The sequence below is a fragment of the Danio aesculapii genome, chromosome 19 (genome assembly GCF_903798145.1).
Source record: "Danio aesculapii chromosome 19, fDanAes4.1, whole genome shotgun sequence".
NCBI classification, from domain to species: domain Eukaryota; kingdom Metazoa; phylum Chordata; class Actinopteri; order Cypriniformes; family Danionidae; genus Danio; species Danio aesculapii.
The window spans coordinates 51,055,167-51,297,666 of NC_079453.1; the positions used below are offsets into that span (position 1 = coordinate 51,055,167).

The 242,500-nt window shown below is 36.1% G+C and overlaps 10 protein-coding genes, 4 long non-coding RNA genes and 1 other non-coding gene across 17 annotated transcripts in view; 9 read left to right on the forward strand and 6 right to left on the reverse strand.

Annotated features, from left to right (window-relative positions):
* The window catches only part of prdm1b (PR domain containing 1b, with ZNF domain), a 12,043-nt gene extending 9,810 nt beyond the window's left edge, over positions 1-2,233 (forward strand). Inside the window, exons 4-5 of the mRNA XM_056479441.1 lie at positions 1-89; positions 1,551-2,233. The exon at positions 1-89 is cut by the window's left edge and continues 40 nt beyond it. Of these exons, the coding sequence (XP_056335416.1) occupies positions 1-89; positions 1,551-2,054 (593 nt within the window). The 3' untranslated portion in view covers positions 2,055-2,233. The remainder of the gene's footprint in view (positions 90-1,550) is intronic.
* A 38,485-nt stretch (positions 2,234-40,718) lies between these two features.
* Positions 40,719-112,781, forward strand: crybg2 (crystallin beta-gamma domain containing 2). The gene is made up of 12 exons (XM_056479407.1): positions 40,719-40,931; positions 63,999-64,077; positions 69,958-74,186; positions 90,514-91,912; positions 103,468-103,515; positions 105,425-105,543; positions 109,093-109,224; positions 109,341-109,437; positions 109,821-109,959; positions 112,380-112,506; positions 112,599-112,634; positions 112,721-112,781. Exons 1-9 carry the CDS (start codon positions 40,756-40,758, stop codon positions 109,878-109,880), a joined length of 6,339 nt encoding a protein of 2,112 aa, XP_056335382.1. The 5' UTR covers positions 40,719-40,755; the 3' UTR covers positions 109,881-109,959; positions 112,380-112,506; positions 112,599-112,634; positions 112,721-112,781.
* Positions 46,014-47,617, forward strand: LOC130246523 (uncharacterized). Its single transcript, XR_008839447.1, has 4 exons — positions 46,014-46,195; positions 46,649-46,741; positions 46,830-46,924; positions 47,305-47,617. It is a non-coding gene; the product is annotated as an uncharacterized LOC130246523 (long non-coding RNA).
* Positions 112,782-116,858: 4,077 nt separating the features above from the next.
* LOC130246330 (beta/gamma crystallin domain-containing protein 2-like) lies at positions 116,859-125,167 on the forward strand. Its single transcript, XM_056479208.1, has 6 exons — positions 116,859-116,890; positions 117,237-117,346; positions 119,247-119,371; positions 120,394-120,552; positions 121,095-121,255; positions 125,116-125,167. Exons 1-6 carry the CDS (start codon positions 116,859-116,861, stop codon positions 125,165-125,167), a joined length of 639 nt encoding a protein of 212 aa, XP_056335183.1.
* Positions 125,168-125,630: 463 nt separating this feature from the next.
* On the forward strand, positions 125,631-158,754 carry LOC130246331 (beta/gamma crystallin domain-containing protein 2-like). Its single transcript, XM_056479209.1, has 22 exons — positions 125,631-125,920; positions 125,996-126,292; positions 126,417-126,513; positions 138,065-138,112; positions 140,022-140,140; positions 143,696-143,827; positions 143,944-144,040; positions 144,425-144,564; positions 147,005-147,131; positions 147,224-147,259; positions 147,346-147,485; positions 148,497-148,623; positions 149,090-149,244; positions 149,995-150,121; positions 150,476-150,508; positions 151,432-151,544; positions 151,892-152,021; positions 153,130-153,269; positions 153,920-154,043; positions 155,089-155,247; positions 155,795-155,954; positions 158,054-158,754. Exons 1-22 carry the CDS (start codon positions 125,631-125,633, stop codon positions 158,140-158,142), a joined length of 2,880 nt encoding a protein of 959 aa, XP_056335184.1. The 3' UTR covers positions 158,143-158,754.
* A 2,697-nt stretch (positions 158,755-161,451) lies between these two features.
* anxa14 (annexin A14) lies at positions 161,452-173,772 on the forward strand. 2 transcript variants are annotated; one of them, XM_056479959.1, is made up of 13 exons: positions 161,452-161,598; positions 163,391-163,457; positions 163,550-163,652; positions 164,367-164,455; positions 166,076-166,189; positions 166,338-166,428; positions 166,547-166,626; positions 166,749-166,787; positions 169,486-169,576; positions 170,306-170,413; positions 171,809-171,864; positions 172,281-172,388; positions 173,118-173,772. In XM_056479959.1, the coding sequence occupies exons 2-13, from the start codon at positions 163,416-163,418 to the stop codon at positions 173,175-173,177; spliced, it is 981 nt and encodes a 326-aa protein (XP_056335934.1). In that variant the 5' UTR covers positions 161,452-161,598; positions 163,391-163,415; the 3' UTR covers positions 173,178-173,772. The 2 variants fall into 2 exon arrangements, with proteins under 2 accessions (XP_056335934.1, XP_056335935.1); XM_056479960.1 differs by lacking the exon at positions 173,118-173,772 and having other exon boundaries at positions 172,316-172,388.
* Positions 173,773-174,116: 344 nt separating this feature from the next.
* On the reverse strand, positions 174,117-177,371 carry si:ch73-359m17.9 (uncharacterized protein LOC100000433 homolog). Its single transcript, XM_056479948.1, has 2 exons — positions 177,265-177,371; positions 174,117-175,257 (listed from the first exon to the last, which is right to left on the reverse strand). The coding sequence occupies exons 1-2, from the start codon at positions 177,307-177,309 to the stop codon at positions 174,745-174,747; spliced, it is 558 nt and encodes a 185-aa protein (XP_056335923.1). The 5' UTR covers positions 177,310-177,371; the 3' UTR covers positions 174,117-174,744.
* A 9,035-nt stretch (positions 177,372-186,406) lies between these two features.
* Positions 186,407-187,640, reverse strand: LOC130247112 (uncharacterized). The gene is made up of 2 exons (XR_008839491.1): positions 187,521-187,640; positions 186,407-186,951 (listed from the first exon to the last, which is right to left on the reverse strand). It is a non-coding gene; the product is annotated as an uncharacterized LOC130247112 (long non-coding RNA).
* Positions 187,641-191,549: 3,909 nt separating this feature from the next.
* LOC130247050 (uncharacterized) lies at positions 191,550-192,459 on the reverse strand. The gene is made up of 2 exons (XR_008839484.1): positions 192,343-192,459; positions 191,550-191,813 (listed from the first exon to the last, which is right to left on the reverse strand). It is a non-coding gene; the product is annotated as an uncharacterized LOC130247050 (long non-coding RNA).
* Positions 192,460-202,618: 10,159 nt separating this feature from the next.
* On the reverse strand, positions 202,619-206,938 carry LOC130246257 (uncharacterized). Its single transcript, XM_056479132.1, has 2 exons — positions 206,869-206,938; positions 202,619-203,170 (listed from the first exon to the last, which is right to left on the reverse strand). The coding sequence occupies exons 1-2, from the start codon at positions 206,908-206,910 to the stop codon at positions 202,751-202,753; spliced, it is 462 nt and encodes a 153-aa protein (XP_056335107.1). The 5' UTR covers positions 206,911-206,938; the 3' UTR covers positions 202,619-202,750.
* A 3,083-nt stretch (positions 206,939-210,021) lies between these two features.
* Positions 210,022-226,511, forward strand: sgo1 (shugoshin 1). 2 transcript variants are annotated; one of them, XM_056479569.1, is made up of 11 exons: positions 210,022-210,255; positions 212,780-213,038; positions 213,684-213,745; positions 214,739-214,902; positions 215,515-215,864; positions 217,322-217,479; positions 220,002-220,163; positions 220,656-220,787; positions 223,347-223,475; positions 223,576-223,744; positions 226,017-226,511. In XM_056479569.1, exons 1-11 carry the CDS (start codon positions 210,132-210,134, stop codon positions 226,153-226,155), a joined length of 1,848 nt encoding a protein of 615 aa, XP_056335544.1. In that variant the 5' UTR covers positions 210,022-210,131; the 3' UTR covers positions 226,156-226,511. The 2 variants fall into 2 exon arrangements, with proteins under 2 accessions (XP_056335544.1, XP_056335545.1); XM_056479570.1 differs by lacking the exon at positions 220,002-220,163.
* Positions 226,512-227,395: 884 nt separating this feature from the next.
* On the reverse strand, positions 227,396-236,469 carry rpl14 (ribosomal protein L14). The gene is made up of 6 exons (XM_056479571.1): positions 236,352-236,469; positions 234,934-235,035; positions 232,855-232,949; positions 232,306-232,405; positions 228,873-228,926; positions 227,396-227,488 (listed from the first exon to the last, which is right to left on the reverse strand). The coding sequence occupies exons 1-6, from the start codon at positions 236,430-236,432 to the stop codon at positions 227,423-227,425; spliced, it is 498 nt and encodes a 165-aa protein (XP_056335546.1). The 5' UTR covers positions 236,433-236,469; the 3' UTR covers positions 227,396-227,422.
* Positions 236,470-237,227: 758 nt separating this feature from the next.
* On the forward strand, positions 237,228-237,299 carry trnap-agg (transfer RNA proline (anticodon AGG)). Its single transcript has one exon. It is a non-coding gene; the product is annotated as a tRNA-Pro (tRNA).
* Positions 237,300-238,962: 1,663 nt separating this feature from the next.
* Positions 238,963-242,500, forward strand: part of LOC130247180 (1-acylglycerol-3-phosphate O-acyltransferase ABHD5) — a 7,199-nt gene continuing 3,661 nt past the window's right edge. Inside the window, exons 1-5 of the mRNA XM_056480387.1 lie at positions 238,963-239,069; positions 239,164-239,249; positions 239,614-240,025; positions 241,527-241,675; positions 241,827-241,938. Of these exons, the coding sequence (XP_056336362.1) occupies positions 238,990-239,069; positions 239,164-239,249; positions 239,614-240,025; positions 241,527-241,675; positions 241,827-241,938 (839 nt within the window). The 5' untranslated portion in view covers positions 238,963-238,989. The remainder of the gene's footprint in view (positions 239,070-239,163; positions 239,250-239,613; positions 240,026-241,526; positions 241,676-241,826; positions 241,939-242,500) is intronic.
* On the reverse strand, positions 239,054-242,247 carry LOC130247181 (uncharacterized). The gene is made up of 3 exons (XR_008839502.1): positions 241,789-242,247; positions 241,537-241,671; positions 239,054-239,218 (listed from the first exon to the last, which is right to left on the reverse strand). It is a non-coding gene; the product is annotated as an uncharacterized LOC130247181 (long non-coding RNA).

Consider the following 242,500-nt stretch of genomic DNA (forward strand, 5'->3'; position numbering starts at 1 on the left):
GCAACCTGTGCAAAAAGAGTTTCACGCAGCTCGCCCACCTACAGAAACATCACCTGGTGCACACCGGGGAGAAACCACACGAGTGTCAGGTGAGTGTAGATAAAGGCCATCAGATGACACTTTTACCCTATGAGCATGCCATGACACATACACACAACATTGCTTATCAGTGAGAGAACCTTTACCTCGTCACTCCTGTTTCCTTTAAAAGAAATGTTTTGTTGTACAGTAACTAGAGAGGGTGTGACGGTGGCGTCATTCATCTTGACCACTGAAAATAAATACAGTTCTTTTGAGAGAAAACACGTCTGGCTTACTGTCTGAATTCCAAAGAAACAGCAAGACTATTATATAATCCTGTCTCATCTCCTACCTCTTGTTTGCTTTTGAATTACAGGATTTATCACTACAAAAAAAGCAGGTTTTCATTCTTAGAGCTTTTGTCTTGTTTTTAGTGCGAATGTCTAAAAGTTTTTAATTTAAGAAGCATTTTATGAACAAGTGAAAATGTTGTTTTGTTTTCAGAAATAATCTGAAGTCAAAATTAAATCAGTTTTTACTTAAAACAAGCAAAATAATCTGCAAATTCAGTATGCAAAACACTCATATCGAATCAAAAACAGGACTAACAGGAAATAATCAATGGAAAGCAGGAAAATTCAACTTATTTCACGTCTAATTATTATCATACTTTATTTATATAGGACATTAAAATAACATTAATGCTGACCAAAGTGCAAAGTACACAATAAATAATCTATACAATTAATTAAATTATTGATAAACAAGACAATAGTACATTGTAAGGGTCTGTATATAAGTAAAAGCTAGTGATAAAAATGGAAGGTTGTAACCAATGCTTTAAAGATTTTGGGACATTCAGACTATGTTCTCTGTTCTGTAATGCATGTAAATGAACACATATTTAATAATATAATATAATATAATATAATATAATATAATATAATATAATATAATATAATATAATATAATATAATATAATATAATATAATATAATAGGCTGTGAGATTGAAATCATTCAGTGTAGTGATATGGAGCTATAATGTGCTCAAAACCTGCCGGAACTACTTTAGCTGTGTGTTTATACATTCATAATTAATTGCAAATCATTAATTATCATAAAAAGTGCCACATAAATGAGCTTAAATGATACTGCTCTTAACTGAAAACCTGCCGGAACTACTTTACCTGTATGTTTATCTGAAAATAACAGCACACCTTAGAATGCTCATCAGCCAATCAGGATTAAGCATTAACAGTACATCTGGTATGCTGAATGTTGTAGCTGTGAAATAACTGAAATCATTCAGTGTAGTGATATATAGCTGCTCAAAACCTGCCGGAACTACTTTAGCTGAAAATAATACCATCAGCCAATTAGAATCAAGCATTCAACAGCCCTGTGGTATAAGAATGCATATGTTAGATAGCTGTAGAGTCCACTCTATAACATGCAGCAGCTGCTTTGAAGACAATAACTGCACCATAAATGAGCTTGATCTGATCTGATCTTCTGTTCCCGTCCGCAGGTATGCCACAAGCGCTTCAGCAGCACTAGTAACCTGAAGACTCACCTGCGTCTGCACTCAGGTGAGAAGCCATATCAGTGTAAGCTCTGTGGAGTGAAGTTCACGCAGTACATCCACCTGAAGCTCCACCGCCGGCTGCACAGCTCCCGCGAGCGGCTTCACTCCTGCGCCGCCTGCAGCCGCAGCTTCATCCACAGATTCTCCCTGCGCCTGCACCAGCGCTGCGGCTGCTGTCCTGCTGGCCGGCCCCAGGCCCCGGAGACTCTGAGGCGTGCTGCGGAGCTTCTGGAGCGTTTTGATGCCAGTGCCGAAGCAGAGGCACTGCCGGAGAGCGCGGCGGAGCCTCAGGTGGATACAGCACTGGAGGAATGGCTGGCCCGCAGTCTGCAGAGCGGAGAGGAGGACGGGCTCCTGAGGGCCTGCACTGGAGCCCCACAGCAGCAGGACAGGGCCACGGTGGTGCACTTCAGCCACAGATCCTCCATTAAGACTGAGGAGGAGTAGATGCTCATGTACAGTGTGTTTCATTCAGGTCTACACCCGGCCTCGTCTTGCAAAAAAACAAAGTGGTAATGCTTTATTTTACAGGAGTGTTGATAAGGCTGTTATGATGCCCTTTATAATCATGACATGACACAGAAGCTGTATAAGATGCATGCTTATGACAAGTGTCTTTGGCTCAGTTTTTTTAGATATACATTGTCTTTGTTGTTGTTATGACAACTTAACAATAACAAAGACAGATTTTTTGGTTATGTCATGTCAACTCGACATAACCAAACTCATCATAAAATGAATCATAACCAAATACATCATAACCTATCTTTGTTATGACAACTTGACATAACCAAGTACAAAACCTGCCTTTGCTGTTATGACAACTTGACATAACCAAATACATAACCTGTCATTGCTGTTATGACAACTTGACATAACCAAATACTTTATAACCTGCCTTTGCTGTTATGACAACTTGACATAACCAATTACAAAATCTGTCATTGTTGTTATGACAACTTGACATAACCAAATACATCATAACCTGTCTTTGTTGTTGTTGTTGTTATAACATCTTGACATTACCAAATACATAACCTGTCATAGCTGTCATGACAACTTGACATAACCAAATACATCACAACCTGTCTTTGTTGTTGTTGTTATAACATCTTGACATTACCAAATACATAACCTGGCATTGCTGTTATGACAACTTGACATAACCAAATACTTTATAACCTGTCTTTGCTGTTATGACAACGTGACATAACCAAGAACAAAACCTGTCATTGTTGTTATAACAACTTGACATAACCAAATATATCATAACCTGTCTTAGTTGTTATAACATCTTTACATGATCAAATACATATCCTGTCATTGTTGTTATGACAACTCGACATAACCAAATACATCATAACATGTCATTGTTATATCAACTTGACATAACCAAATACATCATAACATGTCATTGTTATATCAACTTGACATAACCAAATACTTTATAACCTGTCTTTGCTGTTGTTATGACAACTTGACCCAACCAAATACTTTATAACCTGTCTTTGTCTTTATGACAACTTGACATAACCAAATACATCATAACATGTCTTTGTCGTTATTACAGCTTGACCTAACCAAATTCTTCATAACCTGTCTTTGTCACTATGACAGCTTGACATAACCAAATACATTATAACCTGTCTCTGTTGTTGTTACATTACCAAAATGCCATAACTTGTCTTTGTCATTGACAACTTGACATATATAAATAGATCATAACACCAAATACATCATAACATCTCAATGTCAGTTTTGCAATGACATAACTGAGCGAATGGCACTTAATGACAGCTGTCATAAGAATGCATCAAAGTTATTTCATATTCATAGTCATGATTATAAAGGTTTAATGACAGTCTTATGAGCACCCTGTTAAGCAAAGCATTGCTAAAATGCTATCTATGCACACCATAGTTGACACCAAAAATCTCTCTTCAGAAGTGGAGGGATGAGCGCATAAACCAAGCCAATGAGAGCCGCACCAAAACAAACAAATAGTGTTTCCAAAGACTTGAAGAAGACTGTGTCAAACAATTGCACTTCTGCCCTCAGACCTGTCCTAGAATGAAGATGTGATTATACTGTCCTCATCTCATCTGTTTCTTACACACTTTTATTAAGCTCCGATTCTCGCTATTAACAAACCACTATGACTTTTAGCTCAACGATCTGTTCATTTTTTACTTATTAATAATTATAGATGTGTTTAGGTGTTAGGGATCATAAAAGAAATAAACATGATGCAGAATATGTGCTTTATAAGTACTAACAAACAAACAATACGATATAATAACAGACAGGTAATAAACCACTGGTTAATAGTGAGAATCGGTGCTTAAGCTGAAGTGTTACTGTGTTTTATTTCCATGTGAGTTTGTCTTAACTTATTATTGTTGAGTTCTTCTTATTTTGAGCGCTGTATCAAATGTTTTAATGCTTGTTTATGTGTGTTTAATGTATAATTTACTTTTTTATCTTCTAAATATTTTGGGATTCTCAGGAATATCGTGTCAATCCCACTGCGGACACTATTATGCGACAGTCCAAAGTGGACTGGATTTTTCCCGTCCATCACAAGCGTGCGAATGTGTTCGAATGGAGTATGCGTGTATCATTGTACAATCCTAGATGTGATGCTTTATGACAATATACAAAAACTTGTATAACAAAAGGGATCATTCATTGTAGCTCATACACTGTAAAAAGCGATAGTAAAGATCTTCAAGACTTCAATTATCTAATCATCTCAACTTACATCAATCAAACTGACTAAAACATATGAAGTTAAACCTTGTATAACTTTAAAAAAAATTGAGTTAAACCTGATTAACTTATTTAAATTAATTATATCAACAACAAAAGGTTGTCTACAGTGAGTAGTTAGACTGTAAAAAATGTTAGGGTCCACACGATTGATTTATGTTGGGACAACACGAAGAAATTGAGTTTAGAAATTGAGTTTACAAATTTAAGTTGATTGAACGTAAAACAATTAAGTTGACCCCCCCCAAAAAACTCAAGAATTGAGTTGTTTCAGCTCATTTTAAACAAGTATGTTAAACAAACAGCAAATGTCAATTTTTTAAGTGGCTCAGTGGTTAGCACTGTGGCCTCACATCAAGGTCACTGGTTCGAGTTTGCATGTTCTCCCTGTGTTGGCGTGGGTTTCCTCCGCGTGCTCCAGTTTCCCCCACAGTCCAAACACATGCGAATTAATGAACTAAGTTGGACATAGTGTATAAGTGTGTGTGGGTGTTTCCCAGTACTGGGTTGCAGCTGGAAGGGCATCCGCTGTGTAAAACACACACTGTAAAAAATGCAGGGTTCCACACAATTCATTCATGTTGTCCCAACACAAATTACGTTAACGTAACACTTTTAACATTTATCTGGATTGAACATAAAAAAGTAAGTTGTCCCAATGAAAACTCAAGAATTGTGTTGTTTCAACTCATTTTAAATAAGTAGTTTGAACGAGCAAAATAAAATATTATTTATGAATGTATGCTGAAAAAGTTGGCGGTTCATTCCACTGTGGTGACCCCTGATGAATAAAGAACTAAGCCGGAGGAAAATTAATTTTTATAATTATGCGCATAATTAATTCACTTCATAATGTCAGTTTAATCTTTTAAGTCAAGTCAACTAATCGCTTTTTACACTGTAGCAGATTTCCACCAAACCCCTTGGACATTAGACAGAAAACATGACTCACTTTTTATTTAATATTTAAACCGAGAGACTTATTGTTCATTTTTTTTGGTAGATTTACGTTACTCGGTTGTGTCTGCCGATGTTTACTGTCGTCTCATTAATCCAAGCGAGTATTGTTAGCACTATGAACACGACCAAATCAATGTAGCTGGAGCTGAATTTGCCAATCATGAAGATTGCGATACTTGTGTGTTTATTATTTTGTGTAGACTATACAGAACTACGGACACAACTGTACCTCATACTGAACTAAAGTCAAATCGCTAGCTTTCCTATGTTCTTTAATTTATTTGACGTCAGCACTGGAAAAAGCAGGACCTAGATCCACGTGCGGGAGTTTTGCTTGTGTTTAGCTGCAGGGTTTAGAAAGCAGGCCGTCCCTTCATTTAGTGGCTTCTGTACAGTTCTTTTGTTATTATCTTAGATTATTTTTGACTCAGGTCGAGATGATGTTCATACTTTATAATGTGAGAAACTATTTTTGACAAACTTTTCTAATGTAGCACATTAAACCTTACTTGTCTAAGAACGTTCCTCTTTCTGCCTGATTATTGGGGATTCAAACACACACACACACACACTCAGAAAGACACATTCACATACAAACACACACACATACACACACAATCTCAGAAAGACACATTCACATACAAACTCAGACACACACACGTATATGCAGGAAGACATATTCACAAACACACAGGCAATCAAACACACACACACACTCACACACATACATGCAGAAAGATAGATTCACACACACAAACTCACAGGCAATCAAACACACACACACTATCACACTCAGAAAGACACGTTCACACACACAAACACACACACACACACACACACACACACACAAACACACTCAGAAAGACACATTCACACACACAAACACACAAGCAATCAAACACACACACACACACACACACACATACAGAAAGACAGATTCACACACACAAACTCACAGGAAATCAAACACACACACACAAACACGTACACACACACACAAACACACTCAGAAATATACATTCACACACAAACTCACTGGCAATCAAACACACACACAAACACACACACACACACACACAAAAACACACTCAGAAAGACACGTTCACACACACAAACACACAGGCAATCAAACACACACACACACACACACAAACACACTCAGAAAGACACATTCACACACACACACGCACACACACACACACACACACACACACTACACACACATACACAAAGACACAGTTGCACACAAACCCCCACACACACACACACACACACACACAGAGAAACATACGCTAACACAGACACACATAAATACACACGCACACACACAGAGAAACACACAGTCACACACATTCAAAAACATAAACAAAGACTGTCGCACACACAAACACACTCACACACACACGCACACAAACACACACACATACATACACAGGCACAGTTACACACAAACACTCACACAGAAACACAGACACAGTTACTGTATACACAAACACACACACACATACACACGTTCATACACGCATACAAACACACTCCCACAAAGACACATTCACTCCCACAGCTGAATTCTGTGTGATTTATGAGCCCTTTTCCTCATGGGGATTGCTATACTTGTGGGGACGTTTGGTCCTCACAACATGATAAATGCAACATATACACACATTCTCTTTATTTAAAAATCATTTTCCAAGAGTGATCTGACCATGTCAGCAGCAGCAAATATAATATAGTACAGTTCACGATATTAACAAACCATTAACTAAGACTTTTACCTCAGTGAACCATTAATTAGCTGCTTATTAACAGTTATTAAGGTCATTGGGTTTAGTTCTTGAGCAGGATTCGGGATGTTACAAAAGATCATACTTTATAAGTGCTAATATACCGGTAATATCTCCAAGAGTTCACACTCAGCTGATGATTGATTATAAAGTGTGTTTGGCATGCTGTCCCGGGAGAGAGCCCTGAGCTCATAAGCAAGGCGAGAGGGGAGTTTGAGCTCAGGTAGATCTGGAGAACTCCTCTACTGTAGTAGCTAATGAACAGATAGTGATCGCTCTTAAGAGATAACTGTTTACTAGGAGCATGTCTATGGTGCTGATTTGGATTAGTCAATTCACTTCAGTTGCATGTTTTTGGATGGTGGGAGAAAATCAGGGAACCTGGAGGAAACCCACGTGAGCACGGGGAGAACGTGTAAACTCCACATAGAAACATCAGCTGGCTTGGTAAGGACTCGAACCAGTGACGTTCTTGCTGTGAGGAAACAGTTCTAACCACTTAGCCACCGTGCCACTCATCCATAGGAAATGAGGAGGAGTAGGGGTGGAAAGGGGGATTCTTCAAAATGAAGATGGCTGTGATATGGAACTGAGGGTATTTATAGTGGCTTAGGAATCGTCTGATTGGTGAATCATGAATTGAATAATGTGGGGCCGGCTGCAAACAATCATAAGCATGTGATCCTCTCGACATTAGTTTATAAATAAACCTCACTTAGTAAATAGACGGGTAATTGTGAGGTAATTAACAGGTAAAAATAATGGAACTTTTACTGTAAAGTTGCAAAGTACAACAATGAATGATAAACCAGTGATTAAACAAAAGACACTATGAAAAAGGCAAGGTGGTCCAGACGATCTGCTGCAGGTCAAAGCGAGCATCAGAATGGGGAAGAAAGGGGACGCTTTAAGTGACGCTGAACGTGGCATGGTTGTTGGTGCCAGACGGGCTGCTCTGAGTATTTCAGAAACTGCTGATCTACTGGGATTTTCACGCACAACCATCTCTAGGGTTTATAGAGAATGGTCCGACAAAGAGGAAATATCCAGTGAGCGGCAGTTCTGTGGGTGCAAATGCCTTGTTGGTGCCAGAGGTCAGAGGAGAATGGCCAGACTGGTTCCAGCTGATAGAAAGGCAACAGTAACTCAAATAAGCACTCGTTACAACCGAGGTCTGCAGAAGAGCATCTCTGAACACACAACACGTCCAACCTTGAGGCGGATGGGCTACAGCAGCAGAAGACCACACCGGGTGCCGCTCCTGTCAGCTAAGAACAGGAAACTGAGGCTACAATTCACACAGGCTCACCAAAACTGGACAATAGAAGATTGGAGAAACGTTGCCTGGTCTGATGAGTCTCCATTTCTGCTGACACATTCAGATGCTCGGCTCACAATTTGGCCTCAACAACATGAAAGCATGGATCCATCCTGCCTTGTATCAGCGGTTCAGGCTGCTGGTGGTGGTGTAATGGTGTGGGGGAGATTTTCTTGGCACACTTTGGGTCCATTAGTACCAATTGAGCATGGTGTCAACGCCACAGCCTACCTGAGTATTGTTCTGACCATGTCCATCCCTTTATGAGCACAGTGTCTCCATCTTCTGATGGCTACTTCCAGCAGGATAACGCACCATGTCATAAAGCACCAATCATCTCAGACTGGTTTCTTGAACATGACAATGAGTTCACTGTACTCAAATGGCCTCCACAGTCACCAGAGATCAATCCAATAGAGCAGCTTTGGGATGTGGTGGAACAGGAGATTGGCATCATGGATGTGCAGCCGACAAATCTGCAGCAACTGTGTGATGCTATCATGTCAATATGGAGCAAAATCTCTGAGGAATATTTCCAGTAGCTTGTTAAATCTCTGCCATGAAGGATTAAGGCAGTTCTGAAGGCAAAGGGGAGTCTGACCTGGTAGTAGTAAGGTATACCTAATAAAGTGGCTGGTGAGTGTACACACACACACACACACACACACACATGCGCCCATCAGGCTTCTTCATTTGAAAGTCCCACGCATTCGTCACTTTCTGTGGTCGTATTTCTAGAAAGTAGAGGAACTGAAATTGTTGCTCATCAGCCAGAACTGATCAAAGTGCCCATCATCACATGCAGAGCAGTTTTTCATTCTGACACACACAGCATTAAAACACCCCCAACCTTTACCCACTGTTACCTTATAGTGGCTTTTACAGTAAAATACATTGTTTTGCTTTCAGATGATCTCCTCAGTGAGAGATTTTAACACAGTAAGAGTCACACCTTAAGGTTTTATGAGTATACTTACTGACATGAATAAACAACGCATATTTATTTCAGTCATTCATTTTCTTTTCAGCTTCGTCCCTTTATTAATCTGGGCTCGCCACAGCGGAATGAACCACCAACTTATCCAGAATATGTTTTACACAGCAGATGCCCTTCCAGCTGCAACCCATCACTGGGAAACACTCATACACACACACACACATATGCACTATGGTCAATTTACCTTACCCAATTCCCCTATAGTGCATGTGTTTGGACTGTGGGGTAAACCGGAGCACCCGGAGGAAACCCACACCAACAAGGGGAGAACATGCAAACTCCACACAGAAACGCCAACTGACCCAGCCAAGGTTCGAACCTTCTTGCTGTGAGGTGATCGTGCTACCCACTGCGCCACCGTGCTGCCACATATTTATTCACCTTAGCTAATTAAAATATATTTGAAAACCCACTCAAAGTGAATTAACCTAATGTTATAAAGCACACATTTGAGTTTTTATAATGCTTTAGAAGATTCTTAATAATATATTTATTATGGTAACATTTTAATACACAATTCATGCTATTTATAAATCATTAACTAAGACTTTTAGCTTAATAAACTACACTGTCTAACAAAAGTCTTGTGGTGGATCCCAGGTGTTTCACAGAAACAGATTCTCAGAGAAATCAGTCAAGTTTGGTGAAGGAGAAATCATGGTTTGGGGTCTACATTCAGTATGGGGGCGTGCAAGAGATCTGCAGCGTGGATGATCAACATCAACAGCCTGAGGTACCACTGCGCCACTGTGCTGCCCTCACATAATTTAATTACTTAAATTTTTTAAGGCAATTGGTTTACTGGCTTTTTAAGTCAACTAACTGTTTCAAAAACAACTGGTTTACTCAATTATTTTAAGTAAACTCATCATTTTACAGTGTATTACAGTTTTTTACAGACGCTAGGACACATTTCTCAATACTTAGGTCCCTTATGCAAAACTCTTGACACAATTCTCCTAAGCAACTTTCAGCTTGGCAAAGCAGTTCATTTCACATCCAGAATGCACTACGACTACCAAAACACTTTATCAGCTCTCAAATAAACTCATTCTTCCAGAACACTAGCAAAGGTTGACACACCACAATCACACTTCATCACACACAAAACAATGAGCTGAACACACTAACAACATGCAGCATCACACAGTGTTTTCATGTGTAAAACAAGGACACTTCTCTGTTTATAACTGCAATATATGTTATAAGAATGAATCAGACATGATGAAGAACTCCTCAATATTTTATATCCTTTATTTATTTGTGTTATTTTGCTCTGAGTAATTTCAAAATACAAGAATTTGTGTCCACACCATCCACTGATACAGAGACAATAGTAAAGCTGATCTGCCTGCTTAAACTGCAGTTTTAGATGTGAAATATGCTTCAGTAAAATATTACTGTTGAATTGTGCTCTCATTCAGTTCTGCATGATGTTGAACAGAAGTTTACCAGTATTGAAAACAGACGTTCAGATCGTCCTGTATGTAGAGTTTTGCCAGATGTTGTGTCTGAGTGAGAAAAGAATTGATCAAGTCACTGAAGGCATTTTGTGCCAAAACACTGAGAATTGATCCTCAGTTTAGCCCACACAGACTTCTGTTGTGCTCACTGTGTCAAGAGTTCTGCAAAATTGACTTAAGTATTAGGAAATGTGTCCTAGCGTCTGTAAAAAACTGTAATTCATGTTAAATTGACGTTAACTAACAGGGACATATTGTTTTGGCACAAAATGCCTTCAGTGACTTGATCAATTCTTTTAAAGGGAGATCACAACAAGCATATCCTCTTCAGTTGCTGGTCTACATGTCTAAGTTTCTCTTTTAAGTCACATTTGTTACTCAAACATCTAGAAGCTGTAAACACTACGCTTTATTTTAGCACTTGTCTTCATATGACAGACATCCGGTCTGCAGTTGTTGACCAGCGGTTATAAAAGTGTAATTAGAGCGTCTGATTAATATCTGACTCTTTCATTTCATGCTCACGACAGACAGAAGAACTGTGCAAGTATCTGATACTCTACTAATACTATACAGAGTGTTGAAGTCAACAGACTGCTTTAAAGTGAAGTGAGATGTAGAGAAGAGTGTGATTAAATGTGTTCATCAGTGTGTCGTGGAGTGTGTGTCGTTTGTGAAACTGCCATAGCTGTGAATCAGAGCACTGGTGTGAGTCATTAGTGTAAATCACTCATTATTCCCATCCAGCTGACCCGTGTGTGTGTGTGTGTGTGTGTGTGTGTGTGTGTGTGTGTGTGTGTGCGTGTGCGTGTGTGTGTGTGTGTGTGTCTATGTCTATGTGTGTGTTTGAGATAGTAAGAGTATGTGTGTGTCTGCGAGAGAGAGTGTGTGTGTGTGTGTGCGCGTGTATGGGTGTTCATCTGTGTGGGTGTGTGTCATGTTCAGTGCAATGTTTTCCTGTACTCTTCTATGTCGTTGTGTTCAGTAATTGTCAGTAAGTGACTCTGAAACCCAGAAGCTTCAGTTCCTGTCAACATGCCGCCGCACTAATGCATCAATACACAGTATTGCAGACCATTTTCATAAAGTATAGTTCATTTATTCCAGGAACTGACTGGTTAACACACAAAACACACTGATTAAAATAAACGAAATTCCAGTTTTACCAACTTTAAATCTCTTGTTATATTTGAATGCATTGTTTCTCATTTCTTTATTATTGTTTGTTAAATTGTTGATACACTATTTTGAAGTTTTGAACAACCTGAAACTTAACAATCATACATTTATGTGACTAATTGATTAATTCACATGAAATTGAAAGATGCCATTCATACTAAATAAAAGATAAATATACATACTAAGCATGAAGAGCGTCCTCAAACAGAACATCACTCAGAAACTGATCATACAAAAACACTTACAAAAAATAATTCGGTTTTAGCCTGGTTTTAGCCACTAAAATGCTCATTTAAATCATAAATAAATTGAGATTGTGTTGATAAATGCATTGAATAAACACTGATAGCATAAAAAAAATTAAAAAGAAACTATTCCAGTTTTCATGTTGCATTTCAAAGATTTGTCATGATTTCTTTAGAATTGTTTGTTAAGTTAAACATTATATATATATATGTATTACAGTTTATATAATCATATAATCAACTACATACCAATTAATTTGAGTATTAGTAGACTGTCTGCTGAATATCAGCTGATTCTGCTCCTTCAACAGACATTTAACTGACTATAAGAAACTTTGCAAGTACATGTCAACTTACACTAACACTCTCCCCAACCTTAACTAAACAGTCTACTTATAATCTGTTAAGAAATAGTTGACATGTAGATGCAATGCAACTTAAATTTAACAAAATACATTAAAGGGACCATCAGAATAAAGGGATACCTTTATTACCTCATTTTTTAGAAAACACTAAGCATGACTTCCTGGTGAACAAACAGATTGTAAAACTGATCATCTTATAAATATATAGTCATGCAATTTTAACCTCTAATTTGGCATTAATAAACTTGAGTTGATAAATGCATTAAGTAAACATTGTAAATAAATAAAGCATAAAATAAATAAATATATATTCTTTTTCTTGTTATAAATGTTGCAGTTTACTGCTTTGTCATTTGTTTATAATTGTTAATTAAATTAAACATAATAATTACTTTAAAATGTGTATTTAAAGTTCCTGAGTGAAGATTCACAAAGTTCCTTCATTTTCATGTAAAGTTAAATTATTAATTCAAACTTTTTTTAGAAAACACCAAGCATGAAGACCTGGTGATAATGAGCAGATTGTGAACAGATCATCTTATATATATTTATACAATTTTAGCCACTAATTTGGCATTAAAATAAACTTGTGTTGATAAATGCATTAAGTAAACATTGTAAAACATTAAAGCATAAAATATATATATATATATATATATATATATATATATATATATATATATATATATATATATATATATATATATATATATATTGTTTTACTATAAATTTCATGTTGCAGTTTACTGCTTTGTCATTTCTTTATAATTGTTTGTTAAATTAAACATAATAATTCTTTAAAAATGTATATTTAAAGTTTCTGAGTGAAGCTTGATAAAGTTTCCTCTTTTTCATGTAAAGTTGAATTAATAATTCAAAAAAGTAACTTGTTTTTTTAGAAAACACTAAGAATGAAGGCCTGGTGATAATAAGCAGATAGTAAAAACAGATCATCTTATCTATATTTATGCAATTTTTGCCACTAATTTGGCATTTAGAAAAATAATAAAACTGATAACCTGAAATTGTGTTGAGTTTGCCAGGAAATTTTGTTTCAGTCTTTTATTTCTGTATTTATTTTCTTACAAAGTGTGATTGAGAATGTTTTCAACTGAATTCAACGCCCATTTCTTTAAAGTTCCAGGTAAACTGCATTAACAGTGTGTCATTAATCATCATTAGACAGAATTATGTGACGTTTTATCTCACTGCACCTTTTACAAATGAACCGAAACACGGCTTTAAAAATACATGAGAAAACACATTACACTGTAGAAAATATCCGTAAATCAGCAGTTTTGTATTTTTGGATTCATGTTTTTATTTGTTCCTCATTTATCTCAGCTTCTGAATTGCATTATGATCATCATTGATCTTTCTTCCAACAACATTTAACCTTCAAAGATGGAAATAAGTGTATTTTCTGCACAAGTGTATTAGTGTGCAGTGCTATAGTGTGTGTTGGTGTTGTATATTACACTTCAGAAACTTTGTGATAAACTGCAGCACATTTACTGTTATTCTACACACTTATTTCTCTAAATATTATTTCTTATACATTGTTATTACTTAAAGCTACTAAAATGTCAATAAGAGTCACTTTATTAAACTGTAGAGTTGAATTTTCTACATCAGAAGTAAACAGAGCAGAGATCAACTTCCCATAATGCAGTTCACCACCACAAATGAACACAAAGCACTTCAGAATCACTGACAGATATTGTAAAAACTGCAGGCTTGCACACAATGCATTCAACTCAATAATTTTGACCAAATTAAGTGGACTAAAATAATTTGTTGCAGTTGCAGTCCCACTTTTTATTGTATATCAATCAGTCAGTGAAGATCATTGATTTATAAAGTAAACAGACCTTAAATGCACTAATTTTGTAATGGCATACAGTTGACTGGAAGTGCTTCACCCAGGTTACCCACAAATAAAAAGTCCCTCCAGATACTTCTGCACTGTAAAAAATGTCAGTGATTTTAAAATTAAAAGTCTGAACAATCTACAATGAATACCTGTTAAATGATTAACAGCTCATTTCAGTACAAAATACGGAAAATAACTGTAACAGATCTAACCTTTGTTTTCGAGAAACTAATCAAAGTGTCTGAAATCTCACCACACAGCCTTATTCACTAGTCCCTAAATTAAGCTGCAGTCACACTGGGCTTTTCCTCCCATAGACTTCCATTCATACGCACGCGAATGCGTCAGACCGGAAACTCAGGGTCATGCGTCAAGTTTCGCAAGTTGCTGCGGTGCAAAGTTCAAGCTTGGTGAACTCTGACCTGCAAAATCGCATCACTTGACTGCGTGAGACCAATCGAGGATCAAAACACGACCTCTCTGGACAGAAATCCCGCCCCTTTTCGCAGCGCCGTACAACAGAATTTCGCACACACAAAGCCCAGTGTGACCGTAGCTTTAGTCAATTAGTTTAGTCCACTAGACAGAGTGAATGACCACAAATGACTGAATGATGAACACCTGCTGTTAACAAGCACAATCACTGAAGGACAGAACAAGAAATAAAACTACAGACACAGCCTCACACCAAACCAACTGAATTAAAACAGAGGATTAAACAACTCCATTAAATAACAGCATTAGGAGCTTCACTGATTGCAGTTTGACTTCAATTCTCTCATATCTGCAAGAATATTTGATAATTAACAGAGGATTATATTTCATTAAAAATGTTTGATTTGACCTCACCATCATGGAGATCAGAGGCTGCTGTAGTTGAGCTCTTGAACCTTTACTCTTCTATCTTGATGTTTCTCTGGCTGTTATATCTGTGTTTCTGAAACTCATCAGTTCAAGCAAGAAAGCCAATGAGAAACCTTTATGTACTTATTACAGAATTAACTTTATAAGTCACAAAAAAATTGCTATTTTTTTATTTAATTTATGTGATGTTATTTGAGAGAGTAGAACAGCTTTAAGAAGGGTCAACAAACAATTATGAAGGAATTAATAATTAGAGTTTCATCAACTTATTAAAGACACACAGACATCAAGAATCAGGATATGAATTAAACTAGTAAATTATCTGGGTATAAATTAAATATTTCTAAAAGTGAATATCTCCCTATCAATGAATTGGCTGTAAATATACCATCGTCTCTTATACCTTTTAAAATGTCTAATACAGAGATTAAATATCTTGGTATTGCAATCACTAAGTCAACACGAACAATGCGAGAACAAAATCTTGATTCATTAACAGCAAAAGTTAAATTAGATTTACAAAGATGGAGTCACCTACCGCTGTCTTTAGCAGGCAGAATACAAATTATCAAAATGAATGTTACCAAGGTATTTATATGTATTTCAGTGCCTGCCCATATTCCTTCCTAAATCCTTTTTTAGATCTATAAATGAAATTATTTCATCATTTATCTGGGCTGGTAAAAGACCACGAACAAACAGAATGTCGCTATGCAGAAGCACACTGGCAGGTGGACTTGGTCTACCCAACTTTATAAGTTACTATCGGGCAGCTAATGTTGATAAAATAATATCTTGGTTCACCTCTCCTTAAACTGGTTGGTGTCAAATGGATTCAGCCTCTTGTTCCTCTTCATTGAGAGTTTTGGCCTGTAATACCTTACCCTTTACCCCAGGAAGCTTTACCACCAACACTGTGGTCGTCGGAACTCTAAAAATCTGGGCACAAATAAGACGCAACTTTGGCTGGCTCACCCTTCCATTATCAACCCCCATTTGCAATAATCATTTGTTTATACCAGCTAAAAGTGACTCAAATTTTATCAGCTTAAACAAAAAGGGAATACGAGAGTTGGGAGACTTGTATATTGAAGATTTATTTGCAAGCTTCAACCAGCTGATTTTTAGATTCAGTCTAAACCGATCAGACTTTTTTCGATACTTCCAACTACGTGACTTTGCAAGAACACACACAACTTCATTCCCACATATCCCAACACCTAGCGGGATAGACTTGATCATTAAAGCCAAAACCTTGACAAGAGTCCGTATTTCATATTTATATAATTTACTCTCTCCAACTAACGAATCTGTCCTGAACAAGATTAAAATGGATTGGGAATCAGAACTTCAATTAAATCTCTCTGAAGATTTCTGGGAGGAGGCCCTAAATGCTGTAAATTCATCGTCTAGTTGTGCCAGATTATCACTAATACAATTTAAGGTCCTCCACAGACTACACTATAGCAAAGAGAAACTCTCAAAGCTCTATTCAGACAAATTAGATAATAAATGTAATAGGTGTTCACAGACCCCATACAACCTCACTCACATGTTCTGGTCGTGCCCCAAATTGTCTGAATTCTGGCGGTTATTTTTCAAGGCAATCTCAGATATCTTGGACATTAATCTAAACCCAAACCCTCACATCGCTATTTTTGGAAAACCCCCAGATGATTTTCATGTCACAAACATTTAAAATAATGTCATCGCCTTTTCCTCCCTTGTTGCTCGCAAAAGAATTCTTTTGATGTGGAAATCGCACCAACCACCCTCAATCAAAGTTTGGCTACATGACATCCTAAGTCTTTTGAATTATTTTGATGATTTAACACCTCTGGAAGTGGTTATTTAAGAAATAATTTTATGGTCTGAATTATTATTTATTTTTTTTTAGTCTAGCATTTTTTTCTCCGGAACTGTCAGGTCCTAAACTAGACGCATCGGTTCAACCCCAGCACAACTAAAGCTATAATAACCAAGAAGTAGGTAGCACATTATTATTGATGTAACAAGCTAATGTATTTATTTTATTTATTTATTTGAAATGATTTATATATTTATCTCAAATTGTACTATTATCATTATTTTTGTTTTGTTGTTAATATTTTATTTTAATTTAATTTATTTTCTTTCTTCTATTACTCCGTCTTCTGTTATACGTTTTACAAGAAAAGTGGTTATGTTTATGTATGGGAGGGATGGGCAGGGGGTCTCGGAGTTAAATGTTTACAAAAGTGTTCAAAAAGAAAAAAGCAGAAATTGGACATTTGTATACAACAAATGCTATCCACTTGTGTTCAATAAATTAAGTTTATTTAAAAAAAAAGGATCAGGATATGAACCTCAACCATGGTTGCTAAAAAAAAAAAGCTGCATAATTCATTCATTCCACAATGCATGCTGGGTACCAGCATAGTACAAAACTCCCAGCATGCATTTTAGCATGAATACATTATGCAGCTTTATGCTCTTAACATTTCTATCTTTGCCTTTATTTTATTTAGTTTTTGGGGTGTAATATTTCAGTAGAGTGTTTTGTATTGTTCTGGGTTGTTTTTTATTTGATTTTTTGTTTGTCCCCGTTATTGAGATTCAGAGACTAATTGTTGATGTCTGTGTGTTTTTGAGTTCTGCCATAGTTCAAACATTTTCATTATGACTGGTGTAATTACCCTGTTACACTGTGATTGATTCCTGAAGCCCCAGAGCTTTCATTTTTGTATTTTAATCAATTCTCACACTTGATATTCAATAAGAACACAAGAAAGCAAGGGTGGCTTTGATGTGATAGTTAATCTCTCATTTTGGCTTTTCATGCTATGCAAATAGTGTGGTTAACACAATTAATTATAGCAGCTAATTAAAAACAACTTTAAAACAAGAAGTTGAAGATCCCGACTAAGGCAGACTCTGTCCTCCATCATGGAGACTTCAAATAAACAGCAGAAATTTCATTAAGAGCTTTTGTTCATGTGACAGAAATAAAGTCAAAGCTCAGTAAGAAGTGAAGCTCCTGATGTTTGTGGAGTTGTTTAATGATCTCTGCTGAGATCTTGAGAAATAAGTTTTATTGTGTAAATATTTGTATTTTTATGTAGAGTTTTATTCTCAGTTGATTTCATCTTTGATTTTGGCTGTAATTTGTGTTATTTGGTCTTGTTGTTCTTTCCTTCAGTGATTCTGCTTGTTAATGCTTGTTCATCAATAATTATTAATCCTCTTTTAATTAGACACGTAATTATCTCATGTGTTCAACCCTCTGTAGTGAGGACACTAGTGAGGATTTTGCTCTGGGATTTATGGAGTTAAATGTGTTGGATGAAATATACAGACTGTGGATTGTATTTTTAACAGAAATATTCTGTAGATTGAGTTTACGAGTGTAAAATGTTAAAAACTGTAGATTACTGGCAACCACAGCTGCCAGTGTTTTTTAATCAAGAAAAACAACAGCAAAATACTGTAAAACATTTTTGTGTCACCATTGTGGAGGACAGTAGCATCTGTGTGCAAGGTCAATATGAACTAAGAGAATCTGATGTAGTGCTGCATCTTCTTTAGTTTAAATGTGACTGTGTGGTTACTAATGCACTGAAAGTCTGTTTGTTAATTACAGTCACACATGAACACAATAATGCATTTAATGACTTTATATTGTTTAAAAAGTTTTTGTAGTGAACTGATGTACGATGGTTCTCAATATCAATATGCTCAGATATAGTACTTAGACATTTAATATATTGATTTTAATGCCAGTAAATGCCAATTAAAATGTAGTTGCTTTCTGCAAATATAAATAATTAACTCAAATGTTTGTAAATTATCATTGCATCAGTTAATTTTTTCTCTTGTTAAAAATACAAAATGTTTCGGTAAAAACAATTTTACAGAAAATTGTTGTATTTTTTACAAAAAAAAGTTCTGGCAACCATAGCTGCCAGTGTTTTTCCGTAAATTTTACAGGATTTTTTTTACAGTGTGCATAAACCCAATTACAATAAACACCAGCAAACTGAGAAAAGATCTTCATCGGTTTGACATCAGTGCAGAACAGACTTCAGCAAACCTTAAATCTCATACACAAGGGCTAAAAAAATCTTTTATATTGTCATGTAGCACAAGTATTTAAGCATGTTAACGAAAGAGAGAGAGAGAGTGAGAGTATATCCGCCATGTAAACAATATAAACTAATATAAAACTATTGCATACGTCACATGCATAAATCACACCATGGACATTACATTAAGATGCCAACTGGTTTAAATAGGTCTATTAAAAGAAGATGGCCAAATGAGAACTTTTCTATCATAAACTATAGTAAGGTAACTTGTCAAAAAGAATTTTAAAAAATGAAACCCTGCAAACAGATTGAATACAGGAACGGAGAAAACGGCGCTCTTTTATTATCAGCTGTCAGTCAGCGCTCGCTCTTTTATTCCTGGTCATTTCACCTTTGCCGTGTGATGTGTAAATGCAGACGATCGCATACGAGTCACTTATGAAACGAGCTGCATTTTCTCACAGTGCAAAAAGAACAGAACACAGCGGGAATGTTTTAAGGGGATCCCGAAATGTGATGGACACTGCTGTGCTGTGCCACTATTGCTCAGTGCAGATGTAGGTGATGTTTGCAAGGTGAGTTCTTTGTTGGTTTATTTTATTATCCTGATTCCCTTGTCTCTAGTATTTATAAGGATAAATAACCATAACATATATAGCCGCGTCTGTCATGTTTTTGGATCTCCTTGAAACATTTCCGTTGTGTTCTGAGCTAAATGAAAGTGTTGTGAGAAAGTGCAGCGTGTTGTCATAAATGATTTGCACTGTGGGAAAACGTAGCACGTTTTTTAGAAATGTGTTTGCATTGTGAGGATTTGCAGCACAATCAGAAGATCTTTTCTCAGTTTACTGGTGTTTTTGTAATGGCATGTGTTTTCTTACAGTTTTTTACAACATATTTAACAAGTTTCCTAAACTCTTAACACGGTTTGCACAACATCCGTCTTTGTAGGCTGTACAATTTACACATTTCTTGTTGCTTTAACACAAAATGCATCCAGTTAACCCCAATTTAAAATGCTTGAACTTCTTTTACACACAGAACTCAACCAAGACCAAAACAATGTCATTTTACAGTCAAATTTACAAATGCTTTAACAAGGTACATGTGCTGGATAAGTTGGCGGTTCATTCCGCTGTGGCGACCCCTGATTTATAAAGGGACTAAGCTGAAAAGAAAATGAATGAATGAACAGTAAAGAACACAATGGTGTGTGAAGGGAGTCTCGGGGGGGCACTAGGCTCAGAAGAATTGCTCTATTCTTTTAGAATTTAGGATTTAGAAAAGGAGAAAATGCGGCAGGTACAAAACTACAAACTATGGACAGGTGGAAAACCAGTTTTGTTTTGGACCAGAACAGCCCAGTGTCCCATCACCTTTGGCCATCAGTAGGCCCACACGGAATCTGTGCGCGCAGAGTTCTGCAGATATTTAGCCCATCATTAATTCTGTTTATTTACTTGAGTAAATGTGTGTAAATCTATGTTTATTCAGTTTTTAAATTAATTACAGTAATATTATTCACGGTGATGCTGTGGCGCAGTAGGTAGTGCTGTCGCCTCACAGCAAGAAGGTCGTTGGTTCGAGCCTTGGCTGGGTCAGTTAGTGTTTCTGTGTGGAGTTTGCATGTTCTCCCTGCGTTCGCATGGGTTTCCTCCGGGTGTTCCAGGTTGCGGTACCTGGTACCTTGTAACAGTGTTTGACAGGTACACTGGGTACCTGGTACCGCAAACACATGCGGTACAGGTGAATTGGGTAGTCTAAATTTTCCGTAGTGTATGAGTGTGAATGAGTGTGTGTGGATGTTTCCCAGAGATGGGTTGCAGCTGGATAGGCGTCCCCTACGTAAAAACGTGCTGGAAAAGTTGGCGGTTCATTCCACTGTGGCAACCCCAGATTAATAAAGCGACTAAGCCAAAAAGAAAATGAATGAATGAATATTATTGACTGATATGAAAATATTCATCTGATTTGTGTACAGTGCAGTGTGTTCAGTAATATTTTCTGTCTTTTAGTAGAGATATTATATGAGAGACTTGCTTTGTTTACCAAATAAAGTGGATCTAATTGGATTTGCATTTTAAACATTAAATAACAATTAAAAAGAGATTATTTTTTATTTCACATATTAAGGTTTTAGTTATGAGACTCCCAAAATAATTCAGCAGAAATCTGCAAATTTTTACCAAAATTCTCCGCAGAAATAGCAGAAAACGTCCACAGATTCCGTCTGGCCCACTGATCAGTTAAGAAATGAGTGTTTCCACGTTTCATGAGTGTGTGTGTGTGTGTGTGACCTTGTGAAGTGTAGCATTTTGATCGGTTGTGTTTGAAAAGGAGAGCCAGTGGCTTCCTGTTAGAGTTTCGTGTGTTAGATAGAGAGTTGTGTGTAGAAAAAGCGAGGAAAGTGTTTTACTCAATTGAATTTGAGTTCAAGGTTGAGAAACAGCTTCTGGTTTTGGAAATTTGAGGTGTAGCTTTGCATTTTGAGTGAGATGATTCAGAAATCGCGTGACAAGAAAAGATTTAGTGTGTAAGCAGATGGAAAAAACCGTAATGAAAACCCCATTTCATTTGGACTCTATTTCTGAAAACATCCAGATATTCTCTGCTTGTCTAGAAAATCCTTGATTTCAGATTGTTTAGATATTTGTTGACAAAAGCTCTACATGACGTAGCCTCATAGAAGCTCATAAATGACTATAATGATTCCTCCTCACTCATTAAACACATTGCTCTGATGTTTGAGGCTGATTATGAAGATAATGAGGTGTGTGTGTGTGTGTGTGTGTGTGTGTGTGTGTGTGTGCGCGCGCGCGTGTGCGTGCGTGCGTGTGCGCGTGCGTGCGTGCGTGCTTGTGTGTGTGATTCAGCATTCCTGCGCTCCATCAGCTCCTGCTCGTATCTATTAATCTCTCCACAGTTATCATTATACAGTAGATCTCTGATTACAGCAGAACCGAAAACACAACCGCTGTTCCACAGAAACACTGAGGTCTGGAAAATCAACATTCAGTCATTATATATATCAGTATCAGTGTGTGTGTTTCAGTGTGTGTGTGAGGTCAGTACAGTGGAAATGCTAAAGCACAGTTTTGTTTGTAATTTAGACATTGTTTACTAATCTAGATGAACACTTCTGACATCATGTTGAATAATTAACTTCATTAAAAAAAATGTTCATTGGATTAAAAAAATGTAAGGGAAGGCGGCACAGTGGCTCAGTGGTCCAAACACATGCGCTAAAGGGGAACTGATGAACTAAATTGGCCGTAGTGTATGAGTGTGTGTGTGTGTGAATGAGTGTGTATGGGTGTTTCCAGTACTGGGTTGCTGCTGGAAGGGCATCCGTTGTGTAAAACATATGCTTCATAAGTTGGCGGTTCATTCCACTGTGGCGACCTCTGAAATGGAGACTAGGCTGAATGAATGAGATCATCAAACTAGTTGAAATATTGGTCAAATATAACACAAGCTAACACATGATGCAGATTTGAAATGAAGGCTTTTAGTTAATTAGTTAATTAGTTTTTCTTGATTGCTTTGATGCAGCTGTCACAAAACAGCTCACACACAGGCCTAAACAGCGGCACTCATGGTCAAAATGACATATTTTGTTTGCAAAATGCTCTAAACTGTGCCAAAACATTGAAGTGAAGTTTATTTATATACAAATTTGGAAAGGATCACGTGCTTATGATTGTTCACAGCTGCTCCAGCATTAGCTCATGGCTAATAATTCTATCAGACGATTCATAACTCAGTATAAATAACCAGAGTTTTCTCATCTCAATATCTTCGTCTTGATGAAACCCCCACAACCCACCCAACCCTGCTTTCCCTCCTTTCAAATGGGCGACACGGTGGCCAGTGATTAGCTCTGTTGCCTCACAGCAAGAATACCCCTGGGTTAAATTCCCTTCCAAACCAGGCGACATTTCTGTGAGTTTTGCTCGTTCTCCCCGTGCTCATGTGGGTTTCCCCGGGTCCTCCGGTTTCCTCCCACAGTTCAAAACAAGCACCCTGAACTATTAATCCAAAATATTTTAAGCCGAGCTCTGAGTACACCTCTTCTCAGCATCCATATCTGACACTTAGCTACAATAAGCAAGTCATCGAGATCTACCTGAGCTCAAACTCCCCTCTTGCCCTGCAACAGGAGGGAGCCCAGGGCTCGAGCATCTTATAAGCTCAGGGCTCTCTCCCGGGACAGCACGCCAAACACACTTTATTATCAGTCATCAGCTGAGTGTGAACTCTTGAAAACATGCAACAAAAGCTCATTTTGCCCTTAAACAACACAACAAGTATATAAGCTCTTTCAATCAGGGGTTACACAACGGACAACAGAAAACAAAATACACAACTCAGTGTGAATCAGTGCACCATCGCTTGACATTGTAGCCTATTGCCAGTGCCGTTTGTTGACTTTCAATATAGGCTGTGCCAAATTCTCCTTTTTGCAAAGAATTGGATCCAGAATAAGAAATGCTTTAATTAAAATTTAATTGAATCCATCACATTTTTACAAACTGCGGCTGAAAACTGAATACTGTAAATTTCAGTATTTCAGAAAAAAGTACTGGAATACTGTAAAAAAAAAACTATTAAATACTGTAAATATTGCAGCAAACACATGTAAACCAAAATAAAGGAAAATCTATATGTTATTCATTCATTCATTTTTTTTTTCGGCTTAGTCCCTTTATTAATCTGTGGTTGCCACAGCGGAATGAACCACCAACTTATCCAGCACGTTTTTAACGCAGCGAATGCCCTTCCAATCGCAACCCATCTCTGGGAAACATCCACACACACTCATTCACACACATACACTACGGACTACACTACCCAATTCACCTGTACCACATGTCTTTGGACTATGGGGGAAACCGGAGCACCCGGAGGAAACCCACGCCAACATGGGGGGAACATGCAAACTCCACACAGAAACGCCAACTGACCCAGCTGAGGCTCGAATCAGCGAACTTTTAGCTGTAAGGGGGCAGCACTACCTACTGCGCCACTGCGTCGCCCTCTATAAGGAGTATAAGCCACTATTGACCTCCTCCATCCATGCTGGCAAAGATCAATATAGACCTGCCACCGTTTTTAATAAGGTTTGCAGACTGATTGCTAATTGAAGATTTGTGTGAAGGAGTGTCAAAGCTGTGCTTCAGAGATTTCATACTAATCTTGATCGTTTCGTATGGTTAGGAATACAATGAAAAAAATGATTCAGAGATGATTTCTTGGATTTTTTTACGTTGAGTGGTTGTAAACAATTTATTTGGGCTGAATTTAAACACAAATTAAGTTGAACACTATTAAATTTCATTTGTTTGTTTAAATTCAACACAAATGAATTGTTTGCATCAGTTTTGCATGCAACACTTTTTTCAGTGTAGATGGTTTCTGTTTGGTTACCATAGCTAAACCAATGGGGTTTGGACTGCTTGAACGACAGCCGTGTTAACTGTTTTGAAAAATGTTGGGGAAAATGTGTCAATGCAATGAGAAAGGGTTTACACGTTTGCAAGACATGCTCTGCTGGGATAGTGATGAGTAGGGCCAGACGGAATCTGCGGACGTTTTCTGCTATTTCTGCGGAGAATTTTGGTAAAAATCTGCGGATTTCTGCTAAATTATTTTGGGAGTCTCATAACTAAAACCTTAATATATGAAATAAAAAATAATCTCTTTAACTTTTATTTAATTCTTAAAATGCAAATCCAATTAGATTCACTTTATTTGGTGAACAAAGCAAGTCTCTCATATAATATCTCTACTAAAAGACAGAGAATATTACTGTACAAACTGCACTGTACATAAATCAGATCAACATTTTCATATCAGTCAATAATATTACTGTAAATAATTTAAGAACTGAATAAATATAGATTTACACACATTTACTCAAGTAAATAAACAGAATTAATGATGGGCTAAATATCTGCTGAATTCTGTGGAAAATCTTCCGTGTGGGCCTAGTGATGAGGAAAATGGAGTGGATCCTACTTTCTTTAACCAGGTCAAAGCAAACAAGAAAAACTGTAATAAGGTAATTACTTTGCTGTAATACAGTTTATAGATAATGCAAAAAAATGTCCATACATGCATTTCCTTTTGAATAATTAATTAGATATTAATTAGATATTTCTTACTTTACTACAGTTGCTAAGTCTGCAGTTCACAGCTCAGTGCCTTTTTTCTGTTAGTTTGTGTTGCAGTTGTGAGTTAACATAGAAATCTCTTTATTTATTTTCCTCTGAATTATCTTTGCTTTGAAACCTGAGATCTGATTTTACAGCTCACAGTTCAATAGAAATAAATAAGAACTGGTAGATCAAGCTGGATACTTCCTGCATTTAAAATGATAGATTTTTATATGTAACATTTGATCAGTTGGCATCTCTGTGTGGAGTTTGCATGTTCTCCCCGTGTTGGCGTGGGTTTCCTCCGGGTGCTCCGGTTTCCCTAACGTCCAAACACATGCGCTATAGGGGAATTGATCAACTTAACTGGCCGTAGTGTATGTGTGTGTGAATGAGTGTGTATGGGTGTTTCCCAGTACTGGGTTGTGGCTGGAAGGGCATCCGCTGTGTAAAACATATGCTGGAATAGTTGACGGTTCATTCCACTGTGGCGACCCCAGGTTAATAAACGGACTAAGCTGAAAAAGAAAATGAATAAATGAATAATTAACTATGCAAAGTAAAGGAATTTAATGTTTAATGTTTAAATGTTGGATATTTCAATACCAATTTTAATAGATGGTATCATACTAATCCCGGCTTAGTTTATTGGTTTATTTTTAATATTTTCACAATTATCTACTGTTCCCAGTGCAGACTGTTATTGCTAGTTTGTGTTGCAAATAAATTAACATTAATGTACTATTTTATTCTCAGAGTTATCAGTTCCTGTCTCATAAATTTGAGCTTTTCAAACTTAAAATGTGATTTTTTATCTGATAATTCTAAAGAAATGCACAAAACAGCAAATCTGCATGAGCTGCTAAATAAATGATCGAGCAATGAAGCAATAAAGATCATTGTAGGTTCATTTCTGCATTAAAATTAAGATAATTTAATATTGAATATGTTGCAAAATTAGCAAGACAATGTTATTAAATTACATTTTAATGTGAGAAGCTCCTAAATCTGAGCTTAAGAACATGACATGGGATTTTTTTAATCTCACTATTATAAAGAAATGAATAAGAAAATCTAAATTGCATTCATTCATTCATTTTCTTTTTTGATTATTCTCTTTATTAATCAGGGGTCGCCACAGCGGAATGAACCACCAACCATTCCAGCATATGTTTTACGCAGCAGATGCCTATCCAACTGCAACCCAGTACTGGAAAACATCCATACACATTTATTCACACACATACACTACGGACAATTTAGCCTACCCAATTCACCTGTACAGCATGTCTTTGGACTTGTGGGTGGCAAACCGGAGCACCCGGAGGAAACCCACACCAACACGGGGAGAACATGCAAACTCCACACAGAAACACACACTGACCCAGCCGAGGACTCGAACTCAAACTTGCTGTGAGGCGATTGTGCTACTCACCATGCTGCCCCTCAAAATTGCATGAGCTGGTAAATTAATAATAAAACAATAAAGCTGTAGTTTTCACTGTGAGGTCACTATAGGACAATGATGCATTCTGCATTGTATATATATTTCATATTCAACATTTTATGCTCCATATTAACTATGCAATGTAAATTAAGCGAAATTATTGAATATTTATCTCAGATTTTACCAGACTTTTTATTTACAGTAGCCTGATAATCAGACTTTATTTGCTATTTTGTGTTGCAGCTGAATTAATATTAAAATCTACACTTTAATCTCAGAATTACCAGTTTATTTGAGCTTTTAAAACTTAAAATGTGATTTGTTTTTATCTCACAATTCGATGTAAAGAAGTAAAAACAGAGAATAAATAAATCATAAATTAATAAAGAAAGAAAAGTGTAATTAGCAAGAAATTTCATGTAAGATGCTACCAAACCTGAGATGTGATCATTGTTTTATCTCACAACTCTAATAAATAAATAAAAACAGAAAAACTTTACATCAATTGGTAAATAAATAGATAAATATATAAATAAAAATAAATAAATAAATAAAAAAATAAATAAAAATAAATAATAATAATAATAATAATAATAATAATAATAATAATAATAATAATAATAATAATGATAATAATAATAATAATGATAATGATAATAATAATAATAATAATAATAATGATAATAATAATAATAATAATAATGATGATAATAATAATAATAATAATGATAATAATAATAATAATAATAATAATGATAATAATAATGATAATAATAATAATGATAATAATAATGATAATAATAATAATAATAATAATGATAATAATAATAATAATAATAATAATGATAATAATAATAATAATGATAATAATAATAATAATAATAATGATAATAATAATAATAATAATAATAATGATAATAATAATAATAATGATAATAATAATAATAATAATGATAATAATAATAATGATAATAATAATAATAATAATGATAATAATAATAATAATAATAATAATAATAATAATGATAATAATAATAATGATAATAATAATAATAATAATAATAATAATGATAATAATAATAATAATAATAATAATAATAATAATAATAATAATAATAATAATAATGATAATAATAATAATAATAATGATAATAATAATAATGATAATAATAATAATAATAATAATAATGATAATAATAATAATAATAATAATAATAATAATAATAATAATAATAATAATGATAATAATAATAATAATGATAATAATAATAATAATAATGATAATAATAATAATGATAATAATAATAATAATAATAATAATGATAATAATAATAATAATGATAATAATAATAATAATAATGATAATAATAATAATGATAATAATAATAATAATAATAATAATGTTAATAATAATAATAATGTTAATAATAATAATAATAATAATAATAATGATAATAATAATAATAATAATAATAATAATAATAATAATAATAATAATAATAACAACAAAGCAGACTGTTAAAGCTATGTATATCTTCTGTTAAAGCCACAAAAGGGAAAGTAGTGTTGGGGATATTTGTTTGTATATTTTGTTTTGTTGTTGTTGACTGTTTGTTTATTTTTTTTGTTTTTTTGTTTTGTGCAAATGTATAAAAAATCCTTAGAAATAAAGTATTAAAAATAATAATAATAATAATAATAATAATAATAATAATAATAATAATAATAATAATAATAAAGCTGCAGTTCTGAGGAAAAGTACACCACAGATTAATAAGGCATTAAAAATGTATTAAATAAACAAATTGTAAAAAAAAGGGGGTAATATAAAGTAAATGTGCAATAAAAAATATTGAAATTTTATATTTAATATAAAATAATTTAATAATTGATTTAATAATCAAAAAAGAAAATAACATCTGCAATAAAAAAAGCATATTTCATATTTTATGTGGCATGATTAGCAAGACAATGTATGTATTATTATTTTTACAGTAGCCTGATGATTGTGTCAGATGTGAATGTCATAACTCTGCATTTCTGACTGTGAAACGATCCTAAAAACAGTGAGGTGTGCTTGCGGTGAGCGTTTATAGGGTTTGAGCTCAATAAAACACATCAAACACACACTGCCTGCATGCAAACAAACAGAAAGAGTTACGCTTCGGTGCATTTTTACTTTTCCTTCTGACAAATAAAACTGAAGCACAGTTAAATGTCACAACAGCATTCCAAACATGGTAAAACCAGATGACACAACAGATAAGGTGCTCAATAAAAGCACGGCGCAGATAAAAGCAGAACTTCACTGTAAATATGTCATATTGCCACAAGCTCCTCATCAAGAAAACCTTCAGCAGAAATGCTCCACGCCTGAGTTTCTTGTGTTTTTCTTCCAGATAACTGTGAAGATGCACCGCAGAACTGGTTTGCTGGACGGCGACATTAAAGCTGGAATGAGTGACAGATCATCAGCAAATCAGCATTTCTGCTTTCTTTTCACTTTAGTCAGAAACAGAGCTGCTTTTATGTGTGTAATCTGATCAGTCTGGTAAAACTCTGTGTTTCTCTCTTTTTCCTGTGATTGAAGAAACAATAGTGAAGCTTTCATAATAAACACAAACAAATAAATACAAATACAAATCTAATGTCATTAAATAGACCGTACAAAAGGCAGTGAAATGTTTATATAACTGCCTGTGACCTTAAAAAAGAAAGAAATGAATAATATTATCAAAAAGAGTCTAAATTATGGAGCATAACAAGTAAACAAACGCAAACGTTTTATTATAGAAATATAAAGCAAACACAACACTGAAATAACATGGTGTTTTCTGTTTTAATATCGCTGTTTGGGGTTGGGTCATGTTTTTAATGGTGTTTTTTTAGTTTTTTTAGATTTAACTTAAAAATAAAGTATATAATTTTATTGCAATGCACATTTTAGAATGCACTTCATCCTTTAAAATGCACTTTTTAAAATGCGCTGTTTTTAGGATGTACTTTAATTTTAATATGCACTTTACTTTTTGTAGAATGAACTTTATTTTTAAAAATGCACTATTATATAGAAAACTTTGTTTTAGAATGCACTTCATTTTTCTAAATGCACTTCATTTTTTAAAATGCACTTAATTTTTTTATTCACTTTTTAGAATGCTACTTATTTTAGCTATTTCAGATTGTACTTTATTTTTTATTTTTATAATGCATTTTTTAGACTGCATTTTATAGAATGCACTGTTATTTAGAATGCATTTTGTTTTAGAATGCACTTGATTTTTTAAAATGCACTTTATTTTTTAATTCACTTTTTAGAATGCTCCTTATTTTTATGCAAATAATGTATTTTAAAATGTTTAAATGCCTTAAAATGTTTTAAAATGTGATATTTTTAGAATGTACTTTATTTTTTAAAATGCACTTTATTTTTTTATTGCAATTTTTTAATGCACCTTATTTTTTTGTTGCACTTTATTTTTTTAAATGCACTTTATTTTTTTTATTGCAATTTTTTATGCACTTTATTTTTTTAATGCACTTTATTTTTTTAATGCACTTTATTTTTTAAAATGCACTTTATTTTTTAATTGCACTTTTTGTTTAAAATGCACTTTATTTTTTTTAATGCACTTTATTTTTTAATTGTGCTTTACTTTTTTAAATGCACTTTATTTTTTTAAATGTACTTTATTTTTATATTGCACTTTATTTTTTTAAATGCACTTTTTTAATTGCACTTTGTTTTTTTAAGTGCATTTTATTTTTTAAATGCACTTTATTTTTTTAATGCACTTTATTTTTTAATTGCGCTTTACTTTTTTAAATGCACTTTAGTTTTTAAAATGCACTTTATTTTTTAAAATGCTCTTTATTTTTTACATGCACTTAAGCTTTTTAGAATGCACTTTTTTGAATGCACTTTTTAGAATGCTCTTTATTTTTGAAATTAAGTTTATTTTATATTGCACTTTATTTTTAGAATGCATTTTATTTTTTAGACTGCACATTTTAGATAGTTTTTTGTTTTAGAATGTACTTTATTTTTTTAAAAACTCTTTATTTTTTAATTCACTTTTTAGAATGCTCCTTGTTTTTATGCATGGTTTAAATGCAATATTTTTGGAATTGATTTTATTTAGGATTTGACTTTATTTTTGTAGAATGAGCTTTATTTTTATAATGAATTTTTTTTTTAGACTGCACTATCATGAATGCACTATTATTTAGAATGCACTTTGTTATAGAATGCACTTCATTTTTTTAAAAACTCTTTATTCTTTAATTCACTTTTTAGAATGCTCCTTATTTTCATGCATGTTTTAAAATGAGCTTCTTTTAGAACGTACTTTATTTTAAAATGCACTTTTCACAATGCATTTTTTAATTAATTTTACCATTTGAATTAATTTTATCTAAATCTTAGTGTCTCATCAGCACTAATATTCATCTCTCTCTCTCTCTCTCTCTCTCTCTCTCTGTCTCTCTCTCTAATGATGATGATGTTGATGAAGATGAGGGGGTGTGTTTCTGATGCGGTCAGTCCACACAAACACACAGCTGACATTCACTCCACCTCGGTTTCCACAGAAAGTCTTTTATCAGGTAAGCTGTTTTCCACTGAAGCCTCTTTTGAGTATCTCTGGAACTGTTGCCCTGATGACTCTGTAGAGTCACGGCTGATCTGTGACCTGCAGGAGGAACAGTCTCACCCGCGTGACGTTGTGTGCTGGGTTGTTTTCCTCTAAACACATCAGATGAGCTCATATTGTCAAAAATATAATGCGTTAACAACCCAACGCTGCACGGGTCAAATATGGACAAACCCAACCCATACGTTCATCTTTCAAATTACATTTAAATGACACTTTTATCCATATTTGACCCAATATTGGGTTACAACAACTTTTTTTAGCGTAAACAAACAAAAACTTTTACATCAATAAATACAAATTAATGCCATCAACATATTCAATTAAACCCACGCCAACACGGGGAGAACATGCAAACATGCCTAACATGTTGCTGGAGTAGCATCTATGTTGATCCTGGAACAACATTCCAATCAGCCAATCAGAATTAAGGGATGTGTTTACAGTTTATGTTAAGTTTAGTCTTACGGTTAGGGTTGAGCGCTTCTTCACGAGTGTTCTCCAACTATTATTCCCCTAATTTTGAGAATAATGTACACTTATGGTTGGGTTTAGATGTACAGAATAGGTCTGGATTACATTTTCCAACAAAAATGATGTGCTGGGTCAACACGGATGTTAATTCAGGATCTCATCGTACTTGACAAAATCCTGATGTGTAGAAGAAACACACAAAACAAATGATGCAAAACTGTGATGGACATAAATACACACTCAACAAATGCTGGGTTGATTTCCTCTAAACACATCAGATGAGCTCACACTGTGTGAAAAATCATGCATTCATAACCCAACGCTGGGTCAAATATGGACAAACCAACCCATGCTTTCATCTTTAAAATAACATTTAAATGGCTCTTATTTGGGTGTCATGGTGGTGCAGTGGGCAGCATGATCGCCTCACAGTAAGAAGGTCACTGGTTCGAGCCTCGGCTGGGTCAGCTGGTGTTTCTGTGTAGAGTTTGCATGTTCTCCCCGTGTTGGTGTGGGTTTCCTGCTCTGGTTTCCCCACAGTCCAAACACATGCGCTGTAGGGGAATTTATCAACTAACTTGGCCGTAGTGTATGAGTGTGAATGCAAGAGTGTTTGGGTGTTTCCCAGTTTTGGGTTGCAACTGGAAGAGCATCTGCTGTGTAAAACATATGCTGCACTGAAAAAAAGTGTTGCATGCAAAACTGTTGCAAACAATTTATTTGTGTTGAATTGAAACAAACAAATTAAATTGAGCAATGTTCAACTTCATTTGTTTGTTTAAATTCAGCCCAAATAAATTGTTTACAACCACTTAACGTAAAAAAATTGAGTAAATCCAAGGAATCATCTTTGAATCATTTTTTTCAGTGTGGATAAGTTGACGGTTCATTACGCTGTGGCAGCCCCTAATTAATAAAGGGACTGAGCCAAAAAGAAAATGAATGAATGAATGACACTTGTTTGTGTTTGTCCATGTTTGACCCAACACTGGGTTACAACAACCCAGCATTTTTTTACGTGACAAACAAATGATTGTACTGATGAATTGACTGACTTTTACATCTTTAAATACTTAATAATGCCATCATATTCAATTAATAAACAGTAGATTTAAACATTTAAATGAAATAAATGTACATACTTCATTTATAAATTAACATAACAGGAGAAAACGCAAAAACACAAAACAAATAATCTTTCTTTTGTTAATGTGATGTACAAAAAAAACACACTCTAAAAATGCTGGGTTGTTTTCCTCTAAACACATTAGATGAGCTCACACTGTGTGAAAAATCATGCATTCATAACCCAACGCTGGGTCAAATATGGACAAACCAACCCATGCTTTCATATTTAAAATTACATTTAAATGACACTTGTTTATGTTAGACCATGTTTGACCCAACACTGGGTTACAACAACCCAGCATTTTGTTTAGCATAAAAAACAAATGACTATATTGATGGATTGACTGACTTTTACATCTTTAAATACTAAATAATGTCATCGTATTCAATTAATAAACAGTAGATTTAAACAATAAATTTACATACTTCATTTATAAATTAACATAACAGGAGAAAACGCAAAAACACAAAACTTTTTTTTAATGTGATGGACATAAATACACATTCAAAAATGCTGGGTTGTTTACTTCTAAACACATCAGATGAGCTCACACTCTTTGAACAATCATGCATTCATAACTCAAGTCTGGGTCAGATATGGACAAACCAACCCATGCATTCATCTATAAAATTACATTTAAATGACACCTGTTTATGTTTAACCATGTTTGACCCAACATTGGGTTACAACAACCCATCATTTTTTAGCTTAAACAAACAAATGACTGTACTAATGAACTCACTGACTTTTACATCTTTAAATACTAAATAATGCCATCGCTGTATTCAATTTATAAATATTTAAACATTTAAATTAAATAAATTTACATACTTGATTTATAAATTAACATATCAAAAACCAAAACCCAAAACAAATCTTTTTTTTTTTTAATGTGATGGACATAAAAACACACTCAAAAAAGCTGGGTTGTTTTCCTCTAAACACATCAGATGAGCTCACACTGTGTGAAAAATCATGCATTCATAACCCAACGCTGGGTCAAATAAGGACAAACCAACCCATGCCTTCTTCTTTAAAATTACATTTAAATGACACTTGCTTATGTTTGACCATGTTTGACCCAACACTGGGTTACAACAACCCAGCATTTTGTTTAGCATAAACAAACAAATGACTGTATTGATGAACTCACTGACTTTTACATCTTTAAATACTAAATAATGCCATCGCTATATTCAATTCATAAATATTTAAACATTTAAATTAAATAAATTTACTTCATTTATAAATTAACATAACAAAAAGCAAAACACAAAACAAATCTTTTTTTTTATGTGATGGACATAAAAACACACTCAAAAAAAGCTGGGTTGTTTTCCTCTAAACACATCAGATGAACTCACACTCGCTGAACAGTCCAATAGTATCTGGATGCAGCCTTTCTGATGCAGGCTGAGCGTGCATCGCTCAGAGATGCAACGTCAGACACGATGCACTCAATGGAGCTAGTGACGTCACTGTGAGGGGTGGAGTTAGGTGAGCACATTAAAACGCATTGGATGCAGCTCAGATTGCATCTGCACCGAGTCTGCAGCCAGACCTGCATTCATAACCCAACACTGGGTCAATTATGGAAAAACCAAACTCATGGATTCATCTATAAACAAATGACTGTATTGAACAAATGAACAAACAAATGATTGTATTCAATTAATTAACTGACTTGTACATCTTTAAATGAAGAGTGCCATCGCCATGTTCGATTCTGAAATAAAATCACAATCTAATAATGCTTGGTTGTTTACAGTATAGACAAACAAAAGCGTTGGGTTAAAAGGTGTTAGTTGAAATTTGATTGAAAAACTGAACTCAACGTTGTCAATATTTGATCCAACATTGGGTTAAAACAACCTTTGATTTTTCATGAGCATTGCTGGGTAAAGTACTTTAAAAAAAGTCATTTATTAGTAAATGACTATTACATTTACTCATGTAGTGGATGCTATTGTCCAAGACCACTTACAAGTGAAGATAAAACAAGTAGGCCTGCTTTAAGACATCAGAGAGTAGCAATGTGCAGTATATTAATGCTGTCACAACAGGGAGGGTTTTTAGTTATAGTATAGTATAGTATAGTATAGTATAGATAGATAGATAGATAGATAGATAGATAGATAGATAGATAGATAGATAGATAGATAGATAGATAGATAGATAGATAGATAGATAGATAGATAGATAGATAGATAGATAGATAGATAGATAGATAGATAGATAGATAGATAGATAGATAGATAGATAGATAGATAGATAGATAGATAGATAGATAGATAGTGAGTGAGTGAGTGAGTGAGTGAGTGAGTGAGTGAGTGAGTGAGTGAGTGAGTTAGTTAGTTAGTTAGTTAGTTAGTTAGTTAGTTAGTTAGTTAGTTAGTTAGTTAGTTAGTTAGTTAGTTAGTTAGTTTGTTTGTTTGTTTGTTTGTTTACTTCGCTTTTATTAATGTTAGTATTATTAGGGATTTCTCCTTTATGTTTGCGGTGGTTTCACGGCGCCCTCTGCTGCTCACACTCTCTCATCACACTTTACTTTTGCTTTCATAATAACGGGCTTTTATTATGTTGTAATATATGCAGTGTTTATGTAAATAAAATTACTAGTAACTGTAATAAAATCTCTGATCTGCTCAAATAAGTAAATAATAATAATAAGTAAAGTAAGGGATTTCTGTTTATTTTGTTCGGTCAGCAGTTACTTATAATGTGTGTGCCTTTAAATACTGTAAATAAGTTGAACAGTTCTGTATAAATCAATTCAGAAAAGCTTAGCAAGAGGGCAGCACGATCCCCTCACAGCAAGAGGGTCGCTGGTTTGACTCCCGGCTGGGTCAGTTGGTGTTTCTGTGTGGAGTTTGCATGTTCTCCCCGTGTTGGTGTGGGTTTCCTCCGGGTGCTCCGGTTTCCCCCACAGTCCAAACACATGTGCTATAGGGGAATTGGGTAGGCTAAATTGTCTATAGTGTTTGAGATTTTTAGTGCATGTGATTTTTGGTTGAGGCTGGAAGGGCATCCGCTGCGGAAAACATATGCTGGATAAGTTGGCGGTTCATTCTGCTGTGGAGACCCCAGATTATTAAAGGGACTGAGCTGAAAAGAAAATGAATGAATGAATTTACTCATAAAGTGAATGCTTTTATCCAAGACCACTTACATGTGAGTGAAGATAAAACAAACGCTTTAAAACATCAGAGAGTAGCAATGCAGTATATTAATGCTGTCACATGAGGGTTTTGTGTATGTTAGTTAGTTAGTTAGTTAGTTAGTTAGTTAGTTAGTTAGTTAGTTAGTTAGTTAGTTAATTAGTTAGTTAGTTAGTTAGTTAGTTAGTTAGTTAGTTAGTTAGTTAGTTAGTTAGTTAGTTAGTTAGTTAGTTAGTTAGTTAGTTAGTTAGTTTGTTTGTTTATTAGTTTGTTTACATCACTCAGTTTCAGCAGGATTAGTGTGTGTTGTCTCCTTCAGGTTTGCAGTGGTTTCTCGCCCTCTGCTGCTCACAGACTCTCATCACACTTTATTGGACTTTAACTTCTGCAGTAATTTATGCAGTGTTTATGTAAATAAAGTTACTAATTACTGTAATAAAATCTCTGATCAGCTCAAATAAGTAAAGTAAGGGATTTCTGTTCATTTTTAGGTCATTTAATTACAGTTACTTATGATGTACGTGCCTTAAAAGATTTAAACAGTATGGTATAAATCGGTTTAGAGAAGCGGAACAATCACGTTTTTTTGTTATACAAATGTATTTTATTGAATAATTATATTTTTAAGTAAAGAAATTGACATTTATTGCACATAATCACTCGTTTAAGAAACAATTCATTAGAAATTAGTAATGAGTACATTTTGTGCAGTTAGTAACGTGTGTGTGCTTGTATTTAGTGATTGAGTGTGTGTGTGTGTGTGTGTGTGTGTGTGTGTGTGTGTGTGTGTGTGTGTGTTTGTGTGTGTGTGTGTGTGTGTGTGTGTGTGTAATGTTTGTGTGTGATTGTGTGTTTAGTTGAAAAATCTAAATGTTAATATTTGTGTTATTAACATCACTAATAATATTAATGTTATCTCAAACGGGGTGACGTGGTGGTGCAGTGGGTAGCCCTTTCACCTTACAGCAAGAAGGTCTCTGGTTCAAGCCTCTGCTGGGTCAGTTGGTGTTTCTGTGTGGAGTTTGCATGTTCTCCCGGTGTTGGTGTGGGTTTCCTCCGGGTGCTCCGGTTTCCCCCACAAGTCCAAAGACATGTGCTATTGGGGAATTGGGTATGCTAAAATTTGGCCGTTGTGTATGTGTGTGAGTGAATGTGTATGGATGTTTCCCAGTGATGGGTTGCAGCTGGAAGGGCATCCGCTGTGTAAAACATGAGCTGGATAAGTTGGTGGTTCATTCCGCTGTGGCGACCCCAGATTAATAAAGGGACTAAGCTGAAAAGAAAATGAATGAATGAATGAATTATCTCAATCAACTGCAGATGCTTTAGATAAAACCAATCGTTAAGAAATTAATTACAATAAGAAGTTAAATCAAATATAAACAATAAAGAGTTCAGTTCCTATTTAAGTAGTATTGAGTTGTGTATTTAAATAAACTTTCAGACAAAGTATTTAGAAAAGTACATTTAAATACAACTGTTTTAACACAGGCCTAATTATTAATTAATTATTTACTTTTATTGTATTGTTTACGTTATTACGTTATTTTATTGTATTATTTACGTAAACAATACTGTGTGTGCGTGTGTGTGTGTGCATGTGTGTGTGTGTGTGTGTGTGTGTGTGTGTGCATGTGTGTGTGTCTGTGTCTGTGTGTGACCCATCAGCCCTCATGTATGGCATATTTTATATTTAAATAATTTTATTTAGTAACTTTCGTAAACTTTTAGGTGTATCATTATGGATTAGCTCACGTACAACATTAAATTGTCTTGATAATTTATGAATGTAAGTGATTGTTCTGTATACTCTAGCTCCATCTACTGAGCTAAGAGTGTCATTATATCTTTAAAACATAAATAAATAAATAAATAAATAAATAAATAAATAAATAAATAAATAAATAAATGCATACTAATAATACCCAGGTAATAAATTAAACATTAAAATAAATGCAACTTTGTCCTGTAAACTGCAAATCTAGCAATAAATAACTCCCAAATTCTGTAAAATTATTGTAAAAACAATCAAATATCTGGTTTATATTATTACTAAGATGGAATATAAATAATTATTAATAAGCGACAGCGTGGCGACATAATAACTGAAGAGTGAAGCTTGTGTTTTGCTAGGCTAATGTAAGAGATCACTTATCACTAAAATAAATAAAAAATTTTCCTATAATCCACATTATCATCTGTTCTGTGTGTTTAAAGGCGTCTGTGTTCAGGCTGTGTTAATATGCCTACATTGGTTATTTTAGACATTTTTGCCAAACAAATTATTTAACTTAATAATAATAATAATTATTATTATTATTATTATTATTATTATTAATATTATTAATAATAATATTATTATTATTATTATTATTATTATAGCTTTTTGTGAGATTTAAAAAACAATACTGGCCATAAATAGAAAACTTCTATTTAAATAAAATAAATATCAATGAATCTGTATATTCAAATTTGGACAAGCCCAACACTTTTATTTAAATAAATATTTATTCATGTATTTATTTATTTATTAAATATTTAATATAATTAAATTTATTTTGATAAAAAATAATTTAATTTAATTTTTACATTTAATTTAATTTAATTTAATTTACTTTTATTTTATTTTATCTGTGTGTGTGTGTGTGTGTGTGTGTGTGTGTGTGTGTGTGTGTGTGCGTGTGCGTGTGCGTGTGTGTGTGTGTGTGTAGCCATATGTTTTTCAGGTGGTCTGTAAATAAACTAATTAAAATCCTTCAGGCCATTTATATCAATTTCCCCTATGGTGTGTTCTTTCTGTGTATTTGAACAGGTGTAATAACACACACTGACATATGATTCATATTCTCTCCAGGCTGTGCAGTAAATTAAATGTTTTTCCCTCTGTAAATTATTTATTTACTCTGTTAACAAAAAAGCTTCTCTGTCCTTAATAACATAATCAGTCCACCTGCAAGAAATGTAAAAGAATTTCACATGAAAATATACTACAGTAAATACTAGTGTTTTGGAACCACACTATAGTAAAGTAATTTTAATCAATTAATCTGTATTAATTAAAAATACTATAGTGTTTAATATAAATTCCTTCATTATTATTCATCTATGTATATTTTTAACAAACTGCATACTAATAAGCTTGATCTCACTTTGAATTTATTTACCGTGGTGATTCTATAGTTGCTATGGTAACACAAGAACTATAGTAATTGATCTGTTGTGATTCTACAGTTACTATGGTAACACAAGAACTATAGTAATTGATCTGTTGTGGTGATTCTACAGTTGCTATGGTAACACAACAACAACAGTAATTGATCTGTTGTGGTGATTCTACAGTTGGTATGGGAACACAACAACTGCAGTAATTGATCTGTTGTGGGGGTTCTACAGTTGCTATGGTAACACAACAACTACAGTAATTGATCTGTTGTGGTGATTCTACAGTTGCTATGGTAACACAACAACTACAGCAATTGATCTGTTGTGGTGATTCTACAGTTGCTGTGGTAACACAACAACTACAGCAATTGATCTGTTGTGGTGATTCAACAGTTGCTATGGTAACACAAGTCCTATAGTAATTGATCTGTTGTGGTGATTCTACAGTTGCTATGGTAACACAACAACTACAGTAATTGATCTGTTGTGGTGATTCTACAGTTGCTATGGTAACACAAGACCTACAGTAATTGATTTGTTGTGGTGATTCTACAGTTGCTATGGTAACACAAGACCTACACTAAAATAAGCAAATGACTACAAGCATAGGATATATTACACTACAATACACCACAGTTTACTGTAGTAAACACTACACTATACTACAGTATTTATCACAATTGATCAGTTCACTGTAGCCTATGCTGTAGCACTCATTAGCAAAGAGTTGTAAACAGTTTACTGTACAGTATATGGTTAAAAAACACAATAAATTACAAAGAGGTGTAAATACTATAATATACCCAGTAAAGTAGACTTTACTATAGTGTATGGTTAATAAACAATATCCATTTACACATGGGTAAATCTGCTTATCTGTTTATTGAATATATGTTGATTAAACATGTCTTTATAAATGTTTTCCTTGCCACTACTACAGAGGTGGAGTTACAGAGAGAGCTGCCTACCTAGTGTACACTTGTGCAAACCCTGCAGTAGGTGTCTCCCTAGTTAAAGAGGGCTGGTTTGAGCATCTGTTCATTTGCAGCGCAGCTCTCGATCTCTCTGCATTCATTCCTTCAGTCTGGAGATGGAGAAGAAAAGCAGTTCCAGCAGGAAAACTCTGAAGAACTTGTTTTCTCGGAGTGAAGTGAACCTGTCGGAGCCCGAGCCCAAGACTGACAGCAGTAGAGGATCTCTCAGACTCTTCAAGTGGAAGAAGAAGAAGAAAAATGAGAGCTCAGAGGACAATCCAAACACTGACAGGTAAAACATACACATTCATTCATTCATATGGAGAGAGGCTGACTGCATGTGTTTAACCTTACACCGTGCACAAACATGCCTCCCATGTAAATAAATACTATACACTGCATAAATACTATACACTGCATCCATGAATTAGCAGTTTTCTTTCTCATTTATTTATGCTTTTGAATTGCATTATGAGATCCTATAGTCGGTCCTCTGACGTTTATTGACATTTTTAATAGCTAGAAGTGATATATTGTCTGTGTTTGTGTTGTATATTACACTACAAAAAACTTAAATTAGCAGTTTTTTTGTATTTTGAGATCCATGTTTTTATTTTTCTTCATTTATTTCTGCTTTCGACTTCTTGATCTTTTTTTTTTAAACAACTTTTAACCTTAAAGTTTAAAAAAGTGACTTTTATTAACATTTATTATAGTTAAAAGTGATATATAGTCTGTGTTGGAACAATTTAAATGGCATTTTTAGACCCAGTGGTTGGTTTTGTCCATATTTGACCCAGCGTTTGGGTTGCATCAATATTTTATAGATGTATTTTGTATTATGTTTTTCTGTCCTATAAAATTGATTTATAAATCATGCTGATGACGAACTTGAGAAGAAATGCCTATGCTAGACACACTATTAGCATGTTGGGTTTTTATAACTCAGTGTTGGTTCACATATGGATATATCCAATCATTGGGGTTAAAAAGAGTCATTTAAATGTAACTGAAAACATTGACCTAATGTTGGGTTGAATGAACTCACAGGGACAAAACCATCGTGTGTTTTTACATACTACAATTTACAGGAAGTATGAAATAAATATAGCCTAATTCAGTAATTAATATTTAATTTTAAAAAGTCAAGAATTTTTTTGACATCAGAATAAATAATAAAAAACCAGTCAGAATAATAATAATACAATTTATTTGTAATGTGCACTTCTTAAACCCAAAGCGCTACAATAGAAGGTATTAAAGACATAAAATCCTAATAAAAAAGATCACAAAAAATACTGTAATTTATTCTCATATATAATCTTGTTTTTGTATTGCATTTATAAAGTAGGCTATAGTTTGTGTCTGTCATCTAATATGACAGAAAATTTACATAATGCGTAAAGTGTGACAGAATTTTAAATGTAATGTCCTATTCTCTCATATGAATTTGTTTAATTTAATATGAATGATAAATAATATCTTAATTTATTATATTTAGTTTTTGAAAAATGTATTAATAATTTTAAAAGTCGGATTGTCAGTGTTTTTTGAATGCACGGAAGAATCGAAAGCAAACAAAAAACGCGGAACGGAACTGAACAAAAACCGGAGCGAATTAATTACTAAGCGCTGTGAGCGAGCTAAAAGGGCAAATCCGGAGATTCGGGCCGGCTTTTAGGTCTGTGCTCGTTTCTTCATTAGCGAGTTGAGTTTGTACTTGTTTACCATGACGGAGTAGAAATATACAAATTTATCGCCAAGATTTTGAAGGAAATGTAAGTCTATTACTTTCTCTTTTAAACATCTGCTGATTATAACCAACATTGGGTTTGATTTTGTGTTTTTGTACTCGATAATCGCGGTGTGGTTGGTACTGTAGTCCCGCCTGAGGCCTGCTTGTATGATTTAACTTAACGTAAATACAATATTTAACGTTATTTTCTCTTTTGTTATTTGTAAATGCGAATAATTGATTTAGTGAGTTTTTGTTGGTACGTAATTCTTTATTAGTTATAATAACAAATATAAATTTACAGGAAAAATTGAAATGTAACAACACTTTTTAAAGCAGTTTTACTATGGTTTATTAGCAATATTCTGTCCAATTATAATCCAAGAAAACAACTTTTGGGAAGTTAAATTTTAATATGGCAAATTTAATAACTTTATACAAATCTTTAAGTATTATTTTGAAGATTACACATGAACTATTGTGAAGGAAAGGTTAGGGATTGAATGAGTTGATAAAATCTAAACAAATAATTTTATATTATTAAGTCAACGTATAATGTAATGAAATGAAGAAAAAAACATCAAATCTGCAGAATGACCTTTGAGATGAATGGAACTGCATTTGAGCTTATTCTTGCTCCAAAAGCAGTTCGTATTAGAGAAACCCAAATATTTATTTCTGACAAAACAACATTAATGTTCTGAATTATTGAATTGAGTTATTTTCTGACACAAACAACTAATTTTTCTTACATAAATATTAAAAAAGTGATCAGCATTTGATGCTTTTGTGGTTTATCCATTGGTGTTGATGTTTATGAACATACTATAATTCAGTGCCAAAATGCCACAGTTATATCTATAAAAAATGAAATAAAATAGTGCAAATTATAAAAAACAAATGATGCATCTTTTAAGGACATTAAAGCGTTTGCTAGTTTCTATTAAAATAAAATAAATGTAAGTAGTCAAAACATAATGATGTGCCACTTTACTATGCATTACTTGTTTAATGCATCATTTATAAGTAACTTTGATTAAAAGCGTGAATCAGTGGTAATGTAAATGTTAGGTCAAAAATCATCTCTGACTTCTAATGCATGAGACTTTTGGCTGTATTTGAGTTTATTCATCATCTTAACTCGTCATCTGGTGTATGTGTTCAGAAAATAAGGTCAACATTGCTGTTTTATGATCCCTTTTAGTCATATAAGAGTAACTCATGGTCATAAAATGACTACAGGTGTTCTGTAATTAACACAGGGTGGGAGAAAGTTGGTGATTTTACAGTTTACAAATTATCCAGACACTTATAGCAGATATTTGTTAATCTGTGGATCTGAGTAGTCAGACTGAATGTGGGTTAAATAATCAATCACTTTAAAAGGCCTGACATTGTGTGAGGAAATTAAATGTTCACATTATACCTCAATTATAACCCTGAACAAGCATTGCAGGTCATCTGTTCAGGGTCAGCTATTTTTTTAATACACGTGTTATGCATACTTTAGTGAATCAAAGTCATGTATTTAATTGAATCACATCTAATTTAAAAATTAAGTTTATTTAAGTTTTTAATGGATAATGAGTGGATGTCTGATGGGTATTTGAATAGACATGTTTCTCAATGATAACCTATTTTATATTATATAAAAGAGAATTTCTAACCGTGACAATTTTGCATTATATAAAACTGATAAATGGGGCGGCTCGGTGGCTCAGTGGTTAGTACTGTTGCCTCACAGCAAGAAGGTCCCAGCTGGGTCAGTTGGTGATTCTGTGTGGAGTTTGTATGTTATCATCGAGTTGGTTTCCTCTGGATGCTCCGGTTTCCCTCACAGTCTAAATACATGCGCTATAGGTGAATAGGATTAACTAAATTGGCTGTGGTGTGTGTGGGACCAAAGGAAAATGAATGAATGAATGAATGAAAACTTATAAATGGTCATGAAAGATGACTGTTTAAATCCATGTGCGTGCATAGGCGTCTGTTAAAAAACACACCATGAGTATAATTTTGGATGTACTTTTAAGATAGAAGTAAATACAAACGCGTATTTTAGTGTATTTTAAACACTTTTACATTCATATGTTAAAAGTTAGGACACCTTAAAAACTGCAGCAATGGTTTAACTCAACACCGGCTCAAATATGGACAATTTATTTCAATTCTATTTTTTAGCCATTTTAATAATACCTTTTTGGGGTTTGTACATATTTGACCCAACATTGGGTTACAACAACCCAGCGATTTCTAGAGTGTGGGGTCAATTTGACCTCATCACAAACACAACTTTTTGAAAGTTTGTTTGTTTTCAATTAAAGTAAAATGACACTTTGTGTGTCGATATTTTCCCCAACATTGCATTACAATAACCCAGCATTTTGGAGTATTAACATTTAAGAATTTAGATTTTGACTTCCTTAGACTCTTCATTTTGACTCATTATTTCTGAAAACAAGACAATATTTTTGGCTTGTCTAGAAAATGCTTCTTGATTAGGAATCTTTACATATTTGGACTAGAAACTAGACAACATCTCTAAGTAAGAAAATCATTTATTGCAGTGCAATGACCATAGAGTTTTATTTATTATGTCCTTATATAAAAACTATGAAGATCAATAGGGTGTCACACTTTTTCTACATGCATGTTGTGTGTTGCTGTAATTCGCCGTCTGTGTTTGTCCACAAAAGCTTCTGAAAGCAGCCTGATGTGTGAGTGTTTCTCCAGAAGCTGACGGTTATAATAACAGACAGGATCTGTCCCGCTGTTTGCTGTTCGCCATGTGTCTCCAATGCCAAACAAACCAGGGCACAAAGACAAACAGAGTGTGTGTTCGCAGCAGGTCATGTGAGAGCAGGGCTTTGAAAATCCCCAAACCTGTTGCTCGTGTAGACTCAGAGTTTATTAAGTTATCATCAGTGTAGTGTCTGCTGGGTCACAGGAAGAGTTTATAAAGATCTCTGAAACACTTCTGTAGATTTACAGCATCGCTGCCTGATTAAATATATAATAATGTACATCATTACAGTCCAAATTAGAAGCGTTAACCCTTGTGTACTGTTCAAATGTAATATTTAATACTACTTTGGTGATGTCGGTGCTGTTTTTGCCTCATTGACTTCCATTATAATCACATTTTTAGATTGCAAAGCCATGACAGCATATAATCATGCATTCTTGATTGTTGCTGGTTTAGATAACTAGCTTTAGATAACTCTTTACAAAGTTTCTATATGGAGTTCTGTGGATTATGGTGTGTGCAGGAATACACTTACTGTGTTTACTATGTTCTTAGAGCTGAGGGGCTTGTACCTCAATACTGTTAGACTCCACTGAAAACCATAAGACGGGGTTTATTTTATTTCTAATGTTGAGTATTTATTTTTTAATACAGTTATAAGTCAGCTAGTGAAGTTATATTTTTACTGCATCATTTATTGCAGCCAACACTGTAAAAAATGAATCTTGAGGCTTGTAATTTTCATTAAAAAAATTAATGAGGTCATTAAAAATAATGAGCATATTTTCTTTAAAAAATTGATATTCTGGATTTATTATAAAATATTAAGAAGATTTCGCTAATATAACTAAGATTTTAATTTTACTTATTTTTTTAAGCAAACTAGTGCAATTATTAAGCTTAATTTGAGAAACCAGTTAAGCTAATAAAATTGAGGAAAGATGGCTTCACGTTTATTTTAAGAAAATTCACTCAATTATGTGGATTTGATTGAGATGTTTGCATTTGAATCTCAACAACGGCAGTGATCAGACGACATTTTGAAGGAGCAGATCAACAGCGAGCATGTTAAGAGGTAAGCATTAACAGTTTATCATTTTATTGTCTTAAATAACCTAAGCTCTTTCAGGAAAGACACATGCTGTTCAAGCTTGTTCAGGAGCTTAGTTTTTGCCATATGATGTATAAAGGGATACACGGGTAGTTTTAACCACCCATTCCTATTTGAAATTGATTTGCTTCAATGTTCATTCTGAATTATATAATGAAGTTGAACAAATTATTTGCATTGTAATATTTAACAGCAATGATCAGGCAACAGTTAAGCAGATGAACAACAGTGAGCTTGTTAAGTGGTAAATCTAAGCTAAGCTAAGCTAAGTTAGCTAGCTATTCAATGGGGTTTATGTACAGCTAGTGCTTTTCCATTTCATAAGGTTCCTTTTACAGCATTGCTGATGTAATGTAATGAACTGTTTATATATAATACTGTACATAAATACTAATATTTGTTTGCTTCATTTTTCAGTTTAATGAAGAAAACTTTCGCAGTGTTTTCCCACTAAAGAGGAGCAGTTTATTGAGGCAGATTTTGATAAAGAGAATGGGTGCCATACATCAGGTATTTTTAATAATGTTATTTGTGTATTATTATTATTATTATTATTATTATTATTATTATTACTAATTTCTACACTTTTTTGCATCAGACCTCACATTAAATCAGGGATGAAACGAGAGATGTCGTCCTCTGTTGCTGGTCTATCTGTATGAATAAGAGGAAGAGCTCATCCAGGAGTGCAATGTAAGTGTCTCAAACTGTTTCAGATATTTATGATCTTCAGAAAACTGCATTTTATATTTTTGCATGCTTACAAAAAAATATATAGCTCAAGCATTACACTGTTGAATGCACTATTCCTTGTATAAACATGGTTTGTTTTTATAAATGTCTGTACACTAGTATACATTTAAACACCCTGTCCATTATAAGTCAAACTACTTGTGTATTTGTGTCAGTCAGCAACATCTACTCAAACATTATGAAGAATTACTGTTCACAGATATAAAAAGAAATGGTTTATTTCATTAATATATTTCCTTAATGTGTTTTAGTAAACCTTAAACATTTGAAATGTACAACTGCATGATTTCAATATATTAAACGTAATGTTTATTTTACAGTGTGGGAATGCACAGAGAATTGCTGTCTGTCAGAGGGATGACCAACCATGAGGACTTCTGCATTGTCTTGGAGGATAAGTGAGTCATGGCTAGCCTGGAAAATCTAGAATCGCTGAACTGGATTTATACAAATATTCCACAAATTAAAATCACTTACAAAGAAATGAATATTAAGTTTGCAATACACAAATTCTGTCAAATATTGTCTAAAATGTGACTATTCCTACAAAGGAAAGTTGACAGGTCAGTTTTTTCCATGACATGGATAAAGGAATTTTTATCAGAGATTAGCATTGCTGTAAATTTTATATAGATTTGTTTAACACATTGTACTATTTTGTTATCAGTGTAACATGTAATAAAATGATATTTGGCCTAAATGTATTGTGTATGTTTTTCATTATACATTATATATTTTACATTTTATGAATGAGTAATTTTCAGTAATAAATTTGAGTAAATGGTGATTTATTTGCATATATTATAAAAGCACATTCCACTAATAATATTAAAATCATCATCTATCACTTAAAAAAACTAGTAATTTTCACAAGATTCTTTCAAGTGGTTTTTGTTAAAAAAAATAAATATGAGTAAATGGTGGTGGATTTGCTTAAATTATAAAAGCACATTCCGCTAATAATATTAAAATCTTCATCTATCACTCAAAAAATTTAGTAATTTTCACATGATTCATTCAAGTGGTTTTTGCTAAAAAAATCAAGTCTTGAAATTTACTTAAAAATAATACGTGCAATAGTGTTACCACAATTTTTTTTTGTAAATAGCACATAAGATTTTTTACAGTGAAACAAATATCACAATGTCAGTTTTTGCCAATATCACGCAGCCAGATATGGAACTTAAGAGGCAGCCAGTGTTAAGAGGATAAAATCAGGGTGATATGCTCGTATTTTCTTGTCCTGGTAAGAACTCTGGCAGCTGCATCTGCACTAACTGAAGTTTATTAATAGAGTGTGCATTATAACCAGTGAACAGAGCATTAGACTAATCCAGACTAGTTTTTTTTTCATGATAAGTGAATCTTGTGAACTAGTTTTGCATGCAGCATTCCAGCAGATGATATGTTAGCTAAAGGAACAGGCCGCACCGCATGCTTGCAGTCTTCATCACACTGAAACTCCAGCGTTGGCTTGTAGCCTCCGGCCTGAAGCCTGTGCATGAACCTACAGTAGAAACAAGAGTGAAAGTTTTCATTGCAATGCGTGACATAAAAACAGTAAAGATGAGACCTTTAAACAGTAGAAATATAATCTTCCAGCTTAAAGGGCATTAATTCAGTAGTTATACTCATGGGCTCAATTTGAAATGTGCATGTTTGTGCATCTTCAGACCAGCATATCTTCAGTCAGTGTGGTGTGCCCGGGGCTTTAAGGTTGGCTTTGGAATGCAGAGCCAAATATTTAGCAAAAAGACCCTGCAATCTTTAGTCCTCCAACAACAGACAACTCCCTTCTGATTGTAGCAGAAGCTCCGGGATTATCACTGCGTGTACATGCATGCACAATTAAACACTTTGATGCTGTTGAATCAGTGTCTGGATGCATGCACTGTTACTGATTTTAGTAAACAACGTAGTATTGACGGATATCAAATCAATATTTGCTTACTAAGTGAAAAATAATTAATGATGGAGTGTTTAATTATTATAAATTTAAATTAATGCACCTTGAGTGTGCATTAGGACTTGTCAAGATGATAATATACACTCACCGGCCACTTTATTAGGTACACCGTCCAACTGCACATTAACGCAAATTTCTAATCAACCAATCACATGGCAGCAGCTCAATGCATTTAGGCATGTAGACATGGTCAAGACGATCTGCTGCATGCGTCAATGCCTTGTTGATGCCAGAGGTCAGAGGAGAATGGCCAGACTGGTTCCAGCTGATAGAAAGCCAACAGTAACTCAAATAAGCACTCGTTACAACCGAGGTCTGCAGAAGAGCATCTCTGAACACACAACACGTCCAACCTTGAGGCGGATGGGCTACAGCAGCAGAAGACCACACCGGGTGCCGCTCCTGTCAGCTAAGAACAGGAAACTGAGGCTACAATTCACACAGGCTCACCAAAACTGGACAATAGAAGATTGGAGAAATGTTGCCTGGTCTGATGAGTCTCCATTTCTGCTGACACATTCAGATGCTCGACTCAGAACAACATGAAAGCATGGATCCATCCTGCCTTGTGTCAGCGGTTCAGGCTGGTGCTGGTGGTGGTGTAATGGTGTGGGGGAGATTTTCTTTGGGTTCATTAGTACCAATTGAGCATAGTGTCAACACCACAGCCTACCTGAGTATTGTTGCTGACCATGTCCATCCCTTTATGAGCACAGTGTCTCCATCCTCTGATGGCTACTTCCAGCAGGATAATGCACCATGTCATAAAGCGTGAATCATCTCAGACTGGTTTCTTGAACATGACAATGAGTTCACTGTACTCAAATGGCCTCCACAGTCACCAGAGCTCAATCCAATAGAGCACCTTTGGGATGTGGTGGAACGGGAGATTGACATCATGGATGTGCAGCCGGCAAATCTGCAACAACTGTGTGATGCTATCATGTTAATATGGAGCAAAATCTCTGAGGAATATTTCCAGTAGCTTGTTGAATGTCTGCCATGAAGGATTAAGGCAGTTCTGAAGGCAACAGGGGGTCCAACCCGGTACCAGTAAGGTGTACCTAATAAAGTGGCCGCTGAGTGTATCATATTATAGTTCATATTATGTTCTGTCACTTATATTGTGGTTAGGTCTGCATAATATATAATTTTAGCATGGATATCGCAATGTGAAGTCGCAATTGTGGAGTTTCATTTTAATCATAATTAAGTGAAGTTTACCACACATATTTAGTTGTGTGTGTGCGTGTGTGCGTGCGTGCGTGCGTGCGTGCGTGTGTGCGTGCGTGTGTGCGTGTGTGTGTGTGTGTGTGTTTAAAGTCGGTGTTTAACATTTTCAGCAAGGTTAAAGTAGTTGGATGCAATGAATTTTTACATTTGTAGCTTTAACAAAGATTATATTTGATTATTTATACAATGAACACTAGGGTGACACGGTGGCGCAGTGGGTTGCACAATCGCCTCACAGAAAGAAGGTCGCTAGTTCAAGCCTCGGCTGAGTCAGTCGGCATTTCTTTGTTAGGTTTGCATGTTCTCCATTTGTTGGTGTTGGTTTCCTCCACATGCTTTCCCCCCATAAGTCCAAAGACATGCGCTATAGGTGAATTAGGTAAGCTAAGTTGTCCATATGTATGAGTGTGTATGGGTGTTTCTCAGTGATGGGTTGCAGCTGGAAGGGCATCCACTGCGTAAAACATAAGCTGGATAAGTTGTCGGTTCATTCCGCTGCAGCGACCCCAGATTTATAAAGGGACTAAGCTGAAAAAAAATGAATGAATGAATGACAATGAAGACTAATACAGTTTTGTTGAACATTATTCCTAAACCTGAATATCATTAGACTCCTTCATTTTTATCATATGCTGGTAATTTGTCTATTATATTTTGTGCCAATGCACTCCTCAACAGAATCATTAAAATCAATTTAAAGTGATTAATTATTTCCAAATGAAGCTATTAAAATTATCACAAGGTCCTAATCGTGGTGTAAAATACAGTTTTAACGGTAATACATTTTCATCATTTGAAAAAGCATTTAGAGCATATTAGATGCATTATGAGGATGCAGAGAGAAAAAAGAATAACCGCATCATGAGAAAGTTGCAGTCTTGAAAGTACAATTTTTACATTTTAAAGTTTGCATTTAAATAATTTTGTTTACTGTGTATAGACCTTTTTCTTCGTTGCTGCATGAAGGCCGCCATATAGTGACCAGCGTCTTCCGCTAGAATGCTAAGGACTTCCGTTTTCAGCGTTTAAAAACTGGTAAATCTTGATTCGAAAATGGTTGTCAATACCGTTTTGAGTGGCTTGCGGAGTGTTTTTGTGTTCCACAACTTTGATTTTGAAAGGTGTGTGTCAAAGCCGTTATGCTTCTGTCAGAAGCGGTTCAGGCGCGAGAGAAAAACTTTCTAATTCAGTGTCTGCCGTCAGATCAGATGCTGAAATACAGCGTCAGTGTTCCTGACCTGTCAGCTGTTATACTGTTCTCCACAGCTTTTCAATGCGCACACACACACACACACAAACAATGCCTCACTGCATTATAGAGAGCAAGCCATATTAAGGCATGAAACTAGCAGGTATTTAAGCCATGCAATTTCCAAAAATTACCAATAAAAGTCTGATACTATTCTGGCTGATTTGCTCGTTGATTCTAATCGGGAGCAGTTTCTTTTATTTATATATATATATATATATATATATATATATATATATATATATATATATATATATATATATATATATATATAAATACACACACACAAGTAAATCATTACATGTGTATTGAAAACATTTAGATTCACGTCAGGGCTTTGACTAGGCCACTCCGAAGTTTTCATTTTGTTTTTCTTTGATATCTGAACTTGATTTGATAAACTGAAACATTAAAGTGTGACAAACATGCAAAATAAGAAATCCGTAACCGAGCAAACACTTTTCCACACAACTCTATATTATAAATTCATCAATATACATATCATTAACCCCAGACAGTGCTGCATCTTTGGTTTCAGCTGTCCACTCAACATTTATTTAATTTTATTCTTATGTTTTTAAAGACTCTCTTGCGTGGCTTGCAGATTAAGTTCAGTTTATTAGGCATTGGTATAATTCAAGAAACACTTGCTCTTTTATATGAATGACGGAAATGCGTGATTCACTTTCAAACTATTCATCTGTTTCCTTCAAGAGAGACATTTTTGCATATATCCGCTCCACCCAAACATTTCTGGTGCATTGCAGAATCAAAGCTGAGTTATGAATGGCGTCTTTATTCATAAGCAGGTGTAAAGCTGCACAATTAAAGTCCATTGTGTTGATTAAGTAGGTGAGCCTGATGAGGCATTGATGCTTTAATGACTGAAGGATCGTCTTTATGTGGAGTTTATTTAAGAAAATTGTGGTATCTGATTGCTCTATTAGCTAGTAACACGTTTGAGTTGATAATGTTGAGACCATCCCACATATAGTTTGGGTCACAAAGTAAATTATTTGTATATGTTTCACTTTAATTTGTTTATTTCTATGTGTATTTACACTGTATTTGAATTACTCAAATACAATTATACTGGCTGTTTCTCAATATGCATGCTTGTCTGTATTGTGTTCATGTGTCCTCGTGAAACGTTATCAACCGTCGCCGAAGTACTGTTTCAATTCAAAGTTCACTTATCTTGCCAAGTACAGATAAAATTCCCGCATGTGTACTTGCTCTGCCCCTTTTGCCAAGGATGCATAGAGAGGTGACTTGTGCGAACTTGTGAAGCACAGGTATCCCAGAATGCATTGCAGCGTAACCAGTGAAAGCTGATTGCGGAGGAGAAAACCCACACGGTTTTAAAAATACTCCTCTGTTGTGTCACAAAATAAAGCTTTAAGAGTTTTTCAGGTGAGAATGTGGTTGTTTTACACTCAAATCGGCAGTTTGTTTATAAAGACAGCGCATCTTTGACTATGTTCAATTCACCTTTATTTGTATAGCGCTTATACAATGTAGATTGTGTCAAAGCAGCTTCACATAAAAGGTCACAGTAAATAGGAACAGTGTAGTTCAGTTTGTAGTGTTTAAGTTCAGTTCAGTTGAGCTCAGTTCAGTGTGGTTTAATAATCACTACTGAGAGTCCAAATATTGAAGAGCAAATCCAACGATGCGCAGCTCTACAGATCCTGAACCATGCAAGCCAGTGGCGACAGCGGAGAGGGAAAAACTTCACATATTGGCGAAAGTGAAGAAAAAAAACCTTGAGAGAAACCAGGCTCAGTTGGGCACGACCATTTTAATTTCTCCGCTGGCCAAACGTCTTGTGCAGAGCTGCAGTCTCAGCGGCGGAGGCTGGAAGCTGGCCTCAGCGAAGACTCGTCTGTCCCTCAGATTATTAATCATGTGCCTCAGATTATGCGGACTCTGACCCCCAGCCTCCCCCGCCGATAGCAGCTTTACGTCGGCCAGTCCATCACGGATGTACCGCTGGATCTCATCTCTCTATTGTAGTTAAAACATGATATCTAATACATCGTGTGCATATCTAACAGACAGTTTTTGGATTTTAAATCTATGATTTATTCTCAGGTGTATTATTTTGGCAGTGTTATTTTGTTATGTTTTATAATTGTCTTTTAAATATGTTACCGTGTTGTTCGCTGTTTGTCTTTGTTTACCAAATTGCTTAACGTTATCGTTATTTCCTATTATTCATGTCTTGTACTTTATACTTGTATAATGTTCATTGTAGTTTATTATATCTGATAATCAAATACACGAGTCTGTGTATATTTGACTTCACATTTATGGTTATTTACGTTTATATTTTCTTAAATCAAAAATATAGATTTGTAAGATTTGTAAATGTACAGTGAAACCGATGAATCTATGGTGAGGTAAGAGACATTATAAAGTTCACTGCCGTTCCATTTGAAGAAGTACCCGACTTGTGTCCTCGCGTCCTCTGTAGTTTGTTCTTCCAAGGATGCAAGTCCAAACTTTGCGTACTTGGTGTTGAGAAACAGCCTCTGAGTTTGCACTGAACAGTTGAGCTGCATTTTCTGAATTCTGAGTGGCAGTTGAGAGAGTTGAGTTACCATGACGACTGCAGGTATCCTCAGACAACAAAGAGAACCTTGAAGCAGCAACTAACTCTTGTCTCTCTCACTTATTACTGAAGTTAGTTAAATTAACTAAATGTCATATAAATCTAGAATACACATGCTTTCATGTATAAATAACTAGTTTTAACTGATTATTTGATTAATAATTAAGATGCCAATGTCATATAGAAGTTTATTCATGTTTTCAAGTGTGATTTGATTTCATGTATTCAGAGTGTTCTGCGTATATCACTTACTGTAAATACTTATCTTCCTAACACGGTAATATTAATTCAGCCAGTTTGTGACAGATTCTAGCATTTCTGTGCAAATGGTTGAAGGTTTCATGTTGCTGTTTGTTTGTTTATTTATTTATTTATTTATATATCGTGATATGAGTTTGTTTTAAGTATCTATGCAGTGTGCTATTTTATCCAACTTGTTTATGAATCATTTTGTAATTCAAAGTGTCTTACTGACTCTAACATATAAATGTGTATGTGTAATAAAAGACAACAAAGAGGACCTTGAAGCAGCAACTAACTCTCGTTTCTCTCACTCAAAATTGATACTGGCCTATAATTATTACCATCAAATCTACAACCTCTCTTAAAAAGAGGAATCACTCTTGCTTGTTTGAGCTCCTCCGGAACTTTACCTTGACAAATAGAAAGATTGATAATATGTGTAACCATTGGTGAGATAAATTTCGCAGAGTCTTTAAGGAACTGCACTGAAATATTATCTAACCCTGTTGCTCTACTATTTTTTTAGTGTTTTTAATTTCTTAAATATATTCCCCTCATCTACTTTAATAAACACAAAACTTCCTAAATTAAAACCACACTTGGCATAATACTCTGTAACTAATTTATCATTAAAATACCATTTTGTACTGGGAGCTTTTTCACCAATTTCTCTGCCACAGTTATAAAAAATCTATTAAAATAATTACCATAAGGTTAATTTTTGAACAAATAGTTTCAGACTTATTATGAGGCTTTAAATCATTAAAATAATCTACATAATTTTTGCAAATCTTGCTTAGTTTCTTTTATCTTATCCTAAAAAAAAATATTTTTAGCTTTCTTTTACCTCTTAACCAGCCTAGGCTGGTTGGCTGGTTTTAGCTGGTTGACCAGCCTGGTTTTAGAGGGGTTTTGGCCATTTCCAGGCTGGTTTCCTAGCCATTTCCAGCCTGGTCTTAGCTAGTTAGGCTGGAAAATGACCAGCTAAATCCAGCTAAAACCAGCTTGACCAGCCTGGTTTAAGCTGGACATAGCTGGTTTTGGCTGGGCTCCCAGCCTGTCTAGGCTGATCAAGCTGGTTTTAGCTGGTCATTTTCTAGCCTGACCAGCTAAGACCAGGCTGGAAATGGCTGGCCACCAGCCTGGAAAAGGCCAAAACCCCTCTAAAACCAGGCTGGTCGACCAGCTAAAACCAGCCAACCAGCCTAGGCTGGTTTAAGCAGTTTTTTTCAGTAAGGGATCATAATAAAATAAATTGCTACTATCTTTTTTAAAACATTTTAAAACTATCATAACGCTCCTTAATTGCTTTTAAAATACTACCCTTCATCCAAGGTTCAGTCCTTTGCTTAATTCTTAATTTTTTAAAAGGTGCAACTTTATCCAAAACTTTTTAAAAAATTAGTCTTGAACCTAGCCCAGGCCCAATCTACATCATCACACTGCAAGACCTTAGACCAGTCAACCTTGCTAAGTTCAGTCATTAAAACCTGTGGACTATATTTCTTGAGAGATCTCAGTTTCACTGTATTATGATGTTTTATAGCCTCTTTCCTATTTACATATACAATACAATTAACGCTGATACCAGCATCTATAACACCACTACTCCAAATTTTAGAATGATCAGAAACCAATACAACATCAATGATAGTTTTCATTATAGGGGTAATTCTTGTCAGGTCCATGATAATCTGTTTAGGCACATATGAATCACAAAATAATTTAAAATGTTGATACACTGATGAATCTTCTTACTTCATTTATACATCAAATATTTTTGTTATTTAAACCCAAATTTGGATCAAATATGGATAAACACAGATGTTGGGTTAATTGTTTTGTGTTAAAGTAACCCAGCATAACGTAACTTGCATACTGATACTATATTGATATTATATTGTTACTTTTGATATTGATAACGTAGTTCAATCAACTTAAATATTTTAATATGCAATACCTGGAAATCTTTCTAAAAGCAGACAGAAATGTCACTGCTGCATTCTGCTTTATATTAAAGATGATCATTCATTTATTTAATTAGTTAATTGTTAATTTATTAATTTGTGAATAAATGTTTATTAACCATGAATCAAAATAGTAAAATAGTGCTGTCAAGTGAGTAATCATGAATAATAACTTGCAATTCATAAGTTTGCGTTTAACTAATTTGTGTGTACACTAAAAAAAATTATTCAAAGATGATTCCTTGGATGTACTCAATTTTTTATGTTGAGTGGTTGTAAACAATTTATTTGGGCTGAATTTAAACAAACAAATTAAGTTGAACATTATTAAATTTAATTTGTTTGTTTAAATTCAACACAAATGAATTGTTTGCAACAGTTTTGCATGCAACACTTTTTTCAGTGTATTGTGTATGTTTATTATGTTAAATACACACTGGTGGCGCAGCTGTCGCCTCACAGCAAGAAGGTTGCTGGTTTGAGTCTCAGCTGAGTCAGTTGGCGGTTCTGTGTGGAGTTTGCATGTTCTCCCAGTGTTGGTGTGGGTTTCCTCCGGGTGCTCCAACAACGAATCGATTAAATTGCTTACTAAAAGTGTTGGCAACGATATTCATTATGGATTCGTTGTGTCGCGTGATGTGGAGCCGTTTGATTATTAAAAAAACTTTAGTTGTGCGCGCAGCGGAGTGAACATGCTCTGCCTCTCTCGCGCACTGATGCCAGCAGAGATCTCGTAGACAGGATGAGGCAAAAAAACCGAGCGGAGGTAACATTAGAGGAGGGATACAAGACGAGGGAGGAAGTGAAGAAGAGAGCAACAGCAGGGTACATCACTCCAGAGTCCTGCTGTTGTTCTGTTCTGAAGTGAGGAGCCTAATGTCCCTGGTGCTGGAGTCTACTTGTTATCCAGCTTGACAAGCATGATGTGAAAGCATGAGCTGATGCGGTGCTGATGCAGTGGCTGACACTGAGCCAGAGAAAGACGTGTCGTATTATCACAATTCTGCAGTGTTTTAACCACCCAATGCTTATTTTATGTGTTAGACATGTAAACACACACACAAGCACTAGTAAAACAAGACATTAGAGTTTGTAAAGCACACAAGACAGTCTATGGAAGTCTAACAGTCCATATCATTTGCTGATGTGTTTCATATCAGATACACGTAGTGAAAGTAACGATACACTTCAGTCTGTTCTTCTCCCAGCTGGCCAGACACTTGGAGTAACTGATGAGTTTACGTGCTGAATCCTGCAGTTCTGCTTTATGAATGAGGCATGCGCGGCTGCAGGTAAACATGGAGACGTCCATCTCACGTTCTAGATCAGGATCGAGATCATTTATACGTCTTTTACACAACACAAACCCTCACTTACAGGTTATTGTGAATTGGAGGATCAGATATGAGCAAGCGTGTGGATATTTTATATTAAAATAGAAAAGCATAATAAAAGGGCTTCATCTGTCTTACAGCGCTATTGTGGCTGCGGTGTGTCACGTGACAAACATGACGCGTCGTCACGGAAACATTCTAAAATAATGAGCGCCTGACCAAACTGACTCCCGGGGCCAGAGAGAGTCTGTTAAACTCAGCAGTGAAAGGGTTAATAACAGCAGTAAAGCAGCGCTGGGAGAGTCACTCTGCACTTTATATTGAAGACTAAAGACAGGTTTTTATTCACTCGCCTCTTCTGGATCCTTCATTTCTCCATCTGTGGTCATGTAGAGCTGCACTGCAGAAAAGCTTCTCTTACTCATTTCATCTCATCTCCAGCCCGAATATCTAAACCATCTTAAATCAAGAGTAGATGAGAAAAATGGCAGGAGATAATGAAGTCACGCTGAAAACTTCTGTTTGAGATTAGATTATTATTATATTAATATAACCCATTGGCAAATAATTTAGCTTGTTTTAAACAAACGATCACTTCATTTTGAGGTGTTTTCAGAAAACAAGACATCATTAATGATGCTATTTCATCTGGCTAGTCTGAGTCTGAAGAAAACAGGACAAAACTACTAAGTTAGTTTATTATTATTATTATTATTATTATTATTATTATTATTATTATAACAGCTCAGGCATGTTCAAGGACAACATGTGTGTGCACTTTCTAAAGATCTTATTTCTGTTTTTGAATAAAGGGTTGTTTTATCGATTTATCAATTAATCCAAAAAAAATCAACCGATTAATCGATTATTAAAATAATCAATAGTTGCAACCCTCAGTTTCCCCCACAGTCCAAACACATGCACTACACTGAAAAACATTATTTAAAGATGATTCCTTGGATTTACTCAATTTTTTACGTTAAGTGGTTGTAAACAATTTATTTGGGCTGAATTTAAACAAACAAATTAAGTTTATTAATTATTAAAGTTTACAAATGATTAATTATTAAAGTTTATTAACATTATTCAATTTAATTTGTTTGTTTACATTCAACACAAATAAATTGTTTGCAACAGATTTTTCAGTGGCAAATTGATTAACTAAATTGGCTGTAGTGTGTGTGTGTGTGTGTGTGGGGGTGTTTCCCAGTACTGGGTTGTAGCTGGAAGGGCATCTGCTGCTTAAAACATATTCTGGAATAGTTGGCGGTTCATTCCACTATGGCGACCCTTGATAAATAAAGCACTAAGCCAAAGGAAAATGAATGAATGAATATTGTTTTGCTGATTGTATATATAATTATTATTATCATTATTATTATTATTATTATCATTATTATTATTATTATTATTATTATTATTATTATTATTATCATTATTATTATTATTATTAATATTATTATCATTATTTTTATTATCATTATTATTATTATTATTAATATTATTATTATTATTATTATCATTATTATTACTATTATTATTATTAATATTATTATTATTATTATTATCATTATTATTATTATTATTAATATTATTATCATTATTATTATTATTAATATTATTATTATTATTATTATCATTATTATTATTATTATTATTATTATTATTATTATCATTATTATTATTATTATTATTATTATTATCATTATTATTATTATTATTATTATTATTATTATTAATATTATTATTATTATTATCATTATTATTATTATTATTATTATTATTAATATTATTATTATTATTATCATTATTATTATTATTATCATTATTATTATCATTATTATTATTATTATTATTATTATTATTAATCTCATTATTATTATTATCATTATCATTATTATTATTATTATTATTATTATTATTATTATTATTATTATCATTATCATTATTATTATTATTATTATTATTATTATTATTATTATTATTATTATTATTATTATTATTATTAATCTCATTATTATTATTATTATTATTATTATTATTATTATTATTATTATTATTATTATTAATCTCATTATTATTATTATTATTATTATCATTATTATTATTATTATTATTATTATTATTATTAATATTATTATTATTATTATCATTATTATTATTATTATTATTATTAATATTATTATTATTATTATCATTATTATTATTATTATCATTATTATTATTATTATTATTATTATTATTATTATTATTATTATTATCATTATTATTATTATTATTATTATTTTATTTTTCCCTAAAATGACCACAGTGGCTTCTCCTGCTGCACTAAACTACCTTTTTCTTCCTCATATTTGTTCCAGTTTAGCAGTAATAGATGATTTTGTTCTCTGTTGTTTCTCATTCGACTGATATGCTGCTTTATTCTCAAATGTTTTATGCAACATTACAGTTTTGCGCATAAATTTAATTAGCATCTTTGTATGGAAACATGGGTATTGACTTCCGTTAAGTTCCTACTATGGTTGTCAGTGGCTGCTGTTTTCCAGCACTCTTCAGAAGATCTGGTTTTGGGAACTTAAAGATTAGATGCACTTGCAGGAGAGTAAAACATGAAGTTTTGGGTGCACTGTCCCTTTAAGGCATTCAGTTTCCACAAGATTCCTAAACAACTCGACTAATTATGTTTACAACCCCAGGAGTGTTTGAGTTAATGAGTGTGTGTGTGTTTCAGTCTGAAAGTATGCGACAAGTTTCCTCTGTCAGTATATCTTTTATGAATATGAATAACCTGTTGTGGTGTGTTGTGTTGTTGTATAAATGCCGTTGAATAACATTACTTTAGTCAAAATCCTCTTGAAGCAGCACTAGACTCAACCTGTAGTTCAAATTTAAGTCAGTTCAGTTCATGATATGTGACATGTTTGAACAGGTTTGCAGTTTATTATGTTCAAATAAAATAAAACGTGATCCGTTTCCAAAATATTTCCAGAGATTTTACTTATTTTGTCTAAATATGTAAGCAAGCTTATGAAATTAGGATTTTGTTTGAGTGGAACAGTTTATGCTACTAATGTCATTAGTTTTACCAGCTCAAAAATGATAAGCTGATATATTTGATAAATTTAAAGAGACAGTTCACCCAAAAATGTCAATTCAGTCGTCAAGAATGCTGGAAGAAAACTTCCATATAGTATTTTTAGATTTTACTATTGATGTCAACAGTTACAGGTTGCTAACATTCTTCAAAACATCTTCTTTTGTATCCAACAGAATAAAAAAACTCAGTTAAAACCACTTGAGTGTGAGGAACTGGACAGTATATTTACATTGTTTGGGTGAACTGCCCCTTTAAGGCACTGTATTTAGTTTGAGTTAAACAGTTGACACATTGAGTTTGAGTTAAAAACAATAACTAGATATACTTATTAAATGTAAAGGGGCAGCTCACCCAAAAACACAAATACTGTCACGTTTATTCTTGTTGAACACAAAACAAGATATTTTGAAGAATGCTGGAAGAAAACAGCCGTTGACTTCCACAGTATTATAGTTTCTGCTATTGATGTCCATATTAACAGGTTTCTAACATTCTTCAAAATATCTTCTTTTGTGTTCAACAGAAGAAAGAAACACATAAAGATTTAGAAGCACTTGAGTGTGAGTAAACGAACAGTAGATTTTCATTTTTGGGTGAGCTGCCCCTTTAAAGCACCGTATTTTGTTTGACTGTTGAACAGAGTTAAAATGATAACCAGATATATTTGTTACATTTAAAGCAGCAGTTCACCCAAAATGTAAACACTGTCAACCTTTTCTCTTGTTGAACACAAAACAAGAAATTCTGAAGAATGCTAGAAAAAAACAGCCATTGACTTCCATAGTATTTTTTGTTTCTACTATGGATGTCTATTGCTGCTTTCCCCCAACATTCTTCAAAATATCTTCTTTTGTGTTCAACATAAAAAAGAAACCCATAAAAGTTTACAAACACTTGAGTGTGAGTAAATGAGCAGTAAATTTCATTTTTGGGTGAACTGTCCCTTTAAGACCCCGGATTTTGTTTGAGTCAAACAGCTGACAGTTTCAGTTAAAATTGATAACCTGATATACTTAATACATTTAAAGGGGCAGTTCACCCAAAATGTAAACACTGTCACCTTTTTCTCTTGTTGAACACAAAACAAGATATTCTGAAGAATGCTGGAAAAAACAGCAATTGCCTTATTTTTAGTTTCTACTATTGATGTCAATAGTTACAGGGTCATAACATTCTTTAAAATATCTTCTTTTGTCTTCAACAGAATAAAGAAAACCATAAATGTTTATAAGCAATTGAGCGCAAGTAAATAGAGAGTAAATTTTCATTTTGGGTGAAACGTTCCTTTAAGGCACCAGATTTTGTATTTGTTGCTACTAATTTGATCAATTTTATCAACTCAAAAGTGATAGCATACTGTGTGATATACTTGTTAAATTTAAAGAGGCAGTTCATCCAAAAAATTTAATTCTGTCTTTTTTTTCCTTCTGTTGATATACATTACTGAAGAATTCTGGAAAAAACAGCCACAGACTTCTATAGTATTTTTAGTTTCTACTACTGATGTCAATAGTTACAGGTTCCCAACATTCTTCAAAATATCTTCTTTTGTGTACAACAGAGCAGAGAAACTCCTGAAAGTTTACTGCAACTTGAGTGTTTAAATGAACAGGACATTTTAATTTTTGGGTGAGCTGCCTCTTTAAAAGCTTCTGCTACTCATTTTAATAGTTTTATCAACTTATAATGTTAACTTGATATACTTATTTAATTTAAAGGGGCAGTTCACACAAAAATTATCTTCTGTCTTCTGTTAATACTAAAGAATTCTGCAAACACTGCTGTTGACTTACATAATATTATTAGTTACTATGAATGTCAATGGAGCTTTTTTTCCCCCAACATTCTTCAAAATATCCTCATTTGTGTTCAACAGAAGAAAGAAGCTGATATATGATATTTGAGATATACATTTGTTAAATTTTAAAGGGGCAGTTCACGCAAAAATGTTAATACGGTCACATTTTTTCTTGTTCAACACAAAACAAGATATTCTGAAGAATGCTGGAAGAAAACAGCCATTCTCCATAGTATTTTTAGTTTCTACTGTTGAAGTCAATAGTTACAGGTTTCTAAACATTCTTCAAAATATCTTCCTTTGTGTTGAACAGAATAAAGAAACTCATGAAAGTTTACAACCACTTGAGTGAGTAAATGAACAGGAAATTGTAATTTTTGAGTGAGCTGCCTCTTTAAAGCACCAGAATTTAAACAGCTTCTGCTACTCATTTATTAGTTTTGTCAACTTAAAAAATGAGAACCTGATATACCTATTACATTTAAAGAGACAGTTCACCCATAAATTATCATTGTCTTCTGTTAATATTGAAGATATTATAATGCCAATCTGCCATTCACTTCCATAATATTTTTAGTTACTATGAATATCATTAAATGCTTTTTTTCAACATTCTTCAAAATATCTTCCTTTGTGTTGAACAGAATAAAGAAACTCATGAAAGTTTACAACCACTTGAGTGAGTAAATGAACAGGACATTTTTGGGTGAACTGCCCCTTTAAGGCACCAGAATTTGTTTAAGTTAAACTGCTTCTGCTACTCGTTTTTTAGTTTTATCAACTTAAAAAATGATAACCTGATATGCTTATTAAATTTAAAGAGACAGTTCACCCATAAATTATCATTGTCTTCTGGTAATATTATAGGTTATTACAATGCCAATCTGCCATTAACTTCCATAATATTTTTAGTTACTATAGATATCATTGGATGCTTTTTTTCAACATTCTTCAAAATATCTTCTTTTTTGTTAAACAAATTTTTCATTTTTGGGTGAACTGTCCCTTTAAGGCACTGGATTTTCTTTAAACGAGTTAAACAGGTGACAGAAAATGATCACTCCATCTTCTGTTAATATTGAAGAATTCTGGGAAAAAAACTGCCATTCACTTTCATAGTATTTTTAGTTAATGCTTATTTTCTCCAGCATTCTTCAAAATATCTGCTTGAAGAAAGAAAATCCTAAAGGTTTAGAAGCACATTAGTGTGAGTAAGTGAACAGGAAATAATCTTTTTGGGGTGAGCTGTCCCTTTAAGGCACAGAGAGTGTTAGTGAGTGTGTGTTTCAGTCGGAAAGTATGCTGTCAGTGTATCTTTTATGAATATGAATAACCAGTTGTAGGAGTATCATATAATTCTGCACATTCCTGTCATCTTTCTCTGACTGACAGCAGCGTTGGCGTCGCACAGTAAACTCAAGGCCACTGTTTTGTTTGCGTTTACCTGCACTTTAAACCGAACGCAGATCTAACTGAGTGTGTGTGTGTGTGTGTGTGTGTTTTTCCACAGAGCTGAATCTGCTGATGGAGAGATTCAGGATGGAGAAGAGCAGAATAAACACAAGACGGCTCTGTTCGGCAGGTCAAAGGTCAGAGAGATGCACACCTGTACCTGTGTGGGAGTGTGCAGGACTTATTTATTTATTCTCTTTATATTTATTGGTATTTAGCAAGTCCATATACATAAACATTCAATATTCACCTTTATTTGTATAGCGCTTCTACAATGTAGATTGTGTCAAAGCAGCTTCACATAAAAGGTCACAGTAAATAGGAACAGTGTAGTTCAGTTTGTAGTGTTTAAGTTCAGTTCAGTTTAGCTCAGTTCAGTGTGGTTTAATAATCACTACTGAGAGTCCAAATACTGAAGAGCAAATCCAACGAAACATCTTAACTTCTCCAGTTTTATGCAGCTACAATATGCAGTATATATTTAAGACTAAATATGCATTAATTTCTGAGTTATTGCACAGCTGATATGGAGTGATGTGTGTGAAGATGATCAAAAATGTAAACATCTTTCTAATTAACTATGCATCTTGTTAGCGTGACTCGGTTTCCCCCTGCTGGTAGACAATAGTTACTACACCTTTCTTACTTAAAGGGATAGTTCATTCATTCATTCATTCATTTTTTTTCGGCTTAGTCCCTTTATTAATCCGGGGTCGCCACAGCGGAATGAACCGCCTAAAGGGATAGTTCTTTTAGAAATTAAAATGTACTCCCTTAATTAAATGAAACACATTTTATTTACTCTCCCTCAAGTGGTTTTAAATCAGGGCTGTGAAACTCAGTTCCTGGAGGGCCACAGCCCTGCACAGTTTAGTCCCAACCCTGCTTCAACACGCTTGTTTCAAACGAGCCTGAAGGACTCAATTAGTCTGATCAGGTGTGTTTAATCAGGGTTAAAGCTAAACTGTGCAGAGCTGCGGCTCTCCAGGAATTGAGTTTGACACCTGTGTTTTAAACCTTTAGGAGTTAAACACAACAGAAGGTATTCTGAAGATAGCTGAAAACTGGTAACCATTTACATACATAGTAGGCGAAACAAATGAAAGTCAAAGGTTATTGGTTTCCAACATTCTTCAAAGTATCTTCTTTAGTGTTTAACATAATAAAGAAACTCATATAGGTTTGAAACAAGAGAAGTGTGAGTAAATTATGAACATTTATCTATCCCTTTAATTTCTACTTGAACATAGATGTAAAATAAATTGTGTGTGTATATGTGTATGTATATATGGATATAAGCAAATTAGCACATAGTTTTTTGTTAAGATATTTGAGCAAAACGTAGTGATATTGTTTGCTATAATATATCGTTTTTATGTTCATAAATCAATAATCATTTGCTGACTTGTTTTATTATGTATTTAAAGGTCATAATTTGTTCCCAAAATGCATTAGAAATGTTTATTTTGTCCATATTTGTCAAAACTCTATATTTTCCACATTTGACAACAAGATTTTCGTCATTTCAAACATGACTACATTTGCCATCACAACTTATTATTTAATATATTTCAATAGTTACAGCTTCACCATATCATACATTTTATTTTCAGTAAAGTTATTATACAGTTACAAACTAAATAAATGTCTATTAATGCAGATGCCCAAAATGTAATGTCCATCTATAATGGATGAATGCATAATCAATATGTTCATCACCAGTTATTAATTGATGAAGATATTAAGCAGGGATGATGAGGTCATGCTTATGTTCAAGAGTCCAGAAATTAACATTCTTTTTTTGCACAAAAGACGTGCTCCGACATGACGAAGGACACGGTTGATTAAAGATAATTATGCTGCTTGTCATTTTAGGAGCAACTTGGTCTGTCAGTCGCATGTAGAAACAGGATATTTACAGCATTATTAAGAAGTGTCTTCTGCTCACCATGCATTTATTTGATCCAAACTACTGCAAATACTGAGTTTTAAAAATGTAGGTTTTTACTATTTAAAAATCTGTTTTCTATTTGAGTGTATTTTAAAATGACATTTTTAGTGTTATTATTCAGTCACAACATGCTTCAGAAATGATTCTAATGTACTGATTTGCTGTTAAGGGCAACATGGTGGCTCAGTGGTTAGCACTGTGGCCTCACAGCAAGAAGGTCTCTGGTTCGAGTCCCGGCTGGGTCAGTTGGTGTTTCTGTGTGGAGTTTGCATGTTCTCCCCGTGTTGGTGTGGGTTTCCTCCGGGTGCTCCGGTTTCCCCCACAGTCCAAACACATGCGCTATAGGGGAACTGATCAACTAAACTGGCCGAAGTGTGTGTGTGTGTGAATGAGTGTGTATGGTTGTTTCCAAGTACTGGGTTGCAGATGAAAGGGCATACGCTGCATAAAACATATGCTGGAATAGTTGGCGGTTCATTCCACTGTGGCGACCTCTGATAAATAAAGGGACTAAGCTGACAAGAAAATGAATGAATAAATTGCTGTTTTAGAAACATTTATTATGATTAGTGTTATGAAAAGAGTTCATAAAAGCAGCATTTATCTGAAATGTATCTCTTTAGTGACAATTAAAAGGTTATTATCATCATTTTTGATCAATTTAAGCATGTTTGGTAAATAAAGGTATTAATTTTAATAATTTCTTTACCAAAAAATTATGCTCAATACACGCTTTTGAATAGTGTAAAATGTTTATATATATATATATATATATATATATATATATATATATATATATATAAAACAATATATAACAATAATAAATACATACAAAAATACATATATAATAATAATTCTAGAATAACAAATCAGTACATAAGAATGAAAAAACATCTCTCGTTTGTCGCTATGTTTTGATGATGTGGGTCACGTGATTTATATTTCACGCTTCTGAACAACTATTAAGGGTGCGTATAGTAGTGAATTTCATGATGCATTGTGGGACCTATTAGGGCACTTTTTAGTGCACCTGAAAAAAAACATTTTGAGAGTAAGACAGCAAAAATTGAGCTAGTCAGTGTGCTGATTGAGACACCCAAGTGTGAAGATTTTATTCACACAGGCTTTTGTTTGTAATTAGTTTTTGCATCTGTCCAGTAGGTGGCGCAAGTGTTCAGTGTTTCTGGATTTTTTAAGTCATAATCATAAACACTGTTCGTGTGTGTTTGGTTTCACCCAGTGCCTTTTGATTTTCGACACGAGTTGAACATGTACAACTTAAAGAGCAGATATCATTCATTAGTGTTGTGGAAAGCTCATTAGAGTAATTCCAGCAGGTTAAACATTATTAATAAACATTGACAGACACGCTTCGTGGATAATTAATAAGGCTTTTCAAGACTGCTTTAAGATGACTGTCATCTACGATACTGGCATGCTCTGTATACATGTATATAATTATTCATGAAATGATGCAGAGTTGTGCATTTCAAAATATTACTGTAGTTTTATGACCCGATGGCCAGCAGATATGGAGATTTCTGCTTGTAAAAGTCCTCCACCCTGAATGACAGATGACGACACACCTTTCTCTATAATGCATGACATTTATTATCAGATCAAACACTGAACGCACTTTAGAAACAGATTTACTGTCTTTCACCAAGAACAATATTTTCTCTTGTTGCTGCGTCTGTAAAATACAGTTTTACAATTTAAAGTTAGATTATATTTCATTTAATACTTGTGATGCCAAAATAAAAGGTGTTTATTGTGTTTCCAAGTGGCTGAAACACTTTCAGTCTTGATAAAACTATAAGAAAGCTTGAATATTGACCTTATTCTTCAACACGTGCTTGTTTCTGCGGTTTTCTTCTAGGACTTCTGATTTATTTGCTTATGTTGGAAATTACTATTACACACCATATTGGTGTTTCGTAAGATCTAATTGTTCAGAGGTGGTTTGTTAGCCCAACGCTTCAATCAAGTCAGCCCAAGTTCATCAATTCACCTAATTGGACACCGGAGCACCCGGAGGAAACCCACGCCAAACTCCTCACAGAAACACCAACAGACCCAGTCGAACCAGCAACCATCTAGCTGTGAGGTGACAGTGCTACCCACTGTGCCACTGTGCTGCCCACAAATAAATATAATATATTAAAAAATACAACTATGCAACATCAAGCTGTTTTTCATGGCAATCAATGGACATGAGAATGGAATGAGCTCGTATGTCTCCACCAATAAGGTTTCAATGGCTTTGCTTGTTAATATATGAAAGAATAAGATCATTCATTCATTTTTAATTCTAGCTTAGTCCCTTTATTAATCCATGGTTACCACAGTGGAATGAACCCCCAACTTATCCAGCATATGTTCTACGCAGCAGATGCCCTTCCAGCTGCAACCAATCATTGGGAAACATCCATACACACTCATTCACATACATACACTACGGACAATTTAGCTTCCCCAATTCACCTGCTGTATAACAAGCCTGATCTCACAAGGAAATGTAAGTATTTTACGTTTTGTCAGTTTAGTGGCTAATTCATTCGAGTTCAGCCGTAGGAAAACGTACGATTTTAAAAAGGAGGCGTGGCACCTAACCCCACCCCTAACCCCAACCGTCATCGGGGGATGAGCAAATCGTGCTAAATTGTACGAATTAGATCGTATAAATTCATACGAATTAGCCACTAAATCAAAAAGTTACGAGTTGCTGTGAGATTGCATTGGTAGAACACATGCTTTTGGACTGTGGGGGAAACCGGAGCACCCAAAGGAAACCCACACCAACACGGGGAGAACATGCAAACTCCACACAGAAACACCAACTGACCCAGCCGAGGCTCGAACCAGAGACCTTCTTGCTGTGAGAATAAGATCAATAGAATTAAAATGTATTTTCATTCACAACTTTTGACGTCTCAAGAAGTAAAAAATAAGGTGTTTATTGTGTTTCCAAGTGGCTGAATTACTTTTGGTCTTGACAGAGCAAAACTAAGAAGAAAAGGCTGTTTCATGAACACTTTATAAACACACACACACACACACACACACACACACACACACACACACACACACACACACACACACACACAATCTTTTCCTGTGAATCATAATTTCATTCCTCTCATACTTGAAGGAGTCACTGGAGAATGTAAATCAGCCAGGTGAGGTTGGAAGAAATGTGTCTTCTGCTAACCTCCAAATATTGAAAAGGTTTCGCTATATGAACTGTTGTTAAGCTAAATGATAATTAGCTTGTGTCTTTTGCAAATCGTGTTTCAGTGTCTTTGACCGATATAACAACAATGTTCTGATGCTTGCTTAAAGGGACAGTTCACCCAAAAATGTATATTTACTCACTTTTTACACCCTCGAGTGGTTTCAGATATTTATGAGTTTCTTTATTTGGTTGAACATGAAGAAAGATATTCTGAAGAAAGCTGAAAACCTGTAACTATTGACCTCCAGAGTATTTGTTTTTTTTCTACTATGGAGATCAATGCTCACAGGTTTTCAGCTTTATTTAGAATATCTCCATTTGTGATCAACAGAAGACACAAACTCAATAAATGATAACAGAATATTAATTTTTATGTGAAGTATTCCTCTAATCTGTTACTTATATCGGGCGACACGGTGGTGCAGTGGGTAGCGCTGTCGCCTCACAGCAAGAAGGTCACTGGTTCGAGCCCCGGCTGAGTCAGTTGGTGTTTCTGTGTGGAGTTTGCATGTTCTCCTCATGTTGGTGTGGGTTTCCTCCGGGTGCTCCGGTTTCCCCCACAGTCCAAACACATGCGCTATAGGGGAACTGATCAACTAAACTGGCCGAAGTGTATGACTGTGAATGCAAGTGTATGGGTGTTTCCCAGTGTTTGGGTTGCAGCTGGAAGGGCATCCACTGCGTAAAACATATGATGGATTAGTTGGCCGTTCATTCCACTGTGGCAACCCCTGATTAATAAAGGGACTAAACAGAAAAGAAAATAAATATGAATAATGAATATTACTTACATTATATATTATATTTTTATTTCTTCTGTTTCAATTTTAGAAAGGGATGCGGAGCTACTCTGAGACGGACCTTCGTAAACCCAAGGGCTTCATTGCATCCCTGACCTGGAAGAAGAAGAAGAAGAAGAACAGAGATCAGTTACAGGATCTTACAAGCAATAGTGACATTTCAGGAGTGAAAAATCACATCAGTGAACAGGAAGAATTTGACAACCGGGAAGAAACTGAACAAACCCAGGTTTGTTTTGAGGCGGTCAGGTCTACGCCAGAATCTCCCAGTGCTTCTGACCAATCCCAGTCCCATCATGTGCTGAGCAACCAGTCTACACTCAGTGAAGTGGATGCAGGTTTCATGCCTACAGATCAGGAGAGTAAAGCAATACCATATATCGACTCTTCTGATAGTGATGCTTACCACACCCCCCCTGATAGTCCAAACATCTCATCTGATGCCAAATCTCAACCCGATACCCAGTATGGAAAACTATCTGCTCAGAATTCCATCACTTCAGAGACTTCAGAGTATTACATCTGTCCTGTTACTGATATGAAAACCGCAGCACGTACTGAAACATCGACAGTTCGTAGTTCACAGGACAATGTTGTTTCTCAGAAAAAGTCACACTTGGAACACGGAGAATACAGTAATGCAACATCTGTTACACAGGAGAGTTGCATCCCCAGACCTGAGCGCTCAAACTCTTTGTCCATTCCCAAAAGTTCTGTCTTTTCCATCCCTGAGAATTCCTTCTCTTCTGATCCCCAAATTTCCACCTCTTCCATCCCTCAGAGTTCCTCCACTTCTGATCCCCAAATTTCCTCCTCATCCATCCCTGAGAGTTCCTCCACTTCTGATCCCCAAATTTCCTCCTCATCCATCCCTGAGAGCTCCTCCACTTCTGATCCCCAAATTTCCTCCTCTTCCATCCCTCAGAGTTCTACTTCTGTTCCCCAAATTTCCACCTCTTTAATTCCTGAGAGTTCCTTCTCTTCTGATCCCCAAATTTCCACCTCTTTAATTCCTGAGAGTTCCTTCTCTTCTGATCCCCAAATTTCCACCTCTTTAATTCCTGAGAGTTCCTCCACTTCTGATCCCCAAAATTCCTCCTCTTCCATCCCTCAGAGTTCTACTTCTGTTCCCCAAATTTCCACCTCTTTAATTCCTGAGAGTTCCTTCTCTTCTGATCCCCAAATTTCCACCTCTTTAATTCCTGAGAGTTCCTTCTCTTCTGATCCCCAAATTTCCACCTCATCCATCCCTCAGAGTTTCTCCACTTCTGTTCCCCAAATTTCCTCCTCTTCCATCCCTCAGAGTTCTACTTCTGTTCCCCAAATTTCCACCTCTTTAATTCCTGAGAGTTCCTTCTCTTCTGATCCCCAAATTTCCACCTCTTTAATTCCTGAGAGTTCCTCCACTTCTGATCCCCAAAATTCCTCCTCTTCCATCCCTCAGAGTTCTACCTCTGTTCCCCAAATTTCCACCTCTTTAATTCCTGAGAGTTCCTTCTCTTCTGATGCCCAAATTTCCACCTCTTTAATTCCTGAGAGTTCCTCCACTTCTGATCCCCAAATTTCCACCTCATCCATCCCTCAGAGTTTCTCCACTTCTGTTCCCCAAATTTCCACCTCTTCAATCCCTCAGAGTTTCTCCACTTCTGTTCCCCAAATTTCCACCTCTTCAATCCCTCAGGGTTCCTCCTCTTCTGATCCCAAAATTTCCACATCTTCAGCCCCTGAAAATTTCTCCTCTTTTGTTCCTCAAATTCCCACGTCTTCAGTCCCTCAGTGTTCCTCAACTTCTGTTCCCCAAATTTCCCTCTCATCCATCCCTCAAGTTTCCTCCACTTCTGTTTACCAAATGTCCACCTCTTCCATCCCTCAGAGTTACACCTCTTCTGTTCCCCAAAGATCCACTCCCTCAGTCCATGAAAGTGTCTCTTCTTACATACCTCAAAGTTCCACCTCTACCATACAGGATGGTTTCAACTCAGATAGTACCATGACCAAGAGTTCCAGCACAAACACAAATTCTGCCTTTAACCTTCCTAAAGGCTCCATCAGTCATCCAGCTCACATCATATCTACTGAGGCAGAAGATTCTCAAACCACCTCTGCAAGTATCAGAAACGAGTCTTTCAGCGACAGTGATGTAGTCAACACTGACCCATGCAGTGCCACTGCAGACATCTGTAAATCAGAGATTGTTTCCTCAATGCCATATGTGATTGTGTCCAGCACTCTGTCCTCCTCCAGAATAACAGAAAAGAAAATGGAAACTGATAGAAAACCATCTTATTCCAATACCAATGTTTCCGAAAGTGACTTTACTGTACAGTCTACATCTGATTCAGGCTCACTAGATGAAACTTACCCTGAGAGTAATTGTGGGACCATTTCAAAGGAATCTCATGCAACAGCTAATTATTCTTCTTTAGCATGTGCCACTGACTCAGAGAAACGCAACCCTGCTCAACCTGTCCTTCCTGAGAATGAGTTGAATATACCTTTATCATCAGCAAGAACATACACTATCATTAAGTCAACCAAAATAGTCACCTTTGACCTTCCAGGTCCCTCAGACCACATCAGCTTTGACCATTCCCCCAGATCTCTCTATAACAATGAGCCTGATTCAGATGTGGAAACTCTGATTGAAATATTAGACCATGAGGGTCAGGACAATAACCAAACTGATACTGACAGCTCTGCAAAAGCATCCTCAGGTTTCCCAAACCATACCAACTCCAGCATGTCTTTGACCTCTTATCCTCCCCTTCATTTAGATGTTTCAGACCAGATGTTCAGCTCTCTGTCCCCAAAGGCAAAGACCATGAAACAACAGAAAACATCCAGAGCATGTGAAGATCAAGAGGAATATCTTCAAGATGCATCAACTCAAAGATTGGAATCTATTGATCGAATATATCAGAATCCATCCAATACAGAAATCATGGAAGCCACGAAACTTCACAAGGCTTTGGAAAAAGTTGCAATGGTTGAAAAGAAAAATGATGAATTGCATGTGGAGACTGGGCAACTGAAAACATCCAGACCATATGAAGATTGTGAGGGATATGCCCAAGAGGCATCAACTCAAAGTTTGGATTCTATTGATCAAATAAATCTGAATAAATCCAATGCAGAAATTAAAGAAGCCACTAAACTTCACAAAGCTTTGGAAAAGGTTGCAGTGATCGAAAAGAAGAGAGATGAATTATACACGGAGACTGAGAAACAACAGAAAACATTCGAGGCATATGACGATCGAGAGGTATATGCTCAAGATGCATCAACTCAAAGATTTATTGAGAGGTCTGTTGACCAGAATACATCCAATGCAGAAATCACAGAATCCACGAAACTTCTCAAGGCTTTGGAAAAGGTTGCAATGGTCGAAAAGAAGAGAGATGAATTATACACAGAGACTGAGAAACAACAGAAAACATTTGAGGCATATGACGATCGAGAGGTATATGCTCAAGATGCATCAACTCAAGGATTGGGTTCTATTGATCAAATAAATCAGAATAAATCCAATGCAGAGAGGACGACCACTAGAAATGATGCAACATCCATTCAAGACACTGAATCAAAGCAAATCCTTGAAGCCATAAAACTTCACAAGGTTTCAGAAGATTCTCCAATGGTCGAAAAGAAGAGAGATGAATCGCACATGGACCAAATCTCATCCGCAGTGAAAGCAGAGGCATGCGGAGGAGCTGGAGTGTTGACAGGTCAAGCAGAGCCTCAGATTCCCAGTCTTTCCACACCAAAACCAGCAATACCAGTCCATCAGGAACATGTGCCTGAAGAATGCACTCCGGCCCCTCCCTTCTCAGAGCTGCTCAAGGTGTCACTTACAGATTCAAGCATGCAACCAGAAAGTCACCTGGAGAATCTGCCACTCCCATTGGCTTTGCACCAGTCTAGAACAGAGATAACAATCCTGGAGGACACGGCAGGGTGCAAACACCACTCGAGCACTGATAAGAATACACACAGCGGCTATATAGACACACTATCGAGAACACTGGGTAGTGAAAGTCAAGATTGTAGCATTGAGGAGCTCTCCAGTGCTTACAGTACAAAGCAGACATTCACACACTCCAATGACAGTAAACAGGAGGAGGTGAAGGCGGACGGAGATAAAATCACTCATTTGAGCTGGAATCAGATCAGTGAAAGCACATCAGACGATACAAAGATAAAGAAAGATACTGATGTCTTGGCTGATCAAACAGCTTCAGACTGTTTAACACCTGCTGAAAGGTAAGACTAAATATCTTTTTTTAATCTATGTAGTAGAGTATGAGAAAACAGAATATTTCCAATAAAACATTTTTTATTTGGGGCATTTCTTTTGACCAGATAGTTATAAATTGTCAGAATTATTTTTATTTTCATATGGATTTCCCTTTCAATAGTCTAGTGTTGGAAATGAATATAAACATGCCATTGATTTTGCTCTTCTGACCAATCTCTGAATAATTTATTGTATGTGTGCTGTGTTGAATTGCAGTGTTTTGATCTGAGAAAGTGATGCACACTCTATTTATTTGATTTTTAATTTATTTAGTTTAATTCTATTGAGGTCTGAGTGTTTTGATCTGAAAAAGTGATGTGTTTAATACTAAATTAAATACTTTTTAAAATACTAAATTTTTTATATGGATTTATGTTAAACATAAAAACAAACACACTCTTTTTCTGCCTATTTTTAATTAATCTTGTTTTATTATATTGAGGTCTGGGGGGAAATCTTCCAAATTTTATTCTCATTCAGGGCATTTTTTACCAGAAAATTATAAATTGTCAGAATAATTGTATTTTTTTCTGAGTTATTCATATGGATTTCCCTTTTAATAATCTAGTGTTTGAAATGAATATAATTCCTACGTTCCACAAAATAATACATGCCATTGTTTTTGCTATTCTCTCAATAATTTCGTGTGTGTGTTTGATCTAAAAAAAAGTGATGTAAAAACTTTATGGAGTTATGTTAAACATAAAAACAAACACACTCTTTTTCTAGCTATTTATTTGATTTTTATTTAATTTTGTTTTATTCTATTAAAGTCTGGGGGGGGGGGGGGGGATCACCATTTCAAATAAAACATTAGCATTGAGGGCATTTTTACCAGAAAATTATAAATTGTCAGTTAAATTTTTTGTATGAATTTCCCTTTTAAAAATCCAGCGTTTAAAATTAATATAAACATGCCACTGTGTTCTGACCAATATTTATTTCATGCCTTAACATTTTTATTTTAGAAACAAACTTTTTGTGTTGTTTTATTTCTTCTGTATGTGTGTGTGAAATGCAGTGAAAAAGTCTTGTAAATACTTTATATGCATTTCTCTTAAATGATATAAAACACACACTTTTTCTATCAAATTATTTGATTTATTTTGATTATCTGCCATTTTTTTTCCCCAGAAAATTTTAAATTTGTAAAAATCATTTTTCAAGGGTTATTTGTTTGGCTTTCTCGTCTAAAAATCGAGTGTTTTTTTATTAATATTAACGCAAACATATACATTTATATTATGTTTTTTTTAAATACACTGTAAAATAAATCTTTTTAAATAGTAAATAAAGTTTCTTTCCGGCAACTGGGGTGCTGAAAAAAAAAAGTAAAATAACGGGCGTTTATTACAGACATTTACCATAAAATAACAACGGCAAATTACAGAAATTTACCAGAAATTTAAATTGAAGGAAATTTCTGTAATTTAACGTCCTTTTTTTTTTTTTTTTTTTTTTACAGTAAATGTCTGTAATTTAACAGCCGTTATTTTATTTTTATTCCAACAAAAAAAAAACATAAAATAACAGATTTTTCACAGTGAATATAATTAATGTCAAAAATAAACATAGAAAATTAATTTAAACTATTCTGACCAATGTTTTATGCTTTATATTTTATGCTTTAAATAACATTTTTATTTGAGGAACAAACAATAATTTTGTGTGTGTGTGTGTGTGTGTGTGTGCTGTGTGAAATGCAGTATTATTTTGATCTGAAAAAGTGATGTAAATAACATAAAGAGCAAACACACTCTTCTTCTAGCTATTCATTTGATTTAAATTAATTTAGCTTGATTACGGTTTGGGGGGGATTTCTCTTCGAAAAATCAAAAATTTCTCTTTGAGTGTTTTTTTAATAAATATTTATATAAATATATAAATTAATATTATACAATATCAATATTTTTTTGACATACACTTAATATTAAAGTAAACATATACAATTTATATGAACATACCATTGTGGTTGCTATTCTGACAAATAATAATGTTATGCCTTAACTTTTTTTTTTTTACTTTTCGTGTTGTTTTCTGAATAATTCCTTGTGTGTGTGTGTGTGTGTGCGTGTGTGCGTGTGTGCGTGTGTGTGTGTGTGTGTGTGTGTGTGTGTGTGTGTGTGTGTGAAATGCAGTGTTTTGTTCTGGAATAAAAGTGATGTAAATACTTTATATGCATTTCTCTTAGATATAAAACACACTCTTATCTATTCATTAATGTTGTTATTAATTTAGTTTTATTTTATTAAGCTCTGAAAATTCAAAAACATCTTTCAATTTATGTTGTTTTTTACCCCCAAGAGAATTTTCATTTGTCAAAATTTGAAGTTGTGACACCACTGCTATCTTGTTGTCTAAAAAAATGTGCATTTTTCAATGTGCATTGAGTGTGTGTGTGCGTGTGTGTGCGTGTGTGTGCGTGTGCGTGCGTGTGCGTGTGCATCTCTGTGAAAAAAAAGTGTAAAAATCAGGGGGGTTTTTTTATTAAAAAATCTTCAGTACTGTTTAATCAAGTATTTAAGCTAGAAAGTATAAAAATAAGTCAAGTGTAAAAAAAATATATATATATATGTATTAATGCATGTTAAGGGGGTCTTTACAGTTTTAATGATTCTAATGGGATATTCAGTATGTGATGAAGGCAATGATATTGGCATTCACAGCACCAGCACATCTCTTTTTGTCAGTGTTTAAATACTCTTTTCCAGAGTGCAGTGTGTGTGTGTGTGTGTGTGTGTCTGCATGGGGTTACTGTAGTGTAGATGCACTTCAGACTGTTGTGTAAATGAGGTCAGAGTTGTGATGATGAGCTTTATCTGTGCCTCACCCTCTGCTGTGGGCTGGGCTGGGCTGGAGCAGGAATGTAAAGCTGGCTGAGAGTGGCTCTTGACTCATACCTGCTGATACACATTCTTCACATTATCTTTATGAATGAAGCCGAAACAGCAGCGTTAGTGCATCGCTGAGCAAACAAGCGTCACCAGCAGGAATGCAGATTGAGGGATTTACATATTGTACTTCAGCATGTTTGTGCTCTGCTGGTGTCTATTAATTAGGCTGGAAATCATTGTTTTTAGTGTGTGTGTGTGTGCATGTGTGTATACAGCTGAAGCCAGAATTATTCACCCCCTTTTCATTTTTTTTCTTTATTAAATATTTCCCCAAATGATGTTGAACAGATTCAGGAAATTTTCACAGTATGTCTGATAATGTTTGTTCTTCTGGAGAAAGTCTTATTTGTTTTATTTCAGCTAGAATAAAAGCAGTTTTTAATAATTTAAACCCCATTTTAAGGTCAATATTAGTAGCCCCTTTAAGCTATATATCTTTCAATAGTCTCCAGAACAAACCATCGTTATACAGTATCTTGCCTAATTACCCTAACCTGCCTAGTTAACCTGATTATCCTAGTTAAGCCTTTAAATGTCACTTTAAGCCAGAGGTGGTCAAACTATGGCCCGCTGAACACTTTCATCCGGCCTGCGAAGGAGTTTTTAAAATGCTGCTTCTGAGTAACGGCAACAAGCATAGAATCACCAAGAGGCGACACTCTAGTGCAATTTGGGAAACAGCCACTAGATGGCGGGGCGGCCATTTTGGAATGAAAACTCCAACAGAACAACAGCATATTATAAGTCTGTAAAATAAACTATTAAAAGTGCTGATGATTGTGATAGTAAGTGTTGTGTTGTCATCCTTTTTAAGGTTGTGTCTCAGCTTTAATACACTTTTTAAATAAATAAATAAAAAATAAAGCAGCTGCTGGCCATCGCGACAGCAATAAGATCGAATGGACAGCCGATCTCTTTAACTCCAAAATGGCGGAATCTGGGGCTGTTGCTGAGTGCTGCTGTTGCAATGGAACGTTCTATTGAGTGTCGCCTCCTGGTCATTCTAAGCTCTTTGGTAACGGTTTGGTTCAGAAACTAAATTATTAATGCAATTATAAGTGAACACCATGTGATAGTATTGCACGCGGTACAGTTAGTGCAACCAGTAGAATTAGAACACACTCTCAGATATTAAAATATCTGAAATGTTAATGACTGAAAATGAGTCAGGCAAAAAAAAGAAAAATTGACTCTGAATGTCGAGTGTTTAAGGAAGAATGCACAACAAAATACTTCTTCACCAATATCCGACAGAAAGCGGTAGGTCTAATATGCCAAGAAAGTGTTGCTGTTTTAAAGACGACAACCTAATGGGCCGATCACACCGAACGCGCTTTATGCGTTAAGAGGCGTCACTTTTGAATGGTTTACTAACGGCCATGAGGGTTTTGCGCACTGCTTATGCGCCCTGCGCGCCTCGTGTTTTTGCCGTAGCAGACTCCAGACTTGACACCCTTGCGAAGAGAGGGGACCAGGCTCATTGTTCACATTAACACACTCATAATAACATGACTTGGAATAACGAAGACAAAGATTACTCCTCCGTTTTATCTCCTAGTTTTATGATTGAAATGAGCATGTTTATAAAAGCTCAAATTACATAATAATTGCGGGTTAAATGTGTTAATTTTTGTCATAGAATATATTTTCCATGCATACATCCACTTTATAAAGAGTTCCTTTATCAAAGATTTGAGGTTTCATCAAGTTTTATGAGGATTGATCTGTATATTGTAGTTTTAAGTTAATGAATACAGTACAATAATATTCAGCTACTCCATTTAGTTAAGTTCATATAACTTAAGTTTTATTGAATATCCTCTTGAGCAGCGGTAGGGAGCCACATGTGGCTCTTTGACCAAAAATATGTGGCTCTCCAGCTGTCTTCTTCCAATATTATTTTACCATTTAAAAAACTAGAACCATCATTAAAAATTAGTTTCCTATTGAAAATACAATCATAATCCCTTTTAAATTGTAATTTTATACAGCACAATGAATAAGAACTCAGTTACCAATAAAAGGACGTTCAACCAATGTGCGTTTGTGGCAACCATAGGCAGAGCGTGTGTAAGGCTGGGGAAGGCTTAGCGTCCCCTGGCCAGAGACCATGGAGATAGCAGCAAAGAAAAAAAAACTACGGGTGTAAGGCGGAGTATGAATGTAATTTAATGTTGATGATTAACACTTTAGTTATTGTAAGTTTGTCAGTCAAATTGAAAGTTCCCCTCCGCACAAAAATGAAACTGTCCAACTCCGCACTTTGCGCTGTTTATTACTGGAGTTCACAGCAGCTCTGAAATCAAAACCAGCGAACTATTGACCAGCTGGCCAGCGAACTATTCTGGTTTGCTGGTCAAGGACATAAGTAATAAACTGACAAATGAGTATTACGAGAGATATTTAACAATATATTATGCTGGTTTAACTTGTTTTCTTGTTAACTTGTTATTATATACACTACCAGTCCAAAGTTTGGGGTCAGTAGGATTTTTTAATGCTTTAAATTAAGCTTCTCCTGCTCATCAAGGCTGCATTTATTTCATCAACAAAACAGTACACATTGTAAAATTGTGAAATGTTATTACACTATAAAAGAACTGTTCAAAAGTAGTTTAAAATCACTGGAATAAATAACTCAATTCAATTTTCAGCTTCATTACTGTAATCTTCAGGGTCACATGATCCTTCAGAAATCACTCTAATATTAATTATTATTATTATTATCATTATTGATAATAATAACAAGGAGTAATAATATCATTTAAAACCTCATACAGAAAGTAATAAATAAATATTTAACAATTTAACATGTTTTTTTTATTTTTAATAAATGCCGCCTTGATGAACAGAATAATTGTAATTAATTTTTTAAATAAAATGAATAATTAAGTAAACTGAAATAATCTGATCCCAAACTTTTGACCAGTAGTGTAGATCAGTGAGTTAGATAATAAAATCATTTAATATGCATGTTGAATATAGATGTTTGTTGATGGGCAGTGCTTTTGTTAAAACATCTTTGTCTGTCGCAAATCTTTTTAAACGCATTAAAGGGCAGCGCATATACAGTACTAGCCTTACCCTGGAGTTTGTTCACCCTCCGCCTATGGTGGCAACATGGATAAACTTGAATTGTGACACCAATAAAGGGCAAACAACTTACATTTCTATGGTAAATTAAATTCAAACAACATTCATGAATGGTGATGGTGAAAATAAAAATACTATAAATTAATCTTTCTTCATTGATGGACGTGCTCAACATGTGATGCTTCATATTTTTTATTTTTATATTGTGCATGGACATAAATTAAGGTTTTGTTAAAACCTGTATTATTTAAAGTAATGTATTATTATACAAATAATATAGTAATAGAAGTAATAAAGTAATATAATTAGTAGATATATATACACATCCAAATGGCTCTTTACAAAAATACATTTGCCATTTGAAATGGCTCTTTGCTGAGCATTTGTATTTCAGCTGAAGGTTTCATGCATGACACTTTCTGTCAGATGTAATACAGCCTGTCACATCCGTGAATGTCAGACGTTTTAAATGCTTGTGTGTATTTCGTGTTTTAGGGAGTGTGAAAGGGTTTAAAATGAGTGTGTTTATTACAGGTTCTGCTGTAGCTTGAGTGTCTGGAAGTCTCCAATGCTTGCAGCGACGCGTCTGACAGACAGATGTCACGATAAACATCTAAAGACTCTCGTTATCTTATTATTATCATGTTTTAAACTCCAGCTCTCCATATCAGTGCCGTCAGCTGTAAGAAAGCGTAGTGTCAAATACTTTTGAGTCTGTTTACAGCTGCTCACATGCGTTTTGTCAGCTGTCTGAATTTGCGATACATTTCCATTGACACTTGACCAAATAAATGCGTTTCTACTAAATAAATATGGTTCTAATGTGCAAATTTAACTACGTTATGTTGACTAAAGCATCAGATGTTGTTTATTTAATTATTATTATTATTTACAGAAATGAAAGCTATACATCTTAAGCCTAATTCACACTGCAAGCAACTCACAGCGGCATGGCAACAACCGACCATTCATTTTAACAGAGAGTGAGCGATTTCCGGCGACCTCCGTTTACGCAAGCGACGGCGACCATGTGGGCGTGTCGAGCGATGTGACAAAGTTGGAAATCCTTCAACTTTATGCAAATGAAGTTTATGCGATTTTTCTTGAGCAACAGCCAATGAGAGCACTAGTAGAGCTCACGTGATCCACTCTCAGCTCGCTCAGTGGCTGGTTGTATTCGTGCTGTGTAGACCTACACAGACCTGTGTTTGAGGCGGGTCGCAACCCAGAGCGACAGGCAGCTACAAAGTCGCTGCTAGTCTGAATGCGGCATCACTTAGCATTCAAATTATTTTATGCAGGCTGTAACAGGAGTGTGTGCTCATAGCGTCACTTATTCATTCATTTTCCTTCAGCTTAGTCCCTTATTCATCAGGGGTCACCACAGCGGAATGAACCGCCAACTATTCCAGCATATGTTTTACACAGCGGATGCCCGTCCAGCTGCAAGCCACTACTGGGAAACAATCATACACACACATACACTACGGTCAATTTAGTTGATCAGTTCCTCTATAGCGCCAACACAGAGAGAACATGCAAACGGTGTTGTGTGGTTGCTAAAACATTATGCGGTTGTTAAGGTGTTATGTGGTTGCTAAGGCAATTCTAGGAGGTTGCTAGGGTGTTCTAAGTGGTAAGAATGCTCATGGTTTATTTTTATCAGATTTTAAGATACAAAAATCATTTAAGGGAGTCATGGTGGCGCAGTGGGTAGCACAATCGCCTCGCTGCAAGAAGGTCTCTGGTTCGAGGGTTAGGGTTATGTTCTTTCTGTGTTGGCATGGGTTTTTTCTGAGTGCTCCGGTTTCCCACACAGTCCAAACACATGCGCTATAGGAGAATTGATCAAGTAAACTGGCCGTAGTGTATGAGTGTGTGTGTGTGTGTTGGATTGCAGCTGGAAGGGCATCTGCTGCATAAAACATATGCTGGAATAGTCAGTGGTTCATTCCGCTGTGAAGACCCTTGATGAATAAAGGGAATAAGCCAAAGGAAAATGAACGAAAACCATTTGAAACCAAAATGTGCAAGTGTGCATGGAGCAGAGTGTCAAGAGAAGTCACATACAAGTGCGATTGTTAGGGTGTACTCACACTATGCTATCTGAACCGTGCCCAGGCCTGTTTTCCAGATCGTTTGAGAAGTGTGAGTGCTCTGAATCGGCCTTAGGCGCGGTTCAGTTGGCCGGCCCTGGCCCAGTTGGAAGAGGTGTGCCAGAGTGGGGTTCACTTGGGCTTTGGTGCGGTATGCTTGTAGTGTGAGTGCAAAGCACACCAGAGCCCGAAACTGAAGACGAGACGTGACTTTTAGGGACTGTTTTATAAGGATTTATTAATCATTATTCATTTTCATTGAACACAAACTGTCGTAGATTATTAAAGACTCAAACCCCTCACTGCACCACAGCTGCACCTTCAGCAAACCTCCTAATACCTGCAGCACCAGAACTTTATGATTGTTTATGAGCGTCAACAGTGGCTGATCTGTTCAGTGAATTATTTAACTGTGTGTCACTGCATATCAAACCACTAAAATGATCAAACTACAGCAATCTCCACTGTGCTGAGCGAGAGCGCTTCTCTCCTGTTAAACTGAACAGCGCATCATCGATGACGGAAGTGTGCTCAGGCTCGAATGCAATGTCAGTGCAGGCTGTTGGGGGAGATGGGAGGGGGACAGGCGTGCTTCGGCACGGTTCAGGCAATTGTACATGGTGTGAGTACGCTCTTACTGTGTATTCACACCGAAAGCGGTGAGAGCGTTCAAGGTCGCTCTGGCCGCCCTGGCGACAACGCTGTCTGCCTTCAGCTCCAGCGGCGAGAGCGGCAAACTTCGCTACATTGATCTCGTATTTAAAGGGGCCGTTGCAGCATAAAACATGCTTTCTAGTGTGAAAATGTTGCACATTTCTTATCAAATTCATTTAACAACAGAAGATCAAATTGCGTTTGGTGTGGCTTTGCTCCACTTAATTATCTAATGTCTGAAATATCCTGAAGCAGCTAAATATATACAACAGGGGTGGCGAACCCGCGGCTCGCGAGCCGCTTGCGGCTCTTTTACTGCTCTTGTGCGGCTCAACCTCTCGCGCGATTTAACATACATTAACCAATTGACTAATGCCCTATTCACACGGGGCTTCAGCGTTGCTCGCTGCAGAAGCTGGGAGTACCTCAACTTTTCAAGCGCCAACGGACGCGTCAGCCAATCAGATCGCTGTATGCAAATACACCTGCTAGACAGTGGCCTATTGCTGACTGAATTTCATTTTCTGACGCTTCTATGACGATCGTTTCAGCTCTAACTTCAGACACGCCTTCAGTCAAGAGTTGACACTGAAGCCCTGTGTGATTGGGGCGCAACACGAGTGACGTGCAGTTCGTTAATATCAATCGTCATGGCAGAGTCAGGAAAGCGTACAGCTAAGCGTAAATACGAAGATGAGCGCAGACCATTTTTATCTAAATGGGAGGATTTATATTTTTTTGTTGAAAGAAATGGAAAGCCATTCTGCTTGATATGCCAGACTTCGTTGTCACATTTTAAGGCTTCAAATCTCGAGCGCCATTTCACCTCTCTCTATTCTGCCGTAGCCCGGGAATTTCCCAAAGGCAGTGAACTTCGCATCTGTTGTGTGGCTCTTTGCAGTGATAAAGTTTTTTTTTTTGGCTCATCATGCCAAACAGGTTCGCCACCCCTGATATACAACATTAATGCACATCAGTAACTCACTAGTAACTTATTTAATGCATGTTCCTGTAAGAAAACATTGTAAATAAAAAAACGTTCACAGGTGTGTGTTCTCTGAACTCCTCTTAAGCGCTGGACTTCTTCATTCTGATTTCTTGCTGCCGAACCGTGTCATAACTCGTTACCATAAAGTTGACTTGATTTAAACTCTTCTCGACGCCCACACCGTCGAAGACATACCGCGCTGCTCCTCACCGCTTATCGCCGCCGACTCTCATTAAAAATGAATGACTTCCGGCTACTTTGACGCTCTCGCCGCTTTCGGTGTGAACATACGGTTATTCAGTTATTCAATTCCCCTTTATTTGTACAGCGCTTATACAATGTAGATTGTGTCAAAGCAGCTTCACATAAAAGGTCACAGTAAATAGGAACAGTGTAGTTCAGTTTGTAGTGTTTAAGTTCAGTTCAGTTGAGCTCAGTTCAGTGTGGTTTAATAATCACTACTGAGAGTCCAAATACTGAAGAGCAAATCCAACGATGCGCAGCTCTACAGATCCTGAACCATGCAAGCCAGTGGCGACAGCGGAGAGGGAAAAAAAACTTCAATAATGGCGGAAGTGAAGAAAAAAAACCTTGAGAGAAACCAGACTCAGTTGGGCACGACCATTTTAATTTCTCCGCTGGCCAAACGTCTTGTGCAGAGCTGCAGTCTCAGTGGCGGAGGCTGGAAGCTGGCCTCAGCGAAGACTCGTCTGTCTCTGGAGCGTCACAGGAATCAGTCTCATGTTCTCCACTCTTCCATGACCATCACAGCAGCTGCTCAGGTTTCGGCCTGGTCCAGGATATAAAAACCTTGGGATCATCTCGTCGTTGGTCTTGGATCGAATCAGTGACTCTGCATAGTCTGAGGGCCTCGGGAAGAGTATCCCCAGGTGGAAATGGAGAATAAAGAAAATAATTAGCGTAGCTGATGTTCACGGTGTATATCAACAAGATGCATAACCTGTGTGGAAGCCCCCTAAGTGATGCACTGAGTGTATGCTTTACTGAACAGATAGGTCTTTAATCTAGTTTTGAATTGGGAGAGTGTGTCTGAGCCTCGGACGTTATCAGGAAGGCTATTCCAGAGTTTAGGAGCTATAAATGAGAAGGCTCGACCTCCTTTACTCGACTTTGCTATTCTAGGTACTACCAGAAGCCCTGAGTTTTGAGACCTTAAAGAGCGAGTTGGATTGTAGCGAGACAGAAGATTGGTTAGATAAACAGGAGCTCGATTATTTAAAGCTTTATATGTAAGAAGCAATATTTTAAATTCAATACGAAACTTAACAGGCAGCCAGTGTAAGGAGGATAAAATTGGGGTGATGTGATCAAATTTTCTAGACCTGGTAAGAACTCTGGCAGCTGCATTTTGTACTAATTGAAGTTTGTTAATAGAGGATGCTGGGCAGCCAGCAAACAGAGCATTACAGTAGTCCAGCCTAGAAGTCATAAAAGCATGGACTAGCTTTCTGCATCTGAGATGGATAGCATACTTCGTAACTTAGCGATATTTCTCAGATGAAAGAAAGCAGTTTTTGTGACATGGGAAATATGATTTTTAAAAGTTAAATTGCTGTCTAATATGACACCCAGATCTTTTATAGTAGAGCTAACGCTAACTTTGTATCCCTCTAATTGTAGGTCCAGTTGTGAGATCTGCTGTGTACAGTTAAATGTTGATTTTAAACTCTCTATAAATAATGGGTCTTGTTTATTATTTATTTAAAGTGCATTGGTATTTACCTTTCTTTTACTATCTTGCCTTCTGTTCTGTTGTACAGCACAGTGTCCAGCTACTGTTGTGTTTATTTGAGCTTTTTAAGTACAGAAATAACAATAAAAGTAGATGGAGGACTTCTGTTTGAGGTGTGTGTGGAATAAATGAGTGCGAGTAATTAATGACAGAATTAATGACAATCTTGAGCCTTTCTTGGAAAGTTGAAATAATCCCTGCAATTGCTGTTATCCTGAGCTGAATACCGAACAAGCCTTCGCTTGACTTAATTACTGATTTAAGGCCATTACAAAGCATTGTCATTTATGCCTGGGGGAGCACGGTGGCGCAGTGGGTAGCACAATCGCCTCACAGCAAGAAGGTCACTGGTTTGAGTCTCGGCTGGGTCAGTTGGTGTTTCTGTGTGGAGTTTGCATGTTCTCCCTGTGTTGGTGTGGGTTTCCTCCGGGTGCTCCGGTTTCCCCCACAGTCCAAACACATGCGCTATAGGGGAATTGGGTAAGCTAAATTGTCCGCGGTGTGTGTGTGTGTAGATGTTTCCCATGGGTTGCAGCTGGAAGGGCATTGGATAAGTTGGTGGTTCATTCCGCTGTGGCGACTCCAGATTAATAAAGGGACTAAGCCGAAAGAAAATGAATGAATGAATGAGTTTCAATAAAATGTGATGTGTAAAAATATTAGTTTTAAAGCTTTTGTGTTCATGATGTTGTAAATATTGATTACACAAATGTATTTATTAATTTTCCTTAGACCAAGTGATTTCTTATTCAAATGTGTTTATATACCATTGAGTGCAGTTAATTAATTATATATTAATATATTCATCATTTATTATTTACATTTAAATTAATCTTGTCTTAAATTAATCACTGACAGAGCTAAAATTTTATTCTGCCATAAGGGGGAGCTGTTGTATAAAATCTGGATTACTAATCATGTTTTTTTAGCAAACACACATGCTAATTTACTGGTTATGCTTGTTATGATCTGTGTTTGAGAGCTCTAGGCGCTTCTGCTTGTGTAAATGTGTGTGTGTAAAGGCTCAGAAATGCTTGTTCAGCAATTATGGTTTACAGCAGAATTACAGGTGTGTGTGTGTGTGCGTGTGTGTGTGTGTGTGTGTGGTGCTGTAAAAACTCTACTAATTCAGAGTTTCCTGAAGGAGCGCTTGTGTTTAGGCAATAATGCTGCTATTTGATCTGTTCAGTCAGTCTTGTGTGCTGAAAACATCCTCTTAAAAACACCATTCAGCCAAATAATGAAAACTCTGCAATCATTTACTGCTAAATAAAGAAATACAAATGCAGCCAGACATGTGCCCACAAAATAGCTTGAGGACTTTAAGGCTTAATCAATAGATTTACATGTAAAAATAGCAGAAATACCATCACTAGTTCCACTGAAAGAGTAAAATCACAGCACAGTTCTACAAAATCAGTTCAGGGAAATTTCCAGGGTATTTTAATGGCATTTTGAGGATTGTTGTGGTCTGATTTTGGCTGGAGGACAAACCCTGCTCTTCTTAAAGAGACAGTGCACCCCAAAATAAACATTTACTCACGATTGAAGTGTTTCCAAGTCTTTATGAGTGTTAAACACAAGAAGTAAGACCTGATTTTGACATCTAGGGAAAATGCTTTAAAAACAATACAATCATGGGCAAATTGACCCCTCTTTGTTGATGTTGGTGCTGTTTTCCCCCATTGAATTCCATTATAATCACATTTATTGATTGCATAGTCATCATATAGGCATCATATCATGCGTTCTTGATTGTTGCTGGTTTGATCTGATGGTCAACAGTAAAAATGACACATTGTCCCTCTTCCTAACAGGGAAAACCAGCAGCAATCAATAATGCATAATGCTGTTATGACTTTTCAATCAATAAATCTGATTATAATGGAAGACAATGGGGGAAAAACAGCACCAACATCACCAAAGTCAATTTGAACAGCACACAAGGGTTAATTTTTGGGTCAACTGTTCCTTAATATCTTTAATTTCAGCAGTGTTTTACCAGCAGGTGGTGTTATTTACTGTAAATGCAGTAGTTCAGAAAGCTCATATAACCTGAAACCTCTCCCTTTAAATGCCTCTAGGCTAAAGGTAGAGAAAATCATCTACAAGACATGACTTTTTCCAGATCTCAATAGTAAGATGATATGAAGTGACACTTTATCTTGGCTTTTCTGTAACCTGCTACCAAAACACTTCTGTATTTTTACTTGCAGTTTCTTTAGAATCACTTAAAGGGACAGTTCACCTAAAAATGCATCATCGTTTACATACGATTAAACTTTTTAGAGTTTCTTCTGATGAACACAAAACAAAATATTCAGAAAAATGCTGGGAAATCTGTCCTTGACTGTTGTAGGAATAAAATACAACAGAAGTAAATGTCTTTTTTCTTCAGCGCTCTTCAGAATAGCTTGTTTTGTGTTCAACAGAAAGAAGAAACTCAAACAGCTTTGGAGGATGAGGAAATGACAGAATTTACATTGTGTGTGTGTGAACTGCCCCTTTAAACTGTATAAAATGTGTAGATTAAGAGTTTTGTGTATTTTTGATTCATGTTTTCTCTGTTTATTTATGTTTTGACTTGCGTTACAGAACTTTAATCTTTTCTCTAACAACTTTTGATGTTTGAAAAAGTGACTTTTATTGATTTGATTTGATCTATTGTCTGGGTTAGGTCTTTTAAATTATGGTACAAAAAACCCGGTCATAAACTGCCAGCCTTTGACTTAATTCACATATACAAAATATTGTTTCAGACTACTAAAATCTTAATAATAAAAAAGCACGCTGTTAAACGGACTGCACAGTTGAATTTTCAGCATTTACAGTTAACAGAGCAGTGATCAAAGTCCCAGAATGCAATTTATTATGGAAAACACCTGTAAATCACAAAATACTGAAAAATACTTATACTTTTTACAGTGAATCTCTACTTGTTTGAAAGTAAGAGCTAATAAAAGGCTACTGATGGCATTGTGTTAGGATGAGTGTATCTGTGTGGTTTAGTTTAGTGTCGTTTGTGTGTGGAATGTGTGTTTATGTCAAACTAGGGGTTTCCTGCTTGGATAATAATTAACTACCCAAACCAACACTTGCTATAACTAACACTGAGAGCGTTGTTGGCATAAGTCTAAATTAAGTTTTTGTATACTTTGAAAAAATGCATTATCTTCTTTATTTTAAAATAAAAATTGTACTTTTACAATGAAAAAAAAGATGTTTTTATGTTACTTTAACTTATTTTAATAAGTTAGTCAGGTTTCAACGTTTATTAGTGACACTTAATATAAATGCATGAAATGCTTTTCTTTTTCTAGCCCAAATATTTTACTTAATTTTGACTCGTTATTTCTGAAAACAAGACTATATTTCTTGCCTGTCTTGAAAATGATTCTTGATTTAAGAATCTTCAGATATTTGGACTAAAAACAAGACAGAAACTCTAAGTAAGAAAAGCATTTTTGCAGTGTACAGTCAATTTAGTTGATGTAAGAGGAGATCTCATTTTTAGGCAGCCTTATTAATATTATTTTACAGTGTAGCCTTTTATTGAGTGTTATTTGTGCATGTATAATGTCGTTAGGGCTGTACACACCTTCAGTCTGTCCTATCACTACTCTTTCATCAAGTTACACTCTTCTTTTTATTATTGTAGGGAGGAATTAAAGCTTTTAAGGCTGTGATTCAGTTTAAGTGCCCTTTAAAGACTGCAGAAACTCACCTACGCATGTTTCAGTACACTCCCATTTATACCTTTCATATTCACAAACCAAACAGGCCTCAAATTCCATATTAGATGACTGTAATTTATTCTGTTAAAGTTCTTAAAGAGACAGTACACCCAAAACCGAAAATTCATCATTCACTTGTCACAAACCTGTTTGAGTGCCTTCATCCTGTTGAACATAAAAGAAGATATTTTGAGAAATGTTGGTAACTGGTAATCATTTGCTTCCATAGTATTAGTTATAATAACAGTTAATGGTTACAGGTGTTCAACATTCTTCAAAATACCCTCTTTAATGTTCAACAAAATAAGGAAACTCAAACTGCCCTGTTGGCAGATTATTTAGCTTGTTTGAAGTTAAAACTTGCTTAATTTAGATTCATTATTTCTGAAAACAAGACAATGTTTTGTCTAGAAAATACATCTTGATTTCAGAATTTGTAGATTTGGACTACAAAACAAGACAAAGTCTAAATAAAAAGCATTTTTAAGTGCACTAGCATGACCAATACTGTACATTTAGCACAGTATTTATGAATGTTAACATAAATAATTCATTGTCAGTTGATGTTAACTCAGTGCATTTTTAATAATGCATTAGTAAATGTTAAACTGTGATTAATTAATAAATGCTGTACAAGCATTGTTCATGTTAGTAAACAGTGTGACTTAATTGTCCTCAAGTGTTACTTTTATCACTGCTATTAATAAATATAAAAATATAGTCTTGTTTTAGGAAGTAATGAGTCAAAATGAAGTGAGTTTTACCTTTAAACAAGCTAAATAATCTGCCAATAGTGAAGGCAGAATAATCCTGTATGTTCTCTTGTCTAGAAAAATGCTTCTTGATTTAAGAACTATTAGATATTTAGATTAGAAACAAGACAACAAATCCAGGAAAAGCCTTTATTGCAGTGTGTACAAGTATTGCTGATGTTTTTAAACACATTAATTAACCTTAAATGTGTAAAATGTGACTTAATTTGACTTGAAGCATGACTGAGACTATTTGCATTTTAGTGCCTGTTTCACTGCATGCATGACTGCTGTAATTAAACATAATTACTATTCTTTTTCTCTTTTAGGATCGTTCATGCAACTGTTCTCAGTACAGTGATTGAGCATAATCAAGTATTGAATACAGACATGAACTCTGGAGTCTCAGTGTTAAACACGAAACTCAATCCACCGTCGTCACCTCGAGATGGCAGAGACGATGGTGTGGTTTTCCGGAAAGTTTCTCTGGTTAAAAATGAGCTTCCAGAGCCGAGCAGAGCCAGTCCCGAGCTTCAGAGACGCTTTCAAGCCCTCCAGGACAAAACCGAGCGTTCAGATTACACCCACAGCTATGAAAACGCAGTCTACACCTCTCATTTCCACTCTCCGGAGACTGAAGTTACACATTACAGTGGCGGGAGGGGCCGGGAGGAGCTTAGTTTACCTGGAGAACAACTGCAGATCATACAAACACACGCTCAGTGTGATCCAGAGCCTGCTCTGTTCATCGTGGAGGCTGATGATTCTGATGTTTTCCAGGCGATGCGGGTAGAGCTGCACCATTCACCAACCTCTACTGAACCTCCATTACTCAGCTCAGAAATGGATAATCTAGTGGATACTCTTAAGAGTATGGATCGACCGCTACGCCAAAGAGTTCAGCGCACGCCATCTAACGCTCCATTCTCTTCACTGCCACCTATAGAAGAAGATGCTCCAGTTTCACCCTCTATCACACATCTATCTCCTCCATTCTCACCTGTTAATGAGCCCAAAACCATGCTAAACGGAAGCTCGGGGCTTGATTTTGGTTTTAATTGGAGCTCTGCTAAGGATATGCGTTCTCCACTGACTATGATGAAGGAGCAGCAGTTTGGAGATGCACAGAATCGTGGGCTTTCTCTTCCACTTCGTGCTTCGGCTCTGAGTAGTATTGTAATGCGCAGGAGTTCTCTGAATGATCTCAGTCCTGAAGACGGCTCTGCTAAAACGCTAATAAACGGCGCTAGCTCCTCCTCACGGCTAGAAAACAGCTTCTTTTTTCAGCCATCAGAGAACGGTGCTTCGAATCGCTCCATTTTTCGTGCAGCATCTCTTCCTGATATCGGTTCTGGAGCAGATCGGATCAGCTCCGCAGCTAAGAGTTCCGAGTCTTTGGTTGGATCTCGATTTGAACGCTTCTCGTATCTCACGTCTCCATCGAACTCTCTGAGCGGGATTGCTGAAGCTTCCAGAATCAGTGTTGCTCCGTTTGCACAGACTCAGTCGGCGGAGAGCCAAAGCTTCAGTCATAAGTCCACATCTGAGCTGTACCGCTCTCTGCCGTCTGAAACGCTCCTCAAGAGTCCTCCGTCTCTGAGTCTCCAGCGCAGCAGCAGTCTTGACGGAGGGTTTTTAATTAATGACAACTTACAAGTCAACCAGAAGCTGGAGCCGGAGCCAGAGAGGAACTTACTGCTCAAATACAGAGCCTTCCCTGATGCATATGTAAGTGCTGCTTTTTACGTTACATACATTTATGTAAAGTCTGTGTGAAATTAAGTTTATTTTACGAGCTCGCATTGTTATTCTGTAGGTGAGCGTTTAATATGTGCAAGTTAATACTCTGAAAATAAGTGTGTTATGGTAATCTTCAATCTGAGGATCTGCTTCTATGAGGGATGATGTGCAAAACAAAGCCCCGCCCCCTACTCAATATTCCATTCCAGTATGTTGATGTACTTCCAGCAGAAGTGGAATATTGAGTGGGGGGCGGGGCTTTCTTTTTGTGCATCACTTCATCATAGTAAATGGTAAGAAGGAATGATGTGCAAAAAGAAAGCCCCGCCCCCTACTCAATATTCGCTTTTTGTTGTAAATACATGAACTTACTGAAAAAATAGTGTCAGCCTTCCCTGATGCATATGTAAGTTTTTAACTTTACATGCGTTTGCATTGTTGATGTTAATGCAAAACAGATTAAAATGTTTATTTTTGATAGTGCACGATGTTATACTGGAATGATGAATCTGCTCAAGATAATGCACTAAAAAAACAAATGTTTAGCTAATCTTCAATCAAAGTCTGAGCATGGAAACTGAAATGGAATATTGACTAGGGGCGGGGCTTTTTTGTGCATCTCTCATAGTAAATTAACAATGCGAGGGAATGATGTGCAAAAATAAAGCCCCACCCCTTACTCAATATTCCATTCGAGTATGTTGATATACTTCCAACTGAAATGAAATATTGAGTAGGGGGCGGGGCTTTTTGTGCATCATTCCCTCATAGTAAACTAACAGTATGAGGGAATGTGCAAAAATAAAGCCCCGCCCCCTACTCAATATTCCATTCCAGTATGTTGATGTACTTCCAATTGAAATGGAATATTGAATAGGGGGCGTGGCTTTATTTTTATGCATCATACGCTCATAGTAAACCAACAGTAAGAGGGATTGATCCACCAAAAAAGGACCGCCTCCTACTCAATATTCCAACTGAAATAGAATTATAAGTAGGGGGCGGGGATTTTTGTGCATCATTTCCTCATAGTAAACTTACAGTTTGAGGGAATAATGTGCAAAAGTAAAGCCCCGCCCCCTACTCAATATTCCATTCCAGTATGTTGATGTACTTACAACTAAAATGGAATATTGAGTAGGGGGCGGGGCTTTCCATTTATGTATCATTCCCTCATACTAAACCAACAGTGAGAGGGATTGATCCACAAAACTTCCCCCTACTTCTCCCTACTTAAAACATCCCCTACTTAATATTCCAACTGAAATGGAATTATAAGTAGGGGGCAGGGATTTTTGTGCATCATTCCCTCATAGTAAACTAACGATAAAAGGGAATAATGTGCAAAAGTAAAGCCCCGCCCCCTACTCAATATTCCATTTTAGTTGGAACTACATCAACATGCTAAAATCTCACAGCTTTCCCTGATGTATATGTAAGTGCTACATTTTTACATATGTTAGCATTGTTAATATTTTATGCAACCCAAACTAATCTTCAATCAAAGTCTGAGCATGGAAGCTGAAATGGAATATGAAGTAGTTTGAGTTGGAACTACAATAACATAATGAAATGAGTCTCGGACCTTTCTCTGATGCATATATAAGTGCTGCTTTTTTAACATACATTAGCATTGTTAATATGTTAATTCAAATCAACGATTAAGATATTTATTTTTGCAAGCACACATTGTAGTTCTTTTAGTGAATGATTGATCTGCATAAGTTAATACACATAGAATACTTTTTTCTTATAGCGAACTAATGAAAAGCGGGAGTGATGCACAATAAGAAAGCCCCGCCCCCTACTCAATATTCCATTTCACTATGTTGATTCAGTTCCAACTGAAATGGAATATTGAGTAGGGGGTTGGAGTTTTCTTTTTGTGCATCATCAAATTACATTCCCTTATAGCAAACTAACGAGAAGAGCGAGTGATGCACAAAAATAAAGCCCCGCCCCCTACTCAATATTCAGTTTCAGATGGAAGCACATTAGCAAATGTAAATAAAAGTCTCAGTAACTGCCGGTTCATGTGGACTTTATAGACAGTGGTCAGTGCACTGGCTTTTTATTAACATTAAGTATTTTTGATCTGGCATGCACGATCTGACATGTGTATGTGCATATTTAAAGTTGTGTAATATTATTGACCTCGCCTGTTTTTCATTTACACATATGAATAATAACTATAAACATCAACCTGTCCTGGAACTACAGGTGGAAATGAGCATTTTTGCTGTAACTTGACACCATGCATCGTCTATTATTGAAATAGGTTTAAATATAATGTTGAGTATTGTCTATTTACAAAAAAATAAACTTATCTAAAATAATAAATGTTTGCATAATCTTACGGTTTATTTTGTTAGATCAGTTTCGTCTTCGGTACTGACTAATCTAATGTATAAGCACAAATATATTACTGTAAAGCACCTAAATACCTTTCCCTCTTTAACTTCTCCTCCTGTCACTTTCTAAATTCCAGAAATAGGTGGACTTTCTGAGCGTGTCCAAGTGTATGGTTGTGAGAATGAGGGCATGGACTCAATGCGAGTGTTGTTTTGCTGTTATGTCACTGCTCTTTTTCTCCAGCCAGTTTCTGCAACCCGAGACGAAGCCGCTCACTGAGCGCATTGTGTAACCCCGTGCAGATTGTTTTACGCTTAAACCTGCAGCGTGTTTTGTTTTAAGAGCTGTTATGATAGAGTTTACCCTAAAGCCAAGGTGTTCTTACAAATCTTGTGCATTCAGTCATATGGCAGCAGACGCTTTTGTGCACTGTGACTCACAATTGAGGAGGCATTCAGTGATTCAACAAGAAGAGGTGACAAGTGCTAATTATACACACAAACTGTTGGTGCTCAGAGTATTAAGAGCGAGAGTAAAGACAGGGAGGGATGTTTTGTTTTGTTTTTGAGACGTTCATCCCAACTCTGCAGTGTCTGGCTGTTATTATGGGTTGAAACTATATGGGGTTGTTTACACCTGCTCACTTCATTCATTTCTCATTGGATTTCTATCTGATGGTGAAAAGCACAAGTGTAAATGCCCTCTGAAATGCATTGGAAATGGATATGAATCCCATTGCTCAGATATGTCAGGAGGTGTTCCTTCAGGAGGACACATTATAGATAAAACTGCACGCTGCTAAATGCATCTGCTTGTTGAAACCACATATGTAAATTGTACTCCTCTCAAAGTTAAAGAAACTAACAGCATTAAGTTGGCTATAGTATATATGGCTTAGTCCCTTTAATAATCTGGGGTCGCCACGGCGGAATGAACCACCAACTTATCCAGCATTTGTTTTATGCAGTGGATGCCCTTCCAACTGCAACCCATCTCTGGGAAACACATACACACTTATTCACACACACACACACTACAGACAATTTAGCCTACCCAATTCACCTGTACCGCATGTGTTTGGACTGTGGGGGAAACCGGAGCACCTGGAGGAAACCTCGATGCAGGGAGAACATGCAAACTCCACATAGAAACGTCAACTGACCCAGCTGAGGCTCGAACCAGTGACCTTCTTGCTGTGAGGCGACAGCACTGCCTACTGCGCCGCTGCATCGCCCCATGACCGTCAGATATACAAGTGAATCCAAATGTTTGAGCAGCTGAAGCCCACATGCAGAGGACAGTTGGAGATATTAGTTTTACTTGCGTTATATTTTTGGTGTCATTTTATTTTTGACTGTGAAATGATGAAAGTAAAATGTTAAATCAATAGAAGATGGCTGAAATAACAACAGAGATGCAGCAACTGTCTGTGAAAAGAGGAATAATAATAGAAAAATGCAGCGTTTCATTAGTTTGCAAAGGCATGTGGTTTTGTTTTTGAGTGAGTGTGATGTTATACAGGAATTAATGGAAACTCTACAGTTTTGCATGATGTCCTGCATGTATCTATACAACAAAATTAGATGTTTGAGTCAGCCTATAAAGTAATCGCACAGCCTATATGTGCGCTTGTAATAATTGATGTTACCTAGTTAAATATAATTTCACGAGTTCACACTCACAGATATTTGACTGAATAGAATATGCGTATTTGGCGTGCTGTCCGGGTAGAGGGCTCTGAGCTCATTCTCCTTATCAGGATAGAGAGAGATAGGGTCCGAGCACAGTGTCTAGCCTGGCCCCAGAACGCTCCCCCCTTAGATTTAAGTAGGTATCAGGTTTAATAGTGTGGAGTTGGGGTGGTGGAGGGATGCTGAAGTCAAGAGAAAACAGAGGTGTGACATGTTTGACTATTTATAGGGGTTTGGTCTTGAGCTGATTGGATATTAGAATGATTGTCTGTGATGAATTAGCCTCATCAAAGACTGATCGTGTTCCTTTGTTTATATAACATCACATAGCGTGGCATTTGAAGATCAGAATCATATCTGAGCAGAGACACAGTCATGTGCTCAAATGTAAATGGATTTTTCTGGAATCAGATATTCAGTTAGAAAAACATATGAAGTAATGAGTGTAAACAGGCCCTACAGTATGACTCTGTAGGATTGAGCACCGCTGTGAATGTTTGGAGGTGTTTTGGCAACCCTGAGTACATCCTTCCAAGTCCCGTCCCCTTTTTTACCGCTCTTCATTTCCTGTTAGATTAGCATAAAAGGCTTAATAATGCCAAACATGTGAAAAATACTTTGTTTTAAAACAACCTCAGCGAATTTAAAATTAGAACGGGTGTAATGTGACCTAACAATAGAGATTGTCTGGGTGTACATTACCTCAGTTCTCATGCAATATTCAGGTTTCCTCTTGTGCACCAAAACACACACAGTTACTGAGCTCAGAGTCTCTTTAAAGGAACAGTTCACCCCAAAAATGAACATATACTGTCTATTTACTCTCTTTCAAAAACATTTATGAGTTTCTTTATTCTGTTGAACTGAAAGTCTCAGAATAAAGCTGAAAGCCGGTAACAATTGACTTACATAGTAGAAAAAACAAATGATAGTCAATGGTTACCGGTTTCCAGCATTCTTCAAAATGTCTTCTTTGTGTTCAGCAGAATAAAGAAACTCCTGAAGGTTTGAAACTAGTGACTAAATGATTAAAGAATTGTCATTTTAGGGTGAACTATCCCTTTAATGCTTCTTCTATCCACTATCCTAAAGACTTTGCCAGTCAAATTTTGCAAACTCAACAGTGACTTTAGATACTGAGTAGATATCAAATCTTCAGCTACTGCAGGGTTAATACTTATATTTAGCCTTCAGGCATTTCTCAGATAATCATTATCCAGAAAGAAGAAAACCTTTCGAGCTCCTCAGCTGTACTCGCTTTGCATATTGGCTCTTAAATGTGCACAAGCTTGATCATGCATTAGAGAAGTATGTTCCTCTGGGACACGACTACTGCAGAGTTTCATAATTCACAAATATTCACTGATCTGTCAGATGTTCATCAGTTGAGAGTTTTCAGTCACGTGAGCTGTGCGGAGGCCTGGCGGGCAAATAAACAATGAGCCGTAATGGTGGATACACTAAGATTTACATAGCAATGCATCACAATACACTCATATTTACATCTGTTTCAAGCTATGAATATTTGATCATCAATAGAACGTATCAGAGATCAGAGATCTGTACATTGCAATTCATATTCATCTGTTTTCAGTCATTTAAATCCCCTCATGTCCCTGTCAGAGCTACAATTCAGAGATGTTACATTGATCTTGTGGATATTCCTCTGCTTCTGTATTCGCTGGCAGTTTCTGTTTTCTTTAGATTCATATTTGCTGGTAGGGAAAATCTATTTGTTCACTTCTGCTGTTTATACTTTGTCTTAATTTATACTTTAATTGCACTTATTCTGTAGATTAGAATAGAAGCTGTGTAAAAGCACTGACAGTTAAAGGTGCCGTAGATTGTTATGGGTCAATGATGCTAACATTAGGCACAAAATCCATCAATTTCATCTTTCTTTCTGATATTTCTGAGAGGGAATTCTGCAGAGGCACTGCCCAGGCATGTCTCGTATCAGTTAGTGATGCTATATTTTATTACTACGCAACAATTACTCAATTTTTTTGCTAAAATACTGAATTACTAAACCCTTGACTTGTTTTGTCCACCAGGGGGGGTTCACTAATGCTGTACCGTCTTGTGAAAGCTATCAATACAGACTTTCTTACAAACCTTCATATTTCTATAAACACACTGTGCATTTCTGAGTGTGCCTCACACTTGTGAGTGGGCTTGTCAAACCATCTGTAGAAAGCACACTCATTCATCTCTGACACTAACCATAACTCACACTTGCACCAGTTCTCTGAGTGTGCCTCAAACAGGTGAGTGGGCTTGACAAACCAACTGTAGGAACACACTTCTCTCCATATGCACCAGACACTTTACTTAAACTCCAACTTACAAGGACTCAATAAGGAAAACAGTGTTTACCTGTGAATATGCCACACAAATCATGCTGCACTAGATGTTCTCTTAACTTTAAATACCTCTTTTGCACAATATATATTGCACAATATTGTTCTGTCTTAGAGTTTTTGTCTTGGTTATAGTCCAAATATTTAGAAATTCTTAAATCAAGAAGCATTACAAGCAAATAATGGTCTTTTTTTACTGAAATATTAAGTCAAAATGAAGTGTTTTTTCACTTGAACCAAGCAAAATAATCAGCCAATGGGGTAAGTGAAATAATCTTATGTCAAAACGACAAGCAAGATTATTTTTCTTAGCCCATTGGCAGATAATTATTCCACCACAGCGCAGTGACAGTGTTCTCATATATCCTCTATAAAATGAACACAGCAGCTCTGTCGTTCTCCTGCTCCATGTTGACAGACTTTAATGATGTCCGCTTATCACTGTTTAATCCTCATTCAGCTTTCGATTAAAATTCAATATACAAATATATGCAAAGAATAATATCTTTGGCATTTAGATTTCTCCCTTAATGACACGTGTGCATCTGTCTTCCAGTTCTGCAATGGTGTCTTTAAATAAAAGCATCGAATATAATAACAGGTTTCAGTGATATTCATGAAGCAAATTTACTATCGTTTAATAACACCAAAATGAGCATTGACTGAAACTATAATTACTCTTAATTGCATGTAGTTTCACCAATGCTCATTTTGGTGTTATTAAAAAATGCAGTTTTAAATTACATCCACTCTGAGCCAGAGCTCTCCCTATGCAATGTTTTTGTGTGTGCGTCTAAAAAAACATGCGCATACACATGAATCTACTGAAACTGAAGTAAATGTAGTTTATTTATCATTCATTCATGTTCTTTTCGGCTTAGTCCCTTTATTAATCAGGGATCGCCACAGTGGAATGAACCGCCAACTAATCCAGCACGTTTTACGCAGCGGATGCCCTTCCAGCCACAACCCAACACTGTGAATCATCCATACACACTTGCATTCACACACATACACTATGGCCAATTTAGCTTGTTCAGTTCTCCGCCAACATGGGGAGAACATGCAAACTCCACACAAATGCCTGACCAGCTGAGACTCGAGCCAGTGACCTTCTTGCTTTAAGATAATCATTCTACTCATTATGTGGTGCTGTAAATCTCCCTCAGACAGGAGTAAAATGAAGATGATGACTTGGAGCATGCAAATAAACCTGTAGAAACCGTACATGACGGATGTTTTTTAGTAAAGGTGTCCAGAAATATAAATGTACTCACTATTTAATCTCCTTCAAGTGGTTCAAAACATTTATGAGTATCTTTATATATTCTTTCATTCCTCCATTAACCCGGGGTCGCCACAGGGGAACGAACCGCCAACTTATCCAGCAAATGTTTTATGCAGCGAAAGTCCTTCCAGCTGCAACTCATCACTGGGAAACACCCATACACTACGGACAATTTAGTTTACCCAATTCACCCGTACTGCATGTATTTGGATTGTGGGGAAAACCGGAGCACCCGGAGGAAACCGTTCTCCCACATGCAAACTCCACAGTAACACCAACTGACCCAGCCAAGGCTCGAACTAGTGATCTTCTTGCTGTAAGGTGACAGCGCTACCCACTGCAACCACCACATCACAGCCTATCTTTAATTAAGATACCTTGAATAAAGCTGAAAGCCGGTAACCATTGACTTACATAGTAGGAAAAACATTGGAAATCAGAGGTTACCGGTTATATCATTCTTCAAATTATCTTCCTTTGTGTTCAGCAGAATAAACTAACTCAAAAAGGTTTGAAACTAGTGAGTAAATGATTGAAGAATCATCATTTTAGGGTGAACTATCTCTTTAATGCTGCTTCTCTCCACTATCCTAAAGAGTTTGCTAGTCAAATTCTTCAAGTTCAGTTTTGGGTGAACTGTCCCTAAATTAAAATTTCAGTTTAATTTTTATTTATTCCCTTTTAATGCATTTCTAAGAGTTTATTATTTAAGACAGTGTTGCATTCAAAAACAGCTTGCTTTTTTATCAAATGAACAGAAGTGTTTTATAATGGAGCAGGTCTGTGATGAGTGAAACAGGTCGTGAGGGAGAGGCTGATGGAATGTGACGCTGTTTATTATCTTCGTCGTCTCTGATTAACGTTGATAATTTGCTTAGACTGTCTATGTGTCGAGTCCTGCACAGACACACCCTGCTCTTTAAGGTAGCAGTGGATTCTGTTTATGTGCCAGCTGGAACTGACATTGGGAAAACAATTATCCCACTGTCATTCTTCATGCATGTCAACTCACCACAGGCTGTAAAAATATCTCTAAATGAGCAGTTTTCCATATTTAATAAATATTGGCAGATTAATTTTGCTTGTTTTAATTGAAAAGTCTCTTCATTTTGACTCATTATTTCTGAAAATATTATTTTTGCTTGTCTAGTTTTAGATGTTTGGACTAGAAACAAGACGGTAAGGAAAGCCTTTTTTGCAGCACACAGATGCAACTGTTTATTTTCACTGTGCACATCAGTAATGCTCTGCCTTTATGCAGGATGTATGTTAACTGTGTGTTTATATAGTTTGCTTTATAGCTCTATCTGCATTATGTAACGCCAGTATTTGCCTTCTGATCAAGAGCATCCCCTTATGCAAACAGAGGAATTTGACTTGACTCTTGTGTAAAGTCGTCACTCTTCAACTCGCTGTGCCTCAATGCAAAGCCAAGCCGTGTCAGTCTGTGCAGAAAAGATCATTTCATCACCTCCTACATGCTGAGATATGCAGGATTTTCAACATACTATTGTTTCTATGAAATGTGGAAACTTCACATTCTTACATGCCAGAAAGCTCATGACCTCTTGATTTATTTTTCAAAAGCTTAGCTTAAAATCTGCTTCAATATAGATGTATAATTATCAGAAATATGATGGAAGTTGCAACAAAGGTTATTTTAACAGGTATAATAACCCCAAAAATATGTGTATTGCTTTATAAAGACAAAATGTAAAATAATGAATTATAATAAAAATCTATATTAAATTCAATAGATAACACTTATTAGTAATATTAGTACTGTAGCTCATATTGATAATTGAGTATGTTAGATAATGCATCATATCAGCAGTGAGAAATCATTGCACTTTATTTTCAGTTTTGATGTTAATGTTTGATAAAATACAGCTGAATTATATTAGTTATTAACTCAATTTATAAAACTATTAAAACTATATATAATAGTTGTATTTTCATCATAAGTTTACTGTAGTTTAATTAGCTAATGTAAACAAATAAAACCTGTGTTGTTGAACAATATTTCTCTGAATAGTCAGAGTAGGACAGATTAGTGACAGATACAGACTGTATGGAAAAATACTACAGTAATGTACAGGAAATAAACACTGTAGTGCTTTTGAAACAGACCATAGTAAAGAATTGAATTAATCTTTTGTGGTGATTCTACAGTTGCTTTGGTAACACAATATCTGTAATAAGTAATCTATTGTGGTGATTCTACAGTTGCTATAGTAACACAGTAGCGAATGTAATTAATCTGTTGTGGAGATTCTACAGTTGCTATGGTAACACAGCATCTATAGTAATTAATCTGTCATGGTGATTCTACAGTTGCTATGGTAACAGCATCGATAGTAATTAATCTGTCGTGGTGATTCTACAGTTGCTATGGGAACACAGCATCTATAGTAATTAATCTGTCATGGTGATTCTACAGTTGCTATGGTAACACAGCATCTATAGTAATTAATTTGTTGTGGTGATTCTACAGTTGCTATGGTAATACAACATTTATAGTAATTAATCTGTCATGGTGATTTACAGTTGCTATGGTAACACAACAACTATAGTAAGTAATTTATCTCTTGTGGTGATTCTACAGTTGCTATGGTAACACAACAACTATAGTAGTTGATCTGTTTTGGTGATCTACAGTTGCTATGGTAAACACAATATCTATAGTAATTAATCTGTCGTGGTGATCCTACAGTTGCTATGGTAACACTGTCTATAGTAATTTATCTCTTGTGGTGATTCTACAGTTGCTATGGTAACACAGCATTCATAGTAATTAATCTGTCATGGTGATTGGGGAACACAACAACTACAGTAATATAACAAATGACCCAATACTGTAGTTTCTACCAACTATAAAGTATATACACTACATCACAGTTTACTGTAGTAAAAATAATGTGTACTACAGTGTTTTTGTTTCAAGATTAAAGAATTTTGAATGCAACACCAATCATCAATATCAGTTCAAAACAGTGGACCATGAGAATAACTGGGAAGCGGGACATGGCTTGCATCTGTTTACAGTTGCAGGAGGAATTTATTTGTTTATTTTTGAAAGTATTTATTTATTTAGCTCAAGCGCATCAAATGAAATGTGTCTTGAAGGGGGCGGGGCATGTCAGACACTAGAGAGCATGTGATTGGTCAGAAGATTTAATGAGAAACTGAATTATGAGGTGACTTAAATAAATTATTGATCTATTTAGGCAGAAGAGACTAACTACAAGCTTACATGTTTATATCAGGTTTATATTGTCTAAATGTGAATTTTGTCACTGTTTCGCTGCACACTAACATGTAAATATCCTAAAAACTAACAATACTGATGCTAACATCTAAACACTTGATTTTAATTTCATGGGACCTTTAAAGGCACTCTTGAAGTTGGGATTAATAAATAGTTCTTCTCTGTATTTGAAGAGCTCATCATAATATCATGCATGATCATTATTCTCTAGATATATTGATTATCAGCAGCACGTGTTTACAGGCAGACCCCAACATTAGAAAAAATTATTATTATTATTATTATTATTATTATTATTATTATTATTATTATTATTATTATATCATATTTTCATGAAGGCTTTCGTGTACATACGTGTACATATAAGGCTTTTGTGTACATATGTCTGTAGGCTACTTTCTCCTCTTGTCATATCGTGTTTTATTTCACTGATCCAGTAGTGCAAACATGCTCTGAATCATGTAAACAATTATAATGTTGTCTTAAGATATACTGTGAGTCGCTCTTGTGTTGACTTCTATATATATATATATATATATATATATATATATATATTTATCTAAGTGTTTCTTTTCTTTCTTTAGCTGACGAAAGAGAAGGAGCACGGCAAGCTGAATCCTCGACCGGGAAAGGTGAGAAAATCCACTCGAGCTTTATTATCCCTAATAAATGAATATCCTAAAAATGCCTTCCAGGGGCACATGTTTGAACAGACACAGATTATGAAGAGATGAGATTCTCCTCAGATGATCTGATTGGCTTTAAAAACTACATGCTTTTGAGGGGTGTGACAGAAGAGTGCGCAAGCTTTGGGATAAGCTACTTCTCATTTACATACCATTCTGCTGCTTAGTTACGGCACCTGTCAATCATCTTGACACATCATCCACATTTCCATCCTATTTAATTATCTATAATATTAGATTCAGCAGCAGCAGCAGGATAATCTAACATTCACCAGTCTGTCATGCAGAGAAATCTCCTCAGGTGTTTAGATAACTCTACATTCAGATGTTAATGATCTCCACACGCGTTTATAGAAGTTCAGCTTGTTGTTGCAGATCAAATATAACACAGGAGACATGAGGTAAAAATTTCCAGTTGGCTAATTATTCATTAATAATCCTTCAAACATTTTACTGGAGCCTTTTACTTGACGGCTGGTTTCACATGTCAGCCATGTTTGTAGTTTGTTTACACTTTTACCTGAATTTGTAGTCCTAATTGAATTCATTGTATTGTGAGTAATATTAGCAGTTAGAGTACTGATTCTCCTACACATTTCTACCAGAAAGACTAGATCATCCAGGTACTTTGTGGCTTACTCTTTTCCACATAATACAGTTTTTGGACACACTTATTTCATTTTTGAATATTATTTAGGACGGATAGTATGTGAAGTGGGACACAGCACTAGATAACCTCCAGATAAACAGTCTTGATTGGGAACACAAAATTATATCTCAAGTTATCTCCATAAATGAATTGTATTTAGGAACATTTTGTCTTAAAAATTCTTAAATCAAGAAGTAATAGTAAAATAAAATGTGTTGTTTTCAGACAGTAGCCGCGTTTCCACTATCGCGCCTAAAGCGAGCGAGCCAGGGCGAGCCAAGGCCAGTCGCGTTTCCACTATCACTTCCGGGGCGTAATCGGGCCAAAGCGGGGCTTCCTTGGGGCCAGCGTCTGGCCTTTTTCGGCCCGCCGAATACCTTGGGCCAAGGAGGGCCAACTGGGGCTTCGGAGCGGGTATACGTACAAAGGCAGAGTTTTCCTGTCAGGTAAAGAGGAGACAAGATGCTTTCTTCCCTTACATTTGTTTTGCTATCGCGCTTGATCAACTCACTAAGAAGAAGAAAAAATGGATAGCAGACAGTACTGGTCAGTTGAGGACACCAGGGCTCTTCTGAACATTTGGGCATCAAAATGCCGCCGAACTCGAATGTCCTTATCCAGGGATCGCTGTCTGGCCTCACACCAACAGACCACAAACAGTAAAAAGCAATCGCTTCGGTGTTCTCCATCTTCCAGCTCTCGTAGTGATGCCAGGTTGTGTTTGTGGTTATAATTTGAGTTTTTGTTCCCGCTGAAGTGGCGGGTTGTGTGACGGGTTGTGTGACGTTTGATTCGGGGGACGTTCTGGGGGCGGTGTTTGCATGACGCGCTGCGAGCAACTAGCCCGACAGTGGAAATGCGGCTAATAATGAATAATCTGGTGTCAAACTGAAAAACTAGATCATTCCACTTCCCCCATTGTCAGATTATTTTGCTTGTTTTATTTAGAAACTCATTTAATTTTGACTCATTATTTCTGAAAAAACATAATATTAGTGCTCGTCTAGAAAATGCTGCTCGATTTCAGAATTTTGAGATGTTTGGACGTGAAACAGGACACAGACTCTGAGTAATAGAAGCGGTTTGTTGCAGTGTGTAAGAGTGTTTGAGAAGCACTGGATGAACACCGGAGGACTGACCCCAGATCAGCTCAGATACTGAGCAGTGGGGCTTTGTGGTAAATATTTGCTGTGTTTTTCTGGTCAGATAATCATCTACAATAAGCCTGGATTCAGCGGCGAGCGGATCGAGGTGCGTGGAGACGTTGTGGACGCCACGCCATGGGAGTTTACTGACACTATATCAATACGAGTTATTAGAGGAGGGTGAGTGGACTTATACACACTGATGCGCACGCACTATAACATAAAGAACACACAAACACTAACACTCACTGATGCACACACACAATAATATAAACACACACACACACTGATGCACACGCTAACACAAAATCACACCCATTGATGCACATATCAAATATTAAAGGCTTGGACATTGAAATTGTGGACACACATAAATATTTTAGGGGGTTGTTATTGACAATATGTTGACACTTCAACCCAACACTCAGGCTGTCCATAAAAAAAGTATAACAAAGATAGTTTTTTTCGGGGGAAAACTGAGATGGTTTCAGGTTTGCATCTCTATGATCACATTGTTTTATAAACAATTTATTGAATCTGTTTTATCTTTCTGCATTGTAGCTTAACCAAACTGGTCCAACAGTAATTTACCATACAGTGTTTTAAAGAGAGCTCAGGGTACCCTATGCACCCCGGATCACCCGGTGTACTCTGTGTTTCAACTGCTGCCATCAGGACGTCATTTTAGAGTTTTCTGTTTGCAGGATGAATAGAGTCAGAAATTCTTTATAATGGTGGTCATTAAATGAGTCCAGGTGGGAGGGAGATGCACCTTCAATATGATGTATTGGATGTTGTGGGGTATATTTTATTAATGTGTACATGGAACTTCGCCTGTGTTACGGCACCTTGCTGCAATTTTAGTTTCCCTAAAGAGCACAATAAAGTTGAGTCTGAGTCTGATACACACACGAACACACAATGATCCACACACTGATGCGCACGCACACACTGATGACCCGCACACACACACTCTCATGCGAACATACAGACACACACACACTCTTACTTTAACACAACCGATGCACACACACAAACACACACACTGATGTGCACACACAAACACACATGTTAGTATCAAAAAGCATCTTCAGTTTATTGAAATTATATAGTATTAACATAATTAAGCTTTTAGACTCGGACTCAACTTTATTGTGCCCTTTAGGGAAACTAAAATTGCAGCAAGGTGCCAAAACACAGGTGAAGTTTCGTGCACATGTTACCAAAGTTCACCATTATAAAAGAATTTCTTAATCTCTTTGTCCTGCATATAGGAAATGTAAAGAAGTGTCCTGATGGCAGCAGCTGAGGGGTGCATAAGATACCCTGAGCTCTCTTTAAGACATAATTATGGTAAATTACCATTGGAACCATCTTGGTTAAAACCGATGATCTTGCCTGCCACTTTCACAAGCCTACTCGACCTGTTCTTATTTGACAGACTCAGATTGGACCGTACAAAGCTACAGTGCAGAAGATAAAACAGATTCAATAAATTGTTTATAAACCGTGTCATCACAGAGAAACGAAAAGTTTCCTCAGAAAAAACTTTTATTATTTATTATTATTATTTATTATCTTTTATTATACATATGACAAATTTTATCCCTGTTAAAATTAAAAACATGGAATAATTATTACGTTATTATTATTATTTTTATTATGGTTATTGTTGTTGTTGTTATTTTTGTTATTGTTATTATTATTATTATTATTGTTGATATTATTGCCATTATTATTATTATTATTTATTATCTTTTATACATTTGTCAAGTTTTATTCCTGTTATTTTAATATAATTATGTAATCATTCCTTAACAATAACATTATTAATATTATTATTATTGTTGTTGTTGTTGTTATTATGTTATTAATATTATTATTTTTTGTTTGGTTGTTTTTATTATTACTGTACACATGTCATGTTTGACTTTATAATTCAGACTTTAATGTTATTTTTTACCTTCAATTTCCTTCTGTTTTTGAAACTATCATCAGTAAGGGCCAGACGGAATCTGTGGACGTTTTTAGCTATTTCTGCGGAGAATTTTGGTAAAATCTGTGATTTCTGCAGAATTATTTTGGGAGTATCATAACTAAAACCTTTATATCTGAAATAAACAATAATCTCTTTTTAACTTTTATTTAATATTTACAATGCAAATCCAATAGATTCAATTTATTTGATAAACAAAGCAATTCTCTCATATAATATCTCTACTAAAATCAGAAAATATTACTGTACAAACTATATAGTGAGTAAATCATATAAATATTAGTCAAATAATACTGTAATTAATTTAAAAACTGAATAAATATAGATTTACACATTTACTCAAGTAAATAAACAGAATTAATGATGGGCCTAATATCTGTGGAATTCTGTGTGCGCAGATTCCCTGTGGGCCTAATCATCAGTGATTCTGTCCATGTTTTAATATGATGGATCTCAGTGAAGCGTAAAACATGAAGTGACTCAAAGCTGTAAATTCACAAGAACTTCAGTATTAATGTGGCGTTAATAATGTGAAGAAAATCACATTCCTCATCCGTCTTAACCTGCAGACTCTCCCTGCCTCGGCAGCAACATCATTTAATATCATTAACAGCAGAAACACACCAGTAAAATACACACACACACTCACAACAGCGCTTTTCTGACTGAAACACACACTATATATATTTTTGCTCATTATACCAGTTAAAACTGTGATAAAATGCAGAGTTTTCAGCATCATTGCTCCAGTCTTCAGTCACCCTAATAGGATTTCTGTTATTGATGTCTTTTGGATTCTTATATTGTTATTAGAAATACAATTGTGATCACTTTTGGGTGTTTGATCCATCTTTGCTGTATTAACATAATTTTTTCATTTAAAAAAAAGTCCAGTTAATGAGTTAGGCTGGATCAAATATTCTGATTGCGATTAAATTTCTGATGCTTTTATTATGATATACAGTATTATCACCATATTGACTGGGATTATCACCATGTTGACTGATATGACATATTGATTGATACTGAGAAGTTTTAATGTGCATAATAAGCAAAAAAAAGGTTATATATATATATATATATATATATTAATATATATATATATATATATATATGTAATATATATATATATAGATATATATATATATATATATATATGTATGTATATGTATATGTTTATATATGTATATGTTAATATATGTATATGTTTATATATGTATATGTGTGTGTTTGTGTGTGTGTGTTTATATATGTGTGTGTATATATATATGTGTGTGTGTGTGTATATATGTGTGTGTGTGTGTATATATGTATATATATATTTACATACAAGTTGAAGTCAGAATTATTAGCCCCTTTGATATTTTTTTATTCTTTATTAAATATTTCCAAATGATGTTGAACAGATTCAGGAAATGTTCACAGTATGTCTGATAATATTTTTCTTCTGGAGAAAGTCTTATTTGCTTTATTTCGGCTAGAATAAAAGCATTTTTAATTTTTTAAACACCATTTTAAGGTCAATATTATTAGCCCCTTTATATAAATATAAATAATTAAAAAATACTAATATTTAATAATATCTTTATCATTTAATCTTAATAAAATAATGAAATCATGCGATGTATTGCAGATTGATGATATCGATGCTCGAACGATATATTGTTCAGCCCTCTGTAATGATGTTGTGTTCAGCTTTATTCTGCTCCTCATGATGTTTTCTCCTCCACAGTTTGGGTGTTTTATGAGAAGCCAGATTTTAAAGGGGAGAAGATCGCTCTGGATGAGGGGGAGATGGAGCTGACGGACCCTTTCAGACCAGCGGAAGAAGAAGAAGAGGCTGACCTGCAGAATGGAGGAGAGAGGTGAAGTCTAGAGGGGATACAGCTGTGGATACCCGCATCAGTGTAGCAGCATTATGTTAATAAAATGCAATTAATGGGTACTTTAATAAATAATATGAATGTCTTTCAATCAACAGCTATGGAGAGATGGTGAATGATGGAGAAGAGCAGCAGAAAAACAAACCACACAGGAAGAGGAAGTTCAGCATCGGCTCCATCCGGCGAGCAGTGCGGGTACCACAAACTCATGCTTTAGAGATAAACAAACAGAAAATATTCAATATAAACAACTGGTTTCATGAGAAATACATAACAATAATAATATAATAAGATAAAAGTTACAAATAGACCTGTGTGTTTATGACAACATGTAAACAAATAGAAATAATAACTTTCAAATAAGCTTTCAAAGCTCATACCTAAAAGAATAAGGTCAATAAATAAGATTAAAGTTCATTCCATTAAATCTTTTAGCTCTTACAGATGGATGTGAATGATGTTTGGCTGCATTGAAATGGAACGGTTGTGTTGCGCCACCTTGTGTCTAAAAGCAGAACTGCAGCAATATTTGAGGAGCTCATTTGCATATTAACATAATGCTTTCGCTCCTGCTCCAGGATTACAGCGTTCCTGAAATCAGCCTCTTCCCTGAGGAAATGCAGAAGGAAAGAAGGTGACATTCAGAGACACATCAGACGACGCCAGAATATTTGGCTTCCCCATCAAAGCAAACTCCATCATCATCAATGCTGGACTGTAAGAGTTTATTTCTGCACATGCTCATATTTACAGACGAATATTAGCATGCACATGCAGATCAGAGTAAAATGATGTATGATAGTGCTGTCAAAAATAGTGCGTTAACACATGCCATTCATTTGAAATATTTAACGCCTTAAAATTAACGCAGTTGCAGTTTTTTTCTGTTGTGGCCGACGTGTGTTTAACATGCAAAGAAATATGGAAAAAGACCAAGGGAGCACTTTTCAGGCAAGTTTCAGTATAAAGAGAGTTCCATCTAATTTCGGGTGTTTCGTTTTTAACGTTCGCCTTGTGTTTTAATGGAGTTTGATACCGCATGGCGAACGGAAAGAAAAACCTCAGACTCGGTGGTTTTTAAGGTAATCAAAAATCGCTGCTTACATGGTAAACTCTTTATAAGAGTATTATCTTAAGCATATTAAATCAGAGTATTGGTGCCATGTAAATGTACTCAGGAAAGTGCCAGATGAAGTCACGAGCTGTCAAAGACAGCGCATTCCTCTGCCTTTCAGGATGAGCCCTCCAATGTTTCAGCAAGTTTGATGTGTTTAAACGCAACTTTTGTAAAGCGTCTGCTTCGCGTTGTTGTGTCCAAATCCTTGTGAAATACAGCCATACTTTAGAATGCTTAGTTTAAGCAACGCGATCATGCGTGTTGAATCTGAAGGGAGTCGCTCTGGCTGCCCTGCGAGCGTGTGTGTGTGTGTCTGTGTCTGTGTCGGTGTTTGTGTTGTGTCTGTGTGTGCGTGCACGTTTCTTTGCAAACAAACCTGCCTAAACCTGCCTAAACGTCCGTTGTCCGCAGACATTAAATCAAAAGTTAGGAATTGCCATGAGATTGCGTTGCACTCTCAGCTCACATCATTCAAAAGAAAGGTCCACATAGTCCCGCCGATAATGTCAACAGACTGGACTGTTTTAGCAACTGGCTGAATGTAAAGGAGGACTAAGCTAAATTAAAGCTAAGTTTCTACTTTATAATTATGTTCTCAACTCACAGCAAAACAACTTTACATGAGTACAATCATTTGTATTCAATACTTTATTCTTATTATAATTTCTATTTTCCATATCTGTAATGCCTGTAAATCATTTTTTCTTTATTGGCATTGAGTGTTTTGAAACTCAAATGGCATTATCATGCCTGTGTTTTTCATTTCTGTCATAAATATGACAGCCAGGATCTTGATGTTTATTGTGGGTGTGTTGTTTACATGATGAAATCTGTGTTATAAGTTAAACTAAAATTCTTATAACCAATTATATTTGGAATTTAAATAGTTTTTGTCTTGCGTTTACATTAATTTTACATTTGAATAGGCAAAATTACAAGTTTCAGGCTTTTAAATGTGATTAATCACGATTTAATAAAGAAGTGTGATTAATTAGTTACTTTTTTTAATCGATTGACAGCAGTAGTCTATGAAAGTATCAAAGCAAAAAATTATTAATTAAAATTATTATTTTATTATTATATTTCTTCTTAAAATGCCTGTGAGCATGATGTAGTGTCATTTTATTATTGTAGTTTTATTTTGTTATTTTAAATTTCAAAGACAGTTATAATAATATAAATGCATAATGTATATCATTTATAATCAAATAAATACTAATGTAATAATTACTGATAATTTGGTCAAAATAATAATAATAACTGATCGTTTTACAGAAGCAATAATGTTTAGTGTTAATTTAATAATAATTACTAATATAGTTTAATCATAATTATTAATAATTCTATAATTACTCATAATTTAAATAATAATATTTGTGTTATTTTGATGATAATATAATTACTCATACTTTAATAATACTTTTTGATGATAATAATTACTGATCATTTAAACAATAATAATTACCCATAACTTCATAATAATTATTACTCATAATTTAAGTAATAATAATCACCCATAAATTCATAATAATAATAACAATAACTGATCATTTTATAATGCTAATATTAATAACTGATCATTTCACAGAAATATTAACATTTAGTGATAATTTTAATAATAATAATAATAATAATAATAAGTATTATAATACTCGCTGATAATTTAAATACATTTAAATAATAATAATTGCTGATAACTTAATATAATAATAATAGTAATAATTATCAATAATCTAATAATAATAATCACTATATTGTTGCATTAAAATTTATTTGCATATTTAAAAAATCTGAATAATTATAATGACTTTAGCAATAATAATAAATATTAATAACAATATAAATATAAATAAATATTAATAGTAATAAATAATATTAATAGCTGAATTTCTTGTGCTGCTTTTATTTGTTTTGACTATTTAATTAGAAAATACTCATGCATTCTCATGGATTGTGGCTTTAAAGTTTCACCATGTGTGTGTGTGTGTGTGGTGTGTGTGTGGGTTGTGTCGTGCTGCAGGTGGCTGGTGTTTGCTGAACCCTTTTTCCAGGGTGTCCCGCGGGTCCTGGAAGTGGGTGGATTCCCCAGCCCGTCCGCCTGGGGTGTCACACACCCGTATGTGGGCTCGCTGCACCCGCTGAAAATAGTACGCATCTCTTTATCAATTATTACTGCATATCAGTGAACTAATGAGGATTATTAATCTGCATACTGGACATTATTCATGTGTTTCCATAGGGGGAGCCCAGAGTAGAAAACCTGTATGAGCCCAAAGTGAGTGTTCATCACTGTGTTACACTGAGCTGGTGTTTATTTAGAAAAACAAACTGGATTTACATGTGTGTGTGTGTGTGTGTCAGCTGGTGCTGTACGAGAAGCCTTATTTCACAGGTAAAAGCCGAGAGATTTACAGCAGCATGAGGGACTTTCTGTCACGAGCGGACAAACAGCAGACGCTCTTCATGTTCAGCGCAGGATCCCTTAAAGTCACTGGAGGATGGTGAGAGAGAGAGTGTGTGTGTGTGTGCGTGCGTGCGTGCGTGCTTGCGTGTGTGTTTGCATGCAGGTGCCTTTTCTGGAGTTTGTGTGCATGTGCGTGCATGCATGCGTCCGTGCGTGCGTGTGTGTATTTTTGTATCTATTGTGTGCGTCTGTTTTAGGAGTGTGTGTGCGCGCATGTGTGTGTGCGCATGTGTGTTTGCATGCAGGTGCCTTTTTTTGGAGTTTGTGTGTGTGTGTGTGTGTATTTATGCATCTGGTGTGTGCATCTGTGTGCGTGTGTGTGTGTGTGTGTGTGTTTGCATGCTTAAACCACCTGCATGCACACGCACACACACACACACACACACACACACTCCTAAAACAGATGCACACACCAGATTCTGGAGTTTGTGTATGTGTGCGTGTGTGCCTGTTTTAGGAGTGTGTGTGTGTGCATATGTGTTGTGTGTGTTTGCATGCATGTGCCTTTTCTAAAGTGTGTTTGTGTGTGTGTGTGTGTGTGTGTGTGTGTGTGTGTGTGTGTGTGTGTTTCTGGAGCTTCTGGGTGCCCACACTTTTTCTGGATCTGGTTTGTGTGTCTGTTTTGGAGCATGTGTGTGTCTGTGTGTGTGTGTGTGTAAGTGTGTGTATATATGTGTGCCCACACCCTTTATAGATCTGGTTTGTGTGTGCACACCTTTTCTGAATCTAGTGTGTGTGTGTGTCTATTTTAGGAATGTGTGTGTTTGCATGCATGTGCTTTTTCTGGAGTTGGTGTGTTTGTGTGTGTATCTGAAGCGTGTGTGTCGGTTTTTGTAGTGTGTGTGTGTGTTTGCGGGTGTTTCTGAAGCTTATGTGTGTGTCTGTTTTGGAGCGTGTGTGTGTGCGCGTGTGTGCGTGCGTGTGTGCGTGCGTGCGTGCGTGCGTGCGTGTAAATGTGTGTCCACACCCTTTATAAATCTGGATTTGGTGTCTGTGTGTTTCTGATATGTGTGTCCGCTGTTCCTCCAGTTGGGTGGGCTATGAGAAGGAGGGTTTCCGTGGTAACCAGTATCTGCTAGAGGAGGGGGAGTATCATGATTGGCGGGTGTGGGGCGGAGTCAACTCTGAGCTGCGCTCCGTCAGAGTCATCCAGTCGGTAAGAAACATCTACAGTCAGCACAACACACTCAGTTCAGCAGTCATAGGGGGCTACATTTCAAATCATCTGCCAGTTGAATAAATACACAGTCTGTTGATGTATGTTTGTTAAGACTGGACAGTGTTCAGCAACTATTCAAATATCTGCAATCTGAGAGAAAACTGCCAAAATTTCCAAATTGCATTTTTAGCAATACACATATTAAATCTTATTTAGTCATTTGTAATGTTTACAGTAGTAAATTTACTAAATATCTTCATGGACATGGTGTTTATTTTCATAAAATTATAATAATTTTGACTCAAATTTATTTTGGGCTATTTCTACAAATATACCCTTGCAACATACAACTGGCACTGTGCACCAGGGTCAAATGTATGTATATATAAATAAAGTATATATCTATTGCACATTTACATGTGTGTGTGCGTGTGCGTGTGTGTGTGTGTGTGTGTGTAGGATCTCTCAGAGCCGCAGCTGGTGCTGTATGCGATGCCGGAGCAGGAGTCTGAGCAGGACGAGGAGCGCACGTTTGATGTGTCGGAGGCGGTGGCGGATGTGGAGCTGTTCGGTTTCGGCATCAACACTCGCTCCATCCAAGTGCTGAGCGGAGCGTATGTTTCACACACCATTGCTGCTGTAGTGTGGAGTATGGCCCAGGACACACCAAACCCTCAACAAGCTAGTTCTGCAGACTCGCCAACATAAACAAAGCTAATGTACAGCCGCCGACTGATTCGAGAGTGTGTGTCGTGTTCTGCGTGTGTATTTACTCTCCAGCAGGGGGCAGTATCTGTTTTCACAATCAACAAAGGGAAACCAGAAGACCAAATTGCTCATTGTACATGACAAAATGTAAACAAATGCCATACTATTATGAGCTATTCTACCCCCTTTTGACAAGATGTAAAATGCGTCTCTGCTGTGTCTAGAGTGTGTGTTTGAGTTTGAGCTGAGAATAGCACACAGGTAATGTCCTCTAACTCTCTGAAACTGACCCTTTCAGGCTTTGATCCTAATTGTGGCGGTGTTTTGGTGACTGTCACTTTAAATGCTAATGAGATTTTGCTCTTTGAGTAGAGGGCGGAGCTATAGACGGCTGTGCGTCAGCTTGGTGACAGATGTAAAACAGCAGTGTGTGTGTTGTCAGTGCTGGTCAGGTGTGCGTGTGTGCTTCAGTGTGAGTGTGTGCTTCATGCTTCTGTCAGTCTATTGAGACTCCTGTCGCTGTTCATTTGTGCTTCATCTAAAACATTTATTTATCACATGTAGCTAGCTGACAGTGTGATGGTTTGGTGTTTCCCGGCCCTAAATGTACAGTAGTGGTATATCAGTGTGCAGTGCTGATGAATGCGCTCTTCTACAGGTGGGTGGCGTACTCTCATGTAGACTTCTCAGGGAACCAGTATGTGCTGGAGAAAGGCTTCTATAATAACTGTGGAGACTGGGGCTCTGGAGACAACCGCATCTGCTCCCTGCAGCCCATCCTCACGGTACACACACACCTCAACACTAGCTGCATTTTCATGCAAAGATGTGTATTCAATTTATGAACACAAAAAACTTTGCAAAATGCAAAAAATGCTTGTTTTAATCTCATTTCTAATCCAAATATCTAAAATGTCTTAAATCAAGAAGCGTTTTCTATGCAAGAAATAAATCTAGTCTTGTTTACAGAAATAATGAGTCAACATTAAGTGAGTTTTACATTAAACAGGCAAAATAATCTGATGTCAAAAGGAAAAATAACATTAATTACAGCATTGGCAGATTATTTAGCTTGTTTTAAGAAAGAAACTCTCTCATTTTAATTGAATTTATAATACAGCAGTGGTTGTGTGTTTCAGGCCCCCAGTGATGGACCCATCCTCAGAAATGAGGTGAGCATTTGACTACACTTGTGTGTTGGTAAAACTTAAGCTGAACTCTTCTGTTCACCAAGACTGCGTTTGCTTGAGTAAAATACAGTAAAGATTAAATTAAAAAGTATTGCTTGGCAAATATTAATCACATCTAAAATAAAAGCTTGTTTTACATATATGTGTTTTATTGTATGTGTATACACTCAGTGGCCACTTTATTAGGTACTAATATCGGGTTGGACTCCCTTTACCTTCAGAACTGCCTTAATCCTTCGTGGCATACACTCAGGAATAAAGGTACGCGAGCTGTCACTGGGGTGGTACCTTTTCAAAACTTACCAACCCAGGCTCATTCTGAAAACGTACCTCCACGGACGTTTCTGGAGACCGTGAAATACGTCCCGGCGACACGTTTTTCTGCAGTTTTTGTTTTCGTGAATCCGCCAGAGGTCACCGTGTACGCTTTTTGAGGTCTCAAATTTCCCTCACAAGTGCCATTCGCGCCTAATATTCTCCCGTAAACCCAGCAGAGGCCGCTGTCGACTCACTTTTTGACAGACTTTCTGACTGACTGAGCAACTGATTGGCTGACCCGACCCTTCCCCTTCCCTAAACCCAACCAATTTTATCGATTGACCCTCCACCCACTTCCCTAAACCCAACAAACACGTTTCAAAAGCAATCCAAAAAAAGTGTGTGTGTAAATGAGTGTGTATGGGTGTTTCCCAGTACTGGGTTGTGGCTGGAAACGTTTCGTAAAACACATGCGGGAATAGTTGACGGTTCATTCCGCTGTGGCGACCCCTGATTAATAAAGGGACTAAGCCGAAAAGAAAATGAATGAAAGAAGGGTGAATGATGATGTATTCAGTTGTATATTAATATGTCAGATATTTATGTCTGCTAACTCTCCTTTATAATGTGTGTCCTGCAGGTGCTGCTGTACTCAGAGCCTGATTTCCTCGGCTCGTGTGGGTTTGTCATCATAACCAGGACGCTTTACCTGAGAGTCTGATGGTGAAGTCCTGCAGGGTGGTCGGAGGAAGGTTAGTGAGCGCACTGTTTACAATTGAGCATGCATTCAGACTGTGTGTGCTTATGATTACTGCTGCACAGCAGATCATTTCTATTGAGTCAAATCAAGACATTATATTCTTGCAGTATAAAACATTATCTTTGCTTGTAATTTGTTTAATGTTTTCTGGAGGATTCCCTCCTTTGCTGAAGTGTCCCATGCTATCTACATTTAATGAATTCTTTCCAAATAGAGCTGTCCAACCATCTAATGAAATTAAATTCAAATCATACAATATATTGCAGAAACTTTGTCAATGTCATTATTTTTCAATGATGTTGACCCCTAATTGTGATTGTAAACCTGTGTTATTTCAGCTGGGTGCTGTACGGAGGAGAGAAGTTCAGCGGGAGCATGTATGTTTTATCAGAAGGAGATTATCCTAACCTGAGCAGCATGGGTTTACCAGCAGACAGCAGAGTCCGCTGTTAGAGCTGTTCCTGTGGTGGGTTCATATTCACTGTCTGTTTCTGGAAATAATATAAATGTGCTGGAGAAATGATGTGCTTTAACACTAGAACACTACAGCTAGCAGACTTAAAGACCATAGCTGTCATTCACTACACTCTACCCAGTGTCAGATTGAGTCATATTTACTGCATCTGATAATGAAGGAGAGGAGCTGGTTTGTGGAGAGGAGGAGCTGGTTAATGGAGAGGAGGAGCTTATATAAAGGAGGACCAGTTTAATGAAGAGGATGGGGTTGTTATGAAGGGGTGGAGCAGATTAATGAAGAGAAGGGACTGATTAGTGAACAGGAGTAAATTGTCAGTGAAGTGAGGGAAAATGAACTGATTAATGAAGGGGAGTGGCTTATGAAGGGGAGGAGCTGATTAATGAAGAGGAGGGGCTGATTAATGAATGGGAGGCTCTGATTAATGAATGGGAGGAGCTGATTAATGAAGTGGAGGGGATGAATAATAAAGGGGAGGGTCTGATTATGAAGAGTAGGGACTGATTAATGAAGGGGAGGGGCTGATTATAAAGGGTATGGACTGATCAATGAAGGGTAGGGACTCATTAATGGAGGGGAGGGGCTGAATATGAACTGTAGGGACTGATTAATTTTGGAAAGGGTCTGATTATGAAGGATAAGACTGATTAATGAAGGGGAGGGGCTGATTATAAAGGGTAGGGACTGATGAATGAAGGGGAGGGGCTGATTATAAAGGGTAGGGACTGATTAATGAAGGGGAGGGGCTGATTATAAACTGGAGGACTGATTAATTTGGGAGGGGCTGATTATGAAGGGTAGGGACTGATTAATGAAGGGGAGGGGGGTTATGATTGTATGTTTTATGTTATGTTAATGATTAAGTTTTAAAGCTTCACCTTGATTGGACAAATAAATTGTCAGCGTCCATTTCAGGATGAAGCTAGACTCATACATTACACAGTCGAGTGTAGAAGTGTACATTATGTGATCTGAGATGGCACTCTAGTGTTCACCTGTTATGCTTCTTCATCCTCCTGTAGGTGTGTGTGTGTGCGTGTGTGTGCGTGTGCCGTCATTAACTGTGTGTGTGTGTGTGTGTGTTTCTGTCAGTCGTTCTGTGTGCCCTCTGTCTCTCTCTTCGGTCTGGAGTGTTTCGAGGGCCGTGAAGTCTCTATCGACCACAGATCTCCAGCATGCAGGAGGAGGGCTTCAACACTCAGTTCCTCTCCGTCAGGGTCAACACCGGATGGTCAGTCACACAGCTCGTACTTACACACTTATTTTTAGTATTTAAGAAAAGTATTAAGGCATTGTAAGTGAACAGTAATACATTACTTCGTTTTTTTTCAGCGGATAATTCCTTTAATCATAGTAACTCGTTTCTTTTATATCTAGTTACCCCAACACTGATTGCATTGCAGTAAATAGGAGTTCTATATTGATTTTGACTCAGTAGTAACCTAAATGGTTTAATAACAGAATATTGTTATGGTTGCACTTGAACCTGTAATTATACTCAGCTTGAATGTAGAAATTACCTTAGAGAAGGTGGTATAGACTATAAATGTACACTATTTTTACACTATTACTGTCTTTAGTCAAATAACAATGCTAAACTACTGCAGAAAAACAGCTTACAGCTTCATATTAGTGTATCGGCCTATGTTTGTATGATAACCACGTGACTTCTTTATTTATTTTGGTATTGGCAAAGCATTTTAACCAGGGATAAAAATGAAATTTGAGATATAAATAATAAAAGTAATAAAAATAAGTAATAAAACACACATAAAGGATTTAACATTTAAATCAATTACTAAAAGCAGACAAATTTCTAATACTTATTACAATTATTATAATTCATTATTATAATCTTCTTGGTTGTCCTCAGCTGGGGTGTTGTGTGAGCACAGTAACTACAGGGGCGCCAGTTCCTTCTGGAGCCCATCGAGATCACAAACTGGCTCAAATTCAGCTCCGTTGTCCTGCATCGGCTCCCTGTATCCCGTCAGACAGGTAAATATCGCATGTTTAATTCTGTCTTTATATCCAGAGCCTACATATAACATTCTGCAACAGCTCCTGTTTAGACTAGGCATGCAACTGTGCACACTAATGCATTTAATAATAATAATGAAATAAATAATAGCAGAGCAAGTTAATGAAATGTATTTAATTGCATTTAAATTAAATCAATATGCATTGTTATTACTATTATTATTTTTATTTATTATTATTATTTATTTATTTATTATATTTTTTATTATTATTATTGTTGTTATTTATTTATTTATTTTTATTATTATTATTATTATTATTATTATTATTAAATGAAATCACATAATATTTTAAGATATTTAGTAATTATTATTACCATAAATGTATTACTACACAACAATGAAACTACTGTATATGTGTTGTTGTTGTTGTTATTGTTTTATTTCCTTTAAATTGCTACACAATAGGAATTTATTTCAGCGTTAGCCATAAATAAACGTTAATTTATCAATGAATCAATCATTTATTTATTTTGTTTTATTTATGTGGTGAGCGGTGCTTCTCAATTTAATCTTAATAAAATAAATTAAGTAAAATTTAAAGTAAAACTGAAAAATGCAAATAACTGTCATTAATGTACGTTTAATTGTATGTTTATTAATAGTTTTATTCATTTATTATAAAATGAAATTAACAAAATAAATAAATGAAACATTATTATTCAATTGTTCAATATTTAGAATATATTAATCTAAATGTAATAATAATAATTTTAATAATAATAATAATATTATTATTATTATAATTAATGAACAAAATGGATTTGGATACAAATGTATGGATTTTGTGCATTTTTACTGATTTAGATAAGTGTTTATTTAGACCCAGATTTCACATGACTAATTATACATGTTGCATTAATCAGAGGTTCTCTCCTGATATCTTGGTTTGTTCACGTCTTTAATAATGCATTTATTACCTCTTCTTATCTGCTGTTTTTCTTCAAATGTATTTAATGATGCATGGTTTGCCCCCTGCAGAAGCAGAGGCCGTTTCGCATCAGGAATAAGCATACGGGGCACTGTGTCTCCGTGCAGGGCGGTGTGGAAGACATGAAAACAGGTCGAGTGCTGGTGTCTGAGCAGGTGGAGGGCATGAGTGATATCTGGTTCTATCAGGACGGACTCATCAAGAACAAGGTGTTATGACAGAACACAGCTTATAACACATGGGCTGCGTCCCAAATCAACTACTACTGGAGTATGCACTACATTTGAATTTGACTCCTACATGACCATTAGAATGGTGTGCTCTATATAGTATGAATGGAATTTGATGTTCTGCATCCACCTATTATCATGATCATGTGACCCACCAATTATCTGTTGTGTCGCTTCACTCCCATTCATGAATTCTCTCACGGTGCATTATGTGATAGTGTAGCGTCCATCAGATGCACACTTCAGAATCCCACTGGAAGTAGTAGATCATCCTGGTACTTCTCACATGATGTTTTTACAATGCTATGAATTCAGACACACTGCTCTGCTCACATATGTTCTGGATTTCAGACGCAGCCGTGGATTAAAGCTCTGTTAATTGCTGAATTTCCGCATGCCCTTGTAATCAATGTCTTAATTTTAGCTTAATTATGATCTTCCGGAACTTTTCATCCTAAATTTTTTGGATCTGGACCCCTGCTGTAGCGTGTTATCATGAGGTGTGTGTGTGTGTCGTTCAGCTGGCGAGGAGCATGAGTCTGCAGGTTATGGGTAATGTGGAGTCTGCAGCGAAGGTAGTGTTGTGGACGGAGACGGCGTGTGCCAGTGCAGACATGGAGCGCTCAGATGAGTGGAGCCATCGCCAGCCTCACCTTCCCTGGGATGGTGCTCGACATCAAAGGTCAGATGAAGTTTGCTCATTTATATAGGATAAAAAACAGACATGAAAACTAAACTATACCAAACTCTTTTTTGCATCGATATTTACATTTAGATATAACTTGTTTCATGTGCATATTATTATATCTAAAGATAATAATACATTTTATTCATAACGTGCTTTTCTAAGGCCCAAAGTGCTTACAAAACAGTAAAAAAAACAACAAAGCACAATAAAACAATAAAGAATACAGTAAAAACACAGTGAGAGTAAAAAAGATAACACAAAGTAGCTTCTTAAAACAGTCCAAGGAACCAGCATTTCTAATGTTTGTGGGAAGAGCATACCCAAAGTGTGGGTGCACAGTAAGAGAATGCCCTACCTCCCATGATGCTGAGTTTACAACAAGGCTGAAGGCAGAATTAAATATACATATTCTTAAATGCATACATGCATGTGGTATTTAAATATACATTAATATACCGAGTACACACATACTGTATATATTATGTCAAAGCTTTATTTTGTATTTGATTAATCTTTGCCCAGAACTAATATATATGTAAAGTTGAAGTCAGAATATTAGCCCCCTGTTATTTTCCCCCAATTTCTGTTTAACAGAGAGAGATTTGTTCAACACATTTCTAATCATAATAGTATTAATAACTCATCTCTAATAACTGATCTGATATCTTTGTCATGATGACAGTAAATAATTGTTGACTAGGTATTATTCAAGACACTTCTATACAGCTTAAAGTCACATTTAAAGGCTTAACTAGGGTAATCAAGTTAACTAGGCAGGTTAGGGTAATTAGGCAAGTTATTGTATAATGATGGTTTGTTCTGTTGACTATTGAAAACAAATGTAGCTTAAAGGGGCTAATATTGACCTTAAAATTATGTTTAAAAAATTTAAAACTGCTTTTATTCTAGCCAATATAAAACAAATAAGATTTCTCCAGAAGAAAAAAAATTATCAGACTTACTGTGAACATTTCCTGAATCTGTTCAACATCATTGGGAAATATTTAAAAAAGAAAAAAAAAATTAAAAGGGGGCGAAAAATTCTCACTTCAAGTTGTATTATATATATATTATATATATATATTATATATATATATATATATATATATATATATATATATATATATATAAATATATATAACTTGTTTTGCTCAGCAGCCACTGTGGCTTGTAGTTTCCTATAATTCTATATGCTTAAATGTTTCTTTACCATGCTAAAACGACTTGATTTAAAGTACTTATTTGATTTAGGTCATTTAAAGCACTTCTGATCACCAAATGATGATATGTTTACAGTTGTCGACATGTGAAAGGCATCAAAACCTTTCATCAGAGTTGACCTTAAACCAAAACAATATCTGTAATGATCTTTCCTGAGCTACTATAGGCCTTTATCACTACAGGTCAAACAAATAAATAGAATAACTTTTCAGAGTTTACATATGATAAAGTTGACAATCATACATGAAAAAGCTTGTTTTGTTTTCAACAGAAAGAAGAAACTCAAACAGCTTTGGAGGATGAGGAAATGACAGAATTTACTTGTGTGTGTGTGAACTGCCCCTTTAAACTGTATAAAATGTGTAGATTAAGAGTTTTGTGTATTTTTGATTCATGTTTTCTCTGTTTATTTATGTTTTGACTTGCGTTACAGAACTTTAATCTTTTCTCTAACAACTTTTGATGTTTGAAAAAGTGACTTTTATTGATTTGATTTGATCTATTGTCTGGGTTAGGTCTTTTAAATTATGGTACAAAAAACCCGGTCATAAACTGCCAGCCTTTGACTTAATTCACATATACAAAATATTGTTTCAGACTACTAAAATCTTAATAATAAAAAGCACGCTGTTAAACGGACTGCACAGTTGAATTTTCAGCATTTACAGTTAACAGAGCAGTGATCAAAGTCCCAGAATGCAATTTATTATGGAAAACACCTGTAAATCACAAAATACTGAAAAATACTTATACTTTTTACAGTGAATCTCTACTTGTTTGAAGTAAGAGCTAATAAAAGGCTACTGATGGCATTGTGTTAGGATGAGTGTATCTGTGTGGTTTAGTTTAGTGTCGTTTGTGTGTGGAATGTGTGTTTATGTCAAACTAGGGGTTTCCTGCTTGGATAATATTAACTACCCAAACCAACACTTGCTATAACTAACACTGAGAGCGTTGTTGGCATAAGTCTAAATTAAGTTTTTGTATACTTTGAAAAAATGCATTATCTTCTTTATTTTAAAATAAAAATTGTACTTTTACAATGAAAAAAAAGATGTTTTATGTTACTTAACTTATTTTAATAAGTTAGTCAGGTTTCAACGTTTATTAGTGACACTTAATATAAATGCATGAATGCTTTTCTTTTTCTAGCCCAAATATTTTACTTAATTTTGACTCGTTATTTCTGAAAACAAGACTATATTTCTTGCCTGTCTTGAAAATGATTCTTGATTTAAGAATCTTCAGATATTTGGACTAAAAACAAGACAGAAACTCTAAGTAAGAAAAGCATTTTTGCAGTGTACAGTCAATTTAGTTGATGTAAGAGGAGATCTCATTTTTAGGCAGCCTTATTAATATTATTTTACAGTGTAGCTTTTATTGAGTGTTATTTGTGCATGTATAATGTCGTTAGGGCTGTACACACCTTCAGTCTGTCCTATCACTACTCTTTCATCAAGTTACACTCTTCTTTTTATTATTGTAGGGAGGAATTAAAGCTTTTAAGGCTGTGATTCAGTTTAAGTGCCCTTTAAAGACTGCAGAAACTCACCTACGCATGTTTCAGTACACTCCCATTTATACCTTTCATATTCACAAACCAAACAGGCCTCAATTCCATATTAGATGACTGTAATTTATTCTGTTAAAGTTCTTAAAGAGACAGTACACCCAAAACCGAAAATTCATTCACTTGTCACAAACCTGTTTGAGTGCCTTCATCCTGTTGAACATAAAAGAAGATATTTTGAGAAATGTTGGTAACTGGTAATCATTTGCTTCCATAGTATTAGTTAATAACAGTTAATGGTTACAGGTGTTCAACATTCTTCAAAATATCTTCTTTTATGTTCAACAAAATAAGGAAACTCAAACTGCCCTGTTGGCAGATTATTTAGCTTGTTTGAAGTTAAAACTTGCTTAATTTAGATTCATTATTTCTGAAAACAAGACAATTTTGTCTAGAAAATACTCTTGATTTCAGAATTTGTAGATTTGGACTACAAAACAAGACAAAGTCTAAATAAAAGCATTTTTAAGTGCACTAGCATGACCAATACTGTACATTTAGCACAGTATTTATGAATGTTAACATAAATAATTCATTGTCAGTTGATGTTAACTCAGTGCATTTTTAATAATGCATTAGTAAATGTTAAACTGTGATTAATTAATAAATGCTGTACAAGCATTGTTCATGTTAGTAAACAGTGTGACTTAATTGTCCTCAAGTGTTCTTTTATCACTGCTATTAATAAATATAAAAATATAGTCTTGTTTTAGGAAGTAATGAGTCAAAATGAAGTGAGTTTTACCTTTAAACAAGCTAAATAATCTGCCAATAGTGAAGGCAGAATATCCTGTATGTTCTCTTGTCTAGAAAAATGCTTCTTGATTTAAGAACTATTAGATATTTAGATTAGAAACAAGACAACAAATCCAGGAAAAGCCTTTATTGCAGTGTGTACAAGTATTGCTGATGTTTTTTAAACACATTAATTAACCTTAAATGTGTAAAATGTGACTTAATTGACTTGAAGCATGACTGAGACTATTTGCATTTTAGTGCCTGTTTCACTGCATGCATGACTGCTGTAATTAACATAATTACTATTCTTTTTCTCTTTTAGGATCGTTCATGCAACTGTTCTCAGTACAGTGATTGAGCATAATCAAGTATGAATACAGACATGAACTCTGGAGTCTCAGTGTTAAACACGAAACTCAATCCACCGTCGTCACCTCGAGATGGCAGAGACGATGGTGTGGTTTCCGGAAAGTTTTCTCTGGTTAAAAATGAGCTTCCAGAGCCGAGCAGAGCCAGTCCCCGAGCTTCAGAGACGCTTTCAAGCCTCCCAGGACAAACCGAGCGTTCAGATTACACCCACCAGCTATGAAAACGCCAGTCTACACCTCTCATTTCCACTCTCCGGAAGACTGAAGTTACACATTACAAGTGGCGGGAGGGGCCGGGAGGAGCTTAGTTTACCTGGAGAACAACTGCAGATCATACAAACACACGCTCAGTGTGATCCAGAGCCTGCTCTGTCATCGTGGAGGCTGATGATTCTGATGTTTCCAGGCGATGCGGGTAGAGCTGCACCATTCACCAACCTCTACTGAACCTCCATTACTCAGCTCAGAAATGGATAATCTAGTGGATACTCTTAAGAGTATGGATCGACCGCTACGCCAAAGAGTTCAGCGCACGCCATCTAACGCTCCATTCTCTTCACTGCCACCTATAGAAGAAGATGCTCCAGTTTCACCCTCTATCACACATCTATCTCCTCCATTCTCACCTGTTAATGAGCCCAAAACCATGCTAAACGGAAGCTCGGGGCTTGATTTTGGTTTTAATTGGAGCTCTGCTAAGGATATGCGTTCTCCACTGACTATGATGAAGGAGGCAGCAGTTTGGAGATGCACAGAATCGTGGGCTTTCTCTTCCACTTCGTGCTTCGGCTCTGAGTAGTATTGTAATGCGCAGGAGTTCTTGAATGATCTCAGTCCTGAAGACGGCTCTGCTAAAACGCTAATAAACGGCGCTAGCTCCTCCTCACGGCTAGAAAACAGCTTCTTTTTTCAGCCATCAGAGAACGGTGCTTCGAATCGCTCCATTTTTCGTGCAGCATCTCTTCCTGATATCGTTCTGGAGCAGATCGGATCAGCTCCGCAGCTAAGAGTTCCGAGTCTTTGGTTGGATCTCGATTTGAACGCTTCTCGTATCTCACGCTCTCCATCGAACTCTCTGAGCGGGATTGCTGAAGCTTCCAGAATCAGTGTTGCTCCGTTTGCACAGACTCAGTCGGCGGAGAGCCAAGCTTCAGTCATAAGTCCACATCTGAGCTGTACCGCTCTCTGCCGTCTGAAACGCTCCTCAAGAGTCCTCCGTCTCTGAGTCTCCAGCGCAGCAGCAGTCTTGACGGAGGGTTTTTATTAATGACAACTTACAAGTCAACCAGAAGCTGGAGCCGGAGCCAGAGAGGAACTTACTGCTCAAATACAGAGCCTTCCCTGATGCATATGTAAGTGCTGCTTTTACGTTACATACATTTATGTAAAGTCTGTGTGAAATTAAGTTTATTTACGAGCTCGCATTGGTATTCTGTAGGTGAGCGTTAATATGTGCAAGTTAATACTCTGAAAAAATAATTGTGTTATGGTAATCTTCAATCTGAGGATCTGCTTCTATGAGGGATGATGTGCAAAAACAAAGCCCCGCCCCCTACTCAATATTCCATTCCAGTATGTTGATGTACTTCCAGCAGAGTGGAATATTGAGTGGGGGGCGGGGCTTTCTTTTGTGCATCACTTCATCATAGTAAAGGGTAAGAAGGAATGAGTGCAAAAAGAAAGGCCCCGCCCCCTACTCAATATTCGCTTTTTGTTGTAAATACATGACTTACTGAAAAAATAGTGTCAGCCTTCCCTGATGCATATGTAAGTTTGATAACTTACATGCGTTTGCATTGTTGATGTTAATGCAAAACAGATTAAAAATGTTTATTTTTGATAGTGCACGATGTTATACTGGAATGATGAATCTGCTCAGATAATGCACTAAAAAAAACAAATGTTTAGCTATCTTCAATCAAAGTCTGAGCATGGAAACTGAAATGGAATATTGACTAGGGGCGGGGCTTTTTTGTGCATCTCTCATAGTAAATTAACAATGCGAGGGAATGATGTGCAAAAATAAAGCCCCACCCCTTACTCAATATTCCATTCGAGTATGTTGATATACTTCCAACTGAAATGAAATATTGAGTAGGGGGCGGGGCTTTTTGTGCATCATTCCCTCATAGTAAACTAACAGTATGAGGGAAATGTGCAAAAATAAAGCCCCGCCCCCTACTCAATATTCCATTCCAGTATGTTGATGTACTTTCCAATGAAAATGGAATATTGAATAGGGGGCGTGGCTTTATTTTATGCATCATACGCTCATAGTAAACCAACAGTAAGAGGGATTGATCCACCAAAAAAGGACCGCCTCCTACTCAATATTCCAACTGAAATAGAATTATAAGTAGGGGGCGGGGATTTTTGTGGCATCATTTCCTCATAGTAAACTTACAGTTTGAGGGAATAATGTGCAAAAGTAAAGCCCCGCCCCCTACTCAATATTCCATTCCAGTATGTTGATGTACTTACAACTAAAATGGAATATTGAGTAGGGGGCGGGGCTTTCCATTTATGTATCATTCCCTCATACTAAACCAACAGTGAGAGGGATTGATCCACAAAACTTCCCCCTACTTCTCCCTACTTAAAACATCCCCTACTTATATTCCAACTGAAATGGAATTATAAGTAGGGGGCAGGGATTTTTGTGCATCATTCCCTCATAGTAAACTAACGATAAAAGGGAATAATGTGCAAAGTAAAGCCCCGCCCCCTACTCAATATTCCATTTAGTTGGAACTACATCACATGCTAAAATCTCACAGCTTTCCCTGATGTATATGTAGTGCTACATTTTTACATATGTTAGCATTGTTAATATTTTATGCAAACCAAACTAATCTTCAATCAAAGTCTGAGCATGGAAGCTGAAATGAATATGAAGTAGTTTGAGTGGAACTACAATAACATAATGAATGAGTCTCGGACCTTTCTCTGATGCATATATAAGTGCTGCTTTTTTAACATACATTAGCATTGTTTAATATGTTAATTCAAATCAACGATTAAGATATTTATTTTTGCAAGCACACATTGTAGTTCTTTTAGTGAATGATTGATCTGCATAAGTTAATACACATAGAATACTTTTTCTTATAGCGAACTAATGAAAAGCGGGAGTGATGCACAATAAGAAAGCCCCGCCCCTACTCAATATTCCATTTCACTATGTTGATTCAGTTCCAACTGAAATGGAATATTGAGTAGGGGGTTGGAGTTTTCTTTTTGTGCATCATCAAATTACATTCCTTATAGCAAACTAACGAGAAGAGCGAGTGATGCACAAAAATAAAGCCCCGCCCCCTACTCAATATTCAGTTTCAGATGGAAGCACATTAGCAAATGTAAATAAAAGTCTCAGTAAACTGCCGGTTCATGTGGACTTTATAGACAGTGGTCAGTGCACTGGCTTTTTATTAACATTAAGTATTTTTGATCTGGCATGCACGATCTGACATGTGTATGTGCATATTTAAAGTTGTGTAATATTATTGACCTCGCCTGTTTTTCATTTACACATATGAATAATAACTATAAACATCAACCTGTCCTGGAACTACAGGGGGAAATGAGCATTTTTGCTGTAACTTGACACATGCATCGTCTATTATTGAAATAGGTTTAAATATAATGTTGAGTATTGTCTATTTACAAAAAAATAAACTTATCTAAAATAATAAATGTTTGCATAATCTTACGGTTTATTTTGTTAGATCAGTTTCGTCTTCGGTACTGACTAATCTAATGTATAAGCACAAATATATTACTGTAAAGCACCTAAATACCTTTCCCTCTTTAACTTCTCCTCCTGTCACTTTCTAAATTCCAGAAATAGGTGGACTTTCTGAGCGTGTCCAAGTGTATGGTTGTGAGAATGAGGGCATGGACTCAATGCGAGTGTTGTTTTGCTGTTATGTCACTGCTCTTTTTCTCCAGCCAGTTTCTGCAACCCGAGACGAAGCCGCTCACTGAGCGCATTGTGTAACCCCGTGCAGATTGTTTTACGCTTAAACCTGCAGCGTGTTTTGTTTTAAGAGCTGTTATGATAGAGTTTACCCTAAAGCCAAGGTGTTCTTACAAATCTTGTGCATTCAGTCATATGGCAGCAGACGCTTTTGTGCACTGTGACTCACAATTGAGGAGGCATTCAGTGATTCAACAAGAAGAGGTGACAAGTGCTAATTATACACACAAACTGTTGGTGCTCAGAGTATTAAGAGCGAGAGTAAAGACAGGGAGGGATGTTTTGTTTGGTTTTTGAGACGTTCATCCCAACTCTGCAGTGTCTGGCTGTTATTATGGGTTGAAACTATATGGGGTTGTTTACACCTGCTCACTTCATTCATTTCTCATTGGATTTCTATCTGATGGTGAAAAGCACAAGTGTAAATGCCCTCTGAAATGCATTGGAAATGGATATGAATCCCATTGCTCAGATATGTCAGGAGGTGTTCCTTCAGGAGGACACATTATAGATAAAACTGCACGCTGCTAAATGCATCTGCTTGTTGAAACCACATATGTAAATTGTACTCCTCTCAAAGTTAAAGAAACTAACAGCATTAAGTTGGCTATAGTATATATGGCTTAGTCCCTTTAATAATCTGGGGTCGCCACGGCGGAATGAACCACCAACTTATCCAGCATTTGTTTTATGCAGTGGATGCCCTTCCAACTGCAACCCATCTCTGGGAAACACATACACACTTATTCACACACACACCACTACAGACAATTTAGCCTACCCAATTCACCTGTACCGCATGTGTTTGACTGTGGGGGAAACCGGAGCACCTGGAGGAAACCTCGATGCAGGGAGAACATGCAAACTCCACATAGAAACGTCAACTGACCCAGCTGAGGCTCGAACCAGTGACCTTCTTGCTGTGAGGCGACAGCACTGCCTACTGCGCCGCTGCATCGCCCCATGACCGTCAGATATACAAGTGAATCCAAATGTTTTGAGCAGCTGAAGCCCACATGCAGAGGACAGTTGGAGATATTAGTTTTACTTGCGTTATATTTTTGGTGTCATTTTATTTTTGACTGTGAAATGATGAAAGTAAAATGTTAAATCAATAGAAGATGGCTGAAATAACAACAGAGATGCAGCAACTGTCTGTGAAAAGAGGAATAATAATAGAAAAATGCAGCGTTTCATTAGTTTGCAAAGGCATGTGGTTTTGTTTTTGAGTGAGTGTGATGTTATACAGGAATTAATGGAAACTCTACAGTTTTGCATGATGTCCTGCATGTATCTATACAACAAAATTAGATGTTTGAGTCAGCCTATAAAGTAATCGCACAGCCTATATGTGCGCTTGTAATAATTGATGTTACCTAGTTAAATATAATTTCACGAGTTCACACTCACAGATATTTGACTGAATAGAATATGCGTATTTGGCGTGCTGTCCGGGTAGAGGGCTCTGAGCTCATTCTCCTTATCAGGATAGAGAGAGATAGGGTCCGAGCACAGTGTCTAGCCTGGCCCCAGAACGCTCCCCCCTTAGATTTAAGTAGGTATCAGGTTTAATAGTGTGGAGTTGGGGTGGTGGAGGGATGCTGAAGTCAAGAGAAAACAGAGGTGTGACATGTTTGACTATTTATAGGGGTTTGGTCTTGAGCTGATTGGATATTAGAATGATTGTCTGTGATGAATTAGCCTCATCAAAGACTGATCGTGTTCCTTTGTTTATATAACATCACATAGCGTGGCATTTGAAGATCAGAATCATATCTGAGCAGAGACACAGTCATGTGCTCAAATGTAAATGGATTTTTCTGGAATCAGATATTCAGTTAGAAAAACATATGAAGTAATGAGTGTAAACAGGCCCTACAGTATGACTCTGTAGGATTGAGCACCGCTGTGAATGTTTGGAGGTGTTTTGGCAACCCTGAGTACATCCTTCCAAGTCCCGTCCCCTTTTTTACCGCTCTTCATTTCCTGTTAGATTAGCATAAAAGGCTTAATAATGCCAAACATGTGAAAAATACTTTGTTTTAAAACAACCTCAGCGAATTTAAAATTAGAACGGGTGTAATGTGACCTAACAATAGAGATTGTCTGGGTGTACATTACCTCAGTTCTCATGCAATATTCAGGTTTCCTCTTGTGCACCAAAACACACACAGTTACTGAGCTCAGAGTCTCTTTAAAGGAACAGTTCACCCCAAAAATGAACATATACTGTCTATTTACTCTCTTTCAAAAACATTTATGAGTTTCTTTATTCTGTTGAACTGAAAGTCTTCAGAATAAAGCTGAAAGCCGGTAACAATTGACTTACATAGTAGAAAAAACAAATGATAGTCAATGGTTACCGGTTTCCAGCATTCTTCAAAATGTCTTCTTTTGTGTTCAGCAGAATAAAGAAACTCCTGAAGGTTTGAAACTAGTGACTAAATGATTAAAGAATTGTCATTTTAGGGTGAACTATCCCTTTAATGCTTCTTCTATCCACTATCCTAAAGACTTTGCCAGTCAAATTTTGCAAACTCAACAGTGACTTTAGATACTGAGTAGATATCAAATCTTCAGCTACTGCAGGGTTAATACTTATATTTAGCCTTCAGGCATTTCTCAGATAATCATTATCCAGAAAGAAGAAAACCTTTCGAGCTCCTCAGCTGTACTCGCTTTGCATATTGGCTCTTAAATGTGCACAAGCTTGATCATGCATTAGAGAAGTATGTTCCTCTGGGACACGACTACTGCAGAGTTTCATAATTCACAAATATTCACTGATCTGTCAGATGTTCATCAGTTGAGAGTTTTCAGTCACGTGAGCTGTGCGGAGGCCTGGCGGGCAAATAAACAATGAGCCGTAATGGTGGATACACTAAGATTTACATAGCAATGCATCACAATACACTCATATTTACATCTGTTTCAAGCTATGAATATTTGATCATCAATAGAACGTATCAGAGATCAGAGATCTGTACATTGCAATTCATATTCATCTGTTTTCAGTCATTTAAATCCCCTCATGTCCCTGTCAGAGCTACAATTCAGAGATGTTTACATTGATCTTGTGGATATTCCTCTGCTTCTGTATTCGCTGGCAGTTTCTGTTTTCTTTAGATTCATATTTGCTGGTAGGGAAAATCTATTTGTTCACTTCTGCTGTTTATACTTTGTCTTAATTTATACTTTAATTGCACTTATTCTGTAGATTAGAATAGAAGCTGTGTAAAAGCACTGACAGTTAAAGGTGCCGTAGATTGTTATGGGTCAATGATGCTAACATTAGGCACAAAATCCATCAATTTCATCTTTCTTTCTGATATTTCTGAGAGGGAATTCTGCAGAGGCACTGCCCAGGCATGTCTCGTATCAGTTAGTGATGCTATATTTTATTACTACGCAACAATTACTCAATTTTTTGCTAAAATACTGAATTACTAAACCCTTGACTTGTTTTGTCCACCAGGGGGGGTTCACTAATGCTGTACCGTCTTGTGAAAGCTATCAATACAGACTTTCTTACAAACCTTCATATTTCTATAAACACACTGTGCATTTCTGAGTGTGCCTCACACTTGTGAGTGGGCTTGTCAAACCATCTGTAGAAAGCACACTCATTCATCTCTGACACTAACCATAACTCACACTTGCACCAGTTCTCTGAGTGTGCCTCAAACAGGTGAGTGGGCTTGACAAACCAACTGTAGGAACACACTTCTCTCCATATGCACCAGACACTTTACTTAAACTCCAACTTACAAGGACTCAATAAGGAAAACAGTGTTTACCTGTGAATATGCCACACAAATCATGCTGCACTAGATGTTCTCTTAACTTTAAATACCTCTTTTGCACAATATATATTGCACAATATTGTTCTGTCTTAGAGTTTTTGTCTTGGTTATAGTCCAAATATTTAGAAATTCTTAAATCAAGAAGCATTACAAGCAAATAATGGTCTTTTTTACTGAAATATTAAGTCAAAATGAAGTGTTTTTTCACTTGAACCAAGCAAAATAATCAGCCAATGGGGTAAGTGAAATAATCTTATGTCAAAACGACAAGCAAGATTATTTTTCTTAGCCCATTGGCAGATAATTATTCCACCACAGCGCAGTGACAGTGTTCTCATATATCCTCTATAAAATGAACACAGCAGCTCTGTCGTTCTCCTGCTCCATGTTGACAGACTTTAATGATGTCCGCTTATCACTGTTTAATCCTCATTCAGCTTTCGATTAAAATTCAATATACAAATATATGCAAAGAATAATATCTTTGGCATTTAGATTTCTCCCTTAATGACACGTGTGCATCTGTCTTCCAGTTCTGCAATGGTGTCTTTAAATAAAAAGCATCGAATATAATAACAGGTTTCAGTGATATTCATGAAGCAAATTTACTATCGTTTAATAACACCAAAATGAGCATTGACTGAAACTATAATTACTCTTAATTGCATGTAGTTTCACCAATGCTCATTTTGGTGTTATTAAAAAATGCAGTTTTAAATTACATCCACTCTGAGCCAGAGCTCTCCCTATGCAATGTTTTTGTGTGTGCGTCTAAAAAAAACATGCGCATACACATGAATCTACTGAAACTGAAGTAAATGTAGTTTATTTATCATTCATTCATGTTCTTTTCGGCTTAGTCCCTTTATTAATCAGGGATCGCCACAGTGGAATGAACCGCCAACTAATCCAGCACGTTTTACGCAGCGGATGCCCTTCCAGCCACAACCCAACACTGTGAATCATCCATACACACTTGCATTCACACACATACACTATGGCCAATTTAGCTTGTTCAGTTCTCCGCCAACATGGGGAGAACATGCAAACTCCACACAAATGCCTGACCCAGCTGAGACTCGAGCCAGTGACCTTCTTGCTTTAAGATAATCATTCTACTCATTATGTGGTGCTGTAAATCTCCCTCAGACAGGAGTAAAATGAAGATGATGACTTGGAGCATGCAAATAAACCTGTAGAAACCGTACATGACGGATGTTTTTTAGTAAAGTGTCCAGAAATATAAATGTACTCACTATTTAATCTCCTTCAAGTGGTTCAAAACATTTATGAGTATCTTTATATATTCTTTCATTCCTCCATTAACCCGGGGTCGCCACAGGGGAACGAACCGCCAACTTATCCAGCAAATGTTTTATGCAGCGAAAGTCCTTCCAGCTGCAACTCATCACTGGGAAACACCCATACACTACGGACAATTTAGTTTACCCAATTCACCCGTACTGCATGTATTTGGATTGTGGGGAAAACCGGAGCACCCGGAGGAAACCGTTCTCCCACATGCAAACTCCACAGTAACACCAACTGACCCAGCCAAGGCTCGAACTAGTGATCTTCTTGCTGTAAGGTGACAGCGCTACCCACTGCACCACCACATCACAGCCTATCTTTAATTAAGATACCTTGAATAAAGCTGAAAGCCGGTAACCATTGACTTACATAGTAGGAAAAACATTGGAAATCAGAGGTTACCGGTTATATCATTCTTCAAATTATCTTCCTTTGTGTTCAGCAGAATAAACTAACTCAAAAAGGTTTGAAACTAGTGAGTAAATGATTGAAGAATCATCATTTTAGGGTGAACTATCTCTTTAATGCTGCTTCTCTCCACTATCCTAAAGAGTTTGCTAGTCAAATTCTTCAAGTTCAGTTTTGGGTGAACTGTCCCTAAATTAAAATTTCAGTTTAATTTTTATTTATTCCCTTTTAATGCATTCTAAGAGTTTATTATTTAAGACAGTGTTGCATTCAAAAACAGCTTGCTTTTTTATCAAATGAACAGAAGTGTTTTATAATGGAGCAGGTCTGTGATGAGTGAAACAGGTCGTGAGGGAGAGGCTGATGGAATGTGACGCTGTTTATTATCTTCGTCGTCTCTGATTAACGTTGATAATTTGCTTAGACTGTCTATGTGTCGAGTCCTGCACAGACACACCCTGCTCTTTAAGGTAGCAGTGGATTCTGTTTATGTGCCAGCTGGAACTGACATTGGGAAAACAATTATCCCACTGTCATTCTTCATGCATGTCAACTCACCACAGGCTGTAAAAATATCTCTAAATGAGCAGTTTTCCATATTTAATAAATATTGGCAGATTAATTTTGCTTGTTTTAATTGAAAAGTCTCTTCATTTTGACTCATTATTTCTGAAAATATTATTTTGCTTGTCTAGTTTTAGATGTTTGGACTAGAAACAAGACGGTAAGGAAAGCCTTTTTTGCAGCACACAGATGCAACTGTTTATTTTCACTGTGCACATCAGTAATGCTCTGCCTTTATGCAGGATGTATGTTAACTGTGTGTTTATATAGTTTGCTTTATAGCTCTATCTGCATTATGTAACGCCAGTATTTGCCTTCTGATCAAGAGCATCCCCTTATGCAAACAGAGGAATTTGACTTGACTCTTGTGTAAAGTCGTCACTCTTCAACTCGCTGTGCCTCAATGCAAAGCCAAGCCGTGTCAGTCTGTGCAGAAAAGATCATTTCATCACCTCCTACATGCTGAGATATGCAGGATTTTCAACATACTATTGTTTCTATGAAATGTGGAAACTTCACATTCTTACATGCCAGAAAGCTCATGACCTCTTGATTTATTTTTCAAAAGCTTAGCTTAAAATCTGCTTCAATATAGATGTATAATTATCAGAAATATGATGGAAGTTGCAACAAAGGTTATTTTAACAGGTATAATAACCCCAAAAATATGTGTATTGCTTTATAAAGACAAAATGTAAAATAATGAATTATAATAAAAATCTATATTAAATTCAATAGATAACACTTATTAGTAATATTAGTACTGTAGCTCATATTGATAATTGAGTATGTTAGATAATGCATCATATCAGCAGTGAGAAATCATTGCACTTTATTTTCAGTTTTGATGTTAATGTTTGATAAAATACAGCTGAATTATATTAGTTATTAACTCAATTTATAAAACTATTAAAACTATATATAATAGTTGTATTTTCATCATAAGTTTACTGTAGTTTAATTAGCTAATGTAAACAAATAAAACCTGTGTTGTTGAACAATATTTCTCTGAATAGTCAGAGTAGGACAGATTAGTGACAGATACAGACTGTATGGAAAAATACTACAGTAATGTACAGGAAATAAACACTGTAGTGCTTTTGAAACAGACCATAGTAAAGAATTGAATTAATCTTTTGTGGTGATTCTACAGTTGCTTTGGTAACACAATATCTGTAATAAGTAATCTATTGTGGTGATTCTACAGTTGCTATAGTAACACAGTAGCGAATGTAATTAATCTGTTGTGGAGATTCTACAGTTGCTATGGTAACACAGCATCTATAGTAATTAATCTGTCATGGTGATTCTACAGTTGCTATGGTAACAGCATCGATAGTAATTAATCTGTCGTGGTGATTCTACAGTTGCTATGGGAACACAGCATCTATAGTAATTAATCTGTCATGGTGATTCTACAGTTGCTATGGTAACACAGCATCTATAGTAATTAATTTGTTGTGGTGATTCTACAGTTGCTATGGTAATACAACATTTATAGTAATTAATCTGTCATGGTGATTTTACAGTTGCTATGGTAACACAACAACTATAGTAAGTAATTTATCTCTTGTGGTGATTCTACAGTTGCTATGGTAACACAACAACTATAGTAGTTGATCTGTTTTGGTGATTCTACAGTTGCTATGGTAACACAATATCTATAGTAATTAATCTGTCGTGGTGATCCTACAGTTGCTATGGTAACACTGTCTATAGTAATTTATCTCTTGTGGTGATTCTACAGTTGCTATGGTAACACAGCATTCATAGTAATTAATCTGTCATGGTGATTTGGGAACACAACAACTACAGTAATATAAACAAATGACCCAATACTGTAGTTTCTACCAACTATAAAGTATATTACACTACATCACAGTTTACTGTAGTAAAAATAATGTGTACTACAGTGTTTTTGTTTCAAGATTAAAGAATTTTTGAATGCAACACCAATCATCAATATCAGTTCCAAAACAGTGGACCAATGAGAATAACTGGGAAGCGGGACATGGCTTGCATCTGTTTACAGTTGCAGGAGGAATTTATTTGTTTATTTTTGAAAGTATTTATTTATTTAGCTCAAGCGCATCAAATGAAATGTGTCTTGAAGGGGGCGGGGCATGTCAGACACTAGAGAGCATGTGATTGGTCAGAAGATTTAATGAGAAACTGAATTATGAGGTGACTTAAATAAATTATTGATCTATTTAGGCAGAAGAGACTAACTACAAGCTTTACATGTTTATATCAGGTTTATATTGTCTAAATGTGAATTTTGTCACTGTTTCGCTGCACACTAACATGTAAATATCCTAAAAACTAACAATACTGATGCTAACATCTAAACAACTTGATTTTAATTTCATGGGACCTTTAAAGGCACTCTTGAAGTTGGATTAATAAATAGTTCTTCTCTGTATTTTGAAGAGCTCATCATAATATCATGCATGATCATTATTCTCTAGATATATTGATTATCAGCAGCACGTGTTTACAGCAGACCCCAACATTAGAAAAAATTATTATTATTATTATTATTATTATTATTATTATTATTATTATTATTATTATTATATCATATTTTCATGAAGGCTTTCGTGTACATACGTGTACATATAAGGCTTTTGTGTACATATGTCTGTAGGCTACTTTCTCCTCTTGTCATAATCGTGTTTTATTTCACTGATCCAGTAGTGCAAACATGCTCTGAATCATGTAAACAATTATAATGTTGTCTTAAGATATACTGTGAGTCGCTCTTGTGTTGACTTCTATATATATATATATATATATATATATATATATATATTTATCTAAGTGTTTCTTTTCTTTCTTTAGCTGACGAAAGAGAAGGAGCACGGCAAGCTGAATCCTCGACCGGGAAAGGTGAGAAAATCCACTCGAGCTTTATTATCCCTAATAAATGAATATCCTAAAAATGCCTTCCAGGGGCACATGTTTGAACAGACACAGATTATGAAGAGATGAGATTCTCCTCAGATGATCTGATGGCTTTAAAAACTACATGCTTTTGAGGGTGTGACAGAAGAGTGCGCAAGCTTTGGGATAAGCTACTTCTCATTTACATACCATTCTGCTGCTTAGTTACGGCACCTGTCAATCATCTTGACACATCATCCACATTTCCATCCTATTTAATTATCTATAATATTAGATTCAGCAGCAGCAGCAGGATAATCTAACATTCACCAGTCTGTCATGCAGAGAAATCTCCTCAGGTGTTTAGATAACTCTACATTCAGATGTTAATGATCTCACACGCGTTTATAGAAGTTCAGCTTGTTGTTGCAGATCAAATATAACACAGGAGACATGAGGTAAATAATTTCCAGTTGGCTAATTATTCATTAATAATCCTTCAAACATTTTACTGGAGCCTTTTTACTTGACGGCTGGTTTCACATGTCAGCCATGTTTGTAGTTTGTTTACACTTTTACCTGAATTTGTAGTCCTAATTGAATTCATTGTATTGTGAGTAATATTAGCAGTTAGAGTACTGATTCTCCTACACATTTCTACCAGAAAGACTAGATCATCCAGGTACTTTTGGCTTACTCTTTTCCACATAATACAGTTTTGGACACACTTATTTCATTTTTGAATATTATTTAGGACGGATAGTATGTGAATTGGGACACAGCACTAGATAAACCTCCAGATAAACAGTCTTGATTGGGAACACAAAATATATCTCAAGTTATCTCCATAAATGAATGTGTATTTAGGAACATTTTGTCTTAAAAATTCTTAAATCAAGAAGTAATAGTAAATAAAATGTGTTGTTTTCAGACAGTAGCCGCGTTTCCACTATCGCGCCTAAAGCGAGCGAGCCAGGGCGAGCCAAGGCCAGTCGCGTTTCCACTATCACTTCCGGGGCGTAATCGGGCCAAAGCGGGGCTTCCTTGGGGCCAGCGTCTGGCCTTTTTCGGCCCGCCGAATACCTTGGGCCAAGGAGGGCCAACTGGGGCTTCGGAGCGGGTATACGTACAAAGGCAGAGTTTTCCTGTCAGGTAAAGAGGAGACAAGATGCTTTCTTCCCTTACATTTGTTTTGCTATCGCGCTTGATCAACTCACTAAGAAGAAGAAAAAATGGATAGCAGACAGTACTGGTCAGTTGAGGACACCAGGGCTCTTCTGAACATTTGGGCATCAAAATGCCGCCGAACTCGAATGTCCTTATCCAGGGATCGCTGTCTGGCCTCACACCAACAGACCACAAACAGTAAAAAAGCAATCGCTTCGGTGTTCTCCATCTTCCAGCTCTCGTAGTGATGCCAGGTTGTGTTTGTGGTTATAATTTGAGTTTTTTGTTCCCGCTGAAGTGGGCGGGTTGTGTGACGGGTTGTGTGACGTTTGATTCGGGGGACGTTCTGGGGGCGGTGTTTGCATGACGCGCTGCGAGCAACTAGCCCGACAGTGGAAATGCGGCTAATAATGAATAATCTGGTGTCAAACTGAAAACTAGATCATTCCACTTCCCCCATTGTCAGATTATTTTGCTTGTTTTATTTAGAAACTCATTTAATTTTGACTCATTATTTCTGAAAAAACATAATATTTAGTGCTCGTCTAGAAAATGCTGCTCGATTTCAGAATTTTGAGATGTTTGGACGTGAAACAGGACACAGACTCTGAGTAATAGAAGCGGTTTGTTGCAGTGTGTAAGAGTGTTTGAGAAGCAGCTGGATGAACACCGGAGGACTGACCCCAGATCAGCTCAGATACTGAGCAGTGGGGCTTTGTGGTAAATATTTGCTGTGTTTTTCTGTCAGATAATCATCTACAATAAGCCTGGATTCAGCGGCGAGCGGATCGAGGTGCGTGGAGACGTTGTGGACGCCACGCCATGGGAGTTTACTGACACTATATCAATACGAGTTATTAGAGGAGGGTGAGTGGACTTATACACACTGATGCGCACGCACTATAACATAAAGACACACAAACACTAACACTCACTGATGCACACACACAATAATATAAACACACACACACACTGATGCACACGCTAACACAAAATCACACCCATTGATGCACATATCAAATATTAAAGGCTTGGACATTGAAATTGTGGACACACATAAATATTTAGGGGTTGTTATTGACAATATGTTGACACTTCAACCCAACACTCAGGCTGTCCATAAAAAAAGTATAACAAAGATAGTTTTTTCGGGGGAAACTGAGATGGTTTCAGGTTTGCATCTCTATGATCACATTGTTTTATAAACAATTTATTGAATCTGTTTTATCTTTCTGCATTGTAGCTTAACCAAACTGGTCCAACAGTAATTTACCATACAAGTGTTTTAAAGAGAGCTCAGGGTACCCTATGCACCCCGGATCACCCGGTGTACTCTGTGTTTCAACTGCTGCCATCAGGACGTCATTTTAGAGTTTCTGTTTGCAGGATGAATAGAGTCAGAAATTCTTTTATAATGGTGGTCATTAAATGAGTCCAGGTGGGAGGGAGATGCACCTTCAATATGATGTATTGGATGTTGTGGGGTAATATTTTATTAATGTGTACATGGAACTTCGCCTGTGTTACGGCACCTTGCTGCAATTTTAGTTTCCCTAAAGAGCACAATAAAGTTGAGTCTGAGTCTGATACACACACGAACACACAATGATCCACACACTGATGCGCACGCACACACTGATGACCCGCACACACACACTCTCATGCGAACATACAGACACACACACACTCTTACTTTAACACAACCGATGCACACACACAAACACACACACTGATGTGCACACACAAACACACATGTTAGTATCAAAAAGCATCTTCAGTTTATTGAAATTATATAGTATTAACATAATTAAGCTTTTAGACTCGGACTCAACTTTATTGTGCCCTTTAGGGAAACTAAAATTGCAGCAAGGTGCCAAAACACAGGTGAAGTTTCGTGCACATGTTACCAAAGTTCACCATTATAAAAGAATTTCTTAATCTCTTTGTCCTGCATATAGGAAATGTAAAGAAGTGTCCTGATGGCAGCAGCTGAGGGGTGCATAAGATACCCTGAGCTCTCTTTAAGACATAATTATGGTAAATTACCATTGGACCATCTTGGTTAAAACCGATGATCTTGCCTGCCACTTTCACAAGCCTACTCGACCTGTTCTTATTTGACAGACTCAGATTGGACCGTACAAAGCTACAGTGCAGAAAGATAAAACAGATTCAATAAATTGTTTATAAACCGTGTCATCACAGAGAAACGAAAAGTTTCCTCAGAAAAAACTTTTATTATTTATTATTATTATTTATTATCTTTTATTATACATATGACAAATTTTATCCCTGTTAAAATTAAAACATGGAATAATTATTACGTTATTATTATTATTTTTATTATGGTTATTGTTGTTGTTGTTATTTTTGTTATTGTTATTATTATTATTATTATTGTTGATATTATTGCCATTATTATTATTATTATTTATTATCTTTTATTATACATTTGTCAAGTTTTATTCCTGTTAATTTTAATATAATTATGTAATCATTCCTTAACAATAACATTATTAATATTATTATTATTGTTGTTGTTGTTGTTATTATGTTATTAATATTATTATTTTTTTGTTTTGGTTTGTTTTTTTATTACTGTACACATGTCATGTTTGACTTTATAATTCAGACTTTAATGTTATTTTTTACTTCAATTTCCTTCTGTTTTTGAAACTATCATCAGTAAGGCCAGACGGAATCTGTGGACGTTTTTAGCTATTTCTGCGGAGAATTTTGGTAAAAATCTGTGAATTTCTGCAGAATTATTTTGGGAGTATCATAACTAAAACCTTTATATCTGAAATAAACAATAATCTCTTTTTAACTTTTATTTAATATTTACAATGCAAATCCAAATAGATTCAATTTATTTGATAAACAAAGCAATTCTCTCATATAATATCTCTACTAAAATCAGAAAATATTACTGTACAAACTATATAGTGAGTAAATCATATAAATATTAGTCAATAATAATACTGTAATTAATTTAAAAACTGAATAAATATAGATTTACACATTTACTCAAGTAAATAAACAGAATTAATGATGGGCTAAATATCTGTGGAATTCTGTGTGCGCAGATTCCCTGTGGGCCTAATCATCAGTGATTCTGTCCATGTTTTTAATATGATGGATCTCAGTGAAGCGTAAAACATGAAGTGACTCAAAGCTGTAAATTCACAAGAACTTCAGTATTAATGTGGCGTTAATAATGTGAAGAAAATCACATTCCTCATCCGTCTTAACCTGCAGACTCTCCCTGCCTCGCAGCAACATCATTTAATATCATTAACAGCAGAAACACACAGTAAAATACACACACACACTCACACACACGCTTTTTCTGACTGAACACACACTATATATATTTTTTGCTCATTATACCAGTTAAAACTGTGATAAAATGCAGAGTTTTCAGCATCATTGCTCCAGTCTTCAGTCACCCTAATAGGATTTCTGTTATTGATGTCTTTTGGATTCTTATATTGTTATTAGAAATACAATTGTGATCACTTTTGGTTGTTTGATCCATCTTTGCTGTATTAACATAATTTTTTCATTTAAAAAAAAGTCCAGTTAATGAGTTAGGCTGGATCAAATATTCTGATTGCGATTAAATTTCTGATGCTTTTATTATGATATACAGTATTATCACCATATTGACTGGGATTATCACCATGTTGACTGATATGACATATTGATTGATACTGAGAAAGTTTTAATGTGCATAATAAGCAAAAAAAAGGTTATATATATATATATATATATATATATATATATATATATATATATATATATATGTATATATATATATATATATATATATATATATATATATATGTATGTATATGTATATGTTTATATATGTATATGTTTATATATGTATATGTTTATATATGTATATGTGTGTGTTTGTGTGTGTGTGTTTATATATGTGTGTGTATATATATATGTGTGTGTGTGTGTATATATGTGTGTGTGTGTGTATATATGTATATATATATTTACATACAAGTTGAAGTCAGAATTATTAGCCCCTTTGATATTTTTTTATTCTTTATTAAATATTTCCCAAATGATGTTGAACAGATTCAGGAAATGTTCACAGTATGTCTGATAATATTTTTTCTTCTGGAGAAAGTCTTATTTGCTTTATTTCGGCTAGAATAAAAGCAGTTTTTAATTTTTTAAACACCATTTTAAGGTCAATATTATTAGCCCCTTTATATAAATATAAATAATTAAAAAATACTAATATTTAATAATATCTTTATCATTTAATCTTAATAAATAATGAAATCATGCGATGTATTGCAGATTGATGATATCGATGCTCGAACGATATATTGTTCAGCCCTCTGTAATGATGTTGTGTTCAGCTTTATTCTGCTCCTCATGATGTTTTCTCCTCCACAGTTGGGTGTTTTATGAGAAGCCAGATTTTAAAGGGGAGAAGATCGCTCTGGATGAGGGGGAGATGGAGCTGACGGACCCTTTCAGACCAGCGGAAGAAGAAGAAGAGGCTGACCTGCAGAATGGAGGAGAGAGGTGAAGTCTAGAGGGGATACAGCTGTGGATACCCGCATCAGTGTAGCAGCATTATGTTAATAAAATGCAATTAATGGGTACTTTAATAAATAATATGAATGTCTTTCAATCAACAGCTATGGAGAGATGGTGAATGATGGAGAAGAGCAGCAGAAAAACAAACCACACAGGAAGAGGAAGTTCAGCATCGGCTCCATCCGGCGAGCAGTGCGGGTACCACAAACTCATGCTTTTAGAGATAAACAAACAGAAAATATTCAATATAAACAACTGTGTTCATGAGAAATACATAACAATAATAATATAATAAGATAAAAGTTACAAATAGACCTGTGTGTTTATGACAACATGTAAACAAATAGAAATAATAACTTTCAAATAAGCTTTCAAAGCTCATACCTAAAAGAATAAGGTCAATAAATAAGATTTAAAGTTCATTCCATTAAATCTTTTAGCTCTTACAGATGGATGTGAATGATGTTTGGCTGCATTGAAATGAACGGTTGTGTTGCGCCACCTTGTGTCTAAAAGCAGAACTGCAGCAATATTTGAGGAGCTCATTTGCATATTAACATAATGCTTTCGCTCCTGCTCCAGGATTACAGCGTTCCTGAAATCAGCCTCTTCCCTGAGGAAAATGCAGAAGGAAAGAAGGTGACATTCAGAGACACATCAGACGACGCCAGAATATTTGGCTTCCCCATCAAAGCAAACTCCATCATCATCAATGCTGGACTGTAAGAGTTTATTTCTGCACATGCTCATATTTACAGACGAATATTAGCATGCACATGCAGATCAGAGTAAAATGATGTATGATAGTGCTGTCAAAAATAGTGCGTTAACACATGCCATTCATTTGAAATATTTAACGCCTTAAAATTAACGCAGTTGCAGTTTTTTTCTGTTGTGGCCGACGTGTGTTTAACATGCAAAGAAATATGGAAAAGACCAAGGGAGCACTTTTCAGGCAAGTTTCAGTATAAAGAGAGTTCCATCTAATTTCGGGTGTTTCGTTTTTAACGTTCGCCTTGTGTTTTAATGGAGTTTGATACCGCATGGCGAACGGAAAGAAAAACCTCAGACTCGGTGGTTTTTTAAGGTAATCAAAAATCGCTGCTTACATGGTAAACTCTTTATAAGAGTATTATCTTAAGCATATTAAAATCAGAGTATTGGTGCCCATGTAAATGTACTCAGAAAGTGCCAGATGAAGTCACGAGCTGTCAAAGACAGCGCATTCCTCTGCCTTTCAGGATGAGCCCTCCAATGTTTCAGCAAGTTTGATGTGTTTAAACGCAACTTTTGTAAAGCGTCTGCTTCGCGTTGTTGTGTCAGAATCCTTGTGAAATACAGCCATACTTTAGAATGCTTAGTTTAAGCAACGCGATCATGCGTGTTGAATCTGAAGGGAGTCGCTCTGGCTGCCCTGCGAGCGTTGTGTGTGTGTGTCTGTGTCTGTGTCTGTGTTTGTGTTGTGTCTGTGTGTGCGTGCACGTTTCTTTGCAACAAACCTGCCTAAACCTGCCTAAACGTCGTTGTCCGCAGACATTAAATCAAAAAGTTAGGAATTGCCATGAGATTGCGTTGCACTCTCAGCTCACATCATTCAAAAGAAAAGGTCCACATAGTCCCCCGATAATGTCAACAGACTGGACTGTTTTAGCAACTGGCTGAATGTAAAGGAGGACTAAGCTAAATTAAAGCTAAGTTTCTACTTTATAATTAATGTTCTCAACTCACAGCAAAACAACTTTACAATGAGTACAATCATTTGTATTCAATACTTTATTCTTATTATAATTTTCTATTTTCCATATCTGTAATGCCTGTAAATCATTTTTTCTTTATTGGCATTGAGTGTTTTGAAACTCAAATGGCATTATCATGCCTGTGTTTTCATTTCTGTCATAAATATGACAGCCAGGATCTTGATGTTTTATTGTGGGTGTGTTGTTTACATGATGAAATCTGTGTTATAAGTTAAACTAAAATTCTTATAAACAATTATATTTGGAATTTAAATAGTTTTTGTCTTGCGTTTACATTAATTTTACATTTGAATAGGCAAAATTACAAGTTTCAGGCTTTTAAATGTGATTAATCACGATTTAATAAAAGAAGTGTGATTAATTAGTTACTTTTTTTAATCGATTGACAGCAGTAGTCTATGAAAGTATCAAAGCAAAAAATTATTAATTAAAATTATTATTTTATTATTATATTTCTTCTTAAAATGCCTGTGAGCATGATGTAGTGTCATTTTATTATTGTAGTTTTATTTTGTTATTTTAAATTTCAAAGACAGTTATAATAATATAAATGCATAATGTATATCATTTATAATCAAATAAATACTAATGTAATAATTACTGATAATTTGGTCAAAATAATAATAATAATAACTGATCGTTTTACAGAAGCAATAATGTTTAGTGTTAATTTAATAATAATAATTACTAATATAGTTTAATCATAATTATTAATAATTCTATAATTACTCATAATTTAAATAATAATATTTGTGTTATTTTGATGATAATAATAATTACTCATACTTTAATAATACTTTTTGATGATAATAATTACTGATCATTTAAACAATAATAATTACCCATAACTTCATAATAATTATTACTCATAATTTAAGTAATAATAATCACCCATAAATTCATAATAATAATAACAATAACTGATCATTTTATAATGCTAATATTAATAACTGATCATTTCACAGAAATATTAACATTTAGTGATAATTTAATAATAATAATAATAATAATAATAATAAGTATTATAATACTCGCTGATAATTTAAATACATTTAAATAATAATAATTGCTGATAACTTAATATAATAATAATAATAGTAATAATTATCAATAATCTAATAATAATAATCACTATTATTGTTGCATTAAAATTTATTTGCATATTTAAAAAATCTGAATAATTATAATGACTTTAGCAATAATAATAAATATTAATAACAATATAAATATAAATAAATATTAATAGTAATAAATAATATTAATAGCTGAATTTCTTGTGCTGCTTTTATTTGTTTTGACTATTTAATTAGAAAATACTCATGCATTCTCATGGATTGTGGCTTTAAAGTTTCACCATGTGTGTGTGTGTGTGTGTGTGTGTGTGTGTGTGTGTGTCGTGCTGCAGGTGGCTGGTGTTTGCTGAACCCTTTTTCCAGGGTGTCCCGCGGGTCCTGGAAGTGGGTGGATTCCCCAGCCCGTCCGCCTGGGGTGTCACACACCCGTATGTGGGCTCGCTGCACCCGCTGAAAATAGTACGCATCTCTTTATCAATTATTACTGCATATCAGTGAACTAATGAGGATTATTAATCTGCATACTGGACATTATTCATGTGTTTCCATAGGGGGAGCCCAGAGTAGAAAACCTGTATGAGCCCAAAGTGAGTGTTCATCACTGTGTTACACTGAGCTGGTGTTTATTTAGAAAAACAAACTGGATTTACATGTGTGTGTGTGTGTGTGTCAGCTGGTGCTGTACGAGAAGCCTTATTTCACAGGTAAAAGCCGAGAGATTTACAGCAGCATGAGGGACTTTCTGTCACGAGCGGACAAACAGCAGACGCTCTTCATGTTCAGCGCAGGATCCCTTAAAGTCACTGGAGGATGGTGAGAGAGAGAGTGTGTGTGTGTGTGCGTGCGTGCGTGCGTGCTTGCGTGTGTGTTTGCATGCAGGTGCCTTTTCTGGAGTTTGTGTGCATGTGCGTGCATGCATGCGTCCGTGCGTGCGTGTGTGTATTTTTGTATCTATTGTGTGCGTCTGTTTTAGGAGTGTGTGTGCGCGCATGTGTGTGTGCGCATGTGTGTGTTTGCATGCAGGTGCCTTTTTTTGGAGTTTGTGTGTGTGTGTGTGTGTGTATTTATGCATCTGGTGTGTGCATCTGTGTGCGTGTGTGTGTGTGTGTGTGTGTTTGCATGCTTAAACCACCTGCATGCACACGCACACACACACACACACACACACACACACTCCTAAAACAGATGCACACACCAGATTCTGGAGTTTGTGTATGTGTGCGTGTGTGCCTGTTTTAGGAGTGCGTGTGTGTGTGCATATGTGTTCATGTGTGTGTTTGCATGCATGTGCCTTTTCTAAAGTGTGTTTGTGTGTGTGTGTGTGTGTGTGTGTGTGTGTGTGTGTGTGTGTGTGTGTTTCTGGAGCTTCTGGGTGCCCACACTTTTTCTGGATCTGGTTTGTGTGTCTGTTTTGGAGCATGTGTGTGTCTGTGTGTGTGTGTGTGTGTAAGTGTGTGTATATATGTGTGCCCACACCCTTTATAGATCTGGTTTGTGTGTGTGCACACCTTTTCTGAATCTAGTGTGTGTGTGTGTCTATTTTAGGAATGTGTGTGTTTGCATGCATGTGCTTTTTCTGGAGTTGGTGTGTTTGTGTGTGTATCTGAAGCGTGTGTGTCGGTTTTTGTAGTGTGTGTGTGTGTTTGCGGGTGTTTCTGAAGCTTATGTGTGTGTCTGTTTTGGAGCGTGTGTGTGTGTGCGCGTGTGTGCGTGCGTGTGTGCGTGCGTGCGTGCGTGCGTGCGTGTAAATGTGTGTCCACACCCTTTATAAATCTGGATTTGGTGTCTGTGTGTTTCTGATATGTGTGTCCGCTGTTCCTCCAGTTGGGTGGGCTATGAGAAGGAGGGTTTCCGTGGTAACCAGTATCTGCTAGAGGAGGGGGAGTATCATGATTGGCGGGTGTGGGGCGGAGTCAACTCTGAGCTGCGCTCCGTCAGAGTCATCCAGTCGGTAAGAAACATCTACAGTCAGCACAACACACTCAGTTCAGCAGTCATAGGGGGCTACATTTCAAATCATCTGCCAGTTGAATAAATACACAGTCTGTTGATGTATGTTTGTTAAGACTGGACAGTGTTCAGCAACTATTCAAATATCTGCAATCTGAGAGAAAACTGCCAAAATTTCCAAATTGCATTTTTAGCAATACACATATTAAATCTTATTTAGTCATTTGTAATGTTTACAGTAGTAAATTTACTAAATATCTTCATGGACATGGTGTTTATTTTTTCATAAAATTATAATAATTTTGACTCAAATTTATTTTGGGCTATTTCTACAAATATACCCTTGCAACATACAACTGGCACTGTGCACCAGGGTCAAATGTATGTATATATAAATAAAGTATATATCTATTGCACATTTACATGTGTGTGTGCGTGTGCGTGTGTGTGTGTGTGTGTGTGTGTAGGATCTCTCAGAGCCGCAGCTGGTGCTGTATGCGATGCCGGAGCAGGAGTCTGAGCAGGACGAGGAGCGCACGTTTGATGTGTCGGAGGCGGTGGCGGATGTGGAGCTGTTCGGTTTCGGCATCAACACTCGCTCCATCCAAGTGCTGAGCGGAGCGTATGTTTCACACACCATTGCTGCTGTAGTGTGGAGTATGGCCCAGGACACACCAAACCCTCAACAAGCTAGTTCTGCAGACTCGCCAACATAAACAAAGCTAATGTACAGCCGCCGACTGATTCGAGAGTGTGTGTTCTGCGTGTGTATTTACTCTCCAGCAGGGGGCAGTATCTGTTTTCACAATCAACAAAGGGAAACCAGAAGACCAAATTGCTCATTGTACATGACAAAATGTAAACAAATGCCATACTATTATGAGCTATTCTACCCCCTTTTGACAAGATGTAAAATGCGTCTCTGCTGTGTCTAGAGTGTGTGTGTTTGAGTTTGAGCTGAGAATAGCACACAGGTAATGTCCTCTAACTCTCTGAAACTGACCCTTTCAGGCTTTGATCCTAATTGTGGCGGTGTTTTGGTGACTGTCACTTTAAATGCTAATGAGATTTTGCTCTTTGAGTAGAGGGCGGAGCTATAGACGGCTGTGCGTCAGCTTGGTGACAGATGTAAAACAGCAGTGTGTGTGTTGTCAGTGCTGGTCAGGTGTGCGTGTGTGCTTCAGTGTGAGTGTGTGCTTCATGCTTCTGTCAGTCTATTGAGACTCCTGTCGCTGTTCATTTGTGCTTCATCTAAAACATTTATTTATCACATGTAGCTAGCTGACAGTGTGATGGTTTGGTGTTTCCCGGCCCTAAATGTACAGTAGTGTGTATATCAGTGTGCAGTGCTGATGAATGCGCTCTTCTACAGGTGGGTGGCGTACTCTCATGTAGACTTCTCAGGGAACCAGTATGTGCTGGAGAAAGGCTTCTATAATAACTGTGGAGACTGGGGCTCTGGAGACAACCGCATCTGCTCCCTGCAGCCCATCCTCACGGTACACACACACCTCAACACTAGCTGCATTTTCATGCAAAGATGTGTATTCAATTTATGAACACAAAAAACTTTGCAAAATGCAAAAAATGCTTGTTTTAATCTCATTTCTAATCCAAATATCTAAAATGTCTTAAATCAAGAAGCGTTTTCTATGCAAGAAATAAATCTAGTCTTGTTTACAGAAATAATGAGTCAACATTAAGTGAGTTTTACATTAAACAGGCAAAATAATCTGATGTCAAAAGGAAAAATAACATTAATTACAGCATTGGCAGATTATTTAGCTTGTTTTAAGAAAGAAACTCTCTCATTTTAATTGAATTTATAATACAGCAGTGGTTGTGTGTTTCAGGCCCCCAGTGATGGACCCATCCTCAGAAATGAGGTGAGCATTTGACTACACTTGTGTGTTGGTAAAACTTAAGCTGAAGTCTCTTCTGTTCACCAAGACTGCGTTTGCTTGAGTAAAAATACAGTAAAGATTAAATTAAAAAGTATTGCTTGGCAAATATTAATCACATCTAAAATAAAAGCTTGTTTTATCATATATGTGTGTTTATTGTATGTGTATACACTCAGTGGCCACTTTATTAGGTACTAATATCGGGTTGGACTCCCTTTTACCTTCAGAACTGCCTTAATCCTTCGTGGCATACACTCAGGAATAAAGGTACGCGAGCTGTCACTGGGGTGGTACCTTTTCAAAACTTACCAACCCAGGCTCATTCTGAAAACGTACCTCCACGGACGTTTCTGGAGACCGTGAAATACGTCCCGGCGACACGTTTTTCTGCAGTTTTTGTTTTCGTGAATCCGCCAGAGGTCACCGTGTACGCTTTTTGAGGTCTCAAATTTCCCTCACAAGTGCCATTCGCGCCTAATATTCTCCCGTAAACCCAGCAGAGGCCGCTGTCGACTCACTTTTTGACAGACTTTCTGACTGACTGAGCAACTGATTGGCTGACCCGACCCTTCCCCTTCCCTAAACCCAACCAATTTTATCGATTGACCCTCCCACCCACTTCCCTAAACCCAACAAACACGTTTCAAAAGCAATCCAAAAAAAGTGTGTGTGTAAATGAGTGTGTATGGGTGTTTCCCAGTACTGGGTTGTGGCTGGAAACGTTTCGTAAAACACATGCGGGAATAGTTGACGGTTCATTCCGCTGTGGCGACCCCTGATTAATAAAGGGACTAAGCCGAAAAGAAAATGAATGAAAGAAGGGTGAATGATGATGTATTCAGTTGTATATTAATATGTCAGATATTTATGTCTGCTAACTCTCCTTTATAATGTGTGTCCTGCAGGTGCTGCTGTACTCAGAGCCTGATTTCCTCGGCTCGTGTCGGGTTTGTCATCATAACCAGGACGCTTTACCTGAGAGTCTGATGGTGAAGTCCTGCAGGGTGGTCGGAGGAAGGTTAGTGAGCGCACTGTTTACAATTGAGCATGCATTCAGACTGTGTGTGCTTATGATTACTGCTGCACAGCAGATCATTTCTATTGAGTCAAATCAAGACATTATATTCTTGCAGTATAAAACATTATCTTTGCTTGTAATTTGTTTAATGTTTTCTGGAGGATTCCCTCCTTTGCTGAAGTGTCCCATGCTATCTACATTTAATGAATTCTTTCCAAATAGAGCTGTCCAACCATCTAATGAAATTAAATTCAAATCATACAATATATTGCAGAAACTTTGTCAATGTCATTATTTTTCAATGATGTTGACCCCTAATTGTGATTGTAAACCTGTGTTTATTTCAGCTGGGTGCTGTACGGAGGAGAGAAGTTCAGCGGGAGCATGTATGTTTTATCAGAAGGAGATTATCCTAACCTGAGCAGCATGGGTTTACCAGCAGACAGCAGAGTCCGCTCTGTTAGAGCTGTTCCTGTGGTGGGTTCATATTCACTGTCTGTTTCTGGAAATAATATAAATGTGCTGGAGAAATGATGTGCTTTAACACTAGAACACTACAGCTAGCAGACTTAAAGACCATAGCTGTCATTCACTACACTCTACCCAGTGTCAGATTGAGTCATATTTACTGCATCTGATAATGAAGGAGAGGAGCTGGTTTGTGGAGAGGAGGAGCTGGTTAATGGAGAGGAGGAGCTTATTATAAAAGGAGGACCAGTTTAATGAAGAGGATGGGGTTGTTATGAAGGGGTGGAGCAGATTAATGAAGAGAAGGGACTGATTAGTGAACAGGAGTAAATTGTCAGTGAGGGAAAATGACTGATTAATGAAGGGGAGTGGCTTATGAAGGGGAGGAGCTGATTAATGAAGAGGAGGGGCTGATTAATGAATGGGAGGCTCTGATTAATGAATGGGAGGAGCTGATTAATGAAGTGGAGGGGATGAATAATAAAGGGGAGGGTCTGATTATGAAGAGTAGGGACTGATTAATGAAGGGGAGGGGCTGATTATAAAGGGTATGGACTGATCAATGAAGGGTAGGGACTCATTAATGGAGGGGAGGGGCTGAATATGAACTGTAGGGACTGATTAATTTTGGAAAGGGTCTGATTATGAAGGATAAGACTGATTAATGAAGGGGAGGGGCTGATTATAAAGGGTAGGGACTGATGAATGAAGGGGAGGGGCTGATTATAAAGGGTAGGGACTGATTAATGAAGGGGAGGGGCTGATTATAAACTGGAGGGACTGATTAATTTAGGGGAGGGGCTGATTATGAAGGGTAGGGACTGATTAATGAAGGGGAGGGGCTGGTTATGATTGTATGTTTTATGTTATGTTAATGATTAAGTTTTAAAGCTTCACCTTGATTGGACAAATAAATTGTCAGCGTTCCATTTCAGGATGAAGCTAGACTCATACATTACACAGTCGAGTGTAGAAGTGTACATTATGTGATCTGAGATGGCACTCTAGTGTTCACCTGTTATGCTTCTTCATCCTCCTGTAGTGTGTGTGTGTGTGCGTGTGTGTGCGTGTGCCGTCATTAACTGTGTGTGTGTGTGTGTGTGTGTTTTTCTGTCAGTCGTTCTGTGTGCCCTCTGTCTCTCTCTTCGGTCTGGAGTGTTTCGAGGGCCGTGAAGTCTCTATCGACACACAGATCTCCAGCATGCAGGAGGAGGGCTTCAACACTCAGTTCCTCTCCGTCAGGGTCAACACCGGATGGTCAGTCACACAGCTCGTACTTACACACTTATTTTTAGTATTTAAGAAAAGTATTAAGGCATTGTAAGTGAACAGTAATACATTACTTCGTTTTTTTTCAGCGGATAATTCCTTTAATCATAGTAACTCGTTTCTTTTATATCTAGTTACCCCAACACTGATTGCATTGCAGTAAATAGGAGTTCTATATTGATTTTGACTCAGTAGTAACCTAAATGGTTTAATAACAGAATATTTGTTATGGTTGCACTTGAACCTGTAATTATACTCAGCTTGAATGTAGAAATTTACCTTAGAGAAGGTGGTATAGACTATAAATGTACACTATTTTTACACTATTACTGTCTTTAGTCAAATAACAATGCTAAACTACTGCAGAAAAACAGCTTACAGCTTCATATTAGTGTATCGGCCTATGTTTGTATGATAACCACGTGACTTCTTTATTTATTTTTGGTATTGGCAAAGCATTTTAACCAGGGATAAAAATGAAATTTGAGATATAAATAATAAAAGTAATAAAAATACAAGTAATAAAACACACAATAAAGGATTTAACATTTAAATCAATTACTAAAAGCAGACAATATTTCTAATACTTATTACAATTATTATAATTCATTATTATAATCTTCTTTGGTTGTCCTCAGCTGGGTGTTGTGTGAGCACAGTAACTACAGGGGGCGCCAGTTCCTTCTGGAGCCCATCGAGATCACAAACTGGCTCAAATTCAGCTCCGTGTCCTGCATCGGCTCCCTGTATCCCGTCAGACAGGTAAATATCGCATGTTTAATTCTGTCTTTATATCCAGAGCCTACATATAACATTCTGCAACAGCTCCTGTTTAGACTAGGCATGCAACTGTGCACACTAATGCATTTAATAATAATAATGAAATAAATAATAGCAGAGCAAGTTAATGAAATGTATTTAATTGCATTTTAAATTAAATCAATATGCATTGTTATTACTATTATTATTTTTATTTATTATTATTATTTATTTATTTATTTATTATTTTTTTATTATTATTATTGTTGTTATTTATTTATTTATTTTTATTATTATTATTATTATTATTATTATTATTATTAAATGAAATCACATAATATTTTAAGATATTTAGTAATTATTATTACCATAAATGTTATTACTACACAACAATGAAACTACTGTATATTGTTGTTGTTGTTGTTGTTATTGTTTTATTTCCTTTAAATTGCTACACAATAGGAATTTTATTTCAGCGTTAGCCATAAATAAACGTTAATTTATCAATGAATCAATCATTTATTTATTTTGTTTTATTTATGTGGTGAGCGGTGCTTCTCAATTTAATCTTAATAAAAAATAAATTAAGTAAAATTTAAAGTAAAACTGAAAAAATGCAAATAACTGTCATTTTAATGTACGTTTAATTGTATGTTTATTAATGTTTTATTCATTTTATTATAAAAATGAAATTAACAAAATAAATAAATGAAACATTATTATTCAATTGTTCAATATTTAGAATATATTAATCTAAATGTAATAATAATAATTTTAATAATAATAATAATTATTATTATTATTATAATTAATGAACAAAATGGATTTGGATACAAATGTATGGATTTTTGTGCATTTTTACTGATTTAGATAAGTGTTTATTTAAGACCCAGATTTCACATGACTAATTATACATGTTGCATTAATCAGAGGTTCTCTCCTGATATCTTGGTTTGTTCACGTCTTTAATAATGCATTTATTACCTCTTCTTATCTGCTGTTTTTCTTCATTAATGTATTTAATGATGCATGTGTTTGCCCCCTGCAGAAGCAGAGGCCGTTTCGCATCAGGAATAAGCATACGGGGCACTGTGTCTCCGTGCAGGGCGGTGTGGAAGACATGAAAACAGGTCGAGTGCTGGTGTCTGAGCAGGTGGAGGGCATGAGTGATATCTGGTTCTATCAGGACGGACTCATCAAGAACAAGGTGTTTATGACAGAACACAGCTTATAACACATGGGCTGCGTCCCAAATCAACTACTACTGGAGTATGCACTACATTTGAATTTGACTCCTACATGACCATTAGAATGGTGTGCTCTATATAGTATGAATGGAATTCTGATGTTCTGCATCCACCTATTATCATGATCATGTGACCCACCAATTATCTGTTGTGTCGCTTCACTCCCATTCATGAATTCTCTCACGGTGCATTATGTGATAGTGTAGCGTCCATCAGATGCACACTTCAGAATCCCACTGGAAGTAGTAGATCATCCTGGTACTTCTCACATGATGTTTTTACAATGCTATGAATTCAGACACACTGCTCTGCTCACATATGTTCTGGATTTCAGACGCAGCCGTGGATTAAAGCTCTGTTAATTGCTGAATTTCCGCATGCCCTTGTAATCAATGTCTTAATTTTAGCTTAATTTATGATCTTCCGGAACTTTTCATCCTAAATTTTTTGGATCTGGACCCCTGCTGTAGCGTGTTATCATGAGTGTGTGTGTGTGTGTCTGTTCAGCTGGCGAGGAGCATGAGTCTGCAGGTTATGGGTAATGTGGAGTCTGCAGCGAAGGTAGTGTTGTGGACGGAGACGCGTGTGCCAGTGCAGACATGGAGCGCTCAGATGAGTGGAGCCATCGCCAGCCTCACCTTCCCTGGGATGGTGCTCGACATCAAAGGTCAGATGAAGTTTGCTCATTTATATAGGATAAAAAACAGACATGAAAACTAAACTATACCAACTCTTTTTTGCATCGATATTTACATTTAGATATAACTTGTTTCATGTGCATATTTATTATATCTAAAGATAATAATACATTTTATTCATAACGTGCTTTTCTAAGGCCCAAAGTGCTTACAAAACAGTAAAAAAAACAACAAAGCACAATAAAACAATAAAGAATACAGTAAAAACACAGTGAGAGTAAAAAAGATAACACAAATAGTAGCTTCTTAAAACAGTCCAAGGAACCAGCATTTCTAATGTTTGTGGGAAGAGCATACCCAAAGTGTGGGTGCACAGTAAGAGAATGCCCTACCTCCCATGATGCTGAGTTTACAACAAGGCTGAAGGCAGAATATAAATATACATATTCTTAAATGCATACATGCATGTGTGTATTTAAATATACATAATTAATATACCGAGTACACACATACTGTATATATTATGTCAAAGCTTTATTTTGTATTTGATTAATCTTTGCCCAGAACTAATATATATGTAAAGTTGAAGTCAGAATTATTAGCCCCCTGTTTATTTTCCCCCAATTTCTGTTTAACAGAGAGCAGATTTCTTCAGCACATTTCTAATCATAATAGTGTTAATAACTCATCTCTAATAACTGATTTATTTTCTCTTTGTCATGATGACAGTAAATAATATTAGACTAGATATTCTTCAAGACACTTCTATACAGCTTAAAGTCACATTTAAAGGCTTAACTAGGGTAATCAAGTTAACTAGGCAGGTTAGGGTAATTAGGCAAGTTATTGTATAATGATGGTTTGTTCTGTTGACTATTGAAAACAAATGTAGCTTAAAGGGGCTAATAATATTGACCTTAAAATTATGTTTAAAAAATTTAAAACTGCTTTTATTCTAGCCAATATAAAACAAATAAGACTTTCTCCAGAAGAAAAAATATTATCAGACTTACTGTGAACATTTCCTGAATCTGTTCAACATCATTTGGGAAATATTTAAAAAAGAAAAAAAAATTAAAAGGGGGCGAAAAATTCTCACTTCAACTGTATGTATATATATATATATATATATATATATATATATATATATATATATATATATATATATATATATATATATATATATATAAATATATATATACTTGTTTTGCTCAGCAGCCACTGTGGCTTGTAGTTTCCTATAATTACTATATGCTTAAATGTTTCTTTACCATGCTAAAACGACTTGATTTAAAGTACTTATTCTTGATTTAGGTCATTTAAAGCACTTCTGATCACCCAAATGATGATATGTTTACAGTTGTCGACATGTGAAAGGCATCAAAACCTTTCATCAGAGTTGACCTTAAACCAAAACAATATCTGTAATGATCTTTCCTGAGCTACTATAGGCCTGTTTTATCACTACAGGTCAAACAACATAAATAGAATAACTTTTCAGCCCGTTTACATATGATAAAGTTGACAATCATACATGAAAATACATTTAAATCTAGATTTTCTGCTTGAATAACAACAACAAAAGGCCAGCACATGTAGACTGGGTGTTATTTGAACACCTTAACTTCTGTAAAGTTTTACTGATCTATGTTTTTCAAAGTATTACCTATACATACATACATACATGCATACATACATACATACATACATACTAATGTATATTCATTCATTTATTTATTTATTTTTGCACTAAAAATTGTTCAAATGTGGGAGGTTGGTAAGATGGGTTCCCTTTCAAAACTACTCTAAAGGCATTACTGTAGTAAAAGACATGTAAATAAAGCGTGAATCTGAAAATAGAAACACTATAGAACAGGGGTGTCCAAACTCGGTCCTGGAGGGCCGGTGTCCTGCAGATTTTAGCTCCAACTGGCCTCAACACACCTGCACGGATGTTTCTAGAAAGCCTAGTAAGTGCTTGATTAGCTAGCCCAGGTGTGTCTGATTGGGGTTGGAACTAAACTTTGCAGGACACCAGCCCTCCAGGACCTAGCTTGGACATGCCTGCTATAGAACTAACAGCTGCATGCTCTTACATTATATAATCAAGAGTTGCTGTTGTTTCCAGGTGGTAAAACATACGACAAAGAGCATTTAGTCATCCGCGAGGAGAACGAGGAGCAGCCCAGCCAACAGTGGGAGCTGGAATTTGTTTAACCCCGCCCCCTCTCCACATTAACCCCGCCTTCATCCAACTTGACCCCGCCCACTGCCTGTGACCCAAGGCTCAGTCAGTCGGAGGAAAGCTGTGTACAGTAGATAGAAGTGTTTCTCGCCACCAGTGTGTCTTATTTCCACATCATCTGAATCATGATCATCACCTGCGGAGGGTTTTATGACTTACACACACCTGGAGGAAACACACCTGATGCACAGGAGATTTCTGTTTTTATCATCCATGATGCTGCATTTGAACAGTGCTCTCTCAGATATAATATATCAGTCCAAGCCTTATCTTATTTCTGCTCATTTTGTTTGTTTACACACTAATGTTGTGTTTGTTTTAACACATATCTGGGGTGTATTATGGGATGTGTGCTGGAATCTCAGTGTGTGCGTGTATGAGTGAGTGTATTAGCTTGTGTGTGTTTATGCAATCATGCGTGAATGTGTGTGTGTATGGGTGTGTGTGTGTGTGTTTGAGAGCCTCTATAATATTGCCATGTTTTTGACATCTTTATTATGTATAAATGATTATTTTCAGAGTGTGAAAGATTCTATATCTGGGAGTGGCTTTAATTTTATAATAAAAGCAAACAAATGAAATCATGTCAGAGTTCATCAGTGTGTGGACGTGTGTGTTCCAGTCTCTGTGTTTGACAACAAACTGATTTCCAAGCAGAAATCTCTGTAAATGAGCAGTTTTCCATATTTAGTGCTTCATGTTTTTATTTTCCTCTGTTTATTTCTGCTTCTGAATTGCATTATGGGATCTTGATCTTTCTTCCAACATCTTTTAACCTTGAAACGAGTATTTTCTGCATGTGCAATAGTTTGCAGTGCTATATTGTTTGGACTGGTGTTGTATATCACTGTTATGATCGTCAGCGATCTAACAGCTGCAGATCGTTAGTAAACACACAGTTCCCTAAAGAACTACAAATCCACCGATATATGGACTACAAGTTCCGTCATGCACCTCGCACACAGCTGTTCCTGTTTCAGTTTGATTACATGCACACAGCCGGAGGATCGTTACGGACTGATTACAGGGACTACAGGAATACAGCGCACACACACACACACACACACACACACATCTTGACTGAGTCTTATTTGACTGTTTTGGCGAACATTACGATGCGTTTTCCTTGCCGTGCACAGATCTTTGCTTTATTTGTTTATTGTTTACGTTGTTTGCTGCCGGGACTGACCATTCGCCTGTTATTTGACCATGACTCTGGATTCCCTGTTTACATCTGTTTGCCCCTGTGTTGCTTGCCTGACCATCTCTGTGTAATAAACCTGCGTTTGGATCTGTCCTCTTCACGTTACAATTACGCTACAGAAAGATTTTCAGCACATTTTCTTTTCTACTGTCTTATTTCTCTAGATATAATTTATTATAGATTATATTATTATTTCAAGCCACTAAAATGTCAATAAAAGTCTCTTTGTTAAACTGTAGAGTTGAATTTTCCGCATCAGAAGTGGACAGAGCAGAGATCAACATCCCATAACGCAGTTCACCACCGATATTTTTATTTATTTATTTATTTTATTCCCAGGTTCTGCTGGTTTCATTTCCCGAAGTTTCATTCCCAATCTTATTTGTTTGTTTTGGGTCAATATGGAATTGTACAGCCCGGGGGATCAGAGGGAGCGCTCCAGCTTGGCCTCACCCTGATCCACCACCGCAAATAAATACAAAACACAGATATTCTCTACAGTGTATTTAGCATGTTTGCAAACTGTAGAATGAGATAAATTCATAAAATTAAGTTTATCACTGGCGAGACCTGAAAACCAGCCTGGAAAGAAGCCAAAAGTGTGCTTAACTATGAAAACAAGCTTAAAGCATGTTAGAAACCATTGAGCAACATGCTAATATGGAAAAGGCATTGGAAATGTTCGTACATTTTTGCATGTTAGTGATTGTGTAATTTTATAATATTAACATTTATTAATGCATCATGTTTCTAGCATGCTTTAGCATCTTTAAGTATGTAACATGAGAGTGCAATGTTGGAAGGATGCTAGTTCCCGTTAAGCATGTTCACTGCAAGAATGCGTTTACATTCCTGTAGTTTGTGTCTTGTTTCTACTACAAAAATATCTAAGAATATCTGAAGTCAAGAAGCATTTTCTAGACAAGCACTAAATATAGTCTTGATTTCAGAAATAATTTGAGTGAGTCTTTCCTTAAAACAAGCTAAATAATCTGGCAATGGGGGAAATCAAATATAAATAGTTCTGAACAGTTAAATATAAATAGTTTATTAGTTAAATAGACAGTTTAACTTAAATAGTTTAAGTTAGACATTTATTTTTACAAGTTTTAACCACATTTTTATTCTAAAGTTTTGAAAAACACAGCTGACTGTTTTACTGTACACTTTACACTTTTTTTACTGTATGTGTGTTTGCAGGTGTGTGTGCGTGTGTGTGTGTCTTTTGTTGTTCTTACAGGTGGAGGTTCAACTGGTGTTTACTGTTCACTTTCCTCGTTTACACAGGCAAACCATGAGAATCCCCCCCCCCCCAAGTTGCTTTATTGACATGCTATTTTGTACAGTATTGCCAAACTATCTTTTATATGTGTATATATTATATTAACATTGTCAAGTGACGTTTCACAAACTAATTTCGAGAGGAGCGCATGATATGATTGATCGTGGCTGGTCTTTCATCTGTAATCATTAGTAAACCAATCAGATCATTCCAAACTCACTATAAATAGCCTGACTAACATTACTCACTCATCTTCATTCTTTGAAGAATCCACCCCATCTCCACCTTTCCTCCTTGACCAGGGGAGCTCTTGGCTCTGGGCTCAGTTGCCTCCGAGCTCATGGTTCTCTCCCAGAACAGCATGCCAACCCTATGATTATCAAGCAATATCTAAGAGTGAACTCTGAGTATAATATACAGTAAATAAGAAATAAATGACAGAAAAGAGCAAGACAAGATCTCTAATATTTATAATAACTAAAAGTGTAGATTATTAAAATAAGGCAATTGAATTTAGTGGTTAAGCATTGGTTATGGTCTATATGGTGTACACATGATCTTGTGTCGTTTGAGGAGATTTGGTGTCATAAGGAGCTGTTATGTTCTGTTTTGAAGGAGATTTGGTTTTTACAGCTCTGTGACGTCGTTTATCTCCTTTAAAAGTGAGTATTGTAATGTATTTGTTATATTTGTAATAAAGGATTGTATATCGTCTCTCTCCTCTTGAAGACTCCTCGTGTTTCAGAAGCTTGTGTTTTTTCCTCTTCCAGTCCTGCAGGTTTTAGCGTCCGCCTACACCCACAGATCGGGTGTCTGATCTCCTCTCCTCTCATCTGATCTGATCTCGGTTTTTATTCCTCATTCCTCAATGAAAGCTGTGAGTTTTCCTCCTCACTGTGAGTTTGACTGAGTCTCCAGCAGATCTACACACTCAGGGATAAGGTAAACTCTCCTTTACATTACTGTTTGTATACCTACATGCAAATATTCTTCTCTCTTTATGGATTTATTATATCCTCTTTATTTGTCAAAGAGATTGCTGCTGATTCACACTGCAAAAAAAAAATCTAAAGTTCTTAAATGAAGAAGCGTTAGACATGCAGAAAATATTGTCTTGCTTTCATAAGTAATGAGTCAAAATTAAGTGAGTTTTAAAACAAGCTAAATAATCTGCCAATGGTGTAAATCTTATGCTAGAATAAAAAACAAGATGATTTATATGCTTCTTTTAATTAAACTCACTTAATTTTGCCTCATTATTTCTGAAAACAAGACTAGATGTTTTGCATGTTTAGAAAATGCTTCTTAATTTAAGGTGTAGATATTTTAACCAGAAACAAAACACAAACTAAGAAAAGCATTCGTGCAGTGCAGTTTCATTTAAGATGTGTTGATTTCAAGTGAGAATTAAATACTTAATTTTTGTGTATATCTTAGAAAGAGTGCATGTATGTATTTAACCCTCATAATGCACTCAAAATCTCTGACTGTTTTCCATTTATTTTGTAAACAGAATCTATATGTGACCCACAAAACCAGTTATAAGGGTTATTTTTGGACGCTGAGATTTACACATCACCTGAAAGCTGAATAAAAAGTAACACATGTAATCTAAATGTAATCCAGAAGTAGTCAGATAACATTGTCAAATATGTGTAATAAAAGTAATCCAAATGTAATCCAAAAGTTGTGATATTACATTACCGTTAATGTGTAATAAACATAATCTACATGTGATCCTAAAAGAAGGGTGAATCTGTTGCCATAAATGTGTAATAAAAGTAATCTAAATGTAATCCAAAAATTGTCAAATATGTGCCATAAATGTGTAATAAAAGTAATCTAAATGTAATCCTAAAGTGATATGATTGTTACTGTATGTAATAAAAATATTCTAAAAGTAATCGTAATGTTATCCAAAAGTTGTAATAATATGCTGCAATTAATGTTTAAAGGGCACCTATAGTGAAAGATCTACTTTTCAAGCTGTTTGGACAGACATGTGTGTAATTATAGTGTATAGACCGTCATATTGGGCTGATATAAACACACCCAGTGCTTTTTTTTCAGTTTAACAACATAAAAACGGTGGACCAATTGGAGCAGTTTTCAGATCGACCACAACTTTACGTAGGAGTGCGGTCCCCCATCCTGAAGTAATCAGATTACATTATCATAAATGTGCAATAATAGTAATCTAAATGTAATTCAGAAGTAGTCCTATTACATTACGATTAATGTGTAATAAAAGTAATCTAAATGTAACCCAGAAGTAGTCAGATTACATTATCATAAATGTGAAATAAAAGTAATCTAAAACTAATCCAGAAGTAGTCAGATTACATTACCATTAATGTGTGATAAAAGTCATCTAAATGTAATCCATAAGTAGTCAGATTACATTATCATAAATGTGCAATAAAATTAATTTAAATGTAATCCAGAAGTAGAGAGATTACATTACCATTAATGTGTGATAAAAGTAATCTAAAACTAATCCAGAAGTAGTCAGATTACATTATCATAAATGTGTAATAAAAGTAATCCAAATGGAATCCAGTAATCAGATTACATTATCATAAATGTGCAATAAAAGTAATTTAAAACGAATCCAGAAGTAGTCAGATTACATAATAGATCTCATCAGTAAGTGTTCCAACAGTGTAATTCAAGGCTCTGAAAAGCAAATGCAAATTTATTTGATTTTGATTTGTTTATTGTTTTGCACATGCAGCTTGTGTCCTGATCGGCTGTCTATAATGGACACAGAGAGTAACCCTCAGGAGATGTCTCCGCTCGCAGTCAGTGCTTCATCATCTTCATGCAGATCTTCAGTTTGATCTGTGTCTTCACTGCTCTTCAATCCTCTGTGTTTGATGTGTTTATTCCTCAGGCTGAGGGCATGTGGTGGGGCTCTCTGGGCTCTGTGCGTCCCTTCCCAAACTTCAGACCCGAGAGAGACGTTTCAGTCCTTTACGCCGCTCTGGAGAAGAAAGGTGAACTTATAAATTATGTTAACCTTATGTGTAATGGTGGATTACATATCATCTGGATTACCTAATCAGATTACAAAAACCGAGGATTTGTAATCAGAGTAAACTAAGACCCTGTAATCTGACTACAGTTACTTTTTGCATTATTGATTACATAATATTTACACAACGGCAGAAAGTTGATCAAAATTCACAGATTCTGCTCGTTTTTAGTGTTTCATAATTTTCTTCATGAGAAACCTGATGCTTTTAGATGTTTCAGATTACACAGTACCGTTAATGTGTCAGAAATGTAATCCAAAATGTAATCATAAATTAGTAATCTAACAGTTCATATCCCTCATCTGATGTGTGTGTGTGCGTGCGTGCGTGCGTGCGTGTTTGTGCGTGTGTGTGTGTGTACGTGTTTTTGTGACATATGAGGACACATCTGTATGACATGGGTACGACACAGGTATTAGAAAAAATTGTTGAAATATGAGGTGACATCCTCATTTCTCAAAGATCTTCTAAATCCCACAGGATGATTTTAATCAGAGTAAAGCTGCACACAGTCTCCTGTGATGGTTGGGTTTAGGGGTAGGGTGGGGTGAGGGCAATACAATATACGGTTTGGACAGTATAAAATGAATGGAAACCCATATAATGTACCCACTTTTCACAAAAACAAACGTGTGTGTGTCTGTCTGTGTGTCTGTCTGTGCGTGTGCATTCCAGATGTGAGCAGTGTTGTGAGGACTTTGAGTAATCGCAGTAACGCTCAGAGAAGAGCTCTGGCCAGAGTCTATAAGAATGCCACACAGAAGGTCACACACACACACTTTATAATATAATATAATATAATTATATTATAATAATGTAATATAATATAGTAATATAATATTAATATAATATAATGTAATATAATAATTATAATATAATATAATATAGTAACATAATAATAATAATATAATTATAATATAATATAATATAATATAATAATAATGATATAATATAATAATAATATAATAATAACATAATATAATATAATAATAAAATATAATATAATATAATAATAATAAAATATAATACATAATATAATATAATAAAGTATAATATATTATAATAATAATATAATAATAACATAATATAATAATAATAATATAATATAATATAATATATTATAATATAATGTAATATAATAAAAATATAGTATAATAATAATAATATAATATAATATAATATAATATAATATAATATAATATAATATAATATAATGTAATATAATAAAAATATAGTATAATAATAATAATATAATATAATATAATATAATATAATAATATAGTATAATATAATAATAATATAACATAATATAATAATAATATAATATAATATAATAACAATATAGTATAATAATAATATAATATAATATAATATAATAATAATAATATAATAATAATATATAATATAATATAATAATAATAATAATATAATAATAATAATAATATAATAAAATACAATAATATAATTATAATATAATATAATATAATAATGTAATATAATAAAAATATAGCATAATAATAACATAATATAATATAATAATATAGTATAATAATAATATAACATAATATAATAATAATAATAATATAATAATAATATATAATATAATATAATAATATAATATAATATAATATAATAAAATAATAATAATAATAATAATAATATAATAATATAATATAATATAATATAATAATAATATAATATAATAATATAATATAATAATAATATAATATAATACAATATAATAAAATAATATAGTATAATAATAATATAACATAATATAATAATAATAATAATATAATAATAATATATAATATAATAATAATAATATAATATAATATAATATAATAATAATAATAATAATAATATAATATAATAATATAATATAATATAATAATAATAATATAATATAATAATATAATATAATAATAATATAATATAATACAATATAATATAATATATTATAATATAATATAATATGATATAATATAATATAATATAATATGATATAATATAATATAATATAATATGATATAATATAATATAATATAATATGATATAATATAATATAATATAATATGATATAATATAATATAATATAATATAAAATAATATAATAATATAATATAATATAATATAATAATATAATATAATACAATATAACATAATAATAATATAATATAATATAATATAATATAATATAATATAATATAATATAATAATATAATAATAATAATAATAATAATAATAATAATATAATATAATAATATATAATAATAGTATAGTATAATAGTAATAGAATATAATATAATAATAATATAGTATAATAATAATATAATATAATAATGTAATGTAATATAATAATAATAATAATATAGTATATCCAGGATCTGGATGTGGGCCTGAAGAAGCTTCTCTCTGGTGATCTTCAGTCTCTGGTTCTCGGTCTGATGTTGAGCCCGGAGCAGTTTGACGCGCATCGCCTGCGGAAAGCCATGGAGGTGTGTATGTTGATGTGGTGTGTTCGGTGCATGTCTTTATTCATGGGTATATTCGTGCGTGTGCGTGTGTGTGTGCGTGCGTGCGTGCGTGCGTGCGTGCGTGCGTGCGTGCGTGCGTGCGTGCGTGCGTGCGTGTGTGTGTGTTCAGGGTGCTGGAACAGATGAAGACACTCTTCTGGAGATTCTGTGCATCAGGACGCCGCAGCAGCTCTCCAGCATCAGAGCGTCATACACACACGGTACACACACACACACACACACACACACACACTCACTACACATATCATCCTCCAGACAGTGTGAGTGTGTTTGTAGTAGTTCAGAGCAGCACACACTGACTGCGAGTGTGTTTGTCAGAGTTTCAGCGGGATCTGGAGAAGGATCTGCTCAGTGAAACCAGTGGAGATTTCTCCAGACTCATCACGGCTCTGCTGAAGGTGAGAGACGCTGCTGCTGCTGCTGCTGTGAGGAACATCAGCTGAACATCAGCTCTGTTAATGCTTCAGTATAAGTGATGCATCAGTGTGTGTGCTGATCAATACTCTCTGTGCTTTATCAGAAGGAGAACGAGACAGGGGTTATTGAGCAGGACACAGCAGTGAGTATACACACACACACAGATCTGTAGTGATGTTTGTACAACACTCTGTGCTTCTACATCTTCACAGTCCTCCATTCTGCCTGATTTATGAGCCCTTTTCCTCATGGAGACCAAGTAATGTCCCCACAGGGTCAACATTTACTGGTGTTGCTGTTGACCTTAAGTGTGCTCCTTTTCTGCGATTGTTTTAGATCTTCTGATTCAGTCGCTTATAGGAGAAATGAATAACATAAAGAGTCAAACTTCTCGCTTCACAGACAAGTGTGTTCATGACGAGACATTAAAAGCAGAATAACATCATAAGACAGGATCAGTTCACGTCCTCCAGCAGCAGAACCAGCCGTTTCTCTCCACTAATAATCAATGAGAGTCTCCAGACACAACCATTCCAATGGCTGCAGCCACTCTTACAGGAATAATAAGGTCAATACTTGTGGGGACATTTGGTACACTGACTCACACACTCTGTCATCATCACACACACACACACACACACAGACACACATGCACACACACACAGGATTGGGCTGTTCCTGTAGTGTTGTTCAGGTCTCTCTGCATTCTCTGCAGATGAAGATGATAAAGCTTTACTGTCTGCTCTGCTGCACAACAACAGTTTCAGCTCACACACACACACACACACACACACACACACACACATGCATGCGCACATACATTCACTCTCTATCCCTATCTCTCTGCCACACACACTCACACACACACAAACTGTCCTTCCCTCCATCTCTTTCTATTTCTCTCTCTCTCTCACACACACACACACACACACACACACACACACACACACGTTCAAACACCTTGATGTCTGACTCTCACCTTCACAGTTGAATGCTCTCCTTGTGTTGACCTTCATGACTAATGCATGAGGAATAACTGACTGTGGACTGTTGAACTGGAGAAAACATTACACAGCCGGAAGTATGCTATAATAACTCATCAGTGTGTCTCACACGTCTCCTCCAAAGCCTGTGTTGTGTTTCAGTGACAATTCTCACTGTAATTACACGCTGTTGGGTTGTTTTAAACTAATGCTGGGTCAAATATAGACAAACCCAACGTTGGCTATTTTTCCATTTAAATTGAAATGATACTTTTTAACTCAATGGTTGGGTTTGTCCATATTTAACCCAACATTGTGTTACATCAACCCAGCATTTTGTAGGGATCATTTGACAGCGTTGTCACCTGGGGTCTGTTCTTCATACCTCACTTAAATGATCTAAGATGATTTGGCAGATCCTGGATCTGTTCATCTTGATAACTGATCTCCGGCTAATTTGCTTCTTCAAACAAGTTCATGAATCAGATTAAAATGTGTGGATGAACTGATCTGAGATCACTGTGTGTGTTGTCAAGGACAGATCTATCGAGATCATGATCAGCAATGCAACGATTGGCTGATGACACAGCAGCGTAATGACATCATCTGATTAATATTCAATTATCCATGAATTACATCAAATAAAAAGGAAACGGGTTGTTAAATATGATACACAATAACTTTTAAACTTTGTTTACACTTTCATCTGTCAGGAGTATTCAGCAATTTATTTAGTTTTACAGTTAGAGCTGATTTTCTTTATTATAGCTGTAGTGTGATAGTAGCCGGTTTCTTTCTGTCAGTGTAAAGAATAACTGGATGTTTAAATTAATTTTGCATCACAAAAGCATTTGGATATTAGTAAAGGTGTCTGCAACTTTTGTAAACCATCAAATCACCGTCATATTAACTGTCAAAACATGTGCACGACTGCATACATGTATTATTCCCTTAAAAAATAGTTGAATATTGTGCATGTCTATTATCATACACTAATCGTACTAAAGCGATTGTACATGTTTGTATCTACAAAGTCCATATCAACACATTTCTCTTTGACCCAGCAGGTGACAGTCTTTGTACTTTTATTTCAGAGTGCAGACTGCATATGTTATATATATAGTTAAATATATATATACTATTTTCCCAAGAGTATATAACTACTACTGTAAGAAAATATCAGAATTCTCAATACTTTTAGTATTACCTTTGCTTGAAATGACCCAATCTAATCCTGTTTATATGAAATATGCTCCCGAGCAGGTTTGAGCTACCAGAACTGTTGCTATGACAACAACTCTTGCATGAGTTTTGAAGAACGAAACGATCCTGGATCATGTCTAATCATCAATAACCAAACCCAGTTAAATGAGTAATCCACGTATAAATGAACAGACCCCAGGATGAGAAACTTACCAAAAACACACAGGATGTGCTTATTGTTATGAACAGTTCAAAAACACAACACAGTAAATGAAAACACACACTGCAGTTCAGCAACCCAAACACACACAATCACCCTATTTTAAAGAGAAATCAATCAGTTTAATCACTTTTAGGTGCATCATTACTTATTGCATGCTAAAAATCTTAACATAATTATTTTAATCTAACATTGGGTCAAATATGGAGAAATACCACAGCTGGGTTAAAATAGTCATTTATATTTAATGTAATTTAATAATGTATTTAATGTAATAAAATAATGTAATAATATTTATTAAATTTGTTAATGATATTTGACCCAATGACCCAAGCCAGCATTTATGTAGAGTGTAGGATGTTGAATTGATTGGTCAGACTGCACTGCTCTGCCTTCACTCATGTCTCTTATATTGGTCCTGCTGTTGTTGTCAGGCTTTATCTGAGGAGCTGAAGAACAAGAAACCTGCAGCTGAAGTCTGGATCCGGACCCTGACCTCCAGACACCCCGAGCACCTGAGGGCCGGTGGGTTACACACGCTCATACACTCCACAAGCAAAAAGGGATAGTCCACCCAAAAAAGAAGACATCCTGTTAAAGTGCACACCCACAGCTCATCCGAGATGTAGACTTTCATTCTTCAGGAGAATAGTCATTCATTCATTCATTCATTCATTCATTTTTTACTCGGCTATAGTCCCTTTATTAGTCACAGCAGAATAAACTGCACATGTTTTACACAGTGGATGCCCTTCAAGCTGCAACCCACTACGGGGAAACACCCATACACACTCATACACTACGGCCAATTTAGTTGATTAATTCCCCTATAGCGCATGTGTTTGGACTGTGGGGGAAACCGGAGCACCCGGAGGAAACCCACACCAACACGGGGAGAACATGCAAACTCCACACAGAAACACCAACTGACCCAGCCGAGACTCAAACCAGCAACCTTCTTGCTGTGAGGCTACAGTGTGATCAGGATGAACGTCTGTCTTCAGTGTGTGAACAGGATCTTGTGTCCTCTTTGCAGATCATTATAAGTGTAAACTGTTGACACAAGAGGCTGTTTGATAACTTCCCATCTGGTGTGTGTGTGTGTGTGTGTGTGTGTGTGTGTGTGTGTGTGTGTGCGTGCGTGCGTGCGTGCGTGCGTGCGTGCGTGCGTGCGTGCGTGCGTGCGTGCGTGCGTGCGTGCGTGCGTGCGTGCGTGCGTGCGTGCGTGCGTGCGTGCGTGTGTGTGTGTTTCAGTGCTGGATGAGCTGGAGGTTGAGAGAGGACAGACAGTGGAAGAAGCTCTTGATGGACACTTCAGAGGATTAATGTCTGCTGACCTCAGGAAGGGCCTGAAGACCCTCGGTAAATCTGTGTGTGTGTGTGCACACCTTGGGCCCTATCATACAGCCGGCGCAAGGCGCTACACAATTGTTGTTTGCTAGTTTTAGCTCAGTGCAAGAGTTGTTTTGACGTTTTCCACCACGCTGTTTAAATAGCTAATGCATTTGCACTCATATATGTGCACCCATAGGTGTTCTGATCTAAACAAGGAGGCGTGTTGAGGCACATTGCTGGAGCGTTGCTATTCTGAGGAACTTAAATAGACAGTTCAATAGACCAGAATAAAGCCAGTTTATTGTCCTGCGCCTCGCTTACACATTGCTTAATACACACAGGATGTACAGCAATGCGCAAATATCTTTACAAATGAAAAATGATTAAATTATTAAGGATATATATGGGATATAAATATAAAGGATTAAAAGTTATTATTTTCTAGCCTACATAAATATAAAAACTATACTTTCATGCCTTCTTCATCTCGGGGGGCTTTTTCAGTTTATTCATAACAATTTGCTGTTGTGTAATGTTATTATTATCAGCAGGATTATTGATTATCTGCAGATTTATATTTGTTTTATTAAAAACAAGCTTAGATTTGTCCACCTGTCAGGTTTTAGACCATATTGCAGCACAGCATGTGTATTCGGATATAACTCAGTGTTTTGAACACACTTCATTATTATTGTTCATTTATTCCTTTGCTGGAAATTAGAACTGAATTTAGAAATAGTTTGACACAAATCTTTGTGCTTAACAAACTAAATTAATTATGTATAGGCTAATAGATATCTGTGTGTACAACACGTTCCCCTATCCACGAGAGTGAAAGCTAATAATGAGGAGGCTCATCTCTCATTCTGGCGCTGCAGATGCAGATGTTTTCTCTTTAGTGAAGCGTTTAGCTATTTACATGACAGACTTTGTAAGTGTAAAAACTGATGTTATTAAATGACTCTTAAAGGGAAAGAGAGACGAGACTCTGATTGGTTTATTCTCAAAACACACCTATAACTCATTAAGAGAATAAGCTCAACCCTGTTAGACCATGCGCCACGGCACAAAGCAGGTTTTTCCGTCCTTATATTAGACAAAGTGGATTCTGACACGCCCTTAATGCGTTTGCACACTGCGCTTTACACTTTGCGCATGGATCGTCAAAATAGAGCCCTCGTGTTCCTTACATTGTAGGGATCAAATGTCCCCACGAGGATAGCAATACCAGTAAAATGTGTTGTGTTGTTGATGATGATAATCCGGCAGAATGGAGGAGTGTGAGGATGTGAGAGTGCAGAGAGTGTTTGCTGTGAGCGCTGAGGAGAGAACATAAAGATAGCTGCACAAGTGTGTGTGCGCGTGCGTGTGTGTTTTCACTGATGTTCTCTCACTGATGAACATCTCTCTCTCCCTCATCAGTGTGCACTATCCAGGACCCATATCTGTACTTGGCTCAGCGCATCCAAACTATGAAGGTAAGTTTGGGATTTACTCTAAGAAATATGTGTGTGTTTGCGTGTGTGGGGGGGTTCAGGATGACAACAAACACACCCAGAAGAAAACCTCTTCATTCATGTTACACTGTTGAGAGTGTTTATTAATCTGTGTTCAGAAAATCAGTCAAACTGATGCAAATCCTGTGGAGATGTGAACAGTAGAGTTCCTCTAACACTCACGGTGCAGTCACATCTGTGCACTGATCACACACTGCGGCTCACTGTGGGCTGAGTTACCCTGTTTACCCTCATCTTAGATTAGATTCCCTCATTGTGTTTATTCAAGTCTTCTGTAATTGATGAGACATTTGATTTGAATATACCACTGTGTCAAATTATACAATATTGTGTGTGTGTGTGCACGTGTGTGCGTGTGTGTGTGTGTGTGTGTGTAGTTTGCAGTGGTTCAGGGTGTGATTGTGTCTCACAGTGAGGAGGATCTGCTGAGAGTCAGAGTCGCTTACAAGAAGACCAGCGGAAGCTCACTATACACTGCCTTACAGGTGTCTACACACACTCACGTGTATATACATATATATTTATGCACAAATACACACACACACAAGCTCAAAACACATGCAGTTTCACACACATATATAAGCTCACACAGACAAACACATGCTCATGCGCATACCCATATATACGTACAAACACACTCTCATACACACACATATAAGCTCACACAGAAAAAACTCTCATGCACACACACACACACACACACATATATATATATATATATATACACAAACACACACGCACACAGAAGCTCACACAAAAACATGCTCATACCCACTTATATATACAAACACATGCACATACTCTCTCACACACACACACACACACACACACACACACACACACCTATACGCAAACACACTCTCATACACACACTCAAATAAACTCACACAAAAACATGCTCACAAACACACACATACTCATACACACACAAAAGCTCAAATACTCTCTCTCACACACACATTTTAGCTCACACAAAAACATGCTCACATGCTTAAACACACACACAAGCCTAAACACAAACATAAGCTTCTCTCACGCAAACACACTCTCACACAAACACACTCTCACACAAACACACCCTCACACAAACACACTCTCGCACAAATTACCTGACACAATAACATGCTCACACTCACACACAAACACACTTTTAAGTGCACTCACACACAGTTTTTTGTGTGCATGTGTGTGTGTGTGTGTGTTTCGCTCAACAGAAGCAGTTTAAAGCTGAGCTCCTGCAGGGTTTGTTGGCTATTTGTCGAGCTGAAGATTAAAGGTGCTCTAATTATCACTGATAATCAACAAGATCATTAGAATATCACTGATAATAAAAGATGATCATAACAATATCACGTATGATAAAGATGCGTGTGTTTACAGTTCCTCTACATTGACTGTGGGTTATGATCAATACATTAATAAAAGGTCACAGGTTTGCAGAACTGACCTTTATCAAGAGGGAAAAACATCCTAAAGTGTCATTATGATGTTCATTATAATCATTATGCTCACATAATTGTGCAAATAATCTTAATATGTAAGCCATCATTAAACTTTAGTGTTAGTTTTGATTTCCCAAAGCACACCTTTTTCATATTAGTGAAAATATGTTTGCATTAGTTTCCATTTCAGTGATTGATTGACTGATTTATTTATTGATTCATTGATTCTAATAGGAGGATTAAACAGTCATTTGTCATTTTTGTTTGTATATTTTTAAGTTATTTTAATGTGATTTTAATGATGAACCTGTGGTGAAATGATTGTTATTGTGGTGAAAATAGTGGTGCTACTGTGCCTTAGAGACCCATAAAACCCAAACGTCTTCAAAACAACCAAGTAAATGTACATGATGACCTTCTCAACTCACTATATCTTGCTTTATTTCTCTTATTTGACATATTTTAGCTCTAGATATGTGCTTTTCTCCTCTGTGAGGTCAGACTGAAGCTGTAAACGTAAACTGAGCACACTGTGGGTCATTCAGAATCACTAGTTTGTTATTTAGCCAAAGGCTTCAGAAATGTTTTCCTAGGATATCAGATGATCAAGAGCTGACTAAAAGCAAATGATTGATTATGAGCAGCTCTATTAGTCCAGGAAAGCTCAATTATTAAACCCTAAATCCATAAACTTGCCATCACAAGGAAAAGGACACGATTATTGATTTAAATGACTTAAACACACACACACACACACACTACATCAATATATACAAGAGAGAATTTTCTTTATTGTTTTCAGATGTTTCCTTTACATCATCAATGGTGGATTTCAGATATTCAATGCTGACATGATGCATCAAGCACGTTTCAGTGAAGGCAATTTATATATACAATACTTTAATAAATGCATGAAATGTGTCTACATATGCATTGATAATGTTTAATCAAACAGAAGTGGACACATGGACATGATTAATAGTTATGTGCAAAGCTAATCCCAGTGATTTAAGCGTGAATGTTTCATAGTGGTTTCAAGCATCAAACAGTAGTGCTGTGAGACTCTTATCATATTAATACAGAGAGTTACTTTAATCCTTTTTCTGTACATTAAAATGTTCTATTTCTGAGCCAGAGATAATGACTATTCCAGTTCAGGTTTATATATATTCACAATAATTATTGTCTCAAAGCAGCTTGACAAAAGGTGCACATTATTGCATTACAATCAGATTAAGTACAAGTCACAATCCAACATGAGTTATTATATTGAAACATAGTTAATCTGCAGTTTATAGTGTAAAGGTGATGTTTAATGAAGTGTAATCTGATGGCATCATTTATTACAAGCAGTTAAACATGTAATAGAATATAGCAAAAGTGGTTCTCCATGAGTGTGTCAGAGGCTCTTCAGCAGGAACAGTAATGCACCCACACTGAAGCTGATGGAGGCTCTCAGGGACCCGCTGGAGGAGGTGGTCCTCTCAGTGCTGAAGGTGGTGGTGCTGGTGGTTTTCTCTGCTGGGTTTGTGTTGGTGGATGCAGATGATGAAGCTGTAGACTGCTTTGTTGTTGTTGTTGTGTTTGTTGTTGTTGTTGTGTTTGTTGTTGTTGTTGTGTTTGCTGGAGTGTGAGTTTCTGGACTGGTTGTTGGATGCTCTGACTTAGTTGGAGTGTTTGTGTCTGGAGTGCCTGTGCTGGTGAAGGTGTTTGCATTAGTTGTTGAACTCTCATGTTGGACTGTGGTTGCGCTTGCAGTGTGCGGGCTGATAGTTGTAGTCGTTTCTGTAGTCGTGTCTACAGTAGTTGTAGTAGTTTCTGCAGTCGTATCTGTTTTCGCACTGGCTGTGGATGTACTCATGTTTGTTGTTGCTAGTGGTGGAGGTGTTGGTCCCACACTGGGCTGCTGAGCCTTTAGGGAAACAATTCAAACTCATTATTCAGAGCTATTATATTGAAATGAACCACAGCGCATTGTTTGCATTGTTAAAAACGCATTATTATTGTTATTTGTTCCTCAGATTTCATCAATGTGAAACTTCCTCTTCCCTATGACACTTCTCAGCACTAAAATACAACACAATGTAAACACCGATATTATTTCCTTATCTGGTATCTGTCTGTTTGAGCTGCAGCAATGTACATAAGCTATGACATCTAAAACACATGATGCATTTCCCAGAAGTGAGAACAGATCTAATGCTGTTCTTACTTTACTGCACTGCAAAAAGGCTTTTCTAATTTAGAGTTTTTGTCTTGTTTAGAGTCCAAATACCTAAAAACTCTTAAATCAATAAGGATTTTCTAGACGAGCAGAGAATATTGACTTGTTCTCAGTAATAATGAGTCTAAATTAAAGGAGTTTTCCAATAAAATGAGCAAAATAATCTTCTGTTGGGGAAGCAGATAATAATATTATGTCAAAGTGAACACTAAATTATTTTGTTTACCCCAATGGAAGGTTATTTTGCTCCTTTTAATTAAAAACTCTCTTAATTTTAACTCCTTATTTCTGAAAACAGACCATATTTAATGCTTGTCTAGAAAATGCTTCTTGATTTAGAAGCTTTTAGATATTTGGACTAGAAACAAGACAAAAACTCAAAGCGGGTTTCTGCAGTGTTTGTAAGAAAGTAGAAGTTTACATACATCCACAATGATGTTTAATCTCTCTTAATGACACTTTGAACATCAATATTTGTATATCCTTGTTATTTTATGAACCTGAACATGAACAAACACGGAACTGCTGTAAGGTTATTGAACACTCTAATGCGTTACTCTAATTAGTTAATACATTAACTAATGCTTACAAATGTTGCTATTTTAGTCTGGCTTTAAGCATACATTTCTGCATTTTTGTTTGATTTAAACTTTTAAAAAGGTGTTTTTAAAGATGATTTAATTTTGATGCTATTATTAGAAGGCTATTTAACAATTTATTATGATATTATTATATTATTATAAAGATATAATATTATTATTATTATTTTAACATTCTTTTGTTGTTTTTTTAAACTTTCAAATGCAATAACTTACAAATTTGGTCCAACAAACATTCACACCACAGTTGACAATAAAACATGCAATATACAAACAATCCATACATAAGTAGAGTGATAATAGATTAATACAAAAAGAATATACAAAAAAAAGAAACAAATAAATAAATATAATAATAAATAAAATAATAATATAATATATATTTTTGAATATTTTACGTATTTTATTTTAATTTTCCGCTGATTTCAACATTACGGCATTCTTAACTCTGAAAGTAAAATAAAGGTTTCTGATCAAATCTGACCTTTCTTTAAGTGAATCACTAAATCAACCTAAATAAAAGCTTTTTAACCTGTTTACACCTAAAATAATTCAACATGTTTACTTTTCACTTCATTTATTGTTAAATTATGATGCAAAACAAATGTTATGGTGTAAAGAGTTAAAGCACATATTAAGTTGATTCAACAGTTCGCTATTTATAATAATTAAATTATGTTCATCTTTGTTTCTACAGTGCTTTCCCTTGTGTAAAGCAGTTTAATATTAAAGAATAAAGATCATAAAAGCCGTAATAATGTTTATTATATATAAAGAGTGGAACATTTAAAGCATATATTAACATTTCCTTCAAAAGTTTGACATCTGTGTTCATCTTGAAAACATTTCTCCTTGAAATATGACCCCTGATCTTTCCTTCTAGACATTTTTACTAAATGACTGCAAAAATAAAGTAGTTTTTAGATCTTTCCTGTATAATATGAGCTTTACTCTAATAATTTAAGCTTTAGTCTGTATAATATAAGCAGTTTTTTAGCGTTCGTTTGTAGTTTAAACTGAATTTCTCATTAAGTTCTATAACATTATGATCTCTGTTCTGAACCTGGTCTAAAGCGCTGCATGTGTGTGTGTGTACCTGAGTGTGTGTGATGAGCAGAAGCACAGTGATCCAGATCTTCATGATGTGCTCAGTCTGAGATCCGTCTTCAGAATGATCTACTTCTCCTTCATCTGCTCTTATATTCACAGGTGTGTGTGGATGCGTGTGTGTGTGTGTGTGTGTGTGTGTGTGTGTGTGTGTGTCTCAGCCACTCCCTGATTTTCTATATTTTTTAATTTTGCTTGTTTGTGGATCAGAGGTGTTTTTTTTTACTCGCTCTCTCAGTATTTTTTATTTTATTTTATTATGACATTTTTATTTTATTTTCATTTTATTTTGTTTTATTAATTTTTTTCATTTTTATGGAAAAAGTTTATTGATCTTTATTTTTATTACATTTGTTTTTTTATCATCTCATTTTTATTTTCAGTTCATTTTTATTTTAATTTATTTTATTTTATTTTATTTTGTTTTATTTTATTTTATTTTATTTTATTTTATTTTATTTTATTTTATTTTATTTTATTTTATTTTATTTTATTTTATTTTATTTTATTTTATTTCATTTTATTTTATTTTATTTTATTTTATTTTATTTTAATTTGTTTTATTTTATTTTATTTTATTTTAATTTGTTTTATTTTATTATTTTATTATTTTATTTTATTTTTTTATTTTATTTTGTTTTATTTTATTTTATTTTATTTTATTTATCAGGCAGATTGCTCATTAGTCAACAGCGAAATCTTTAAATAAGCAAGTATCTCTATAAAGTGATTTTCATATTAAATGTGGATGTTTTTCTCCAGCTGTTACGGTCAGCAGCAGAGCCGGATCATATCCTTTTGTTTCCTTGTTATTCCTGTGGATCGTGTGACACAACTGGGCAATGATTAATATTAAATCGCTTGAAATCAGAACAAACTCTAACACCATCTCAAGACTTACACTCAATAAAATTCACACATCATGATTCATAACCCTGAACACACAATAGATGAACATTTCATTATTATTGATATTTATACATCATCTCAAAGCTGAACACATAAGCTGATTTAGTATTAAACCGTATTTGGCGGAGATGCAACTATTTGACTCCAGAATCTGCGAAAAAAATATATCAGAATATTGAAAACATCACAGTTAACGTTATTTAAACAAAGAATACATTCAGTTTTAATATATTTATGGGAAATTTACAGCATAAAACATCATCTTGACTTAATATTCTGAAGATTTTGGGCATTTTATACATATATATATATAAAAACTGACAAGAACGTAAATATAAAAAGTTGTAGATTTACTTCTGTAATTTTATAATAATATAACAGATGTGGATGTGATCATATATAGTTAATAATAATAACAAATATGAAAGAAATGATCTGAAATAGTCTCTGGGTTTATATAAGGGGTGTGTGTTTGAGTAAGGGTGGCACAGTGGTGCAGTGAGTAGTGCTGTCGCCTCACAGCAAGAATATCACTGGGTCAGTTGGTGTTTCTCTGTGGAGTTTGCATGTTCTCCCCGAGTCGCCGTGGGTTTCTTGAGTGCTCCGGTTTCTCCCACAAGTCCAAACACATGTGCTATAGGGGAATTGGGTAAGCTAAATTGTCTGTAGTGTATGTGTGTATGTCCTGGTCCTCCAGGTTAAGGGTTGAGCACTGGGCTAATGACCCACCTCATAAAAATGAGCAGTTATGAAACACCAACAGCCCTGGGAGAGAGTAAGAAAGTGTTTGAGTAAAATACTAATGTGTGTTTGATTTGATAAAGGTCTGATAACATTCATTTCACATGAGACTTTTGCAGTTTAGAGCATTTCCCACCAGAAATAATAAATGTTTTGATTTGTTGTGATTGAATATGATGGTTATTCCTCCAAATAATAATTAGAATAATTCATTTTATTTATAGTGCGCTTTTCCCAGACTCAAAGTGCATCAGAACACAATAAAACATGAAGTACAAATGAAAAAGAAAAGCCTCATAGACAGTAAGCAATACTAAAAAGGTGAGTCTTGAGAAGTTTCTTAAAACAGTCCAGGGAACTGGCATTGCTGATATTTATAGGAAGAGCAGTCCACAGTTTAGGTGCAGGGTTGGAGAATGCTCTACCTCCCAGTGCTAAGTTTGCAATAAGGCTGAAACAAGGTGATCCCTGAAGCGGAGCGTAAATGAGAGGAAGACACTGTAGATATCAGATCACATATATAATCAGGAGCAGAGCCATGAACTGCTTTATATATTGAATTCTTAATTTTAATAAAGCTATTGTGTTTTCTAAAATAAATATGAACATTTAAAACATCTGAAAAATGCCACTTTAAATATTTTGTCATTAAAAATACTGTAAATGACAGTTTTATACTTTAAATATGGGTGAAATATCAGCAGCAGTTCACAGAATAAATCTGTTATCAACAATAATTACATTTTAGTCAACTCTGTAATCCAAAGAAAATGTAAATGTGTCTCTTATTTAAAAACTAAACAATAAAGCAGCATACGGGTTGTTTATTCTGCTTCCCTATAGTCAGATTATTTTGCTTGTTTTAATGGAAACCTCACTTCATTTTGACTCATTATTCCTGAAAACAACACTATATTATTTATTTTTCTAGAAAATGCTTCTTCATTTCTGAACTTTTTAGATATTTAGACTAGTAATAAGACAAAAACTCTGAGTATGAAAAGCTTGTTGTGCAGTGTAAATGTGCACAGAATAAAATAAGACATGATAGATGAACAACACTGATTTCCTCTTGTGAATGCGTCACACACATGCATCATCCGACCAATAATGTTTGCATCTGAGAAGGAGTTATTGATGTTCAGCAGTTCATAGGTTTAATCATTACATGATTCTGTAACACTTTCACACTACCAGTCTTTTGTTTAGAATAAAACACTGAGTGTGCGAGTGTCCTTAGCACATCTATTCCACTGAAGTACACACTGAGGCCCTGTTTACACTAATGCGTTTTAGAATGAAAACGATCTGCGTCCACACTAGCGTTTCACCCAGCGTTTCTGAACAACTCTGCGTCTACACTACACCGCTGAAAACACACATCACGTGACCACACACACACACACACTCTGGCATGCGCTGCAACATATCTAGCCGGATGAGAGCTGTGCTTGTCGGAGTGTTCATCAAGGATCTCCCGCTGGATCTGATCTCACTATAGTTGTTAAGCGTGATATTGAATTCATCTTGTTGTCTCTATCTGACCACATATTCCCAGACTTTGGTCTTTTGAATTGATTACTTGTTCTCAGGTGATGTGTTTTGGCTGAGCGCAAAGATAAGTTAATAATTATTGTAACCACATTCATTCTGTATAATGTCTGATTTCCTGCCTTTATTTCCTATAATGTATAAACGTATTGTGCGTTATACTTTTATAATGGCCATTATTGCTTATTAAACTGATATTCAGCAGAGGAGAGGCTATGATTCATATTATTAATGATAATGAAAGGAGGCAGTGATGTTATAGGCTCTGTTTTGTTATGCACACAGTGAAGATGACGCTCGTATAAAGATGCAGCTACACGACGCCTCAACATTTCTGCTGTCTGTTAAGTTAATATCAAAATGAGAATGGGCAGTTCCTCATATCATGTCTTCATTTTATTGTTAAGATAGTGAAACAGTGGTCAGGGTGATGTGAATAAGCTTATACAGTACACTGTTCCCTCTGAAGATTTACTGATGTGTCCTCTGGAGTCTGTTTTCCACATCAAACTTGCAAAGTCTGAACTTACAAGGAGAGGATGAAGACTGAACTGTGTGTAGGCCACTGAATATTGAGGAAAAGGCCCAATCAGAGAGGAGAATGTCTGCAGCCCCGCCTCTGTTTTCAGATGTCTCCGTTTCCCCATCCACAGTGAGACGGAGCAGCAGTGTTTTAGAATGAACACGGCCTCTTCAGCGTCTCCAAAAGCTCCATTTCCAGCGTTTGAAAACTCCGGCGTAGTGTGGATGGATGGCGTAACCGTAGCAGAACTTAAAACTGTAAAAGTGTAAATGGGGCCCAAAACACACACTGAAACACACATCTTACATTAGTAAAGTGACGTATGGATCAGTGACGTGAGCGGAAGCATCAGTAATGCAGTGCAGATATGAGCAGTTGATGATACTGAGTACGTGGATTAATAATCTCTCCGTCTCTCTGTCTGTGTAGTGCATGTAGATCCTCCTGATGCTGCTTTCACACTTAAACCTCACTCACTTTGTTTTTTTAGCTTGAGTCCTACTGATTAAACTTTCCCAGAGATGCGATTGAGACATTCTCACTCATTTCCACCCAATTCAATCATTTTTAATCCTGTAATCATGCAAATGACTGATTCTTGGTGTGAACTCAGCATTAGGCTGCTCTGAGTGGCTGCTACCTAGGTGGTTGCTTCGGTGGCTGCTAGGGTGTCTTGAGTGGTTCCTAGGGTAGTCTCTGTGGTTGCTAAGACATTGCGAGGCAGTTGCTAGAGTATTATGAGTGGTTGCTAGATGGTTGCTAGGGTGTTTTGAGTGGTTCTTTTCTTACTGTGTTCTAAATGATAGTTTTGGTGTTCTGGTGGTTGCTAAGGTGTTGTGAGTAGTTGCTAAGGTGTTGCTAGGTGGTTACTCAGGTTACTTAACTGGTTGCTAGATGATTGCTAGGGTGTTTTGAGTGGTTCTTTTCCTATGGTGCTATAAATGATAGTTTTGGTATTCTGGGTGGTTGCTAAGAGGTAGTATTTCTAGGCAGTTGCAATTTGGTTGCTATGGTGTTCTTAGGGGTCACAAAGATGTTCTGTGTGGTTGCTAAGAAATTGCTAGCTGGTTGTTAGGGTATTGTGAGTGGTTTCTGAGATGTTGCTAGGTGGTTGTTAGGGTATTGTGAGTGGTTTCTGAGGTGTTGCTAGTTGGTTGTTAGGGTATTGTGAGTGGTTTCTGAGGTGCTGCTAGTTGGTTGTTAGGGTATTGTGAGTGGTTTCTGAAGTGTTGCTAGTTGGTTGTTAGGGTATTGTGAGTGGTTTCTGAGGTGTTGCTAGTTGGTTGTTAGGGTATTGTGAGTGGTTTCTGAGATGTTGCTAGGTGGTTGTTAGGGTATTGTGAGTGGTTTCTGAGGTGTTGCTAGTTGGTTGTTAGGGTATTGTGAGTGGTTTCTGAGGTGTTGCTAGTTGGTTGTTAGGGTATTGTGAGTGGTTTCTGAGGTGTTGCTAGTTGGTTGTTATTGTGAGTGGTTTCTGAGTTGTTGCTAGGTGGTTGTTAGGGTATTGTGAGTGGTTTCTGAGGTGTTGCTAGGTGGTTGTTAGGGTATTGTGAGTGGTTTCTGAGGTGTTGCTAGGTGGTTGTTGGGGTATTGTGAGTGGTTTCTGAAGTGTTGCTAGTTGGTTGTTAGGGTATTGTGAGTGGTTTCTGAGGTGTTGCTAGTTGGTTGTTAGGGTATTGTGAGTGGTTTCTGAGGTGTTGCTAGGTGGTTGTTAGGGTATTGTAAGGGGTTTCTGAGGTGTTGCTAGTTGGTTGTTAGGGTATTGTGAGTGGTTTCTGAGGTGTTGCTAGTTGGTTGTTAGAGTATTGTGAGTGGTTTCTGAGGTGTTGCTAGTTGGTTGTTAGGGTATTGTGAGTGGTTTCTGAAGTGTTGCTAGTTGGTTGTTAGGGTATTGTGAGTGGTTTCTGAAGTGTTGCTAGTTGGTTGTTATTGTGAGTGGTTTCTGAAGTGTTGCTAGTTGGTTGTTAGGGTATTGTGAGTGGTTTCTGAGGTGTTGCTAGTTGGTTGTTAGGGTATTGTGAGTGGTTTCTGAAGTGTTGCTAGTTAGTTGTTATTGTGAGTGGTTTCTGAAGTGTTGCTAGTTGGTTGTTAGAGTATTGTGAGTGGTTTCTGAGGTGTTGCTAGTTGGTTGTTAGGGTATTGTGAGTGGTTTCTGAAGTGTTGCTAGTTGGTTGTTATTGTGAGTGGTTTCTGAAGTGTTGCTAGTTGGTTGTTAGGGTATTGTGAGTGGTTTCTGAGGTGTTGCTAGTTGGTTGTTAGGGTATTGTGAGTGGTTTCTGAGGTGTTGTTAGGGTATTGTGAGTGGTTTCTGAGGTGTTGCTAGTTGGTTGTTAGGGTATTGTGAGTGGTTTCTGGGGTGTTGTCCTTTACTGTGATTGGGAAATGTCTAATGTATGTTCATCCTTCATGTGTTTCTGTCAGGGTTTGTAATAAAGTGTGTCGTCTGTATGTTCCTGTAAAGGCCAGCTCTTCTACAGAGAGTTACAGTTGTTCAGAAGATAATCAGTATTTGTTGATTCCTCCATTGTGTCTAACAATTGTTCTCTGTGTTCCTCCTGATTTACTAATAGTCTACTTGTTTACTGTGAAACCCCTAGAAGAGTCCTTTATTTTACTGAAGTGTGTACATACGCTACCACAGATGATTTGAAGTATGTTCAGATCCAGAGAAATGAGCAGTTTTACCCACAGAGTCTGATGAGTGGAGCATACAGCTGACGGCAAAATTATTCAGTCCTTTCATTCTTTTTCAAATATTTCCCAAGTGCTGTTTAACACAGCCAGGACATTTTTCAAAGTATTTCCTGTTATATTATCTGTCTGTCTGTCTGTCTTCCTTCCTGACTTGTGTTTGCATACTTTGGGGGTATTGACCTGGGGCCTGTTTCAGTAAGGAGGTTCAACCAACTCAGAGTTTAAACTTGAACTCTAAGTTGATTTACCGAGAGATTAAATCTTTGAGTTTTCAGTTTCAGAACAGCGGACCTGAGTTAGGTCAATCAACTTTTGAGTAGACCAACTCAGAGTTAAGCGCGCACACCGCGACTATAAAAACGCAGACATTACGAGTGACTATGGCAGCATCTTAAAAAAGAGATCAGCATTTCTTTCTCCAGCTGAACTTGATGTGCCAACACAGTCTCACGGCAATTCGTAACTTTTTGATTTAGTGGCTAATTGGTATGAATTCGTACGATCTAATTTGTACAGTTTAGTAGGATTTGCTCACCCCGCAATGATGGTTGGGTTTAGGGGTGGGGTTAGGTGCCACGCCTCCTTTTTAAAATGGTACAATTTCGTACGACTGAACTGAATTATCCACTAAACTGACAAAACGTAAAATACTTAAGTTTTCTCGTGAGATCAGGCTGGATGTGCTCGTGCAGCGTTCTAGCAAATATGAGCATATATTTAAAAAGCAACATCACTGAGATAACAGAGACAGTTAGCGTGGGAAAACAGCTGCTCAAGTTAATGCGTAATTTTACATTTAAAGTAATTAAACATTTAAGTATAGTAAAATAAGTAATGTTATGTGTGACTTTTATAAAAAAAATTTACACACGTTCCCACTTTTATACACGTTTTAATAGAATTAAAAGATTTAAAAGTGCACTTTTAAAGCATAAAAGATGTGTGAATAAAGCAGTGTTTCCATCCAACCAGTCAAAGAGAACAAAATCATCACTTCTGATTAACAGGTGCCAAATATGAACAGTAAAAACTGAATTTACTGTGGTAGAAGAAGCTGCGTCAATCTTTTCTTTATTTAATAATTGTACTTGCGCCTCAGAAGACAATGCTAACACACAATGAACACGTGGGGGCATTTGAAGCCATGAGACGCGAAGAACAGACACTCCTGACATGCTCCAGACGCTCTGGAGGTCATTAATAATATAATAACATTAATACTGAAACGGTTCAGGCATTTTAGAATGACCAAATCAACATTTCAGATGTTACAGTGTGCTCAGCCTGCTGGTTTATCCATTCACACACATGTTCATCATCATATGATCTCTTATAACAAACCTTTTTTAATGCACATACTGGAGTTTGTCAGTAAAAGTGTTTCCATCGCAGTTTATGTGCATCATTTCCGTCGAATAAAAGTTTATCCTGCTCAGTTATGCATGTGTTTTTTATGCATTTTTTTCAAAGTTATGTGCATCATGACGTTTCCATCAATCGTTTATGTGCGCATCTCCAAAATGAGCATTAAAATAGGTATGTGGAAAAATAAGGCCAGAAATACCGCTTCGTCTTTAAAAAAGAGGAGGAGATCGACAGAAACTCAGAGTTTAGAGAAATAGACCTGCTCCTGACCAGGTTAGCTTCACAGAGTAAGACACCACAGTAACTGACTCTGAGTTAAAGTCACCTCTCTTTCAGAAACAGGCTTGACTTACCCTGCTTTCTCCAGTCTGACAAACCTGCCATTTTGAAACGGAAAACCCAGAGTTTCTCTCATTTCAGGGTTGAAATACTCTGAGTTTTCACTTGTGGCCCCTGTTTGTGACGTGAGAAGTTTATTAAGCTATTGAATTGAATTTAACTTCTGTCTTTTGGTGTTGGCCTTGTGTTGTGGAACTTACAGCAGTGTGTGTGCCTTCTTAGTTGTATGACTTAATATAGTCTTTGTTTAGTATTTAAAAGGTAACTGGATTGTTCTTTGTCTGACTCATTGATTTACAAAAGGAAGCTGTAGAGAGAGGGTCTCTTTTTTATTTGACTGTGTTTATTCATAGTAAGGGAGTTGAGGAAAGCCTTTGTTGTTTTATTTATTATTAGGTTATTTAGTACTTCTCCTGAGCTAGTTCCTGTTTTGTTTGTTGTTTTGTTTAATCTTTCTCCTGAAGATGTATGCTTACTTAATGTAGATTAACAAGAACAAAAGAATAAAAGATCCAAGTTATATCTATCTATCTGTCTATCTATCTATCTATCTATCTATCTATCTATCTATCTATCTATCTATCTATCTGTCTGTCTGTCTGTCTGTCTGTCTGTCTGTCTGTCTGTGTCTGTCTGTCTGTCTGTCTGTCTGTCTGTCTGTCTGTCTGTCTGTCTGTCTGTCTGTCTGTCTGTCTATCTATCTATCTATCTATCTATCTATCTATCTATCTATCCATCTATCGTTATATCTATCTATCTATCTATCTATCTATCTATCTATCTATCTATCTATCTATCTATCTGTCTGTCTGTCTGTCTGTCTGTCTGTCTGTCTGTCTGTCTGTCTGTCTGTCTGTCTGTCTGATTTTATACCCTGATGAGTCTGTGTTGTTAGTTTATTCAGTTTTTATCCAACAATGTTATGATTGACCAATCAGAATCAGGTATTCCAGAGCGCTGTGCAATAAATCAAAGTAAAGTCTTCAGAACATGAACAACAACAACAGAAAACAGAGAAATATTGTGCTTTATTAAAACAATTACAGCTTTCAATCAATCTTTAATGGAGAACTGATATATTCACAATAAGCAAAGCTGATTTTACTCTAAAACCAGTAGAGTTTCTTCATCAATCCTCCTCATGCTTGTTTATTCAGTCTTATTCAGTAGTTATAATGTATGAATCCTCTATGATCAGCTTATAAAGTACAGAAGTAAATGAGCCATGTTTTCAGATTAACATTTGAGAATCAGCGTCAGTCACAGTCCAGTTTTTCAGTTGTATGAAATATCTTTTATTTCTTGTCATTAACAGTATTAATGTCTAATAATAATTCCAGCTGTTAACCCTACATGTAAAAACAGCAAAATAAAAGAGAAGAGGAGCAGAATCTGTAGATCTTCTCAGAGCCACCACAGAAACACAAATACGGGAAGAACCAGCAGGTGGATCAGAGCCGCCAGGACCGGCGGACCATTGGTGGAGTTGTGTACAGAATTGCTGGTCAGTGTAGTAGATCTAGTAGTTGTAGACACTGTGGTTAAACTTTGTGCCTTTATTTATAAAACAAGAAGACAGAATGGAGAGTGTGTTAGACAAAACCACTAGTGACATTGTTTCTTACTTCCTGTTATCTGATCTGACGAATATTCAAATCATCGTTTAAATATCAAATCAGGTTCTGCAATAATATTGTTTTAGTTCCGCATCTATGCATGAAATAATTTGTTACAGTTGTGTTACAGCACCCAGCATTGATTATTTTTAAATTTTTTTGGAGTGTACAGTGCTGTGTCAACTTTATTCAAGTGTTTTATGTGTGGTTGGTATATGGAAAAAATATGTGACAATCAAATATGACAATTCTTCAGACTTTAATCAGATCAACAGCTCAATTCATCTTCATTTCTGTGGAGCTTTATGATGTAGATTGTGAGAAGCAGATTAACATAACGAACATAGACAAAGACAAGATTATAAATAGCCATATAATGTCTCAGATCATAAAACATAGCAATAAATAAATAATACTTATATTTCAATAGTTATGCAGTTTAAAAACATTTAAATTATAATTAAAGTATTTAATTTAAAAATTAGGATACCAGTATAAGTGAATTACCTGTGCATACGACAGAGTCTGCAGAGCCGCCACCAGCAGAGCGAGAGCCAGAATCTTCATCATGATGTGATGTGATGATGATGAGATGAGGAGCTGGTGTTTGTGCTGATCTGAGATCTTGTTTCAGACTCTGGCAGAAACACATTCATCAGGAAGCTTTTATACTCATCACAACAGCCAATCAGCTGCCAGCATATTGGTTATCTGCTATATATAATATTGAACGTTCATGACTGGATGATCAGCTCTTCCTCTCAAATTATTATTATGATTTTGAATCTTTCATAACAGAGGTTTTAAACACATTTTTAGACATAATAGTTTTAATAACTGATTTCTTTTATCTTTGCCATGATGACAGTATATAATATTTGACTAGATATTTTGCAAGATACTAGTATTCAGCTCAGAGGTAGGACCAAGTCATTGTTTGGCAAGTCACTAGTAAGTCTCAATTCATTGCCCTCAAGTCCCGAGTCAAAGCCCAAGTCAAAGTCTCAAGTCAAGTCCAAAGTCCTACGGTTAGATTTTCGATCAGTCTACTGCTGTCTAATTCATTAAGTTTAGTTGTGCTATGTTATGTCTCCGGGGATCAACTTGTGATTAAATAAAATTGCATAAAAGACCTCAATAAGACAGCAGTAGACCAACAACTCCTGTATGCTGCAAAGGTCAATTTGTCAACTGAATCTCGTGTGTGCTGAAGAGATTGAGAGCAGCTATGTAAAATGTTAGCACATATCTCAATGAGAGTAGGCTACTTCATACAACAATAACGTTGTTTCTTCACATAACGTTGCACTGATTCCTCTGTGGACAAAAACTGCTTGCGCGCTCTCAAATATACACTGCTTGCGCGCAAATTTTCTCCCTCTCTGAAATATGCACTGCTCACACACAAATGTTCTTGAGTGCTCTCAGAGATTATATGCAGACTCACAATTTGTGCTTGTGTTCCCTCTTTCGTGCTTTGTGGATTTGACTTATATTGGTGCACTGTTTATTAACAATAACCAAAATACTAAAATAGATGTACACATTACATTTTTAATCTAGTAAACTATAATGTTTTTGGCTGTGTTATATGATGAGACATTTCCAGTTTCAAACACTTAAAGACACAGAGAACAGACCAGTGGCTCCCCCAGAAAATGTTCTTAGGGGTGGCCAGAAGAGGCCGCACTGAATCTTAGGGTGGCACACACAAAAATAATGATTCAGTGTGATGTTATATTTTTGTTTCCGGGCAAAATGAATAATGTAGTTTTAATTTATTTAATTAAAGGCTCCTGAAATATTGCAATTATATTCCTAAAATCAAAAAATTCAAACTCAATAAAATCATAAATATCAATATTTATTTTAATACAATTTTATATATAAATAACTTTTCAGTCATTTCACAAACTTTTATTGCACAGCATACAGTAGATGCCATGTCTAAAATGAATGAAGGCTATAATGAATATAATTAATAAAACACAAATGAACAAAAGACATTACTATATATACACACACACACACACACACACACACACACACACACACACTCACTATACAGACTCTAATAATATCATTTATCCATATTCTTTTTTAAACCACATTATTATTAAAACAGCTTTTTCTCTTGATGTACCTTAGGGTAAATATTAAATTGAGTGAATCAGCTATGTCAGTGGCACCAATCAATCCACAATAATTTAGTGGCTACTATTTATTTATTAAAATATTTAAATTTAAATTAATAATGTCGTCAGTGAAATTATATTGGGGTGGCTAGAGTTTACACATGTCCTCGAAGGCGCCCCTGGAATAGACGTTGGATGTAAAGAATACATTTTATTTAAAAAACGTTTATTAAACACCCAAAAGGTGCACCATCCTAATCAAATAAAAAACATTTCAGCAAAAACTAATGCAAGCAGAAATATAGCTGTGAGGAAAAACTTGATAAGGTATTACTGTATAGCCTACTGTACTATTCACTCTTTAAATAAATCTCACTATCAATCTCATTTTATCATGGCAACAAAAATAAAGTGAACACGTCTCTGCTGTCTTCCACATTGTTGATGAGATTGTGGAGGACATTTCCCTGTCATCCTCTTCATTTTGAGGAGAAGCTGTTCCACAGGGCCCCTGAACACCTCTATTGGCATGTGCAGTGCTTTGAACGGCAGCCTACTACAGTAAAGTACATCAATTAATCTGTTGTGGTAATGCTATTGTTGCTATGGTAACACAAGTGTAATATAAATAACAGTGCTGTGTTTTTACAATAAAGGGTATATTATACTACAATTCACCACACTTTACTGTAGTAAAACTACACTTTGTATTTCATTTGATCAGTTCACTATTCTCCATACTACAGTATGCTGAAGCATTCATTAAACAGTTATAAATAATACTAGCCTAAAACATAGGTAGTATACCTAAAACTCAAAAACACTAAAATTTACTATAGAATTTACCTTAACCGTCCCTTCAATCACTTTTTAATCACTTTTAGAAACAGACCATGTAGAAACAGGTGATTAATAATTATATGAATGAATGATCTCATATAGCCGTCCCCCCGCTTTTAAAATGTCTGCTACGCCCCTGCCGAGTATTATTTATGTTTTCCTTTAAATTACTCAATAAATTCCAGTTTTTAACGTCTACCCCCACCCCAACCCTAAACCCAACCATCACAGTACTGTAAAAATATAATTATTCTTATACAGTGTCATACAAAATGCTGCTATATTAATGTGCATATCGCACTACCGGCCAGCCGCATTTCCAATCTAGACTTTACCAAGTATGAGGCTCCAGGGTGGAGAAGAGTCAAGCGAACACAGAGAGACTGAATACGTGCCCGAGAGACTGAATGTACGCATGAGAGAGACCGGGTATTGGCGTGCGAGTATTGTCTGTATAAACTAGGCTCATGCTGCGTCCCAATTCACATACTATCCGTCCTAAATATGATTTAAAAGTAGAATTAGTATGTCCCAAATCGTAGTGTTGAAAAGAGTGCGCCATGTATCATTTACAGTAGTATTACAGTTTTCCTCAGAGGCTTTAGTGCATTTCTCACCACACTATTCACATCTGCACAACAGATCATGCATTTCTCTATTGATAACCTGCAGAAGCGTGTCACTTGCTGAACATGGAGAGCTCATTAAGCCTCTAAAGCAAGTGTTGATGTCAATGAAAGTGTGAGTGTCATCAAGACGAGTCAGATGGCTTTGTCCTGTTCATTATGTCAGTTTACTAGATTTTACTAGATTACTAGTTTAATAGATTTTGGTGACACTGAAAATGCTCAAGACAGCACTAGATATTATCTGCACAGCCAAACTACAGTAAAGTTAGACATCACTGCATTTAGTGAAGTATCTGAGAACAAAACACTGATGGTGACTATTCAGCATTCACAAGTTTAGTTCATTGTGACTGACATGACATAAGCAGATGATGATGTTATAAACAGCAGAGAGTCGTATGAAAGCAGTTAATGCATGTCCAGAAGCATTCGCGATCTGTTGGAGTGAATGAGAAACTGCTGCTGTGATGTGCTCAATTGACTAACTGTTTAGAGGAACGCATGAACTGTTGTGCAGATGCGAACAGTGTTGAGAGAAATGCACCAAAGCCACTGATGAAGACTGTAATGTCTAATATTGTCTGCAGCAGTTAATCTCATGAATTATCATGATGGTGCTTGTATATTCATGCATATACAGTAGTTACAGTACATACAGTTACAGCTTGTAAAGCACAGGGAAATAAATAATCAGGGTTTTCAGATTAACATTTGAGAATCAGTCAGTGCCAGTGATGTAGTGGTGTAGTGGTTAGTGCGTCGACACATGGACTCCAGTGCTCATGGTGACCTGAGTTCAATTCCCGCCTCATAGTCCTTCCCCTCTCTCTGCTCCCCATGTTTTCCTGTCAATACTCTCCACTGTCCTATCTAATAAAGGTGAAAGAATCATTATAAAAGCATTTGAGAATGGATGTCAGTCACTGTGCAGATTTGTGTGAACATATATTTTATTTCTTATATTTTACAGCATTGATGTCTAATAATAATTCCAGCAGTTAACCCTACATTAAGGGACAGGGTCACCACAGAGACATGGAGACCGAGAGCAGCATTGGAGCCATCCGGACTGACAGTCCAATGGTGGAGTTGGGTGTGGATTTGCGGGTCAGTGTAGTAGCTGTAGTTGTAGAAGCTGTTGTGACATTAGTAGCTGTAGAAGCTGTTGTGGCTTTAGCAGTTGGTGCTGGGGTTACCTTTATTTATGCAACAAGAAGACAGTATGGACAGTTAGACCAAACCACTGGTGACGTCTTTTTTACTTCCTGTTTGTCTGATCTGACGAATATTCAAATCATCATTTAAATATCAAATCAGGCATATCAGGTGCTGCATCAACACTGTTTTTACTTCCACATCTAAAATCCTTTCACTCTTACTAAAAGTCACTTTATTAAACTGTAGAGTGACTACAGAGTGACATCAAATATGGCAATTCTTCAGACTTTATCAGATCAACAGCTCAATTCATCTTCATTTCTATGAAGCTTTTATGATGTAGATTGTGAAAAGCAGATTAACATAACGAACATAGACAAAGACAAGATCAGAAATATCCATAATAATGTCTCAGATCATAGAATATAGCAAATAAATAAATAAATATTAATAATAAAATATTTCAAACACATCAACTCTTCATTTTCAGTACTTTGATCATGCAGTTTTATATATTTAAATTATAGTTAAAGTAATTTATTATTTTAATCAACATTAGTGAATTACCTGTGCATACGACAGAGTCTGCAGAGCCGCCACCAGCAGAGCGAGAGCCAGAATCTTCATCATGATGTGATGATGATAATGATGAGGAGCTGCTGTCTGTGCTGATCTGAGATCTGTGTTCAGACTCTGGCAGAAACACATTCATCAGGAAGCTTTTATACTCACCACAACAGCCAATCAGCTGCCAGCATATTGTAATTCTGCATATATATATATATATGAACAGTTCAAGACTAGATGATCAGCTCTTCTTGTCAATGTATCATGTTTTATAACAGAGAGGTTTTTTAAACACATTTTAGACACAATAGTTTTAATTACTAATTTATTTCATCTTTGCCATGATAAGAGGACAATATTTTACTGGTTATTTTGCAAGATACTACTCAGCTTAGTGACATTTAAAGGGTTAATTAGGCAAGTTATTAAACAACGGTGTTTTTTATCTGAATCAGAAAATTATTTGTTAAGGGGGTAAATTTTTGACCACAGCAGTTTTTACTTAAATAATAATATTATATATTTTATTCATTCATTCATTTTCCTTTGGTTTACTCCCTTTATTTATCAGAGCCTGCCACAGTGGAATGAACCGATAACTATTCAGCAGCATATGTTTTACACAGGGGATGCCCTTCCAACTGCAACCCAGTACTGGGAAACATCCAAACTCACTTATTCACACACACACACACACACACACACACACACACACACACACTCATACACTATGGCCCATTCAGTTGATCAATTCCCCTATAGCGCATGTGTTTGGACTGTGGGGGAAACCGGAGCACCCGGAGGAAACCCACACCAACACGGGGAGAACATGCAAACTCCACACAGAAACACCAAAAATAAATATGAACATGTAAAACATCTGAAAAATGCCACTTTAAATATTTTGTCATTAAAAATACTGTAAATGACATTTTATACTTTAAATAATGATGAAATATGAGCAGCAGTTCACAGAATAAATCTGTTATTAACAATAATTACATTTTAGTCAACTCTGTAATCCAAAGAAAATGTAAATGTGTGTCTTATTTAAAAACTAAACAATAAAGCAGCATACGGGTTGTTTATTCTGCTTCCCTATAGTCAGATTATTTTACTTGTTTTACTAAAAACCTCACTTCATTTTGACTCATTATTCCTGAAAACAACACTATATTCATTACTCATCTAGAAAATGCTTCTTCGTGTCAGAAAGTTTTTATATTTAGACCAGAAACAAGACAAAAGCTCTAAGAAATAAAAGCTTGTTGTGCAGTGTAAATGTGCACAGGATAAAATAAGACATGATAGATGAACAACACTGATTTCCTCTTGTGAATGCTTCACACGCATGCATCAGCTGACCAGTGTATTTCACCTTCATCCAGTCGTACCAGCCCTTTGATTACAGTAAAGCACATAGTTTGTGGTTTGAGTGTTGTTTGCACATCTAATCCACTGGAGTATACTGAAACACACACTGAAACACACACTCAGGCCCGTAGCCAGCCTGTGGAAAAGTGTGGTTCTTTTTTCTCCAAAAGGTGGGGCTTTTTGCATTATTCTCCTCTATTTCTATTAAATGAAGAGGTTGAAATACTGCATGTTAGTGACACTTTAAGCACTGATCTTTTGCTAGATCAGCTTGTTGGATGGTGATCATAATCACACTTTTTTTATGCAACAAAATTATTTCCTACAATTTTGTGGAAGTTCTCAGCATACTATATTATCTAATATATTTGTTATCATTCAATTCAATTCCTCTTTATTTGTATAGCGCTTATACAGTGTAGATTGTGTCAAAGCAGCTTCACATAAAAGGTCACAGTAAATAGGAACAGTGTAGTTCAGTTTGTAGTGTTTAAGTTCAGTTCAGTTGAGCTCAGTTCAGTGTGGTTTAATAATCACTACTGAGAGTCCAAATATTGAAGGGCAAATCCAACGATGCGCAGCTCTACAGATCCTGAACCATGCAAGCCAGTGGCGACAGCGGAGAGGGAAAAAAAACTTCACTAAAGGCGGAAGTGAAGAAAAAAAACCTTGAGAGAAACCAGGCTCAGTTGGGCACGACCATTTTAATTTCTCCGCTGGCCAAACGTCTTGTGCAGAGCTGCAGTCTCAGTGGCGGAGGCTGGAAGCTGGCCTCAGCGAAGACTCGTCTGTCTCTGGAGCGTCACAGGAATCAGTCTCATGTTCTCCACTCTTCCATGACCATCACAGTAGTTGTTCAGGATTCGGCCAGGTCCAGGATATAAAAACCTTGGGATCATCTCGTCGTTGGTCTTGGATCGAATCAGTGACTCTGCATAGTCTGAGGGCCTCGGGAAGAGTATCCCCAGGTGGAAATGGAGAATAAAGAGAATAATTAGCGTAGCTGATGTTCACAGTGTATATCAGCAAGATGCATAACCTGTGTGGAAGCCCCCTAAGTGGTGCACTAAGTGTATGCTTTACTGAACAGATAGGTCTTTAATCTAGTTTTGAATTGGGAGAGTGTGTCTGAGCCTCAGACATCATCAGGAAGGCTATTCCAGAGTTTAGGAGCTATAAATGAGAAGGCTCGACCTCCTTTACTCGACTTTGCTATTCTAGGTACTACCAGAAGCCCTGAGTTTTGAGATCTTAAAGAGCGAGTTGGATTGTAGCGAGACAGAAGATTGGTTAGATAAACAGGAGCTAGATTATTTAAAGCTTTATATGTAAGAAGCAATATTTTAAATTCAATACGAAACTTAACAGGCAGCCAGTGTAAGGAGGATCAAATTGGGATTGGGTTATCATATTATTTATTATATTATGTTGTAATTATGTTTCTCTTAAAGCCTTCTTCTATCAGTTATTTTTACAATTCATGATAACTTACTATCAAAAATGGGACACATGAGGAGGCCAAATTCTAGAACAAAACACCCACTGGCTACAGCCCTGACACTGAATAAATGGATTAATAATCTCTCGGTCTTTCTGTCTGTTTAGTAGATTCTCCTGATGCTGCTTTCACACCAAACATCACTCACTGTGTTTTAGCTTGAGTCCAACTGATCTTCCAGAAGATGTGATTGAGACACTTCCACTCAATACAGTCATATAGTGCTTTAATCAAACTTGTTTCTTGGTGTGAACACAGCCTTGCTCTGAGTGGCTGCTGGGTGTTGTAAGTAGTTGTTAGATGGTTGCTAAGGTGTTGCTAGGGTGTTGTGAGTGGTTGCTAAGGCGTTTCTATGGTGTTGCTAAGGTGTAAGGGTGGTTGCTAAGGTGTTGCTGGTTGGTTGCTAGGGTGTTTTGAGTGGTTCCTAGTGTGTTTTAAGTGTTTGGTGTTCTGGGTGGTTGTCAAGGTGTTGCAAGAAAGTTGCTGGGGTGCTTTGAGTGGTTGATAGGTCGTTACTAAGGTTTGCTAGGTGGTTTGCTTGGAGATTTTGAGAGCTTGCTATTTTGTGTGGTTCCAAGTGTGTTCTAAGTGGTTCACTGGTGTTCTGGTGGTTGCTAAGGCATTGTGAGGCAGTTGCTAGGGTCTCTAAGTGGTTGCTGGGTTTATGGAGTGCTTGGGGGTGTTATTTTGAGAGGTTCTATGTGTGTCTAAGTTGGTTGCTTTTGGTGTTGCTGTGGTTGCTAGTTTACTATGAGTGATGCTATGTGGTTGATCGGAGTGGTTGCTATGTGGTTGATCAGAGTGTTGCTTTCGTAATGGTGTTCTAAATGATATTTGGTGTTCTGGGTGGTTGCTAAGGCATTGTGGGGCAGTTGCTAGGGTGTTCTGACTGGTTGCTAAAGTATTGCTTAAATGTTGCGAGAAGCAGTTGCTAAGATGTTGTGAGTGGTTGCTAAGGTATTGCTTACTGGTTGTTAGGGTATTGTGAGTGGTTTCTGAGGTGTTGCTAGTTGGTTGTTCAGGTATTGTGAGTGGTTCTGAAGTGTTGCTAGTTGGTTGTTAGGGTATTGTGATGGTTTCTGAGGTGTTGCAGAGTTGGTTGTTAGGGTATTGTGAGTGGTTCTGAGGTGTTGCTAGTTGGTTGTTAGGGTATTGTGAGTGGTTTCTGAGTGTTGCTAGTTGGTTGTTAGGGTATTGTGAGTGGTTTTCTGAGGTGTTGCTAGTTGGTTGTTAGGTATTGTGGAGTGGTTTCTGAAGTGTTGCTAGTTGGTTGTTAGGGGTATTGTGAGTGGTTTCTGAGGTGTTGCTAGTTGGTGGTTAGGGTATTGTGAGTGGTTTCTGAGTGTTGCTAGTTGGTTGTTAGGGTATTGTGAGTGGGTTTCTGAGGTGTTGCTAGTTGGTTGTTAGGGTATTGTGAGTGGTTTCTGAGGTGTTGCTAGTTGGTTGTTAGGGTATTGTGAGTGGTTTCTGAGGTGTTGCTAGTTGGTTGTTAGGGTATTGTGAGTGGTTTCTGAGGTGTTGTCCTTTACTGTGATTGGGAAATGTCTAATGTATGTTCATCCTTCATGTGTTTCTGTCAGGGTTTGTAATAAAGTGTGTCGTCTGTATGTTCCTGTAAAGGCCAGCTCTTCTACAGAGAGTTACAGTTGTTCAGGAGATAATCAGTATTTGTTGATTCCTCCATTGTGTCTAACAATTGTTCTCTGTGTTCCTCCTGATTTACTAATAGTCTACTTGTTTACTGTGAAACCCCTAGAAGAGTCCTTTATTTTACTGGAGTGTGTACTTACGCTACCACAGATGATTTGAAGAATGTTCAGATCCAGTGAAATGAGCAGTTTTATCTATCTATCTATCTATCTATCTATCTATCTGTCCGTCCGTCCGTCCGTCCGTCCGTCCGTCCGTCCGTCCGTCCGTCCGTCCGTCCGTCCGTCCATCTATCTATGTTATTTTATACCCTGATGAGTCTGAGTTATTACTTTATTCAGTTTTTTATCCAAGAATGTTATGATTGACCAACAGAATCAAGTATTCCAGAACAGTAATCACATGAATAACAACAACAGAAAACAGAGAAATATTGAGCTTTATTGAAATTAATCAGTCTTTAATGGAGAACTGATATATTCACAGTTGTGTCAGTCACAGAGCAAAGCTGATTTTACTCTAAAACCAGTAGAGTTTCTTCATCAATCCTCCTCATGCTTGTTTATTCAGTCTTATACAGTAGTTATAATGCATGAATCCTCTATGATCAGCTTGTGAAGTACAGAAGTAAATGAGCCATGTTTTCAGATGACTTCTGATGAATCTGCATCAGTCACTGTCCAGTACACTTTTATTTTTGTCATTTACAGTAGTATTAATGTCTAATATTATCTCCAGCAGTTAATCTCATTAATTATCCTGATGGTGCTTGTATATTCATGCATATACAGTAGTTACAGTACATAACATATCAATCAGCTTGTAAAGCACAGGGAAATAAATAATCAGTGTTTTCAGATTAACATTTGAGAATCAGCGTCAGTCACAGTCCAGTTTTTCAGTTGTATGAAATATCTTTTATTTCTTATCTTATCATAACAGTATTAATGTCTAATAATAATTCCAGCTGTTAGCCCTACATGTAAAAACAGCATAATAAAAGAGAAGAGGAGCAGGATCTGTAGATCTTCTCAGGGCCACCACAGAAACACGGAGACAGGAAGAACCAGCAGGCGGATCGGAGCCATCAGAACTGGCAGCCCATTGGTGGAATTGCTGGTCAATATAGTAGTTCTAATAGTTGTAGAAGTTGTTGAGGTGTCAGCTGGATTAGATGCGTTTGTGTTGTTTGTTGCCTTTATTTATGAAAAAAGAAGACCGTGGACAGTGTGTTAGACGATACAACTAGTGACATCTTTTCTACTTCCTGTTTGTCTGATCTGATGAATATTCAAATCATCATTTAAATATCAAATCAGGTTCTGCACGGACACTGTTTATAGCTCTGCATAGCATACAGATCTTACACTCTCATAAAAGTGACTTTGTTAAACTGTAGAGTTCAACATCAGAAGTGGACAGAGCAGAGATCAATAAATTCAATAATCCCATAATGCAATTCGCCACCGCAAATAAACCCAAAACACCATAAATACAGACACTGGTCACTAACAGATTCTTTACAGTGTAGCTGAAAGTGCTGGGCTGTTGTAATTCAATGTTGGATCATCAAATGTGGACATATCCAGCTGTTGAGTTGAGTCAATTACATTTAGATTAAATATTGGGTATATCTTGACTTAAAAAACATGTGACAATCAAATATTGACAATTCTTCAGACTTTATCAGATCAACAGCTCAATTCATCTTCATTTCTGTGGAGCTTTTATGATGTAGATTGTGAAAAGCAGCATTAACATACCAACATAGACAAAGAAAAGATAATAAATAGCCATAATAATGTCTCAGATCATAGAATATAGCAAATAAATAAATAAATATATATTTCAAACACATCAACTCTTCATTTTCAGTACTTTGATCATGCAGTTTTATATATTTAAATTATAGTTAAAGTAATTTATTATTTTAGTAAATATAAGTGAATTACCTGTGCTGACGGTAGAGTCTGCAGAGCCGCCACCAGCAGAGCGAGAGCCAGAATCTTCATCATGATGTGATGTGATGATGAGGAGCTGCTGTCTGTGCTGATCTGAGATCTGTGTTCAGACTCTGGCAGAAACACATTCATCAGGAAGCTTTTATGCTCACCACAACAGCCAATCAGCTGCCAGCATATTGTTATTCTGCATATATATATATATATATATATATATATATATATATATATTATATATATATATATATATATATATATATATGTATATATATATTTATATATATATATATGTATTATATATATATATATATATATATATAATATATATGTAATATATATATATATATATATATATATGTATATATGAACAGTTCATGACTAAATGATCAGCTCCTCCTCTCAAATTATTATTATGATTTACATTTTCCATTTGAAACATTTTTAGACATAATACATTTCACAACTGATTCTTTTCTCTTGTCCTGATGACAGTGCTAATATTTTACTAGTTATTTTGCAAGACACTAGTATTCAGCTTAAAGTGACATTTAATGGCTTAATTACAAAGGCTTTCTTCATTTAAAGGCTTTGATCAAATAGATAGAAAGGTTGGCACCCAATAGCCTAGTGGTAAAGTGCGCCAAACATATAGCACCATGGTGCTCACGGTGACATGAGTTCAATTCCCAGCTTGAGGTTCTTTCTCTGCTCCCAATACTAATCTCCATTGTCCTTTCCAATTAAAGGAGAAAACCCCTAAAACAGTATAATTATTAAATAATATAGATAGACAGATATATAGTATAATAGAAATACTGTGGAAAAAATGTCCTTTGCTCTATTTTAAATCACCTGGGTAATTACAATTAATGTTTAATAAATGAAATCTAAATGTAATCCAAAAGTACTCAGATTACATTTCCATAAATGTGTATTCTGACAGTTCATATTACAAATTTGATCATGTAATTTGTAACTGATTACAGTTGGTCAGTTATTCACCCAGCTGTGGTTATAGTTAAACAGGGGTTAATTACAGGTTAATTAGAGGTTAATTATAAGACATATATTTGCTGAATTATAATTTCACAAGAGGAAGAATAATATAATATGTAACCCTCTTATAGAATATGTATATATAGCATGTTAAATTATCATATATATATATATATATATATATATATATATATATATATAATATATGATAATTTAAAATGCTGGTGGCACTACTAACTACTAAAACAAATTTTTACTAAAAACATTTAGTTTACTGACTGTTTGTTTCTAAAATACTCATTAATAGTCATCTGAAATCTTTATACTTTTCCATTATTCTTCAAACCACTAGATTTTACACATTTGACAGCAAAAAGCTTCAAATAAAATCCAGAACATCAACACTAAAATTCAGATATTTTCTTTTTTACAGTAAAGTCATTACAGTAGACATTTTACATTGTGTGTTTTAAGCCAGCATATATGTATATTACTAACAATGGCAGACAGAGATCTGTCTTCCTCATAGAGATCAGTGAGTGTGAAGCAGCAGGGTGGAAATATTACAGGAATGTTTAGATATTATGATCAGCTCACGTTAAACCTGGAGAAAAGCTAACTCAGGTGTATACAAATAATTCAACATTACATGAAAAACAAGCTAAAAGAGGCTACAATATTATGTTGCTGGATTATCTGATTATGTGCAGTATTTGTGGTTTTGACAGAGACCGTGACGGCATGTTCAGAAAATACAGCATGAAAATGAAGTTGGTTTCCTGCACGTAACATCAGATACAGTTCAACATTTGCATTTTTGCTTTAAGCGAGAAAAGCTGACATTAAAATGTACTGCGTGTATTCTGTTTTACATGTTTTTTAACTTTAGATTGCTTTAGAAATTCACAGAAAATCCAGAGAAATCTAAAGCTTATGAATTTCCAGTTACATAGTGATATCAAACCTATATGAGTTTTCTTTTTATCATTACACACACAAGAAGAACCCAAAAATGAAAATCCACATTATTTACTCTTAATTAGTGGGTGTAAATTTTTATTTCTTCTGTTGAACACAAAACAAGATAATTAGAAGAATGTTTAGAGGGGAAGGCAGCCATAGTAGCCTACTTCCATAGTAGGAAAAAATACTATGGTAGTTAATGGCATTCTTTTCTTCCTGCATTCCTTTCAGTGTTATTGTGTGAGAAATCTGTATTATAGTGTGAGCTGAGTAAATATAATCTGGATGATGTAATCAGATTACAAAAATTAAGTACTTATAATTAGAGGAAACTTCTTTTTTAATACTGTAATCAGACTACAGCTACCTTATGGATGATCACGTATTATTTAAACAATGGCAATAAGTTGTTCATAACTCATTGCTTCTGCTCATTTTTTCTATTTTTCATGTATATTTGTTTCATAATAACCTATTTTTGATTATTTTCTTGTAATGTTGCAGTTTTCTAAATGTGCTTAATCTGTAAAAACGTGACTCCAAGTAGTCGTATTACATTACCATTAATGTGTAATAAAAGTAATCTAAATGTAATTCAAAAGCAGTCAGATTATGTTGCTATTAATGAGTGATAACGTAATCTAAATATAGCACAAAATTTGTCATATTACATATCTATAAATGTGTAATAAAAGTAATCTAAATGTAATCCATAGGTAGTCAGATTACATTACCATAAATGTGTAATAAGTAATCTAAATGTAATCCAAAAGTAACCATATAACATTAGTGTTAATGTGTAATAAAAGTAATCTAAATGTAATCCAAAAGTAGTCAGATTATGTTACATTGATGCATGATAAAGTAATCTAAATGTAATCTAAAAGCAATCATATTACATTACTATTAATGTGTAGTAAAAGTAATCTAAATGTAATCCAAAAGTAGTCATATTACATTACTAATAATGAGTAATAAAAGTAATCTAAATGTAATCCAAAAGTAGCCAGATTACATTACTATTAATGTGTAGTAAAAGTAATCTAAATGTAATCCAAAAGTAGTCATATTACATTACTAATAATGAGTAATAAAAGTAATCTAAATGTAATCCAAAAGTAGTCAGATTACATTACTATTAATGTGTAGTAAAAGTAATCTAAATGTAATCCAAAAGTAGTCATATTACATTACTAATAATGAGTAATAAAAGTAATCTAAATGTAATCCAAAAGTAGTCAGATTACATTACTATTAATGTGTCGTAAAAGTAATCTAAATGTAATCCAAAAGTAGTCATATTACATTACTAATAATGAGTAATAAAGGTAATCTAAATGTAATCCAAAAGTAGCCAGATTACATTACTATTAATGTGTAGTAAAAGTAATCTAAATGTAATCCAAAAGTAGTCATATTACATTACTAATAATGAGTAATAAAAGTAATCTAAATGTAATCCAAAAGTAGTCAGATTACGTTTCTATTAAAGTATGATAAAAGCGATCTAAATGTAATCCAAAAGTAGTCAGATTACATTACTATTAATGTGTAATAAAAGTAATCTAAATGTAATCTAAAAGTAGTCCGATTACATTACTATTAATGTGTAATAAAAGTAATCTAAATGTAATCCAAAAGTGGGCATATTACATTACTATTAATGTGTAATAAAAGTAATTAAATGTAATCTAAAAGTAGTCATATTACGTTATTAATAATGTGTAATAAAAGTAATCCAAATGTAATCTGAAAGTAGTTAAATGACATAACTATTAATACATAATAAATATAATCCAAAAATAGTCTGATTATGAATGTGTGATCTAGGAGTTCATATTACTGACTACAAATGTGATCATGTAATTAGTAACTGATTACAGGACATCACTAATCCGCCAGCTCTGATTATAGTTAAGAGAGGTTAATTATAGGATGAATATTGGCTGAAGTGATTGATTATTGATTAATTAATGAGCATTGTGATGAGCAGGGCAGTGATTGACAGGTGGAGGTGCAGATGGAAAGTGGAGGCGGAGCCATGAGGAGGCCTGGAGGTGGAGCTGGGGGAGGATCCTGTGGAGAAGGGGCCCGGTGGGGAGGGGCCAGGCGGTGAGGCGGGGCCAGGGCCTGGATTGGGTTTCTCTGTGGTCCTGTAGGGGGTGCTGGTGAGCGGTGATCTGCTGGACTGGACCGTGGTGCTGCTGGGACTCGGAGACGCAGTGATCGTAGTGCTGCTGTTCACTCCAGCTGATGTAGTGGCGCTTGCACCAACACCAACGCCAACACCGACGCCAACACCAACACCGATATTGGAGGACGAAGAAGAGTTTGTAGATGTTTTAGAGCCGACGTTAAGGCTGCTGAAGGCCTTCACTGATCCACTCTGAGAAACACACATAAACATCAGCTTCAGAGACACGACAGCATTAGTAGAGTTGGGGGAAACACATTACAAGTCACGTGAGTTATGTAATAAGTTATGTACATGATTTATATAATAATAATATTTATTTTTAGGTAATTAGTAAAGTTATTAAAGTTAGAAGAGTTAAAAAGTTTAAAGTTAAGTTAGTATAGCATTACTTAAGGTGCTGTATGTCAGTTTTTTGACTCTTCTAAAGCATAAAAACACCATAATATATGTTCAGATATTTCAGAATCATGCTCAGTGAACATTCCTGTTAATCTGAAAAGCAATGCTGAAGTCAGATATTCTGCTGTGAACATGTGTTTTCCGTGCCGGAACATCTGTCTTTGTTTTGGTCTCTTTAACCCACCCAATGCCAGTTTAGCCAATTATATTTCAGCAGCCCGGGTTGCCAGATGGTAGAAAACAGAGTATTTCATTCATTCGTTCGTTCAGAAAGGCTCTGAGAGCATGCGTCCTTGACCGAAATGCGACCTCCGGTGGACAGCAGACTCCGAAATGAGACAGATTCAGATTATTAATTCAGTTATTTATTAGCAACTGATATAATTATTATGAAAGTAAACATTAGGTGAGCAGGCTACATTGTAAACCTGTGTGCTAACAACACGCTTCATGACAAGATACACAGTGATGAGCAGTTTGGCTGTTTGCACCAGACGAAACACGACAGAAATGTAAATACAGCCATACAGAAGCACAGAATATGCACTCACTCATATAACGGGAAGGTTTATAATCTATTTCATACATAATAAACCTCTTAAACATTATTAAATGCACTAAATCTCTGATATGTGTTTAGTTATTTATTTTATTTTCCAGATCTGAGGTGAACTATCTGCTGCTGTTTTCAGTAGTATGGCAATAAATGTCATGTAAAATGGCCTTCAGACTCACATTATTAGTATTTAACATGGAATAAAGCACATGAGCTGTACCTGAGCTGATCAATGTCAGTGTTCTGTTGTGTGAGAAATAGAGGCCGTTTCTAATATATCAATTTGAAGGGTTGGTCAGGACAAAAACTTCTTTTAATATGGAAAATATTCCTTCTATCGGGTGTCGTTGCTTGTATTTAGAACACAGTTTATATCACTCACTCCTGTCCTCAATCTGGCAACCTGCGCTTGCGTTTGTTTTGATCCAGGAATGCAATACCTACTTCAACCACTGGGTGTCAAACTTAAATTCTGCACCTTTAATAAATATTAAGTCATATTATTTGAGTTACTTTTTTAGAAATGTAATACGAGTTACTTTATATTATTATTATTTAGCTTTTAAAAAATAAATAGCTGAATTAAAATCCGGCACTGATGAGAGAATGCAGGAACAGACAGAAAGCAGGATGGCTTTGGCTTCCATTGATGCAAAGTATTCTGATTATTCTGAACACATAAAGAAAAGGTAAAGGGCATTATAGTCTCAATCACACTGATTTTACTGAGCTAAAAAGACTAAAAGCAGCAAACACACTGCTGTAAACAGTCATTAATCTGTATATACAGCATGCAGAGCTCTGGGTCAGGAAGCTCTCAGAGGATAACATTATCCTACATTATTATAATCTGAAGTGTTTTTTAAAGATAAATGAAGGTTATTCAGCGTGTTGTTCATCGCAGAGCTCCTCTATTAAGAAAAAATAAGGAAAAACCCTGCAAGATCTGAAAGAGATCAAGCCTCAGCAAAGGTAAGAATAACTCAAGTTCCTCAAAAGTAACAGAATACATTACTGACCATGAAGAGTAACTCTATTTGGAGAGTAACTCAATACTGTAATGCATTACTTTCTAAAGTAACTTTCCCCAACACTGCTCTTTAGAAACATCTAGAAGAACCGGCTTCACTCAGATGTTATAGTCAGCATGCAAATTACATTTAAAAGAGTCTGAGGAGGGTGATGCAGAGGCGCAGTGGGTAGCACTGTGGCCTTACAGCAAGAAGGTTGCTGGTTCGAGCCTCAGCTGGGTCAGTGTGTGTTTCTGTGTGGAGTTTGCATGTTCTCCCCGTGTTGGTGTGGGTTTTCTCCGAGTGCTTCAGTTACCCCCACAAGTCCAAAGACGTAGTACAGGTGAAGTGGGTATGCTAAAATTGACCGTAGTGTATGAGTGTGTGTGTGTGAATGAGTGTGTATGGGTGTTTCCCACTACTGGGTTGCTGCTGGAATGACATCCACTGTGTAAAACATGTGCTGAAATAGTTGGCAGTTCATTCCGCTGTGGTGACCCCTGATTAATAAAGAGACTAAGCTGAAGGAAAATAAATGAAATGTGAATTTGACCTTTGTCAATGCAGCAGTGACCCTAGTAGTGACCCTTTTCACTACATATGTGTGTGTGTGTGTGTGTGTGTTAGCTGTTTCCTGCAGCCTCAGGCGTCTCTCTCTCTCTCTCTTCTCTCTTTGATCTGTGTTTAATGAGTGTTTTATCTCCTCTCTCTCCGTCTGAACTCTTCCTGCCTCCAGAAGCTGATCGAACACATGATTAATCATGATTGGCTCCAGGTTTAATGGCCTGTGATGTCCGCATTTCTCTCTTCATTTGGATAAAAGCGTCTGCTGTGTAAATCTGCATGTAAATCAAAGTTTTCAGGTAGTTCATAGTCATTTGTTTAGCTGAGGAATTTGCTCCACAGGGATCAGAATAAAATATTGCATAAGATTATTGATATTTAAAGCAGCTGTATTTTCTGAATATTAACTGGTCAGATGATTCAGAAATCATTATATGATGATGATTTGATTTATGATTATCAGTTTTGAAAACCGCTGTCCTGATTTATTTATTGAAACACCCTTAAAAATAATGCTGTGTGTTTTAGTTCAATGTGGGATAAAATATGAACAAACCCAATGTTGGGTTAATGTTTTTTAATTCAAATTAAATTAAGGTTTTTTATGCAACAGTTTGTCCTTATTTGACCCAGTGTTGTGTTAAAATAACCCAATAATTTTAACATTATACATTTAATTTTTAAGTATTTAAAAAATGTTATTAAACAAGATTTATTCATTTTTGTAATATTATAATTGTCTTTTTAAATAAATTAATGCATTATTGCTGAATAAACGTAATTATTAATTTGTATAACTAATAATTAATCCGCATTATATATACAGTGTTGATCATAAATGATCTGACCCCTCACAGATCTCTCTTTTACTGTGATATGTTCTCCAGGATGCTTTACAGTCATATATTAGTGCTGCTACATTAGATTAGTCAATACCAAAGACAAAACTGATCGACTAATCTAACAAACAAAATGAGGATCACAGTCCAGAAATTACTACACACAAATTATGTTGGAGAAATATTAAATACATTTTTAATAAACAGGAAAAATAGAGAGAGAAGCATAAAAAATATACAAAAATATGAAACATTTTATAGTTTTAATTTTATTTTGCAATGACTGCTTTGAGTTTAAATGTATTATCTGTCTATTCTTAAAGATGTTCAGTTTCATAAAACTGTCCTGTTTAAATGGACTAAATATGTTGATTATATTCACTAATAAATAGATTAAAATATTCAAAAGGGGGTGTGCTTATTTACGCTGAGCATATATAATATAATAGCAGAATGTCTTTATTTTATTTTATTCTCACGTGTAGTAGTTTAAATATATGTAGTATTTGATAGTCTCACCTGTATTGTGCAGAGCAGCAGGGTTATCCCGAGGAGTCTCATTGTGCCAGTGTTCGGGATACAGCAGATGTGTGTGTGTGTGTGTGCGCCCAGCTCTTTATATCACCTCTTCATACTGATTGGGGACATTGCAATATGCAAAATGACCCTTAAGCAGCTCCCACGTGGAATTATTAAACCATAATATAGTTGTGTAAAACCCTAACCCTAACTATAGTGAACGGATCAACTCTAATAAATACTGTAGTATACTGTGGTTTTACTGCACTAAACTGTTGTGTATTGTAGTATAATCTACACAGTAGTTGTAGAAAACTACAGTATTGGGTCAGTTGTTTATATTGCTACTGTGTTACCATAGCAACTGTAGAATCACTACAACAGATCGATTACTGTAGTCGTTGTGTTACCATAGCAACTGTAGAATTACTACTACAGATCAATTAGTATAGTTGTTGTGTTACCATAGCAACTATATAATCACTACAACAGATCGATTACTGTAGTTGTTGTGTTACCATAGCAACTGTAGAATCACCACAACAGATCAATTACTGGAGTCGTTGTGTTACCATAGCAACTGTAGAATCACCACAACAGATCAATTACTGGAGTCGTTGTGTTACCATAGCAACTGTAGAATCACCACAACAGATCGATTACTGTAGTTGTTGTGTTACCATAGCAACTGTAGAATCACTACAACAGATCGATTACTGTAGTCGTTGTGTTACCATAGCAACTGTAGAATCACCACAACAGATCTATTACTGTAGTTGTTGTGTTACCATAGCAACTGTAGAATCACCACAACAGATCAATTACTGTAGTTGTTGTGTTACCATAGCAACTGTAGAATCACCACAACAGATCAATTACTGTAGTTGTTGTGTTACCATAGCAACTGTAGAATCACCACAACAGATCAATTACTGTAGTTGTTGTGTTACCATAGCAACTGTAGAATCACCACAACAGATCAATTACTGTAGTTGTTGTGTTACCATAGCGACTGTAGAATCACCACAACAGATCTATTACTGTAGTTGTTGTTTCCATGGCAACTATAGAATCACCATGAGAGATTTATTAAAGTTCTTTACCATAGTGTGGTTCAAAACCCCTACAGTATTTAGTATACATTACTATGGTATTTTTTCCAGAGGGGTGATACCACCAACTATTCCAGCATATGTTTTACACAGCGGATTCCCTTCCAGCTGCAATGCATACTGGGAAACACCCATACACACACACACACACACACACTCATACACTACGGCCAATTTAGTTTATAATGAATGACCCAGCCGGGACTCAAACCAGCGATCTTCTTGCTTTGAGGTGATCGTGCTACCCAGTGTGCCACCATGCCACCCACCACACAAGATCCATTACAAAAGACAGTTATGCCAGTACTTCAAAGATGACTGGTAACACACCTCAGTAAGCTCAGGATTTATCTTAATTTATTTAGGATTTACATTAATTTATTTAATGTATTTGATGTTAAAGTAATGAGTTTTATAAACAAATGGATTCTATATACAAAACAGCTTTAAATGCAAGTAAAGATTATGTTTCAAATGCCTTAAAAAAATCATCAGAATGAGAGAAAATATTGATGAAATAATGAACATTCAGTTATAGTCAGAATAAAATATCACGCTTATTTTAAGCTGTGCTTATTAAAATATATGAAAGAATAAGTGATCATACCTGATCATTGGAGCTTGGTTTTTTTTTTATCTTGTACTTAATTGAATAAGCATCAACAAAAGAGTTCAAATAAAGAATCAGTGATCATTAAAATGTGTTTCTGATTTAAAAGATACAAATATTCTTACTATCAAATCTAATGTTTTGAAGGATAATGGTGAAAAATAAAGATTTTAGATGTCCATTGATGAGGTTTTGGTTAACTTTAGAAACTAAAATGAGAAAATATGATATATAATATGACAAATAAAACACTATATATAAATAATATAGTAGTAAAAATTGTAGAGAAAATATTTGTTAAATAGTTTGCAATAAAACATTTGAGCATTGCAGTTGTTTTAGTGATGATGGCTTAGTGAAAATAATCTAAAATTTGCGGAAATGTGTAAATAGCCATTAGGTAAAAATGTTCCAAGCATTAGGTTTGCATGTAAACAAACACACTCTCAAATGTGGTAAATGTAGTGTAAAGTGTCCGTCACACTGCTGTGGGCTGAGTTATCTAAGGCCATTCACTTCACACCGTAAACAAATACACTGTACATTCAGCTTTAAATATAGCAAAATATGCTGAGATACCAGATCAATAACGTGCGTGTGTGCGTGCGTGCGTGTGTGTGTGTGCGTGGGTGTGTGTGTGTGTGTGACGGTCATGTAATTATAGATGGCTGTTTCAGTGTTGAAGGTTGTGTTTATCTTATTAATGGATAACAGAATTGTTTTATCCACTATATTATAAGTGATGTTTTATTTGTTTTATAATATTGTGTGACTCTGTCCTGGATATCCTGTCAATTATTTCTTATACTTATGAATTATGTTTTGTACATTGTATTCTCAGGTCAGTTCAGCATGTGGACACAATAAATCATTTATTAAAGCAGAGTTTCCTGTTTCAAAGGAGAAATATTTAGGAAATTATAAGAGTAAATGAAGGACAATAATATAAATGTACTCAGTATTTGCTCTCTCTCGAGGAGTTTCTTCTGTTGAACACTAAAGAAGATATTTTGAAGAATGCTGAAAACCTGAAAACATAACCTCAAAGGAACAAACAAAAATTACAGGGAATTATTAAATTACAAAAAAATGCACATAGAAAAATTATTCCAGAGTATATATTTAATATATATTAATATCAGAAATGTTAGGTTTATTTGTACCACTTTTCTTTGTGTACATTTCCCATATATAATATATCCCATGTACATGGCATTTCCCATATATAATAATTGAATTATTAATCAAATATTCCTCCAAATACGTATTTTTTATTATTATTGTTATTATTATTATTATTATTATTATTATTATTATCAATATAGGCTAACATAAAATAAACAGTAAATCGCCAGCGGAATGGCGTCTGCACTAGAGGCGGAAGTGACGCAACTCTCCGTCTGTTCATCCAATCAGAGCTCGCGGCGCAGGATTTCGAACAACAACGTCTGTGAGTGAAAACAGCGGAGGAGAAGGCGACAAAAACACGGAATTAACCGACAGAAAGCGGGTGCTTGTGGCGGTGGTGACCAGAGGCAACGATGGTGCAGAAGAAAAGCTTCCAGCAGAGTCTGGAGGACATTAAAGAGAAGATGAAGGAGAAGCGGAACCGGCGGCTGAGCGCGGCGGCTGCGGCCCGGAGATCCGTGCAGCACCGGGGAGCAGGTCAGTGGAGATACGCTCGGTCTGGTTGATGGTGAATTGAAGTAAAATGAGTTATTTATTTACACATTTCTTCATTTTTAAACATTGACAACATATTACTCGCACAACTTTGAGTATTGGGTCTGAAATTGCATGAGATTTGGACATCAAAACAACAGCAGCACTGAACACTGTACTCTGATAGTCATTGACCGCTAATGTGAGTTCCCTATTTAGAATTTGCAAACAATACTAATGAAATGATTATATTAAGCAGAAAGTCCAAATGTGCGAATATGAAGTCAACTTTAACGTTACGATTGAAGTAAAGTTGGCTTTATATTATTGAGGTAAAGTTGGTTTTATATTCGCATATTCATTTAGCAGTCTCTATATTGTTTACCATGTTACTTTGAATATTCGATCGGAATTAGCATGCAAGTATGACTTCTAAACAGCAATAACACTTTCTAATTGACTCTGAACAATGCTGTACTTTAATAATCATTGGCTGCTAATATGATTTCTCTATTTAGAATTTGCAAAGAATACTTTTCTGACATTATAATATTAAGGAGAATGACTGAATATCCGAATATAAAACCAACTTTACCTCTATTTTATATTTGCACAATGGTGCAGTGACATCTTATGACACACTCTGTGTATTGTTTACCATGGTACTTTGAATATTCGGTCTGAAATAACATGTAAATATGACTTTAAAACAACATTAGCACTATTTAATTGACTAAACAATGCTGTACTTTGATAGTCATTGACTGCTAATGTGAGTTCCTTATTTAGAATTTGCAAACAATACTTTTTAGGAATGATATTGTTATGGAGAAAGTCCAAATGTGCAAATATAGTCAACTTTAACATTACGATTTAAGTAAACTTAACTTTATATTTGCACACTGGTTCAGAGACCATCTTATGACACACTCCCTGTATTGTTTACCATGGTACTTTGAATATTCGGTCTGAAATCACATGTAAACATGACTTTAAAACAACATTAGCACTATTTTATTGACTGAACAATGTTGAATGTTTGAACGTCATCAGCTGATAATAGAAGTTCCCTGTTTAATTTGCAAACAACACATTATGAAATTATATTAATGAGGAAGTATGAATGGGCGAATATATTACCAACTTTACCTCTATCCCTCACAGTAATATATAACAGTAATTATGCCAAGTATTATTTTTTAAATTACCCACTAAATACGTTTTATTAACGTCGACCCCAACCCTAAATCCAACCCTCACAGTAATGTAAAAACTTTAATTTTTCAGAGTATTAGTCATGTTATTTATTAAATTATTACCTGTTAGTTGTTTGTTTATCAATGTTTACCCAACCCTCACAGTAATTATACAGGGTATTATTTATTAAATTATCCATAAATTGTATTTTATTATCATCTACAGCTACCCCAACCCTCACAGTAATATACAAACAGTAATTATACAGAGTATTCGTTCAGTCATTCATTTTCTTTTCAGCTTAGTCCCTTTATTAATCTGGGGTCGCCACAGCGGAATGAACCACCAGCTTTTCCAGCATATGTTTTATGCAGCGGATGCCCTTCCAGCTCTCATTCACACTTGTACACTACGGCCAACTTAGCTTACCCAATTCACCTGTACCACATGTCTTTGGATTGTGGGAGGAAACCCACGCGATCATGAGGAGAACATGCAAACTCCACACAGAAACACCAACTGACCCAGCCGAGGCTCGAGCCAGCGACCTTCTTGCTGTGAGGCGATTGTGCTACCCACTGCGCCATCGTGATGCCTTATACAGAGTATTATTCATATTATTTATTCTATTATTACCTGTTAAATGTTTTTTATTAATGTCTACCCCAACCCTCACAGTAATGTAATAATAATTATACAGAGAATTATTTGATTAATTATATTTTATTAACATCTACAACAACCCCAATGATCACAATAATTAAAAACAAAAAGTAATCATACTGAGTATTATTCATATTATTTATTAAATCATCTATTAAATTATATGTAATTAATGTCCACTCCAAGTCTGTGCATTTCACTTTACATTATATTAATATGTTCTGGCTAATTCTGAATGTGTTGTCTTCATTTTAGAAAAAATCTTTGTTGTTTATATTCGTGAGTAGTGACAGTTTTTGCAAGATATTATGTTTATTCTTACATCAGTGGAATGTATATCCTGTTATTAAAATATAGTCATCGTTCACACACAAATGTAAATTCTGTCATCATTTACTCATTTGGTCCAAACCAGTTTGAGTGGGTTTTTTTTCAACACAAATCAAGATATTACTGAATGTTGAGAACATTTTTTGGAAAAGACATTTACTTCCAGTCATTTTGATCCTACAATAGAAGTCAGTGGCTGTTTTTCCCCAAACTTCTTCAGTATATCTTGTTTTTCATTCAATGGAAGAAAGAAACTCAAGCAGGTTGAGGTGTGAAAATGTTAATTTTTGTGTGAACTGCCCCTTGTCTTATGGTGTTGTCGTGTGTATGTTTACAGCTGCAGTGAAGCCGTTGGTGCTGAAGAGCGTTCAGGCCAATAATAAAGCTCTGGCCGTGGCTCTACAGGCGGAGCGGGAGAAGGTTCGACAGGCGCAGGGAGTCATTCTGCAGCTGAAGAAGGAGAGACAAACACTGCTGTTCCACCTGCTGATGCTGAAGAGGACACTGAGAGAGAGACCCGCACACACCACACCACAGGAGGTTTCTCCTCCTGAAGAGATGAGTCCTCCGAGACCAGCTCAGCCCATCAGTCCACGGTCAGACAGAGCAGATAAGACACACACATTGTTTTTATTAGCAGCCCTATTACAAAGTTGTGACAGTAAGCTAAGTATTTGACAGTTAAAAATAAATGTTTTGTTTTGAATGAATGCATGAATGCATTGAATGAATGCATAAGAAATATATTTTCTAAGACCAAATCCTCCAAAAAAAATACAAATAAATGATTATACAAAGATAAGAGGAGGTTCTCAAGCATCAAAACAATGGAAGTCTAATATAGAGTTATTGTTTGTTTTCTTTATGTTTGTCCTGTTTATTTATATATATATATATATATATATATATATTATTATTATTTTTTTTTTAATTTTATTATTGCCCTATGATTTTTGTATCAGTCTTCTTAAAATCAGAGGGAAATTAATGAATCATCAATTTATTAGAAAATGAATCTAAACAGGACAAACATAAAGAAAACAAACAATAACTCTAGATTAGACTTTCATTGTTTAAAAAGTAATATATATATATATATATATATATATATATTTTTTTTTTTTTTTTTTTTTTTTTTAATTTTTTTTTATATACAAAACTCTTGTCAGGCATATTTAGATCATGAAATATTTTTCTGACTTATGTCTGTGTTTTTTTGCTTGTGTGTGTGTTTCTCTCAGGCCTGTGGATGTGTGTGATGATGTCCAGCAGCTTCCGTCAGCAGAGTCGCGTCTCTCTGCAGGTAGTTTTACTTCTCATGCCAGGGTGTTTGCGGGGTCTTAAAAAGTATTAAAAGTTGATAAATCAGTGTAGAGAAATGTAAGGCCCTTAAAAGTTATTTAAAAGTCCTAAATGCTATTTTGCAAGGTATTAAATGTTATATCAATTTTGATTATGCAGCATATGCTAAAGTTTGCCTGATTTATATTTGTGGATATCAGGATGATGTGTAGTTTATGAAATCAATGAAATCCTGCTAGATTTGACATCATGCTGCTTTGTTTACTGCAGAAACCAAGGCAACGCCATTATTTCTGCAGTTCTATAGTGCCAGCCTGCTGAATTAGCAAGATTTAATAGATATTTAAGCAGTATATGAATAATGATTTAGTTTTGGATTAGTTTCTTATATTAATATTTAGCAAATATACTGTAAGTTAAAATCTCGCCAGTGTTTCCGGTTGAAACCTTAAGTGGTTATATGTATGGAAAGAGTCTTAAAAGGTATTGAATTTCACTCTCTGATTCCTGTATGTACTCTGCATACACACATCTGCATTAATGGAAAATTATGCACAGATTATTTCACAATTATTTAGCAAATTAACGCACTAATCAATATATTGATATATGTCTGTAGAACAAGCCACTGTATTAACCTTAACACACTTTAACTTGCCTAATTACCCTAGTTAAGCCTTTAAATGTCACTTTAAGCTGAATACTAGTGTCTTGAAGAATATCTTGACTAATATTATGTGATGTCATCATGGCAAAGAGAAAAGAAATAAGTTATTAGAGATGAGTAAATAAAATGTGTTTAGAAATGTGTTGAAGAAATCCCTCGGTTAAAACAAAACTTGGGAAAGTTTAAATTTCACAACTATTAATTTTGATTTCAGCTCTATGTACATCATCTGTTATTAATTTATAAAGTTGTTGTATTATTGTTTTTATTTACCGTAATCTTTCCGTGGCACTGAATAATCAGTCATTGTGTGTGTTTGTGTTTTAGATGCTCGATCCGTGTCTTTGCCTCCTACAGTGGGAATGAGGAGGAAACGCTGCTCTGGGATGAAGAGGAGACGCAGCTCTCGCTTTTACTCAAACCCTGAGCAGACAGAGGAGCGTGGAGCCCAGCCCAGTGTGGAGGACCTACATCAACATCAACAGGCTGAAGTAGGGGCTGCTGGGTCGTTTTCATCTACTCTGTGCTGATTCTGAGTCTTAATTTAGCCACAACTTTCTCTGTTTCAGCATCAATACACTCTGGGTATATTGAGTCTCCTTTCATTATGTCGGTGCTGTTTTTGCCCCATTGACTTCCATTATAATCATGTTTTTTGATTGTAAAGCCATGACAGCATATAATCATGCATTCTTGAGTGTTGCTGGTTTTCCCCTATTGGGATTAAGAGGGACAAAGTGTCATTTGTACTGTGGATCATCTATTGCAGTGCCAAAAAGCTTATTTTCTGGCTTCTGTTTGGAGTATAGTGTGTGTGAGAATGTAAGAGAGAGCTTTGCACACTGTGCTGAAACTCTTCAGGCCAGCCTAATGGGTTAATGCTGCACACTGATGATCAACAGTAAATGACACTTTGTCCCTCTTAATCGCAACAGGGAAAACCAGCAACACTCAAGAATGCATGATTATATACGCTGTCATGGCTTTACAATTAAAAAATATGATTATAATGGAAGCCAATGGTCAAAACAGCACCAACATCACCAAAGGGGAGTCAATGTGAACAGCACGCAGGGGTTAACTTGTTGAATGTGTCTTGACAGGAAGCTCGCGTGCAGCCGGTGGAGCTTGACGTCCAGCTCTGCACTCCTGAAGCTCCAGCGCGCAAGAAGAGGAGCGCACAGCCCAAAGCAGAGCGAGGCCGCAAGGCGGATCGGGCCCCGCTGAAGAAGCCCTGGGAGAACCACAGACCCCGAGCCCGATCCAAGAGCAGAGAGCGTCCCCAGAGCCGAGCAGGAGCCACACTGACCCCGGCCGACCGCCTCAACTCCTCACTGGGAGGAAACGACACCTTTGATTTCGACTGCGAGGAGGCCGTTCACCTCACGCCGTTCAGAGACAAACACAAACACACCGAGATGGAACCAGAACCGCTCGCTGCTGCAGCTGATGTGTGAGTTACTGCTGTTCAATGACCTGCACAATGAAACTAGTTAAGCCTGTCAATGTCACTTTAAGCTGAATACTGATATCTTGAAAAATATCTAGTGAAATATTATACACTATCATGACGTATATAGTTATAAGAGATTTTATTGAAACTATTATTGTTTAAAAATGCTGTGAAATCTCCATTAAACAGCACTTGGGAAATATTTGAAAAACAATTTATTTTACAGGAAGACTGATTTTGTTTTTTCAAATGTTAGTGTGTATCATGTATGTATATTGTATATATGTGTATATATATATATATATATATATATATATATATATATATATGAAATACAGAAATTAACTAAACTAGATGTGTGTAGAAAGATGGAGGGAGATTTATATAGTTAAGCCTAAAATTATTCACACCACTAACCAATTCTGACCTAAGGTTTTTATTCACATGTAAATAAAAGCTTTAGGGTGGAAAAAATCCACATGGATGCCTCTTATACAGCGTCTAACTGTCTTTTGGCAGAAGCCTGCGTCGTTTCCAGTCCAAAAAAACTTGCTGATTGAGTAAAAGTCACTTAGACAGTAGGGCTGGGCAATAAATCGAAAAATAATCAAGCGACATTCATAATCTGTAATCAATCAAATTCTTCCAGGCCATTTTTTTCGATTGCTTTCCCTACTGCATGTCGAGTCACGTGAGTCTGCTCTGTTAATGCTTTATTTATACGGCTGCAGCCACTTTGCAGCCACATCTGATCTCTGGTCAAGTAGAACGATGGACCCATTGTTGGGTCTTTCTTTGCACTACATTGACGATGATTGGAAGCTGCACCAGAGATGCCTTGAGATGATATATTTTCCATTACGTTAAAATGATTATTTACATTAAAAACTTGTTTACAGAAGATGCAAGAAATGCACAGATTAAATATGATTTACAGGATATGCAAGTGTTATTTTATTTAGAAGATAAACTGCTTATTTTCTACTTTTAATATGAAAAACGCTGAATAATTTATTTATTTTTTCAAAAATTCAAGTTATTTATTTTAATGTTTTTTTATTATTATTTTTAAAAAGTGACTGCTGTTTTTAGGCAGTGTGTGTTTTAATTTCAGTTGTTCAATGTTTATGTTCAATAAATAATCATAGATAGTCTGTGTTTCCTTCAATTGTTTTAAAATCAATTAATGCACCTTTCAGAAATCCCTCATTTGTAATATGAGCTTATTTACTGTACAAAACTTGTCAGTGAACTATGAGGGCAAACAATTAATAAATCGTTCATTAATTATAATCAAGTTATAATGTTCAATTTATCAAGATTTAGATTTTAGACCAAATCTCCCAGCCCTATAAGTCAGAATTCGCATGTGTATGTGTCCACATATATCTGGTCTATTTGTTTAATTACAGTAATTAATTACTTCATAACTCATTATATCCCACACTGCCCATCAGAATGGAGAACATCAGCCCAATGGAGGGGCAGGAGGAAGATGAAGATGAGGAGGAGACGCCGTACATCCCCAACAGAAGAATCAGGAGAGCCTGCAGTCCTGTAGCCAGACGAGCCCGGTCCAAACGCCGCTCCAACAACATGCAGACACACAGTACAGGTACACTCAACATCTGCTCACCAACACTGAGCTTTTGGGTTTATGATGACAGGATCATCAGCTGCAGGGCAATAAAACCTGTTTCTGCCTTCTATATGGAGTAATGGAGTATAGGCGTTAGAGAGAGAGAGACCTTTGCACACTTACCCTTGATATGTGAAAGAAACTCAAAGTAATCCCCTCAGCTGTCAGAACACAGTAAGTGTATTTCTGCACACACACTATTATCTGCTGTTTTACTCCATATTAAAGATAGAAAGTCTTCAGCACAGACCGATCTAAAGGGTTAATGCAGACAACTGATGCTCAACAGTGACCAATTGTCCATCTCCAGGATGTCCGCAGGGTCTAAAAGTATTAATAGTTGATAAATCAATTATAAGAAAATTAAGGCCTTTAAAAATTAAAGTCTTAATTACATTTTTTCGAGGTCTTAAAGGGCACCTATGGTGAAAAATCTACTTTTCAAGCTGTTTGGACAGACATGTGTGTTATTATATTGTATAGAGCGTCATATTGGGCTGATATAAACACACCCAGTGCTTTTTTTTCAATTTAACAACATAAAAACGGTGGACCAATTGGAGCGGTTTTCAGATCGACCGCAACGTGACGTAGGAGAGCGGTCCCCCCGCCCACCGAATTAATTGACAGCTGCATGTATTGACATGTCCCGGTAGTCACGTGTATAATCATAACAACAAGACCAAGACGTGCGCAAAGCAGCCGGGAATAAAAGATCTGTTCAGTTCGCTAAGATCATCAATCATCATCAAACGTGATCAAGAGTGAGTTTCACAAGTTTAACATGTTTTAAAACAGAGCATGTGTGTAATGAAGTACAGCGATTTACTTCATCAGCACAGCCGCGTGTCAGAACAATTATAAAAGAAAATGCTTCAATCCCAGTTTGTGGACGTTAAATCAGGTTTATTTTGTACATTAATATAACAGATATCCATACTGCAGTGGAGATTAACCTGTAGCCTGTCACATATGCATGCAAAAAGAGTGCAAAGCTCGATGCGCTCTGTCTGTCTCTCTCTCTCTCTCTCTCTCTCTCTCTCTCTGTGAGTGTGTGTGTGAATGCGCTGTGTATCTGTGTGTGTGTCTGCGCGTGAACTTTGTAACGACATTGTGTGTGACTCATCGATGCAACTGCACCACAAATACTCATTGGTAAAGTTCTTACTGTAGTATTTCTCACAAACGCAACGTGAGATCCTTCCTTTAAGTCTGTCTGTTGTCTGACGCAGTCGAGGGAGGAGATTAAGGCACGCAGAAAGGCACGTATAAACAATGGGCAGGGAGGACTAGCCTTAAAGAAGCAGTCCGACAAAACAGCCCCCTAGTGCAAAAATGTATAAAATAGAATCTTGCAAAAGGTATGATGAATAATCTGATGGGTGTTTTGAGCTGAAACTTTACAGACACATTCTGGAGATGTAAAACACTCATATTAAATCTGAAAAAAGGGCTAACCTAGGTGCACTTTAAATTTTGTTCAAGCGTTGTCCAAAGTCTGTGACTCCAAAAAAGCATAAATATATTTATTTTCATACTAATATTACCAATAGCGTGCTCGATTCATTGGTATGGGCCCGGGCGTGTCCCGCCGAGCTCATCTGTCCAGGTGATGTCACCTGTGTGACAAATGTGGGAAGGTGATGTGACACATGTAATAACACCTTTCTTAGAAGTTTGATTCATCATCCTGCAACTTTTAGACACAAGTACTTTTGGAATAACCAGTTTAAGAATACCAATTGGAATTTGATCTGGACTTATAACAACAAATATTGTGCTGCTAATGAAGTTGAAGTGAAATCTACTTTACAATTATACATAAAGTACTCCCAACCAACCAGTTGCTCAAGAGATATAAAGTTGATCTTTCTGATTCTTGTGTTTTTTTGAGGAATGGATGTTGAGATTGTTTTTTGATTGCATGTAATGTTAGATATTTCTGGTTTGAGGTTGAATGTCTATTTAATATACTGAGTGGTCATTGAATTAATATAAAGAAAAGAGATGCCATATTTTATGCAGGTAAAAAGATTTAGATAAGAATCTGTTGTTTATGTTAAATCTTTTGCTATTATTAGGGAGGTTTCATATATACAAGTGTAATAGTCAGAGAGGAAGCCTAATATCTCCCACTTCAAGGCTGACTTAAAATTGTAAAGCAACCAGAACTGTAAATCTACTCTAAAAGCTAAACTCCTCTTCTCCATGGTAGTTGTATATGTATACTCGCTCTTGTTCTTTGTTTGTTTGTTTGTTTGTATGTTTTTTTTCTCTCCGTTTTGTCATTTTACTTGCATGATTTATGCTAAAATGTGAATATCCTATTGTGATATTTGTTATGCATTTGATTGGAAATGTTCAGCAAATATAATAATATAATATGTATATATATCTTGATATGGTGACGAGTTGTTAAAATATTCTGAGAAGGTTTTAAAAAGGTATTAAAATTACCTTTAGGATTCCTGCATATGCCCTGCTCTTAATCCCAACAGGGAAAACCAGCAGCCCAATGGAGGAGGAGGAGGAGGAAGAGCTGGAGGAAGAGGAGGAGACGCCGTACATCCCCAACAGAAGAATCAGGAGAGCCTGCAGTCCTGCAGCCAGACGAGCCCGGTCCAAACGCCGCTCCAACAACATGCAGACACACAGCACAGGTACACTCAACATCTGCTCACCAACACTGAGCTTTTGGGTTTATGATGACAGAAAATTCTGGAAAACACTTTGTTTTTAGTGTAATAGAAGGGTTAGGGTGAAGATCTTTTTATTTGCTGAATTTTCCTCATCATTACTGCAGGCTTCAGTGTTCACCAGCCTTCAGAAGGCACTATAGCATGATGATTCCATGATCCAGTAGTACCAACACTATAAACTACAACCATTTTTTGGTGCTAACTACTATTTCGGGTAGTAGACAGGAACATGTTTTCTCATTTACCTCCTGTTAATAACAATAATAATGATAATAATATTGATTAAAAGTCTCTGATTGAGTTGAAGATCATTTTGGGCTCTCCTGTGAGATTTGCATTAGTGTTCGATTATTTGTCCGGGTTTGGATTTGAATAATAACACTGTATTGTTTTGCAGAGTCTTTCTCTTAAACCTGAACCCTTCTCCTTCTTGTGTGTTGTGTTGCTGTGCAGAAATCTGCTCTGCTGCTGCAGTGATGGAGGAGCAGAACACTGCAGATCTTCTGTTCACGTCTCCAATCTGTGATGCTGAGGAGAAAAGGAGAACATCTGACCTGCAGAGCGGCCCACCACAGCTGAGCTCATGTGCGCATCATCTGCCTGTGCATTCACTCACTCATGCATTTAATTACTCATGCATATACTCATGCGTTTGTTCACTCATGCATTCATTATATTCACTCACTCATGCATTCACTCACTCACTCATGCATTAATTACTCATGCATATACTCATGTGTTTGTTCACTTATGCGTTCATTCACTCACTCATGCATTCATTATATTCACTCACTCATGCATTCACTCACTCACTCATGCATTAATTACTCATGCATATACTCATGTGTTTGTTCACTTATGCATTCATTCACTCACTCATGCATTTTTATATTCACTGACTCATGCATTCATTCACTCACTCACTCATTTTTATATTCACTGACTCATGCATTCATTCACTCACTCACTCATTTTTATATTCACTCACTCATACATTCATTCACTCACTCATGCATTTTTATATTCACTGACTCATGCATTCATTCACTCACTCATGCATTTTTATATTCACTGACTCATGCATTCATTCACTCACTCACTCATTTTTATATTCACTCACTCATGCATTCATCCACTCACTCATGCATGCATGCATTCACTCACTCACTCACTCATGCATTAATTACTCATGCATATACTCATGCGTTTGTTCACTCATGCATTCATTATATTCACTCACTCATGCATTCACTCACTCACTCATGCATTAATTACTCATGCATATACTCATGTGTTTGTTCACTTATGCATTCATTCACTCACTCATGCATTTTTATATTCACTGACTCATGCATTCATTCACTCACTCATGCATTTTTATATTCACTGACTCATGCATTCATTCACTCACTCACTCATTTTTATATTCACTCACTCATGCATTCATCCACTCACTCATGCATGCATGCATTCACTCACTCACTCACTCATGCATTAATTACTCATGCATATACTCATGCGTTTGTTCACTCATGCATTCATTATATTCACTCACTCATGCATTCACTCACTCACTCATGCATTAATTACTCATGCATATACTCATGTGTTTGTTCACTTATGCATTCATTCACTCACTCATGCATTTTTATATTCACTGACTCATGCATTCATTCACTCACTCATGCATTTTTATATTCACTGACTCATGCATTCATTCACTCACTCACTCATTTTTATATTCACTCACTCATGCATTCATCCACTCACTCATGCATGCATGCATTCACTCACTCACTCACTCATGCATTAATTACTCATGCATATACTCATGCGTTTGTTCACTCATGCATTCATTATATTCACTCACTCATGCATTCACTCACTCACTCATGCATTAATTACTCATGCATATACTCATGTATTTGTTCACTTATGCATTCATTCACTCACTCATGCATTTTTATATTCACTGACTCATGCATTCATTCACTCACTCACTCATGCATTTTTATATTCACTCATTCATGCATTCATTCACTCACTCATGCATTTAATTACTCATGCATATACTCATGTGTTTGTTCACTTATGCGTTCATTCACTCACTCATGTATTTTTATATTCACTCATTCATGCATTCATTCACTCACTCATGCATTTAATTACTCATGCATATACTCATGTGTTTGTTCACTTATGCGTTCATTCACTCACTCATGCATTTTTATATTCACTCATTCATGCATTCATTCACTCACTCATGCATTTAATTACTCATGCATATACTCATGTGTTTGTTCACTTATGCGTTCATTCACTCACTCATGCATTTTTATATTCACTCATTCATGCATTCATTCACTCACTCATGCATTTAATTACTCATGCATATACTCATGTGTTTGTTCACTTATGCGTTCATTCACTCACTCATGTATTTTTATATTCACTCACTCGTGCATTCATTCACTCACTCACTCATGTATTTTTATATTCACTCACTTATGGATTCATTCACTTACTCACTCATGTGTTTGTTCACTCATGCATTCATTCACTCACTCATGCATTTTTATATTCACTCACTTGTGCATTCATTCACTCACTCACTCATGAATTTTTATATTCACTCACTCATGCATTCACTCACTCATGCGTTTGTTCACTCATGCATATACTCATGCGTTTGTTCACTCATGCATTCACTCACTCATGCATTTACTCATGCATTTTTTTAATTCGCCCACTCATTCATGCTCTCACTCTCCTGCTCATGTATGCATTTATTAACTCATGCATTTATTCATTCACTCACTCATGAATTTTTATATTCACTCACTCATGCATTCACTCACTCATGCATTTATTCACTCATGCATGTACTCCTGCGTTTGTTCACTCATGCATTTTTTTAATTCGCCCGCTCATTCATGCTCTCACTCTCCCGCTCATGTATGCATTTATTAACTCATGCATTAATTCATTTGTTCATGTAGTCGCACTTCTTATGGTCATGCATTCATTTATGAACTCATGCATTCATTTATTACAGCACTCACTCATACATGCACTCAATCCCTCACTAGTTCATTCATTCATTGAGTGAGTGTGTGTTCTGAGTGTGTTATTGTGTGTCCACAGCTCCAGCAGAGTCTCTGGTGTCCATGATGAGTCCTGCAGAGCCGGAGCTCCTGCTGCTCCAGAGCCCAGTGTTTGAGTTCCAGCAGAACCAGGAGAACCAGCAGCCACAGCCGGCCCGCAGGAGGACAGGTAACACAGCTGCTGTATCATCATCATCATCATCTGTGTGTGCCCCTCACGTGTTTCTGGTGTTTCTGAGCTTTACACTCTCTCACTGGTGTTTGTGCAGGCGGGCTGGTGCTTCGCTCCTTTCTGGGCTTGGCTTTGAGTGATGTGAGTAATGTGGTGTGTCCAGCAGCCCGTCAGACGTCCAGCAGCGCAGGACACACACCACAGAGCTGCAGACGCCAGCGCCGAGCTGCTAGTGCAGTCAACTACAAGGAGCCCTCCATTAACACGTAACTCTCTCTCTCTCTCACACACACACACACACACACACACACACACAGATGAGTTTGAGCATAGCTCAGTAACTATAATGCCAGGATGTGTGTCTGAGCGTGTTTTTGGGGGGGTTACTTCGCTTCCAGAATGAAACATGCTGATCCTTTACTCTTGTTATCCAACATGTTCATTTCTTTCTCTCTTCAATCATGAAGAAATGATGATGATTAATAGTATTATTAATATTTTGATGAAGAGAATATGCAGGATTTTTCTGCATCATGTTAAAGGTGCAGTAGACCAGTGGTTCCCAACCTTGTTTGGCCTGAGACCCCCTTTTTCCCCAGAAAATATTGTCAAGCCCCCCTCCACATTCAATGATATTATCTCAAAGTTTATTTACATGTCTAAATTCAAATTTATCTAAAAATGTAATCAAAGTTTCATATGCGACCATCAAGCTGTTTTCTCAGAGCATGACAAACTGACAGAACATTGCTGTCGCCCTGATACAAGTTTTATTTGTGGAGAAGAGTCAGGAGCGCTGCAGTGTTTGTGTGTTCTGTGTTTATCTGAGAAAATTAGTCTTACTGAAATGTGAATATTCCATACAAGCTGAAGCTGATCGCTCAACTCTTGTCACGTGACTCGCGTCGCAGCCCAGGGTTCATTGGTGCGAGTGTGTCACGCCGCTTGTGCGCGCAAACCGCACACCTCCATTGGAAACAACAAACAAACTCTAGAAATTCGTGATATGCCGCCGTCATTTGCAGAATCCATCAGTTGATCTTCTTGCACTTGATTTGTTGACAAGTGGATTACGGATCTGTTCTTTGGCATTTCGCGGGTCCTTTTTCCCTTAGCAAAGAACTTTCTAAAGACGCCTGTTTCTACTGTTAAATTTTGGTGCTCAAGTGACCGAGACTTAAGCGAGAGTGCAAAATAAAAGACTTTTCAAAATAAAAGGTCATTCAGACTTATTTCAGATAATAAATAAACAGAACCCCCCCCCCCCCCCCCCCCCCCAACAAAGCTGATGCCCCCTTGTGTGGTTCCCCTGTTGGGAACCGCTGCAGTAGGTGATCTGCCTAAATGCTAACCGGTTAGCATCATATCTTTTAAACACAATCCCTCCTCTGCCATCCTAAGCCACGCCTCCTTAAATCATGAACGCACACCTTAAAGACGACAGAGACCCAGTAGATCATCTCATTCACCAGTTAGAAAACTTTATAATCCTTTATAATAATACAATTCCCAATGAACAACTGTATTATATCAGCAGAACTCGTCATCACTCACTCTCTCTCACACACCCTGTCCTAAAGCCACTACTGTATGCTGAGTGTTCGGCCAGCGGCGTGCAGGAATTACACTCATCACCAAGCCACACTTACATACTATTTCAGAGTGAATATTCAGAGTAGCGGTGAACGATATCAGGAGCACGTCACAGGCTGACACTCTTCAGAAATAACCCAATGTGAATATAAAAGGTCAGTAAAGCAGGCGTGGTGGAATAGCACTGTTTACTGATGTTCTGTTGTTAAACTCAATATAAATCCACATTATCTGCTGTAATAGGACCTCATGACACTGAGAATAGTCACATACAGCTTTCACTGGGAGATTTCAGTGGCTGAACAACACTTCTGTGCAGATAACCCATTCATAACAACCCAATCTACATCAGCTCTGTGTGACTGAAAGAGTTTAACCCAGAACATGACCTGTCTGACAGAAACACTTCCTCCAGCGTACAGATCTAACACATCTTGACAGATCTGCTGGCTCTGGATGCAGGTGTTAGTGGTTAACAGGACATGCAGCTTTATTTCTCATTCCTCCTCTCAGGATTTATTCATCTTTCAGACTTTTATAGCTCATCTGGGGGTCCACTATATGCAGATAAACTCCTGTGTGTTCCTGATCTTCATTTCTCTATGACTGAAGGAGGAGAGAGTACATGATCAGGACATTTTCATTCTGCAAGTGAAGCGATGCTTTAATGAGTCACTTATTCAAACGATTCATTCAAAACAGATGATTCATTTACAGACTTTACACCAGTGTTGGGTCAAAATGATTCTCCTTTTATGCCAGAAATCATTCAGATATTAAGATCATGCGTCATAACAACGTCCACTTCTGTGAATATATCATACCATCTTCAGTCATGTTTAATTCTTCAGATCTTCATTAAAGGGGGCTTTTCTTTTTGCAGTGTCTAGTTTCTAGGGTCTCAGACTAATATGGTCTTCTTGAATTGTTGTGATGTGTGTTCAGGAAGCTGCGGCGCGGTGATAAATTCACAGACACTCGTTTCCTTCGCTCTCCGATCTTCAAGCAGAAATCGTCTTCATCCCGCAGGAGCTCCCTCAAGAAGATGGAGATCTACAACGAGGCCTTCGTCGGCTGCAGATGAAGCTGTTCTCCTCCATTTCTCACTCTACAGTTCACCTTGGCTTTACATTTTTAATCCATTTGACCTTGAAGAGTTTTATAGTGTAATTAAATTAGCGCAGTCAAATGATCAACCGCATCCTAATGAATATTTACATGTTTTTCTATATCTGTGCTGTATAAAAGGCTTGTTTTATATATAAATGTCATTTCAGTGTGTGCAGATATACATGTGTGCGTATATATAGAACACATGCATGTGGAAATATAGTTTTCTTCTGGATGTGATTGATCCTTTGGCAGCTCTAAATGAAACTCTCTCGTGCTTTTATGTCTCATGATTTTAGTTGTGAATATAATAAAGATTGTGTATATTAATGTTGTGTTTTATTGGCTCATTTTTATGAAATTGAGACTTTAGTAAAGCTGAGAGCAGAAGCCTTTTTAACAGGCGAGTGGACTTTTATAATGAACAAGCGTGCAGAGGAGCCCTGTTCTGATATCCTCATCTAATTCAATGTACAAGAGATTTTATTGTGCACTGAAAACATATAACATATTTAAACTGTTGGGTTTTTAACTAATGTTCATGAATTCTTGTTCATCTATAGTCAAGATGAACCACTTTTTAAACCAATAGCTGTTTAAATAAGCGATCATCGCATAAGAAACTTCCTGAAACATTTACATTACAGGTGCAAATATATCAGATACTTTAATGATGAACATGAGTAACTCTGGAGAATATGGAAATGGCAGAATTTACATGTTTATATGAACCATGTCAACAACAGCAGACTGCAAAACAAACCAAACTGCAGGAAACCAATCCAACACACACGCTACAACACCAAGATCAAGACTGTGGTTCAAGAAAACCATGTATAATTGAATGAAGCAGCCGCCTTTACAGATGAATGGTCATTCACTAGAATAAAACTAGATTTGGCCAAAGGCAGGCACGTTTCTTTGTTTTATTTGAAAAGTGAAATGGTTTTGTTTCCATCAGAGATATTTCTACACTTGTATTTTATCGTAACAGAAGCATAATTCTAATGTTAAATGATGATATAGTAATGTGTGCTAATACACTGTGATTTTAAGTCTTATCTGTTTTTGTATAGAATAAATAGTCCTAAAACAGTGTTTAGAACTAGAACACAGCATAAACTAACATCTATAAGGTAAAAGTCAGCACACTACAGAAAGATCACAGTCATGGTTTATCAATGATCTGAGTTGAATAAATGAGCAGAGTCTGCTTTAGAGTCAAACTGCTTTATTGGAGGTTATGCTTTCTTCTGAGTCGCAGCTTTCTGGAGCTTCTTCATCTCGTGTCTGATGATCTTATTCCTCTGCACAGACAAACACACACACACAGCTTTAATCTTTTCCTCAAAACAACATTATTTTACAGTCAGAACATTAGAAAGAGTCATTAAACATCAAGGACTCATTTATTTACTTCAGTCCAATACGTTCATTATCAGAGAGTTGTGTTATCTACATTTCATTCAGCACAATGTAAATCCTCTGATCACTGCATTGCTGAAAAATACACACTGAAGTCAAACATGTCAGGATAACTGAAATACTACAATAATGCCTCTTCAATGGCGGAGTGTTAAATGTAGATGAGTGAAAATGACTATAGAGAGATCAGACACAGGGGACAGTTCACAGCCACAATAACACAAGTAAATGAACCCAGAAATAACCCATTGTTCTCTAAAAGTCATGCCAAGCTAAAACTATTTTAATATTATGCAAAAGCACAACAGTGTGGTTCTGTGTCCATGAAAGGTCATGCAAACTCAGCTCTACTGAGGGATTTGGATGAGAGAGGTAAGAGAGGTCACTCAATAACTGGATCAACAGGATTCTCACACACGGAGTCAAATTTAAGTCAATTCAAGCACTTTCCAGATACTCCTCCAGCATTTTACAAGTGTGGCGAATGAGAGATCTTTATCTTCACACTACATCATATCTGATGCCCTGTTAGATTATTCTGTAGTGTAGTAAAACAGAGTAACCCAAAGTAAAATACAGAGTGACGTCATGTTTCATTATAGAGAGTAAATTCAGTGCTGGGCTGTTTTCTTCTTACACTTCAGATCAGATGAATTAAATTAGCATCATTCCCTCTCTTCTACATCATTTAGCAGATCTTAAATGTAAAAACACACAAGCCCAACACTCAATTACTGACGTTATTACCTAATCAGCCAGATGTGATGATGAAAGCAGCACAACTACATTCTCAACTGGTTTATATCAAGCGAATGACTACATTAGAGTTCAGGATCTGAAGGATTTCCAGCAGCCGGAGAATCATGTTCAGACAGTGACTGAGCTGAAAACACTGAGCTCAACACTGGACATGCTTCTGTTCACTCTGAACATCCTCTAGACTACTATGACTGAAACTAAAGAGAAATCAACCCAGACTTCATTAAACAATCCAAACTACACTGAACTACATAGCCAATTAAACACACAGAACACGCAACACTTTAGTTTGATGGTGCATTTTCAAGAACATGTCAACTTACACTGACTCCAGCAGTCTACTGATAATCTAAGGAGAGTTATTTGGCATGTAGATGCAGTGTAATGTAAACTCAACAAACAGACCATCAAAATAAAGAGTGACCAGAACGATCAGCTTGGTTTACACTGCTGTCCTATCTTTACTTCAGTCCTCTCACACACACACACACACACACACACACTCACCATTTTCTTGGCCTTCGACACCTTGTAGCGATCAAAGTCAGACATCGCAGCTCTCTGATGGAGGAGAGGATTGAGTTTAATAACAGTTATGTATATTAATAATGCAGCAGTGAACATGAGGTGCTGATTACAAATAAAGTTATTAAAGAAGTGAACGCATTTAAGTTGGCATAACTCGACATTCATTTAAAATGTGATAGTCATGATAAAAATATAAGTTAAGCCAAGTCTAATCTCTTCTCGTTTTATTAGAAGGTTTAACATATCATACTGCTAAATTACACATGCACACAGTGATATTCTCTCACTGACGTCTTGCATTACATCGTGTTCACAAGCCTGTGTAACTACACTGAAGCTGATTGACTCAATATATAAAGAAGCAGTTAACATGATGGACTTGAGGCCTATGTGCTGGCATCATTGTGAAGTTTTCTGTAAACATAAGCTCTTTAGTTCTGATTTAATGATCTTAAATTGGATTTTAAATGTTTAAATAATCATGTACTAATGCTGTGTTCTGATCTAATCAGTCGGCATCAGACCTCTCACAGAGTCACACGGGCAACTGCTAATGGTGACTGTCTAGTGCCAAAGTGGAAGACCTCATTTGGTCGATCTGTCTTCTCTAAAGGGAGCCAAACTGTGGGATGATTGACCTGTTAGCTTAAAATCAGAAAGTCATCTAAATATTTTTACTAGTGTTCTTAAAAAGAGGTTAAAAGCAAAACAGCGCTGTCTGCACATATAGTCTACTGTTAGTTTGTTGAATCATGTCGCCTTTGCTTTTGCTCCTGTAATGAATTATAATAATAGTTCCATCTTGTTAATTTGGTCAAGCCTCCTGTGGACAGCTGTTGAGAATTAGCAAGTGTGCTAAAACACTCAAATGCATTGGGTTGTCCAGTGTAATGGTGATGTCCATGTCAAATAAATAAAACTAGGATTAATAAATGATGATATTTCATCAAATAATGAGTAAAGCACATAAAATTTTGACTAATGAAATATATACACTACTAATACAAGATAATAATATTACTCTTAACTTTACTGTAAATAATTGTCTGATATTATAATCAGTGTAGATGAAGAGACTGAATGTGACCCAGAACAGAAAATAAGTGTTGAATGTCTGACATTGAGAGTTCGAGTCGGATCACACCGTACACACTTTTCCATTCTGTACACACACAGCCTTTTAGCTGATGAGAAACACAAGTGCGGTGCGCTCTGTCGCTAGGCATCGACTGAATCAGCGGTGTATGATGAGTGAGTGTTGCTGTTAATAATGGGATCATGTTAATGAGAGACACACAGCACTGCTTAACTGAACACAGCACAAGTCTCTCCTCTATGAGCCGGTATAAGATTCTGACCATATGATCACCCTGGATAATGATGACAGCTTGACTGTGTGATGATTACTGCTCTAATATATGCTCTTTTTAAATGTCTGGGTAAAACACAAAGCCTCGTTCCTCTTTGAACACAAGAGACTTTATTCTGAGAAACATGTGCAATATTTTACAGCAGTAAACTCATCAGACTGAATCATTGACATGACTGAGCTCTGAACACTGGACTGACACACTTCCAGTTCAGCAGGGGTCTCATGTATCAGCGCTGTGTACACACAGAAGCGGTGTACGACAGGTTTCACGCTCACGTTTGGATTTACTAACGGTGAAATGAACATGAGGATGTGCGTCAGTCCGCATCAACTTCATGTCTGGTGTACGTGTGTTTCCTGTGTGTGTTTTATTTCCATTGGCGACTCCTAGAGGCTATAGTGTTAAACTGCACACTACAGAGTATCTGAGCCGTGCAATGGCAGCTGTACGAGACGGGATCATCATATATAAGGTTTCCATCCCATACAGTTGACCAGCCAAACATTAAAGCTCAATCTGCAGCGATCAGCAGTTTCCCCAGTGTAATCAGAGGGATCGACTGCACACACACTGCTATAAAGGCGACATCTGTGCACACGCTGCGTGAATCAGAAACATTTCCATTCAATAAATGTGCAAATAATAAGAGATGCTCAACTGTGCTAAACACAACACACACACAATAATGATTCCTACATGTCTTCCTCATGATGAAGAGCAGGCCAAATCTGATGTGTAATGGGGGAAAAGGAGTTCATCAGACGCTGGGTTTGAGCTGAGTTCAGGATTGATAGTGTCAATACATGTTGCCATGTGCTTTATGAGCTAACACCACTCACGCTGCTGATATCTGCTGTCTTCAGCTTTAATGTCAGTCGATTAAACGGGCTGAAATCACTCAACTAGATCATTCCAACGACAAACATGCAGATAACACCGTTTATCTCCGCTCTACCACTGAGAGGAGCACCTCACATTCACATTCTGTCAAGCTTCTCTTCTCGCTTGCTTTAGCCGTTGCCTTTTCATTTGGTTTTGCCAAAAGTGGAGTCATTACCATATTCATTAGGGGGAGGAGTCAGGGAGGGGTTTTGAGCTCGTGCACTCAGTTTCACCTTAATTCAGATGTACAAAGAGAATGTGTGTGGGATTCAGCGTACGCAGTGTGTAATACACCTGAATTTTTAACTGCGTACACACATTTACAGCTGTCTGTACGCAATGTTTTAGTATAAACAAGTCTGTACATGAGGCAGCAGGACTTCTGTTCATCTGCTGACGCACACAATCTACAGTGTAGAGGAGCTACAGAAATGAAGAGGAACTGAATCAGCCTCTTACTCTGGATTGAACAGCTGAATAACTCCTCTTCATTAAAGTGTGGATTGAACAATATTCAGCAGAGAGAAAACTATTGAAGAACTAAATAATCTATATATCTGAAAACAATATTCAATCTCTGAACACTGACAACGCTCAAGAGCTCTGCAAAACCAGAGGTGGATATTAAAAGACTTAGAAAAGATCATAATCTGCTGTATTTGGCCTAAAATCAAACACTATCATTTATATACACATGAAATCATCTGTGTCTGCTGCCAAATACGTGCACAATAAGGTGTGTGTGTGTGTGTGTGTGTTCCAGGTCACATACACTGTTCCTCACTCCATAAAGAGCTCAAATAATGCAGAGGAAAATCGTATCCATTAAACACACACACGCGCACGTACACACGCACGTACACACACAGGGCATTTACAGTAAAAGTGTGTTTTACATATAGGATGACGTCGCAATACTGCAGCTAAAACACTCTGAACAACACCATCAGCTGTTTTACATGTTCCATTTCCTGTGCGTGTGAATCTGTGTGTGTGTGTGTGTGTGAGAATGTGCACAGGTTTGAGTGGGTGAATCTGCACATGTAGGTGTGTGTGTGAATATCTGCACAGGTTTGAGTGGGTGAATCTGCACATGTAGGTGTGTGTGTGTGTGTGTGTGTGTGTGTGTGTGTGTGTGTGTGTGTGTGTGTGTTTACCTTCTTCCTGGCCTCTATCTTCTTGGCCCAGCTACTCTCCTCCCACTTCTTACTGATCTCAGCCTTTTCCCAGGCACGTCGCACGTACTTCTGACGGGCACTGAACACACACACACACACACACACACACACAGATATTCAAATCTCACACATTTGACATCTAGTCAGAAGCCTGTCTGAAGGCAGAGACCCTGAAGAGTACATGATGAAGAGCTTAATCGTATAGAGCAGGCATGTACTGGAGTCCTGGAGGGCCGGTGTGCTGCAAAGCTTAGTTCCTACCCCAATCAGACACCTGGGCTAGCTGATCAAGCTCTTATAGGCTTTCTAGAAACATCCCTGCAGGTGTGTTGAGGGAAGCTGGAGCTCAAATCTGCAGGACACCGGCGCTCCACGACTGAGTTTGGACACCCCTGATGTAGAGAGAGGATAAAGCAGCACTCCACTGAGGACACACACCAGCTGTGCACCCCCCAGACCTCAAACACACGAATAACTAAACCAATGTGCCAACTGAAACTGCTCTAGTGAAACAGGAGAGATTCTGACCTGTGAGGGACTTTAATGACGTAATCTGTGAGCTGCAGACACTTGAAGGGCAGAGCCTGACGCTTCACTCCAGAGCACGGTCCGTCTACCAGAGCCTGAAACACACAACACACACGTTATTCTTCATATTCATAATCATCATCATCATCATCATCATCATCATCATCATCATCAAGACACACAAAGTCCAAGGCACTCAAATAGTGGAACAAGTTAAAGAGACATGTCACTATTGAGAGTTATAACCATTGTTAATGATGGCTTAATTAAGAGTAGTCACATTAATAAAGACTTTTACATTTATTTTAAGGGCCTTGGACTGATGAGGTTTGTTTTATAAATCTCTTATCCAAAGAGCAGCAACACATTAATTACACCTGAAGCACTTTATCATCATCATAATGATCAACAGCACTAGAGACGCACAATATTTATTGAACAGATAATGAGGGAAAACTGCTCTGATAGAGTGTGTTTGCTGGTGAATCAACAGATCAGTCACAATGCTTCTGTTGATTCAGCTGAAGCTCTCACTAATGCCCGCTCAAAGACTGGAAATCATCGCCATTATTATTGATTTTAAACTAGAGAATATCTGAACTTCAACTGTACCCTACACAACTGAAGATGTGCTTTATTGGAGAACACACTCTCTAACATGTGTTGATCAATGTCAATGGATGTTGTGTTAGAAAGTATTTATGTCTCATCCTCATGCACTACAGATTAAATCAATGCATTTTTATAGTCCATTACCTATTTAAATATAAACATTAAGAGACAAAAACAGTAGTGATAATGGTAGTAATGTTTAATTAGTAGCAGGATTATTTAACAGTGAAGTATAATACAGCCACAGTAACTAAAAACAAAGAAAAACAGCATGTTTACAGCGCAGATCCTATTAGTTTCACTAATATGATAAATAAAGCAAGTCTCTTATTTAATAAAGACAGAAAATCAAGCTGTCCTGTAAATAAATAAAACTAATGCTAATTTCTCATGACTGGAGTTATATAAATGTATTGCCATATCAGCAACTTACGGTTATTTCATGGCAAGATGGATATCCATAAAAATATTACATGATAAAAACTAATTCATATTACAATAAAAAGTTACATAGATAAATTAAATATAAAGCTCACACAAAAAATATATTTAAATTAAAATATGATTTCTCAGTTCAATGTTTGACAAATAATTTAGGATTCTTCCTGGTGGTACCTTTTTAAAAATGTCCATCAAAGTACTCTCCTTATATAAATTCTCTAATTATATTCAAACTTCCACATTCCAACAGAACATGTTTGATAATAAGAGCAGCCTGGCAATAATTACATTCAGGTGGGTCTTCGTTATCAAGTAGATAAAAATGAGTCAACTTAGAATGTCCAATTCGACATCTACTATAGACAGTTTGATCATGCCTGGTCTCAAAATTATAATTTGCCAAGTGTCTTTCTTTTATTTTCAGGTTAATTTCCTGGAATTATAGAAAAACAGAACTTATATTATATATTTATACTGTTTTTATATAATTCCAGGAAATTAACCTGGAGAATGAATGAATGAATGAATATATATATATATATATATATATATATATATATATATATATATATATATATATATATATATATATATATATATATATATATATATATATACATATACATATGGCAACCTTTATAATAAGGTTCCAATAGTAAATATATTTAACCAACATGAACAATGAACACATTTAATACAGTATTTCTTCATGTTAATGAAAATACAGTCCTTTATTGTTAGTTCATGTTAACTCAGTGCATTAACTGATGTTAACAGACATGCATTAGTGCTAATAACACATTAGTAAATGTTGAACTGATCGTACAAGCATCGTCAGTAAACACAATAACAAAAATAAACCATATTGTAAAGTGATCACATACATTTACATGAGTAAATAAACTCAACAATGGGCTAAAAGATCTGTGCAGATATGCAAATGTCTACTCTCACACTCTGTGAGGCTCTAGTTAGTTACATGTGTGTCATATACAGTGCATACAGGTCAGTATCTGCTGGACTCACCCTATTCTGGTCGATCACGTCCACGATGGCCACCAGTTTCCCCTCATGAGGACCGAAAGCGATGAAGGCCACGCGGCCGATCTCCACGAAACGCTTGAACACCTGAAACACACCAGACATGCGTTAGAGATATCACAGATGCATCATGGGATATTTTACTCAATCAGAAATCATCAATTCATTCCAAACAGAGATATTAAAGCACCTGGTGAAACAGTACTCATATCACTGAATATTTAAAGGAAACATTCACAGAATAAAATACCACAATGTACCATTTCTCCAACATCCTGCAGCTCTACTTACAATCAGCAAAAACATGTATGGAGAGAGTCTTAAAGGTCCTAAATGGCATTGAATTTAACTTGTAACTTATTTAAACATTCAGATTTACACATCAACCAAAAGCTGAATAAACACCTTTCATTAGTGTTTATACATATTGACAATCTAAACATCTGAAGGTTAAAATAGAAATAAGAGAAAATCAACTTCAGAATCATCTAAATTAATCCCACATTAGTCATTCAAAATAAAGTTGATATTTACAGTAGGAAATTTACTAAATATCTTCATAAAAACAATATTTAATATATCTATAACTAGTATTGGGGGGGGGGTGTTTTAGTGCCACTTGCAGCATTAAGAGTTGTTTAATCAGGAGTATTACTGACATTAATAGACATTGAGCTTGCAGACAGTGGGACACTTACTAAATGATCAGACAATTAAACTAATGTTTAGCATTAACGAATTTTATACCCATACAGTGCATTTCTGACGACTGCAGGAGTCACTTATGTCGGTTTTTATATATATATATATATATATATATATATATATATATATATATATATATATATATATATATATGAAAAGCTGACTATTTTCCTGTCAGTGACGTTATTCCTCAATATAATGAAGGGTGTTCACAGCATGCATAAGCTTTCATAACTCATTATTATAAGAATATCTTCACCCTCTTGACATTAGCAGACACATTTAGCAGATCTGAGCTGGTCAGTGATGTTGAAGTGTGTTAGCGTGCTGTCTCGGAGATCTGCTAACGGCTAATGCTAATTATTAAGTTCAGATCTGCTTAACTAACCGCGTATCGAGTTTCACACAGTCTCTGCTCTTCGCTCGTGATCTGCAGTGTGAATAGATCTACAGCTTGTTTAGTGTGTGTTCTGTGCGTGTGTGTGTGAGGCCTGTGTTCCTCTCTTCCACCACGTTGTTCAGACTCAGACGCTTAATTCTCCTCGATCGCGCTAAACGCGTCTTCTACAGTCCACAAACAGCACACATCGCCTCATTCACGGATTAAAACACTCTCCACATGTTTTATTCCACTGTAAACTCTCTACAAACACCTTATTTTTCTAAACTTTGCTCTCCGCGTCGCCGAGTTCACTTACCATGATGGCAGACCGGGGTAGAAAAAGAACGAGCGCACTTCCGCTCTGGAGAGAAGAGTCTTCCGTTTCAGCGCTGCGCATGCGCGACGATTGTAGACTTTTAAAAAGCAGCGATTAAATGTTGTGCTTATACTGTAATGACTTACGATGGCTGTTTATTTGTGTATTATTACAAAGAATACCCCCAGGCGAATGCACGAACACAACCAGAGGAGACTCACTGTGATCACGTGATTTTTAAACAGTGTTAAACTGTGAAAATAAAGTACCACACACAGATTTGATGTCTTTTTCATATTGCTGTTATCGGATTTAGCTATTAGAATTATGATTGAAATAAAAACAGGATAATTCAGATTCCTCCTTTTACACAGAAATTGAGTGTTTATTAGAAAGTTTACCTCGATATTTACATGTATAGCGTTATAGATATGTATGTATAGTTTGTTAATTGAAATGTAATCAGAAACTGCATCACTAATAACTCTCAAATTACCAAGTAAACACAGATTTTACGAAAATATCATATACTATTCAGTTGTATACTACAAAACACCACAGTTTACCGTAGTAAAAAGTAAAGTATACTACAGTCGATCACTATAATTAATATCACAGTGTACTAGAGCGTTCAGTAACACTACAGTTGTAAACACTATACACACAGTATGGTTCATCAACAGTAATCTCCATGTGGGAGCTGTCTGTGTCTAATAGAAATGCAGAATCTGGAGGCAGCAGTTCTCAGTGTGTCCGCTGGGTGGAGCAGCAGTCAGCGCATGCGCAGATTACCTCTCTCTCAGCTCCACACAGTAGATGTAGTTTGGTGTTAAACGTGGCAGTCTGAGTTCTGGAGTTGTGCTGTCCTCTCCATCAGGCTCGTTGGTCTAGGGGTATGATTCTCGCTTAGGGTGCGAGAGGTCCCGGGTTCAAATCCCGGACGAGCCCAAAACTTTTCAACACTTGATAACACTATAATCACACACTTACTAACACTACAATAACACAACAGGCATTATCAGATATGCTGTCACATCATGAAGAAACACACTTCCTTGTATGTATATATTGGACGACACGGTGGCTCAGTGGTTAGCACTGTGGCCTTACAGCAAGAAGGTCACTGCTTCGAGTCCCAGCTGGGTCAGTTGGTCCGGCTCCGGATTCCCCCACAGTCCAAACACATGCGCTATAGGGGAATTGATCAACTAAACTGACCGTTGTGAATGAGTGTGTATGGGTGTTTCCCAATACTGAGTTGCAGCTGGAAGGGAATACACTGTGTAAAATATATGCTGGAATAGTTGGTGGTTCATTCCGCTGTGGTGACCCCTGATGAATAAAAGACAAAGCTGAAGGAAAATGACTGAATGTCATGCATTACAGCATCAGTGTGTGTGTGCTGCTGTGTATTTGAGCATTTGGTTTCTTTTTTGCGAATTCATTCATTCATTTTCTTTTGGGTTTAGTCCCTTTATTAATCTGGGATCGCCACAGCGGAATGAATGATTCTGTAATGAGGATTATAATCTGAACAGTAAAACAGCACCAGATGTAACATGTCCACCGTCATTAAGATTCTTTTCCAATAGCCAACACACACTTATTCAGACTAGTCATGATCAAAATCAAACTATTTCCTGAAATGGCACACACATCCTTCATATCGCCAGATTTATGCCTAACCAGCTGCACACTGATGGGCATAATGAAAAGCACCCCCATATTTACAGTTCTTTTCCATAATACTACAATATTCATCAGATTGTTCACATGCACAGACATGTTTGCAGATACACACACATGCTGCTGCACTTATTTTATTATATTTATTATATTTATTTACAGTATCTACAGGGCTTGGACAATGCACAGTAGAGTACATGGCTGATGTCATGCACCCAGTAAACAGGTGTCACTCGACTGATCCTCTACGACATGGGGTATACTACATCTGTACTACAGGAAATTTTGGTTACCTATCAGTTCTCCAGTCTAAAGGTCCGGATGATAGAGGCAACGTACCCCTACCTCTCACTCTTCCTCCCCCCTCCTATTCTCAACCTCCCTCTTCCTCTCTCTGCAGCGTCTTCCATTGTTGTTGTAAAAAAGAGGCTCTCACCTGTGGTCTCTTCATAGTGCTTACATTCTGACTGAAGTGTTAACAATGAACCCCTGAGGTGTTTGTGGCACATGTGATTGGTCAATCAGCTGGGTTGTTCTGAATGGCAGTGTTTTGAAATGGACCATGTGACTGATGTTAGACTGTTGTGTCTGATGCAGAGAACTGTTCTGAGAGCAGTTAAAAGGGTCATTCAGAAATGCAGAAGCAGAACGTGTGTTTAGGAGACGTGAGAAGAAGTTTTGCTCTCTGTGTGTCAATAATTCTGCTGTGCGTGGCATTTTAGTGTGTTAGCAATTGAAGAACACTGTAATAACTGAATGAATGAATGGCTTATTCTTCAGTATATGGAACTGCAGAACAGCATGTGTGCGTGTGTGTGTGTGTGTGTGTGTGTGTGTGTGTGTGTGTGTGTATGTGAGATGTGTGTTAGGAGTGAATGTGATGTGGGCAGAAGTGTGTGAGAGTGTGTGTGTGTGTGTCTCTAGGGTTTTCTCTGACCGCTGCCCTGATTTCATGATTTCAGTGTGTGTTTCAGTTCAGATTCTGACAAAGATGAGAACAGATGAAGAGCGGACGGAGCTTACAGAGTGCAGGTGAGCACACACACACACACACACACACACACACACACACTCTCTTTATAAATTGTTATAACTGTACATTGAGCATTAGCGTGTGTTCCTGTAGATCCAGCTGGATCTCCGGCTGGTTGCCGTCCTGGTGTCCAACATCACCAACACACCTGAGCAGAGCAGAGGACAAGATACTGTCAGGTGTGTGTGTGTGTGTGTGTCTGAGAGAGAGAGAGACAGTCATTGTGTTTGTGCGTATAAGTGTGTAAGAGTGTGTGTATTTGTGTTTGTGTGCGTGCACTGGCATGTGTGAGAGTATGTGTCTGTGTGTGTGTGTTTGTGTGCATTTTTGTGACAAAGAGATAGTGTGCATGTGTATCTGAGAGTGTGTGTGTGTGTGCGTGTGTGTGCGTGTGTGTATTTGTGTCAGAGAAAGTGTGCAAATTGGTGTGAGTGAGTTTTTTTTACTTTTTTTACACACACACACACACACACACACGCACACACACACACACACACACACACACACACACACACACACTCCTCTGCTGTGTGTGTGTTTCAGCTCTCTCCATCAGCTTCTCTCGAGGGTTCGTCTCCGTCTCCAGCGGTCAGCAGATCCGGACTCTGGTCTTCAATGGGGAGGGGCTCAGGGGGGCGGGGTCAGCAGGGGAGGGGCTCAGGGCCCCGGGGCCGCCGCTGGTGCTCCTGCACGGGTTCGGGGCCGCTGCGGGGCTGTGGGTGCTGAACCTGCAGGCTCTGGCGCAGGACGGCCGGCAGGTGTTGGCTCTGGATCTGCTGGGTTTCGGGCGCAGCAGCCGGCCGGTGTTCAGCACTGATCCTCAGCAGGCGGAGCAGCAGCAGGTGGAGGCGCTGGAGCACTGGAGGAGTCAGCAGAGGGTGGAGCACATGGTCCTGCTGGGACACCATCTGGGAGCGTACATATCTGCTGCGTACGCACTCGCTTACCCACAGCGGTCAGTGTGTGTGTGTGTGTGTGAACACAAGATTATTCTGCTTACCCCATTGGCAGATTAACAATCAGTCTGCTGTATGAATGCTTTATGAATGCTATATGAATGCTCTATGTCTGCTGTACGAATGCTCTGTGTCTACTCTAGGTCTGCTGTATGAATGCTTTATGAATGCTCTATGTCTGCTGAATGAATGATTTATGAATGCTCTATAAATGCTGTATGAATGCTATATTTTTGCTGTATGAATGATTTATGAATGCTCTATGAATGCTGTATGAATGCTCTATGTCTGCTGTATGAATGCTCTGTGTCTACTCTAAGTCTGCTGTATGAATGCTATATGAATGCTCTCTGTCTGCTGTATGAATTCTCTATGTCTGCTGTATGAATGTTTTATGAATGGTCTATGTCTGCTGTATTATTGCTCTGTGTCTACTCTAGGTCTGCTGTATGAATGCTATATGAATGCTTTATGTCTGCTGTATGAATGCTTTATGAATGCTCTGTGTCTGCTGTATGGATGCTGTATGTCTGCTGTATGAATGCTTTATGAATGCTCTGTGTCTGCTGTATGGATGCTGTATGTCTGCTGTATGAATACTTTATGAATGCTCTGTGTCTGCTGTATGGATGCTTTATGTCTGCTGTATGAATGCTTTATGAATGCTCTGTGTCTGCTGTATGAATGCTTTATGAATGCTCTGTGTCTGCTGTATGGATGCTTTATGTCTGCTGTATGAATGCTTTATGAATGCTCTGTGTCTGCTGTATGGATGCTGTATGTCTGCTGTATGAATGCTTTCTGAATTTTCTATGTCTGCTGTATGAATGCTTTATGAATGCTCTATGTCTGCTGTATGAAAGCTCTGTGTCTACTCTATGTCTGCTGTATAAAATGATTTATGAATGCTCTATAAATGTTCTATGCCTGCTGTATAATTGCTGTATGTCTGCTGTATGAATGTTTTATGAATGCTCTATGTCTGCTGTATTAATGCTCTGTGTCTACTCTAGGCCTGCTGTATGAATGCTTTATGAATGCTATATGAATTCTCTATGTCTGCTGTATGAATGTTCTTTGTCTACTCTAGGTCTGCTGTATGAATGCTTTATTAATTTTCTATGTCTGCTGTATGAATGCTGTATGTCTGCTGTATGAATGCTTTATGAATTTTCTATGTCTGCTGTATGAATGCTTTATGTCTGCTGTATGAATGCTTTATGAATTTTCTATGTCTGCTGTATGAATGCTTTATGTCTGCTGTATGAATGATCTGTGTTTGCTCTATACATGCTGTATGAATGTTCTGTGTCTGCTGTTTGAATGCTGTATGAATGCTGTATGTCTGCTGTATGAATACTTTATGAATTTTCGATGTCTGCTGTATGAATGCTGTATGTCTGCTCTATGTATGCTGTATGAATGTTCTGTGTCTTCTGTTTGAATGCTGTATGAGTGCTCTATGTCTGCTGTATGAATGCTCTATGTCTGTTTGCTCAGAGTGAAGCACCTGATTCTGGTGGAGCCGTGGGGTTTCGCCGCCAGACCCAGTGCCCCAGAGCGCTGGGTTCCCTTCTGGATTAAAGCGTTCGGATCTGCTATGAATCCGTTCAACCCTCTGGCTCTGCTGCGGCTGGCGGGACCCCTGGGTGAGAGGCAGACCCAATATCTGTTAATCATTACCAGACACTGACATCAAGCTCAAATATTCCGATGAGGTTCATCTTAGTAATAAGTCTGCGTAAAGAAATGAATGACTAACACTGCTGTGAATGTTAAACTGAGCTGTTTGTGGTGCAGGTCCTCTGCTGCTGCAGCTGCTGCGCTCAGACTTCAAGCAGAAATACGCTGCTCTGTTTTCTGACAACACTGTGCCGGACTACATTTACCACATCAACACACAGACGGCCAGGTACAGCTCAACTCTCCATCCAGCAGAAGCAGACGCAGTCTTCATAGATGCTCATAGGTGTTTATAGATGTCCACAGATATTCATAGGAGTTCATATATGTTCATAGGTGTTTATAGATGTCCACAAAAATTTCTAGGTGTTCACAGATGTTCATAGGTGTTCATAGATGTCCACAGATATTCAAAGGAATTCATACGTGTTCATAGGTGTTTATAGATGTCCACAGATATTCATAGGTGTTCATAGATGTCCACAGATATTCAAAGGTGTTTATAGATGTCCACAGATATTCATAGGTGTTTATAGATGTCCACAGATATTCATAGATGTCCACAGATATTCATAGGTGTTTATAGACGTCCACAGATATTCATAGGTGTTCATAGATGCTCATAGGTGTTTATAGATGTCCATAGATATTCATAGGTGTTTATAGATGTCCACAAAAATTACTAGGTGTTCACAGATGTTCATAGGTGTTCATAGATGTCCACAGATATTCATAGGTGTTCATAGATGCCCACAAATATTCATAGGTGTTCATAGATGCTCATAGGTGTT

Excerpts from the sequence above, each read along its gene's own strand:
- crybg2 (XM_056479407.1), top strand. The coding sequence starts at position 40,756 with ATGGAGAAGAAAAGCAGTTCCAGCAGGAAAACTCTGAAGAACTTGTTT. Across the intron at positions 74,187-90,513 it reads TGTTTAACACCTGCTGAAAG|GATCGTTCATGCAACTGTTC; the intron begins GTAAGACTAAAT and ends TTTCTCTTTTAG. Across the intron at positions 91,913-103,467 it reads GAGCCTTCCCTGATGCATAT|CTGACGAAAGAGAAGGAGCA; the intron begins GTAAGTGCTGCT and ends TTCTTTCTTTAG.
- LOC130246330 (XM_056479208.1), top strand. The coding sequence starts at position 116,859 with ATGGTGAAGTCCTGCAGGGTGGTCGGAGGAAG. Across the intron at positions 120,553-121,094 it reads ACGGACTCATCAAGAACAAG|CTGGCGAGGAGCATGAGTCT; the intron begins GTGTTATGACAG and ends TGTGTCGTTCAG. Across the intron at positions 121,256-125,115 it reads GATGGTGCTCGACATCAAAG|GATCGTTCATGCAACTGTTC; the intron begins GTCAGATGAAGT and ends TTTCTCTTTTAG.
- LOC130246331 (XM_056479209.1), top strand. The coding sequence starts at position 125,631 with ATGGATAATCTAGTGGATACTCTTAAGAGTATGGATCGACCGCTACGC. Across the intron at positions 148,624-149,089 it reads CCGTCAGAGTCATCCAGTCG|GATCTCTCAGAGCCGCAGCT; the intron begins GTAAGAAACATC and ends GTGTGTGTGTAG. Across the intron at positions 149,245-149,994 it reads ATCCAAGTGCTGAGCGGAGC|GTGGGTGGCGTACTCTCATG; the intron begins GTATGTTTCACA and ends GCTCTTCTACAG.
- anxa14 (XM_056479959.1), top strand. The coding sequence starts at position 163,416 with ATGGACACAGAGAGTAACCCTCAGGAGATGTCTCCGCTCGCA. Across the intron at positions 166,190-166,337 it reads GCCTGCGGAAAGCCATGGAG|GGTGCTGGAACAGATGAAGA; the intron begins GTGTGTATGTTG and ends GTGTGTGTTCAG. Across the intron at positions 166,627-166,748 it reads TCATCACGGCTCTGCTGAAG|AAGGAGAACGAGACAGGGGT; the intron begins GTGAGAGACGCT and ends GTGCTTTATCAG.
- si:ch73-359m17.9 (XM_056479948.1), bottom strand. The coding sequence starts at position 177,309 with ATGAAGATCTGGATCACTGTGCTTCTGCTCATCACACACACTCAG. Across the intron at positions 175,258-177,264 it reads TGCTCATCACACACACTCAG|GCTCAGCAGCCCAGTGTGGG; the intron begins GTACACACACAC and ends GTTTCCCTAAAG.
- LOC130246257 (XM_056479132.1), bottom strand. The coding sequence starts at position 206,910 with ATGAGACTCCTCGGGATAACCCTGCTGCTCTGCACAATACAG. Across the intron at positions 203,171-206,868 it reads TGCTGCTCTGCACAATACAG|AGTGGATCAGTGAAGGCCTT; the intron begins GTGAGACTATCA and ends TGTGTTTCTCAG.
- sgo1 (XM_056479569.1), top strand. The coding sequence starts at position 210,132 with ATGGTGCAGAAGAAAAGCTTCCAGCAGAGTCTGGAGGACATTAAAGAG. Across the intron at positions 220,164-220,655 it reads CATGCAGACACACAGCACAG|AAATCTGCTCTGCTGCTGCA; the intron begins GTACACTCAACA and ends GTTGCTGTGCAG. Across the intron at positions 220,788-223,346 it reads CCCACCACAGCTGAGCTCAT|CTCCAGCAGAGTCTCTGGTG; the intron begins GTGCGCATCATC and ends GTGTGTCCACAG.
- rpl14 (XM_056479571.1), bottom strand. The coding sequence starts at position 236,432 with ATGCGCAGCGCTGAAACGGAAGACTCTTCTCTCCAGAGCGGAAGTGCG. Across the intron at positions 228,927-232,305 it reads AGATAGAGGCCAGGAAGAAG|AGAGCTGCGATGTCTGACTT; the intron begins GTAAACACACAC and ends CTCCTCCATCAG. Across the intron at positions 227,489-228,872 it reads TGTCGAAGGCCAAGAAAATG|AGGAATAAGATCATCAGACA; the intron begins GTGAGTGTGTGT and ends TTGTCTGTGCAG.